Source organism: Saccopteryx bilineata, chromosome 2 (assembly GCF_036850765.1).
Source record: "Saccopteryx bilineata isolate mSacBil1 chromosome 2, mSacBil1_pri_phased_curated, whole genome shotgun sequence".
Classification (NCBI taxonomy): Eukaryota; Metazoa; Chordata; class Mammalia; order Chiroptera; family Emballonuridae; genus Saccopteryx; species Saccopteryx bilineata.
The window spans coordinates 200,961,855-201,250,212 of NC_089491.1; the positions used below are offsets into that span (position 1 = coordinate 200,961,855).

The 288,358-nt window shown below is 39.6% G+C and overlaps 1 protein-coding gene and 1 pseudogene across 2 annotated transcripts; one reads left to right on the forward strand and one right to left on the reverse strand.

Moving 5' to 3' along the window:
• Positions 1 to 1,754: 1,754 nt before the first annotated feature.
• On the reverse strand, positions 1,755 to 137,886 carry ARHGEF26 (Rho guanine nucleotide exchange factor 26). 2 transcript variants are annotated; one of them, XM_066259058.1, is made up of 14 exons: positions 136,267 to 137,886; positions 134,882 to 134,921; positions 129,765 to 129,910; positions 108,299 to 108,355; positions 104,578 to 104,738; positions 58,410 to 58,562; positions 55,659 to 55,788; positions 50,858 to 50,932; positions 42,782 to 42,871; positions 37,012 to 37,166; positions 16,624 to 16,833; positions 5,802 to 5,869; positions 4,292 to 4,396; positions 1,755 to 3,737 (listed from the first exon to the last, which is right to left on the reverse strand). In XM_066259058.1, exons 1-14 carry the CDS (start codon positions 137,329 to 137,331, stop codon positions 3,595 to 3,597), a joined length of 2,598 nt encoding a protein of 865 aa, XP_066115155.1. In that variant the 5' UTR covers positions 137,332 to 137,886; the 3' UTR covers positions 1,755 to 3,594. The 2 variants fall into 2 exon arrangements, with proteins under 2 accessions (XP_066115155.1, XP_066115156.1); XM_066259059.1 differs by lacking the exon at positions 50,858 to 50,932.
• LOC136323769 (large ribosomal subunit protein eL8-like) lies at positions 43,261 to 44,552 on the forward strand (annotated as a pseudogene).
• Positions 137,887 to 288,358: the final 150,472 nt, after the last annotated feature.

Genomic DNA, 288,358 nt, shown 5'->3' on the forward strand with positions numbered 1-288,358 from the left:
TGGTTTAATGTCAGAAAATATTTTCATGGACTAGCCTTTAGGTGGGACGGATAAATGTATCACGTGACCGAGACAAGCGTCAAGAGTCTTAGATGTGACAGGGTATCTGGTCATTTTTTAAAAATAAAACATTGTTCAGACTTAAATATAAATAATACGGAAATAATGTAAGTTATTTATTCATTCTCTGCGAACCGGTACCAAATGGCCCACAGACCGCTACCGGTCTGTGGCCCCGGGGTTGGGGACCACTGTTCTAGCCTCCCTTCCAGCTTACCAGTATCTCTTTTAACAATCTTGTAAATAAACCCAATTCCACAATACCTAGCTGTTGTTTTTTTTCTATCAGTTCTTGTGGTTGTATGTTCTGTATTACAATTTAAAGTTTGATGCTGTGTCTCAATATTTTTTTGAACTTTTTGTTTTAGGATTAGTTTTTGGAAATAATTGAGAACTAAGATGATGCTAGCTTCTTCCAGAGCAGGTTTTGTTTCCTGCTTACAGGATCTTAGTATCTAGAAGCCCAAAGAGCAAACTGGCAGTCATCCAGAATTCATCTCCTCTCTCCAGAGTAAACCTTTGGAGACCTAGTCCACAACGAGGGAGATCCTGGCACTCATCTCTGGCCTGCTTTATTTAGTACTGCAAGTCTATGGATTAGCTCTGCCTGTCTGTGGCTTTTCTTCCAAAATCCAGCAAACGTAGTAGTAATATGGGATGGAGGATGGAGGAGGCACCCCCCACTTCCAGAGATGGCACTCCTTCTCCATCAATGGCTTGCATGGAAATCCAACAAAGCTTCCTCTAAGTGGTGTGTCCTGTCACGTGGCTCTATTTTAGCTACAAGGAATGCTGGCAAACTAACCTAGAATTTTAAAGTTTTCAAGTGGGTGCTGTAGGCAGAATTCTAAGATGCTCTAATCTCTGCTTCCTTGGTGTTGCACCTGTGATACTATTACACTGCATGGCAAAAGAATTTTGCAGATCTAAAATCCCAAATCAGATGATGAAGAGTTAATCATAAGGAAAAGTATCCTGTGGGAGTAATAAATAATGAGTTCTTGAAAAGCAGAGTTTTCCCCCAGCTGGTAGCATACTTAGTATATAGTCAGAGAGATCCCAAGTATGAGAACATTCAACATGCCACTGCTGCCTGAATAGACAGAAGCAGCCACCTGGCAAGGAATATAAACAGCCAGTAGAAGCTGTGAGCATCCCCTTCGTCACCCCACACTGGCAGCCAGCAGGAGACAGGAACTTCAGTCCTATCACCACAAGGAACGAAATGTGTGAAAAACAGGTATGAGCTTGAAAGAAGACACCAAACTCCAGTTGAGAAATCAGCCAGCCAACAGTTTGACTTCAACCTGTGATACTCTAAGCAGAGAACCCCACCATACCATCCTGAACTGATTACAGAACTGTGAGATAAAAAATGAGTGTTGTTTCATAGAAATTTGTTACACAGCAAAAGAAAACTAATACGGAAGTCATTCTTTGCCTTCCACCAAGATTTACAGGGTTGTAAAAATTTTAAAAGCACGAAGGTTTAGATACTGTGTGGCCAAAATGAATGAAAAGATATACTCCAAGGGGTCAACAGCAGGTAGAGAACTATGAACTATTGAAGATAAGCTAGACAGTCCTGTAGTTTTGTGTAACTATGAAAAAAAACAGTATGGCTTAGCTCTTAAAAATGCTCCAGCCTTCTAGGGCAGCTGATGTCAGCACACACCCAAGGAGGACAGGCGTGTCCCATTCATTGTCAGCTGCTGATCTCTTTTAGAATTCTTATTTGGCCAAGAATTCGGCAAACTATATACTTAAATGAATACATCCTACAATCAATTAAATCACTTCAGAACAAATAAACAAGTACATACAAAATCTTTATAAATGCATATATTTCGCCAAAAGTATACAAGCACTCTCAATTCATTGGGACAAAACTGAGTATTTCTGTTCTCCACAGGTCACTGAATGAAATCATACAGTTCAGAGAAGCTATTCTAGAAACTGAACTAAGTTGGAAAACAATACTGTCATATAAAAACAATTCACGGTTGAACTTAAACATTGTGAATGTGTTCAACACTTTTAAAACAACACTTCTTCTAATAACATTATTAACCTGCTTGTTTAGTAAGGCTTTGATTTATAAGATGCATGTGTTTCCAAAACTGTTTAACATCTTATAAATTAATTCACAGGACTTACAGAGTTTTTTAGCTTCTGAGTATTAGCAAGAACAATGCGAGATGATCCTTTTGCAAGCAACAAATTTACTTTCCTTCCTCAATGATAACATCACATTCGATTAGATAATACAATGTGTTAGCCTCTCCTACAAAAAGTCTGTGACATTAAAGGAGCAGACTTCATTTTTACCAACCCCAAAACATCTCTTGCTGTGGCCCACTGCTGTGACTTCAGACCTCAAGGAACTCAGGGTTTGGAGTGTGTTTTCTACCCAGAAATGTATGCACAGGTAATGGAGAGCAGTCCAGGGGCCAGGTGCCCACGCTGACTCATTGCTGCAGTGGCAAGACGTAGGGCACAGGAGCTCAGTCCTTACACTTAGACTTCCTGCCCTGCGCTTATGCAACTTCCCTCCCAACTTGGCTACCTGGTTGGATATAGTAGCTGGAGTATATCCCACATAGATCTGAGCCCTTGAATAACGCATCTGGAAGAGAAGGGAGCAGAGGAAACAGCTGCCAGTCAAGATCACCTCTTCCCTCTCAGTCTCCTGGGCCTTTGTGCTCTCTTTAGGAAACACTCTAGAAATGATTTTGCTCACTTCTGGCACCAGTGGAAGAAATGAAGTTCTGCAGACACCTGCCATGAAGAGGCTCTGATCCAGCTCACGAGGCCTTCAGTGCAGACTAAATGGGTCACCAGGAAGGGTGAAATGTCATATTTCTATTAAGCACCATGCTGGCTTCTTGATACCTTTTAAGGACTAATTCTATTTTCCTTGATACTGTTATAAACTGTGTTTTAGCCCATTTCCTATTTGGAAATGAATGGGAGTAGAAAGAGTTGAAAACCTTGCATGATTGAAGGCCAAGCAGCCTCACATCAGTTTATCAGCTCATTTGAGAGTATGTTCAATGTTAGAGCCCTGTCTTATACTTAAGATTTTCTCACATACGTGAACCATCTAAATTCCATGTTGTTAGAGTAGCTTAGTTGTATTAGGCTATGTTGATTTAAGAGCAGTATTGGGTAAGATGGATTTTATTTTTTTAACTTCAAACCAAGGCCTCCTTACTTCCCTGCTAATGAGGGAGGTGGCTAAACTTCAAGTGTTGACTTCCCTCTCCTGGGAAGAGGCTTAAATAAACTTTGTTCACCTTCAGAACTCTATCAATTCTTGTTAAAATCCACATAGCACTCTAATCAGATCTAAACTGTAAGAGCAGGAAAAATATTTACAAAATTGGGTATTCCTTCAAGATACAGAAATCTTGCTCATGCTCACTCTTTGAGTTAAATGTGCTGTGTTCTAATTAACAAGGAAACCAGCCTGGAACCAACCCACCCACCACGATGTAATGCAAGTTTCACAGTCACACAAGGCCACCGGAGAGGCTACACGTTGGTCTCTAGTCCTAGCAAGCGTCCCATTCTCTCCACGTTCTTATCAATTGTAGCTTGGCATGTTATTTCCTTGGCACACTCCATAGGAAACCAGCCCCTTTCTCCATCTCGTAGTCTTTCCCCTTCATACCAGCCTGCAAAGAAGAACAGAGTTCTTATGAAGCAACACGTATTTGGATGAACCTTGACTGTGCTCGGCTCCAAGAGGGTGCTGGGAATCACAGAGATGAAAGGTGAGAGGGAGGAAAGTCTCAAGGCAGAATGACTGCCAAACCAGGGGAAGCACATAACCAGAAACCTCAAAGTGAGGCAGCGGAGACAGGATGTGAGCTTGGGCTGAGCTGTGTGAGAGGATGCTTTTGGGAGGGGCAGCAGGAAAATATAATATGTGTGTGTGTGTGTGTGTGTTTAAGTAAGGAAGAAAGAACTCTGGAGATGAGAAGTAGGTCACAGGGGCACTGGGAAAGAAGGATAACTTTTCACAATTCCTTTTGAATAACAAGCTATGTGACTGCATCCCGATTCAAAACCATGCAACAGCAATAACATGTAGAGAGGAGAGGCTGGTGCGTATGAGAAAACCGAAGGGAGATGGGATATGAGCATTAGTAACAAAAAGGAGACGCTTTAGTTCTTCACACCCTGAATGCTGGACCACAGTGTGCCCTGTAAGAACACTCTCACTCACCATCGCTGACACATTGATAAACGAGGACCACGTCTGCCACCTGCAGGGAGAGTTCGTCAGGCTGCTTGGCAGTAAATGATCTAATGATTTCCACCTGGGTCAGTGCTGAGGAGGAAAGGGAACATCATGAGCTAGGAGCAGAGGGAAAAACAAAACAGGTACAAATCAACCGTGCACATTTACTCAGTCTTTCTGTGCAATTCAGGGCTGGCATGGATAGAAACAAGTTAGGCTTTATCAAGAAGCAGATCTTTTCCAAGAACTCTCATACGTAGCTAAGAACTTTATAATTTTAGAAGCTCAGAGTCTAGAGAGGCCTTTTATGATGTTTGAATCCCATCATGTTAGTCATGTCACACAATGGAGCAGAAAACAGCCACTGTGCACAGGGGAAACTGAGGCGGAACAGGTTAGGTACTTTGCTAAGAGCATGCAACTGATGATAAAATCCACAATATAGCCCGTTCTCCAGGCTCTCACCCAACGTCCTCCCCAAACCCATCAGTAGCAGCACAGAAAAGCTGCCAAGAGATTGAGGAATAGATCTCCAACCGGAAGTTAGAAAAAACATTTTAGAGGTTCCGCATTATGCTAAGTCATCATAAAACCATTAACTTCAGTGACTTGGTACTGACAGATGAGACTTCTTAATTTGTTTTTTAATACAAAACTTAATTCTAGGAACTTTTATACCAATCACTTCAGCTGTGGCTCGAAGTTTACAGCTATGGTTTTTGACTGTTCCAGGACAACCAGTTTTGTTGCCCTCAGGCGGATTACAGTCGGTTGAGGCCCCAGGCACAGAAGAAAATATTGGGCCCCTTACATTAGAAAAAAAGTGTGAAGTTGGGGTTTTGCAGGGCCCACATGCCTGGTGCACCTGCCGTTAAATCTGCCTCTGGTTCCCTTATTCTTTGGATTTGACCTTCCAGCTAGAACCAGCGGAGAAGCATAACATCAACACTGAGGCACTAATACACCCCCTGTAACTGTACCAGTTCCTAGCTCTCCAGAAGAATAAAATACATTTTGTTAACATTACCACTTAAAAAAAGAAAATGTCAAAAGGAGTGGTAATGCAATTTTCTTTAAGGTTAAAAATACATTTCAGCTTAGATTTAGATTGTCCATACAGCTTTAGCCTTGAAGCTAACAAGCCTTAACTGTAGCTAGAAATTTAGAGATTTACAGTCCAAGCAGGGCTTTCTGTGTATATTATTTAACTCCATCCTCACAATAACCCTGTTTGTCTATCATAATGCACCTGAGTTGTAGAAGGTTAAACAGGTTTGCAGTGGATATGCAACAATTCACCACGTTTATACAACAAAGAAGAACCGAGCCTTGAATTTGAATTTAGCCTCCTTGACTTCCAAAGCAGGGATCTCTTAGTTCTAAGAGGGGCAGCAGGAAGGAAACTCGGGGGGACGATTAATATCCCAGCGTCCAGCAGGGGGCAGCGCCTCTCCACGTTCCACATCCCAGAACAGACAGCCCTGGATTTACTTACAAGTTCTGTCTGGAGGCTGCTTCCCGCTGCTGTGTCCCAGGGCAGTGATCCAGCGGGCACGCTCACTCCTAAACACAGAGAGGACACCCAGTTGAAAGATTCTAGGAGTTCAGACACAGAATAAAATGCAAAGCCATTCCCCCCAAACGGGACAGATTATCTAAGGATATATGGGGCTGGTTTTCAAATCAAGGGTTAAGAGTTTTAAAGTGATAATCTGGAATGCTTAATATAGGCCAAAGACTAGTCATCGTCAAGAGTATGAATAAACTTGGCTAGCTATTGATTAAGTGGAATTTCTCATGTAACAGTTTAATAAAGAGCGGATAGCACTAACACATTGCAATCACAAAAAAATGTTTAGTACACTGATAATCTCAAGTTTAACATTTCAAAAAAGTAAATTTTCTTTCAAAAGAAAAAGTCCTTGTAAATCACCCTCTCCACTCTTCTTCCCTTCCCGCCACACTCAAACCACTTTCAGAAAAGATGAGAAACTTGACATAAAGTTCTGTTCCCCATACAACTAATATTGTCAAATATCAGCTTTATTGAAATAGAAATTTTTTTGACCGTGTTAGACCATTCTCAAATACTTAAAATGGCTTAATGAGTACAGCCAAAATAATTCAAGGAAAAAAAACCCCCAAGACTTTTAATACAATATTAATCTATAATTAATAAAACAAAAGATTTAACTAAAGGATCAAAAGTTTCCGGTATGCAAACACCACTCCATAATATAGTTTATGATTTGGAAAGTCAAACACTGAGATTACAATTAAATGAACCAAATACACGTACACACTTTGAAATCTCTTAAGCAGCTTGATTCCACCCATGCTACACGGCAGACACAGGACCTGACATCCCTTGTCACGCACTCCTCCCCAAAAGCCCGTGAGCAGGATGCGAACATGACACGACATGTAAGTTCTAACATCCTTAACTCCAACCAAGGTTCATTTCTACTAGTGCCACCCTACCTTCTCAAGGAGGGATGTCTTTATCAGAACTTGAAAAACATTTTTCCTCCCCTAAGAGCTTACACCTAAAAGATGCATCTCACTGTCATCCCATCTTCACCCTCCATGTGCATCCATCCTTCTTCCATCCACTGGAACATGTCATGCTGTTCCACACCTTACCTCAAATACGACCTTTCCTCCCTGTTTTTACTGAACTGAGCCAACCCATAATTGCTATTTAAAATTTTTTTAATTGAAGAACATGCACTAAATAAAGCTCTGCACTGCTCTCACGTGTCTGTGAGTGTTTACTTAGGTAGACCCATGTACATGTGCTGCAAGGTCAGGAGACCGCCAGGAGGCTCCCTCCACTCTCATTTCAATCAACCTCCTGCAAAGGGAGCCATTGTTGTGATTTCCATCCTCAGAGACTATGTTTCTTTTGCCTGTCCTTTTCTTTATGAAAATGAAATCCTATGTTGTCCACCTTTGACTTTTTTGTTTGAGACATCCACACTGAGAACACAAGCCTTGCCTCCCTGTCAGGGAGCCTCTTCTGATGCAGACCCGTACTTCGCCTCCGTCTCAGTCTGACGATCCTCTTCCCACACCGTCCTCTCTGCACACTCCTGGTTAACTGTAACCAAGAGTTACAGTTAACTCCTGCCCGAAGGCAGGCATCATATCTACAAAGTTCAGTGCTTGGCATATAACAGAGACTCAGAACACACCGTGGTCCCATGACATCACTGTCACTCATCTTGCACGGATCCCCCAGCGTTTACTGACTTGCCTGTTTCTCAGCAGGTCAGGAACCCCAGGAGCGTAGGAATGGAGTCTTGTTCTGACCAGTTTTATGGAGCCGGGTAGGGTACTCTTCTATATTTTGCAAGTACCATCTAATGCAATCTTTACAACAAGCTTGGAAGAAAATCTTTCCATGATTATTTCCACTTTCCCAGAGGACAAAGCTGAAGTCTGGAGTGTTAAGTACCCTCTCACAGTAAAACAGCCATATGCTGCAGTCAGATAGAAAGCCAGGTGGTCTGGGATCCAAGAGGCAGTGTTCCCTAGCAGCTGCTTGCAAAATAATGAGACAGCTGGAAGCATGGCAACAGCAGTTTGCTGGGAGAGAGACCTCTTTAAAAGACAAAGATAAGGCTGGGACCTGGTTTAGCTTCTGTGTCAAGGAGGAATATACTCAGTTTAAACAGCATCTGATGATATTGCCTTGCTTTTAAAAACTGTCGCTCTCTAACACATGACAAAGGGCTTCAGGATGGTTTTATCAGGAACAACTAAAGTACAATTTCCTTTAAAATAATCCCAAGCAAACCCTTAAATCTTTGCTATCATCACTTTGTTGTGTAAGATTTTTTTTAACTCAGGCTCTACTGGAATTTGCAAAGTATAAAGGCAACTGAAAACAAAGTATCTTGGATGGAAGACCTGCTCACCGAGAGAAGCCGAACACGACCCAGCCATGTTCGCTACAAGCCACACCCATAACTCAGGCCTGCTCTGGCTTACTCGGCATCACTAGGCAGACTCGCTGCTGTCTGCAGTCCATGTAAGCTTTCCCTGGCATGGCACAGCCCTGGTATCGACTGGCCAGCTCTAGCGGTGGCCTCACCCTGTAGCTAGTTTCCAGAAGTCCAAATGAAATCTCTCACTCCTGTGGCATGCTGCCTGGATGCTAATGGCATCCCTTAGACACGGTGGCCCCTCACAGGGACTCCAGAGGACAGAACAAGACACTCCTTGTTGCCCTTGCTGAAAGGGGCCCCTTCTTGAAATAGCTTCAATGGAGTCTGATGCTGTCAGAGCCCCACCACTCCCCCAGGGTCTCTGGGAGCTCTGCCAAGGGCTCTCTCCCATCAGCAAGCAGGAAGGACAGCATCTCCAAAGCAGGGAGGGGACACTCGATAAAAGACGAAATTCTGAGAATGAGAAAAACCAGGGCCCAGGCATACCCGTTATTAAACTGAGATACCAAGTCCAGAGCTCACTCCAGACAGCCTTTTCTCTGAGGACAATACGAAAGTCACACATGAAGTCACAGTGCACCCCACACCCAGTTCACAGATTTCTCCATTTGCCCAAACTAAGTGAGAGGGTAGAGAGGGCTGCCCTACCATTGACCTGGGCATACCAACTTCTAAGCCTGTCCTGACCACTCCTTTCTTCCCCGTTCACTGAGCGCCCGCCTTTGCCGGGGCCAGCCTAGGCTGAGATTGCGAAGGGAGGTACAGGGCTCCCTGAAGCTCACCATGCTCAGTGTTAAGAAACAGATGGGGCAGGACACAAACACAAAACCCAGTGCGGCCTGTGATGTGCTGGGGCAGAGTGCACTGCACAGAACACGTGACTCAGGGACAGAAAGGATACAGGAAGAGGTGCTTTTGACCATCCCTGTGAAACCCCCAAATTCTCTATCTGAAATGAGGCATGAAATGATACAGTCATGGTTTCCCATGCAGGAGTTGGCTGGGGCAGCTCCTCATCTTGACTCTCCTGTGATTAAAAACCCAGTTGCTCTAAACTTAATTGAACCAAAGTCGAAGGTACAGCAAAGCTGGACTTTTCCTTGAATACCAGGCATCCACTAGAAAAGACAGATTACACACTGGGAAAGTGGAAAATCAGCTTTGAAACAAAGAGGCAGGGCTGTGGATGAGGCTGAGCCGCACAGAGCGCCGGCAGAGGACTTCACCCCTGACCAGTTCTTCCTGACCTTTCCACAGACAAAGAGACGTCAGCTGCTGGCCCACCTCCCTCTGTCGTCCTCTTAACGGCATTTGCCAGAACTGTTTGGTGTTCCTTCTCACACCTATAAATGTACCTTGGTTCCTGTTGAACTCCCTACACCCATGGCCTCTGGTGACAAGAACCCCGAGGCTTCATAATGAAGATAGTGGGGATGCTGTTTTTGTTCATTCTGACATTCAGTTCAACTAGGTGAGTTTAAAGGAAACCCACAGGGTAAAAAATGTCATCATGAATGCTGTGTGACAAAGCCTGATAAAGCTGGACTGCAGCTCAATTTACCTAATTAAAAAAAAATCTAACCAAAGCAAAATAATTACCCTCATCCACAGAGTTCTAAAATTAAGGCTTTGTAATGTGCAACAAGGTTAAATTATTTTTTAATTATTTCTTGTTTATCATCTCTAATAGCTCATGAGTCCTAGTTTGGCCCAGAATCCTGGAGTTAATCTAAAGCAGATCAATTATCTGTTTCCTGGATAATAAAAGACCCATAGTATCACCTGCTCTCCTGGGGTGATATCTCATTTACTGGGGCCAGTAATGAGGATCACAAAAGATGAAGAATTCTGACAGACACTGTACAAGTAGATCATTATTGGACACGGATTCCAGATGCAACAAGGAGAAAATACTACAACTTGTAATAGATATATTTTTCCCATATAAATTGTCATGTCTATGTTGTGAATTTTTCTTAAAGGATGTATAAGATATATCAGACATACAAATTATATTTATTCCATGCCATGGACTTCCTGCTGTAGATTAAATCATTAACAGAAGCAGGAAGAGGGCAAAAGACTCCCTGCAAACAATGCCCCTTTATCAGCAGGTCCAGGAATGGGCCATCTGAACGACTGACAGTACCGGTCATATTTATTAGAGTCCTAGCTCTCTTTGAGAGGGAGAGATTTGGAGAAGGATCTCTGATTATAGTGTAAGGTGATAATATCTTATAGCTGAATAGAACAGGTGAAGAAAGTTTGCATTCACCACTGAATAGGTTCTGACGTCTCATCACTGCTTGTGCTGGACCCAAACACCACCCAAATTCCACTGTGGACACAGGATGCCAAGGACGCCACTTGCCACGGCCTCTGGTCTGTGCCAGCAGCAGCTGTCTGGGCTTCATTTTAATGAGGGCAGACAAAGGGGACTCTCTGGCTCCCACATTCCTCTTGAAAGGCCCAGAGGGAAAGGAAATGACAGTAGTAAAAGGTACACTTTTGTATTCTTCACAGACTACTGTCTCATTAACAATACAAGAACTTAAGATCTTTAACAGGCAAATAGATATCACAGTATACATGATTTAGATACACAACCTCAAAATAAAGTTTAACCATCTTCTTAATTAGCAAATATTGAAAAACAAGTGGAATCTAGAGAAGGCTTGCACGAAAAGGACAGTGAACAGAGACTGACAAGAGAGGCAGTACTTCCTTGCATGTGGCTATTATGGTTCTGCCCTGCCTGAATAAAGAAAAGCTAATTATATTAATTGTGGGTCAATTCCAAAAATATTTATTGGGAACTTGCTATGTACAAAGAGAAAGGACAAAGCCGGAGCTGAGTGTGGGACTTAGTAATAAAACCACGCAGAACTGACTGGAGAGAAGGAGAACGATTACTAGACTATCACAGTGGTTCAAAGATAAGTGACATGCAGGAAGTCCTAGGAAGGAGGTGGTGGAATGGAAACACGTGGAATGTGGCCGTGGACTTTTGTACAGAAAGAACCGCCCATGATGGACCCGTTCAGACCAGAAGCATGAGAAATGACACCACGTCTCCAGACCGGATAACTCATACCGGTGTCAAGGAGATGATTCACAGACACATGCGTGTTGGGGAACTCAGTAGCTAATGGTTTTGAACCAGGGTCCTTAGTGCCCCAGGCCAACGCTCTATCCACTGTGCCACTGCCTGGTCAGGCTCATGTTTACTTTTAATTAGATCAAGAAGAAACACTTTCACAGTATCCCAGCTCACTGTAGGCCATGTGCCCAGGCCGACTGGCTGAAGTTCCCTGCTGTCCAGTCACCCTCCTGGAGGGCAGAAGGCACAGAGAAGGCACACTCACTTGAACAGAAGTCTCCAAGGGCAGGGACCTGGTCTCTGCACTGTTCACTGCTACATCCCAGTGCGTAGAAGAGCACTTGCAAGGATGTTGGTGCCCAATAAAAATGACTATAGTCATGGCAAGAAACAAAGTTCAGCTGTAGCAGGAAGGAGAGACTGAGGGGTGGGCTGGAGTCGGGAGTAATACAGTAAGGGGAGGGCGCACGCGGCTGGCTCTCGCAGTTCCTGGGGAAACATCACCACAAGCAGCAATGATGTGACGAGTGTCCCAGCAGAGGAAAGACTTGGCTGGGTCCTTACAGGGGAGACATTGGTCATTTGAGTAGGTCTGAAGAGGCTGTTCCCGGAATTGGGAAAAACACAGGCAGAGGAACAAAAAAAGGTAGTTTAAAGCAGACAGTAAGTTTTAGGATACATTATTCAGCATTTGATACGAAATATTTCAAAACATATGATTTTAAAAAAATTTACTATCTAAGTTTCCACAAACTTTTTCCTTTTTATAGTCTAGACTTAAAAAAAAAAAACCACATTAGTAGTTTCACACTTAATAGCAACTGGCTTCCAAGCTACCATTCCCAATATAGAGCAAGGCCAATGTGGGGGCGGGGCTGTCGACACTGCAGGTAGCTTCTCAGGAGATTCCGCTTCATTCCCAGGGACTCTGCACTGAGGAAGGGCAGGGTCTAGTCCAGGGGTCCCCAAACTTTTTACACAGGGGGCCAGTTCACTGTCCCTCAGACTGTTGGAGGGCCAGACTATAAAAGAAATATGAACAAATCCCTGTGCACATTGCACATATCTTATTTTAAAGTAAAAAAACAAAACGGGAGCAAATATAATATTTAAAATAAAGAACGAGTAAATTTAAATCAACAAACTGACCAGTATTTCAATGGGAACTATGCTCCTCTCACTGACCACCAATGAAAGAGGTGCCCCTTCTGGAAGTGCGGTGGGGCCGGATAAATGGCCTCAGGGGGCCGCATGCGGCCCGCGGGCCATAGTTTGGGGACCCCTGGTCGAGTCCCAGCTTTGGCAGTAACTCACTTCCTGCAGGCAAATCACTTCACCTCTGTGAGTCTCATTTTACCTTTGAGGAAAATAGGGAACTGGACCACAGACCTATAATTAGGGGGTCACCACATATCTTACTGTCTAAACATGACAGTTCTTAATTAAGTGTGCCAGAGCAGACCTAATATAGATCCAGAGGAAGTGAGATCTACTGTCACCTCACTTAGCTACTTCCTTCAGCTCTGGGGTCCCATCCTTCTCTGGAAACAGTCCTAGGCTCCCCCTCACATTCTACAGCTGGCTGGGTGCCTGGCACACCCTAGCTACTCACCAGGTGTTTGCCCACTTTCCTTTAGGTGAGCATTTTTGCATTCCTTATGTAATCGATGCTATTGGTCTGTTCCTCCACAAGGTCACTGTCATGACAGTTGAACTGTCCTTGTGCCCAACAGCGGCACCCTTCTTACTGCTGATTGTACATTTTATATATCCCCAGGTGGCCTCTACTGAGAACGGTTTTTCAAAAAAGGATATATATTTAGAGATGAACCCTATTCTTTTTCAAATCAAAGACTGAGTAGACAAAGGATATACGTGACTGATCTGAAGTTCTACGATGATGCAAGGCCAGTATGGTGGTGAAAACCTTCTTTTCCCCACTAGATTGCTGCTGATGAACCATATGAACTGTGCATAAGACAGACAAAACATGAAAAACATATACTCTCCTAGACATTTTATAAATCTTAGAAGCAAAGAAAACATTCTAGATAGACCCAAACTCTGATTGCTCAAAACCCGAGTAGCTTACGGATGACCTGCCCATCTCCAAATATGGCACATAACAATTTGCTAGACTTTTAAAACAGCCTGATGCTTTTAAAGAAAAGTGTGTGAGGGTGTAATATGTTTTATTTCAACACCAAGGCTATTTATTTTATGTCTGAGTGCTTAAGAGTATTTGTCCAGTTATTTACTTTTGAACTAAAATTGAGTTGGTGGTAGGAAGAGCGAGGGAGTCACTCTCTCTGTACCCACGAAGACAGCTGCCCCTGTGCCCTTTCCGGAATGTTCTCTTCCCATTAATTAAAGAACTACAAATATGAGTCATACCCATGAGTTTATGGGTGACATAACTAGATATTCTGAAAATATTTCTGAGGAAATGAACATCCCATTGTATGATCAAAAGGCAGGTGGGGGGAATAATGCTACAGAACATCCCAGAAAAGAACCTAGCCTTGGTATAGAAAGAACTAGACATGCCAATTTACTTCCTACTCGTTCTGAGCAATCTGAGGGACAAGTGGTGGAGAGGCCATAAATTATAAATCAGACAGCCAGGAAGAACTCTGCAAGAGCTGGCAAGGCCTGAATAAAAAATAAACAGTCCTTATAAACACAAGGAAAAGGAAAACAGAGATTAAAACCAACAACACTTTCACTATCGCTAACCAAAGTGATGAAAGAAAATCTGTTTCTAAAAATTCTCTAGAACATCTGGACAACCATGAACCTCCAAAGTGTTTAAGATGTTTTTACCCTTCATGTCTTATAAAATCCAAAGTTCAGACATATTAAACACTCTTTTTAAGACTGGCTTGCCCAAAGGAAGTTGAGCACTGTTTTCACTGGACAAGGAGTTCAGTCACTTTATGACGCCTTCCTCAGCCTTGAGGTTGGGTGTGCTTCCTGTGGGTCACCTGCACACACCAGCAATCACCACACCTACCTCAAGTCAGCCCCACGGAGGGGAAGACGCAGTGGCACAGCTTAGGAATGTGTCAGGCTTTCAGCAGTTTCAATACAAGAATTCTGGGACCTTTAGGAAAAGGCGTTTCTTTATCATATAAACAAACACATATGATGAAACTCTTTTCCTCAAGTTTCTGTGAAACACTATTTTGGCTGTTTTCAAACCTCAAATATCTTGACCTAAACCTGTCCCTCTAGGTTTTTTCCAGCTTTTGAAAAGTTATTTCTAGTGCCAAGAGATACAAAATCTCACCTTTTATATGAATGGTTCCTAATTTTAACTTTGGGGGGGGGGGGGCGACAGGGACAGACAGACAGGAAGGAGACAGATGAGAAGAAGTATCAGTTCTTCACTGTAGAACCTTAGTTGTTCATTGATTGCTTTCTCATATGTGGCTTGACTGGGGGGGGGGGCTACAGCTGAGCCAATGACCCCTTGCTCAAGCCAGTGACCTTGGACTCAAGCCAGTGACCTTTGAGCTTCAAGCCAGTGACCTCTGGACTCAAGCCAGTGATCATGGGGTCATGTCTATGATCCCACACTCAAGCCGGTGAACCTGCAATCAAACCAATGACCTTGGGGTTTCGAATCTGGTCCTCAACATCCCAGGCTGATGCTCTATCCACTGCACCACTGCCTGGTCAGGCTAACCTTTTTTTTTTTTTTTTTTTAATGCATGTTTCTAATTACCAGGCACAATGTTAAAATACTCTCAAAAAGTAGACATATTCTTTGGACTTACTTATGCTAAGATTTTATCAGTCTCAGGATGGTTATTCGGCAGTTGCTGATCCATTTAAACATGCTGTGTGGGCACCTTGGCAGACATGGGTGGGAGATGTGTGTAAGAACATCAGAGGACAGAGAATTAGGGAAACTTTTTCCCCTCCACTGGTCTACCCTCTGGCCCAGTGTAATCTGTCTGTAGTAACTGTTCCAAGAGCAGGTTTCCAGTTTCTAAACAGATAAATTGGTCAACTATCTCCAAGTGGACCAAGTCAAAAAGGCAGACTTGAAAATGAAGTCCCCTTCTCTTCCCCCGAGTGACGATGCATGAGGCACTAACTACTCACAGAACTGCAGACGCACACGGACAGCTATGTAACGGCCAAATAAACCCAGGACAGGAAGAGGATTTGCCAGTACGTCCCCCAACCTGAGAATCTCTTATAAGAGAAATCACTGGGCTTTCTGTTGTCTGGTTGAAGGCAGATGCTGAGAAAGGACTTCAATTTCATATCTAAGAAAACGTATGGCACAAACTCAAACTAGCAAGTAGGTCATATTTCTAGGGCTCAGAGGTCATATTTGTTTATCCATTACTAAAGTAAAATAATTTTTAAACCACTCTCTAAATGTAACATCACACCACTTAAAGTATAGCAGCACCCCCTTCTCTGAGGTTTCGCTTTCCACAGGTGTCAGTTACTGAGATCTGAAATATTAAATAGAAAATTCTAAAAATAAACAATTCATAAGTTTTAAATTGCATGCTGCTCTGAGAAGCTTGAAGAAATCTCCCACTCTTCTGTTCCGTCCCGTCCTGGATGTGACTCATCCCTGTGTCCGGCGTATTCATGCTGTAGATGCTCCCTGCAAGTTAGCCCCTCCGTAACTGCATCATAAGACAGTCGATAGGAGCCTCACACTGTGTCCCATTGCCTACGCCATTCACCTGACTGCATCTCATCATGGAGGCACTGTATCATTTCACATGGCCACAAGAAAAAGGGTGAGTCCAGTACAATACGTATTTTGAGAGAGACTATACTCACATAACTTTTATAACAGTATATTGTTATAATTATTGTTTTGTTTAATATTAGTGATTATTGTTGCTCTCTTATTATATCTAATTTATATATTAATATTTACCATTGGTATAAATGTATAGAAAAAAAATAGTTTATATAGAGTTCAGTACTATGGAGGTCTTGGAACATACTCTCTGCAAATAAGGGGGGACTCCTGTGCAAAGCACCCATCAGGATTCATGGACACCAAAAATAATATCCATCTTTTAAGACATTGAAAGGACCACAATGAAAAGATGGGCAGCATCTGTAAAAAGCAGCTAGCTAGACTCAGCGCTGGGCATGTAATAGGTACCCAACAACAAAATAAATAGTAGCCACTGTGTACTATTTCCAGGGAGTCTATAGACTGAGGGCAATTAAGCAGGGCAGACTGATCCCAGATATTCGGAAACCCTCTCCCCACCCATACTCACTGTGTTTCGGCCCCTAGCAGCATGTCTACTTTCTCATTCGCATGGTTACTAAGGACTGTCAGAGTGAAGAGATAGCTGGCAGAGCTCTGTCTTGAATAGAGTATCATGGAACTGTTCTTCCCTGGAGAAGAATTAAGCTCTTCATTGTCAAGGGATTCCACTAATAGTTGATCTCGTAAGGAATAATCATTGACAATGTAACTTTCTTCACTAAAAGGAAAAAGAAAACAAACATGTCAATACTTCAGTGGGTAAGACTGTCACCTGGTCACTTTTTAAGTCACAGTTTGAGGCATGGCAGTGGGTGGAGGGCAAGAAGAGTTCAATTTATTTTAAAATATAAATTGTAATCTAAATTATATCTACTGTTGATGATTCAGTATAATCCTTCCAATTAAACCTATTAGTTACTATTTTTCTATAATATACTAAATTGTATGAAGACATACAAAACCTTCCAGGTTTCATTTTATAGCATCCTGGAACTGTTGTTAGTGACACATGCATGTATCATGAAAATGCTTGAATAAGTACACTTCCTCAATCTTGCCTCCATCAGAATCCCAAACCTATCCAAACTCTCTGTAACAAGGCCTCATTCCCAGTCTCCAAACCACCCAGGCTCAGGAGAGGAGAAGAGTCCCAGAGGTCTGCTTGCTTCTGGCAATACGTCCTTCTCTTCAACATGCATAGCTTCACCACCACCTGCTTCAGAAACCACCAGAACTACTCCTTCTATCCCTGGTCTGTCTGGTACTTATCATTGCCCTGTTATCATATCCACTAGCACTGTGAACATGCCTAACCTGGCCCCATCTCCCTGAGCTCCTTGGCGGGTTCCTGACCACTTTCACTGTGTCCTCTGACAATGCCCCTCACTTAGGGAAGCCAGATAATTCTTCTTATCCCCTCCTTTTACCTTCTTGCCTTAATAGAAACTGGACCCTCCCTAGAGAATGCCACCTCACCAGAAAGCTGTCTCCTTGCTTCTCATTGCTGCTTCTAGATGATGTCACTTCCTCTTCCCCAAAAATCCTCAGCTTGAAGCTCATGCAGTCTCCATCTCACAAGCACAGTCCTTTACAGGCCTCTGGATCACTCTTCAGCCTCCCTCGTGAATTCAGTTGATGGTTCCCTTTCCCCAACACTACTACTTTCTTGAAGTTCCATGTAGCAGAGCCTTCCAGTATCCTGGCCTTCCCTGACTTCTCCTTCTCTAACGATCTTGTTCTCTGCCCTACTTTAGCCAACCCCCCACTATCATACCAAAGACCTTGTCATTACTATAAATACCAACACCTTTCTGTAATCCCAATGGCAAACACAAGTCTAACCAGCACTGCCTGTTTCTCTACCTCACCTCTTCTCACCAACCCCAGCAATTCTTCAACCTGCCAGTTCCTACAACCCACTGACGTTACTACCTTTCTCCCAACCTTACTCTTCATGTCCTCTCATTCATGCTTACTGAACCCCTCAGCTTGGATTTCTTGGAACTTAGTTATAATCACTCCTTGCATACACCCTCATCTCCTTGAAAAATCCCAACCCTGCTTAGATACAGCTTTCCCTCTATCATGAATATGGACCTTTGCAGTTCACATGGGAGAGCTCAACAAATAATTGTTCAATAAATAAAAGACTATGCAGGCCCTGGCCAGTTGGCTCAATGGTAAAGCGTCGGCCTGGCGTACGGAAGTCTCGGGTTCTATTCCCGGCCAGGGCACACAGGAGAAATGCCCATCTGCTTCTCCACCCCTCCTGCTCTCCTTCCGCTCTGTCTCTCTCTTCCCCTCCCGCAGCCGAGGCTCCATTGGAGCAAAGATGGCCCTGGCGCTGGGGATGGCTCTGTGGCCTCTGCCTCAGGCGCTAGACTGGCTCTGGTCGCAACAGAGCAACGCCCCAAATGGGCAGAACATCACCCCCTGGTGGGTGTGCCGGGTGGATCCCGGTCGGGCGCATGCAGGAGTCTGACTGCCTCCCAGTTTCCAGCTTTAGAAAAATACAAAAAAAAAAAAAAAAAGAAAAAAAAAAAAAAAAAGACTATGCAGTAAATTCGAGTATATTCTATGAACAATATCAAATTGCTACCTTATTTAATAATAAACACAAATGTATGAACTTAAGGGGATTGAGAGAAAATAAAAATCCTTATCCAGTCAACTATACTAGAAATTTCAGAATAAGCCATTTGCTCAAGATTTCTTAAGACTTCTTTTGGCCCTAGCTGGTTGGATCAGTGGTAGAGTGTCACCCCAGCGTGTAGAGGTCCCAGGTTCAATTCCCGCTCAGGGCACACAGAAGAGGCGCCCATCTGCTTCCACACCTCTCCCCCTCTTGCTTCTCTCTGTCTCTCTGTTCCCCTCTTGCAGCCATGGCTCACTGGAGTGAGTTGGCCCCAGAAGCTGAGGATGTCTCCATGGCCTCCGCCTAGACTGGAAGGAAGAGCTCTGTTGCTCAGAGCAGCATCCCAGATGGTCAGAGCATCACCCCCTAGTGGGCTTGCTGGGTGGATACCAGAAGGGGCGCAGCAGTAGTCTCTTTGTCTCCCTTACTCTCAAGAATAAAAAAAAGAAAAAGAACTTTTTTCAGTGTTGGACATCTGCCTGTCGACCACGCCCTTATAACTCTCTTTGAAAAACTATGATCTTTTTTAAAATTTAGTTTGATATTTGTCCTCTCAAAAAAATAACAAACACAGTTATCATATATAAAAGCAAAATACTGCCTTCTGATCAAGCCTTTTGCTGCTAAGGTAATACTCTCTATTAATTGAAAATTCACATGGCAAGATCACTTCAAAGCTCTCCTGAAACTGCATAGTCACACCAGGGTATATAAAAGTATTTCTCACACCAAAATGAGGTTTATCAAAGCTCACACAATTTTTATTAAGGGAAAAGAGAGGATGATACACTCTGCAAATGTTATGTTTAAAGGACCATGTTTACCAGAAACAAAGTGGTCAGTTTTTAGAAGAAGAGAAGTTTATGATGTTTCTCTAGCTATCTCAGGCATAGATTTAATAGCCTAGGACTCAAGATAAAACAAACAAACAAAAGCCTGACCTGTGGTGGCACAGTGGATAAAGTGTCGACCTGAATGAAATGCTGAGGTAGCTGGTTCGAAATCCCGGGCTTACGTGGTCAAAGCACATACCTGTTCCTCCCTACTGCCCTCCCCCGTCTAATCAGTAAATATTAAAAAAGAAAAAAAAAAGAACAAAAGCAAAACCTCAACAACAAAAAGAAAAAAAGCAAGATTAAGGAAGGCTCCCTTATAGTCCTCTCCCTGCACCTCCTAATTGCTCTTGGTCCAACTCACAAGTTAAGAAAGACTACATATTAGTCAAAGACACTCATTCTCGGTTAAAATAATCTGCTTCAGAAAGAAAATTTAAGCACCCTAATGTTGTGTACCTGGGTGTTTTAGTGCCCTAAACAATGAGACTAACTAGATACTCTTCGCATTTCAAAAAAAAAAAAAAAAAAAAAAAAAAAGGCAAAAAATTGCATATGCTATAAAGTAATCATTCAAGAGGACTGATTCAAAGAGGTCTTTAGCATAAAGTGCTTTCACTTATTACATAGTCCCCAAAAAAATTCAAGACCAAGAGTTCACTGGAAACTAATGAAAACTAATATAAATAAACTACCTAAATCTTTTTTTCCCTCTTCATTTTAGAGTTTCTATTTTCCTAGTGTTTGCCTAAATACAAATAATACCAGCTATTGTACTTTACAAATGCTTTGAATCTTTGTCTTTGGAGGTAATTAGAGACAGAATAAGTAGATAAAGTATGATAGAATGTTTTTAATTGTTCTCTTAACTGATAACAACTACAAGGCCATTAAGAGCTAGGGTGACCATTGACCCAGTTTATAATTGTTGTTCTCTGGAATATCCACTTTGGATGATGAACTGTGGCCACTTTATTCACAGCCCTGAGAGTTCACCTCCAGGTATCCATTTCTAAACATCTTCACATCTGTGTCATTGAATATGCCTTAACAGGCAACTCTCCCTCTGTTTTAACTTTTGAGTCCAAAATAAAAAAAAGAAAAAAGGAAATGTTTGCCTTAAAAAAATAAAAAAGAAAAACAAGAAAAAGAAAAACTAGTTCAACAAACACATTTTATCTAGACTTGTAGAAACTTCTTCATCACATAACATTTATAACTTCTTCATTACTCCTAATAAATTTAATATAAAAAACTGGCTTTCATTTAACAGTATTGAATGATTTATCTGTCAGCTATTATTCAAACCCAGTAAAACAAACATTGAAAAGTAGTGCACTCTTGCTAGTCATTTCACTGTTCATGCTCTCTCACACACACACTTAATTTCAGAGGTTAAAAATAATTGTACCCCCCCCCCAGGTCTGCTAAATACTGAATGAAACTCCTTCTTCTAATGTCAGTCAGCCTCCAATTATCTCTCTCATGCTGACACAGATGTTAAAATATGTGCACAAGCATAAGGAAGAGGGGAGATTCTATAACCAGATGAAGTTTCCCAACCTTACTTCCCTCCTCTGCTTACTCACTCACATCCAGTAAGTACAAAGCCGGCTCAACTGGGCTGGGAAAGAAACCGTTCCTGAGGGAAGCTGATGCTAATCAGACTTCCCCATGTTTGTCTCTAGCCTTTCGCAAACATATGGTTTACATAGTCTCTGGAACAATTTGGATCATGTAACTAGGAAGTTAAAATGCTCAGAAAAAGGCAAATGGAAAAACCACCTTTCCCCCCATGAAGAAGTTTATATGTAGACTTCCTCTGATTGTCTTATCTGTGCTCCAAGTTCACCAGCTGCTCCTCAGGGCTGTCTGCTTTGTGCAGACAGGGACTCCTATCACGTGCAGCGATCAAGTCTATATAAGTCTGTCGCTCAGTGGTGTAAACAATGATGGGTCTGCGGGTTAAAATCCACTTAAAAGTCCAGTAAACTTTGTTGAGAATCCTTTCTTTTATTTATTTTTTAACAAGATAAAGAACTATCTGTAGAGAACAGGATGTGGTTAAATACATACCCCAATTACTCTTCCCTTGGGAAGTTATTCTTTTGTTAAGTAGTTCAGAGTTTTTGGTTCTATTAAATGCTCGAGTTGAAAAATTATATACTGTATTTTATGGTGAAAAGTGTCCTTTATAGCCTGACCTGTGGTGGCGCAGTGGATAAAACATCGACCTGGAACGCTGAGGTTGCTGGTTTAAAACCCTGGGCTTGCCTGGTCAAGGCACATATGGGAGTTGATGCTTCCTGCTCCTCCCTTCTCTCTATTTCTCTCTCTCTCATTCCTCTCTAAAATGAATAAATAACGTCTTTTAAAAAAAAGTGTCCTTTATAGAAATTAAAATTATTACGGTGACACTGGTTAATAGGATCATATATATTCAACCGTACATTTCTATGATACATGGTCTGCATATCGCATTGTGTGCCCATGACCCAAAGTCAAATCATCTTCCATCAACATACATATATTTGGTTCCCTTTACCCTCTCTTACCTCCCTACCCCCTTCCTTTGGTTAATCACCATACTGTTGTCCATGTCTATGAGTTTCAGTTTTATATCTTACATGAGTGAAATTATATGGTTCTTAGCTTTCTCTGAACTGACTCATTTCACTTAGCACAATATTCTCAAGGTCCATCCATGTTGTGACAAATGGCAGAATTTCATCTTTTCTCATGACTGAGTAGAATTTCATTGTATATGTGTAACACATCTTCTTTATCTAGCCCTTTATCAAAGAACACTTTGGTTGTCGACATGTCTTGGCCATTGTGAATAATGCTGCATTGAGCATAGGGGTGCATATATCTTTGCAAATAATGTTTTTGAGGGTTTTGGATAGATATTCAGAAGAGGAATTGCTGGGTCACATGGTAACTCTATCCTTAATTTTTTGAGAAACTTTCATACTGTTTTCTATAGTGGCTGTACCAGTTTGTATTTCAAAGAGCAGTGAATGAGGGTTCCTTTTTCTCCACAGCCTCTCCAACATTTACTACCTGTCTTGCTGATAACAGCCATTCTAACAGGTGTGAGGCAGTATCCCATTGTAGTTTTGATTTTTATTTTGAAATAGTAAAATTGAGAGTCTTCATATATTTCTTGGCCATTTGTACGTCATATTGGGAAAAGTGTTCAGGTCCTCTGCTCATTTTTTAATTGGATTGTTTGTTGCATTGCATGAATTGTTTACATATTTTGAACATCAACCCCTTGTTGGACCTGTTGTTTGCAAATATCAACCTCCCATTTGGTTGGTTGCCTTTTTGTTTTGTTGTCATTTTCTTTTGCTATGCAGAAGCATTTCAGTTTCATGTAGTCCCATTCATTTATTGTTGCCTTTGCTTCCCTTGCCTTTGAGGCCAAATTCATAAAATGTTCTCTGTGACAACGGTCCATAAGTTTAGTACCTATGTTTTCTTCTATGTAATTTATTGTTTCAGATCTTATAGTTAGGTCTTTGACCCATTTTGAAATAATTTTTTGTATATGTGAACAAAGTATAATTGAGTTTCATTCTTCCCCATGTGGCTTTCCAGTTTTCCCAGCACTATTTACTGAAAGGGCTTTCTTTTCTCCATTGTGTGTTGTTGTTGGCCCCTTTGTCAAAAATTATTTGCCCATATACATGTGGTTTTATTTATGGGCTCTCAATTCTGTTACACTGGTCTGTGTGTCTGTTTTTCTGCCAATACCATGCTGTTTTGATTACTGTAGCTCTGTAGTAGTCAGGTGGTCGTTCCTTTCCTGTGTCAGTGGAAGCCCATGGTTATCCTGGATTTCTACCCCACTCAGCAATAAACAAACCATATTCCTCCCACATCCCTGCTAGTGTGGTATCCAATATTTGCTTTCTTAAAGCAAGTATTAGGGAATATGTTTACTTTTCTGTCCCATTACATTTCTATAAAAGCTAGAATTATTCATAATGAGCATATACCATATTTATTACTTTTATACCAGGACAACATTTACAACTGCATACAACATACATTTTAAAACTCCAAAACAAGGCCCTGGCCAGCTGGCTCAGCAGTAAAGTGTCCACACAGCATGTAGAAGTCCCAGGTTCAATTCTCAGGGAACACAGAAAAAGTGAACACCTGCTTCTCCATCCCTCCCCCTCCACTCCTCTCACTCTCCTCTTCTCCTGCAGCCATGGCTTAAATGGTTTGAGCAAGGTGGCCCCAGGTACTGAGGATGGCTCCATGGCTTTGCCTCAGATGCTAAAATAGCTCAGTTGGCAAGCAATCGAGTAGTAGCCTCAGATGGGCAGAGCATCACCGGGTACAGGGCTTTCTGGGTGGATCCAAGCTGGGCGCATGAGGGAGCCTGTTTGTCTGCTTCCCCACCTCTCACTTAATTAAAAAAAACAAAACAAAATCCACCAAAACTACATATATACTGCAGGGAGTGCAGGATGATAGACACCAACCTTAGCACAGGAGTTACTCTGGGAAGAAGAAGGAGAAGATGGAATAATGGTGAAGAGACTTTAGGATAACCTGCAGTGTTATATAAGGTATTTTGTATAAAAATCAGAGATCTGAAAAATATGGTAAAAAGTTAGTATCTGTTAAGTATGAATAAGTATGTTATGGTTTGATAATTTTCTATACATTTGAGATATTTCACAATTTTGGTAAAAAGAAATTTAAAAATAATAAATCCATAGATATGAAGATTACTATCATTCTAGGTGTCTGTGAATGCCTACGGGTATAGCTGGAGTGACTACTGGACAATGGAATTTTGCCCTCCAAACAACTCATTATTTGCAGATGACATCACTGACTGAAAAGATATTACAAGGTGACAGTAAATTCAATAAAGTGGTTGGGTTAAAAAAGAGGTTCTCCTATATATAAATGACATTCATAAAAAATAATAGAAGTAATCGTTATAAGCCACAAAACATATAAAATATTTAGGATTAAATTCAACCAGTTTCTGCTATACAGAGACAGCCTTCCAATACTGCACTCAGAGGAAGGCCTGAATAAACAGGAAAATTTGATATTATAAAGGTATCAGTTATTTGTAATTGATATATAATTTTAACACAATCCAAAAAAGTACAAACAGGGATTTTGGGGGACAGCAAGGAGAAGGAGCAATCAAGCTGATTCTAAAACACACGCAAAAAATAAACATGTAAGAATAGTCAGAAGGATTGTGAAAAAGAATGAGAGTGAACTAGCCTTATGACATAGTAAAACTGTATTGTAGAGCTATAGTAATTCAAAGATAAGAACAGGGCATGAGCTGACAACAGGACCCATAACTTGGGTCCAAGGAAACATCTTGGTTTATGGAGTGAAATTGGGATCCAACTTTTTATATTTTTTAGACATTTTTCTCCAGATGACCCAATATTATTTGTTTGCTAGTGTTTATTTTTTACCTATTCAATAGTTTCCTTTCCGCAGGCTTTCTATAAAACATTCATGCAGCTTCCCTGTGGTAACAAATGGATCAGCAAAAGAGAACAGTGTGCTCACAGATGGACCCCAAACACATCTGGGAATTTCGTACATGATACAGGAGACATTTCAAATCCATACGGAATTGATGCATTAGTCAACAAATAATATTGGGTCATCTGGAGAAAAATGTCTAAAAAATATAAAAAGTTGGATCCCAATTTCACTCCATAAACCAAGATGTTTCCTTGGACCCAAGTTATGGGTCCTTAAGAGTCATGAAGAAGAGATGGTGACAGAATAGGCCCTCCTGCTGGGGTCAGAACCATCTGGGCCTGCCTTGTGATCAGGGAGGTGCTTTTAAACATGCAAATACCTTAGGGGAATTTCCATATTAATTCTTATTAGCAAGCGTCTTGAGTACATAATAAGGACAATCAAGAATGAAATATAGGCTCCTTGACCAAGACAGAGCCAGGAGTATGGAAAGAAAGTTGGAGGGAAAAATGGATTGTCAAAGACAGCTTTGCCACAACTCATTGTCAGCCCTAACTGTTACCTTGGAATTGTTCTGGAACTTTCTTTTATAGCTAAAATCTGACAAGTAAAACCCAAACAGCATCTCTAATTCTTCCTTTTATTAAGGAGTTACATGTAAAAGGAAGGATGCTATCAAGAATTATGTAAAACAAAACACAATTTTATGCATATATCACCAAGCTAGTGTTTATTTTTTACCTATTCAATAGTTTCCTTTCTGCAGGCTTTCTATAAAACATTCATGCAGCTTCCCTGTGGTGAAAAAACCTTTACTTCTGTCTGTTAGTGTCCTGACAAATGTCTCCTCAGCCAGCAGCTGCCTGTGTTTTTGCTGTCTCAGACCCTGTGCCTACATCCCAGTGAAATTGTTCCCCAAGGTCATCATGGCCCAAATCCACTCTACCAAATCCAAAGACCTGGGTTTCACCATTGTTCTTGACATCTACTCTATTTGATGATGTTGAGCACTTTTGACCTCCTGAAATTCTATCATCTTCTAATGCCTTTGCGACATTTCTAAGTCATGCTTCTTTGGGGTCATTCTCCAAGATACTCTCTTAGGCTCTCTGGCTTCTCTCTCAGGGATTTAAATAGCTCTGCCATTTTCCCAGTATGTCAGTTCATGGGAATACACCAGGTTCTATCAGATAAAAGACAGTCTTCCTTCTTTCCTTAAAGAGGTGTATGAAAATTCTTCCTCTGCTGATTTTAGTTTGTTTCTCCTCTCCGTCTGAAAACATGATTTCTAAATCCCCGTATTTAAGCCTGTGCTCTACTGGAATAAAAATACTCTAGTTCAACACTTCTGGGATGGAGAATATTGCACAATACTAAAACTTATTTTGAGTTAAGTGATCGAAACGCATGGTGTTAGAATTATACAAACAAATTCTTGGTGAAATAACATACAATTTTAAAGTAGTAAGTACAGTATAACAATTCAGGGTACGGACTTGATTTAGAATGTCTATAAAAATCCCTATACCATCACTCATTTAATTTGTGATTTGAGCAAGTTACTGATTCTCTGTTTTCAGTTTTCTCATCTATAAAATGGGAATAATAACACCAATTTCTTTGGGTTGTTATGAGCAGTTACGTTATTGTATATAAAGCTCTTGTAATGATGTCTGGCTTACAGCCAGTGAATTAGATATCAATGTGGAAAAATATAATTAGATCTAAATGCCAGTGTTGAGAAATTAATAATTTGGCAAATGCTCCAACCAGCAAAACAGGGCATAATATTTACCAAGAAGCTGATTTCTAACAGCATTACTTGCTCAGCTCTTCAAAATAATTCTGAAGACTAACTAACAAACATGCCGCATGCTTCCTATTTCATTGTCAAGAATATAACAGAGGGTGGAGATGAGGGTCACATTCATTGGTAAGATAAGGATTTGTTGTGCTTTACTGTCACCAAAAAAGATAGCCAGTGACCCACAAAAGGACCACGAAGTCCCCAATCTTCTAACCACGGATCTGCAGATTCCATAAGCTGGGACCTTACTGGCTGCTCACGGATGCCCTGGACCCATGGTCCTTGACAAAGAGGAGATGGGCAGGTCCAGAGGCTCTAGCATTTTACTGAAGCTTTCTCCCTGGCCTAATGACAACTAAAAAGCTCTGAAGAGCATGTAGGCAGCTTCTTAAGTTGGTAACAAGGTTATTCCAAATTACCAGAGTAATCCCAACATTCCAATTTAAGTTTACTTCTGCTGACTTCCTCAAATGAAAAGGGAAAAATACAATGAATTCACCTTTTAAGCCACAAAGTTATACTGTCTCCTACTCAGCTGTGAAGGATGTTGCATGAAAAATACTACTACCAAGATGTACATGATTCACTTCAACTTATAAAATAATAGAAGTAGATCATCTGACACAGGTTCTTGATGGAGAGGTAGAGGCATGGACTTAAATGCAATTTTTCCTAAAGCCATATATCAGAGGCCATAAATCTAGGTCTGACCCTAGACTGCACCACAGCTTTCAGATGTATAGCAATGGCTAAAGGTGTCAAAACATTTTTTAAACAACAAAACATTCTAGAAACAAAGGACAATAATTTAATCCTTAGAATGAGAAACACAATGCTAGGAATAATGACACTCAGCATGTATCTCTGTCACTTGGCAGAGATTGCTCACTGCATTAAGAGCTTTATGTGCATTCTCACTTAATTCTCACAGAAAATTCTATGAAGAAGATGCATTATTGTACCCATTTTACAGAGGAGAATACTGAGGCTCTGAGAGTTTAAGAGTAACTTGCTCAAGGTCACACGGCCAGGATTTGGGCCCAGTTCTGTCTAATTCTAGACTTTGAGATTGTGCTTTTCCATCACGGCAGCTTTCAACAATAAATGGCAATGTCAACTCTTCTCACAGACAAGAGGACACAATACACTTACTACTCATCCTACATAGGAAGTGAGGGTATGTAGAGATGCCAGAGGAAAAAAGGTGGAGAAAAAAGGGAACAGGGCTTTCATCATCCTAAATTTTTTTTTTTTATTGTTTATTTTTTACAGAGAAGAGAGTGAGTCAGAGAGAGGAACAGACAGGGACAGACAGACAGGAACGGAGAGATGAGAAGCATCAATCATTAGTTTTTCATTGCACATTGCAACACCTTAGTTGATCATTGATTGCTTTCTCTTATGTGCCTTGACCGCGGGCCTTCAGCAGCAGTAACCCCTTGCTGGAGCCAGCAACCTTGGGTTCAAGCTGGTGGGCTTTTCCTCAAACCAGATGAGCCCACACTCAAGCTGGCAACCTCGGGGTCTTGAACCTGGGTCCTCTGCATCCCAGTCCGATGCTCTATCCACTGTGCCACCGCCTGGTCAGGCTCACCATCTTAAATTTAAAACCTGATATCACCATGGTCAGATATAACCAAGTTTTATGCTGCAGAAATAAAAGCGCTTTGAGCCAGTCTTAATTAGCTTTCCTTTTTATTCAGGCTACTCTAAAGTTAATTTCCCAACAAATGAGTTTATCCTGCAGAGGAAGAGAGACAATGTGAGGTGACTGCAACTTTCTATAAAGGGAAATACTTCAAAATGAAAAAGCTCAAAGTGGGACCAAAGGCACCACAACCCTTTCCAGGGAGCTCGCACAGATTTAAGCCACTGGGCATTCAAACTACTTCGGAAAATGCAAGTTGTAACATAAATCCTGAATGTATGATAATAATCTGGTAGTATTCTATTATAGAAAATCCTTCTCTTACACCCTGAGGATTTGTAATGTGTCATAAAGTTCAAGTTATGTCAATGTACACAATATTTATGGAACAGGAATCAGGAAGTGGCAACTTACTGTCTTAAATGTCTACAGGAAGGACGTGTTATGAAAAGGAAACTTTTCCTTACACTCTGATGCTAGATAAGCCAAAAGTAGAGGAAAGCTCACAAGTGCAACTTGGTACTGGTTCTAATTTTCTCCTACAACATTTACAACTACAAAAATACTTCACAAAAGCTTGTTTTGGAAAACGTGTTTATCAAGACAAACAAAAAAGGTGCGAATGTCTAGAACGTTTTTCCTATTATCATTGGATAAGGAACGGCAACAATATTCTAGAAAAATAAAGTCAAGAAGTAATGAACATAAAGAAATTGTTTAGAGAGGAGACTTTAAAATCAAAGACACATGGAAATCCTGGCTTTGCCGAGAGACTTTGGAAAAGAGGCTTTCTTTCTCTGCCTCAGCATCCTTATCTGTAAAACGGACATAAAGCAAGGCTGCTGTGATTCCTCAATGATATATAGCACATAAACTCTGAGCTCAGTGACTCGCACACCATACATGCTCAATAATACAGGTTCTTATCATTATTACCATTATGATTCCTACTCATATAACTACAGAGAATATCCCAAAACAACATGGTTAAATCATTTATGTGTAGAGAACTCAGGACAAGAAAACAAATCCAAACATGTGTATATTTACTGTTATAGATAACAAGACCAGAATGGACTTCAGCGTTCTTTAGGTATTATGCCCAACACCCACACCACACCCATCTATCTGCTCCAAATGTGCGGCAGGGCAAGCCTGGCTGCTGGGAGCAGAGGCATTGCCACGCAGATGCTCACAGGACCCCAGGTGGATGACCAATACCAGCCAAAAGGAAGTGGGTTTTCATCTCCAATCATTTCTGTCACTTTTGAAACTATGGCCCCCACCCGCATTTACCCTGAAAGAAAGGTGTCAGTTCTTTTACATTTTTAATTTTTACTTAGATATTTTTTATTAAATTTATTGGGGTACAGGTTTCAAGTGCACAACTCAATAAAACATCATCTGACACTGTAACATTCACCTATCAGCCCAAAGTCTCTTTCCACTCATCCCCACCCTTTGCCCACTTTGACCTACCTGCCACCCCCCACTCCCTCTGGCTATCACCACACTGCTGTCTGTGACTGTGTTATATATATATATATATATATATATGTTTTTTGCTTAATCCCTTCACCTTCTTTCATCCAGTCCCCAACCCCCTACCCCTGACAGTCTGTTAGCTCTTTCCATTTCCCAAACTACTCATACGTTAATTGGTGTTCTGTGGAAAAGAGGATTTCTTTCCTAGTTGTAGTTGGAACTACTGTCTAATTACCTGCCAGCCTCCCCACTTGTTGTCCCTCAAGCCCCAGTGTGCTCAGCCTGGGGAACGCATCGTGGCTGAACCAAACAGTCACGGCTCTCCTGTTCCCCTTTGTCAAGTGCTGGCTTTCCTGGCCTCCCTTGAAAAAGTCCTGTGACCCACGGCTAAACCATGAGATACAAGAAGTCTTCTGGGGACTGTCTGGGACAGGTTTTCCTCTGCTGATAAAAAAGAAAAGCCACTTGAGGAACAAGCCCCTTGGTTAGGCCTCTGATTTTCACCCTCGCCTTCTTCTATTACCTGACTGAAAATATGATGCCTGCAGGAACCATATGCAACCAGGAAGCTGAAGAATGGAAAGGGGCAGGGTTACTGGTGACCCCTGCGTCAGACTGACCACTCTCATGCCTGGAGAGAGAGGTAAAAGCCTTTTGTGTTGGAGCCACTGTTATTTGAGAATTGTTACATAGAGCCAACAGCTTTCTAAGTGGTCCAATAGTAAATCTCTTAAAGAGGAATAAAGAGTAGAGGATTTCCCAAACTCACCCAACTTATTATGTGTGTATGATAGTTCAATATTATTACTGCTTAACCCTTTCATATTAGTATACTTTTACTTGCAGCTCAAAACGTTAACATAGTAGTACAAAATAAAAGCAAGCCAAAAAGAACTTCCTCTACAGAGCCCAGTTTTGCAAATACAGTCCTAATAATTCTATAGGTAAAACTACAGTGGAAGTAAGAAGCCACATGATAAACCAAGATCTAGATTTGTTTTTGCCAAAAATAATTTAAAATGTTTCCTTAGAAATGAATATATAATAGAGGGGAATACAAAAATCATCTATCTGTTAAAAAATAAAAAGGAATTCAAAGATTTTTTAGCTTAGGGGGAAATAGGATGAGGCATGCATTTATTGTTCATATTTAATCATTTACATAATTGGTTTGATAAAGTAGGCAGTTAGACAGGCATGGCAGAGTAGGCACAAAACGCCAGGTACTGAAGGTCACGAGGGCGGAAAGCTCTGGGTACCCAGCAACCAGAAAAACTGGGGTGGGATCTTGTTCCCCAGAATGACCTTTCCTTTCCTAGTATATCGCTGGTCACACAATTCAGACCCCCTCCCCCGAACCCTCTTCCCCGGGCATGTCACTAGTCATGTGATATTTATACGCCCTTAGAGGAGAAACAAGGGGGCTGGAGACAAGCTTCACACACCGCTATATACAAGCCTGTACATGAGCACTTCCTTAAGCATCAGCCCTCAAGACAATAAGGCCCTCAAAACCCACTAAGATAATCTTAAGAACAAAGAATCGGGTCTATGACCACAGAGACAATTTTGGTCAAACTACAGATAGCATCTAGTCCTCAGTTATGTTTCAGTTCCAGACCCAAAAAAGCAGCAAGGCCACATGGGCAATGCCATGGCTCACATCAGGACCAGCTGCGATGACTAATGACACACTGCCCTAGCGCTAACCAATCAGTGGCAACCATGATCCTGAAAGGACACACCTATTGTGATCTTCTCCTGAGACCTCCCCTAAAATTCCTGCCTTCAGAAAGCAGATAAAAACCCTTCAGACAAAGAACCCAATGCATGTGCTCTCTCTATATGTATTCTCTCTCATCTTTTATCTCTCTCTCTCCCTCTCTCTCTGTCATATACTCGACTTTCCCCATCCATTCTTTCCCTAGCAAGTGTTCTCCCCCTCTCTCTTCCCTCATTCTGTCTCTAGGGTACAGCCACACCTTTCTCACTCTCCTTCTCTCAGCTTTGTCTTTCTCCTAAGCTCCAAAGAGCCCTTCTTCTGCCTCTGTAACTTGTTTCCTGAGTCCACGCAGCTGAGCTGGCTCACTTCTTCTACCCCTTTGACTTTCTAAGGAAACTTTCACTTGTATTTGAGTCTTGGCTCTGAATTCTTTGAGGACTGAGGTCTAACATCTCATAACATTTGTTGTTAACAGTTGACATTCAACAGATACTTACAAACGAATATTATAGCACTGGGCTATGCACTGAGGATTCAAAGGTTAATAAGACAGACCATGAACACATGGTAATACAAATGTCATTGCAGAGAAAATGCAGGGTTTTCTGGGACCACAAAGCAGCAGAAATAAACCTACTCTAAAGGATTTTATAAGAACTCCCAATGCACCGGTGTGACAATTAATCTAAGACCTAAACAGTAAAAAAGATTTTGGCCTAGAAAAGGTTGCGATGGAGTTGGTATAGGGGTAGGGAGAGTATTTAGGCAGAGAAAGAAACTTGTGCCAAATCCTGGTGGTTAGAAAGGTGCTTCAGGGAGGCTTTATGTTTAGTGCAAGGTAAGACCAGGGAAGGGTAGTTTGCAAGGGACGAACTGAGTAGATCTGATTTTGAAAAGCATGCTCTGCTTGCACAATGTAAAATTGATGGTGGGATGGTGGCATGAATCCAGTTAGGTGCGTCTTATGGCAAATTCAAGGTGGCTGGCACAAGGGCAGTGGCAATGGGAGAGAAGCAATTGCTGTTCTGTCTGGAAGAATAGGGAAGCTCAGAAAGGAACAGAGAGTCAGAGTAGTCTTCAGGTTTATTGTGGAGCAACCACCTAGAAAGACTGCCCTTTTTACTAATAAGGGAACTGACCCTGGAAAAGAAATGTGTTTCAAGGAGGTGATTTCAATGAAGATAACCTACAAGAATGCCAAATAGAGGTGTTCAAGTCCTGTGCATATTCCAAAATTATGAAAAATGTCATCAAAGTTGGAAAAAATAAACGTGTGTTCTAGAACTAGCTTAAAGCATGACAGCACATCTATTAATTATATGTTTAAGTGAGACAGTGACAAATGGCGGGGGAAGTCAAGTGGGTTGAACTGTGACCTCCAAAAAATATGTTGAAGTCCTAATCCCTTGTACATTTGGCCAAATTTGGAAATAAGGTCTTTGCAAATGTATTGAAGTTAGGATGAGTTGATTCTAGAGTAGAGTAGCCCCTAAATCCAGTAACTGCTGTGCTTATATGGAGAGGGGGATTTCAAGACACACAGAAATACAGGAGAGAGTACCCATGAAGACAGAGATAGAAATGGCAGTTAGGCTGCTATAAGCCAAGGAACCCTGAGAGTGACCAGGGGCTGCAAAAAGCAAAGTAGGATTCTCTTGAGGGCTCTCAGAAGGAGGGTGGCCCTGCTAATATCTTGATTTCAGACATTCGCCTCCAGAACTACAAGATGATGAATTCCTATTGTTTTATGCCATCCAGTCCGTGGCACCTCGCTATAGCTGCTAAGAAACTAATACAGGGAGAAAACTCGTTCCTAGCTATGGAATAAATTGGCAAGGAACACCTAAATCAGATATAAGGCAGCTATCTAAGAACAATAAGACAGTTAACTACCTTACAAAGTAAGTCTTTGGGGAGTTTGAATCTATTTAGATCTTAGATTCAGTTTCCACAGTGCCAAACTAGGGACAAGAGTAGTTAATTCCTAAGGTTGCACATAGCATCTAGTCTACACACTGCAATGGAGAATTAAAGTAAGTTATTACTAGGCACAGATTACATGATATGATACATTATTATCCATTAATCTGAATACAACATGGCAAGCAATTTGCCTGTGTCCAGTCAGCTCATTTTCATACCTGCTAGACTCTGAGGCAACAGTTGACAGTTTGCCATCACTCTAGGACAGTGGTTCTCAACTGGAGGCAATTTGGCCCCGAGAAACAAATGACACTGCCTGGAGATACTTTGGGTTGTCATACTTCATACCCGGGAGAAAAGTGCTCCTGGCCAAGAGTGGGTAAAGACCAAGATGCTGTGGAAATACCCTGCAGAGCAGAGGGCAGCCCCACAAAGAGCCAGAAGGTATCAGCAGTGCAGATTTGAGAACTCTGCTCCAAAAGTCCCCAGGTCACCTGTGAGAAAAGCTTCAACTCCCTCAGATTTCACTTTCTCATGCAAAACAGACTGATCACGTATCCTCTCGAAATGTGGTGGGAGAGATTATTAATACAGTGACTCACAAACAGCCCAGAGCTAACAGAAACTTTAAACTTCCCTTAGATACTCTAAAAAAAAAAAAAAGTGAAAATTCCTGTCTTAGAAGACAGTCATGGTCACTGCCCGCTCCACAAGCACTAACAACAACACAGCTCTGCACAGTGGAGGCATCCACCCAGCCCAGCCACCTGCAGAAAGTGCTCAGCATGAAGCAGCGGCCAGACTGGGGAGCTGCGGGGGGGTATGGGGGGGAGGGGGTCCTCCCAAGCTGTCTGCCAGTGGCCCGGGAGCCTCCCTAAAGCTGAGGACTCCGGGAAGCCCAGCAGCTAAGCTTGACTGAACCCTGGCATCAGGGGGCGCACAGGTAGTTCTCTTGATCTCTGCCTCGTGGCCACACCTAAATTGTTGCCTAGTTCAAAGCTGTTGTATCTCCTTCGCTGCTGCCTCTGGCATGCGAAGCATCTGCAGTTGACTCCTTGAAGCTGCAGAGTAAATACGGCTATGCATACTGTACATTTGTAACAGCCTGTTTACCAAGCCTTTGTGTTCTGCTTGTCACTGTCGTCCCAGTCAGGTCAAGAACAACTTGAGCCTCTAACGCCATTCCTTGAGTCAAGAGCACCTTAGAAATATGTGTGATGAGCTCACTGTAAGGGCAAGAAAATTCCAGTTTTGGTAAAGGCAAAGATACATACTCAAGCTTCCCTCTCCACTGGAACAGTACACAATATTTTGTTCTTACTTTTATTATAGTAGAAGTTCAAGCATACCTGAGCAAATAAATGTGGGATAGCTAGGAAAACAACACGAAATTTAATTAAAAAAATCTCCTGTGGAGGCAAAAGTATGCTGCTAAATAGACTAGCATATGCTTTGATTCTAACTTTCAAAAATCTGTATTTATTGGGTAGCTCTATATAAATTCAAGAATAAAAGTTGTACTATACTGGTTTAAACATCCTTAATGGTTTCACCAAGTCACTGAAGAAATTATAATCAAAACTACATATTTAAAATCAGTTTGATATACTTTGTCATTAAAATAAAAAGTTTTGGTAAAGCTTTTGGTCCAATGAGACAGAATAAATATTTCAACAGCTGCAAGATGTTATAAGTCAAGAGTTCTGGCATTTGAAGAGTCACATATATAATTACTCTTCCCCAAAAACAAAACATCTCGAAGAAAGCCAAAAAACATGCTATCTCATAGGAAACCAACAAAACATAAAAATACAAACATTATGTCTCTCCAATATTTTATTTATAAAATTTACTTAGCTACTGAGATGATTTAAACTGCCCCAAGGTAAGAGAAATAATGTCTTCTTAAAGTTACAGAAACACAATTGTCCAAAGCATGAAAAATAATCACCAGCATCTTTATGTATTTATCACAGTTGTATTATGGCTTTTCAGAGTAGACCATCCAAAGTTTTCATTTCAGCTAAACAGCCAAGCAGCTTAAATCATTCAAAACACAGTCTGACCAAAAGGAGCAAAAAAAAAAGTTCAACCACTGTTCCAATTTAGTTGAATATTGAAGCTAAAACGTCAGCAAGTCAGTACTATTTTAATAAACATTTTATGATAAATTTAGATATTTATTTTAGGTATCATAGGAGTTTGCTTCCATGATTCTCTTCACCTTGACTAAACTGTACCCATGAACTACCCCTGTTTCTGTTACATGCCAGCAATTCTGCCCACCGCATTGACTTCATATGTGGAAATAACACACCATGGATTGATTTTTTTTTTTAAGTTCACGTTCTGGGAAAGATAGACTATTTATGAAGGACCAGCAGGAAAATGTTTTCAATCTTATATATACTGAGTATAGTTAATAAAGACTGTTCCCTAGAGAACAGGAGAGCTGAGGAGGGAGGGAGGGAGAGAGAGAGAGAGAGAGAGAGAGAGAGAGAGAGAGAGAGTGTGTGTGTGTGTGTGTGTAGTGGAGACAGAACAAATAGTATATAAAAAAAAGACTTGTACATTACTCCTCCTGGATGTCTCCCATGAATAAACGAGCAGAGAAATCTGAAGCTGGAAATATAAACACTTGCCAACCAACTGATTTCCTTTATATTCCCTTAAATATTCAAAAGCAGCCAACATCTTCCCAGTCATGGAGAAACATTTTAGACTACCAATCATTAAGAGCAGTGTATTTTAAATTAAGTTACAAGGAGCACTAGACTTGCACCAGCTTGCTCTCAACCAGAGAAAAAGTTCTATGGAGAAGAAATGTGAAAAATGCTGATCGGGAGTAGTAAGTGTGTGGCCTTCTCAGGGACATATGTCATGAGAATGCAATGAGATAAAAGTGTAACATGCTTAGAACAGTGGCTCTGCACAAGCTCAGTAAAGCCTGGATAGAATAGTGATGCTCATAATGATCCAAGTCTCAACTGCTCAGGTAATTTAAAGAAAAGGAAGCACAGATGCTACTAGGACTCCAGGTGCAGAAACCATACATCTAACATCTCAAGTTTTAAAGGATGGCAACCTCTAACAAGCATTTGAACTGGAGAGCTTTGAAACTAGATACTTCCTGCCTGATGGCTTGGTTCTTTAGAGCATCATTCTGAAGCACAGAGGTTGTTGCCAATTTGATCCCTGGTCAGGGCACATACAGGAACAGATCGATGTTCCTGTCTCTCTCTTCCCTCTCTCCTTCCCCCTTCCCTTTTTTTTTTTGTCTAAAATCAATAAACATATATATATGGAAAAGACGAAAAGAAACTGGATACACAGTGAGCAACAACACAAAAATCCTTACCTCTTCTTTTTAGTGATAATGAGCACGTCATTAAAGAGAAAGAAGTAGACTTGCTGTTTGGATGTCCTCCGGGAGAAAAGCACAGTGTCTTCTACATAAGCTGTCAATTCACCTCTCTTTAGCAACCACCGGGAAGAGGAGACTAGAGGAAAAGGCTACAAAAAGGGAAAAACTCAGCAATCAAAGCACAATGAGAGGGCTTTTAATATTACTGAAAGTAAAATATAAAACTTTCATTCAAACAAATTATACATATTATGGCATACATGATTATTTTATAGGTATATTTTAATGAAACATAATTAGAGATGTATAGTAATTTCTAACAGAAAATGAAAAAGAGCAATTTATTTACTAATATAAGAAAACTATTAACTTGCTTATATACAACTAAAACTCAATGAGAAAATGTAATTGGGCCAACTGGACAGTTTTGTATCACTCTTCTGTTAACATCTCAATTGAAAATGAAGATTGATAAGGAGTCACTGAAATTGAAAAGCCTTAAAATGAAATAAGTTTCAACTGCAGCTACTTTAAATATCACAAATACAGAAAAATACAGATAACTGTAGTTAACAGGAGACAGATTAAAAAGTCCACATCCACTTTATGAACTAGAAAGACCTTATTAAAAAAAAAAACCAATCCTCTCAAATGTATGATTTGTCAGTATATTATTTACTTCACCTATTCTGAAGAATACCTGTTCTTAAGTTTATGGTAGTATTCTTCATGGAAGTTCAGCCCTGAAGGCATCATGCCATTTCCTGGCTTGGAAAATGAATTTTCCCAAAATAATCCATCTTAATTCCACAGAAAAGCCTGGATACAAGGAATTACATGTTTTTAAAAAAATTCAGTTTCTAGTTTCCAATTGGGAAACTCTCAAAACCACAGAATAATCCTTATCCTTGAGAGTTCTTTTCTTTTTAAGTTCCAGAAATCCTTACTGCCCCAAAATCTGATTTTAAGAAACTACATCTATAAAATAAGTTCTTAGACAAAAAACATAACTGAAGTTTGGTAGTGCAACCAAATATCATCCTTTTCAGGTAATAACAATTAAAAATAGCTAGAGAAAACTGAGGTTATTAGAGAGGAAATAAAGCTAAGAAAGGACTTCATTTTTTAAAACCTTATAAAGGACTGTTATAAGCAGGCTGCTCATCAGATATGTACTGCTTTCCTGAGGTTTAAAAAGGAAGATGAAAGGTTAAGGCTGACCTCAAACTTGCTATTAAGGAAGTTCATAGAGTTTCCAGCCCCCAAATTTCAAATCAGACGATTATCCAACAGAAATGGTTGAAACTTAAAAGTCTGACAGACAAAGAGATGGCTTAGATAAGTCCGGAGAACCCCACCAGCAACAAGAGGTCACCATAAAGAACTGTGTATCCAGTGTGGTCCTGCAAATGTATGCAATTACTGGGAACATGGTGCTACCTTGCTACTGCATGTAACCATACTGCTGAGCCAAGCACAGGGTTACAGTGAAGTTCCAACATATGTACCACCTGATGGCTGCTCTTAGTGTAGGGGCCGTGGAAACAAAGTACTTAATCATGTAACCATTTAAAAGTATACATACAATTCAGTGGCTTTCAGTACATTCACATGTTGTGCAATGCTCACCACTGTCTAATTCCAGAACATTTTCGTTATCCTAAAATAAAGCTCACATATTTTAACCCTTTGCGGAGCGAGCTTGCTTGACACCCGAGTGAGTTTTTCAAAAAATGAAATAAGTTACAGTTACAGTTTTATTAACTTAAAATCATGTTTGTTTGATAACCTATTTATAGAAACAAGAACATACATTTGCCTTTTTTTAATGTCGCCTTACACATTCTTAAAATAAAAAAAATTATTATCTCATACAGGAGGCACAAAGACACACATGAACGTTCATATTACTCAAAGAGTTCGTAACATAAAGAAAGCTTTTCATATCAGTACTTAAAAATCTCCTTTATTCTTTTAAGTTGAATGGAATCACATTTTTTGGTTTTACTATCATTTATTTAATCAGTGCACTACTGATAGATGTTTAGGTTGTTTCTAATCTTTTGTAATTACAAACAATGCCATATGAATACCTCTGTGTGTGTGTCTTGTATATATGCATATGTATGTGTAAGTAAGTAATTTTATACATTTATGAATATAGCTATAGGATAAATTCTTAGAAGCAAAGTGGTGGGATTATAGTAACTTGTATTTCTAATTTTGATGGTTATTGTCAAGTTGCCTGCCATTGGGGTTATAACAATCCTTTCCATCAACAACATATAAAAGAGCCCTTCCCTACATTCTCACTGATAAAGTGTGTTACCAAACCTTTGAATTATTTATAAATCTAAAAGATACAATATTCTATTTGAATTTCAATTAACAATTTTCTTCTGAAGTAAACCATCTTTTCAAATGGTCAGTAGTTACTTGTATTTGTATTCCTTCTTCTGGCAGCATTTTTCTAATTTGCAATATTCTAGTGTTTTTTCTTATCTTTTTCTTATTATTTTGAATTTATATGTTGGGGATACTAACCCTTTGTCTATATATGAGTTGCAAATATTTTTTTCTATTTATTATAGCAAATATTTTGCTATTTCCTTTTTCAACTTTTTTATGTTTTATTATTTTTATCTCTAGAAAAGTTTTTTAATTGAATTTATTGGGTGACACTATTAACACAATTATCTGGGTTGCAGGTGCCCAACTCTACAACACATCTCTGGACACCATATTGTGTGTTCAGCCCCAAGTCAAGTTTTCATCCATCACCATTTATTCTTCCCTACACCCTCCTCCATTCCCTTCACCCCATCAATCATTATGCTATTGTCTGTGTCCATGAGATTTTTCTTTCTTTCTTTCTGTCATTTTTTACTGAGTCCCTCTTTGGGAAAGGGTAATCAAAAAATTTAATATCCAAATATATATAGAAAAAAATTTTTTTTTTTTTATCAAGTAAGCAGTAGGTAGGTAGAGAGAGAGACTCCTGCATGCACCCTGGCCAGGATCCACTCGGCAAGCCCCTTAGGGGCTGATGTTCTATCCATCCATGGCCACTGCTCTGATGCTTGGCAACCAAGCTCTTTTAGCACCTGTGGCGAGGCCATGTAGCTATCCTCAGCTCGGGGGACCAACAAGCTCATTTGAGTCATGGCTGCAGGAAGGGGAGGAAGGGAAGCAGATGGTCGCTTTTTCCTGTGTGCCCTGACTAGGAATCGAACCCAGGACTTCCGCAAACCAGGCCAACATTCTACTGCTGAGCCAAAAGGGCCACAGCCCAAAAAATAATTTATTTTAATGTTCTTATAAACAAATTAATCAATTTTTCTTTTAATGACTTCTGGATTTGGAGTAAGTTTGAAAGGCCTTTTCTATGTTGCTTAAAGTCACCTACACAGAAAGCACATCTAGCTGTGTCAATTCCCTGCTTCTGTGGCTCCCAAATGACCTTGCTTAGCTCCTCCTCTTGACAGACAAGGCCCTCCACATGAGCCTCTGCTCACTGCACCAGCTCTGCCCAGATCCCCTGGCGCTCCGAGTCTATCCGCACTGCTGGCATACCATTTCTGGGCTATGGCGGCTAAAACCACATGCTGTGTATTTGTTCTTGATCTTTACTAAGACACTTCCTAAATCACGTTTCAAGATTCAGCTAGTGTGAAGCTTTACCTGACCATTACAAGCTCCACCCCCCTCTGTCCCTGATTCTTAAGGCTGACAAGTCCCTTTCCATTCCCAGTCTTCCATCTGCTGCAACCATGCACACCTTGTTACTAACGCCTTTGTATTTCTATAATTTTCTGTGAGGCTGTAAGCTTCTCAAGGGCAAAGCTCATATTTTTGTTTTTTGCACTGCCTTCCATATAGGTGCTGATTAAACTAATTGAAAGAATGCATGTACTGGGACAAATCACTTAACTTCTTTGAACATATACTTCTGTGTGCCCAGACTAGGAATCAAAACCAGGACTTCCACACGCCAGGTCAATGCTCCACTGCTGAGCCAACCGGCCAGAGTGAGGTTTTTCTTTCTTAAACCTAGGGAGGAGGTGGTCATGAAAGATCCAGACAAAAGGATCTCTTAGTAGGTATGGAGTAAAAGTAACTTCTAACCTAGGGAGACTGCTTTGTTTAAAAATAAAAAGACTTAGGAATTAACTTAGACTAAACTTTGATGCCAAACAAAATGTGATGTTGGGCAAAGTACCTCCTCTCTCCAGACCTCTGTTTTCCCTGCTGCATAATGTATGAAATAAAATGGTCTCAAACACTCATGTTGGTTGGAACATGCCGCAAGTCTAAGCTACTCAAACATTTTCAGGGAAATTGAGTGCCCTGGTGGCAAGAGAAAGTCAGCGCTATCCCATGGCTCATGAGTGAGATATGATGGGGGCATTGGGCGAGGAGGAGGCAGGTGTGGTGGAAGCAGGCAAAGGAAGACGTGTTGGTGGTCCAGTTCGATGTGCCAGTGATTGTACCCAGATGTGATATGCAGTAAACCCATTACTCTACTTGGTGCAGTCAGGGGCCACCAGCATTTCCCAGAAGAAATTTTATAAGTCAATGTTAATTTTACTTTTGCTGTTGATTGCATTTCTCAGTGATACTAATTACCAGATATATTTTATAAAATATTTAGAAACAAATTATAAAGAACAGATTCCTTTTGAGGGATGGAAGAAAGATGGGTTTTGAAACTGTTGTGCTTTTCTGTATGAGGACACCATAACTACAGTTTAAGTGGCTTGTGTTGTTTTAAACAAGTATTCATCATCGTCTATTCTAAAAAGAATTATGGATTGAGTTTCTGCAAATAACCTTTACAGTCGGGATATAGTCACAACATCTGGACCTTAGTTCTGATTCCACCACCACTAGCCTGTTAACAATTAATTATTCTCTGGGTGTTGCTTTCATCATTTATAAAATAAAAGATTGCAGCTATACTATATCCGTGGTCCTCACACTATATGACATGGCAAACTCTTTGCAACAGGCAGTGAAATGCTGATTGCTCTAATTCTACTGCATGAATTAGGAACACTTTGCCTATAAAAAAATATGACCTGTCATTGTAAGTTGCTTAATGAAATAGATATGTAATAAAACAAAATAGAACCACAATTGTGCGCATGCACATCCATTAAGAACTTGGCTGGAAACCAACAGAGGACTGAGGGTGGCTTAGATTTGTAGTTAATTGTCATTTCTTTCTTTACCTTGTCACCTGCTCCTGGGCAGTATCAGACAAGAAGTAACATGCAGAACACATTTAGTCAAGAATTGTGAGAAAAAATTGCAAAGAACACTGCAGAAATGGTTTTGTTTTTTTTTTCAAACTGGACAAGGAGTGCCCTCATTTGATTTGGGAGAACACCCTGGTTCAGCTCATGGAATACCTCTCTTTTGCAGCACACTTGGGAATAATAAAGAAATCTCCTTTCGGTACTAAAATTCTATTATTTTTAACACCCCTTCCCCTATGTTTGGTGTCTTTTCTGGGGGAATAAATGTTCCAGTTAGATAATACCTAACTGTGGCCTGCAGAAAGGTCACTTTATCCAGCATAAGCGAGAGCAAAATCGCTCTGGGCATCTCCTACTCCCTCTGTCAGCCTCTGTCTAATCAATTTATGGCCCTTCTTTGAAAAGTAAAATCCTATCCACTTAGTTGCTCTCCATGGTCTCTCTTATTTACAGAACACTGAACCAAGAGCCGTAATAAATCTGTTTATGAAGAAGTGCAAGAATACCTTAATTTTAAATTCCAGCTGGGAGTTAATTGTGTACATCATTTCCGTCCTTTCCATCTTCCGGGCTCCTTCATTGCAGAGTCGAACCAACTGGGAACACACAAACATAAGGAGGGGTAAGAGGCCAAGGAGAGAACCCTCCCTTTCAAATGCAGCTCTCTTGCAGAAAATGATTAGCACTTGGGAAGCTCCAGAGACTCATTTCTGACAACTGAAGAACTCAGAGTTTTACAGAGTTAAGCCACTGTACTCAGTTAAAAGTAGTGTCATTAGGACATCAACACAGAAGGAAAAAAATTTCATGAAAATGGCATATGTCCTTCATGCATTATGACATCACCCCCTCTACTCTACACACTGGTTCCTCAGAGGGGCCCTGTGTCATTCCTCCTCTCCCTCACCCAGGGAACGTCACCCAAGCCACTGGGCCCACTGCACCTGTCTCCTCATTCCCAAGACAGAGCGTAGGTATAAAGGACATGGCCAGTCACAGAAGGCTGAAAAAGGGAAACCTTCTTGTAAGTGAAGTCCAATGGTCTAGGATTCTTCAAGGATGACCAAGCTAAAAGAACTTCACTTTAATTAGCAGCAATGAATTTCTCTACAACTCCATGTATTCTCAGTCTTTTGGTGAGGGCCTGGGATGTTGTTATCTATAATAGGACACAAGTAGGTGGTCTTTGTCCACAGTGCCCAGCACACAGCATGTGGAACACTTGTCATTTCTTATGTAAGAACCACAGAAGCATCCGAAGTTATGATATATTTATTTCTAATAAGCCCCTTCCAACAGCACCAGGGCTTATGGTAATGAAGTAACCTGGAAAAGCTGATAACCACAGGATAAAGGCTGACTGCCAGGAGAACCAACCAGGTGACTAGAAAAAGGGTTCAAATTTCCAGCCCTACACCCCAAGCTTCTGGAGAGAGAAGAGGGGCTAGAAATCGATTTGATTACTCCATGGGGTCAGAAGCTCCCAGAGTTGGGACCTTCCTGACCTCACCTTATCCCTTTAATATCCTTTGTGATACACTGGTAATCTAGTAAGTAAACGGTTTTCCTGTGTTCTGTAATGAACATAATGAAGCCTCCACAAAAATCCTTGTACTAGGACATCCAGCCCAAAAGTGACCTCACCCGCTTTGACAAATGGTCCCGTGACATTCGGCTGCAGCGGCAAAAGGCTACTCTCCATAAGTGTCTGAAGTCCTGCCACTAACCAGTTCACCCAGACCTCGGACCGCCAAACAGCTACTCAACTGCTCAAACTGGCCCAAGTACAGACCAGAGACCAAGCAAGAAAAGAAGCAGTGATTGTTGACCTGGGCTGAGAGAAAAGTGGCTGACAAAGGCGACGTCCCCACCAAAGGGCCAGCTGTCCCTCGAACGAGGGTTAATACTCTCACCACCTTGGTGGAGAGCAAAACGGTCCAGCTGGTCGTGACTGCACATGATGGGCCTCACCCAGTGGCCCTCTTCCTGCCTGCCCTGTGCCATAAGATGGGGGTCACCTATTGCATTATTAAGAGGAAGGCTGGCTGCGGCATCTAGTCTACTGGAAGACCTGCACCACCGTCCCCTTCACACAGGTTAACTCAGAAGGAAAGGAGTTCTGGCTAAGCCGGTGGAAGCTATCAGGAGCAATTACAACGATAGATATGGTAAGATCTGTCACCACTGGGGAGGCAAAGTCCTAGGTCCAATGCTGATGGCTCACATTGCCAAGCTGAAAAGGCAAAGACTAAAGAACTGGCCACCAATGTGGGTTAAGAGTGCATTGTTGAGTCTTCTGTACATAAAAGTAATCAAAATTGTCCTTCAAAGAATATCCCTATAGTCGGGGTTGGTGAACATGAATGCATCCACGTGCCAGCAGGGTGGTGCACCCCAAACTCCATGGGGTCAGGAACTCCCAGGGTTGGGACCCTTCCTGACCTCACCTTCTCTCTTTATCTGGCTATTCACTCGTATCCTTTAATATCCCTTGTGATACACTGGTAATCTAGTAAGTAAATGGTTTTCCTGTGTTCTGTGAGCTAATCTAGTAAATTAACCAAAACGAAGAGGGGATTGTGGGAACTTCCAACTTATTTTCGCCTGTCACTAAGAAGCACAGGTGACAACCTGGACTTACAACTGGGAACCAAGTTAGGTGGAGGACAGTTCTGTGGGACCGAGCCCTTATCCTGTGGGATATGATGCAATCTACAGGTAGAGTAAAAACTGAACTGAATTGTAAAATACCCAATTGGCACAGAATTGTGAGTGTGTAGAACTGCTCCCCCAACCCCCTATATTTGGTGAACTGAAGTGCCAGAAGTGAAGCTTTCTGTGAGTAGTACTGAGAGTAGAGGAGACACACAGGAGTGTCTCCTTTACATTGCACTTCAACATAATTAGTTCACTGCCCTAAATCAAAACAAATGTTTCCAATTTCTTATTGATTAAAAAATCTGTACAGTCCTGGCCAGTTGGCTCAGTGGTAGAGAGTTGCCCAGCGTGTGGAAGTCCCGGGTTCGCTTCCTAACCAGGGCACACAGGAGAAGCGCTCATCTGCTTCTCCACCCTTCCCCTCTCCTTCCTCTCTATCTCTCTCTCCCCCTCCTGCAGCCAAGGCTCCATTGGAGCCAAGTTGGCCCGGGCACTGAGGACGGCTCCATGGCCTCTGCCTCAGGCACTAGAATGGCTCCAGTTGCAACGGAGTAACAGTCTAGACGGGCAGAGCATCACCCCTTAGTGGGCATACCAGTGGATCCCAGTTGGGCACATGCGGGAGTCTGTCTCTCTGTCTCCCCGCTTCTCACTTCAGAAAATTACAAAAAAAAAAAAAATCTGTACAAAATGTCCATCACAAGAACTACCAGCCATAAACACAATGTGATTATTAAAAATAAAAGCTGGAAGTTTCAGTTGGATTTCTTTTTAACATGACTATTAAATAATACATGCCCGCTGTTTAAAAATAAAAATGGTAATACATAAGGAAATAAAATGGGTCCTAAAAGGTTCTGACCTGGTCCCGCTCCACAGAGTAACTGGAAAAAGGTTGGGTTATACACTTGCTCTTTTTTTTCTAGGCTTATGTGAATATATAAACATATGTGTACAGAAATGTTTATTTTTGTAAGTGAATTATTCTGTTTGCCTGTGACTTGATTTTTTTCAATTACCAATGTTACCTCTAATAAATATAACATGCACTGAAAAAAAAGTTTGCGTTGTTCCTGCTTTGTTGTCAGGTGCTGGGGTTATAATAGATAAGAGATACACAATCTCTATTTTCATTCAAAGGCAGAGGAGAGATGCCATCATTACAGATTGAGATCTTCAAGTAAAAAAATAAAAACAGGGGAGTGGGGAGGAGGAAGGTCGAAAAGGAGGCCTCTCCCGAGGGAACAGCTCGAGCAAAGGGCCAACAACGGGGAAGCACTGGTGCACAGGAGAAAGTAAAAGATCCGCCTGACACAGGGAAGTCGCACAAGTTGAAGCTACAGAGATGGGTCAAGGTCAAAGCACGTAGCTGTTAAGGTGTCTGGATTGCAAAGAGTGCAAAGAAAAGCCAGCAGCAAGCTTTTGGCAGGAGAGTGACATGATGCAACTTTCGCTATAATCGCATGGGCTTTCCAAAGTGTCACTGATGATGGACTTAACTTAAATGATCTCCAAATGCTTAACAGAGGTCTACCTAGACTTGGAGGCTCCATCTCTCTTCAGTTACAGCTTAGCTTTAGGTCTGATTGGTCTGGAAAATTCACTGATGCAGAGACTGACAGCTAAACCTGATCAAAGCTAGGAGCCAAAAATGCCCTGGCTGGGTGAGGGCCAACTTCAAATTGCAACATCCTCCAAGGACCGAGACACAGCAAGAGTGCAATCTGGTTAGGCAGCCACTACTCACTTTTAGGACACTTTTAAGATTTCTCTAGAGGAATATGATCACGGTTTTCAAACCTATGTCCCCACCTTGGTTTGTCACCTAGGGTCTCCATTCAACTACTTAGATGACCTCTCTTCTCAGATGTCTCATAGCCATCTCAAACTCAGAATGAGAATGCCCACACCTGAGCATCACCTCCATCACCCCCAACTGCCCCATGCTCCCTACCTCAGTGATGGAGACCCCAGCATCACCCACTTCTCCAAGCCAGAAAATGTGGTCCTCACAGACACCTCCCTCTCCTTTGTCCCCCACCTCCAAACAGTCCTCACGTCTCTTTTTTGTTTCTGTCCTGCTGTTCATGTCCCTCCATCGCCCTTTTCCCTGAACTCAGTCTCAAACTTCTTCTCACCGGCATTACTGGCCCCCGAACTTTTTCTTCTCTACCTAAAATGTTTAGACAATATTCCTAAATTCCAATCTAATTATGAAATTCCTAAGCTGAAACCTTTAAAAGGCTCCCCACAGCACAACCATGATCTGGCGCCGACGTTCTGATGACCCTTAACCTCTCCCTGCTCTGATCTTGCTACCAAATTTCTGTCTAAAACTCCATGCTCCAACCTGTCTGCGAACTTTCACGTGTGCTTCCCTAGCCTGAATCCCTTCACCCCACTGTGCCACGGGCCCCTCTTGTCTTGATGCATGTCCCTCTGTTTGTTTTTCAGGAATCATCTCAGGTATCAATTATCCAAAAGGACAGGAGAGCAAAGACTGTACGATTTTCATATTTATAAGTCCAGTGCCAGGCCCAGCCCAGCACATGAGACACAATGAACACTCAGTAAATGTTTTTGTATAAACAAACTGCCTTCAGAGACAATTTAAGTCATTTTTACAAAAAAGGACAGCCTGGCCAAGTAGCTCAGTTAGTTGGTTAGAGTGTCGTCCCACTATGCTAAGGTTGTAGGTTCAATCCCCAATCAGGGCACATATAAAAATCAACCAATGAATGCATAAATAAGTGGAACAACAGATTAATGTTTCCCTCCTTCACTCCCTCCCCTCTCTCAAAAAATCAATAAATTTAAAAAGAATTTTTAAAAATAAGGAACTCCTTTATAGTTATTTCATTTTAAAATGAAAAGGAAAAGTGGAATTTTTAAGTTTGAGTTATCATCTTATTTCGCAAATGTCCAAATGTCAACTCCATTAGCAAAAGATGGAGTTATGCCACCATTGCAGGAGAATATGCACCAGAGAGCATGTTAAAAACAAGAGTTCCCCAAATGTCTTAAACACTGGTATCTGTGGACAGCTGAATGGCTATTCTGAAGGGACAAACACTAAGTTGGATCGGTGCAATCTGGTGTTTTTATTAAAATCAGCCTCTGTGTATCAAAGCTGTGCCTTCTCTCAGCATCTGTCAAAGCTTTATTAAATTTACTCACTGATCTTTTTGTTTTAGGCCAAGTTTATTTTTAAAAAAAAGTCAAACTCTCCTATAAAAAATATAAATAAAAACAAAATAAAATTTTCAATCTATCAAGTTCACAGAGAGTAAAAGAATATTTGGTGCCAGGAAGTATACAATAAGATAGACACTTACAAACAGTTCTTCTGGTGATCGTGGACATGGAACAACCTTTCTTGAAGGCACCTGGGAAGCTTTAAAGCATACCTACATTTTTGTCCCAATAAACTCACTTCTAGAAATTTATCTTTCGAAATATTCAGATGAGCACGATCATTTACGTAAAACAATGTGCATGCCACATTACTTAGTAAATGGAATGGATTCCATACCAATCCACTTTAAGTGTTCATTTACATCCATAAACTAATGCTGAATAGAAACCCAACTGGAAGGCTATGTATGTACTATAGTGGTAATAGTCATTATCTTTGATTAAATTACTGATACATTTTATTTTGTGTCTCTTACTTGAATTTTCAAAACTTCCTATAACATAACTTACTTTATTTTAAAAACATACCTTTGTAAACTTTAAATACATTCTTATAGAGCAGTATTCGGAGTGAAAAAAATAAACCTACTATTTCCTCCCTTCCACACTCCTCCACTCCTCTCTCCCTTTATCATATAGGTCACCATGCTTAAAAGTCTGATATGTATAATTCTGGAACTATTTCTATATGTGTATATAAACACCCTTATGATCCAGAATTCATCACACTAGTAGTATTCTGCAACTGAATGTTCCTCACACAATGAGAAGTCTGCAATCCGGAAGAAGGTGCTAAGCTGACCATGCTGGTGCCTCAATGCTGGACTTCCCAACCTCCAAAACAGAAACAGCTTCCTGTTTATAAGCCACCCAGCCTGTGGTGTTCTGTTCTAGCAGCCCAAGTGAATTAAGACACAGAGACGCTTGGTCTTAATACAAAGAAATATGTCAGAAAAATAAATAACTAGCTCATATATGACTGGCAAGAATGAGGATAAGTATAACTGAGTCAATTTAAAGTTGATTAAAAAGTACTCTACAGCAAAGTTGTACAAGGATATACCAAACTCAAAGGTGGTATGGAGCTTTGTTATGTTTTGGAAGCCATCATTACCTCTGACCCCTGGCCTCACCCGTATGGTATCTTCACGGACTTTCCTTTCCTTCTACTGCTTTCTCTTAGCTAGCTATTCCTATCAGCATTTAAACATACCCACAGTTTTCAAATCCTTAAACTAAAAAGACTCTCGTTTACTTCCCTTTCAGCTATAGTTCTCTCTCTCTTTCTACTCACAGCCCCATTGTTGAAACAGAGAGCTCTCCTTGCTGGCTGGCTGCACGTTTAGCTCGCCCGCTCATTCCTCAGCACACTCTCATCTGGCTCCCTAAGCCCTCACTGCAGGCATACGAGCTGCTGCTGAGAAAGCCAGTGAACCAATGAAGCTTCACTCATTATTTCACTTCAGCTTCAGAGCACTCAGCAAGGCTGGCCTTCCTTCGACCAGCTCATTTGCTATCTTGCCAGGCTATTATGGTTGTCTTCCTTCTTTGGTAGGTTCTGTTTAGATGTTTAAGTCTCCTCTTCTGGTTCCTTTTCTCTGAACAACATGAATGTTGGTGCTGTTCATGGTTCTGGCTCAAACTCACTACTTTTCTTATTTTACACACTCTTTCAGGGTAAATCTCAGCCACTCTCCCAGCTTCAAAAATCACCCATGTGTTGATGATTCCCAAATTCATGCCTCCAATTCTAGTCTTACTGAGCCCCTGACCTACTTAATTCACCCATCCTGGATATCCCATAGGAATCCCAATGACACCATATCCAAACGGAACTCATCAGCTACTCTCATGTTTCTGCTGGAGAGATAAGTAAGAGCATCTATCTAGCTACCCAAGCCAGACTATATATTCCTTCACTTCTGACCTCAGTATGTTCATCCATTCAGTTCCCATGCCTACCTTCCCAAAATGACAGGTCTGTTTCTCTCCATCTATCACCTCAGTATACACCACTGTCATGTCTAGCCTAATCAATTATAAAAAGCCTCATAATTGCCCCCCCACTGTCACCTTCACAAGACATTTATTTATAGCTTCTGCATCATCTTAGCATAAAGTCCACAATTTGAACATGGCTCACCAGTACTCTCTTTGAGACCAGACTCTATAGTCACATAAAGAACATTCCAATTCCTCAAATTCTCCACTTTCTTGCCTTTGGGGTTTCTATACATACCCAAGATAATCTCTCCCTGGCTTATAGCTACTCTTACTTTAGGTTCAGCTCAAACATTACTATCTTGCCACTCACCATCCTTTACTATAATTCCTATTGAATGTCTGTCTTCCCTTTTACATAAAACATTTCACAAGGGCAATAACCACAACTGTCTTATTCATCACCTTACTGTCAAGGGCTGGCATTATGCCTGGTACAGTAGTTGATACACAGTATATTTATTTAATGATAGAATGAATAAACAATTATTCAGATACAATAACAAAATGAGACATCTATAGGCTCTTAAAGCAAGACTGGCACTGTAAAAAATACATATTTCATTTGAGTAAAGCAAACATTTTGTCTTTCAGCTATCTAAAGAATGCCGTGCAAGTGGCTATGAGAACCAACCAATTTTCAGCATCAAACCCATTCTCTTCTGAGCTACTTGAATGATCAGTTACTCAACAGTTACTCACTGTCTGATCAGTTACTCAACAATTACCTTGCTCACTTCCTTTAAGGCCCTTTTACAGGCTTCATATTTCGAAGAGTCTTTAGGTGTTTTTTGACAGATAGTCTGCAATGAAGTAAAAGAAGAAAAAAAATAAACTAATTTATTTTATTATGTACAACAAAACCAATGCCCAGACATACCCTCTAGTGTCATAGCAAATTTAACAATGATTTAAACCAGGGGTCAGAAACTATGGCTCGCGAGCCAGACGTGGCTCTTTTGATGGCTGCATCTGGCTCGCAGACAAATCTTAAAAAAAAAACAAACGTTAAAAATATAAAACATTCTCATGTATTACAATCCATTCATTTCCTACTACTCATGTTCATAGTTGTGGGTGGCTGGAGTCAATCACAGCTGTCCTCCGGGACAACAGCAAATTTTTATTGGATAATGCGTAACTTACACGGGTCATTGCATGGCTCTCATGGAATTACATTTTAAAATATGTGGCGTTCATGGCTCTCTCAGCCAAAAAGGTTCCCAACCCCTGATTTAACAATATTACAGATGGGCATGCTGATTACATCAAAATCCAATTACAAAACTAGAACATAATCTTTAAACACACAGAATCCAAGTAAATCCAGGAAATGACTAAGAAAGAGGAGAAACTTCAGAGGTGGATGAACCTGATTTCAAATCAGAGTTCTGTCTACTACTGGCTATCTGACTTTGGGCAAGCCATGACCTCTCTCTGTATAAGCCTCAGTTTCCTCATCTGTAAATTCAGGATGATGCCAACTATGTTCCCAGATGGCTGCAGGGATTAAATGATGACACATGTGAAGTTCTTCATGAGTCTCTGGCATACAGCAGGCCCTCAATAAATAATAAAAGTGCTTTAATTGTCACCATCATCATCATTAGAGGTTAACTAATTTTGCAGATGACACAACTGAATAAAAAAAATCAAGAAAAAAAGGCTGCAAAATTTTCTCCTGATATATTTATACAGCAATATTTGTGATGGTAAAATAAGGCTTAAAGAAGGTCAATTCAAGGTAAACAATGATTCTGAAACTATACCTATTCAAAACTAACAAAACCGTTTTAATTGTTAAAAATGTTCACTCCCATTAAGCTTAAAAGAACCTCAAAACAAGTTTAATTCTCCAAATGAAGTAAAATTAAAGAGAGTATGTTTCAAGTACATTTAGAGTCTGCCTCGGTGGCCAGCCTCACACGAGGACAGATTAGGCACAGGTCTCAGGCGAACGGGGAAGACAGCTGGGACCTAGCAACACACTGCTGCGGGGAAGGCAGAGAAGACCAGGCCTGCAGTCTGAGGTCAGGCGTAAGGACTGTGATACATGAAACGACAGAAGGAACACAGAGGTACCATCGGTGCATTTATATTAATAGTTCTCAATATATATTGTATATTTCTTAGTTATGACCCCATCAGAAATACATTTAACACTGCAGCCAGTACACATGCAAACAAAAATGGAATGTGTTTGGTTTTTTTAGATTTTTTTTTATTTATTCATTTTTATTAGAAGAGAGGGGAGAGAGAGAGAGAGGAAGAGATAGAGAGAGAACAGGGAGGAGCAGGAAGCATCAACTCCCATATGTGCCTTGACCAGGCAAGCCCAGGGTTTTAAACCAGCGACCTCAGCATCCAGGTTGACACTTTATCCACTGTGCCACCACAGGTCAGGCCTGTTCTTTTTTAAGGAAATAATATTTAACCACATTATGAACTGTGTACATATCATGTACTGTATGTTCTAATTGTTTAAGAACAGTGCCCATTTTTCAAAAATCAATTATTTGACTCACTAATGGATATGAAAGCAGTTTGAGAAATAATGGTTTATGGCCCTGAGAGCAGACTTCTTAACTAAGTTCATAGTGTCTCTGCACACTTCAATATCATGTAAATTTTGTGCATCATAAATTTTCTAGGAAGAACGATTATAGCTTTACTTAGAATCTCAGAATGATCTCTAACCAAAAAAGTTTAGAGCCCACTGGACGATATTGGCATAAACCTCCAACATAGTATGTTAGGTTTTATGACTCCCAATCTATTCAAGCAATTAACAGAGAGAATATAAAAGGCTGGGAGATCGCAACACACACAGAGTCTAAGGAAACGTGGCTGAAATGTCTTTTCATAAGAAGACAGAAAAGAACCCTGAAAAGTCAGACCTTTATAAGACACTGTACATTTAGAAAGCACTCATTTCTTATTTAAAATAGTAAAGTTTAAATTATTCTCTATATAACTCAAAGTTTTATATTTTTTACAAAAGTTTTATAAGTCATGTAATATAAATCCTTTTTTTAATGATTTTTTATTTATTGATTTGAGAGAGAGAGAGAGAGAGAGCAATATCAACCTGTTTCTGTATGTGCCCTGATCAAGGATCCAATCACCAGTAAATGACTCCCTTACTTCTGATAAATCATAACCAGAAAAAGCACAGTAGCTGCTCCTTGAAGGTATCTTTGAAAACTCGCAATAATATCACCGAGCACACGCCTGTGTGTTGTATTACTAACTTAGTCAAGAAACACTGTGTATTGTCAGGCATAATATTTACTATTTAATTCATTTTCATGCTGACCCTGCAAGTACCTGTCATTCTTAGTTTCAGAAGAAGTTGAACAATTTGCCTAGGATCACACAGTAAAGAGGCAGAGTGAGAATTTGTACCCAGATCTCTCACTCCAGAGCCAAAACTTGACCTCATCTAGTTTATATATCAGAGCCCCTTCTTCTGAGCGCTATGGGTGTTCAGGTAGGAAGGAAGCTCATCCCGGTTAGTGGTATCAAGGAGGGCTTCAGGAGAGAAGGCGCACTGGGGCTAATGGACAATAGATGTGCTTGTTTTGACCGTGTGGAAATGGAACGTGGAGAAGTAAGTGGAAGCCAAGGACAATGTGAACAAGATGCAGAGTGGGAAAGTTGGGCATAGGTGGGGATGGAACCTTAAAAAAACAAAAAATCTTTCAGCCTTGGCCGGTTGGCTCAGTGGTAGAGCGTCGGCCTGGTGTGCAGGAGTCCCAGGTTCGATTCCTAGCCAGAGCACACAGGAGAAGCGCCCATCTGCTTCTCCACCCTTCCCCTTCTCCTTCCTCTCTGTCTCTCTCTTCCCCTCCCGCAGCCAAGGCTCCATTGGAGCAAAGTTGGCCAGGGCGCTGAGGATGGCTCTGTGGCCTCTGCCTCAGGTGCTAGAATGGCTCTGGTCACAACAGAGCAACGCCCCAGATGGGCAAAGCGTCGCCCCTGGTGGGCGTGCCGGGTGGATCCCGGTCAGGCGCATGTGGGAGTCTGTCTGACTGCCTCCCCGTTTCCAATTTCAGAAAAATACAAAACAAAAAAAACCTTTCAAAGTCAAAATTTGGTTTTGATAACCAGGCTGCATTGTATCCTTACAATAATAAATACTGATCACACACAAAAAAAATTAGAGAGCTAAACTTTCAAAATTCTGCAGGCTTTTCAATGTTTACAGGAAGTTCTAAATTACAGGTCATGGATGGGGAAGACTGTGAAGATAGTAAGCAGCTTGTAGTGAACTCAGAGACAGCAGGGTGCTGTAAATTCTGAGACAATCAGCACAAGCTCTCCAAAACCATGCAGCAGAACCAAGAAGTGACTGTGATCACACACTTTGACTCATTGTGAAATCTCAATCCTCATTTAGAATATAGCTTAGAATTTTTTTAAAGATTTTATCTGTTGATTTTAGAGAGGAGAGAGAGAGAAAAAGAAGCTGTGGAGGAGCGGGAAGTATCAACTCATAGTAGTTGTTCTGGTATGTGCCTTGACCTGGCAAGCCCAGGGCTTCAAACCAGGGATCACAACACTCCAGGCCGATGCTCTATCCATTGCACAGGATAGGTGAATATAGCTTAGAATTTATAATGGGTTATAGAAGACACAATTTATTTGGTAACCTTCCTAAATCATAATTTTTGCTTTATTTTTATTCCGTGTTTGAATTTGTACAAATCAAGAATGCTAAAAACGACCTTATGCTAACATTATGATCCAATTTTAAAGTAGAACTAGGACAAAATATTTCACTTTGATCAAAAAAACGGTATTTGATCATGTAGCTAGATGGCAGCTGTGTTGGGCAGCCCTATTCTTGTTTCATAGACACCACTGCAGGTCCAGCTCTTCCAGCGCCCAGGTCCTGGGACCACTGCCTCCTCTCCTCCCAGGGGCACTGTATACCCTGCAGCATCTACTCACTCCTCCTAGCTCTGTCTTCCAACTCTTCAAAATCAATACCCATTTTCTTCATCAATGTTCCCTAAAATGAGAAGGAAGCTGGACTTTCCTCACCCACTTTGTGCAATGCAAGATAGAGGCAAGATATAGGCAAATTTATGCCTTGTGAGGTTGAAGTCTTTTTTCTACAGTATCTTGGAACACTGCAGGAGAGGGAGGAGCTTAATGATGGGCCTGTGGAAACTGAGGCCTAGAGAGATTAAATGAGTTGCCCAAGGTCACAGGCCTAGTGGCTCGGCCGGAATGAGAATCCAGAAGTACTGACTTCAAGAAATCAATATTCTTCCCATTTCATGGGAAGCATGTTGAGTTAGTAATGTACTCTAAATTCTTTAGTGACATACAAACCTCAATTGAAGTTTATTTCCAAAGGTATTAGACAAAAGCAAGACTTTCCAACCGAATAGCACCTTCCCACTTAATTGGGAGACTTTGTAGAGGGGGTCACATATTAATGGGAAAGAACAGTAATTTTCTTAATCAGATTATGGCACTACAGCTGATGCCAGAGGAAAGAGCCACCCAATCATGTCTTACGTCCATCAGCAGGGGAAGGCGAGTCACCCTCTGCATGGGGAGAATGAGGAAAGAGATCATGGGTAAGTTCCTACAGTCTTCGTGGGACTCGATTCTCGACAATACTTCCTTAAAAGATGGATTGGTGGCTCTGAGGAAAACATAGAGAGAAGAGACTTCAATATGTTGCCTCCTGAAGTTAAGAAGCAAATATAAATGTATAGTAGCATGAAATACTGTGATAAATTCAGATGTTATCAATGATATTTAAATATATAGAACAACATGAATACATAATTACATAGATGGCTTGTCTAGCTTTTATAGTCAAGACTGAATATAAGATATGAATTTAAGGTAACAGTATGAACAATAAGATGAAATGTATGCGCCAGAAATTTATAGAAGTGGAAAGTAAATAAATGAGACAATGGCATCGTAATGGTGAATGTATCAATTACAAATTAGTTTACAGACTGGACCTCATGTCTGATCATTTGTAAACATTTTATTAAAAAGATGACAAATTATTTGTTTTTGCCACTTCTCTAGCCCTAGACAACAATCTAAAAAAAATATGTCAGACTGGATTCACTAACTAGGAGGCTTTTGGAATATTTCAAAGCATTTATGACAGAAAAACGTCTGACTACTGTCAGAGTATTTCTTCTCTCCCAGTGACGTAAAATACAGTAATAATATTGCCACAACATTTTAATGAAATTTAGCAAGATGCACTGACACGTGCGATCCTATGTGGAACCACCAACATAACTTTTCAGAGAGGTCAAGAGGGGATTACAGTAAGAATGGAGCCTCACAAAGGTCCCAACTTGGTCAGACCTCGCATTTGGTAAAGACAGAAGTCAAACCAAGATCTCCTGACTTTCAGTGGGTGCCTCTACCTCTTTCTCTCCCCATTCCCTCACTGCACCCCAGGAGGAGCTGTGGCAAGCTCCACTGTGACTTGCAAAAAGGAGGTAGGGAAAGGATGGTCCTGCCTTCTGTAATCTCATGTTGGAGGCAAAGGCAGGCCAAGAAGCAGGGCGGTGGCGACTGAGACCTTTAAAAAAATGTATTTTGAAAATTTGATGATTTGGTTCATGTCTGCTAAAAATAAATTAGAAAATACTCAGAATAGCAAATTAAAAGAAATTTCACATCAGTATATTAATTTCATTTTCTCAAAATAAGGAGTTTTAAGTTTCCCCTCCTGCCAGTTGAAACAATTTTTAGGAAGTTAAAAGAAAAAAAAAATCAAACTCTAAAACAGTTGCATCTTTATTTATTTTTTTAAAATATGTGTGTGTTTTTTAATTCTTATTTATTAATTTTTAGGAAGAGGCAGGAAGAGGGAGGAAGAGAGGGAGAGAGAGAAGGAGAGAGAGAGAAACATCAATTTGCTGTTCCACTGATTTATACATTCCATGGTTGATTCTTGTCTGTGCCTGACCTGGAACTTGCAACCTTGGCAGTTGGAGATGCCATCTAACTAACTGCGCTACCCAGCAGGGCTAAGCCACCGGCATCTCTTAAGTCACGTAGCTCTTACTTAGTCTCCCACCTCTGAAGAGTCTGATTACACAGTCTGGGATGAAGCCTAGGCTTTGTCTTTTGCTTGTTTTCAGATTCCCAGGAGTTTCCAAAGTGCAAGTAAAGTTGCATGTCACTGTCCTAACTGTAAATTCACATCAGTTGCTACAAAGCTCCTGTAAACACAACTACTAGTTTCCACGTGAAAGCTCAAATGATGGTAACATAAAGCTAATTTCAATAAAACTTTTAATTTTTAAGAGTTACATAATGTACAGCAGTTTCCATTCACATTCTTTTTAACTCTACCAAAAAAAAATAAAAATGAAATATAGCTCTGATTTAAGGCTTTGTTTGAGAACAGGTAACTTGCATTTTCAAAAGTTATAAAGCAACCTTCACCGCAGCAGTTACTAGGAGGGGTTAGGAAAACTGTGGGGCGGGACTTCCCCCCAAGGGGCATTCATCAGTGTCTGCAGGCATTTTGGTTGTCATAACTACCAGCATCTAGTGGGCATGCACAAGTGCACTGTAAAGCCAATAGCTACCTGAGCTAAACAAGGCCCCTGAAAATAAGACACTCTAGACATTACTAAACAACAACTGACTCTTAAGGATAGAGATGAAATATCAATATATATCACACCAGAACTCATAGTAACCAAAAAAGGACAAAGAGAAAAGGTGTGGAGGGAAATTTAAAGCTTAATTGTTTTTTGGTTCATAATTAAAGTCTTTAAGAACTTATTTTTTCCATTGGCTTCCTTAAGACTTTCCCTTCTCAGACTACCCCAGGGGAAAACCAGCAATTCCTATAAACAACTAATAGAGCTGTTTACATGGAATTGTAGAGTCACAGAGAAAACTCTGGATTTTAGGCACTAACAACCTACTCAAAAGCTCTCTCTTGGACTCAGGCAAAATACTTTAATGGCTAGTTAAAGGCTTAGAAAACTGGGGGCTTTGAAATGATGATACCTTTAAAAACAAAAACAAAACAAGGAAAACAACAACATGCTAGAATTCATCATTACTTTAGAGAGAACATTCTCCACAGACTAGATTTTTCTACCAAAACATGCTTACCCTGAAAGCAATACTTGTCAACATTTCTTCCTGGTAAATAGCTCATCAAAAGGCACTTCTAAATATAATTTAAGAAATCAATTGACTTCAATCAATGTGATTTAATTAAAACAAGGTTAGACAATTAAAACTGTAATAGTCAACATAGCTTACATCAATTTTTGCAGTGTTCGCTGTTGGTAGACTTCGTTTGTACAGTATTTCACATACGGGTCAAACGTGGATGCTGTATGTTTTTCCACAATGTCGCTGATGTCATCTATGAAGATATTATTCTGATGTCTTGCTTCCAACTCTGTAAAGAATCTGAAACAACAAAGAAAAGTATTTATGCTTTCTTCTACATGCTTTACTAACAGATTGGCCTCATGTAATGATTTTTATACAGGGTTTGAAAACATCAACAGGACCAGTACCAATTCAAAAAGATACAAGCCAAAGAACTATAAAAACTGTCTAAATTTAAAAGCCTTATAACTTCAAGTAGTAGGTTTAAAACATTGATAATCCAATTCATTTCTGTGCTTTCAAGCATATTTTAGAATATACAGATTTCACTATTTTTCAAGAATTCCATAGAGATGGGGAGGAGTAGTAAGGTTGATGCTTACCCATTTTATTATATTAAAAAGCATATGAGGCCCTGGCCGGTTGGCTCAGCGGTAGAGCGTCGGCCTGGCATGCGGGGGACCGGGTTCAATTTCCGGCCAGGGCACATAGGAGAAGCGCCCATTTGCTTCTCCACCCCCTTCCCCTCTTTCCTCTCTGTCTCTCTCTTCCCCTCCCGCAGCCAAGGCTCCATTGGAGCAGAGATGGCCTGGGCGCTGGGGATGGCTCCTTGGCCTCTGCCCCCAGGCGCTAGAGTGGCTCTGGTCGCGGCAGAGCGATGGCCCGGAGGGGCAGAGCATCGCCCCCTGGTGGGCAGAGCGTTGCCCCTGGTGGGCGTGCCGGGTGGATCCCGGTTGGGCGCATGCGGGAGTCTGTCTGACTGTCTCTCCCCGTTTCCAGCTTCAGAAAAGTACAAAAAAAAAAAAAAAAAAAAAAAGCATATGAGCAAGACACCTAAATAAGTGCTTTAAAAAGTCTGAAATAACCTAATTCTAAGTATTCTTCATCTCAAAATAAAAGTAACCATATAATTTTAAATTGAATAATATGTGTGACATTCCATAAATTATTTAGCTTGCAATTCAGGGTTGACAGTGTATGTATTTATCTATATGTGCATATATTTCATCCAGTCCAGTTAAAATTAATTTCAGAAATAATAAATAATTTTCATAAAAATATGCATCAAATATCTAGCAACCAAAGATTGCAACCAGTTTACAGAACATCAAAATCATGTAATTGAAATAGGTTTCCACCCAAACTACTGCTGCTCAGAATGTGGTCCACAGACCAGAAGCACTGGCATCACCTAAGAGCATATTAGCAATGAGATCTCTCTCTCTCTCTCTCTCTCTCTCTCTCTCTCACACACACACACACACACACACACACACACACACACACACGTCTCTCCCAATCTGAATCTGCTTCCCAGCAAGATCTCCATCCAGATGCTTTGAAGGAACGTTAAAATTTGAGAACTGCCCCTACAGCTCACTTCCGGTCCAAGTTCAAAATGGTAGGAAAATCTATTAGAAATAACTATCACATGAGGGCCAAATAATTTTCTAAAAAAATGTGCTAAAGGCGAAGTCAACAGTAATTTCTAAGGCAGATTTTTGGAACAAAGGAAATTTAGTTGTCAGTAAGCTCTTTATCATTAGGCACATCACTTTTCCGTACCATGTTGTTAGCTGCCATCACACAGAATTCACGGTTGACAGTGACTGATAGAAGAGATTTATACAAGATCATAGTAAATATGGGCTCGCATTCTTCCCCACTTATATGTTATTATTTTTTTTAATCCTGGCACTTAGAAATAAAATAATCAAGATATTAAGAGGCTTGGCTTTTTTTTTTTTTGTATTTTTCTGAAGCTGGAAACAGGGAGAGACAGATTCCCGCATGCACCTGACCGAGATCCACCCGGCACGCCCACCAGGGGGCGACGCTCTGCCCACCAGGGGGCGATGCTCTGCCCCTCCGGGGCGTCGCTCTGCCGCGACCAGAGCCACTCTAGCGCCTGGGGCAGAGGCCAAGGAGCCATCCCCAGCGCCCAGGCCATCTTTGCTCCAATGGAGCCTTGCTGCGGGAGGGGAAGAGAGAGACAGAGAGGAAGGAGAGGGGGAGAGGTGGAGAAGCAGATGGGTGCTTCTCCTGTGTACCCTGGCTGGGAATCGAACCCGGGACTTCTGCACACCAGCCCGACGCTCTACCACTGAGCCAACCGGCCAGGGCCAAGAGGCTTGGCTTTTATACAGTCACCTGTATATTAAACTCATTTTAGTATAAATTGTATTATTAGCTTGTCATCACTACTTATTTTGTTTTTAAAGTTTCTGTAGGAGCATAAAAGACAAATACATTTTAACTTTTTAAAAGAGTAAAATCATTATACTCTGAGAAAGAAACCACATTTTTATTTCCTTTAACAAAACAAAAAATAATCAGTATGATTCCCATCCACAGATTATAATTGGCCTACTCATTCAAGTCCCTTGCTTAAAACAGCAAGAGCAAAATCTAGCTGGACTACTTGCCTTTCCCTTTAATGGTATCAGGGTTCACATGCACAATTCTTAGATAGCAGGCCAGAAAACACACCAGTACGTTCCAAACCCAGTCAACAGCTTCATATTGATATTCAAGTAAAATAACTCCATCTTAAAAATTGCAGCAATTTCAAAAACAACCAACTCCAAACTCCAAAACAAAAGCTATGTTTCTTAAAGAATATTTTCTATATGGACAGGTCCCTAACTTCAAGAAATATATGATATGTTAGGAAGATAAGAATGATAAACATAGAAGATAAATATATTATATTTTGTTCTTGCTTATAACTACAGGTTGAAACATAGGTGCATAAGGGTATTTGGTGGTAGCATCTTTTTTTAATTACATAAACTATATATTTTCTACTGTGGTAAAATATTTTAACCATCTTTTGGTGTGCAGTTCAATGGAGTTAATTATAGTTATGATGTTGTGCAACCATCACCATGATCTATTTCCAAAATATTTTCATCACTCTAAACAGAAAGACAACAACCATGAAGCAATAACTCCTTATTTCCCTCTCTCCCCAGCCTGATAACCTCTAACCCACCTTCTACCTGTATAAATGTGCCTATTGTAGACATTTCATATAACTGGAATCATACATTTGTACTTTTTGTCTGGCTTATTTCACTTAGTGCAATTTTTTTAAAATTCAATCATATTTTTTAAAGATTTTATTTATTGATTTTAGAGAAAGGAGGGAAAGAAGAAGAAAGAAAGAAATGGGGGGAGGAACGGGAAGCATCAACTCCGTAGGTGCTTGTCGTAGGTACCTTGGCCAGGCAAGGCCGGGTTTCAATCCAGCAACCTCAGGGTTCCAGGTCATCACTTTATCCACTGCATCACCACAGGTCAGGCTAAGTTCAATCATATTAAGGCATGTATCAGACCTTTATTCCACTTTATGGCTAAATAATATTCCTTTAGCTGCATATACCATATTTTATTTATCCATTCATTTGACAGACACTTAGGTAATTTTCACTTTTTGGCCATTGTAAATAATGCTGCATGAAAATTAGCATATGATATCTGTATGCTAATCTGTTTTCAAATCTTTGGGTTAAGTATATATCTAGAGATGAACTGTCATCCTGTCTCTGTGCTAATAGTGTACATCAAGAAAAGATAGTAGCCTGACTGGGTGGTGGCGCAGTGGATAGAGCGTCGGACTGGGATGCGGAAGACCCAGGTTCGAGACCCCGAGGTTGCCAGCTTGAGAGCAGGCTCATCTGGTTTGAGCAAAAGCTCACCAGCTTGAGCCCAAGGTTGCTGGCTCAAGCAAGAGGTTACTCGGTCTGCTGAAGGCCCATGGTCAAGGGATATATGAGAAAGCAATCAATGAACATCGCCCCTTGGTGGGCAGAGCGTCGCCCCTGGTGGGCGTGCCGGGTGGATCCCGGTCGGGCGCATGCGGGAGTCTGTCTGACTGTCTCTCCCCGTTTCCAGCTTCAGGAAAAAAAAAAAAAAAAAAAAAAAAAAGAAGTAATAGAGAAGCTGCTGAGTTACTGCCAAGGGGAAATTACTTCATTAAATGAAAGTTAAATAAGAAATGAGCCTTCCCTCCTGAGTGACTCATGGGAGGCGTGGACAATTAATTATAATACAAGATCTGTAACAGAGGCAAACCATGAAAAATCCCTACAGCAGGGTCACTGACAGTAAACATAGGTGAGGATGGGCAGAGGCAGGGCTTCAGTGACAAGAATGTCATTAATGGGAGCAGAGGGGCACAGCACTGTGGGCTGGACAAATGTGGGCCCAGACATGAATCTCACTCAAGAAGATGTAGGTAGGTAACTGGGCTAAGGTGTGGACCACAGGCGAAACAGGGGCAGAGAGCAAAGGCTGAAGAGCAGGTCAGAGCTTGATGGCAAAGATCTGACTGTACGCTAAGAGCTTGGGCTTAATCTGTGGACAATGAGAATTTGCTTGAGAGCTGAAGCCAATAAAATAAGTCACCAAGTCAGGGAAAACTGGGACAGTGGAAGGATGGATTATAAGTGGGGAGAGAAATACTATAAGCAGGACAGTGAGATGACAAATTTGGGCAAGTGACGATAAAGCCTGGCAGGGGGAAATTAAAGAAAGGACATACATTAAGGTAACAATTTGGAAGAAAAGTTATACAATGAAGAAACTCACTGTTGGGCAGATAAAATATATTATGCTTACTTTGTTAAGGATGGTGCTGCTCACATGGAAGCCCATCGCCCAGGTGATGATATTAATTGCCCTTCTTGCTTGGGATGGATGTGATTATATTAATGTGTGTTGGGGGCGGGCTGTGGGCAGGCAGGATCCTTGTAGCCTGGGCCTTGGTTTCGGGACTAAGCCTTTCGTACCCTTTTTGATGTGGGTGGTGCATTCTCATGAGGATTCCCATTATGCCTCAGATGAGTGACTTTGTATCAGAGACTTCCTTGTTTGTATATTGGATTAAAGGTCTTGATTTCTATACTATAAAGTGGGGCAGACCGGGAGCTTTCTCTCTCGGTTCCTGAGATTAGCATTAGAGAGAGCAGAGAAAAGAGAGCAGAAAAAGGCCCCATGGAGGAGAGGAGAAGCAGCCAACATGGCAGAGTGCTGAAGGAGAAGCCAGTTTGTGCAGAGTTTGTGTAGAGAGGAGATGGGAAACAGAGGTGTAATAAGGCTAGTGAGCTAAAACCTATGATTCTAGGAAACTTGGATAAGTCAGTGGCTATGGGAGCCCTGAATGGAAAGGGAAGTGTTTTCTCTCTGTGTGTATTTCTTGCCTTTCAGGTGTAAGCTAGGCTAAAGATGATGGCCCACCAGTTCTTGGCTCTGATGTTTCATTACCATCTGTCCAAATCTAATGAGAACCTGCATGGGCTGGGAGGCTGTGATGGTGGCCATGCCTACTGGCTTCACACTCACTATATGGGAAAGTCAGGGAAGATGCTGGGATTTCTAGTTAAGGTTTCTACCTGTGCATCAAGATTAGTCATGAACAGGGATTTAGGAGAAGGGGAGAGAAGCAAGAAGGAAGCAGTTTGATTCTGTCTTGGGGATGTCAAACAGACAGCTGAACACACACATCTGTGAGAACTCCAAGCCACAGCAATTCTAGGTAATCTGTAGTCAAGACTAGTGAATTTTAGCTGGTTTTCATACAAAAGCAAAATCTCTGTACTTTCATTCCAAGCATCTTTGAAGAAAATGTTCAAAGAAAATTGAAAGAACAAGAAACCATTCATAAAGCCATTATCATCTAAATCTGAGAAATAAATTTCTTAGGGGAAAATATCTTTTAAAACATCTTTTTAGTTTCTTGTCTTTAGCTAACTATAACAATCTCAAAGAATTCAACTGTATAACTAAAAACAACAGTCACTTGGCTTTTTTCCAAATGAAAAGGAAATTCATTTATCATAGTAAATGGTTTGCCAAAGTACAAGATTAACAAAATGCTAATGAAATATTTGTTTATGCTACTTAGGTTATTCTAATATAAACCAAGCCTCTTGTCTTTTATTTTTGACATAGCATAATTAAGACACAATTTAAAGCTTTCTGTGTTAAATTATCTATTGGTTATTTTGGCAAATTTGCATATTTTACTGAGTGGAGCTACAAAAAGACCAGGCAATTATTACTGAAGTATGAGGTATTATTCCCGTAACCAAGAATGCTGCTGGTCCCTATCAAATCTGAAGCAAAAGTTAAAGTATTCTGGTTGCCTGGATGAAATGTGACTGAATTGTGGAGTTATTTGCCTTATCTGAAGAATAACTTTTTAATGGAAATATATTTCAGCACTATACATTTTTTTCTGTGAAATACATTCATTATTTCTTCTCTTTAGCATTATTAAGATGACCATGTTTTATAAAACAATCATGCTACACAACCTCTTCCTCTTTTTTCTACCAGAATTCTAATCTTATCACTAAAGTCTAGATTTCAAGAACCCTCTAATAACCAGTAAAGCCTTCCTGAAATCACTGCTTCCTAACCTGAAACCCCAGGTAGCCCAGTTTGACTGCTGACTCACCATCACCAGCACAATCACAACCAAACTTCAAGTGAGTGTTTTCAATGACTGAAGCTGGCCCAGGTGAACTCCTCGGCGTGCAGGCAATGGTCAGTCCACCAAGAACACCAGGGCAGCCTCCCAGGAAGCAGGACTTCAAGATGATTAACTACAAATCAGTGCTGGAAGAGCTTGCCCGTGGCCTGTAACTTCTCCTCTAGTATTTCCTAGAGCTGCAGAGACTATATATTCTTTAGGCTTTTTGTGGTTGCTTTAGCAAACATAGTCTTAAATCTGGCACTGCATTTTCGGGGGAAAACAGCAGTGAGGTGGCCACTTCTGATACACTCGGTGCATGTAATTTTGCCAGCTTCACCTCCTTACAGAGAAGGCAGCAGAGACCTGCAAATATGCAGCAGACATCCCCCCACACCATTACTACTAGCCTTTTTAAAATTCAACTGGTCATGTAACTGACATGACAGATATGAACGTTTCTGATAGCTATTGAAGACTGGATGGTAAATCCACCAATCTATAGAGGAAATTAAAACGGATTTAATACAGAAAACAATTCTGCTTTAATTAGTCAACCAACAAAATCTCCTTCCATGTGTCTAGCACAGGATGACAGGTTGGCTTTAGTGGATGTCAAAGAGCGAATGATAATTATGACCAGTACTCATTGTGCCAAGTACAGTGATATACTGCCTCATTTAACTTAATCCTCAAGCCTACTTTATGAGATGGCCATTTTACCCATTTTACAGATAAGAAAACCAAGGCTAGCCCTGCTTAGGTAATGCAGTCAGTTAAAGCATAGTCGAACACACCAATGTGGTGGGTTTGATCCCCGGTCAGGGTACATACAAGAATCAACCAAGGAATGCATAAATAAGTGGAGCAACAAATTGATTTCCCTTTCTCTTTTCCTCTTTCCCTATAACCAATCAATAAATTAATTTTTAAAAAGAAAAGAAAAAATAAACAAGGCTGTGAACCTTAAGTCAAAACTCTAAACTACTGAGCCTCAGTTTGAACCCAGAGTTGGAGCCTTTCTGAGTCCAGAGCCTGTGAACACCTCTGGCCTCTGCTCACAGGTGCCTGCTGCTACTGCCTGTCTGCTACTACTGGCTAGCCTTCAAACTGGGCAGCCAGCAAGAAGACTAACAGCTGAGCTGAAAAAGAAATATTACTTTCCAAGAAGAGCTGCTGTGGCATCATCTCAGCAAGTAAATTATAAACATCAACAGTAAAGACTTTTTCCACAGTGAACTTATGATGCAGCAAAATCAGCAGGACAGAAGACTCAACAGCTACCCAAGTCCGGGCTCCTGGAAAACAGTGAGAATGGCCGTGGCCAGTGATCTGTTCTGGTCCTGGTCAACACAGTGTGAGCAATTATGGGATCACAGGGACCCTGTGAAACTCTGGAGTCATTCATTGCGGCCTGCTCTGTTCTCCACTGCCCTCTTCTCTGTTCCAGTTATCCTTTACATTCTGGTCTACATTTCAACTCCTCCAGGAAGCTTTCTCTGACACCAGTGGGTTGGGTTAACCTCCCCTATTTTTTGTCTTTATAAACCCCTATACTTACCCTTAGGTGTCCCTACAATGACCGCAATTAATTATATTATGATTTTATTTGCACTTGTCTCTCTTGGTAAGGTCTAGAGCAGTGATTTTCAACCTTTTTTGAGCCGCGGCACATTTTTTACATTTACAAAATCCTGGGGCACACCACCTACCAAAATGACACAAAATGACACTCTAACACAGCATATATTATACATATAGTTAATAATATAGCTTCTAAATGTATTTATACTCACACCTGACCATGTCTCACGGCACACTAGTGTGCCGCGGCACACTGGTTGAAAAACACTGGTCTAGAGGACATGTGCCATGTCTGTTTTGTACAACACTATATACCCAGGTCCTGTCCACAGTACCTAGAACACAGGAGACAGTCAAGTATTTTATGTAAACAAATAAAATTTGTGTTTTCAACAGAAAAGTATAAAAATGAAACCTGTCCAAGAAATTATGTTCTATTGCTGTTTTACCAAGAATATAACCCCCCCAAATTGGTCAGACTCTACCTTGCTTTTACTCACTGGTAAATCAAGTCCGTGTATATTAATTGACCACAAACTGGGTTCCCAGGACCATGCTAGGTGTAATTAAGGGTCACCAGTGAAGACACAAATTTTTGGCACAAACTTTTACAATCCCATCAAATAAGGTCACTAAAATGAGACCATACTCCAGCCCCAATTTCCTCAGTATCAGCTGCAGGTATTGGAAAGCCTGTTTAAGCAGTCCATCCCCCACCCACTGAGGCAGGATTCCAGGGCGGCTCAGATGCTCAGCACTCAGGGCTCTGGTTATAACCAGCGCTGTCCTGTGCCCTTCTCAGAATGGCATCCTTTCAAGGCACATTTCCTTCATTAATATCTATCTTCCCAAAGCAAAATGAAATCATTCCTGGACTCCCTCCTCCCTTGAATGAGCTGTCTGTCTTGGGGCTGCAGGGTCCCACCAGAGGGTCACACTCACTCAGGCTGGAGACGTGAAACATACCAGGTAGGTTTCACATGTCTGAGTTGCTGTTATATAATAAAATAGCTTCACTAAACAAAGAAATATTCCAGATAAGTGGCAGCAAACTATGTGCTGCTGGAAAAACTTTCCTAACAGAACATTCTGTACTCTATCAAAATGAATTTATATTCTGTTGTGGATAAGTGAAATTCGGGACTGGTTTGTCAGGGAGATTTGTGTGTGTGTGTTTGGTTGTCAATATGACACTCAAGATGAGCATCAATTTCTTTGAATACATGGGATCAGGGATAGCGAACACATGGCTGGAGTACCACCACTAACCTATGGCAGGCATCACTAACTGAGTGTGGCACTCTGCCCAGATGCAGAATTTACACTCCAGGCAGCCACTATCAATCAATCAAAATTGACGATGAACACGATGAAGCTCATCTATGAATACTTCCCCAGGCTAACACTGATAGAAAATCTGTTAATTTGACAAAAATATAGAACTGTCCTTTCTCAGTGAGTATAGCCTAGATCCCAATCCATTAAAAGATCTCACAAGGTTTCTTCCTTAACAGACTTCTCACATTCCATGTTTTACCTTTTCTTCTAAAACTTTATCTCTAGATTGATAATATGGGGATAAGGATTGAAGTTAAAAATGTTTGGGAATGTGAGAAAAAACATTCTAAACAAAAATGTCCTGGTAGTCCTCATTCTTATTCTGATAGCTACTGTTTGATCCTTATAATCCAGGGGTCGAGAACCTATGGCTCACGAGCCAGATGTGACTCTTTTGATGGCTGCATCTGGCTCGCAGACAAAACTTTAATAAAAAAAATAGTAACATTAAAAATATAAAACATTCTCATGTATTACAATCCATTCATTTCCTACTGCTCATGTTCATGGTGTGGGTGGCTGGAGCCAATCACAGCTGTCCTCCGGGACAACACCAAATTTTTATTGGATAATGCATAACATACACAGATCATTGTATGGCTCTCACAGAATTACGTTTTAAAATATGTGGCGTTTATGGCTCTCTCAGCCAAAAAGGTTCCTGACCCCTGTTTTAATCTCTAGGATGGCTTTTGTTAAAAGATTTTTATCTCACCTTCAAGATCTGCCTGGAGCCCTGGCCGGTTGGCTCAGTGGTAGAGCGTCGGCCTGGCGTGCAGAAGTCCCGGGTTCGATTCCCAGCCAGGGCACACAGGAGAGGCGCCCATCTGCTTCTCCACCCCTCCCCCTCTCCTTCCTCTCTGTCTCTCTCTTCCCCTCCCGCAGCAAGGCTCCATTGGAGCAAAGATGGCCCGGGCGCTGGGGATGGCTCCTTGGCCTCTGCCCCAGGCGCTAGAGTGGCTCTGGCCGCAACAGAGCGACGCCCCGGAGGGGCAGAGCATCGCCCCCTGGTGGGCATGCCGGGTGGATCCCGGTCAGGCGCATGCGGGAGTCTGTCTGACCGTCTATCCCCGTTTCCAGCTTCAGAAAAAAAAAAAAAAAAGATCTGCCTGGACACATGACAGAAGAGATTAAGGTGAAAGAGATAAACTAAAGGTTTTCTTATTCTTAGTATCACAAAGCACAGAGCCTTCTTAGGTTTAAATCTAGCTCCCTCCCCATAGACACCTTCAGTTTAAGGCACCTAAGCAGATCCCAAAGGAGGTGAGGCTGTGGTCCTGGGCAGGAAACAGCAAAGACAGACTACAGAACTGAGTGTCCCAAAACTCCCCCATATCAGTTGAGGTGCTGGCGCCCTCAGTCCTTCCTCTCCCTGATAATGTCCATGCCAGAAGGAACACAAACAGGACCCTACAAAGATAGGAACACAATATTTAAAAGTCCTTGAAATGTTAATACCATGAGACTGAGTTCTTACTGAAAGTAAGAATTTAAAGTATCATCTGAATCTGCTATACAAAAATAAATTGGAGAAAAAGGAGCCTGTTCCCATGGTAACCTTTTGCCTACTCGGTTCTTTGTTTCGGTGCTACTCATGTGCATTCATCCATATTTGAATTTCTCCCAGAAATGTGGATAACATCAATGAATGCCAGAAAGCATGTGCCAGCGTTCTTATCAAAATGTCTTTAGAAGAGACAAAAGCCTGTGTGTGCATGGCCTGGGATGCTCTGGTTTGTATTTGAGCACAACCATGAATTTACAGCTAAGGAAAAATCCCCCTATCCCCAATTTTATATATGACCTTGAAGATGGAGACCAAGTATGCCTGTTTCAGCACTTGCTCTGTGGGACCTAGCAAAGAATGAGCACTCAGTAAATGTGTGGCATGAATCAATACTAGAAACCTATTTATTCCTCCTTGCCCCATTGCTAAAGTACCATCTCTCAAGGAGAGGAACAGTGAGCAATAATGTGAAGTGTGTATTGACCAGGTTTGATTTAATAATTACAATAAATTAATTATCAGGGTCCTCAGAGTAGGGCTGGGCTGAAGTGAGCAGGCACTGAATGGCTCTATGGGTTGACAAAGAATGTTTATGAAATCCTAAATACAGGGCTTATAATCTCAAGAATAGTTTTGCTAATGCATTGCCTAGCAAAAATTCTTTGAAAACTCAAAACCTAGCAAAGTGCTGAGGCACTAATAGGTGATAATTACATAACCAACTCTGTGACCCTGTCATCCTGGCTACATGGGAGGGTACTGCTGTGTATAACCCCCATTCAGTAACTCGACCAGAGGTGGCTGGGCTTGTGGTCTCTCCTTGCCCCTCCCTGGGTTTCTGTGTCCACCAAACCAGCCTCACTGTGTACATGTCATTTTCTGTAAGTTGCCTTGTGCCTTTTGTGGATGCAGTTAGAGTATAAATAATAAATTACAAACAAACCAGAAAAATGTGAATTCTGGTTGCTGCTTCGAAACAGCACCGAGAATAAATTTACAGACTACTGGAAAAAAGTCAAGTTAAATAAATAAGCCTCTACATGCTGAAGCCCCTTTTTCTAGTGTGGGTGGGTCTTCGGACATAAAATCAGCACAGGGAAGAGCACGTTCCTCTTCAGGGACTGTCTCCAGACCCTCTTTAGGTAGTCCCTATTATATTTCAAGGCAGAATTCAATCCACAAGAAAGAATAACATTTAAAGTAAACCACAAATTGCGTCTCAGTTTTTCTTTACTAAATATGCCCAAAGAAAGTTATCTTCCTAAAAGAAAAGAATGCTTTCTATGGCTCTCATCAGTTTCATCCAAAATAAATAAATAAATAAATAAATAAATAAAACAAAATAAAAATAAGGAACTAGAATTCTGAATTTTTAAAATTCTAGAAGTCAATGTCCATAATAATCTAAGAAAAATGATGTTTGTCTTCACGAAAGACAGAATTTACTGTCGTCTCTGACATTTTTCCAATCTGCTCCCGTTCACCCAGCAACTGGCTCTGGTCTGAGCTCTTCATACAACCTCATCTTCAACTCTTATCAAGGTTTTTTTTTTCTCATCAGGAATTTTTAAAATACTTTCCCTTTAGATGGTCATTCATACTGCTTAGCAGGTATAGAAAAAGAGGTAAATAAGTTCCCATCCTGGTTTTTAAGTACATTTAAGCTAATGATAAATTTCTGTTGTTTCATTTATCGGCCATGAAAAAGAAGGAAATCTTACCAATTACTATGGCATGAATGGACCTAGAATGTATGATGATCAGTGAAATAAGTCAGACAGAGAAAGACAAATACCAGATGATTTCACTTATATGTGGAATAATCTTTTTTTTTTTTTTTTTTGGTATTTTTCTGAAGCTGGAAACGGGGAGAGACAGTCAGACAGACTCCCGCATGCGCCCGACTGGGATCCACCCGGCACGCCCACCAGGGGCGATGCTCTGCCCCTCCGGGGCGTCGCTCTGCCACGACCAGAGCCACTCTAGCGCCTGGGGCAGAGGCCAAGGAGCCATCCCCAGCGCCCGGGCCATCTTTGCTCCAATGGAGCCTTGGCTGCCGGAGGGGAAGAGAGAGACAGAGAGGAAGGGGGGGGGGGGAGAAGCAAATAGGCGCTTCGCCTATGTGCCCTGGCCGGGAATCGAACCCGGGTCCCCCGCACGCCAGGCCGACGCTCTACCGCTTAGCCAACCGGCCAGGGCCTATGTGGAATAATCTAAAGAACAAAATAAAGACACAAATGAAACAGAAACAGACTCATGGACAGAGAACAGACTGATGGTTGCCAGAGGGTACAGGGGCTGGGAAACTGGGTAAAGAGGTTAAGGATTAAGAAGTACAAATTGGTAGTTATAAATAGTCATGAGGATGTAAATACAGCACGGAATATAGTCAGTAACATTGAGACAACTACACATGGTGCCAGGTGGGTCCTGGAAACATTGAGGGGAACGCTTTGCAAACTATGTGATTAGCTAACCAGTGTGCTATACACCTGAAACCAATACAAAATAATACTGAAAGTAAACTGTAATCGAAAAAAAAAATTTTTAAACAAACAACTGAATGGAGAAGACCAGCCCAGTCTTTAGTCCAGCCACACACAATCAGTTCAAAAAAGACCACAGACAACACAGTGACAGGGACGCACACCAGGAAGAAGAGAAAAGGTTCTACAGGATAATGGTAGGGGAGCATGCAGGAATAAAAGGAGAGAATGGGCCCTCCCTGCATAGTTCAGTCAGAAAGAGCATTGTCCCAAAGCACCCAGGTTGTGGGTTCTACCCTTAGGGCATGTATGGGAAGCAACCAAACAATGAACTAAGAAGAGAAACAAATAAATCCTTCTCTCTCACTCTCCTCTCCTCTCTCTGTCTTTCTAAAATCAATTAATTACACTGGAAATCAATTTTTTTTTCATTTTCTGTTGCATGAAGTTTTAGAACTGTTTCTATATATTTCTGCATCACTGATTCCAAATCTGAAATCCATTTTTTGGAGCATGCTCTAGGTTTTATGCAATTTTAATTTCTTTTTGTTACAGTTAATGGCATGCATTGGTTTTTAAACTGGAGTTAAAGGGCAACGACTCCACAAGGCAATTAATGTTTTACAAACATCACTTTTATGTAATTGTAGTTCTTTTTAAATGTAAAAAATTATTATCTGATAAAAACACCCTCTTATTTTGTTTTAAGATTGAATCATGGGCCCTGGCCGGTTGGCTCAGTGGTAGAGTGTCGGCCTGGCGTGCGGAAGTCCCGGGTTCGATTCCCGGCCAGGGCACACAGAAGAAGCGCCCATCTGCTTCTCCACCCTTCCCCCTCTCCTTCCTCTCTGTCTCTCTCTTCCCCTCCCGCAGCCGAGGCTCCATTGGAGCAAAGATGGCCCAGGCGCTGGGGATGGCTCCTTGGCCTCTGCCCCAGGCGCTAGAGTGGCTCTGGTCGTGGCAGAGCGACGCCCCGGAGAGGCAGAGCATCGCCCCCTGGTGGGCGTGCCGGGTGGATCCCGGTCAGTTGCATGCAGGAGTCTGTCTGACTATCTCTCCCCGTTCCTAGCTTCAGAAAAAATACAAAAAAAAAAAAAAAAAAGATTGAATCATGGCTTCTTCAAGTAGGCATAAATGTAAGAATAGTCCTGACACCTTTTGTTATATATGTGGCTGTTACACACTTCAACATCAAAGGTGCAATATTTCATTATTTGTGACACGTGCATATATTGCCTATTTTCAAGTTCCCCTTGGCGATCAAGACAAGAATTGGGCTCCTCATATTATGTGTCATAATTGTGAGGAAATGTTTCATGACTGGACAAAAGGAAAACACAAAGAAATGCCTTTTGGTATTCCTATGGTTTGGCGTGAACCTAAGGACCACAGCAGTAACTGTTATTTCTGTCTGATCCATACAAAGGGCATCGGCAAGAAAAAATGGCATATGATTGCATATCCCAATATTCCTTCAGCAATATGACCTATCCCACACTCTGAGACACTCCTGGTTCCAGTTTTCAATGGTTTTATTTCTTCTAAGGACGAAAAAAGTGAACACAGTGATCAAGTGTATTTTGATAAGATGCATGAGGAAATGGTTGTAGGATCTGAAGAGTCTTCTTCTAATGCCAAGCAGTCATTAACCCCTCAGCAGTTTAGCCAAACCAAATTGAATGACTTTAAGTAAGAGATTTGGGCCTATCAAAGAAAGCAGCTGAGTTATTAGCCTCCAGGCTTCAAGAAAAGAATGTACTTCATTGGTCAACTAAAGTATCCCATTTCAGGAAGTGTGAACAAAGTTCTGTGGACTTTTTTTCTGAAGATAAACACTTGTTTACTGTCATAATATCAGTAGTCTTCTCAGCCAGCTAGGTGTTACCACTTACAGTCCAACAGAATGGCGGCTATTTCTTGACAGCTCTAAATGGAGTCTGAAATATGTTCTACATCAGAGTTTTTCAACCAGTGTGCCATGAGACATGGTCAGGTATGCCGTGGGGAAATTAAACATGGGTCCCCAAACTACGGCCCACATGCTGGATCCGGCCTGTGGAGGCTATTTATCTGGCCCGCCGCCAGCCGCCTCCATCCGAACATAAACATTCCCCTCACAATCCATCCAGCTATCAGCGACAGGAAGAGTGGAGGCACAGGGAACACTCACTAACCAATCACCTTCTAGGATTCATCCTGACCACTAGCGATGAACCAATAGTAGGCTGTCTCTCATCCACACCCAGGAAGGTCCCTGCTCGGGCTGCCGCGCCCTTGTCATTGTGTGGCCGCGGCGAGTAGTTGAAGCTGCTACTCCTCCCCATGGTCCCGATTTCTAATCCTGGTCAGGACTGGAGGTAAATGTTGCCACCACTTGATGAAGCCTCAGCCTCAGCTGGTTATGTCTATCCTGATGTGTATATAGATATTTGACCTTTTTCTTTTTAAAAGAGGCCCCCGCAGAGGGTGATATACAATGCATCACAATGTTATCTATATTGTATATGGCCTCCTGAAGGGTCATTTCTTAAAGAGCTCAGTCTATATACACCATCAAAACAGACAGAACCAAGGCCCCTGCACCCAGCTGACCATGGGATTTGAACCCACAACCTCAGGGAGAACTCTAGTACTTATCAGAATCCTTACCTAGAAAGCAAACTTCTCAATCTGACAGTAGAGATGCTCTGAGGACTTATGATGTTACACAAGTACCCAACATTTTCTAAAATTGATTTTGTTCAGTCTCTATATAGAGAGAGTATTTGCCAAATTGATTTGAACCCACCTTGATGAAAGCTCCAGTATCAATTAGCGCTCCCGTTTTCAACCACATATCTATGTGAGCTGAGCTTCTCAAGCTTGACTGCGATAAAAACTAAAAACAGAGAGAGACTGAGAACTGTTGAGGAAGAGCTTCGTGTGTGTCTTTCTACCATTCCTGCCAGGATATCCCTTTTGTGTTCATCAAAATAGGCCCAGGTTTCACACTAAGTGAGTATAAATACATTTAGAAACTACAATATATTATTAACTATATGTATAATATGTACTGTGTTAGAGTGTCATTTTGTGTCATTTTGGTAGGTGGTGTGCCCCAGGATTTTGTAAATGTAAAAAATGTGCCGCGCCTCAAAAATGGTTGAAATCACTGTTCTACACAATGGTAATGTTTATGCAGCAGTTCCAATTGGTTATTCAACTCATCTGCAAGAAGATTATAATGACATAAAAATTGTCCTCAATTTTCTGAAGTATGAGGAGCATAACTGGATCATTTGTGTGGATCTTAAAATAGTAAATTTCCTGCTAGGACAACAGAGAGGTTTCACGAAATACCCTTGCTTTCTGTGTTTGTGTGACAGCCAAGCTCGGGAGAAACACTGGACACAGAAGGAGTGGCTGAAGTGTGAAGCTCTGGAAGTAGGGATGCAAAATATTGTGAATGAACCTGTAGTTAATTGAGACAGGATCATTTTTCCCCCACTTCACATCAAATTTGGCTTAATAAAGCAGTTTTTTCAGGCTTTGAATAGAGAAAGTGAATGCTTTCAACATATTATTTCTGCTTTTCCTGCCTTGTCTTTCGAGAAGATAAAAGCAGATGTATTCGATGGACCTTAAATTTGAACCCTCATATGTGACAAAAAATTTGCCAGGAAGATGAATAAGGAGGAGAAAGCAGTATGGCAGTCTTTTGTGGCAGTTATAAAGAACTTCCATGGCAACAAAAAAGCAGAAAACTATGAACTTCTGGTTCAAAGGATGCTGTTGACTTTCCACGACATTGGATGTAACATGAGCATTAAGATTCACTTCCTGGCCCTGGCCGGTTGGCTCAGTGGTAGAGTGTCAGCCTGGCGTGCAGGAGTCCCAGGTTCGATTCCCGGCCAGGGCACACAGGAGAAGCGCCCATCTGCTTCTCCACCCCTCCCCCTCTCCTTCCTCTCTGTCTCTCTCTTCCCCTCCCGCAGCCAAGGCTCCATTGGAGCAAAGTTGGCCCAGGCACTGAGGATGGCTCCATGGCCTCTGCCTCAGGTGCTAGAATGGCCCTGGTTGCAACAGAGCAACAACCCAGATGGGTAGAGCATCGCCCCCTGGTGGGTATGCCGGGTGGATCCCAGTCAGGTGCATGCGGGAGTCTGTCTGACTGCCTCCCCGTTTCCAACTTCAGAAAAATACACACACAAAAAAAGATTCACTTTCTCAACAGTCACCTTGATAAGTTTCCCGAAAATCTTGGAGCTGTTAGTGATGAGCAGACTACTGCTGGAGCATCAAACGAGATTGTCCTCAACAAGTACACAAACGCAAGAGTTACAAACGCAAATTTTTTCCTGAATAGAATTTAAATTGGTTTTGCACAAATTTTATGATTAAAATAAGTGTTTTAATATGTTCTATTTTGAAATTGTAGACAAATCCTGATGCAATCATATCTTTTAGTGTATTAGTGTATTTACTGCATTACGTAAATTATATTTTCACAAAGATGATTTCCAAAAAGACATTCTACTTATGTTAAACTAAATGTTGAAAATTTTACAAAAAGATGAAAGCCTAAAATCTTGAATTGCAAAAAATCTGTAGCTTACAGAGAAATACTAATGTCAGATTTGAGATCAGCACACTCGAATTAGATAAGAACAAGTGTTTTTTGTGGATGCAACAAAAATTTTGTTCCCCAGTGTTATTAAAGAGAGAGAGAGAACATTAAGCCTCCAGCATTCTGACAATGCCAAAACCAGGTTTCCCATGGTGTCTTTCCCAACCTTCTTGCTTTCCTTCAACTTAGGTGCTCTCTTACCTCACAATTAGATTAATAATATCTAAAAGTGAATACACTTTCATATAAAGTCCAATTCACATTGTACCTCCTGTAGCAAGGCTAATCATGCACCATTACATCACACTTCTGGAAATTGTATGCAGATTACTGGCTATGGGTACAGGCTTGGGAGCCAGATGACCTGGGCCAGATCCCTCTTTTATTAGCCATGTAACATTAGGCAACTTGCTTAATGTCTCCATGCCCTATTTCCTCATTTGTAAAATGGGAATAATAATGGTATGACCTCATATGACTACCATGATGACTGAATAAATTAAAATAATTTAAGAGCTTAGAACACAGTCTGGCACATGCTCATTAACATTAATTATCACTTAAAGTATAATAAAATGCTTTTCTCTCCTATATGAATTCACACAATTCACATGGCTTTGAAAAAATGCCAGGAAGCCTTCTTGCTTTTCCAGTCCAGTCTGCTCAAGGGCAGCAAGTCAACCTCCTCTATTTCCATCAACTAACTCTACATATACCAACCAAATCCTCTCATAATTACAGTTACACACTTTCTCTTCAACTAACTTTACATACACCAAATCTTCTCATAATCACAGTTACACACTTTCTCTTCAACTTTTAAAAATTGTAATAGGTACTTGCCAATGACAAGATTACAGAACGATCCAGCTCAGTCCTTTTTAGTCCCATGTGTTGGTACCCCTCAGTGAGTGACAGATGGGAAAGCAACAAACTAACAATTTTCTGCCAAGAAGTGGTGGAACATTTCTTTACATGTAAATACTGTTCTTGGCCTTGGCTCCAAATCACTGTGAAGAACAAGTCATGTCACAATTAAGAGGCTTTAAGCCAGCCAAGTCCCAGACACACTTGGCTAAAACACAAAGGGTACCATATTTATTTTTAGAGCCCCTGTGGGAGACTATGTAATGGCCCCCAAAGATGTCCATATCCTATGACTATGTTGTCTTACATGATAAAAGTGACTATGCAAATGTTATTAAGGATTTGTGGATGGGTAAATCACCCTGGATTAGCGAGGGGGGGGCGGGGGAGGGGGGACAATGGCATCACTATAGTCTAAGCCAGGCATCCCCAAACTACGGCCCGCGGGCCACATGAGCCCCCTGAGGCCATTTCTCCGGTCCCCTGCCGCACTTCCGGAAGGGGCACCTCTTTCATTGGTGGTCAGTGAGAGGAGCACTGTATGTGGCGGCCCTCCAACGGTCTGAGGGACAGTGAACTGGCCCTCTGTGTAAAAAGTTTGGGGACCCCTGGTAGACAGGAAGATCCGAATCAGAGAGAAGATAAAAGGATGAAAGCAGAATCCAGAAGAAAAGAAGATGCCATGCAGCTGGCTTTCAGTGATAGAAAAAAGGGTCATACAACAAGGAATATAGATGACCTGTCTTCTAGTCTCCAGAAGAAATCAGTACTGCCAACACTTGATTTTATCCCATGAAATGACTTCAGATTTCTGACCTTCAGAATTCTAAAAGAATACACTTATGTGTTTTAATCCACTAAATTTGGACTAATTTGTTATAGCAACAATAGGAAATTTGTTATAGCAACAATAGGAAACTAATACACTCCCTTAATCCACTTTAGATATATCTCTCTCTTCTAACTTCCTTCTCCCTTTCTAATATCTAACATCTAGTAGCTGCACATACCAGCCCCTGGATAACTCATGCTCCTGACTTTAGAGCTCCATCAATTCCAGAAGGCTGGAGAGTCCAAACCTAGCTCCCTCCCTTACTCATTCATTGACTTTTTACTGAACACTTAACCATGTTCCAGCCTCATTCTAGGCACATAGAATACACAGCCCAGAGCCACTGCAACTAAAATCCTGCATTCCTGGTACTGACAATCTGGCTCCTAGGGAAGTGAGCCCTCTCTGTTCTACTCCCCAGGGGCCCTCCTAGAAGACATCACAAAAACCTCTTAGCACCACTGGTGAAATGGGACAGAACACTTTGCTTCTAAGTACACTAAAAAATACTTAAAAACACAGGAGACTTTTGCATTAGGTGACTGCCAGGGAGGAAGAGGGGGACGAGGAAGGTGTATTATGAGCAAAGAAGGGAACTCACAGGTTGTATCCTTGTGTCCAAGGAATGTGGGGTAGACTTCGGGATCTGTTAATGGTCAACTTTCACAGGGGCTATGACACAAACAAGTTTAAGAACCAATAGCTTTGTATAATGCATATACCTAACATAAAAGGATACAGAAAAACTGGGAAATTACTATAAAATGAAATGATAAATATAGCCTTGGCCTAGGAGTGAAGAATTCCAAGTGTCATTTCAATTCCTTCCTTAAGTAATACAGAACCACTGAGGTTTCTTGTATTTCAGGAAAGTAATTCTAGAGGTAGGGGAAAGGATAGGATGTAGGACGGAAGGCTGAACTAAGATGCAAAAAACAAGGCAAGGAGGGCAGCCACAAGTCTGCATACATAATCCTAATAGCAAAGAAAGCTGGCAGTTCCTCAATATATCAAACACAGAGTCACCACATGACCTAGCGAGCCCACTCCCCAGTACATACGCAAGGGAAATGAAAACCTATGATCACACAAAATCTGTACACAAATATTTACAGCAACACAATTTATAATAGCAAAAGGAAGAAACAGCCCAATTTGCATCAACTGGTAAATGGATAAATAAAATGTGGTAGAGCCACATAATGGAATATTACTCAGCAATGAAAAGAAAGTACTGACATATAACAATATCAATGAACCTTGGAAATATTATGCCAGGTGAAAGAAGCCAGTCATAAAAGATCACATATTGTATGACTGCGTTAATATGAAATGTCCAGAACAGTCAAATCCATAGAAACAGAAAGTAGACTGCTGACTGCACAGGCTTGGGGATGGGGTGGGAGTGGGGGTGGAGAACGAGTACTAATGCGTACAGTGCTTTTTTGCGACAATGAAAACGTGAAATTGAGTGTGGTGATGTTCGTTCAATCTGTAAGTATTCTAAAAAACACCAAATTATCCATCTTAAATGGGTTATTTGTGTGGTATATGAGTTATTCTCTCAACAAAGCTCTCTAATGGAAAGGGCAGCACCTGAAAAATGGTCAGAAGGTGTAAAAGCTGGTATCTTCTCATTCTGTCCATGTATAGAGGTCTCTCTTTGCCTATTTTCCCAGAGAATGGATTGTGTATCTGTTTCATCTCTTTTCAAGGGACTCTAACGACAAGTCCCAAGATTTAAACAATAAAGAAGATCTGTTCTGGCTGAAGCAAGGTCTGGAGGCCCAGAGTCGGGTTATTCAGCTTCCCTAACTCCCAAATTGGCCGACCCTCACGTGCCTTCAGGGAATTCCCAGCCCCCTGGGACACAATCTGAAACCGCTCTGTAGACACAGAGGGCTGAGAGATGTGGGAATGTTAAGCATCTTTGTAGAGTCAGGGGAAGAAACCCAGCCAAGATCTCCCTAGTCACACCAGGGGCCTGGAGATGGTATGTCCACACAAAGCAGCCCTGCCCCACAGCACAGGCCTTGAACCCAAGTAACAACTGTTGGCCTTCAGCTTCTTCACCATACAAGAGTTCCTAGTAAGAGTGAGAAATGGTTTCATTTATAGAACGCTAAGAAAAGTTTGTTTCCTAGCCTTCCCATACGTTTTCAGAGAAGTCCAATAATGGCAACTTATTCCAAACGGGTCAACGTGTTCCCAAAGTCATACTCAGCATTTGACCACAACTAAAATGATGGCAGCTTTTAACTTTAATAAATGAATTTAAAATTACAAAATATGTTATGTATTCCTTTAGAGAAATCTCCATAGCATATGTACTTCTTAAATCTACATTTCCTGCTGCCAGTCAGTAATTTATAAACCACAAGCAGTCACATTTCACCAAGGCTAGTGTTCTGTTTTACATACACACACCTCTTCCTTCTCCTATATCTCTACCACAACCCGTACCCCAAAACACACATCTTCTCTTCTGTAATGTTTTTTGCTCTTTGTGGTATATACCCCACCTCTCTTTATCTTCCTGCATCAACCCACTTTTAAAGAGCCTACCAAAGCCTCTTCTAAAGACTCTGGCCCTCCATCCCCTTCCTCTGAACCATCAATCAGACCCAGCTGTCTAAACCAAATTCTGACTGCTGGTTTCTAACCACACAACCTCCCCTAAGAAAAGCCCGCAGATGCACAGCCAGCTCTCTAAGCCGCTTAACCGGTGGCATGCCTGCACCCACCTACAAAAGGACAGTGTCATTACAGAATCTTCTTTGATTGCTTGTTAAGAATGTTGACACTAGGTCACCACAACTGTGTCATTCGCCACAATATGTAGTGGCTAGACTGTAGAGATGTAACCACTTACAGTTTGCATTCTCTAGCTTTTCTTCTTCTTCTTCTTCTTTTTTTTTTTTAATTTTCCTTAAATCTTAATAGCTGTGCTGAAAACTATGGCAAAGAGCTAATCTGTACTTTGGAGATGTGTGTATTTATATACACACACACACACACACACATATACATATATATATATATATGTATTTGATCAATTTTCCAAAAAAGAGCCACTCCCAACCACATTCCCCACCCTCATTTTCCACCACAGAAGCAGAGCTGACTCCTAGCTCACTGCAGAGATTAGAGAAAAACTAAAGAAACTGCCTACTTGTAGTTTACTCCAGAGAGAGCTGCCCTGTGGACCCCTTCACAAGGGGGATGGTCTCCAATTGAAAAAGAATGCAGGAGATGACACCTATGGGGAGGGCAGTGTTACTGGACAGCTGGACCACGGGATCCAGGCCTGCTGAGGCACATAACCACTAAGTTGTCAGCGACCATTTCAGTTTTCTGTAACACATCAGACACCGAAAATGCCTCAGCACCAACAGTAACAAGCCAGCGTGAGTTTCAGCTACAGATCATTTTTCATTAGACCTGATAGCCTCAATAGACCTGGTACAGTGGTCTACCGTTTCCACGTGGTTTTACACTTCTCTCCACTAAGCAGTAGTACCTTATCCAAGGGCTTCCCTTAGAACTCATTATAGCACTGCAAATAAATACCACTGGTTTCTTTCTAAAACAAAACTAAGTAAAATATTCAATATAAATTCTTTCTTGTTTTCTTCTTCTTCTTTTCTTTCTTTTTTTTTTGGGGGGGGGGGAGTGTAGTGGAATAACCCATTGCATGGCCTTGGATGGGAATACAGCCAACAAAAAAAGAATGTTTTGCCAAGAGAATTGTTTTGTGACTTGAAGGCGGGTCACTGAAACAGGTCTATGTGACTGAAGGCAGTTACTGGGCTTTTTCAGAGTAAAACATTCTCATAAGATATCTTATCCCTTGAGATAAAGAGAGGAATGTTGCGGAAACCATAGAAGCAATAGCAATTAATGCCTTTTGATATTATATTGTTATTAAGCTATCATGCATGTATATACTCCATGTATCTTTAAGTAAAAGTTATGCTTGATGTTATGCCAATTTCTCAGTAAACAGGCTTTTTGAAATCTTGTGAATAAAAATAGGACACAGCGCGAACTCGGGGCCATTTTCCTGAGCGAGCAGTGGTCCTTTGCTAGTCCACGATGATTTCGTCTGCTGATCTCTCTCTCTGCGCCCCCGACTCACAACAGGGGGGGGCTACCTAAAAAAACTGTAAAATCAATTATAAAAAATTGACATATGAGAAGTGGTCTCCGAAACAAAAAATCACTTGCAGTTTATATTATTGGTAGTGATCAGTGAAATACTACCTTAAAAAGAAAGTGTGCACAATGTATCCTTACTGTTTTGTCTCCAGAAAATTTAAAACTCAAGACTTTTGGAAAATATCATTTTCTTCCAGTTTTCTTTTACAAATCTTCAGGTTTCTATATATTAATTTCCGATACATCTTTTGTTTGTTTGTTTAAGGATAGCCTGAAGATAAACAATAGAAAATAAAAAAAGAGGGAAGTAAATTTCACACTCCAAGCCAGACGAGCAGTTCCCGTGCAGCTGCAGGTGGGGGGCGGAGGTAACACATCTACCCAGGACCTCTTAGAAAGACCTGCAAACAAGATGATGGGGGTGCCATTCTTGAACACACTATATTCTGATGATAAGTACAGTGTGCTGTAAAGCCTTAACAATTTCTCCAATGTTAATTTTGGCTACTGCATATGTAAAAACAAAGGCTAGATTATGATCCTTGTAAGCACTGTACTTGAAAGTCAATGTGAGTAAAGCAATCTATCCCTTACAAAACAGCAATATAAAGTTATAAAAAAGGGACCTTATTTATGCAATAGAAGTTTCTATAAAACTAAGATTTTTATAAATCAAACCACCACCAATGACCAAAAAACCCATGGATGGTTCATTTTGAAGAAGAAAAAAAGAAATGGCAATTTTGAGATGGGAATATCTCCCTGAGAATGTACCTGTGTTCTGTACATCTAGACGTTAGGCCATCATTTCTTGAAACACAATCTGTACTTCCTGCTTTCAGAAAACAAATGAAACCAGAAAGAAACATCTGTGTCCAAAGGCCACAGTGAGACTTCAGCAGCACCACTGCCAGACAGAATAACGCGCTTCACCCCTCCAAGCCAGGTTCAGACTAATGGGTTCTGAAGGGGGATCATTCTTCCATTGATTCCACAGTGAAGTGACCCTCGTGCAACTACTTCTGTGTAGAATTCAAAATCTCACAGACATCATATGAGATATGACTCCTCAAAAGGGTTCTACAAAAGATTAAAGTCATTCTTAAAGTACATTAAATTTTTTCTTTATACAGGAAAAAAAAAAACAAATAAAAAAACAACACCTGAACAGCACTTAGCTCCTACAGCACACCATTCTTCTGGGTTCCTCAGGCCCATGCACTGCTCCTTCTCAGACTCCTTTGTTGGCCCAACCCACATCTTCCCAAGCTCTAGCGTTGGAAGGTCCCAGGGCTTGGCGCTCAGCATTTTCCTCTCTATCTCCATTCTTTTTTCCAGCATCATTGCTTAAAATTCCACCTACATGCTAACCACTCCTAAATATGTCTTCACCCTTCAAAGAGCCCGAATCTAGATGGACACATCTAACTTCCTGTTCAGCAGTGCCTCTAGATGTCTCATAGCCATCTCAAAAGATACAGAGCATGTGAGACCAATAACCACTAAGACCTCAATAGTACTATGACAGGCAAAACTATGGAGACAGTAAAAAGATCAGTGGTTGCCAGGAGCCTGGGGAGTAGGAGAGATGAATAGATTGTAAATATACAGAGCACACAGAGAATACACAGAGGACTTTTAAGGCGATGAAACTATTCCATATGTATCTATAATGGAGGATACCTGTCATTATACCTCTGTCAAAACACAAAGAATGTACAACATCAAGAGTGAACCCTTAATGTAAAATAGGATTTCAGGTAATAATGACGTGTCAATGCAGTTTCATCTGTTGTAACAGATGAACCGCTCTGTGGGGATGCTAACAGTGAGAGAGGCTGTGCTCGTGGGAGGTCAAGGAGTATATGAGGAATCTCCGTCCATTCCACTTATTTTTGCTGTAACCTAAAACTACTCTAAAAAATAAAATAATTTAAAAAAATATCTCACTAGTAAATGAACAGAGTGATCTGACACCTATTTGTGTCATTCAGTTTCTGTTCCTCTGTATCAGTCTGTGTTAGCAGCATCCCCGCTAGAAAGACACGCAATGCTTTCCCTAAAAACCTCCAAGAGAAAGGAGGGTCCTTGTCATCCTTCAGGAGCAGTGACATTAGCCACTAGTATATACCTGCTCACATCAAATGGAATCGATAGGCACCCGACTCTTCTCATGAGGTTAAATTTTAAGACGAGTTTCATGGGAACTTTCTAAGCAAAACCCTGATCTCTTAGGTTCCTCCTAGTAGTGTTTCCCACAGGTTTTTACTGGAGAAAGAACTGACCAGTGGGAAAGACATAACCTCTCTCTGCTGGTACCCAGAACTAGACTCTATACAACTCTTTTTCACAGAGTGTTGGATACAAAATGAGTGAGAAAGTCACATGGCTTCAGGCTACATTTGAATTCTCCACCTGTCCCTCTTCAATTCCTCTTTCCCAAGCAGTCCTATAGAACTAAGAGGAGGAAATTTTCAACTTCATTCTTGAAGAAGAAAAGAAATTAATCACCCCAACTTATATTTCCAGAAGGAGCCACTGATTAGGTATTAGCTGACAGTAACTAAGAATCATTCCCACAACTGGCTGGCATTACCACATAATTTATCCTCCAAATTAGGACACCCTTTGAGAGTGAGAATAATTAATCATTATACCCCAAAAATCTTAAATTATCCTGGACAAAAAATAATTACCCTAATAGTATAAAGAGTATTGACTGTGTACAGTTTAACTGGTTGTCACTAATTTCTACAACAATGCAAAGAATAGATACTGCTGTCATCTTCATTTTGCACACATGAATACTGAGGCACACACATGCCAGGAAGCTTGCCCAAGGTCATATAGGACAAGAGGCAGAGCGGGTGGAACCCAGGCAAATTGATGATACTCTTAGTCACCATGCTATAGTGTCAGCAACACTACTCTTAGCAATGTACTTAAAGTGTCCGTTTTTACAGTGTTTAGAACAAACAACTAAAACTTAATTGTAGTTTTTCATAGTAATGAGTTACTTCATTACCAGAAAATTTTTTTCTCTTATATCTGATCAAAATTATACCTGCTGTACCTTAGGATAGAACAAGAAGAAATAAATCCAATTACAGCTAGCAAGAAGTTCTGCTTTACTGTCAATTCTCGTTATTTGCAATAGTTCTGTTTTATAAAGTTATTGTTAACATTGAATTATTGGATACTGAACCACTGCTCAGAGTGGAAACAGGGTTAGGCTCCTATAAGCCTCTGGTCATGGTATTTTCACCAACTGATCAATGTATAATCCTGTTTTATGTGTGTTTTTGTTTAAAGACATTTTATTTAATACTATGGTTGATTCCTTAGCATTGAACTCATAGTCAACAGCACAACTCATGCCTGACCTAAGCTTGTCAGGCACAAGTTTTCTCCATAAGGCACATCACAGCCTTCTTTCTTTTAGAAACTCGAGACAGCAGTTCAGTACTATACTTACAGGCCATTTTAAACAGTGAAATCGCCACCAGAAAAAAAAAGAAATGCAATAGATATGGCATTAAATAGAATGCATGTCTGAATGCAAAATCACAGCAAGTATTGACTTAGGGGTCATAAATAAATTTTAGGGGTTGGCAAATTCACAAATATGAAATCCACAAATGATGAGTATCAATTCACTAAAGAAAGGCAGCAAGCTGCTGCAGTAGCAGTACAGAGACTTGAATATCTGAGTGCAAGTCCCCAATGAGATACCACCGGTTGGAGGACCATGACTCACTTTACCTCCCTTTGAGCATTTCTTTTCTCATCTATAAAGTAAAAATGCCCAAACCGTCTCTTCTTTGGGTCAAATAATAGCCATTTCAGTGACTTTTCACTCTGAGTTTTGTTTTCCATTGCTAATCAGTTTTTGCTATCTAGTCTAGAGAGCTAAGTTCCCACTTTTCACACGCTGTTGAGTCAGGCTACATAGAGCAACCAGGTTCCAATCTCACTGCAGCAAATCAAGTGGGATCTGTAGGCACACTAACTCTTCTCAGGAGCTAATTAATATTTAAACTTCAGGGAGAAAGAAGAAATGCAGCATACTGGACATGGTCAGTATGCTACTTTTTTTAAAAAGGGTGGACAATAAGAAACCATTTCTGCTTGCTTGTATTTGCAGAAAGACATTCTAAAAGAAGAAATATGACATCGAATACATTAACAGAAAGGAAAGGAGTAGGAGGGTGAGCAAGGCGTCTCAGTACATAATAGATTCCATCTGACAGTATTTGCACTTTGAAGCCACGTAAACATATAACTTACTAAAAAAATAATGAAATATCCTTTCCTGTATAATAATGAGCCAAGGTCTGAAGTCTTGAGTTCTGGCCTTAGCTCTGATTCTAATAGCTATGAGGGCTAGGGTGCTAGCTGTAACCTCCAGAGTGGGAACTCAGATGACCTCTGAGCTCCCTCCCAATCTCAAAATTCCTGTTTTATTAATTACTAAACAAAATAAAGGAGTAAAATAAGCTAAGTTGTACTACTATGTTTACTATGAGAAATCAATTAATTGCAAGTAAACTATAGCTTAGTCAAACTAATGATCTAACATGATTGATAATTTTTATAATTTCTATTTCCTATTATAAAAACATCACCTGGAAGCCTGAACGTAATCACAAGTTACAGAAATTTGAACATAACTAAGAATATGATATAAAGGGATTTTCTAGTGGACCTGAAGCATAAATCAGATGCCTTTTCCTCAAGCTAGACAGTATCTAAATTCCCCAGATTTAGAAATCATTCGGAAGCAAGGAAATCAATGAATTATACTTTCAAACTAGAAATAGGTTTAGTACTTTGAATCATAACAAAATCCAAGCTGTTGTTCATTAAATAAAGAACTTCATATTGTTTATTATCATTTAATTTCATTGCAGAAATGTTGGTTTATTAAACTCAATTCCAGTCATTCCAGTTGACTATATGAGGTTACTTGCAAATATAAAATAACAACATATGACTACTATGGTGTTACTATATATAATTAGACACTAGGCTAAACTATATTTGAATTAAAATATCTATTAAAGACTATTAATTCTATGAGATTAATCTGAAGAAAGAGCATCTAAGGCAGGGGTCCCCAAACTACAGCCTGCGGGCCGCATGCGGCCCCCTGAGGCCATTTATCCGGCCCCCGCTGCACTTCCGGAAGGGGCACCTCTTTCATTGGTGGTCAGTGAGAGGAGCACGGCATCACTCACTACAGTACTACTTCCGGTGATGCAGAACGCATGCATCATGGCTCCGGAAATGCGTCATAGCACTTGTTACAGCTAGTACATATGGAACCAGACATTGACCATCTCATTAGCCAAAAGCAGGCCCATAGTTCCCATTGAAATACTGGTCAGTTTGTTGATTTAAATTTACTTGTTCTTTATTTTAAATATTGTATTTGTTCTCGTTTTGTTTTTTTACTTTAAGATAAGATATGTGCAGTGTGCATAGGGATTTGTTCATAGATTTTTTTATAGTCCGGCCCTCCAACAGTCTGAGGGACAGTGAACTGACCCCTTGTATAAAAAGTTTGGGGACCCCTGATCTAAGGAAAGAAGAGTAATTAAGGGTTGAGAAAGGTTTCTTCCCTGGTTCCTGGGGCAATACTGAGGTACTACTTCAAGGTGTACTCCATTGCTCAGGCACCTATCACATGTGCATCAGTGGTCAGCAAACCACGGCTCGTGAGCCACATGTGGCTCTTTGGCCTCTTGAGTGTGGCTCTACCACAAAATACCACATGTGGGCGCTACCTCAATAAGGAATGTACCTACGTATATAGTTTAGGTTTAAAAAATTTGGCTCTCAAAAAAAATTTCAATCGTTGTACTGTTGATATTTGGCTCTGTTGACTAATGAGTTTGCCGACCACTAGAATCTTGCCCGTCATGTTCAGTGTTATATTTCCAATGTCTAGCACACTGCCTAGTACACAGTAGCTTCTCTATAAATTATGCCAAAAAAAACAACTTACCCAAAATAAATTTATCCAAGAATAAGATGTAATATTTAGGATAAATTTCACATACAGAGCAATGACTATCTCTCAAGGAAAATAAATTTCATAACTTATGTGAAACCACTTATTTAAAGTTCCTGAAGAGAAGAAACTAGAGAAAGTCCTGGCTTTGGGAGTATAGAATAAAAGAAAAAAAAGATACCCACTAGTATTCTTCATTTAAGACTCTGAAGAATAACAAGCAAGTATACAGTTAATGCTGTATAACAGTGGTATACTAGGTTATCATCATATTTAAAAAACCATACTGTATATGCAGAACACATCTTGGGAAACGACACCACAAACCAGCTATACTGGAGGGTTTCTCCCTGCCTAGCGTTTGGCAGCACTTGAATTTTTCACCATGCATATGTATTATTTGGGGCAGTGGTGGCGGGATTTCTCGCCCACTGTTTCTTGGATTCCAGCCAGGTCGCCTCCTCCAGATGCATCAGCAGTGGCCACACCCTGGCTAGGATGCACACAGCTCCACAGGGCAAGAGCAGGCCTTTCATATGGAACAAAGCAGTTTCTGGACAAGTCAGCTATTTCCATGTCCAATTCTGTCAACAACTCAATTTCAGGCTTGTTAAAAGAAATACATCCACAACAGTTATGAAAGTATTATGGCACATTTTCCTTAAATATGGTGCTCAACTGTGCCTACAGGAAAGGCAAAGTGGCTCTGCTTCCCAAGCCCTCCGCCTCATCTGCTTCTCATAGCTGAGATGTTCACTCCGCAAACAGTTTCTACACATTATCCTCCTATTAGTAGATTATTCTCATCTTCACTGTGGCTAATCTTTCCCATATTAAAAAATATATATATTGGCAATGTGTACAGCTACATTTTTTCATATGACTCCTGAAGGGCTCTTCCCATATCCAGGCCCTGATGTAAGTCAGATTTCTGAGCCTAAAGTAATGCTTGCAGAGCCCACCCTCCGTGAGATCAACTTTTCCAAGTCCAGAATCAATATATTGCGGGGAGCACACACTGTGGAGAGGAAAGCGGGTGACAGAGTCACAATGGGCGCAGACCTCAGCACCCCAGTTTTACATTCCTTAGTTATTCTTGTTTTTTTTTCCTTTTTATCAAATTTATAGGGATGACACTGGTTAACAAAATTATACAGGTTGCAGATGTACAATTCTACAATGTATCTCTGTACAGGTACTGTGTGTTCACCTCCCCAAGCCAAGTCTCCTTCCATCACCATTTTGCGCCTCCATACCTTCCTCTACCTCTCTCTCTTTTTTTTTTTTTTTGCATTTTTCTGAAGCTGGAAACAGGGAGAGACAGTCAGACAGACTCCCGCATGCGCCCGACCAGGATCCACCCGGCACGCCCACCAGGGGCGACGCTCTGCCCACCAGGGGGCGATGCTCTGCCCATCCTGGGCATCGCCATATTGCGACCAGAGCCACTCTAGCGCCTAAGGCAGAGGCCACAGAGCCATCCCCAGTGCCCGGGCCATCTTTGCTCCAATGGAGCCTTGGCTGTGGGAGGGGAAGAGAGAGACAGAGAGGAAGGCGCGGCGGAGGGGTGGAGAAGCAAATGGGCGCCTCTCCTGTGTGCCCTGGCCAGGAATCGAACCCGGGTCCTCCGCACGCTAGGCTGACGCTCTACCGCTGAGCCAACCGGCCAGGGCCCCTTCCTCTACCTCTCTTGCTCCCCTCCTCCCGGCAACCACCAAACTGCTGTCCATGTCCATGAAGTGTGTTTCTCTTTTGCTCAATTAGATTCCTTAGTTATTCTGATAATGTTAGCTTGTACTGATGGAAACCTCACTTAGCAGCTGACGTGAAGAAGAAATAAAGCCATCTGCCCAAGATGAAAGCAGATTTCTTGCTCCAGTCTTAGGACAGAGAAATGTGATCAATAGAAACTAGTCTTCAAAGTTAGGAATTCGTTCATGCCAGGAACATCCACAATAAAACAGGCAAAGGCAAGCCAAAGTTTCTGCAGTTTGGACATCTGAGTTTCTAATCAGAAGGTTCTTCAAAGAGTCCAGAGAATGCGTTATTTGACAATATGCAGAGGAAGTGTTTGCAGTCTAAATGATGAAACATTTCCCCTCTCTAAGTGGGGAAGGGTACCTCATGAGCAACAGGCAGAAAATCACCTAGTGTATACTTCTCAGAAGTGTTTATAAAATAATATCCCAATCTATAAATTTATTAATAAATTGGTGAAATGATATTCTGGCATTCTAAATTAATAAAACTGCATTCCAACTGCAAAAGCTGTATTGTGGAAGTAAACAGGATTTGGTCAGGAAGACTGAAAAAAAAAAGGAATAAAGGGATAAGCAAAGGTTCAAATAGGAGGCATCTCATTAGAGTGACCTCAGGGATGCAGGAACACAAGGCAACCAAACTCTACGCCCTATAATGTGTTTCAAAACCGATCAAACATGAATTATCCAATGACTGTATCAGTTATTCTAAATATCTTTTTAAAAAGTCCTCTCAAAAATCTTTAACTTAATGTTGCTTTAGTGAAATCCAAGAGAATAATTTCATGGCTTAATCATTCAATAGAATAGACTCAAGTAAAATTTCTACTCGCAAAAATGGCTATTAAAGACGTCTTGAAAAAACATCTTATTCTAGCAAAATTTTCAAAAATATTACATACATGCACAAATACATACATAAGTATGCATAACTAAGAGTTGGGCACCAAATATACACAGATGCAAGAGAGTAAGAAGTAGGAGTCACAACACCAGACGATTTCAGCAGATAAACACAAACACTGCTATTGTGCCCTGTTCTGGTTGTTCATATCACTCTTCTCTGCTAGGAAAGAAATTCCAATGAGCTCCCAATACAGAGACAGTTTTGTTGGGTTTTTTTGCCACAAAGGGGCCTTTGTTTGAATCCCCCTCAAGTGATAAGGTCAATCTTAGCTGATCTTGACATTTCCATGGAACCTTTCCACCAGATTTTTTTCCAAGTTCAAATCACTTCCCGAAACCTTTTGGAAATCCAAAGAAAACTCTGTATAAATATAGTATCAGCTAAGTTCTGGAACAAATATCCTTCACGATTTTTCTCAAGACGGTTTTCTATAAATATACGTATGACATCTAAAGTGTCAAAGCTCATAGGATGTATTCCGTGTCCTTAGAAAATCGGCCACAAGAGTGTAGTAATAATATACTGAATTAAATATTTAAAACAGTATTCACCTGTCTTCTTAGCATACAGAAAATATTTTCAAAATTTTTAAAGAAAATCTATTTTCACAAGTTTTACACAAAATTGACATTTTAGAAAATTAAAATACTTTGCTATGAGGTTGCTTAGTATTTACATTACCACCTAAAAAATGAACTATTCTTTCATTTAAGTCCTAAAAAGAACTTGCAAACTCATTTTCTATAGAAGTTTATTTTAGAAACATTAGATTTTTCAGATGAAGAGGCAGATAATTATCATCTAATTCAGTCAGCATTTCCCAGAACTTTTCTTCCTCAAATCTCTGTAAAAGTTCAAGGAGTTTAACAGCTACTTGGATAGCTTTATAATTGTATTGCATTATTGAATGTTAAGGCATCTGATGATATAGAAACCACAGTACACTTTTTATAATCAATGAGCTTCTTTCTAGAGAATACTGCAACACTTCAACCATGGTAATATATATGGAGAGTCTTATGATAAAGACACTAAGGGAATGGCCACAAGGAAGGGACAAGCCAATAGGGTCTACGGTGTGCCACCGGGTATGTCAGAAAGGTAGCTGCTCTTTGCTTTTAAGGTCTCCACATTTCACAAGGTCATGACATTCAAAATAAGACAAAAAGTTCCATGGGTAATGTACACCACAAAGAGTAAATCCCAATAGTTTTCCAGATGGGTAATCCCTACAAGAGGCCTAAAGTGAAATTTAACTCTTTAAACTGAAGCCTTAACTACATTTAAATTATACATATATTTTTGAACAAGTGATCTAGGGGAATGCATTGTGAAGAATCAAAAACTCACTAGTTTCAACTCTAAATAAATGAATGAATGAATCAATGAATGAAGCAAATTCACAATCTTAATTTAGGTCCAAGTCTCCTGAGCTGCAAAAAAAAAAAAAAAAATGCTGGTACTTCCCAAGATGCTATAAAAGATTAAATCATGAAATACAAAGTGTTGGAAAAAGATAAAAACTGATACCCAGATGCTAATAATTAACGCATAACAACGAGAGGCAATAGCCTATAATCAACAAGTAATCAAACAGCTTAAAAGAGCTTGCTTTTGAAATTGAATTAATCAACCATATTACTTGTACTTAAATCAAGTGCTACATTTAACTTGGCTACATCACAAAGTTTATGTTAAAATCTCTTCCATCAAAGTATGGTGGTTCCTCAAAAAACTGCAAATAGAACTACCTTATGACCCAGCAATCCCTCTACTGGGTATATATCCCAAAACCTCAGAAACATTGATACGTGAAGACACATGTAGCCCCATGTTCATTGCAGCACTGTTCACAGTGGCCAAGACATGGAAACAACCAAAAAGCCCTTCAATAGAAGACTGGATAAAGAAGATGTGGCACATATACACTATGGAATACTACTCAGCCATAAGAAATGATGACATCAGATCATTTACAGCAAAATGGTGGGATCTTGATAACATTATACGGAGTGAAATAAGTAAATCAGAAAAAAACAAGAACTACATGATTCCATACATTGGTGGAACATAAAAATGAGACTAAGAGACATGGACAAGAGTGTGGTGGTTGCCCTGGCCGGTTGGCTCAGCGGTAGGAGCGTCAGCCTAGCGTGCGGAGGACCCGGGTTCAATTCCCGGCCAGGGCACACAGGAGAAGCGCCCATTTGCTTCTCCACCCCTCCGCTGCGCTTTCCTCTCTGTCTCTCTCTTCCCCTCCCGCAGCCAAGGCTCCATTGGAGCAGAGATGGCCCGGGCGCTGGGCATGGCTCTGTGGCCTCTGCCTCAGGCGCTAGAGTGGCTCTGGTCGCAATATGGCGATGCCCAGGATGGGCAGAGCATCGCCCCCTGGGGGGCAGAGCACCGCCCCTGGTGGGCCGGCCGGGTGGATCCCGGTCGGGCGCATGCGGGAGTCTGTCTGACTGTCTCTCCCTGTTTCCAGCTTCAGAAAAATGAAAAAAAAAAAAAAAAAAAAAAAAAGAGTGTGGTGGTTACCAGGGGTGGGGTGAGGGAGGACATGGGAGGGAGGGAGGGAGAGAGTTAGGGGGAGGGGGAGGGGCACAGAGAACTAGATAGAGGGTGGCGGAAGACAATCTGACTTTGGGCGAGGGGTACGCAACATAATTTAATGACAAAATAACCTAGACATGTTTTCTTTGAATATATGTACCCTGATTTATTAATGTCATCCCATTACCATTAATAAAAATTTATTTAAAAAAAAAAAAAAATCTCTTCCATCCTCCAGAAAAACTGTGTGGTCTTGCTTATTTAACTCACACCTGGCAAAGTCAAAACCCCATGTAATGGTTCAAAATCCACAGCTGTAAATGCAATGCAGATGAAATACTGAAACTAACCCCCAGCCATTGTTTCTTTTTCCACAAAATTCTACCCTAATTTAAGATTGATAACAGCTAAAGACTACGCTTGGTAACACTTTCATCTGTCCCTACCAGGATCATTATCCAAGTTTAAATCTCCATGTAATAACTCAGAATCCACAGACTCTTGGAGCTTGCAAAAGCAATGCAAAAGGCCAAAAGTATGTAGTAGCCCCAAATGTCTGCAAAACATAACCAGAGCATAACTGGCAGTGGGAGCACATCAGGGCCTGCTGTGAACCCTGGTCCAAATAGCCTACCACTCACCCACTCACAGGGCAAATAACAGGCAGGGTGGCAGTCAACAGCTCACATTTCAGTCCTCAACTAAAACAGATTAAGCTTTAGGACAGCGGTTCTCAACCTGTGGGTCACGACCCCAGCGGGGTCGCCTAAAGCCATCGGAAAATACATAATGCATATTGGGTATTTACATTCCGAATCATAACTGTAGCAAAATTAGAGTTATGAAGTAGCCACCAAAATTATTTTTTGGTTTGGGGTCACCACAACATGAGGAACTGTATTGCGGGGTCATGGCATTAGAAAGGTTGAGAACCACTGCTTTAGGATAAGGGGAAAATCCATTTATTTTGACATCGTTCAACATCAAAATAAACGAGGATTGCCCACAATGCTGTAAAACATACTCATGGCAGTCACTGTGCTAGAATCTGTGTAAAACGAGACCTGTTTAACCCTGTCTTACAACAATGTGCAGTGACACAGAGAGGACAGACCCTATTTTTCGCTCCATAAGACACATTTTTTCCTCAAAAAAGTGGAGGGGAAAATGCTCGTGCGCCTTGTGGAGTGAGAAATATGGTATTTTATTAAATATTTTAACACACCATTTGGTTCAGAATATTTTTTTCTTGTTTTCCTCCTTAAAACCCAGGTGTGTCTTATGGTCAGGTGTGTCTTATGGAGCGAAAAATACAGTACACACAAAAATCAATATGATGGTCAAATAAGTTTGTAAATAGGATACAGAGGTTTGCTCGTTTATAGTTTGCATTGGGTGTGGGGACAGGCTGTAAGCAGGCCAGGTTGTTATACCCTAAGGATTAGTTTTAAGACTAAGCCTTTCCCATCCTAAGTGACTTTGTATCAGAGACTTCCTTGTCTGTACATTAGATTAAAGGTTTGGATTTCTACACTATAAAATGGGGCAGACCAGGAGCTAGCTCTCTCTCGGTTCCTGAGATTAGCATTAGAGGAGAGAGCAGAGAAAGGCCACATGGAGGAGAGGAGAAGCAGCCCAGATGGTAGAGTGCTAAAGGAGAGGCCAGTTTGTGCAGAGTTTGTGCAGAGAGAAGGAGATGGGGTACAAAGGTGAATAAGGTTGGTGAGGTAGAAACCTTTGATTCTAGGAAAACTCAGGTAAGTCAGTGGCTTTGGGAGCCCTAAATGGAAAGAGAAGTGTTTTCCCACTGTGTGTATTTCTCGCCCACCGGATACAACTAGGATTAAAGGTGATGGCCCACCAGTTCTTGGCTCCATTGTTTCATTACCGACTGTCTGAATCTAACGCAAACCTGCATGGGCCAGGGGGCTGTGATGGTGGCCGTGGCTACTGGCCATATACAATAAATACAAAATTCAGAGACATTTCAGAATCTCAGACACAGGTAATCAAAATGACAGTAACAATATCAACAAAATCATTGCTATTTGAGAGCTATGTAGTCTGCTTATACTAAGCAAACAGTTTACATGTAGTATCTCATTGAATTCTCATAACAACTCTATGAGGTTAGCTATAATTTTACCGTTCGAGAGAGAAACCAGGATTTAGATTGTAAGTGCCTACCTACCATATTACTGAGTTAATTTTTAAAATTTGAGGCTGTATAAATTGTTGCTCTACTCATCAGGTTGTTGCTTCCTGTAAAACTCAATAATGATAATAATATAATATATAATAATATATTTGAACATAAATATTATTGATAAAAATTATAAAGTGTTACTTAAATTATGCCAATCACCATTTGACAAAAATAGGGCAAAAAGTATACATGTAACTGGCTACATGCCTCATGCTACATGTTCCACATGAGAGTGGGGTGCAGGCCCCAGGTGTCAGCCGTCACTACCTCCTCACTCCCTGAGCAGCAGGCCCTTTCTCACGTGGGCCAGGTCCGCCCGTCCAGGGCTTCTACTCTGTCCTGCTGCAGGGCTGAAGCAGAGTGTCATCCACCTGTGTCAAGTTCCAGAAAGGCTATGGGCTCCAATTACTTCTTCAACAGACTTTCACACAACTCCTGTTTTTGTCACACCTTTATCCCAACTTCGTTATCAATTCCTGCACCTTCTAGAAGTTCTTGCTTTTAAATCTGCTTCTTTCTTGGCTTTCCTTACTGCCAGTTCAAACTTTCTCAGAATTCATGAAATAGTTACTGAGCGTCCATTTTCCGGTTCCAAAATGTTGTTGCTGTTGTCTCCCTCTTTCTACTTTTTTTTCTGCCCTTGGGCACTGACGTTCCCATCATTTTAATGGGATTTCAGAAGGGAATGAATGTAGTCACCTTAAATTGGCAGTATCTCCCTTGCCAAGTGTTCAGATTCCCTCCCTGCTTTTCTGCAAATCTTAACTGAAAGGCCTGAACCTATTCTTAATACTATGGACTTTATTTCTTTACTTCAAATGATACATAAATAACTACTTATTTCTGTTACTGCTACTTCAGGCATCTGTTATGGATAAAAGATGAACCATGTAGGCCGAAATTCCCATGTTATCATATAATAATTGAGAAGGAATTCACATGAACTTCTTTGGCCATTCATCTCAGGAAAAAAGTCAAAGAATGTAATGAAAAGTAGCTTTTGAAAGTCATTGTCTTTCAATCTCAGCGGAAGTTTCATTTTAAAAACAATAAAGTGTCTTTGTTATAATAAGGGGAAATGGCAATTATTTTACATACCAGAGATTCTGCGGTAAACTTATATTGCATATTGAGAGAGGAAAGAGCATTTGCTAATGGAAAACAAAGGCAGCGGCAATCACTTCAGGGCAAGAATTAAACAGGTTCCACAATGGAAACAGCTCCATATTCTCTGGCCTAGTTAAGTTTAATAGGTTTTCCTCTTAAAATTTAGCTTTAAGAATTAGAAAGGATAAAATGTTAATATTAGTACCATACTTTAAAACTTCTGAAGGTTTGTTATTAAGGCATTCAAGCTTAGAATTTTAATTATCAAATATAAACACTCTGCAATGCAGCTTTACAGTGTCATCATTTGAGTAAAAGGTCAGTATTTTGTAATATAAAGGCATTTCACAAAATAATATTAGGCGTGTGCATTTAAAGCAGTATTTAATATCCCATGATATTTCAATTTTAATATAATTTGATTAAAATTAGGGGAAAAAGTCTTCTGGAGAAGCCACGTTGGGTGAGTCCCTTCTGAATGGGGACAACTGCTGTCATTCACTCGACCCCAAGGAAGAAAGGGGAGACATGGTATCAGTTCCTCATTATATGTGGGAAGCAGATTCAGTGCCTCAAGACACAAAAGCGCAGTGATGGATACTTTTATTTTACTCTGTAGAAACTGAAGACAAGCATACTTTTAACTTTGTATTACTTTCCAAAGAAATACAATGTTTTAACTTTAAAATAGGAAAAAGAAAAATAAGCATCTTGCAAAGTTCTTCCACAGCATATTTTTATAGGTTGCAAATAATAGTATATTCTAATGTTAGAAAAAATGTACTGATACAGTTAGCATAACCTACATATTTAGAATGAAAACTCAGAGTTGAGGGTAAAAACATTTTATAAGACAGCAAAATAAAGGCTCGTCTCGTTTTCATTTTGTAGAAAACTTTTTAACACAAAAGACCTTGCAGGGGTCTTTAAACTTCTTATAAAAACCGCCCACTTTTGCAGTGCTGGTCAACCTGGTCCCTACCACGCAACCAAACAGCGCTGCGATTGGCCCACCATGAAAGCTGGACCGCCCACTAGTGGGCGGTAGGGACCAGGTTGACCAGCACTGCAAAAGTGGGCGGTTTTTATAAAAAGTTTGACGACCCCTGCGGGGGATTAATACTCTGCCTTACACAAAAGACAATTTATTTTCCTCATGGTATCAGTCTTTCACCATTGGTATATCTTAAGTCTAAAAACAAGGGGAATTAGATCATTTCTCTCACAAGTGAATGTAAATTAACCATACTTGTAAGTCTTCTATTAATATTCAATTATCTATAAATTATTCTAAGTGAACACAGATATATGAGGGCAGAACACAAAAAGGAAAAATCAAAGGGTATGTGCAAACATGCAAAACATACACTATGTATGGTGTTCAGTTATGAATTAAGCCCATTCATTTCTAAACCAAATACCTAATACACCTTTTTCATGGGATGCTTAGGCTTTTAGGACATCTCTGATCTTGGTCTTTAAAAGACAAGAAGAATATAAATCCAGGAGATTTCATGAGTTTGAGTCACAGGGAAATGAACATAGGTGGAAGGAAGGAAGTCCAGATTTGGAGGTCAAAGGTGCTGCCCCAGCATTGACCCAAAGCCATACAGCTACTGCCTACACGTCAAGGATCTAGCTATAATCATCCCATGAAAAAGAAAAGAGAGGGACAAATGCAGCCTACTTGCCCCAAATATGCCTTTGAAGAGTGTTACAAAAAAACCAGCTGCCAAGCCCATGGCTCTACCAGAGACAGTGACGGGGCATCAAAGACAGAGCGAAGTCTCCTCACCAAGGAGCTCTGAGACAAGTCCTTGTGGGTGTTCTCCTACTTTATTCATTTCTGTCCCAACCATGGGACCCCTAAGTATTTCTGTACCAAAATTCTGACCTTGATTTTCTTTTTCTTTTTACTCTGGGCACGGATCTCAAGAAAAGTACTACTGGCCTTTGAGAGGGACAATTCATGCTTGTGTGGGACTGTCATACCAATTTCAAGGTGTCTGTCATCTGTGGCTCCCACATACTAGTAATACCTTTGTGGTAAGGTATCAAAAGTTGCAAAATTAATATTGATATTTTAGGAAAAAAGGTCAGACTTTCTGTCCCATCCTTTCCTTGGGGAGGGGAGGGAGAAGAATGTAGAAGCTTCCTGACTTACAAGGACAATGAATCATTTAGTTTTAACTACAGAATAAAGGTTGTATGAGGAACTTCTTTTCTCTTTCAATAAGAGACAGAATTTACATACCACCCTACATTGATTGTGGCTCCTCCTCCATTCCTGGAACCCTGAGAGTTACATACCTCTAGGCAAAGAAGGGGAGATAGACACTAAAAGATTTATAAATGTCTTTGATTGTATTACCTTAAAAGTTTTAATGTTTCTTTGAATCTCCTAAACAAATGTTGTAAGCTTGTGCCATGATGTCATGCTCCCCCCAACCTGTGTGTAATCAGGGGCATATAAACAAGCCTTTGAAAGGTATTTGGTGCACACGATTTGGGTCTGCAATGCCCCATGTTAGTCATATGCGGCTGGCATATTTAATAAATCTCCTCCTTTAATAAAACCCTTCAAAATTCATCTGGACTTGGTGTCTCTACATAAACCCACAGAAGTCAGATACAGGTACTTTAAGACATTTGGCACCCAACGTGGGGCCATGGTGTTTCACATCACCGGGTAGAGACACCCCAAATCGCCTGGTCTCTCCGGGGGCTGCCTGACCCTGCTGGAATTTCGAGAGGCACCACCTGAGATGTTTTCAGGGCTCCTGGTTTTCCTGTGGATTTGGACAGTTCTTCGGCAGACGCCTCCCCATTCCCAAATTCAACGATTTGGACATTTTGGCAGAGAAATCAAGAAGGTAGGTAAAGCAACTCTTTTGCTTTACTCAATGCTAGCTTTTCTTCTGTTCTGAATTCTTGCTTTTCTGTTTGGGACTAGTATGTAGGTAAGGCAGATCTATGGCTTTGCTGTTTGTGACTCCAGAGATATGTAGGTAAAACAGATCTTCTGCTTTACTGTTTGGGACTCTGGAGATGTGTAGGTAGGGTTCTTCTGTTTTGCTGTTTGGGACTAGTTTGTTTGTCTCGATCTGCCATATGAGGATTGGACACAATCTTACTTGTGCAGTAGGCTCTCCAAGACCGAGACGTCTGTGGAGAGTTTTGGATCCTGTCTTAGGCTTATCTGGGATGTATCTAGTTGTACTCTGGAAGAGATGTCCATTTGTATTTGCACATTTATTTGTACTCTAGGAAAATAATAGGTGAGAACTGAGTCAACCAGGTTGACCAGTTCTGCCTTGGGCTTCCAGAGGCGTCTGTTTGTGTCTGCACATTTGTTTGTGTTCTAGGAAGACCATCAGTGGGGACTAAGTTAACCCTGAACTTCCGGAGACATCTGGTTGTGCTCTCAGAGAAAGAACTGAGTCGGGACATTTGGTGGTGCCACATTTGGGGGTGCTCTCAGGAAAAGACCTGAGTAAGGACTGAGCTGATCAGTCCTATCTCAAGATTTCCAGGGACATCTTTGTGTTTGTCGAGATCTCAGTCTTTGTTTTCAATGTTTCTGTCTAAAACCCCTGAGCTGTATGATGTGAGTGGAAATCTGGTGCTTGAGCCTAAGCTCTTCCAAGGACGTGGCCTGCAAGCACCTGAGAGGCCACTAGGGGGAACCCTTCCCTTGTCAATTGAGATGTGTGCTTAATTAGTAAATGATTTGTTCTGTCTCTGTTTGCCAGGAAAAATCTCTGGTATAATTTTAATTGGAATAAGTAAAGTGTGCTCTTTAAATTTCTTGATTTATAATTTGTGTATGTGAGGTCTTTAATGTTTAAACGTATCTATTTTAAGGCCTGAATTAAGTTTTTACATACACTTCTGGCTTCAGGGCACTCTGATTTCTCCCCTGAAGAAATTATTCTCTTCAGTTGGCTATTTCCTCTTGTCTTGTGTAATAATTAATACCTCTATAGTCAAACATCCTTTATTCTGGGTGCTAGTTATTATCTGTCTTATCTTTCTTGCTTTTATTAGTGTGCTAATTCCTGCATTTTCCCAGACAGTTTCAATTTTGTAAATCAGTGGCCCTAGCTATTAAATATGGGAGGAGGGCCCAGTACACAGAAGACTCCCTTAGGCTGTCTCCTAAAGCACTTTCAAGAAGCTTATGGAGGCAATTGTGGATATGGAATTAAATGGTCCAAGAAAAGACTTCGCACTCTTGTGAATCAGAATGGCCCACCTTTGGGGTAGGATGACCATTGACCGGGACTTTTAATCTCTGACTAGTAAGGGCAGTTTGGGACATCATAACTGAGGATCTGGGCCACCCTGATCAGTTTCCATACATTGATCAATGGCTAAATTTAACAATGAATCCATACAGTGGCTAAAAACATGCCTGATACAAAGAGGGTGCCACATCTTCCTAGTCCGGCCAGATTTGAGTCTGAAACAGGATAAAAGAATAACTAAAGTAACAGTAACAGCACTTCAAGAAACGAACTCTTTTAAGGACAAAGGGCCCCTAGGGGAGCAAAATAAAAAAGGAAGAAATTAAAAAATTAGGACTATGCTAAGAAAAAATGTGCATATTGCAAAAAAGAGAGACATTGGAAAAACAAATGTCCCATATTACGAGCAGCCAAGGAAAGTTTCTCCAGCCTCTGGGGGGAAGGGCTGGCAAGTAAGTGGTTTAGCTGAGAGAAAAGCGGAAGGCAGGGTTGGGACATACTCTGAGGAACGGCAGGGGAAGGGCGCTAGAGTAAGGGTGAGGTGACTGGAGGAAGTATAAAATAGGAACTAGTTTCAGATATTCAGATATCCACCTACTGACCAGAAGTTTTACCCATTTGGAAAATACAAGGTAGGAATAATATTAAAAATTGGAACATTGCTTTAGAAAAAAACTTAAGGAAAAAAAAGGAAACAGGGCCAGGTAAAAAGGTTTAGAAATAAACCACAGGTGTGGACCTTGCTGGTTATCAGTTCCTTGAAATAAACTGCAACTCCAAAATGAGTAATGGAATCATGAATAACAAGATTATAGGGAATGGGATTATCAGAGAAAGGCCCTCTGGCTGCCTCTCCCCTTCTCCCTGTTAGGACATAGGGGTCACATGGGCCCTCCCTTGGTTGGAGTGATGGCTTGGTGCCCTCCACTGCTGTGTAAAAAAAATCATAAAAGGGAAAATAAGTGTAAAATATACAAAACTAGCACTGGGAGAAGGGTTTTGACTCTCTCCTGCGGGGCCAAAGCGGGTGTTGGGTCACCTCCAGGTCTCTCAGTTCCGTCATGTGGCATGACTGTTGTCTGACATGGGAGGCCTGGGGTTCATGAGGGAAACCCACTGCTTTAGTCATAACAGTAAGAAATTGTAAAAAGAATTCTCAGGGAATTGTGGAGAAATTAAAAACCTCATGTAGGCTAAAGCAGCCCACTGTTGGGAAAGTAAATTTATAAAATTTATGATTTTTAGTTTGCTGCATTGGTTGTAAGAAATAAAGCTAGACAGATGCTGGGGAAGGGATGGTGTTGGGCAGATAAAATGTATTATGCTCACTTTGTTAAAGAGGCCGTTGCCCAGGTGATATTAATGTGTGTTGGGGTGGGCTAAAGGCAGGGAGAATCCTTGTAGCCTGGGGCTTGGTTTTGGGATTAAGCCTTTCCTACCCTTTTTGGTGTAAGGTGGTACAATCCTATCATGCCTCAGAGAAGTGACTTTGTATTAGAGACTTCCCTATTATGTATATTGGATTAAGGGTTTGGATTTCTACACTATAAAATGGGAACGGAGCGGGAGTTTGGCTCTTGGTTCCTGAGGTTAGCATGAGAGAGCAGAGAGAATAGAGCCAGCAGCAGGAGGAGGCCACGTGGAGAAGGCCAGGAAAAGCAGCCAAGATGGCGGAGTACTGAGTGAGATGCCAGTTTGTACAGAGTTTGTATCTGGGATAAGGAAGGAAATGGGGAACTGAGGAGAATAAGGCTGTTGAGCTAGAAACCTTTGATTCTAGGAAACTCGGATAAATCAGTAGCTTTGTGAGCACTGAATGTGACTGGGTTTTGGAGCCCAGTGTGTATTTTTACTTGCCCGCCGGGTGCAAGCTAGATTAAAGACTATGGCCCACCAGTTTTTGGCTCCATGGTTTCTTTACCGACTGTCCGAATCCAATGCGAACCTGCATGGGCCAGAAGGCTGCTGTGATAGTGGCCGTGGCCGTGCCTTCTGGCTTTACAGATGGGGATGAAAGTCGGCTTAGTTCTTGGGTCTGCAATGCCCCATGTTAGTCATATGCGGCCGGCATATTTAATAAATCTCCTCCTTTAATAAAACCCTTCAAAATTCATCTGGACTGGGTGTCTCTACGTAAACCTGTGGAAGTGAGGTATGGGTACTTTACAACACCTTTAGAACCCCCAAGTCATCAGATATGGGGCAACCAGATATGCATTTGCCAATGCCCCTTGGGAGTAAACACAGCCACATCACTTCAAAACCATTGCTATAAACTCTAGTATCTCACTGAAACCGCCATGTAGAGAACCGCCTCTCAGATACCAATCTACATCTCCAATCAAGACTGTTCTCTAGTTCTAACATGTTTTCTCCTTTACTCTCCCCCAGCTTCCCCTCAGGCTCCACGAGGACTTCCAACCAGCCCAAAGTTGAATTCTTTATCTCCCTCAGTAGCCCTCAGGTCCCTTCTTTCCAATGCCTTATCAGGTTCCATCATCCCTAGGTGGTATTGGAATGGTCTCAAATCTGTCACCATCTTCAGCTCCTCTCTCATACAAACACCAACGGCTACCTCCCAGGCCACCACATCAGTCCTCTACTTAATGGCTCAATGCACCCATGTAGCCTTCAGGAAGCAGTGAGAATGCCTCTGCAAGGCACACAAAGACCTTCACTTCCCTTAGTACTGATTCCCACCAAGGCCCTAATGGCCACCAACTCCAGCCTGACCCAAACCTGGCCATTTCGGGAGAACGCCCTTGTAGTCAGATACCTCTGTACACACGCTCTGAGTGTTCCAGTGGCTACCACTGGCCCCTGGGAAGATGCCACCAGCTGAAATGCTTTAGAATCCAGGCACTTTGCAAAATAGGAAGTTCTGTAAGTGTTGATTGAAATGAACAATATAAAGGAGAGAACTGAGTGGGGCCATGTCACCAATTAACACACACACACACACACACACACACTGCCAGAACCAGAACAATCTTGCTCCTGCCTGTCTTCCTTTCATAACAGGGCTTTGGAGTGTTACTTGCATGCAGTGAAGAAGTTGAACCACCATAAAGGGGACCAGATGCCACACTGTCAAGTTGAATGTTGAGCATGTTCTTAACTCAACCTACACTAAATATCCTATCACCTGGAGCTACAATTTCTCATAAGGTAAAAGTAAAGCAGCAAAGAGAGTCCAGCAAAGAGGAGTAATGAGGAAAAAGAATGAAGAGACCTTAGATATAACAATCTTCTGTGACAATTACATACTTAGCATCTATGTATCAACAACTTGAAACACCTATAAATTTATTTGAAATAATACAGCTAAACGCCAACTGAATTAATGAAATATTTCATACTTCTAAATATCTTCCTCTTAAACTAATACAGGTGTTTGTTCAGAAGCAATGTCTTGGGGTGACCAAAGGCAAACTAAAAAGAACTTACTTTTTGCTCGCCTTGCAGACGTCTGTAATGTTGGAGAAGAGGTGATGACTCTCTGTTTTGGTCATTGTATTGCTCAGTTCTTTTGAATTTTTAAACATCCGTATCAAGATCTCCAAGCTAAGTAAATATGAGTGTTCGGAGGATATCACTTCAAAGATAGCCTGGTAAGGAGGAAGAAGAAATGTATTATTACGTTATATTAATTGAAGAACTAAATATAGCTTCCCTAATTCTGCTATAAGGATGATATAATTTTAGAAAAGTACAAAATGATAGCATTAAGAAAACAACTTAATGCTGTTGTATCACCAAACAACTGTCATTCTATAAGGCACTTAAACCCAAATTATGAGCAGTAGTCACTACCCACAGTGTAGGATCTATGTTAGGAAGCAAGGATAGATCATTAAACCTCAGAAGGACATTAACTTTTGGAGTCTTCTCCAGCTCTGCTTTCAAAGCATGCTGCTCTGGGACAGTAAGGATTTAGACATCTCTTAGGATTCAGAGAAAATTTCTCACAAATATATCCCCTCACCTCATCTCTGTGGGCCCTTTCTCTCACTATGTTTCAGTTTTAATAATCTGCAGTCAATAACAGCAAACATTCTGGTGTGTTAAGAGAGCATGACTTTACCTACCTTCCAAAGGCTCTTATCAGCTACAGAAATTCCTTTCTATAAACTCATATATATATATATATACTCAATTGAAAGTAATTCTGTCTATTCAACAAGCCATTTCTGCTCTTGTCAGTGTCTCAAGTGGAGTGAAAGACCTTCTGCAGAAGCATCTGGTGTCAGGCACACAGTGGTTTTCCTGATAAGAGTTCATTAATGATGAAATGTCAACCCACACAAGTAGGTGGACACCAATGCCCTGTGAAGGAATTCAGCTAGCTCCTTAACAAAATCAACTTCATACCCTCCAGGAATGGCAACACAGGGAGAATTCCTTCTCGGAGTGGCGTTATGACATCCTTGCAGGCCTGAGATTCACACCCTTCATTGAGATCTCCCTAGTAATACTGCCATCATCACCTAGCCCTTCAGGGCTCCTCCCAACAAGCCCTGGGCTCAGAAGATTCTTCCCAGAACTCCCTGTGCTGCTCCTGAGGCTGGGTGGAAGCAGGCAGGCTCAGCAGGTGGACCAGGTAGACACAGGTGCCTAGCTGCTGGTGGGCGGGCCATGTTTGTCAGTCAGATGAGTGGTGTTAATCTCTACATGTACCACTCCCCTTTTAGCATCCATAAGCTTTTAGGAAATTCTTACTTAAATGTGTTGGCCTAGTTTGGGTTGTGCTCAGGGATTTAAGTGATATAACAAATCTAAAGAGTAAAGAGTTAAGAACATTAAAAGTCTCACTTAACCCAATGGTTTTCAACCTTTTTACACTTGGGGACTGATGAAAATAGAATTATTTGGGGGGTCACTAAGGCAGAAATCACCCTGAGCATAAGCAAATTTGGCTAAAATCATTGGGTCTATAATCTTCATACAACATCAGGGTAGTTAATTCTTTCATAAACTGGCATGAAATTTCTGGCCAACCTGTCCACAAACCAGCAGTTGAAAAACATTGACTTAACTTGTATTTTATGTAATTCTACAACACCAATATCAACCAATATGATTATCCCCCGGAAATATAATGCATGCTAAAGAAAACTGTCACTTCCTAGCCAAAAATAATTCATTTAAGGTTGTTGGTGAATGTGGTGCCTTGGAATGACTTAAAATCAGAAAGTAAAGGCTTTTAAGATCAAATCTAAAATACTAAGATTCGAACAAAAAGATATAATGAACTACACATAACAGATCACAGGGTAAGATGAATAACTGGTACTTTAATACAATAAACTCACAAAAATTAGGGGATGTTTAAAAATGAATATGACGCTATAAAATATCCCTAAATTTTTGTGAACAGTGTAGGTTTAAGATCATTGTTAAAACACCCTCAACAGAGCCATCAACTACTTAAAAACAAATCAGGTTACACCTGCTAAAAATAGTTATATAGGAATAGAAAGGAACCATAAAGTTAGATTTGCTGCTGCCATTACTTTCTTATATCACAAATCTTAATAAATATTTTCAAAATATAAGAGGAATAGAATAGCTTCAAATAGAAGAAGTTTAAAAGAACAGAAACATTCAAATGGAATGAAGACTCTGGAAAAGCTTGAATTTGTCCACAAGGAAAGAGAAATATTGTTTATATCACAATGTTAACAATAAAGAAAAAAACATATCACCTACTGTCCACCATTTAAAAAACAGATTTTAAAAAAGCATTATTTATAGATTATACTCTATAGGGGTCTGAATAAATGACCTCGATTAATAGGCCTTAACATGGATAAATCTCAAAAATATTGTTGAATGTAACACATAACCAAAAAATATATTCAGAATCATATCATTTATTTACATTTTAATATACACACACAAGTACATGTACCGTATTTCCCCAGTATAAAATGCACCTTAATTCTGAGGCCCAAAATTTGAAAAAAAAATGTATTACATAAAGTTACTGAATTCGAGTTTTATTCATCATAAAGTTCATACAACTCCTCATCACTGTCAAAACTCCCATCCATTAGCTTGTCCTCATCTGTGTCTGATGACGAAGCATGATCTTCATATATTGCCTCGTTTTCAGTTCCATCTATGGCATTTGAAATGCCACACTTCTTAAATGCAAGTAAAAAAATCTATAACCACTGTATAAAATGCACTCAGTTTTTAGACCCCAAATTTTTTGGAAGAGGTTGCGTCTTACACATGGGGAAATACAGTATATAAATATATGTAAAACATGATTTAAAAACACAGATTGGACAAATATACATTAATTCATAATTATAGTTGCATCTGGGGTTGAGAACCAGGGAATGGGACTGAGAAGGAGAATACAGGACTTTTATTTTATTGAAAATTTTATTTTATTTACTTTAAAAAATATGAAGATAAAAATTATAAATGTAAAACATTTGCTAATTGTCAGTGATGGGTACACCAATGTTATATACTGCTCTTTTTTAAAAAACTTTAAACAATGGTACTATTATATACACTTATATTTTTGCATTATTCCATGCCAATGAAGAAGAAAAGAATAATGTATATGCGTGTATATGTATAAATGTGTGTGTGTGTGTTTATCCACAGTAATATGCGTGAGACAGGAGGAAAATACTGTGAGAACTTCACAATATCATCACAATGAGCAATTCTCTTAAACTGCAGCTAAACTTCCAAGTTGTGAAACCCTATTGCTGTTTTATTTTTTATTAAGTAAAGTTTTATTTTGGAATAACCTCATAAAGAGAGGAGTTCTTTCCCCCAACCCCACAACCAGGGTACACTACATTCTGTTTGCAGACAAATGTACATACGTTATTGCTCAGTCTTTCCTGTGACATCCTTTCTCAGTTCCAGGGTCTAACTTCTGTTTCATTATTCAACATATTTCTTTCAGTTTAAATACCTGGGCAAGGTGCTTTGTTGTTTACATTAGCATTGGGATATTTAAATTTTTTCTCTTTCTAGAGATTCAAGTGTAGTTTTATTTGACAGTTATCACATACTTCTTTTGTAAAAAAAACTCCTTTTATTCTTGTTTGGCACGTACCCATTTTATACGTTTGCAAAGCACCTGAACAAGTATCCAAGTAGGTGGAAGCACACACACTTCAGACTCGAGAGAACATACCTCTTGTCTCTTTCTTTCCTCCTGGCTAACTGTCTGAGATAATCCATTTCTTTTCACCTAGGGAAGGAAACAAAATAGCTTTGAGCTCATTCACTTTAACAATTTCTTTATTATGTAAGGCATAACTTTACACCATTCAAAAAAGAATTGAAAGATTTATGCAAAATGTTCAATTCAGTACACATTAATTTTGGGGTCTCATACCCCACAAATAATATTCAGGCACATTAATAAATGAGCCGACTTCAACACCAAAGAACTGGCCAGTGTGTGGAGAACTATGCTATCAGGTTGAGTCACTCTGTTCTATTGTTAGTTCTGGATATTCCTAAAATATTTATCAAATTACTCTCCCAAAAAATAAATGCAAAAATCTAGTAAGAAAGAAATGAAGCCACTGCTCTGAGAGTTTACTGTCCAAGATTACAAAATTAAAGATTAACTTTAACATCATTTTTCATAAAGACTAAATGGAATACCAACGCTTTTTATAAAAACCCAATCAAAGAGAAAAACAGAGTCTCCTTTGCCCCAATTTCTGCATTTAACTCTGAAAAATAAGGATGTTAACCAGATTTGGAGAAGCCACAGTACCTACAAAAACCAAGAACATCAGTACTACACTTGGAGTAATGCATTTGTATCATTAGTTGAGTTAATGTGATCAGTATCTCAATTGATTAACATTTTTATTTGACTGCTACAGTTTCTACCAAAATTCTATACTACTAAAAAGAGGGTGAAATATAAGCTCTGGAAAGGCAGAACCTGGTGTCTCCTCTGGGACACCTGGCATTCAGTTTGGCACAAGAAAGAAATAAATGTTTTTTAGCCCAAGATTTCATTAGCATAAGGTAAGCCATACATATAAAATACCAACCAATTAAATCCCGCACATAAGATAAGGAAGAGCAGTAGGAAAGACAGTGCCCTCAGCAATAAAATATAACAAATAAAATATAAAGGTCTTCAAATATATTTTTGCTATCAAACATAGAACTTTTTTTTTTTTTAATTTCTTTTCTTTTTATTTATTCATTTTAGAGAGGAGAGAGAAAGAGACAGAGAGGAGAGAGAGACAGGGGGGAGGAGCTGGAAGCATCAACTCCCATATGTGCCTTGACCAGGCAAGTCCAGGGTTTCGAACCGGCGACCTCAGCATTTCCAGGTCGATGCTTTATCCACTGCACCACCACAAGTCAGGCAAACATAGAACTTTTTTAAAAACTATGTTCCCCTAGACCAGGGGTCCCCAAACTTTTACACAGGGGGCCAGTTCACTGTCCCTCAGACTGTTGGAGTGCCGGACTATAAAAAAAAACTATGAACAAATCCCTATGCACACTGCACATATCTTAAAGTAAAAAAACAAAACGAGAACAAATACAATATTTAAAATAAAGAACAAGTAAATTTAAATCAACAAACTGATCAGTATTTCAATGGGAACTATGGGCCTGCTTTTGGCTAATGAGATGGTCAATGACCGGGTTCCATACCTGCTGGCTGTAACAAGTGATATGACACGCTTCCAGAGCCGTGACGCGTGCGTCCCGCGTCACCGGAAGTAGTACTATATGTGAATGACGCCGTGCTCTTCTCACTGACCATCAATGAAAGAGGTGCCCCTTCCGGAAGTGCGGCGGGGCCAGATAAATGGCCTCGGGGGCCACAGTTTGAGGTCCCCTGCGTTAGACCTATTTTTAAGTTCATATCTCAGATTTTTTTTATCTGAAATTAAAAAATTTTCAAGTTGTATTTTCATGCTAATTGTCAATCTAGACACTTTAAATGTGTGCTACTATGGTCTCTTAAATGCATTCAATGAAATTTAAAAACCGTAATATCTTACATCCATCAGCATCCATTTAAAAATTAAATAGGCTTCACTTAACAGTTGGCAATTTTACACTATTTTCTTTTCTCCTTAATATCATATTTCTGGCCCTCGCTGGTTGGCTCAGTGGCAGAGCATTGGCCTGGTGTGTGGATGTCCTGGATTCAATTCCCAGTCAAGGCACACAGGAGAAGTGACCATCTGCTTCTCTACCCTCCTCTTCCTCTCCCCCCCCCTTTTCCCTTCCTGTAGTCATGGCCCAAATAGTTCAAGCAAAGTTGGCCCTGGGCGCTGAGGATGGCTCCATGGCCTCGCCTCAGGCATTAAAATAGCTCAGTTGCCGAGGAAAGGAGCAGCAGCGCAGATGGGCAGAGCATCACCACCTAGTGGCTTGCCAGATAGATCTGGTCTGGGCGCAAGTGGGGTCTGTCTCTGTCTCCCTGCCTCTCACCTAAAAAAAAAATTTCATTTTCATATCAATTTCTCCCTAAAATTTCCTAATGAAATATTCTTTGTGTTAAGAGAACCTTATTAGTCATGCTGATATACTCTGAAGCAAAAAAAAAAATGCTTTTAAATGTAATTTTCTGAAATTCCCTGTGACAACTGAACTTTTAGTATAAAAGAGAGATTCTCCTAAATTATATAACCACCACAAATAATAATAATCTATGATAAAATCTATATAACTACTTCTAATTTTAATGCATTAAGCTTTAATGCAACTCTTGGAAAGATGGGGAGGGTTATGGTAGCTTAATTAAAGGAGGCTTCACTAAAATAATCCCCATTGACCCCCTTTTTTGCAAATCCAGTGTTCTAACACCTTGGGGCCACACACCACAGTGATGACTTTCTTGAATAAAATGGCAAAAGGGCAACTGCAACAGGAGAGGCAGGAAGAGCCCGGGCGTCACCCTGTAACTGCAGATGCAGTCTCCGTTTTAGAAAGAGAAAATCTAGAAGCTGAGGAACTGGAAAACAGCAGCCTTCAACGGACTCTGGTCCACCTTGCCCAGCATCCCTGAATTCCACGGCCACGAGGCATCTCCTAGTGTGATGATAGCTATGCACAGTTCTCCACATCGTGCTGTCATGGAAACCAAGACAACCACGTGTGACTGTCTTCAATTTAATTTCTGGAAAAAGTTAGAAAGCAGTATGAAAATAGAGTCCTAAATTAGTACTAAAATGAATAACCATTTACTGTATGCCAGGGAATGTGCTAAGCATTAAACCTGTTTTCCCACTGAATCCTTGTTAAAAACTAGAAAGCTGATACTATTCTTCTCCCCATTTCATAGATGAGGATAACACCGAGGCTGAGGACCCAAGATCACACAGTTAAGTAGGCAGCAAAGCCAGACCTGCAACCACGCCTGTCCACCATCAGGGCTCACGCTCTGAATCATATCAATGGGTCCCCTGCCTCTATTTCTAGGAATGGGCAAGAACCCCTTCTACTCTCAGGTTTCTGGATGAAGCCTCCATATGTTTTATTTCATTCACCAATATCATGGAATGTTCTTAGCTTTACCCACCATCCTGACCCTGGGTCAGTGTGTCAACAAGAATTCATGATTAAAAAGGCTCCTTCATACATTTTAATAAGGGAGGAGATGAGCTAGAACAAAACTGTTCAGAGCTTCCCCCATTTGGTTAACCCTGAATATGAATTTCACAGGATTTCCTGCCTGACACTGAGTCCTGGCAGATGGCTATCCAGGCTCCGTGCCCACAGTCTCTGCAGGTGAGGTCATCAGCAAGAATTTCCACACCACTGGCATCTTCATCAAAACTACTAATAAGTTCAGACCCAGAAATCTTAAGGGGAAGAGAATGAAGTATGTGGACTTAGAGACCAAGACAGATGATGGCTAGTTTACGGTTAAGAGTACTTCATCTGACCATAAAAACAAAACAAAAATATCCTCAGATAAAGTAGTTGCTTTTTGAGGGGGAACTGAAGGTAGTTTCAAAAAAGGCAAATACTAATATACAAAATTACATCTTTCCCTAAGACTAATCATAAAATGATAAAAATACTTCTTTTAACCAAAAACTCATCAGTAAGAAACCAGCAGCCCGTATAAACCACTGTGACAGAAGAAAAAAGATCCCAGGGAACATTACTGGGCCGTAAGAAAACTGAAGCAATTACATTGGTGAGGCTCAAAGTTTGCTCTGGGCAATTACGACAAATCAGTTCCCCCTGGCTGGCTGCCACGCGATGCACCCAGGTCTGTCATTCTGTTTCAGCCCCTCCAGTCCCGCACAGGGCAGGCTGGACAGGTCCTTCCACCACAGCCAAGAAGGATCATTTTGTCCACCTGAGACCTCCTTCCAACACGCAACCCAATTAAGTAGTACCTGAGAACGGGTGCCTGCAGATGGAAGAGCAAGAGCAAGCACAATGATTTCAGAGACTGAGGAGTTTGGAGAAATGAAACCAGAGAAAGAGGGGGAATGAGTGATATAAAAAGAGCCACCCCCCATGGGCTGGCAGAGGGCAGAGGAGAGAAAATTAGAGGAGCATGAAATATAGGAGTAAATATCAAGCTGAAAGAAACAAAGAAGGAGGAAAGAAGAAAGAACTTGAGCCAAGTTTCTAATAGCACATACCTCTGGACATTGTCTACTCTAAACAGTGACCTTGTCAGTGACCTTGATAAAAATCACTGGAAGACCCAGAGTTGGGGTGTGTGTGTGTGTGTGTGTGTGTGTGTGTAAAACACAAATGTGGCAAAGGCCATATTTATACCTATAGTTTAAAATTTACACACACAGTTTTGTTATAAAATCTAAAATATTACATTTATCACATTTTTTCAAGTGTTCTCCTTGTTTCCATGTGTAGGAAAGAAAAAAAATAATATACAAGCTTCTAAAACTGATTGCTATTCTGCTATCTAAAATGAAAAATTAAAATTATGCCGTCTCCTTTTATTATTTTTAAAATATATATTTCACATTGGTAGCTCTGGGTGAGTACAAACAGGGATACTTCAACAGTCAGAAACACACTCCTTTTAAGGTCTCCTCTGACCTCGCTAGAACTTTCTTATTCCTTACTGTCTGGGTCTGGTTTAAATTTTGTATTTAACTATGTCACGGAGAAGTAGCATTGCAAAAGTAGTTTAACGACACACTAAGACTTGGATTCAATTTGGGGTTCTAGAGTTTGAATAATTCCAAGCAATTCACAAAAATGTTCAAATCTTGCCATGGCAAATTCTACACTCTAGGGAGAAAGTATAAATGCATGTCAATGTCTTCAACATTTTAAGTGGATGAAACTTAATTCAAATAAAACATTAGAGCCCAAGACCACAATTCTGACCTAAGTTAAAATATGAATGTAGGCCCTGGCCGGTTGGCTCAGCGGTAGAGTGTTGGCCTGGCGTGCAGGGGACCCGGGTTCAATTCCCGGCCAGGGCACATAGGAGAGGCACCCATTTGCTTCTCTACCCCCCCCCTCCTTCCTCTCTGTCTCTCTCTTCCCCTCCCGCAGCCGAGGCTCCATTGGAGCAAAGATGGCCCGGGCGCTGGGGATGGCTCCTTGGCCTCTGCCCCAGGCACTAGAGTGGCTCTGGTCGCGGCAGAGCGACACCTCGGAGGGGCAGAGCATCGCCCCCTGGTGGGCAGAGCGTCGCCCCTGGTGGGCATGCCGGGTGGATCCCGGTCGGGCGCATACAGGAGTCTGTCTGACTGTCTCTCCCCATCTCCAGCTTCAGAAAAAGAAAAAAAAAAAAATGAATGTAGCCTGACCAGGTGGTGCAGTCTATAGAGCATTGCACTGGGATGCAGAGGACCTAGGTTTGAAACCCTGAATTCACCAGCTTGAGCGCAGACTCACCAGCTTGAGCGCGGGGTCACTGGCTTGAGCATGGGATCACAGACAGGACCTCATGGTCGCTGACTTTAGCCCAAAGGTCACTGGCTTAAAGCCCAAGGTTGCTGGCTTGAGCCCAAGGTCACTGCCTTGAGCAAGGGGTCACTTGCTCCACTGTAGCCCCTGGTCAATATGAGAAAGCAGTCAATGAACAACTAAGGAGCTGCAACAAAGAACTGATGTTTCTCATCTTTCTACCTTCCTGTCTGTCTGTCACTATCTGTCCCGCTCTCTGTCTCTGTCACACACACACACACACACACACACACACACACACACAAAACTAAAAAGAAAATCAATGTATGTGTGTGTGTAGCTTATCAAGAGAGCAAATGACCAGACCTCAATAATGTTACAATAGTTTTAAATTCATAATTAGTTTTTTACTGCTATAGTTGGTATTGAAATTCTTCCACCATGATCTTTATAACTGATAAATATTACATGTCCAAATGAGACAGAAGGTAACAATTAGCTGAAACTAATAAAGAACAGTATAAAATACTTCATGGCATGTCTAGTTAGACCCAAAATATATAGTTTTTGAAATTTAGAAAAGGGTAAACTCCCTGAAGTATAGACCCCAAAATTAATTATTAGATACTCCATCTAAAGCTCATGCCAGTATTCTTCTTGACAACTTGCAAGTCTGACCTTTTCAGACAACTCTCCTACGAATGAACAGGGAGGCTTTAAGCAGAGATGCCATTCCTGTACTCAACAAGTTACAAGCATTGTCACAGAACTGTCAGGAAATCCTAAAACTTTATGTAATATTCCTTGGCCTTGGACTTCACTGACTGGAATAGGTTAGGAGCCAAGTTCTCTAAGGCTCAAATGAGCCCCAATATTGCCGCGTACACAAAGCCTATCTATAGAATAGAGCAGATCCTGTGTTGCAAGCCAAGATTAATAAGACCAGTCTCTGGGTGAACCAGATAACCATTTGTTAGGGGGTAAACAGGGATATATTCTCAGGCTGACCAAGATTTCACACTTGTTTGTAGCTCACATGGGTACACATTCCTCCCATTTTCCCCCACCAGCTAGGGAAACCAGATAGAAGGCTCCAATAGATTAATTGAACAAAAAGACTCAGAAATGTAGCCAGTGAAAAATTAGATCAGGAATTTATAATTCAAGATCACTTAGGCTCCATAAAGCACCAATGGACACTGAATACCCATTTGAGCTAAGACCTTTATACTCTGCCAGAGTTTACCCACTTGCTGAAAATCGGCTGGTTATTCACCAGCTTCTGTTCTTAAAAGCTCACATGGAGAGGGAATGAACTGCAAAGTAAAATTAAACCACAGGACACATTCATATTCTCTCTCTCTCTCTCTCATCTTTTCTACACTTTACACACCCCAAAAAGCCCTGGAATTACAAATGAGTTACAGTTCTTTCATCCTAAATAACACTGGAACAGCAGCTCTTTGAGAGTGTGTTTAAAAGGCATAAACTAAAAAATCTGCCAGGATCCAGAACTCATGGCCTCTGTAGCCCAGCCTCTTAGGCTCTCTCCATGCTCACCTCGTCCAGGAGAAACATCCTGAGATATACCCAAAAGTGGCCATGCAACATCCATCTCAAAGGCCCAGAGACCTGCACAACTGAAGAGTAGAGGTCAAGGTGGGCTGATATTTTTAGGGAGAGTGGGAAATAGAATACTATATATGTATATTTAAATGAGAGAAGACAATGGCCCATTTAATAAATTCATATGCTTAATTTGAAAACATATCAAGTAATATGCCAGGGACCTCCTACACGCATATGTTCAAAAACCTGGTCTCCTCCCTGATCTGCTGCTATTAATCTAATTCTATAATCCTCACCAAAGAGCTTGGATCCCCAGAAACAGCAAGCCGCTCAAGCCCTCCTATCCTCCCCCACCCAGGGGACCTCAGACCTGCTGAAAGGAGAGCAGGCTCAGGAAGACAGGCCAGGGCTTGAGGCTGTCACTCCTCTGTGGCCTGTGTCACCAGCCAGACAGAGCCAACATTCCTGAATTCACTCAAATTATTTCAATACAGATAAGAGGCTAAGAGTACAAACAAACAGGTAATCAAATGAACAAAAATAAACTGTTGCGCTCTGTATGATATCAGAGATAAGTGTGAATTACTTCACTGCAGCCAGCCTTGCTAGCTAGCTACCCGGAGCTAGCCAATGCCTGATTCAGAGTTGCTGCTGGCCCTTCATTCATGTCTCAAACTACCATGGTATCAAATGCTTGCCATGTACCAGAGCCTTGTAATTTCTAAAACTCCTAACAATACTGCAAGGAAGGTAATAGAATCAATAAAGTTCAGTCATTATCCGGTACTAGGGAGCAAGCTGGGATTCCAACCCAGGGCTGCCTGCCTGCCTATCCTCAAGGGCTGAGTGATCTCTTAATACACACAGCACACAGCCTTCTTGAACTCATGTGAATTTCTCCGAGCTGTGATCTGCAGCTCCTCTTCCCCTGAACTAAGATCCTCCCGCTGGATGGCCCAGAAACCATATCTCTTCACTGGATTTTTTTTTCTCTCTTCCCCATTGGCTTTCTTTCTTTCTTTTTAAAAATTTAATTTATTTTAACTTTTTTTTATTAATTTTAATGGGGTGACATTGGATTTTTTTTTTAAAGAGAGACAGAGACAGGAAGGGAGAGCTAGAGGGAGGAGAGAAATGAGAGGCATCAACTTGTAGTTGCTCCCTTGAGTTGTTCATAGCTTCTTCGATTCGTCTTGAGAGAGAAAACTCAATCAAGAGACAAAATACAGCAAGTAAAGGAAGAACTTACTGGCTGTGCAGGAAGAAAGTCAGAGAAAAGGGGGCCTTGGAGACAGGCTCAGGGGGTTGGCCCAGGACACACTTCCGCTGCCCACTGCTCCCCCTGGTTGCAAGTCGTGTGGGGCCCCTTAGAGCTTAGGAGGAAGGGAGGGGGTGGGAAAACGCTGTGGGCTTCTGAGCAGTGACAGCTAAGCTGGCAATGGGGTGGCCTGGCCATTTAACTTGTTGCTTAGTCCTGACATTTCTCCCAACAAAGGAATGCCTCCCTGTAATACACTTGTGGCTCTTACTAGTATCCTTCATTCCCCTGTGGGCTACTGAGCCTAGACCCAAACTTACTCACCTCCATCCCCAGGTGTATCAACAATTAAGAGGACAAAGTGAAGTTAAAAAATACATGAAAAGCTAATGACACAGAAGTAGAAAGTAGGAAAGGGAAAATTACTTTAGGGAAAAAGGGCAATTTTACAAAATTATAGGTTTTTAAAATAAAAGATGAGCGGGTTCACAATATGGAATATTTAATAAAATACTGAGGAGCAGACCAAGACTAACAGTGGTTAACAGTGGAAGGGGCTGGTATGTAATAAAATCAAAGCAGATTTTGGTCTGAACTGTTATGTTTAATTTTGTAATAAGGGGAATGTATTTTTATCACTTCTGTAATTCAAAATTAATTGTTATAAAGAACATCAGCATTAAAGTTTAAACTTTTAAACTGAAAAATCAAGTACAATCTAACGCCTAACATTGGGTAATTGCTTAAAAGAACCAAACACCACCTATTTAATGAAATACTATGCAGGCTCTCCAAAAGGCTGTCCTGGAAGAAAGTTTAATGATGTGGAAAGTAATTTATAGCATTATTAAGAGAAAAAAATGGGTTGCAAAACAGCAGGGTTTTTTTTTTCCCTAAGTGAGAAGTGAGGAGGAAGAGAGTCAGATTCCCACATGCGCCCAACTGGGATCCACACGGCAAGCCCCCTATAGAGCCATGCTCTATCCACCTGGGGCCATTGCTCCATTGCTCAGCAACCGAGCTATTACAGCACCTGAGGCAAGGCTATGGAGCCATTTTCAGCACCCAGGGCCAACTTGCTCCAACCTAGCATGGCTGAAGGAGGTTAAGATAGAGAAAGAGAGAAGGGAGAAGGGGAGGGATGGAGAAGCAGATGGGTGATTCTCCTATGTGCCCTCACTGGAAATTGAACCTGGGACTTCCACACATTGGGCCTACACTCTACCACTGAGCTAACTGGCCAGGGCAAAAACAACAGGTTTAATGAAACAAAAATGTATTTAGAACACTGTTAAGGGGAAAATATGGGTAACAAGACAGTATCATTTTACTTTTTTGCACAAAAAGAAAACATCTATGTATATATATTTTTTAAAAAAAGGTCTGAAAAGTTATATACCAAAATGTGAATACTGGAGGGGGGGAAGTCAGCTCATTTTTATTTTGTTCTCTTTTTCTATTGGTACCTTTTAACTTTTCTATAATGAACATGCCTTAGTTTTATAACTAAAGCATCATTTTTAACAAAAACCAAAACAGATTTCAAAGTCCTCTCTCTAAAAATAAATACAAGTCATGCAGACAGATGAAGTGGTTAAGGTTACCAACAAAACCTGCACTTCTGTGTTGCTGCCCACAAGGAAGGCTAGAGAAATGAGAGAGAATACCAGCAGGTAAAAGAATGAAGTATGGTAAAGGCAGGAAATAAGAAAGAAAGAAAGACTTCAGTCAAACCCAAACCACACAGCAGCTTATAAGGCAGTGTTGAAAATGAGTGATGACAGGTGTACACGAGTGAGAGGCAAGCGGAGGCCTGAGCTGGATGGAGCTGGTGTCGCCCAGAATGACACCATCGCACATAGTGAAGGCCTGAGTCAAGAGGGGCCGACAAAGGCCAGTCTGGGGGCTCCTCTCACCCAAGAGAACACTGGTTTATAAAGGTGATGCCAATGTGTAACTGCTGTTTTCTTTCTGTTTGTTATTTTTGAAAGCTGGCAAATGGTCAGGAAAGATCAACTGCAAAACTGTAAGTTACTCAGAACAACACTGACCTCAAGGTTAATTTCTTAGATTTCAATCAAAATCTAACCTGAGCAAAAACTATTCTGGACAAGATGAGCACTAAAGTGAACTCACGTTTTATACAGGATTTACAAAGCATGCAATGGTTTCATCAGACAGAAATTAGCTTATTGTATGGAGGAGAGCTGCGAAATAGGCACAGAACAGAAGTGGCCTTCTGGTTCACCCAAAGGTCAGACTTCATCCCAGCACATTAAACTTCTCTTACTTTTCTTCCCCACGCAGCTGCCCATCCAGCCCATCAGGTTTTGGTCACACCTTCTAGAAAGGAATATCCTAACCTTAACTGTTCTCGGATTCTGGTGTCATTCATTTCAACATTTTGTCCTATCTTTTTTCAAACACATCATTTAGACAGTGTGTGTCTAGTGTCCTCTATACCGGCTTCTAATCCTGTAAGGCAAGGACCAGATTTTAGGCTTGTCTGGTTTGCCCCATCCACTATGATGAATTCTGGAGTCAGATACCAGTATTTTTCAAACTATAAGTTATAAGCTCTTAGTGAATTGCAAAATAAGGTCCATATATTTCTGATCTTCATCTATTTAAATGTAACAAAACAGAAAGGAGAAAACAGAAAATACAACAGCGTACTGCATGTATTAAGGATAACTTCTTTGTCAAATTTTTGTTTGTGACACACACACATGCTCACACAGAGCACACATGCAAACACACATACTGGGTTTCAAGGGAAGATGAATTTTTCACGATGTTACGTCCCTGATACAGACTATGGTTATGAAGTCAACTCCACTATGTGTAAATAAAGGAAACTTGAGAGGCTCTGTTCCAGGTAATATCAAGACCCTTATAAAAAGCAGTAAGAGATAACAACACTTAACATCTGAGAATCTCAGCTGCCTCAATATAAAGTATGTAGGGAAACAGTCATTGCCCTTGTGATGTTGTCACAGGAGGACATAAACTGCAGACCTAGTACAGTCTCTGGTGCACAGTGAAGCCTATGCAAATGTTTGGTTAATAATTTAAGCGGATATAAAGAAATGAATATCATCATGAACCAATGGCAGATCCCAGAGCTGCAGCTACCCAGCAAGTCAGCCACTGCACTGCCTGCTCACACAGAGACCTTGAACCCAGGTGGGTATCAGGCCTCTCTGTTGAGCAGACAACAACCATACTCCTTTGTACATCACTACCAGAAACAGGGTTTCCTGCCATCCACAATGGGAACTGCTCCAATTTTTGTGTTATTTCAGTTGGAGAGGTGGCAGAGTTTATCTCCTACAACAAAGGGGAAAATAATCTGCAACTTCCTTTCACTGGCAACAACACTTCCTTCTGCAGAAGCTGTCCACTGGCTCTATGGTCCTTATCTCCTCCAATAGCAGATACTGAGACAAGAAGTACCATACTAATGTTAAGACATTAGAGTACAGACTAATCATGTAGAGAATCAACAGGCTATGAGCACTCTGGATATAGCAACAAAATTTGAAACACGAAGTTTCAAGCATTAGTTCTATATTTAAAAATTCAACAGTAATTTTGATGGTGATGATTTTTTCAGTCATTACAAAAGCAAATCTCTATATGGATATGCCCTGAGAAATAGTCCCATCATTAAACTAAGGGACAAGATGCCACAAGAGGACATCTTACAGTCAAAATGGCAAATGTAAGGATCTGATATGCCCTGGTTGGGTAGGTCAGTTGGTTAGAACGTCATCTCAACATGCCAAAGTTGCAGGTTCAATCCCCAGTTAGGACACACACAAGAATCAACCAATGATGGCATGGATAGGTGGAGCAACAAATTGATGTATCTCTCTCTGTTTCATTCGTTTTCTCTCTTTCTAAAAATTTAAATAAAAATCTTTTTAAAAAGAATCTGATAGATGATTTCCACAGTTCAAAGCTCAGTAGTAAAGAGCCTTTCCCCACTGTTATTCAGAAATCCTCAAAGTAACTAAGCCCTTTCTCCTATTCCTACAAATTGCTATTATTCTTGAATGTCCTCATCCAAGTCCCCAAAAGAAACCCCAAGTGGAGAAGGAGACTATAATTTTATTTGATTTCACAGTATGCAAATACCTAAAATGGGCTAACATAGTTCTAAACTATGAAGATGCCAAGTTCCCCAATGTTTCAAAGACACCTATTAAATCCAGGATGTAGACAAATAACCATTAAGAATTTTCCTTTTAAAATAAAATTTTAAGAGGCTCCAAATGGCCTCTAAATGGGAAACTTCCTGGTTGCTTTCACTGCTAACTTTCTGTTATTTTCACTTATGAGATTAGGTTTCTGCATTTATTCATTCATTCATAAATCCATCAAATATTTACTGCAAGCCTACCATAAGTCAGGCACTATACCATGCATTAGGGATACAGCAGAAAATAAAATGGAAAAAATCTCTGCCTTCATGCAGCTTTTATTCCAGTGGGAGCATATGGACAATTAACAAATAAAGTAGATCCCATAGTGTGTTGGAGCGGTAAATGTCACAAAGAGGATGGAACATGTTAAGGGGGTGCTACGGAGAAAGCCACATGGCTCTCTGAAAGAAGAGCTATTATAAGCCAAGGAGACAGCTAATGCAAAAGTCCTGAGGCAGAACACATCTTGTATTTGAGAAACATCAGTGTGACGAGCAACAACAAGCAAGAAGGAAAAGCAAGAGTTGAGTCCAGAGAGATAGCAGCAGCCAGATCACACAGCCCCCTGGCCACTATAAGGTCCTTACTGTGAGTAGAAGAGAAATCACTTGAGGGCTCAGAAGAAAGATACAATATCTCAGTATATTTTAAGAGGCTCACAAATCAGCAATATAATTATACAGCTGCTATATGGAGAAGTGACTAAAGGAAACACAGGTAGTGCTGGGAAGCAATGAGGTAATCCACTTCTGTGTTGCACCGTGAGGCAGCAGCAAAGTGCCTCTGGTCAGAAGGTAAAGGCAACAGGCCTTGCACCGAAGAGGAGAGTGAGGAATGGCTCCAAGGTTTTTGATCTCTGCAACTGGAGAAACAGGAGCAGTTATTTGTTAAAAAGAAAAAAAAAAAAAGAAAACATTGTAGGAGAATCAGGTTCAGGTGGGAGAGAAGGGAGTGATCAGAAGTATACTTTTGAACAGGTTAAATTTGAGATATCGATTAGATACCAGAAACTGGCTATCCTTACCTTAAGTTCAAGGAAAGACCCTATCTAGAAGAGACTTAGAAGACATCAGAGCATAAGATGTATTTAAAGCCACAAGACTGGATGACATCGCAAAGCGAGTGCAGGCAAGAGGCCCAAGGGTGAGCCTAGGGACCCTCCAACATTTAGAGATCACTGGAATGAGAAGAAGCCCACAAAGTAGATCAAGAAGCTCCAGATGCACCGACTTTATTCTAACACAGAAGTCAGGAACCTGTTTGGCTGAGAGAGCCATGAACACCACATATTTTGAAATGTAATTCCGTGAGAGCCATACAACTACCCGTGTACATGACACATTATCCAATAAAAATTTGGTGTTGTCCCAGAAGACAGCTGTGATTGGCTCCAGCCACTCGCAACCATGAACATGAGCAGTAGGAAATGAATGGATTGTAATACATGAGAATGTTTTATATTTTTAACGTTATTATTTTTTTATTAAAGATTTGTCTGCGAGCCAGATGCAGCCATCAAAAGAGCCACATCTGGCTCGCGAGCCATAGGTTCCCGACCCCTATTTTTAACTTCTCTTACTCACTGTCAGCCCAAAGGGCATAGATGATGTTTCCCCTGTCTGGGACTTCTCCCTCCTGGTCCCAAACTCCCCCACCCCAACTTCGCCCAGACAACTATCCGGGCACTCTGCAGGTGGCAGCTCTTGTCACCTCCTTTGCCACCTTCCTTCAACTGACAGACTGACAGCACCTTGTCCAGACAGGTGTCCTCCCCCGTAAGGCTTCAGAGCAGCACAAACATGCCCTGCACGGTTAACACAGCTGTAATTCTGTATTTATTATTTGATGTCTGTCTTGCCATGCTGGGCATCTATAAGGGCATGAAAGGAAGGTGGAGTCTGCTTTTGCTCCATGTCCAGTGTCTGGGACAGGGCATGTGAAGAGCAGGCCCTCCAAAAAGACTAGATGAATGAAGACATCTCTCCCATCGACTTTCTGTTCCATGAAATAGTAAGACCCTCTTGTCTAGGTCCCATTGTCTAGGTTTTCGGTTGAAATGCTTCTGTAGTTGTGCCAACCAAAATTAAATATCCCTGTGCTCATAACCTCCCACTTTCCTGGAGCACTTGTGTCCTGTGCTGTCTGTCTCCCCTCAGGGCCTAGTGCACACAACCTCCACATTTTCACCTCCCATTGTTCTCTCAGGAGAAGTAATAACATAAAGAAGAGAAATCACTTGAGGGCTCAGAAGAAAGATACTGGCCTATCTACCACTCAGTTGCTCTTTAATTACTCAGCTCCAACCAGAGTTGTTTTTTTCTCAACTTACATACCTTGTTCTAATGGGGTAATGCAGTTCAAGTTCTGTTCCGACACTGCTAAAATTCAGAGACAGAAGAACTTCCAAACAACAGGAACAATAGGGAAGCTGTACTCAGTACACAGTACTTAGCAAGGTGCTCCCAGGGTTTGAAGACAAGTCAAGAAAGAAAAAAAAATGCCCTCAAACTGAAATAATAAAAAAAACAACTAGTTATAAACAGATATTTACAGATATACTTGTGTGTGTATTTTTTTAAAGAAGGTGCAGCACTCATAGCTTTTACCAGATTCTCAAAGCACGTATAACCCAAGAAAAGATAGCAAAGTGCATATCTATCCTACAGAATAACGTAGCAGAAAGAACACTGAAGGTCAGCGCAGACAGACATAAAATGATTTGTAAGACTCATCGTCCTGCCTGACCAGGTGGTGGCGCAGTGGATAGAGCATTGGACTGGGATGCGGAAGGACCCAGGTTCGAGACCCGAGGTCGCCAGCTTGAGCGCGGGCTCATCTGGCTTGAGCAAAAAAAAAAAGCTCACCAGCTTGGACCCAAGGTCGCTGGCTCCAGCAAGGGGTTACTCGGTCTGCTGAAGGCCCGCGGTCAAGGCACATATGAGAAAGCAATCAATGAACAACTAAGAAGTCGCAACGCGCAATGAAAAACTAATGATTGGTGCTTCTCATCTCTCTCCATTCCTGTCTGTCCCTGTCTATCTCTGCCTCTGTAAAAAAAAAAAAAAAAAAAAAAGACTCATCGTCCTGCAAAAAGCAAGTTATAAAATCTATAAAGCATATTATATATGTAATCACACACCCTTTATTTTTTTCTTTACATGTATACATGTGGCTTTGAAGAAGAAGGCTGTTACCAAATACCTACAGAGAAGGGGAAGGGAGTAGTAATGGCAGACAGGGTATCAAAAATACTTTAGTTTTATCTGAAATGCTTAAATTCCTTTTTACATAGAGAATTTCTTATGCATTTCTCATGTAAATCAAAACTAAATTTCAAAAATGTTAAGAAAACACTATAATCTAATCGTGCAGAAATGGCAAAAGTCTATACAGCCCAGTCCCCGGCCCAGGCTAAGCAGGTCCCCAACTCCAGCCCTTGTAACTAGAATAAGATCTCTAATTAAGGTCTCAGGTCTAGGCACATGGACCTCTTTTTCTGTTTATAAAATGCAAACATTCCAAAAGTTCTGCTCTTCAACTTAAAAGTGTGGATGAGTATGTGTCTAAAGCCCCGTTTACACTATGAATATGATAAGTAAGGCAGACATGAAAAATGAACCTTTCTCTATTTTTTAAACACAAAGGATAAATATGATAAAAGGCATTCATCGCCATTTCTGGTAAAAAGTAATTTTATGAGACTGATAACTTGCAAAAACATAAATGGAAAATTATATGACTCAAGAGATTATCTTAAGCAGCAAGTCACTGAGCAACTGGAAATTATTTCAGACAAGTCAAAAATTTAAGGAAAAAGAATGAAACTTTCTATGACCTCTAAATGCAAGATTTCTGCAAACAAAATCACATATAGGTCTATTTCATCTGTTGAGCTCTGTTTTTTAGTAGAAAAAGTATGTTTTTTAACTACACAGTGTAAATTCAAAGAGTAAGTCCCATTAGTCAAACTGCTAAGACTCTCTAACGTGTATGTTATACTTTCAACAAAATGAAATTATATTTATAATAAAACTGCCATTTTTCTGATTGCCCTGTCTCTTTTGGCAGTTGTGAAAGTTGTCCAGAGGCAAACTAGGTGCCTTCAGAGCTCAGCCCGGCACTTGAGATTCACGTCCTAATTCTCAACCTCCCATTAACACTGCTAGCCATGCTAAGCTGAAGAAATACTTTGAGGAAAATATAAAAACCAGTTCCTGAACAAAGAGTTTGAAACTTTTGAGCAAACTGCAGAAATACTCATGATTTCAGATTACGGGTAAATCCACCTGTCAGCAGCACGAATGAAGAGCACAGGAGAGATGACAAAATTAGGTGTTGAACTCAGTGGAAGGTTTGCCCGCATGCTTCTTTTTGCCTCTGGAGCTTGAACAGCCTTTTCAAAAGCACCTGGCATGTCAAGGTGATGGAAATTACACAAACACACCTCACGGCAAATAAATGGGGTCAGGGTACGGCTGCTGAGTGTGGCTGTGGTGCTGTCACTAAATATAGCAAAACAAACACTGGTTTCACAACTGCCATTTTTTGGAGCATGCCCAGTGCATTATAGTGCAGGTGAGTTATGATGAAAAGCAAAAGACTTCAGTCAAGACATATCTTTTCTTTTCTGTAATATTTAACTACACCCAGGATCTCACTAAAAGGGGAACCTGGGAATATGCTCAGCTTCGACACTCTTGGCACTTACCGTAACAAGTGCTTTGTGTTCTACCCCAGACAGATAATACCATCAGTATTTCTCTTCACACCCACAAGCTTTTCTCAGAGAGCCAGGAACTCTCGGCATGGCATTCACACTGCTGTTTTAGGTGAGTCACTGAACAATTGACCTGTGTGTGGCATGTATCTCACCTCTGAGCACAGATCTCTAAAGATAAAAAATATTTTTCTTTCAAGTTCAAAACCTCAAATCCTTTAATGTATAACCAACCAAACACTGGGGACCATAATCATTTATTTATTTTTAATATTTATTTAGAAATTAAATTCAATGAGGTGATATGGGTCCATAAGAACACATAGGTTTCAAGTGAACATCTCTATAGCATTTGAACTGCTGATTGTGTTGTGTGCCCATCACTCAAAGTCAAATCATTTTCTGTCACCGTATATTTGTCTCTCTTTACACCCCCCTGCCCCTCCCTCTGGCAACCACTTCAGTTTTGTCTATGTCCATGAGGTTCAGTTTTATATGATCATTTAAATTATTTCTCATACATTAGTCCTGAATGGCAACACAAAATTATACTCCCTTGAATGGTGATTTCCAATTAAGGATAGATCTATAAACTCTGACAATCACGTGAAGGAAGAGTAAGCCTGTCACTACCTTATGTAGTTAGGAGCCCAGGTCAGGTTACTGAGTGTAAGAGAACACCCGCCTCTCCCCGGAGCACCTGCTGGCAGAGCCACCACTGCTAAATACATTCTCATTAACTCACTGGAATCTGGACGAGAGAAGTCCGTGGCTGCCTCAACTTTCATCCTTCTACTGAGGCCCTGTTCAATGCTGCTCTAAAAAATCTCTAGTTCTCCTTTATTCCAAATGACCATGACACTAGAATTAAACCTGTCTCAACAGTGTAAACAGGAAACCCCTTGTCAACTGCACTGTTGTCCAGTAAAACTAAAGGAGACATGTCATAAGGAAACACACGAAGACAAATGACATTCTGGACCAAGGCTGGAAGAGCTTCTGGGACAACCACAAATGACTGCCCACGGCTGCAATTCTTTCTGGCATGCTGAATTCTTCTTGCAGCCAACCACCAATAAAGAAAGTTTCATCCTAAGAGGCAGGCAGGTGTTTGCAACAAGGATAAAAGATTTTTAGAAAATAAAACCATACACAGCAGCTAAGAAAGTCAAGGCAGATGCCAATCTGAGACCCAACCGTTTCCCAGAAAACCTCTTGTCCTGCTCTCTTCCCGGACTCAAGGCCTCACCTGAAGAAGTGCTTTCTGTTCATGATATATGCAAGATTAGGTGGGGGATTCTCTATTCATTTGAGATATTAAAAGTTAAGCATGGAAGGATGATGCAAAAGTATATAAAAAGCAGATTTTTCCAAGATCTGTCCCAAGCACTACGGCCCCTCTACAAAAAGGGAGCAGGGAATGAGGTCAGACAGAAAAATGGGGGTCTGATCCTTAGGGAAAGCATTCTGACATTGTTCAAAATTCATGATGCCTCCTCTCTTAAGGGTCCTAACTGCAACTTTGACAAAACAACTGCTGGCCTTCGAAAAAAGTTACGGCAGCTTTTTGCTGTTAAAATATCCACATTCCTAAAAGCCAGAGCTGCTTGCATCTTTTTGGTGGATAGAAAGCCCACGTGGACGGACAGCAGAGAACTTCAGGACAATGACTACCCCTGGGGAGGCAGAATGAAGGAAATGCCTGGAGAGGAAGGTGATCAGCTAGGTTAACCTAAAAAAATAGAGGCCTGAAGTAAAGATGTTTAAACACGGACATTTGCTCAATCTGGGTGGCGGGTACCTGGAAATCTACTCCACACACATACTTTTTAAATTTTTCTGAGTGTCTGAAGTACTTTATAATACAAAAAAAAAAGAAAGTAAAATGTTTTAAATGTGAAAAGGAGACATAAAAGACACAAAGAAAACGCAGGCTGGTGCCTGAGCCACCTGGCGTCAAAGTCCAATCACGCTACTTTGATTCAATGGAACTGCCAAGCAACACAATAAATACACATAACCCTCCTGGGAACACTCAAATCCAAGATGACAGACATGAGGTTAGAAACCACATTAGTTTTACAGCTTATCACCCAATAGTCTTTTGGTATCAATCTTGTTAAAAAATATATATACATAAAGGCATATTGGTACATTTATCTTTTGCCAAATAAAATGCATGCCCATGTTTGAAGTTATACTGGAGGATGTGTGATATTATTTTAATGTGCACTAGTTATCTAAATGAAAACCAAACTGCAGGAGGTATCAAGATGGCAGCCTGATTTTTAGTTTTAAAAGCTAAGTTGTTTCAAAGTGTGAGTGACACATTTCTGTTTGGTTTCAGAGAAAAACACCACGATTTAGGCCTCTGCTAACAAAGATGCTGCCACAGAAAGAAAACTGAAGACATGCACAGGTTTCTTCTTGAGGCTCCACTACCAAATGGTCCATACCAACCACAGAATGACAGCCACTTAGTGCCAACACAGCCTCTTGGTCCCTATCTGCAGTTTTCACAAGGATATGCTTTGGATACACATATCGTGAGGTCACTGGATTGTACACATCGTGAGATCGTTATACTAGGGTATAAGGCTATGAATATGCCAGCTCTATGGATCACTGCAGGCCAAAAATCAAAGCTTCAAACTCTTAGCACAGAAGTTAACCTGGGTCCATAAATATTTTGTTGGGCCCATACATTCTTTTATAAAACTTGAATTAGGACAATGCTCATAAAAGTCTGGATTTCTGTATCCCCTCTTCTAAATATTAGAAGATCTGTCAACATTGGACTGGTCTGAGCTAAGCTGCAGCTTCTCAGTTTGTCTAAGTCTACTCCCCACAGTTCCCAGCACTCCCAGCCCCACACACTCCAGCATCACTTATTCAGATGGCCTGTCCCGCCCCTGCCAGCATTTTAATCTGTCACTTCATACTCTGGGTACCACACCTTGGAGAACTGAATAGATTCTCCTTAAAACCAAATAAAGGCCTGAGAGGGAGACAAAGAGAAAGGGATTGGTTTCCAGAACTCTAAATTTCAATATAGGGGAGAAGAGGCGAGATACAGCCTGAACCAGAAGGTGTTCCCACCGCCAACATATACCCTTTCCACAGTCTTGTTTCTGAGCACCAACAATTACGACTCCTCTTCTTATGCTGCTGGTTCCCTTGAATACATGGGATCCCCGACTCTGAACTGACTGAACAATGCTCATTCATTTCAGCTCAACAGGGAAACTCCTCTGCTACTGTATCGCCTGAGGACTCACAGAGATGTTCTGGCTTGCTTCCTGATGCAATATCCCCAACACGCAGGCCAGCCATGGGAATTCCTCTCTACTCGGTAATGCCTCAGATGCCCTCAAATGCTGTGCCCGAACTCATAGCAAGGAAAGAAAGCATCACGCTGTGACATCTGTTAAGCCAGGAGGAAAAGAAATAACAAAAGATGTTTGATACAAAAAGGAGATATTACTCACCAAGGCAAAAGATGGAGAGAAAGATGGAACAGTACACCATTCACTCATTAACTTCAAGAAAATATAAATGTGTCTATTTCAAATGCAATTTCTACGAAAGAACTGCAATAAGCTTCCTATTGTGTGTAGGGACAAATACATACATACACAAACATATGTATATATAACCATAACTGTGATAAAGTTCAGCATATATTAAGTAACTACTATTATACATATACACTACATAAAAGAATAAATAAGGAAAGATACTGCATTGGAAGAGGTTCCAGAGTTCATAGTACATCAGTCTCAAGGCACTTTATTTTATCAAAAACTAATATTCCTAATCAGAAGTGTCAAAGTGCATACTCTCATCTGTGGCTACAGAGTTTCAAGAAACATTTTGCCGTCAAAATAGAAGAGTCTTACTCCTTAGAGTTACAGGATAATAGGCAGAAATATTCAAAACCACATTCTGATACCATTTTCACAACTGGGTGTTTTCAGCCCTGTAGGCAGAAAAGTAGGTAAACACTCACGGCAGAAAGCTGGCTCCATGTGGATCGCAGCGGCTTATGCTGAATCACGATTTTCTCATCTGACTTCTGTTCTTTGGGCTCGGACTCTTCATCAGAGTCAATGTCAAGGGCCTTTTCTTTGTAGTTCTGGTACAGGACAGCATTTTCTGCAAGAAAGACAAACCCTATGTGTCATCCACTGACGCCATCATGCTGCCTGTTCTAAACACACATACATACAGTGTGTCCGTAAAGTCATGGTGCACTTTTGACTGGTCACAGGAAAGCAACAAAAGACAATAGATATGTGAAATCTGCACCAAATAAAAGGAAAACCCTCCCAGTTTCATACCTATTCAGTGCAGTTCGATGTGGGCTCACGCATTTTTTTAGGGCTGCTTAGGTAGCTATCCCGTATAGCCTCTACAGACTCGTCACTGACTGATGGCCTACCAGAACAGGGTTTCTCCACCAAACTGCCGGTTTTCTTCAACTGCTTATCCACCAAGTAATGTTATTCCTATGTGGTGGCGCTTCATTATAAACGCACCAATATTCATGTTGCACTTTGGTCACGGATTCGAATTTAGCGAGCCACAGAACACACTGAACTTTCCTCTCTACCGTCCACATCTCGACTGGCATGGCCGTGAGCTGCTCCGCTGCATACACGGTGTTACGTCACCATCTGTGCATGCGCACATGCTGCCACATCATCCTACAGAAACTGAGTTTTCCTTTTATTTGGTGTAGATTTCACACTTCTATCATCTTTTGTTGCTTTCCTGTGACAGGTCAAAAGTGCACCATGACTTTACAGACACATTGTATTTATACAACATTTGAGTCTCCAGTTTAACAAGCAACAAAGAGACAAATGGAAATTGTCACTAATCCCAATTACCAAAAAGTGAAAAAGTGATTTTTCTCACTCATGCAGCTCTGTCCCAAATTCATCCATAGGAGAAGGGAAGGGGTTCATACATGAAACGCCAACTGACAAAGCGAAACTGACATACCTCTGTCTGCTACCCACAAAGGACAGCCAGGTGTGTTAAACTGTTTTTTAGGTTAAATTGAATCCACACCCTATCTTTCCTTCAAGGTCCATCACCATTCATTTATCTACTTAACAAACATGCATCACACATCTACAACATGCCAGGGGCTGAGAGTAAATACAAAATAAAAGATACTTCTTGTGCCCGCATGAGCTAAAAAAAAATTTTTTTGTATATTTCCAAAGTAAGAAGTGGGGAGATAGACAAATAGATTCCCGTGTGTGCCCGACCAGGGTCCACCCGGCATGCCCACTAGGGGGTGATGCTCTGCCCATCTGGGGTGTTGCTCCACTGCAACTGGAGCCATTCTAGCACCTGAGGCAGAGACCATGGAGCCATCCTCAGTGACCAGGCCAACTTTGCTCCAACGGAGCCTTGGCTGCGGGAGGGGAAGAGACAGAGAAAAATGAGACAGGAAAGGGTGGAGAAGTAGATGGGCGCTTCTCCTGTGTGCCTTGGCCAGGAATCAAATCCAGGTCTTCCACAGGCCAGGCCAATGCTCTACCACTTAGCCAACTGGCCAGGAACTGAGCTAAAAATTATTTAATGAAAGAAATAGTCATTTTTTTACTGAATCAACTGATATTTAGAAAACGGTTACTGGATGCCAATAATTGCTAGGCACTGGGGACACAACAATGAACAAAAAAGATAAAAAATTTCAGTCTTCATGGAGCTGACATCGGAATGAGAGGAGAGTAACAATAAATAAATAATTTAAAAATATGTCAGATGCTGTCATGAAGAAAAATAAAAAGAGAAGAGGGGAATGTTACAAGGAAGGAATGTAAATCTTAAACGGGGTTATTTAATAAGGCCTCACCAAGGTGACATTGAAGCAAAGACCTGAAAAAGGTGAGAGAGCAAGCTACATGTCCAAGTGGGAGAAGAACATCCCATCAAAGGGAACAGCAAGTACCAAGACCCTGGGGCAGAACTCTACTTGGTAGGTCCCTATGATTTGTACATAGGGACCTACCTATGTGGGTGGAATAGGATGAGGGAGGGGAGAAAGTATAGGAAATGAAGACTGTGAATGAATAAAGGGTAGATCATGTAGGCCTTGCCTCAGCATCTTTGAAAGAACTTTATAGTTTTTGCTTCTGGTGAGAAGGCAAATCATTCTAGGATTGAGAACACAGTGATCTTGCAAATACATATCTACACACTGAAAGCTTTATATACAGAAGCTCTGAAAACAGACTCTCAGCAGGGTAAAATCTATTCTGGGGGTCAAAGAGTTGTCAGTGAGGAAAATCTAACATCTGAAAGCTGGGATGCTACAGAGCTAAAGGAAAAAGCAGATGAAAAAGAAATTGTGCCTTAGAACAAAAGCAGGTCAATGAGTGTGGATGTCTAGAGGCCAAAGGGTACAAGGTGAGTTTAGGGAGATGAGCCAGACAGTCCAAATCAACCAGAGCTTTGCAAACAATATTAACTGAATTTTATCCTGAGTACAAAAGGAATGAGTTTCTTTCACACTGTAAAGACTGTATTTTATCCTAATGGCAATGGCAGTGCACCAAAAGGAACAATTTCATTAGACTGGCAGAGCAAAACAGTGACTATTTAGGGAACTACTGAGGATGCTATTGAAGTGGTCAGTGAAAGATAAAGGAGCTTGGGCTATGCAATTTTTTTTTTTTTTTTTTTTTTTGCATTTTTCTGAAGCTGGAAACAGGGAGAGACAGTCAGACAGACTCCTGCATGCGCCCGACCGGGATCCACCCGGCACGCCCACCATGGGGCAACGCTCTGCCCACCAGGGGGCGATGCTCTGCCCATCCTGGGCGTCGCCATGTTGCGACCAGAGCCACCCTAGCGCCTGAGGCAGAGGCCACAGAGCCATCCCCAGCGCCCCGGCCATCTTTGCTCCAATGGAGCCTTGGCTGCAGGAGGGGAAGAGAGAGACAGAGGGGAAGGCGCGGCGGAGGGGTGGAGAAGCAAATGGGCGCTTCTCCTGTGTGCCCTGGCCGGGAATCGAACCCGGGTCCTCCGCACGCTAGGCCGACGCTCTACCGCTGAGCCAACCGGCCAGGGCTTGGGCTATGCAATTTAGAAAGGACTGGGACTGGACTGGATTATGGACTCAGAGAGAGGGAGGTGGTAAGGGTGTTCTGAGGTCTTCAGGTCCCACAACTAGGTAGGAGAGGGGAATACTATCAGAGAATTAGCTTTAGTAGGGTGGTTAGGAATTTTGTTTAGGACACAATGAGTTTGAAACACCTTTCTGTCTAAAGAATCAAGCAAACTTCTGTCTCTTCTCTCATCAACTACTGCATGTTCTACTTGACTATGATAAAGAAATATTGGGGTTTATGTAAGATTACACTGGTCTCTGACTGCTCTGCATACATAAAGCAGATTGTGAAGGTGGAAATAGATTTCCCCACCTCCAGCTTCCTTTAAAGTAGTTAGTGGTTGGCACAAAATATACATATACATTGTTGAAATGACTTCTCATTCACTCCCACAAAAACACTGGCAGTAGTAGTATTAGCTTCATTTTACACATGATACAATCAAGCCTTGGTGAGGTTAAGGTGCTTGCTCAATTATCACTCAAATGATGAGTAAAGCAGTAGGACAGGAACCCAGGTCCCTGGCTCCAACTTCACAGGTTCTCACCACTCTATTGTACTGCTTCCCAATTACATTCTTGCTAATCACTAACTATAAGTAAGAATCCTGCATTCTTCATGTATATATATGTGAGAAAGAATTTCTAGGTCATCACATTTGAAGAGATAAGAAGGTGCACAGAAACAGCTTCTTATAAAAGGAAATAACATAAAACTCATAATGAAGGGCATGACCTAGAGTAGGGAGATCTGCCCTCTGACTTAAAATAAAGCTTAACATCTTTAACCATTTGAGGTAAAGGTCCCAGAATCAATGCCAAATTCCAGAGGATGCAAAACATCTCTCTACTGATCCTCTGTAGATGTTCTGATCACATTATGATCAAACAGTTGTACAAGAGAAAACAACCAGGCTGAGAATTTGTTCTCTGTTCCAGGATTGGCTGTGTGACAGCAGACAGGGTACTAAACCTCTCAGAGCTTCCAATACCCTCAACTGTAAAATCAGGGAGATGAATTTATCTCAACCAACTAAAATACTGCACCCAGGTTTCTTCTCCATATGGTAAGTTTCCTGAGATTGGAGCAATTAATACATTTTTACAAACAGGTCATGTTTAAACACTCCAAGGGAAATGACTTTTAGACAGGGAAATGATTTATAATCACCATGGTTATATATGTTTTATAACTCTGGCTGGTTTTACATTAGCCTTACTGAAGAGAGGGGCATGCCCTTCGACATCATTCTTTAAAGGTTGGAAAATCTAAGCATTTCAAAGCATGACAGAAAAAAAACTATCCTCACCTCTTCACCACACTTCAGCAGTCCACAAGGGTTGCAGCCGGGGCCATTGCTCCCTTCATGCTTTTCCAGTTGGCTGACATTTGACCCATCTATTTACACAAAGCCCACTAATCTGATTAGGGTTTGAACACCTGGTTTAAACTGCTTTTGTTTTTGAGACCCTTAACAAAAATACTATATGGGTTACAAATTCTTAGGAATATGTTTCTGTTGGCCAGGTGAGTTAGATTTCCTCCAAACTAAAACTGATAAGGAAACAGGGAGTCAGAATGATACTAAAATGGGGGAAAGAATATTGTCAAAGGGAATATGACCTGCTAAAAAAAATTACTTAAGATCTAAATGCCAAACTCTCAGAATTTTTAACTGGAGAGCCAGAGCTTGCTCTTACTTTTTCTCCATTTTTTCCAAGGAGGTGGGGATGTAGCCAGCATAGAAAAGAATGATAATAATCCCAGGACACTGGCTGACCCAAGTTATCAGCTTACAAAGTAAGCTATTAATTTTATTCACTGCTGGTATTACTAGATGAAAATTTAGCTTAGTGAAGAGCTTTGTGCTGCATAATTTTGAGAAGATGAAGATTTTTCTCATCTTAAGTGCTTTTGTTTCGGCAGATGGATTGCAATTTATAATGCATATTCCACACTGAAACAGCAATTAAAGTCTGGAAAATCAAATGCTTACCTTCCCCATCAAATGGTCCTTGTCCTTTCAGCATTTTTTTCTAAGAAACAAGAAAAGCAAAAAAAAGGAAAAGGCAAAGCAAAATATGTATGAATGAGCCAAGCAGAAAACACAACTCTTTTCAGAAAAAGTACTTATTTTGTTGTTACATTCATTAGATTTCCCAAAGCAAACTGCAGATGACTCCTGGAGTTGTTCATTCATATGACTACTATGATTTACTAAGAGTAAAATATCATTCACACCCTATCAAAATGGTTTGAGAATCCTCAAATGAACAGCAGATTCAGCTTATTTCACTACTCATGGTTCACCATCACTGTTAAATTGAACTTTGCTATACTTGCAGAGTTGGGGGTGGGGACATAAAATGTTATGTAATCTCTCTAAGGCCATGGGATCTAAAATAAAACATGCTTGTTCATGTATTACACATGTGACATTTATATAGACTGGTTCCAGTCTTCCGATTAATCAAGAAAAGATGTGGCTGCCAAAATGAATTTCTACCCTATTGCTGAGAGTTGTCTTATTTCTGGAGCAGGCAGCACATAAACACTCCAAAATACCCTTCTTTAGTTTGCCCAATTTCTTTATGTCACATTTGGAAGTGTTTTGCCAATTACAGGTTTGGGGCCTTTATCAGGGAGCACACAGTTCATGTGAACCTGAAGTGTTGAGCTATCAACTTGTGAAATGCACTTAGGATAAACGTGGCACAAAATGGGAATAAAACACAATCAAAGGCCACAATGACAGAAGTAAGTAACAACAAAGATGACTATCTGTGCCTTGTGTCTTTTGCCATTCTGACACCTAATTTTAAAATTCCCATTTTACCTGAAGTATGTAGTATGTGATTTCCACTCAAAAAATAAATACGTAAGTAATGTAAATAATTAAAATAACAGGCTCAAAGGAAATCAGTCTTTTCCCCAATCAGCTGTGATGAGTCAGCAACCACTGACTGACACCTCTCAACAAGCACCAGACAACTCGACCAGAGTCAAGAGAACAAATCCAGGCCTGTTCTCCACTCCCTTTGCAGCTTACCTGTATTAAAAATGTTCAGGGCTCATGCAACCAATACCTAATTCGCTGTATTTTTTTCCCCATTTGTCCCCAGATTTTTCCTGAGCTTAGAAAGTTAACAGTGATAAGTTTCACTTCCTCCCACAAAGCTGCATTAACCTGGGTTGTGCCTGCCAGTAACAGAATGGCCAAGTGATAGATGTGCACAGATCTTATCAACAAATAACAGAATTAAAGAGAACAATAACGTCTGGTTCTCTTTGTCCCCCCTCCTCCCCATCCCCGACACCTTCACTTGGGACCTTGTGACTGCCTGGCTTAGTCAGTGACATGCGACACTGCTGCAGTCTTACCTTTATCCTTCCAAGACTGGAAAACTTCTCCTTGTCTTCTATCACCGCTTTCAGAATCGGCTGGGACATTCTGTTCTTCTTCTTCGAGGTGATAGGACTGTCAAAATCAACACCACTCACCACCGCCCTGCGATAAGACGTGGACCGCAAGCCTCTCCGCAGAGACCCAGGGCTGTCCAGGTCGTTCTCGGCCTCACCTTCATCCTCTAGGAGGCCCAGGGGCGCTCCGAGGCCCTCTACCATGCTGCGCACCTTGAGGAGTCTCTTGTGGGGTTCCACATTCTGACTGTTGCTTTTACTTATTTTGATTTCCGAGGCTAGGTTCTTCGGAATAATCTGCTGCTTCCCCACTTTGAGGGCAACCGGGCTGTTTGTGCTCAAAACCACTGAAGGATTCTCCGGGAGCTCGTTCTCCAGTGAGGACAGCCTTTGGAGGGGGAGTTTTTGTTCCAAAGACCTATTCTGGGGCGAGGGTCCCTGCTCAGGATCTTTAGCTGTATGGCTGGATTGCAAACGCGAACCTGGGGAGTCGATATTAGGAGTAAACCCATTTGCAGCTGGCGAAGGCAGGGGGCTGGCAGTCAATCCGAAGCGGGCTCCCTCCGGGCTGCAGGGGGCGGATGCATTAGGAGTCCGCGGGAGGCGCAGCCGCTGCGGAGCAGGCGAAATGACCGTACCATTCGCTGAGGATTTCTGGGCGCCGCCCAACGCCCCTTTGGGGGCCTGGAGTGACTTAGGCCGTCGAAGCTGAGGAAAGACAGCCCTGTACTCCGGGGAGACCGTCCTCCCATTGGTCACCGCCCCCGGATGAGCGCAGAGAAGCAGGGGGCTCCTCTGGACGGTCCTGCCGTCGGAACTGGTGGGCACCTGGGCCGGAGTCTGCACCGCAGGGAGCATTCCAAGGTCCTCCACTGGGAAATCCGTGATCAGCAACCCGCTGGGGCTCTGGTAAGACTGGAGTCTGGGCTTGCTCCGACCCAGCAGTTGGGGCGGAGGGATCGACCGCCTCTGCCACAAAGGAGTTAAACTGTTGCTAGAAATATTCACGTCGCTCTCCCTCTCCATAGCTAAGCCTTGGGGATAAGCCCTACGAGGAACAGCACCCAGCTAGTCTTGCCTAAAGAGGAAAAAAGTCATGGAACTTTGACTCCAGACAACCGGGCACGCCTTGGAGACGAGCACGGTCCAAGCCCGGCGGTCACCCGGCTGCTCCGCGGAACACAACTGCGTGTCACTTACCCGCCCTTTCTCGGGCAAAAACTGCGCCGACCACGCTGCGCAGTCGGGTACAGAAATTTGGGCTGCGCCTAAGCGAATTAATCCAATTACCTCCGCTTCTCTCCCGCGCCCAAAGACCACCCGCACAGGAAAAGCCCGCCACCAATTCGCGGGGTCCAAGCCGATGCGCAGGAAACTAGGGACAAGTTCGGCTTTCTTGGGAAACTCGCCGCGGGACGCTCCCCTCTGCCGCCATCCATCCGCCCGCCTCCGTCGTTGGTTCCCTCGCGCTCAAACTGCCCGGCTCCGAGGTGGGTTTACCTTCGGAGGTCAGAAAAGGCCCACCGCCCCGTGGGTGGCCGGCGAACAGGACCGGGGCGCCGCGGCGGGAGCTTTGGAAAGCTCAGCAGCAGACCAAGGCGTCGGCCCCGCCCCCGAGCCTGCCCACCCCCAGCCTTGGCCCCGCCCCAGTCTTGGTCACGCCCAGTCACTCCTCTTTCTTCGGCCTGCCGCCAACCGCTGCCTTTTTTCCCCCGAAGTGCTTTTGATCTGGCCGCGTCTCTGTGTAAAACAGACGAGCACACCTGGGCTGGCTGCCGAGCTCCGGGATTCCAGGCCGGACTCTGCGGCTGGAGGCGGCGGCGGGGGAGCTGCGGGCGTTCCGGACGGTTGCCGGGAGCACAGGGTGGGAACCAGCGTGAGACCCCTGCTGAGATCCCATTTACAAAGCCTGGGCCCCGGGGGACCGCCCGCGCGGTGACCAGGAAAACGAGGCGGTATAATAGGGTTTGTGAAACGGATGAGAGTACGCGTAACTCCACGCTCAGAGAAACAGACCCCTCCCAGCGGTCAGGTGGTCTTAAAACATAAATCCGATGGTCTCGCTCCCCTGCTTAAAATATCTTCATAATATTGACCAATAAATTCACTTGTTTGTGCCTAGTGTATTTCCGGTGGCATACACACAGCCAGCTTCGGAGAGAACTGGGAGGCTAGCAAACCCGAAGGAAGGAAAGTTTTCATTCAATAATCTTTGGATCTGCTATGCTTTGAGTCGAAGATGTTGCCTATTAAAAATGAACGCAATTTAAATTACGGAAAAAAGGTATTGGTTTTAAGTGTACATAGAATAAAACTCAAAATCCTCTCTCTAGCTTTCTTGTCCTTGCAACGGCATGCCTATCTCTGTGCCCTAGTCTTTCCCAATCACTTCTTCCTGCCCTGATCTTAGCTGTACCCACTTAAAGTTTTAGGAGGTCAGAGAAACTTCCCTTTTCTTCCTCCCTGACGTCCCGTCTTGTTACTCCATAGGAGGCATTCCTTGGTTTCACCTGAATCAGACCAGGGCCGCCTATTTATTTCCCAGCCATCCGTTCTCTTCCTTTTCTACATTTACCACATTTTGATTTTGCATATGTGTATGTGTTTCTGTGTGTGTGTGTGTGTGTGTGTGTGTGTGTGTATAAAGGTATATTTTATGGTTTTGTGTTTATATTTATCTATTTTGTTTTTGTTTTCTTTAGATTACTGCATGCTGCAGGAGGGCCAGGCTCATGATTATTTATTGCCCCTCTGTATTCTAGGCACGTAGTAGGCACTTAGTAAATATTTGTTGAATGAATGAAGGAATGAAGTGAGGACAGTGACCTTTCCTCTGAGAATGCTCCGTGGACCAGTAGTAGGAAGGTGATTGTGTCCTGGCCAACCTCCTGCTATGTGAGAAGAATAGGGCAAACTTGAGAAGACGAATGACTTTTAGACCATAAAATCTGTATAATTCTATTAGCAAGACTTGGCTTTTCTCCAAGTTCTCTTTCAGCATTCATGCATTCAGCAGCGACGTAGTGAGCATCCACTGTGTGCAAGTTGAGCTGCTTGTTTTTGCCTAGATCAGCAAGAGGTGCATTGGTATGCTACAAGAATTTTTAAAACATAGCAATACCATACTTTTTAGTCAGGGGCACTGACCTCTTTTCCCTTAGATTGAAAAAAAAAATGACAACAGCAACAGCCAACACAACAATAGTGGTCTGCTGTGTATGAATCAAAATTTTACCTATTTTTTGTCAGATCAGCAAAAATTATAATTTTTTTTTTGGTATGCTGCAGAATTTTAGTAATTTATGTGTGCCACGCGATGAAAAAGCTTGAAAATCATTGCCCTAAGTACACTGAATGTAGTGGCCAAAAAACATTAAGAAGAAATCTCTGGGTGGTGAGAAGAAGCATGATGTTTTTCATGCTTCTTTATACTTTTTTGTACTTAGAGCTACACACTGACTATACATTACTTTGATCTGAGTAAGTTTTGTAAACTAGAAGAAATGGTATCGAAAATGTTTATAAGAAAAAGATTTTAGAAGGAAATTTACTAAATATTTTGTTTGGAAGAAATACGATTGATTACATACTCATACATGCCCAATTTTTAACATAGGACATTTTCTATACTAACATTTTATTTTTAAATTGGAAAACATACATTTAAGTTAAAAATGCTTAACTAATGAAAAATGAAATGTTACTTAATGCAGAATACAATCTACAACATGATAAGAAGTTATCAATGGTGACATGAGAAGCTAAATTCTCTTCAAATTATGTTGTCTCTGCAAGCAGGTGTAACTGATGATTATGAATAAATTAGTTTCTTCCTACCTCATTCCTAAGCAACATGAGACCAACCAAAACAACAACAAAATACTAAGCTCTGTTACTTCCAAGACAAGGTTGGAAATTCACAGATCTACTGCCTATTATAACTTCCGTTCAACTTATCATATCCAAATCTAAGACATCTTTGTACCACCAAGAAAGGGAAAGTGCTGCCAATTAAACAGACACAATGTGTGATCACATCGAATTTTTGTTTTATACTCATCAAAACAGTGTTTTCAGACTTAGGCATATTAATTGCATATGAAGAAAAGAAAAATATAAACAATGTAATTAAAGTACTTCTAAAAATTATGTAAACTGAGTCTAATTACTCTGAATCCCTTTTCATGCAGAATGTCAATCTTTGTGTGCTTCCACACTATCACTAATACTGCAGTATTTCTTAAAAGATTGTCTTTGGGATTTGCTTCCTAGCCACTGGCACTCATTCAGCAAGTCTAATGACTAAAAAACACAGCTTCTTTGTTCAACTGAATCGTATGTCACTACAAGCTATGCAACTTCTCTATTAATGGCCAGAAGGAAGTTTCTGACAAATTGAAGTTCAATACTTTAACGATAGTCCTATAAGATACATGTATTGCTTATATCAGCCAATAGTTGCTTTGTCATTTCTTTCACCTAATGTGACACATCTGGAAATTTCTGCTGCCTTTGATTGTGTTTCTTGGTATATGGATTTTACACATATAGTACTAAATAGTTTTGAACTTGGTGAAATGATGACAATTCAAATAGTTATGAACATGTTCATGTATACATAGGCAATGCCAACTATGTCATGACTGCCACCTGGCCAATGGCTATTTCTTTGATAATGAGACAGATCCCAGTTTCAGAGATGCTAACATGTGGGACCAAAGTGCTTCTTAGAACTGAATATAACATTGTATTAGTTTAAAGTGTACAATATAATGATTTGATATACATATATATTGTAAAATGATTACCACAGTAAGTTTAGTTACCATCCATCACCTCACATAGTTATAAATTATTCTTCTAATGATGAGAACTCTTATGATTTGTTCTCTTGACATCTCAAATATTCTATACAGAATTGTTAACTATAATAACCATGCTGTACATTACATCCCCAGAACTTATTTATCTTAAAACTTTAAATTTGCACCTTTTGATCAACTTTACTTATTGCCTCCAATGATATACTGAACTATTAAAATATTCAATGGTATAATGCAGAGTACCAGAGGTTGAAATACAGATTATTGCTACATTTATTTAACAAATTTGCATTAATTTCCATTTATGTTTCTGACATAATATCATAATTAGGCTAAAAATAAGTGCAATGTAACTCATTACCTTCCAGTTATATCCCATGCGTTTTTTATTCATTTATTTGTTTTTCCCACAAATACTAATCGGATGCATATAACTGCCCAGCACTGGGATAGGCCTTTCCAAAGCTTATAACCTAGCTGATTTACTATATCTGAAACATTAAAATAATAACAAGACACTCAAGCCAAGTAAAATATATGGAAGTTCCCCATTCTATGAAAGCATTTGTGAAGGAATCTGGATAAAACTGGGCCAGAAGAGACAGTAAAATGCTGTGAGGTGGAAAAGAAAAGAAGGGTATTCCAGAGAGATTTCCCAACATAAGCAAAAACATGAGGGGATAGCTGGAGATTGTTTGTTTGTTTGTTTGTTTGTTTTGTATTTTTCTGAAGTTGGAAACGGGGAGGCAGACAGACTCCCTCATGCACCCGACCAGGATCCACCTGGCACGCCCACCAGGGGGCGATGCTCTGCCCATCTGGGGAGTCTCTCTGTTGCAACCAGAGCCATTCTAGCGCCTGAGGTAGAGGCCACAGAGCCATCCTCAGCACCCAGGCCAACTTTGCTCCAAAGGAGCCTTGGCTGAGGGAGAGGAAGAGAGAGACAGAGAGGAAGGAGAGCGGGAGGGGTGGAGAAGCAGATGGGCGCTGTGCGCCCTGGCCGGGAATCAAACCCGGGACTCCTGCACACCAGGCCAACGCTCTACTACTGAGCCAACCGGCCAGGACCTGGAGATAGTTATTAAGAGCTAATTACCTGTCAATTACTATGACTCATTATGTATAATTTAACCTCTCATAAATCCTGTCTCAACTTAAATATGAAGAAACAGAGGCTCTAAAATCTCTTCTGTTGGTCAGTGGTCGAGCCAGAATCTTCACTTCAGTCTGTCAACCCAGAGCTCATGTGCTTCACAAATCAAAAACCAAACTCTCAAGAACAGAGCATTTGCCTTTGGAGCTGTAGGAGGTCAATTTGACGAGCTACTGTGAGTATAGAAGGTGGTGTGTAACAAACATGAGGGGTCTGGATTTCACCTGATACAAACTGACACTCACTGGCTGAAGGTATTTAAATTTTGTTTTTCTTTAAAATAATGAATCTGATGACACCAGTGTCAGAAATAAAAAATTTAAAAACAAAAACAATAGATTTGGCAACTAAATAATATATAATCTCTTTGCATTAAGAAAAGCCACATGTGCTCACTTCGGCAGCACATATTCTAAGAAAAGTCACATAAACCCATAAAATCTGAGATCTTCTCTTAGAGGGAAATCAGAGAAAGTATTTAGAGGTATATACATAAGAGACGAAGCATTAATTTCTATATCATTCGTAAATCAATAGAAAAAAGATTAATAATGGAAAAAAATAGCCAATAGTGAGAATACACATTTTTGAAAAGATACAAGTATTCATTATACATAAAAATATATTCAACCTCAATAGTTAAAACAGTATTGAAATTACAATTTTTTTCATTCATAAGGTTCACAAAGATTTTTTTTTTTAAGAGAGAGAAGTAACCTGACTGGTGGTGGTGGTGGTGTAGTATACAGAGCATTGACCTGAGACACTGAGGTCCCAGGTTCAAAACCCTGAGATCTCTGGCTTGAGTGCAGGTTCATCCAGCTTAAGTGCGGGCTCATCTGGCTTGAGTACAGGGTCACCTGGCTTGAGTGTGGAACCACTGACATTATACCATGGTCGTTGGCTGGAGCACAAAGGTTGCTGGCTTGAATCCCAAGGTCACTGGCTTGAGCAAGGGGTCACTGGCTCAGCTGGAGCCCTCCGGTCAAGGCACATTTGAGAAAGCAATCAGTAAACAACTACAAGTGCTACAACTACAAGTTGATGCTTCTCATCTCTCTCCCTTCCTGTCTGTCTTTCTCGCACATGCGCAAAAACAAAAAAGAAAAAAAAAAGAAGGAAGTAATATTTCACCATTGGTAAAAGCACAGAGAAAGAGACTCTGGATCATCATTGATGGTAGAAAAGTATACTGGTACAAACTTTCCATAAAGCTATTAAATATGACAGTAGTGTAATAGTTATGAGTCAGATGGAACCAAATTGCATGGGTTTCTGAATCTCTGTGTTTAGTGTCTTCACTTAACACTTCAAAGAGGGTTGGATATTGTAAGTGTTCAAAAAATATATTTTAAAACACAGGCTGTCCCTGGCCGGTTGGCTCAGTGGTAGAGTGTCGGCCTGGCGTGCGGAGGTCCCAGGTTCGATTCCTGGCCAGGGCACACAGGAGAAGCGCCCATCTGCTTCTGCACCCCTCCCCCTCTCCTTCCTCTCTGTCTCTCTCTTCCCCTCCCACAGCCAAGGCTCCATTGGAGCAAAGATGGCCCGGGCGCTGGGGATGGCTTTGTGGCCTCTGCCTCAGGTGCTAGACTGGCTCTGGTTGCAACAGAGCAACGCCCCAGATGGGCGTGCTGGGTGGATCCTGGTCGGGCGCATGCGGGAGTCTGTCTGACTGCCTCCCCGTTTCCAGCTTCAGAAAAATGCAAAAACAACAACAACAAAAAAAAACACAGGCTAATAGGCTAATATATAAATCATTATTATAAGCAAAACCTTGAAAACAAGCAAATCTTCAATTTAGTAATTTCATGCACAGAAAATAATCCTGAGGAAATCCTTGTTGTGTGAAAAGAAATATATCAAAGCATTTCTTACCATGGCAAAAAATTAGAAGTAGACTAAGATTTTCTTGGTAGAAGACTAGTAAACAAAATAATGCATATATATAAATATTCATACAAAAACTCAAAGTATAAGTAATTTTTTGAAAAGTTTTTTTTTCTCTTTTTATCGAAAAAGGGACAGGGACAGACAGACAGGAAGGGAGAGAAAAGAGAAGCATCAATTCTTCTTCGTTGCAGCACCTTAGTTGTTCATTGATTGCTTTCTCATATGTGCCTTGATGAGGGGCTGTAGCTGAACCAGTGACCCCTTACTCAAGTCAGGGACCTTGGGCTCAAGCCAATGACCTTTGGGCTTAAGCCAGTTACCATGGGTCCATGTTTATGATTCCACGCTCTAGCCAGCAACCTTGGTGTTTTGAATCTGGGTCCTCAGCATCCCAAGCCAATGCTCTATCTACTGCACCACCACCTAGTCAGTCAAAAAAAAAAAAAAAAAAAAAAAGCTATTTTAAATGCACTATGGAGAATGTTGTCCTTAGAGATTTTTAAAACTGGAAATACAGTGTGTCCGTAAAGTCATGGTGCACTTTTGACTGGTCACAGGAAAGCGACAAAAGACAATAGAAATGTGAAATCTGCACCAAATAAAAGGAAAACCCTCCCAGTTTCATACCTATTCAGTGCATTTCGATGTGGGCTCACACACAGATTTTTTCGGGCTCCTTAGGTAGCTGCCCTGTATAACCTCTACAGACTCGTCACTGACTGATGGCCTATCAGAACGGGGTTTCTCTACCAAACTGCCGGTTTCCTTCAACTGCTTATCCCACCAAGTAATGTTATTCCTATGTGGTGGCGCTTCATTATAAACACGCCAATATTCACGTTGCACTTTGGTCATGAATTAGAGTTTAGCGAGCCACAGAACACACTGAACTTTTCTCTGTACCGTCCACATCTGACTGGCATAGCCGTGGGCTGCTCCACTGTATACACAGTGTTATGTCATTATCTGGACATGCGCACATGCTGCCACATCATCCTACAGAAACTGGGAGGGTTTTCCTTTTATTTGGTGCAGATTTCACATTTCTAGTGTCTTTTGTTGCTTTCCTGTGACTGGTTAAAAGTGCACCATGACTTGACGGACACACTGTATTACATAATTTATGAGCAAGTTATCTTTTTATAAACATTTAAATTATTATTATTATTATTATTTTCAAAATCTGAGTACTAATAAGAAAAAAGATCCTTTCAACTCTCAATTTCCACAATTCTTTGCTCTGTTTCCATTCTTTCATGCCTGGAAAAGAGAAGTTACCAAAAGAGAACATAGATGCAGGTATGGTTTAATTCTGTTATGTGTAATGTAAAGTTTGCTCTTAGTACAATCTTAATGGTGAAATCATGCACAGACGTGCTTTAAGCAGAGTTCTGTTCATTTTGGAAGAAACTGGATTAAGGGTGTGATCATCATTATTTTCTTTGCTATTATTTTTCAGTGTTCATTTCACTTCTATTCTTTCCTGGATCCTGTTCTTTCACTGGATTATCACGATAGTGTGTAGAATCACAACTTGTTTCATGAAATTTATAATTTGAACAAAGAAGTATCTGAATATGCCACACTGTTCATTTTGTCTGCCAAGTCTGGTGATCGCTAAAGAACATAAGAGAAAATACTCCTTTGTGTGCACTCCATTTCCCAGGTAAAACTGTATTAGGAATCATGTGGGAATATTTAAAACTGGCCAATACTTTCAAGTTTTTCTTTCTTCCAAGATTGCTCTGGAAGAAATCCAGCCTTACCTATCTCAAAAATTCAGCAGGGAAAAATAGCTGAAATAAATTAGGCATGTGATTACTTAATTCTGTGTTTACCTAGACATTCTGGCATTTGGCTCAAAAGACAAAGCTTTTTAGAAGTGTTATTTAAACTTAGTTTGGCCATAGATTTTAAATTGGAAGAAAAAAATGGTAACAGAGTAAAGGTCTATAAATCACACATGTTTGGGTTCATTACCAAGCTCCTCTCACCAAGCAGTACTAATAGAATTTGAAAAAGTGCTTTCCAGAATTAAGGTCTGCCACCTAGCAACCACTTTGAAATGCTTCCTGCACTGGCCCAAGACTACTCAAAATGACCAGTTTTGAAATTGGTGAGGTGTTTTGCTGTGCTTGGGCCACCGTCATGGCAGGGAAGATTAGAATTTTGTTTTTAGGACAAAGACATGCAGATTAGAAGGATTATTTTATTTAACTGCTCAACTGGTTTTGGAATAAAGTTGGCAGATTAAAAACAGATTAAAGGTTGCATCAGACATACTATGCTCATAAATTATTTGTTATCTGAAATTCACATTTAACAGGGCATCCTGTATTTTTATTTGCTAAATCTGGCAACTCTATTTTAGAGAGACTTAACTTGATTCCTCCAAGGCTGCTGATTCTATGAATTTAAAACACCTTTCTCAGGCCACTTGTTATTGAGCCTACCAGCCAGCCTGAAGCATAGGAAAACAAAAGTGTAGGGGGGTGGGAGCTAATGGAAGGAGGCAAGAAATCACCCTGAGGTTGCGCCCAGGAAAGCTAAATTGCGGGGAGGACAGGGGAAGGTAGGGTTTCAGCATGTAGGAGAGGAGTTGCCACAGAATGTAATGGTACATGGAGAGGAGAGGGAAGTGCCTAGAAATCTGGGAGGAAGTAGAGCAGCATGACAGCAGCAGTCATTTCATTTTTAAGAGGAAAAAGAGAGATAGTGAAGCCCTCCCTACATAAATGTTCGTTCTGAAACTTGGGCTGAGGTGGGAGGGGCACAAACAGCGAACCACTAGAGGGCGTTTCCACCTCCATGCAGCTGCCAAACTAGGCTCGGTCCAGCAAGAAGAGTGGGCCTGGGACTGCAGAGGCTTTGCCAAGGCCCTGAGCTTGGGAGAGGCTGTCTCTTTGTCTTCAATTCAGAACGCAGCTCCTCATCTCTCCGCCAGAAACCTGCAGCCCCTGCTTGTTAACTTGACCCAGCAGTACAAAACAGAATGTAAAATACACACATCATCTCAATGTGTTTGCACATGACTGAAGGAACATCTGAAAGACAAACAAGAAGCCCCTACCTGTGGCTGGCTACCTGAGGGGAAGAAGACAAGAGTGGGCAGGTCCCAGCTAAGAGTAAAGTATACTTGCTCACATATACTCTGTACTCACTGATTTATTTTACTATGTGTGTATACTGACACAAACGCTTTCGAATTATGACTAGACAAGTTCAGTTCAGAAGATAACTCATCTTTAAACTATTTGCATTTTAATTTAAGATGGTTCATTATGGTAAGAGATTTTTCAATAAATTTCTCTATATGGTTTTGCATACTCTGTGTCAAAGAGATCTGACATTTCAGGTTGCTTTCTGGAAAATTTGCTGCTAAAATCAGTGACAAATCAATAGTAAACCTTGACAAAAAGGTTTTCCTTATCTTTATAAATGTTTACTCTGAGTTTTGGGCCATGTTGTTTTTATATACAGATATTGAAAGTCTCAAAACGTAAGTTTGATAGAAATTAAATAAGAGTATTAAATATATATATTTATTTAAAGAAATATTGAATCCTATCTGTAAATTCTATGAGACCAGGAATAATTGTCTCTTTTGTGCAGTAATAGATCTCTAGGGCCTAGAGCAGTTTTTAGCACATATTAGTATTAGATGCTCAATAAATATTTGTTGAATAAAGTAATACATATCATTATAAAAATACAAACATTACAGAAAAATATGATATAGAATGTTTAATCTTCTTTAATCCCTTTCTTCTAAACAACCACTTTCAACCACTTATTCTAGTCTTTTCAAGTCAAAGAACAAATAATTTATTTCCTGAAGACTAAAAGTTTCATTGTAAACATGTTTTTAAAATAACAATAATGAAATATCACCATAAACATAAAAAGAACAAAATTTGAGAAAATGTTTGTTTACCTATAATTGGCAAAGTACTGGTATCTAAAATATGTAAAGAACTCACTCCAATCAGTTAGAAAAACTGCAAAACACTTGAATACACACTTCATATAAGAGTTACTTCTTTTTTTTTTTTTTTTTTTTTTTGTGATTTAATAATTTTATTTTATTTTTTTTAATGGGGTGACATCAATAAATCAGGATACATATATTCAAAGATAACAAGTCCAGGTTATCTTGTCGTTCAATTATGTTGCATACCCACTACCCAAAGTCAGATTGTCCTCTGTCACCTTCTATCTTGTTTTCTTTGTGCCCCTCCCACCCCCTATCCCTCTCCCATTCCCCCCTCCCCCCCGTAACCACCACACTATAAGAGTTACTTCTAATGGCCAAAATCATATGAAAAGTGTTCTCACATTTAGTCATGAGAGAAATGAAAATTAAAACCAGACTGTTGTGGACCATAAATGACAAAAGCCATTGTACAATAGATTTAAGGCTTAGCAAAAGGCTAAGTTCTCCCCCCTTCACCTTCATATTGGGCTATGATGCTGAGTATTTGCACCCACTTCACTTGCTTGCTTAAATTGCTGGAAGCAATTTAAATGCCCTTCCTCTTACTCTCTGTTTGTTCAGATGTTGGTTGATTTCACTTATGCATGGTAGGGGGATTCCTGTTTATGCCTTGGGAGAGTTCCTGCTTTAGCCTCGGATGTGTAACTTTGTATCAAGGACTTCCTTGATTTGCATATGGCTATATAGTAAAGCAAACTGGGACTTTGGGGCACTTGGATATTGCCATCAGCATTTGAAGAGTCTTCCCAGTCCCATTTTTCTTAATAAGTGTGTTTCCTTAATTCCGCACCATTATTAGGAGCTGCGCTGGTCCACGGCATCAGACAGTCAACAGATTGTTCAGGATGTTGAGGTCTCACAATACTAAATGTTGGCGAGGACCCTGAGCAACAGGTACTCCCATCTATTATCTGAGGGAGTAAATTGGTTAATCCAGTATAGATAACTCCTCAGTATTTTCTTCTTAAACTGAATATACAGCAACTCTTAGGTGTCTAATAAAAGTTCATTTAACATAGCAATATAGGTAACATGCCTAAATGAAAAACTACCCACTTGTTTACCAACAGAAGAATGGATTTTAAAAATGTGGTATAGTCCATGATGGAATTCTATACAGCAATGAAAAAGAAGAAACCATGTCTTTGAGCAAAAATATGGATGAATTTCACCAACATACAGTTGTCATAGGGTTTTGTCAAGGTTTCCTTAGAGGATCAGCAGGTCATTTCATTGGACTGCCTCTTGTAGCAATTTGGAAATATCCCAGAACTGAAATAGTTTGCATCTAGACAGCCAGCTCTAGTTGAGGTGTAGAGGCAATGTTAATGGGGAGAGGTGCATAGAGTCACAGAAAAGCTTTGTGGTTGAAGGGTAGACTGTGAAGCTAGGGGAACTGTTAGATTCAGGGAGTTCTGGGGCTGCCAAAGAGTGTAACTATTGAAGGAACAGGGAGTGTTGCAAAGAGTGTAACTATTGAAGGAACAGTAAGTGCTGATATGGCTCCCGTGAAGCTGAGAACAAAGAAGGTCAGAGACCTTTATCAGAAGTTTATGTTTGAAATTTGCCACTAAGCTAAAACCGGCCCCTGTTGCTATGCCAGCCCCTGTTGCTATGCTGCGTGTGACCTCCCTAGCCAATAGCTAAACTGCCACATCTGCTTCTGTACTATGCTTGCTCACTTAGGATATATAAGGGCCTGGCCGTAAGCTCCAAGCGTGGCTTCCGTTTGCAGCTCCTTGTGGGCACGGTGTCTCCGGACATCTTGGGAGTTTGCCCCTGAGCAGGTTAAACTGGCCAATAAAGTAACATCTTAACTCCTGAAAGTCTCCGACGTTTGTTCTCATACCCGGTGGATGCTACAGGAAACATTCAGACAGTGGCATGAAGTCCCTGACATAGAGATGAGAGGCCACGTTTGGAGCTGACACTACAAGAATCTCTATGGGGTCTGAGCACCAATTGTTCATATCCTTTGTGCATTCCTATTTTGAGTGGTCAATCTTTTTTTTTATTTGAGCCCTTTATGTATCTAGACAAATAGGCCTTGTTGATTATATGTTTTGCAAATATTTTTCTAGTTTGTTGTCTTTTGACTATGTGCTTATTGCTATGCAGATCTAAATAAAGTATTACAGTATATTTTTTACATCATTCTTAGAAAGGTCTATCCCATTCTATAATGATAAAAAAAATACCCATGTTTTCTTTTGGGACGCTTATTGCCAGAGTCACATCTTATAGTAGGTGTTTTGGCATTAATAATAGGGACCTCAACAAATGTTTCTTTTCTTCCTTTCCTCTTACAGTATATAAATCACTGAACCAGTTTTTATAGTAACTCATTCTTAAAACCTCATCAGGTATTACTGTCTGTACTTTACTGTGAGACCTAGAGAGTCTAAAAAAGAGTAGCTTTTCTTCTTTCTCTATCCTCTGAAACAGCTTAAATAGCACAAGACTTGTTTTTTGAAAGCTGGAAAAGTTAACAGTGAAACTGTCTAAACTAGGCTTTGTAGAGGATAATATTTTATACTCCATCAGGGTTACATCTATTTGGATTTTGTGGGGGTTTTTTAGTTAGTTTTTGGGGTTTTTTTTCTGGACTTATTTAATTACTCTCTTAAAAGCCTTAATGTCCTTTGTTTGTAAGGTCGGTTCCATTTTTAATATTCTGCATTTGTGCACTATTTATTTAACATTACCATGTAAGCTTTTCTATTTAAATGTGGCATTGCTGTTTAAATGCTTCTCAAATTTATTCATTCCACTGAGTTTCTCTTTCTAACTTATTAATTTCTCCTTTTATCTTTAGCAGTGTCTTTTGTTTTCTTGCTTTTGGTTTTGTTCTTTTTTCTAACTTCTTGAATTGGATGGTGTGTTCACACATTGTATCAGTCCAGATCTATCAAGAGAGATAAACCACATAATAATTTGAACAGGGAAAGTTTAAAAGAAAAAACTGGAAGAGCAAATAGAAGAAGTATCCACTACCCTTGGGATGGAGATAGAACAGCTAAGCAAGGGCCCACCCCTGTAAGGGTAGGTACTGAGGTCCAGATCCTATTGAAAAAGGCACTGCCCGAGCTCTCTGGATGGCAGAGATGCCACTGAAGTGCTATGCTGATGGAACTTGCTGGAACTCTGCATTCTGGAACATGCCAAAAATCTGCTTTCTAGTGTGCCAGGGAAAGTTATTCAAATGAAGGTGTTTACTGGAGGCACTTTGCTGCAAACCTCTCAAGGGTGTTGCTAAGGCAAGATTCTGGCCACGTGGTTCTTGGGTCAGTTGCACACTGCGGGACCCATGCATGGAGAAGCTGAGAGTACTCTAGGAGTCTACAACTAGAGAAGTTGGCAGCACTGCAGGAGGCAGAAGCACTCCTCTACAAAACCTGCAAGAGGGAGTGCATGGGGCATGGAGAGCTACTGACCTCTGGGTGCTACTGGCTGCCATTTGCTGCAAAATCTGGGCCCTCAGGTAGCTGCAAGTTCTGCAACAGTCTGTTGCTGGAGAAAGCCACCCACTGCACTGCAATCGCCTGCCTAACAGGTACACAGGAATTAGGAAACAAGCCCCTTCCTCCTGAAGAGTCTTCCCAGCACTCTCTACTGATAACAGGTTCAGTGCATCAGTCTTAAAGAGAGAATCTGATTGGCCCTTATTGTGTCCTGTGTACCCCTTAAACCAATTTCTGTGCACAGAAGAATATGTTATTGTTATAGGTCCAGAGAAGATCTTGTCTCTCCCTGCCAGGGGAAGGATGACTTACTGTGTAGAAACCCTAATTAGGACATAGATTTGGGAATGTTCCTTAAAAGCAAAAGTGGGAAAGGAGGAGGCTGTTAAAAAGAAAGAATGGGAATGGGCAAGAATACTGGAATATTTACAAATAATAGCTCTCAGATTTTACTAAAGCAATTCAGCACAATACTATTATACCCACAGGGTGATTTTGTTTGGGAATAAAATACGGTCCTCCTCACTTCCTGTGTATTTAGGGGATAGGCTTGGTTGAGGTCCAGGAGAGTACACCCAGTGGTGTTAGGAATGATTATTTCTGCAAGAGAACAGAATACAGTCATATACTGGTTAACAAAGGGGATAGTTCTGAGACATACCTCCTTGGGCAATTTGTTGAGCAAACATCATAGAGTGTATAAACACACACCTAGATCGTTTAGCCCACTATAAACTTAGGCTGTAAGGTATAGCCTATTTCTCCTGGACACCAAGCATGTACAACACATTGTTGTTCAAAAAACCACAATACTAAATTAAACACTACAGAAATAATTCTATCAAGAGACAAAGGGTATTTCAAGATGGCTGTAGAGTAGGCAGAAGAAACACGCACTTCCTCTCAGCACCAAACCAGATTTACAGCTAAATTATAGAGCAGTCAACCTGAATGACAAACTGAAAGACAGCTGAAAAGGAGCTTTATATCCAAGGATTTATAGAAAAAGCTACACAGAGGCTAGTAGGAAGGTTGGGCTCCTCCCATACACACCATGCCCAATAGACACAGCCACAATCAGTGAATAACATTGTTTACAACAGCCAAGATCTGGAAACAGCCCAAGTGCCCATCAGTATATGAGTGGATTAAAAAGCTGTGGTACATTTACACAATGGAATACTATTTGTCTGAAAAAAAAAAAGAAGGAAATTTTACCTTTTGAACAGCTTGGATGGACCTGGAAATTATTATGCTAAGTGAAATAACCAATTAGAGAAAGACATATCCCATATGATCTCACTTATATGTGGAATCCAATAAACAAAATAATTGAACAAACAAAATAGAAACAAATCATAGATACATAGAACAGACTGACAGCTGTCAGAGGGGAGGGTGTTAGGGGGCTGGGTGAAATGAGGTGAAGGGATTAAGAAAAAAATACATATTATTAAATCACATAGACACAGACAACAGTACCAGGATAGCCAGAGGGAAAGGGGTGGGGTCCAGTGGAAGAGTGCAAAGGGGGGATAAATGGGACGGAAAGAGACTTTAATTTTGGTGATGAGTGCACAAGGTGGTATGCTGCTGCTGTTTTGTGAGTTGTACACTTGAAACCTGTATGGTTTTGTTTACCAGTGTCACCACAATTAAATAAATAAATAAATAAATAAATAAATAAATAAAATGGACCAGAAATTCTAAATAATAATAATAAAGAAACAGACATAGTAAATAGGAGATGTATAAAGCCTCTGCCAGGGTAATAGGGCTTACTGTTTTACCACAAACTTTTTTCTTTTTAACAAAAAGTATATGCTACAATAATGATAAAAAGTGCAGTAAATACATATATCAGTAACATAGTTGTTCATTATCATTATCAAGTATTATGTACTCTGCACAGTTGTATACATTATAGTTTTATATGACTAGAAGCACAGTAGGTTTGTTTATACCAGCAGCACCACAAACATGTGAGTATTGCACTATGGGGTGACTTTAAGAGGGATATGATGTTACTACCACTACAGTACAACTTTATGACAGCTATGACTTTATGACAGCTATGATGTCACTAGTAAGCAATAGGAACTTTTTGGCTCCATTGTAATCTTATGGGAGCGCGTTCCTATATGCGATCCCTCATTGACCAAAACACACAAGTGCACGACTGTGCTCTAAACAGAGACATAAGCTGCTCCGAGGACAAGGATGAGCTGGCGGTCAGGAGAGTTGGAGGTGAAGCACCGGAAAGCTCTGGTGAGTTTTGCACAGACAGCTTAATCAGTCTTACCATGACAGCAGTAGCTTGCCCTCCAAATGGCTTTTTGAGTTATTAGAAAGCTCCTAACAAATAATACCTCATTTTTACAAATGTTAGACTGAGAGCAGTTACTGGAGGTAAAGTGTAAATTGGTTTAAACTTTCTGACGTTTATAAAGTGCATGGCCTTTGACTTAGCCATTCCCCTTCTAAGAATTTATTCTAGGGAAATATTTATCCGTGGAGTTTGTGCGACAAGCTGTTTATTGATGTGAGGATGGAAACAATCTAAGTGTCTCACAGTGTAAGATTTGAGGGGCAAAGAAAGAGATCATTACAAATACTAAGGAATTCATTGCAGGCATTTAAAATTCTTTTGTAAAAGAGTATTTAAGGAAATGGAAGTTTGATTATAATATAATGTTGTATGAAAAAACAACTTCCAAGTGATTGAACTAACTTTTATTATGCTTTACTATCTACTAGACAGTTGTTTTATCTGCTTTAATCATCACAATTCTATATGGTAGGCATTAGCTTTTTTTCCTCATATTACTTCTTTGAACTTCATCTCTTTATTTATAAATGGAATGTGGTTGAGACAGTCATATGGCAGCTGCATAGCAGGATCCAGAGCTAGCTCTGTTACTTATTGTTCATGTGACTTCAGACAAGTTGCTTTTTACATCACAATTCACATCAAAAAATATGTTTTATCTTGCAAATCAGTATCTTATGCACACATAGACACACAATATAAATGGAAAGCAAAATTTTCAAACCAATACTTATTCTTACTACTTTGGAGACATTCTGATATTTTCTTTCCTATACCATTTAATTTCTTCCTATTCTGATCTACTTCATTCTATTCCATTTTTTAAAATTGATGATTACAACCTACCAAACATAACCCACTAAAGGTAGATGCCCAATAAATGGTTGCTATTATTCTTGTTGTTATTATTATCATTATCAGTTGTGGAAGACTAAAAGTGGCAAAGCCCTTTGCAGTTTGAGGCTTAGCAAAAGGCTAAGTTCTCCCCACCACCACCTCCATATTGGATAAGAAGCTGAGTATTTGCACTCATCCAATCCCCCCACTTCACTTGCTTGCTTAAGTTGCTAGAAGCAATTTACGTGCCCTTCCTCTCACCCTTTGTTTGTTCAAATGTTGGTTGATTACACTTATGTATTGTGGCAGGATTACTGTTTACACCTTAAACGGTTCTTGTTTAAGCCTTACATAGATTCCTGTTTATGCCTTAAGAGAATTCCTGTTTTTGCCTCCAAGTTGTGACTTTGTATCAGAGATTTCCTTATTTGCATATGACTATATAATAAAGCAAACTGGGGGCTATTTCTCTCTGTCTTGCCATCAGCTTGCAGAGGCCTCCCAATCTCATCTTATCTCTCTTTAAGCCTATTTTCTTCATTCCACATCATTCTCCCTCAGGATCTAGAATTACTAGCCACTCTGGTTCACAGCAATCAGTAGTCGTGGTAGCAGCAGCATGGAGATTATGAAAAGAGATAGTTAAAGGTGGTGACCTCCAAAAATGTAGGAAAGTGGCAGATTCAACTTGCTTAGATTTTACCATGTGCTTTAGTGTGTAGAAATATTCTGTAAACACAAGGTAAATTGCTACAATTACTATAAATATAGCAGATCTAAGAAAGCAGGTGGGTTTAGTGTGTACTACATAATAAACCCAATTATCAATGGTGGCAGTAAAGATAGAAATTTGGTTTTGGAAGGCAACCAATACTAAAAGAGTAATACTAAAAGTGAGTCAGGAGACTGGATTGGCTGATGAACTTCAGAAGAAGTATTGGGACTTTCAGTTATAGTTGACTAAAAATCAAAACCAAGATAAAAGAAAAGAGAATTTATGGGCTTACATGCAGAGAATCTAGTTAGGCTTTGGGTTCTGTGGGATCCAGGTGCTCAACAGAGTCCTTAGAAAATTGTGTGTTTTTCTTTTCTATCTTTCAGTTATACTTTACTGTACTGGTTTTACTCTCAGCCAGGTATTTCTTTAATGGTTGCCTTTGACAACTGAAGCTCCACAATTGGAAGAAAGAGAATGTCTCTCCTGCCAAGTTCCAATAAATGCCTGGAGCTAGGCTCTCTGACTCACATTGTGTTCCATCTTGGTCCTAATTGCTCCAGTGAGGGAGATGAGTTGCTGTGAGTGGCCAGAATTCCCAGAACCTTATTGCAGGGTGGTCAGCAATGGGGGATGGTCACGTGAGGAACCCAGGCCCAGGAACTTTGGCTAAAATGGCCCACACTCGGGTGCACCAAAAGAAACTTCCCAGGAGCCCTTTGGAAAAAAGCAACTGTCTGTCAGTCAGTGAGATTTCGCTACATCATATTAGCTTGACTTCCCTAGAGGACCCTTTAAATTTGCCCACGTGGTTTCTCCATGCATGATTTCCTGACCTCCATCTCCTGGGCCAGTGAGTCTCATCCAAGAAGCAATGTATTCAATAAAGCTTTTGCTTATCCACACTTGGTGGCTATGCCCTTCCTTCTTCCTCAGTGGGGAAAAATACCTTACATTTGGTGCTGAAAACCTGGGAGGAGTTAAAGTCCGCAAGAACCGCTCCTCTTCTCTTCCCTTATGAGAAAGAACCAGGACCTCCGACCTTCCACCCACTTCGGCGCACAGTACGGTAAGTACCCTGCCTCAGCCTTCCTCAGTTCTTTCTGCTGAGACTCCCTGTTTGAAACTGCAGCTGCGTCAGGGACCTCTTTCCGTTCCAAGTGTGTGTGCACCCGTGGAGACATCCTGAGCACATCCACTTTCCCTATCTGTCCGGTGGCTAGAGCCTGAGTTGTGGGATGCCAATTTTCAAATCTGACCACTCCGAGAACTGAGGGTGAGGGATCCAAGCCTGACTCTAAAACACCCCTGGGGTGCCTTATCTGGAATCTCTCAGACATTGATCCTTCCCTAAAAAAGAAGAAACGAATCTTCTTCTGCAGCATAGCCTGGCCACAATACCCACTGGATAACCAGACCAGGTGGCCTCAGGAAGGGACTTTTGATTTTAACACCCTTACTGATTTACAGAACTATTGCCAAAAGGCTGGAAAATGGTTGGAAATCCCTTATATTCAGGGCTTCTGGCATCTTCACTCTCGTCCTAATCTCTGCACTGGCTGCTCTACAATGCAGGTCTATTGTGGACCGTTAATGGCAAAAAGCCATTAGAGATTCGAGGCTTACCAAAAGGCTAAGTTCTCCCCCCTCCATCTCCATATTTGGCTTTGATGCTGAGTATTTGCACCCATTCCACTTGCTTCCTTGGGTTGCTGGAAGCAATATACATGCCTTCTTCTGACTCTTTGTTTCAGATGTTTGTAAATTTCACTTTGGGAGAGTTCCTGTCTTAGCCTTTGATGTGCAACTTTGTATCAGGGTCCTTGATTTGCATATGTCTATATAATAAAGTGAACTGGGGCTATGAGGCACTCAGATACTGCCAGGCAGTTTGAGGAGTCGTCCGGGTCCCATCGGTTTTGTTCTGACAAAGTGTGTTTCCTCAATTCTGCACCATTATTAGGAGTTGTGCTGGTCCGCGGCAAGTGGCGCCCGAACAGACGACTTGAGTATGAGTACGAGGAAACTAAAACTGAAGGAAGGTGACGGAACTCCCCAAAGTGAAGTGCGCACAGGGGGTAAAGAAAGTTTTGAGGAAAGTGAAGTTGGGAGTAAAAGAATATGGGACAGATAGGGTCAAAAGTAAGGGACCTTTATGTAGGAATGTTTCTGTATGAAGACAAATCGTTGTCTGAAGAGTATCAGGGTGAGCTGGAAACAGAGGAATGTGAAATATGAGGATAACTTGGAGTCTGAAGACGACAGGGGGGATGAAAAATACGTGGCTATGGCTGCCTTAGCCGTGGGGTCTCTGCTGCCCTCAGCTCCTTCCTACATTCAACCCTCTGCTCATCTGTTCCCTTATTGGGCTGATTGCGGAGTCTATAGCTCAAAATCTGGGAAATCCCCCCTCCAACAATCTATAGACCAGGCTCAAAATGTAGAGGAAACAATAAATGATGGCTTTACCTGTTTTCCTGTTGTAGAAAGACAGGATGATACAGGGAGACTAGTGCGAGAACATGAACCTGTACCTTTTAGAACTCTGAATGAGCTTAAACTTGCTTGTGTTCAGTATGGGCCTACTGCCCCCTTTTCACTTGGTTTATTAGATACTATTAGGGCAAAGGCTCTTCCCTCAAATGACTAGAAGGTGATTGCTTGTGCTTGTCTCTCTGGGGTGATTATTTGCTGTGGAAGTTGGACTTTCATGAAGGGGCTGTTGAGGTAGGAGAGAAATCTCAGCATGGTCAACCTGAGCCGCCAGTTGCAGCAACTATAGAATTTGAGAGTGCAAAGGAGACTCAGGTATTAGGAAAGTTGTAGTTTTTCCTGTCATGGTCTGATTTTCTTTAATGTTTTGGCTACAATCTTCTGAGCTATCATTTTATTTCTTTCTTGTTCTTTGCCTGGAGGTTGAGGCAGGGGACCTGTGTTGGATCTGACTATGGAAAATATCCCAGCAGCTGCCGAGAGCAAATTTTCTCAGGGAGATTTTGTTTAGTCACATCCTTCAGTCCCTGTGTCTGAGGATGCCCTGACTAATATCGGGCAGGCATCTTTCTATTCTGGATGTGCTCTGAAATCCCAGGTTTCTCTCTGGTTTGTCTAATTCTTGTTTCTGTTTAGTCTTTGTTTAATGTTGTCAAAATGTGTCTGTTTTCAAGGCCTAAATTAAGGGTTTTTTGCATGCAAAAATTGGAAATGCTGGCTCTAATATTTAGAAAAAATAAAATGTTTTTAGAACTTGTAATGAGCGCTCATTTAAATTTAAATAGAATAGAATGTACATCCTTAAAACTTACTGATTTGGATAGTGTATTGTGAGGTGTGTTCAGACTTAGGAGTCAAATAGCAACTTAAGTATTAGGAAACTCCTGCAAATCTTCTTTGTCATGCTCTTTTTTACTTTAAGTTTTTTGAATACTGATGTACAGGGTCATTCAGCAGCAGAAAGACTCTGGAACCCTGCAAGGAAAGCCTTCCCTGAAGTGCGATGGAGGGACCCGCTCACAGGAATCTGGCAAGGGACAGACCCTGTTCTCTTATGGGGCCGAGGATATGTGTGTGTTTTTCCTAGGTCTGCTGAAGCTCCTCGGTGGATCCCTGAATGACTGATGAGAAACCATGATTCTAGATGAGAGACTCACTTCACAAGAGCAATTGCATAAGACTTACTATGCTCTCTTCCCTTTCTCAATTATTATTATCTAATTTTTTAAATGTTTTAGATTATTTTATTTCTTTTTTTTGTATTATAAATAAATTTTTATTTTAATGGGGTGACATCAATAAATCAGGGTACATACATTCAAAGAAAACATTTCCAGGTTATCTTGTCATTAGTTCTGTTGCATACCCATTACCCGAAGAGAGATCGTCCTCTGCCACCCTCCATCCAGTTCTCTCTGTACCCCTCCCCCTCCTCCTCTCCCTCCTTCCCTCCCCACACCCCCTGTAACCACCACACTCCTGTCCATGCCTCTTAGTCTCACTTTTATGTCCCACCAATGTATGGAATCCTGCAGTTCCTGTTTTTTTCTGATTCGCTTATTTCACCCCGCACAATGCTACCAAGACTCCACCATTCCGCTGTAAGTGATCCGATGTCATCATTTAGATTATTTTATTTCTTTACTGCTCCATTGCCTGAAAAGAGGGTGAAAGGGGGGCCTGATTTGGGTGTTGCCGAACAGAAATCTCATACGGCCGTCTTGAGATTTTTTCGAGAGAGATCTCTGTTTAGTTCCTATTAAGGTAGCCCTACTTAAGATCAAGTAGGCCATAGTTTAATCTTTAAAACTCCAGGTTTCACTCTTGCTTTGTGTGATTGTATGTGAAGTCTTTGTTTAATGTCTAAGTGTCTTTGTTTATAAGGCCTGAATTAAGTCCTTACATGAAAAGTAATAATAATAATAATTTTGGAAATGCCGACTCTAGTATTGAAAACAAAATAAAAATAATTTTATTTCCCTACATAAATATAATTTTGTTTGGAATAAGTAAAGCACGCTTATTTTGGATCCAAAAGACTTGCTGGTTTGGCCAGGCTGCTCCAGGCCACAAGTGAAAGGCTTGAAGCAGCATAGATTTACAATACATAATAAAAGTGTAAAGATTTTTTTTTTTTTACTATAGGAGAATAATGAAGATCACACTGGGATTTTTCAGTTTTGATATGTACTCTTTAAGCTGCCTGTTAATTAATATTAAGGGGGTGTTTTGATAAGTGTGGGAATGTTACGTGAAGGTGCATTTACTCTATTTTTGTTAAAAGTTAACAAAGTCAAGAATTTCTTGCAATCTTTGAAGTCAAAATATTGTAAAGTGTGTTTAACATTTGCTTGAAGATTCAATTGTAAATAATATAAAAAGAAAGGGGGGAGGGTCATGTACTGGAGCTCCTGTAGGTCTACCCTATCATGCTTTTTACTTTAAACAATTTCTTTTGAATACTGATGTACAAGAGATGCCAAATTTTTTTGTCCTGCAAACTTCTACCATCTTTTATTTGATTCAGCTAACAACACTGTTTTGTTCTTTTCTGAATAGCTCCAGATATATAGGCAGATAGGGACTCTCAAGCCCCTCAGTGAGATCTTCTGAGCATGGCTTTTAAGGTACCAAGAGGATGAAAAAGCCCAAAGGAGATCAGGTAAAATACTAGCTCTTGGCATACGCCCTCAGAGGCTCCAGTGCTCCAACTGGAACTTCATCAGGGCCCTGCTTCAATAGTGGAAAGAATGGTCATTTGAGCCAAAGCCTGCCAGGCTTACATGCCTTTGCTGTGAGGAAGAAGGGACACACTGGAAGGTAGGCTTCCCCCTCGCTCCTCTAAGGGAGGGTTCAGTCTCTTCCAGCCCTGCTCCAGTCACCTGTGACCTAACCTTGCCCAGAATACTGGGATTTGCTACTGAAGGCTAAAAGGTGCCCAGGGTCATCGGCCCCATATACAACACTGTGGACGAGCCTGGGGTATTTCTTCCAAGTAGCTGGTAGACTGGTCTCATTTACACAAGGGCCACTTAACTATGTCTTGCCTGAATATTCAGGTTTTTTATTCTTCCCTCGAAGATCTCTGTTGTGGGTATTGATAGTCCTGTTTTCTGCTGCTTTGTTTAATATGTAGTCTTTCCTTTATTCCTCCTGCCTCAATGCCCCACTCATATTTTAGGCTAGGACCTACTCCTAATTCAGAGCTCCTTTTTTCCTTTTTTGCCAACTTACAAATTTACCTCTGCCACCCAGCTTAGTGTATCCCAAGGTTTTCCTCACCACCCAATGACTGTAAAGCTCCAGTATAGGACCCCTGGGTTCATCTTTCCAGTTTAAAGAAAACAGAAGCTCTGTCTTCATGCATGCTGCGGATGGCTTTTCCAGTCTATCTGGGTCATTACCAGCTAGAAGCAGTGGTCATTGGGGCTTTGACGCTAACTGCAGAGTGTGGAAGTGTGACAGCAATTCCAGTGCCATGTGGACTTTTCCTGAATGTGGACTTTTCCTGGACTCCTGCTCCTGTGACAGTTTTTGATAGACTGAACTGGTTTTGGGTTGCATTTGCAGAGATTTGGAATGGTGTTGGTGCCGACTTGGACTTGGTGAACACATTAAGGACATTACTCTTTTATAGATTCTTGTTGTATTAGCTTAAAGAGTTTGCTTAAAGGCTTTAATCACTGTGATGTATACTTGTTTTTGGGTATCTGTTATCATTGGCTATACTAATTTTGTGTTTGTTCTGTATTTTTTCCGTCTGCCTCCAAATTAGAATCTGGGAAACTAGGAAATCAGATAAGTGCAATCTCAGCACACAAATTAAAAATAAAAAAGAAAAAGGGGATATGTTGTGGACCGTTAATGGCAAAAAGCCATTATAGATTTGAGGCTTAGCAAAAGGCTAAGTTCTCCCCCCTCCATCTCCATATTTGACTTTGATGCTGAGTATTTGCACCCACTCCACTTGCTTCCTTGGGTTGCTGGAAGCAATATACATGCCCTTCCTCTGACTCTTTGTTTGTTTCAGCTGTTTGTAAATTTCACCAATGTATACTGTTTTTGCCTTGGGAGAGTTCCTGTCTTAGCCTTTGATGTGCAACTTTGTATCAGGGTCCTTGATTTGCATATGTCTATATAATAAAGTGAACTGGGGCTATGAGGCACTCAGATACTGCCAGGCAGTTTGAGGAGTCGTCCGGGTCCCATCGGTTTTGTTCTGACAAAGTGTGTTTCCTCAATTCCGCACTGTTGTTAGGAGCCACGCTGGTCTGTGGCACAGGTCCTCTTGGCCAGAGAAACCTCAGCCAAACCCTCTGCTCCAGATCTCTCCTCCTTTGCCGACTCCCCCAAGAAACTCTCTTCCCCTCTTGCACGACTCCCTTGACTCCCTCGGTCCCATCGGACTCCTTCCCCCTCTTCACTAGATCCTGTTTCTCTGTCTGCAAATGCTGGTTTCTCTCCTCCCCTATCAGTGCTCACACCCGATCCCACTCCAGGCCACAAGAGGGAGCAACCTCCTATGCCCTCTCTGCGAGGTGGCTGGAGCAGGAGTTGTTCGGGTTCATGTGCCTTTCTCCCTCTCTGCTCTGTCTGCAATTGAAAAGCGTTTGGGGTCTTACTCTTCTAATCCTACCACCTATACCAAGGAATTCCAATATCTCACTCAGGCATATGACCTCACTTGGCATGATCTCTATATTATTATGTCTTCTACCCTTACCCCCAATGAACGGATCCAAATCCGGATGGCGGCACGAGCTCATGCAGATAGGGTTCATGCCTCAAACACTCAAATGCCGGTGGGCCCAGAGGTGGTCCCTGACGTGGACCCCAACTGGAATTACCAGGTGGAACAAACAGGTAGGAGACGATGAGACCAAATGATTGAATGTCTTGTAGCTGGCAGGCAGGATGCAGCACAAAAGGTAGTTAACTATGACAAGTTAAGGGAAATTATTCAAGGACCTGAGGAAAATATGGCTCTATTCTTAAACCACCTCACTGACGCTATGGTCCTCCATACTCGTTTAGACCCTACCTCCAATGCCGGGACCACTGTATTAGCCACTCACTTTATTTCCCAGTTGACCCCGGACATTCGGAGGAAATTTAAAAAAGCAGAAGAGATCCCCCAAACCTCTATCCAAGGCCTGATGAACATGGCATTTAAGGTTTTTAATAGTCAAGAAGAACAGGCTTGGCTGCTCGCCAGGCCCACATGTAGCAGAAGGTATTACTCCAAATCCAGGCTTTTGTGGCAGCCCTGAGGCTAGAGCAACAGGGGCAAGGCACAGAAGGTTCTTACCTAAGTCCGGGCCGCCAAGAGGAACCCCACCAGGAGCTTGCTTTAAGTGTGGCAAGGAGGATCACTGGTCCCAGCAGTGCCCCTGCCTGAGGCCGCCCACTAAACCCTGCCCTAAGTGCAAGCAGCCTGGTCACTGGCAGAGCGATTGCCCCCTTTGAGCAACAGGCTCATCCTTAACATCTCTACATGGAGGATGAGCCACTCAGATGAGAGGCCAAGCTAGCCAGCTGGCCCATCATTCGAACTCCTAGGCCTCATGGACGGCTAATGCGGCCCGGACTCGGAGACTCCCATTACTCTATCTGAGCCATGGGTAATGCTACAGGAGCGGGTAAGTCCATCTCATTTCTTGTGGACATGGGAGCTACCTTCCCTGTTTTGCCATCACACTCTGGACCTCTAGTTCCCTCACAGGTCTCGGTTATGGGAGTGAATGGGACCCCTTCTTTTCCTCTTTGCACGCCACCCCTGACATGCAGTTTGGACGGAATCCCCTTTTTGCACTCGTTCTTACTTATGCCATCAGGCTCTCTACCCCTCCTGGGTCGGGACATTCTACACAGTCTCAGAGCCACTATCCAGCCAACAGCATCTTCCCACCTACTTCTACCACTCCTGACTGAAGGCCTTCCCACTACCACAGATCACCCTAACCCGGTTGCACCCCTACTCCACCAGACATTGTCAACCCTCAAGTCTGGGACACCTCGACCCCAGTGGTAGTGACCCATCACCCACCTGTACACATCCGCTTGAAGGATCCTTCCTGATTCCCATCTAGACCCCAATTCCCTATTTCAGCAAGTCATTGACAGGGCCTTAAACCAATAATTACCCGCCTCTTAAACCAAGGCTTACTCATCCCCACAGACTCTCCCTGCAATACCCCCATCCTTCCTGTTCGAAAACCCTCAGGGGCTTATTGCCTCGTACAAGGCACACATTCCCCCTGACACCACTCACTTCATGGTACTAGATCTCAAGGATGCCTTCTTTACCATTCCTCTACATCCTGACTCTTACTTTCTGTTTGCCTTTACTTGGACTGACCTGGACACTGATGCAGCCCAGCAGCTTATGTGGACTGTCCTACCCCAGGGTTTCAGGGACAGCCTATACCTGTTTGGACAGGTGCTGGCTCGGGATTTAGCTACATGTGATCTCGAGACTAGTACCCTCTTACAATATGTAGATGACCTACTCCCCTGCAGCCCCTTCCTGCCTGCCTCAAGGAGACACACTTTCACAATTCCTAACTTCTTCACAATGAAGATTGTGTCTCCCCCACTAAGGCTCAACTTTCACTCTCAGTCTGTAGTCTATCTGGGCATCACCTTAACCCTACCATCTAAGGTCTCATTCTAGTTCAAACTCAGACCCTCCACAGTCTCCAACCACCTACCACCACTGATCAGATTCTTTCTTTACTTGGTCTAATAGGCTTCTTTAGGCACTGGATTCCCAAGTTGGCTCTCTTAGCCAAACCCCTCTACGAGGCTGCAAAAGAGACTCCCACGGGACCTCTCACATCCCTCAACACTATTAAAAGGGCCTTCTCTACCCTCTGAGATGCCCTAATCTCCTCTTCCCTTCCCACTTTACCTGACTCCAGACACCCCTTCCACCTTTTCACTGAAGAAAAGCAAGGTAATGCAATCAGAGTACTGACTCAACCTGTGGGGCCTATATACCACCCAGTAGCATATCTCTCTATACAATTGAACACCACCATCAAAGGATTGCAGCCCTGCCTCCGGGCACTGGGCACGGCAACTGAACTCACCAAGGAGGCTACTAAGCTCACCCTTTCCCAACTCATCACTGTCTTCTCCTCCCACAGGCTCACCGACCTCCTTTCACATAAATCTCTTTCTCTGTTAAGTCCTTCCTGCCTACAATAATTTCACCTCCTGTTCATCAAAAACCCTTCAGTCACTCTTTTGCCCTCTTCCAGACTCAACCCAGCCACTCTACTGCCAGCTCCAATGACACTTCCGGAACCCACCCGCTCTTGTTTGGAACTAATAGATTTCCTCAACATACCTTGAGATGGAATATCAGGTTCTCTTTAAAAGATCCAGATCTAATACTCTTTGTAGATGGGAGCTCTGTACAGGGACCCAATGGATGATGACAGGTGGCCTACGTGATGGTCACCACCTCCTCCACCCTAGATGCCCAACAGCTGCCAGAGGGCACCACCTCCCAGAAAGCAGAGCTGATTGCCCTCACGCGGACACTCACTCTGGCCCAGGGAAAACGCGTAACTATATATACTGACTCTAAAAATGCTTTTCTTATCACCCACAGCCACTCTGCCCTCTGGAAGGAAAGGGGCTTCCTCACTACCAAGGGCTCCCCCATAATCAATGCTACCCTCATTTCTAAAATTTTGCAGGCATTACAACTACCCGCTGAGGAGGCCTGGTACATCATGGGGGAGGCCCCCTATGGTAGGGGCCATCAAACCTCTCAGGACCCGGTGGCCTTGGAAAATACTCGGGCCGACGCGGCGGCTCGAAACCTCACCACGGGATCTCCCCCACTTCTCTCATGTTTCTCTCCACCTCCTTGAAACCTTCCTACACTCCTGAGGAAGAACAGACCCTCCTCAGAAAGGGTGGGGACATGTGCAACCAGGGATGGATATTTCTCGGAGATACAATTGCCTTACCAAAAGGACAGGCTGAAATTTTCCTTTCTGATATCCACTGTTCCTTACATATAGGGCCAAAAGCTTTCTATCAGTTCTTGCAACAACTTTTTTTCTTCCCAGGCCTCCAGCACACTATCGAAAAGGTACATGCAACAAGCACTGTCTGTTCCAAAGGGGGCTTCGCCCCTGCTTCCCTACTTATCAACTGAGGGGGCACGTGCCAGGCCAAGATTGGCAAACTGACTTCACTCACATGACCCCTCACAAAAAACTCTGTTATCTCTTAACTTTTTTTTTTTTTATAATTTCATTTTTTAATGGGGTGACATCAATAAATCAGGATACATATATTCAAAGATAACAAGTCCAGGTTATCTTGTCGTTCAATTATGTTGCTTGCCCATCACCCAAAGTCAGATTGTCCTCTGTCATCTTCTATCTAGTTTTCTTGGTGCCTCTCCCCCTCCCCCTTTCCCTCTCCCATTCCCCCCTCCCCACCGTAACCACCACACTCTTATCAATGTCTCTTAGTTTCACTTTAATGTCCCACCTACGAATGGAATAATGCAGTTCCTGGTTTTTCTGATTTACTTATTTCGCTTCCTATCATGTTATCAAGATCCCACCATTTTGATGTAAATGTTCCGATGTCATCATTTCTTATGGCTGAGTAGTATTCCCTAGTGTATATGTGCCACATCTTCTTTATCCAGTCATCTATTGATGGGCTTTTTGATTGTTTCCATGTACTGGCCACTGTGAACAATGCTGCAATAAACATGGGGCTGCATGTGTCTTTACGTATCAATGTTTCTGAGTTTTTGGGGTATATACCCAGTAGAGGGATTGCTGGGTCATAAGGTAGTTCTATTTTCAGTTTTTTGAGGAACCACCATACTTTCTTCCATAATGGTTGTACTACTTTACATTCCCACCAACAGTGTATGAGGGTTCCTTTTTCTCCACAGCCTCTCCAACATTTGCTATTACCTGTCTTGCTAATAATAGCTAATCGAACAGGTGTGAGGTGGTATCTCATTGCCATTTTGATTTGCATTTCTCTAATAGCTAAAGAAGATAAGCATCTTTTCATATATCTGTTGGCCATTTGTATTTCTTCCTGGCAGAAGTGTCTGTTCATATCCTCTTCCCATTTTTTTTATTGGATTGTTTGTTTGTTTGTTGTTGAGTTTTATGAGTTCTTTGTATATTTTGGATATTAGGCCCTTATCTGAGCTGTTGTTTGAAAATATCATTTCCCATTTAGTTGGCTTTCTGTTTATTTTGCTATCAGTTTCTCTTGCTGAGCAAAAACTTCTTAGTCTGATGTAGGCCCATTCATTAATTTTTGCCTTCACTTCTCTTGCCATTGGAGTCAAATTCATAAAATGCTCTTTAAAACCCAGGTCCATGAGTTGAGTACCTATGTCTTCTTCTATGTACTTAATTGTTTCAGGTGTTATGTTTAGATCTTTGATCCATTTTGAGTTAATTTTTGTACAGGGGGAGAGACTGTAATCCAGTTTCATTCTTATGCATGTGGCTTTCCAGTTTTCCCAGCACCATTTATTGAAGAGGCTTTCTTTCCTCCATTGTGTGTTGTTGGCCCCTTTATCAAAAATTATTTGACTATATATATGTGGTTTTATTTCTGGACTTTCTATTCTGTTCCATTGGTCTGAGCGTCTATTTTTCTGCCAATACCATGCTGTTTTGATTGTCGTGGCCCTATAATATAGTTTGAAGTCAGGTATTGTAATGCCCCCAGCTTCATTCTTTTTCTTTAGGATTGCTTTGGCTATTCGGGTTTTTTATAGTTCCATATAAATCTGATGATTTTTTGCTCTATTTCTTTAAAAAACGTCATTGGAAGTTTGATGGGAATTGCATTAAATTTGTATATTGCTTTGGGTAATATAGCCACCTTGATTATATTTATTTTTCCTAGTCAAGAACAAGGTATATTCTTCCATCTCATTATATCTTTTTCGATTTCCCTTAACAATGGTTTATAGTTTTCATTATATAAGTCCTTTACCTTCTTTGTTATGTTTATTCCTAAGTATTTTATTTTTTTTGTTGCAATCGTGAAGGGGATTATTCTTTTGAGTTCGTTCTCAATTGTTTCATTGTTGGCATATAGAAAGGCTATTGACTTCTGTATGTTAATTTTGTATCCTGTGACCTTACTGTATTGACTTATTGTTTCTAGGAGTCTTTTTGTGGATTCTTTGGGGTTTTCGATGTATAGGATTATATCATCTGCAAAAAATGATACCTTTACTTCTTCTTTTCCGATATGGATGCCTTTTATTTCTTTGTCTTGTCTGATTGCTCTGGCTAGAACCTCTAGTACCACATTAAATAAGAGTGGAGAGAGTGGACAACCCTGTCTTGTTCCTGATTTAAGGAGGAAAGCCTTCAGTTTTGTGCCATTTAATATGATGTTAGCTGATGGTTTATCATATATGGCCTTTATCATGTTGAGATATTTTCCTTCTATACCCATTTTGTTGAGAGTCTTAAACATAAAATTGTGTTGTATTTTATCAAAAGCCTTTTCTGCGTCTATTGATAAGATCATGTGGTTTTTGTTCTTTGTTTTGTTGATATGGTGTATTACGTTAACCGTTTTACGTATATTGAACCATCCTTGAGATTCTGGGATGAATCCCACTTGATCATGATGTATTATTTTTTTTTTATATGTTGTTGTATTTGATTTGCTAGTATTTTGTTTAGTATTTTAGCATCTGTATTCATTAGAGATATTGGACTGTAGTTTCCTTTTTTTTGCCATCTTTGCCTGGTTTTGGTATGAGGGTTATGTTGGACTCATAAAATGTGTTCGGAAGTATTGCTTCTTCTTCAATTTTTTGGAAGACTTTGAGTAGAATAGGAACCAAGTCTTCTTTGAATGTTTGATAAAATTCGCTGGTATAGCCGTCAGGGCCTGGACTTTTAATTTTGGGGAGGTTTTTAATGGTTTTTTCTATGTCTTCTCTACTGATAGGTCTGTTTAGGCTTTCCGCTTCTTCTTGACTCAGTTTAGGAAGGTTGTATTGTTCTAGAAGTTTATCCATTTCTTCTAGGTTGTTGAATTTAGTGGCATAAAGTTTTTCATAGTATTTTACAATAATTCTTTGTATATCTACGGTGTCCGTGGTGATTTCTCCTCTTTCATTTTGGATTTTGTTTATATGAGTTCTTTCTCTTTTTTCCTTGGTAAGTCTTGCCAAGGGTTTGTCAATTTTGTTGATCTTTTCAAAGAACCAGCTCCTTGTTCTATTAATTTTTTCTATAGTTTTTCTGTTCTCTAATTCATTTATTTCTGCTCTGATTTTTATTATCTCCTTTCTTTGGCTGGTTTTGGGTTTTCTTTGTTCTTCTTTTTCTAGTTCCTTAAGGTGGGAAATTAAGTGGTTCACTTGGGCTCTCTCTTGTTTGTTCATATAGGCCTGAAGTGATATGAACTTCCCTCTTATCACTGCTTTTGCTGCATCCCATAGATTCTGATATGTCGTATTGTCATTTTCATTAGTCTGTATATATCTTTTGATCTCTGCACTTCTTTCTTCTTTGAACCATTCATTTTTTAAAAGTATGTTGTTTAGTTTCCACATTTTTGTGGGATTTTTTTCCTCTTTTTTGCAGTTGAATTCTAGTTTCAAGGCTTTATGATCAGAAAATATGCTTGGTACAACTTCAATTTTTCTGAATTTGCTGATGTTGTTTTTGTGACCCAACATATGGTCAATTCTTGAGAATGATCCATGTACACTGGAGAAAAATGTATACTCAGACACTTTGGGATGAAATGTCCTGTAGATGTCTATCATATCCAGGTGCTCTAGTGTTTTGTTTAAGGCCACTATGTCTTTGTTGATTCTCTGTTTGGATGACCGATCTAGAGCTGTCAGCGGTGTATTGAGGTCTCCAAGTATGATTGTATTTTTTTCTGTTTTTGTTTTAAGGTCAATAAGTAGCTGTCTTATATATTTTGGTGCTCCTTGGTTTGGTGCATATATATTAAGAATTGTTATGTCTTCTTGATTCAGTGTCCCCTTAGCCATTATGAAATGGCCATTTTTGTCTCTGAGTACTTTTCCTGTCTTGTAGTCAGCATTATCCGATATGAGTATTGCTACACCTGCTTTTTTTTGGATGTTATTTGCTTGGAGTATTGTTTTCCAGCCTTTCACTTTGAATTTGTTTTTATCCTTGTTACTTAGATGAGTTTCCTGTAGGCAGTATACAGTTGGATTTTCTTTTTTAATCCATTCTACTACTCTGTGCCTTTTTATTGGTGAGTTTAATCCATTTACATTTAGTGTAATTATTGACACTTGTGAGTTCCCTATTGCCATTTTATATCTTGCTTTTTGTTAGTTTTGTGTCTTGTTTGATCCTTCTCTTTCGTTTTTCTATCTTTTGTTTTTATTTGGTTGTATTCCATACATCTTTCCTCTGTTGCTATCTCTTTTATGTCATGTGCTTCTGTGGTGGTTTTTTCAATGGTGGTTACCTTTGAGTAATGAAAAGGGTCTTTACGCTGTTCATTGTAGTGAACTGTTTTGTGAGTACTTTTGCACTCCATCGTCCTTTGCTACTGTTAATCTCCATCCTCTCCCCCCTTTTTTTTGTTGTTGTCACAGTTTAAATTTGGTTTTATTGTGTTCTTCTTGGAGCTTTTACTTGTGGCTTTGTTTTTTTTTTGTTCTTTGTATCTGATTGGAGAACCCCCTTTAGTAATTCCTGGAGTGGGGGTTTTCTGATGATAAATTCCGTCATCTTTTCTGTATCTGTGAATGTTTTTATTTCTCCTTCATATTTGAAGGATAGCTTTGATGGGTATTGTATTCATGGCTGAAAGTTCCTTTCTTTCAGGACTTTAAATATTGGGGTCCACTCTCTTCTAGCTTGTAGAGTTTCTGCTGAGAAATCTGATGATAATCTAATGGGCCTTCCTTTATATGTTGCATTCTTCTTTTCCCTGGCTGCCTTGAGAATTTTTTCTTTGCTGTTGGTTTGTGTCAATTTCATTATGATATGCCTTGGAGTAGGTTTGTTGGGGTTAAGAAAACTCGGAGTTCTGTTTGCTTCTTGAACTTGAGGCTTTATTTCTTTCCACAGGCTTGGGAAGTTCTCATCTATTATTTGTTTGAGTATGTTCTCCATTCCATTTTCTCTCTGTTCTCCCTCTGATATACCTATTATTCTTATGTTATTCTTTTTGATGGAGTCAGATAATTCTTGTAGGGCTATCTCATTTTTTTAAATTTTTGAGTCTCCTTCTTCTTCTCTCTGTTGTGCTTCAAGTTGCTTGTATTCTATTTCACTAATCCTCTCTTCTATCTGACCTGTTCTATTAGCTAAGCTTGTTACTTTGTTTTTCAGCTCGTGAATTGAGTTTTTCATCTCTGTTTGATTTGTTTTTATAGGTTCAATTTCCTTGGACATATATTCTTTGTGTTCATTGAGTTGTTTTCTGAACTCCCTAAATTGCCTTTCTGTGTTTTCTTGTATATCTCAGAAGATTTTTAGGATTTCTATCTTGAATTCTCTGTCATTTAGCTCCAAGGTTTCCAATATATTAAATTTTTTCTCCATAGATTTTTCCTCATCTAGCTGTGTTACCTCTCTTTCTTTTGTATCCATGATATTCGATTTTCTCTTCCTTAATGGCATCTGAGGGTGGTTTTGTTGATAGTATTAATGAGATTTAATAAAGAATAAAAAGTTAAAAAAATAAAAAATCAAAAAGAGTTGTTTTTTTAAAAAAAATTAATAATGAAATAAAGAAAAATAAAATAAAATAAAAATTAAAAAAAAAGGAAATTATCCCCCCCCCTCTTTTTATCCTGTCCTCTCCTCTCCTCTCCCCTTTTTCTTGAGAAAATCTTGTGGTGAACTGTGAATTATTAAAAACAATACCTGTGATGGAGGGCCTAAATTGGGGAAAAGTAATAAAAAGGCAAAAAAAAAAAAAAGTGGGTATGGATCCACAAAAAGCAAATAAGGAAAAAATTTGGGTCAAGAATAAAATGATTTGCTTTTAGGTGTTGGTTGTCTAAGATTTATGATGAGAGGAATAAGAGGAAAACGGAAAAATGGGGGGACAAATTAAAAAATTACTATTGTATTTAGTGGAACAAGAACTAGATAAAATGGAGAGCCAGGGATGGGAGCACTGCTAGTGAGTTAAAAAGGTGAAGTAAAACCCCCCCCCAAATGCCACAAACATAAGTTTGAGTCCCAGATAAGATAATTTGTTTGTTATTGAGGTTTGAATGAGAGGAGATATAAAGGAGAAAGGAAGAAACTAATATAGAGGGAGAAAAGAAAGAGAGAGAGAGAAAAAAAGAGGGACCCACTAAAAGAAGAAAAAAGAAAGGAGAGAGAGAGAGAGAGAGTTAAGGGTTTTGGAGTGCAACCCTCATAGAGAGAAAGGAAGAGGAGAGAAAAGTAATGGGAGATGTAACACTTATGAGTAGTGTAGTTCAAGGAGAGGAGAGAGTAAGACCAGTAGAGAGTTAATCAGCCAAATTGGAGGAGGAAAAAAAAGTCTCAAGAATGAAGATAAGAGAAACAAACGAACAAATATAATAAAATGGGATAGGTTATAAAGTCTGAAGATTATTCTTGATTTTGAGAGGTTATCTTCTTGCTTTTTCTTTTCTCTCCCTCTTCCTGGTCGGTGACTCTGTACCCCAGGTTCTGCCCCTTTGGCACGCTCAGGTAGAGGTTTGCAGTTGACAAGTCTCTATGGCAATGTCATGTATTGTGCTTTAGTCTTGTTGGCAGTCGAGGCTCATTAGCATTTATAGGCTCCGACAGTGAGAGAGTCCGTGTTCCTGGAGCCTTTCTCCTAGTCTTTCCTTCCTCAATTAGTAGCCTGATAATCCAGCTATGGGGTTGCTGCTGCCTCTGCCTGGATAGTAAGAGGCTCAAAGAGCTGGCAACTCCCCACTGTATTTCTACTCAGCACAGGGCTCTGGGTAAGGCTCAGTCAGTCAGAGCTGCTAGCATAATCAGGTGGGGTTTCCGCCCACTCAAAGACCTCTGGCTCTGCCACTCTGTCCGATAACACAGGTGGGTGCCCACTTCTGGGGCGCTTGGAGGAAACTCTCACTCACTGTCTGCGCGTGCAGACCATGATATCCGGCCAGCAGTCTCACGCTCTGAGTGAAACCCCCAACCGCATGGAAAAGTTGCAGCGTTGGATTTGGCTCTCGCTCCATCCCCGTGCGCGGCTTTTGCAAGGCGCTGGGGCAGCTCGAGATTCCACTTTGGCCCACACAAAGGCCCCTGACTCTGCCCCTTTGTGCGATAACATGGGCGCGCACTGCCGAGTCACTCGGAGGAATCTCTCACTCCCTATCTGCGTGCGCAGACCAGGATATGAGGCCGGCCACGTTTCCCTTTGAGTGAAACCCCCACCAGCACGGAAAATTTGCACTGTTGGAATTAGTTCTCGCTCCCTCCCGTGCGCGGCTTTCCCAGGGTTCTGGGGCTGCCCAGAGATTCTGCTTTCAGCCCACAGAAAGGCCTCTGACTCTGCCTTTCTGTGCGGTAACACGGGCACCCACCCCCGGGGCTTAGGAAGAAATCTCTCACCCACTAACTGCGCACCGACTGGGAGATCGGGTAAAATGACTGCCCTGCTTGTCTTTCTTTGTTTGGGTTTGGCGCGAGTGTTAGCTTGTATTGCCCAGGTTGGCACAGGATCAGTTTTTCCTTGGCTTGGATCTCCGTGCCACAGCCTGGTTCGGCCGTTTGTGCCGCGGCCTGGATCTATTCACCCCCTTTGCCCGCCTCAGTTTCTATATTCACAGTTATTAGAGAAAGCCACCCTGTTTAGGTTAGTGAGGAAGGCGGAGCATTTCTTACTCCCTATTTCCTTCGGGGTTTGGTTATATATTTAGCCAATTTTTCACTTGACCATACCTTCGGGTGTATTGCAAAGCATCTGGAGGCTCCAAGTATAGGTTTTTCTGTTTCTGGTTGAAGATCTTGTTGAGTTTTGGGGGAGATTTATCGGTATCGCTTCCTACCCCACCATTACTCTGACGTCATCTCCTCTCTTAACTTTTGTTGACACCTTTTCAGGATAGATGGAAACCTTTCCCATCCCTCAAGAAATGTCAGACACCATTGCCTCCATTCTCGTTGAACATATCATCCTGCAGTTTGGACTGCCAACTACCATTCAGTCAGACAATGACCTAGCCTTCACTGCCCAAATAGTCCAGCAGGTTGCCACCTCTCTCAACATTATCTGGAGACTCCACATCCCTATCACCCTCAATTGTCGGGTAAGGTGGAAAGGGCCCATTGCATCCTGAACAGTCAGCTAACCAAACTTTCCATTGAGACCAGGCTCTTCTGGCCAAACCTCCTCCTTCCCCTGGCTCTCAACAGAATCAGGGCAACCTCACGAAACCCCACTGGACTCAGCCCCTTTGAGCTGGCTTACAGTAGACCATTCCTAATCAATCACAACTCACCTATTAACCCCCTCCTCTTGCCACGCACCTTCCCTTTCTGTCTTTACTTTGCCATCTTCTCAGGGAACATGCAGACTGGACCCTTCCTCCCATAGGGAGTCCAGATGAAGCACACCCAGTGGTCCCTCTCCAACCAGGGGACAGAATTCTTCTGAGGGAGCTCCAGCCTGGCTCCCTGCAGCCCAGGTGGACAGAACCCCATATGGTAATACTGACTACATCATGTCTCTCGCCTCAAACGTGTTCCCATACAGAATTGCTGGGAGTCAGAACCACTGGGCCCTACTAGTCTGTGGCTCACCAAAAGGTTGCTCCTGTCCCTCTCACCAGGAACCTGCCACCAGAGTGAGCTAAAGCAGGGAGCAATGCTGTTCAGTAAGACAGGCCTGATAAAAGAAGCTTCAATCTCCTTAACCATCTGCGAGAAAAATTAAGCAAGAATCTCTCCTCTCACAACCTGCTTAACTCCTAATGGCAGCCACCCATTATAACCTGGGCTGCCCCTATCTTAAATCTTTTTCTAATTATCAGCATAGAACTCATATTTGCTCCTCTTTTTAAAATTCTTACAGAACCACATCTGCAAAGTTTTTCAACTCATGGCGAACCAGATGTTCCTCCTGACACCCCTCAAAGCCACCATGTTCTGATTTCCCCTCTCCACAATGCCCCTAATCAGCAGGAAGTAGCCAGATAAATAAGTGGCACCCCTAATTAACACAAAATATTGGAATGTAGGGTGATCAGCAATGGGGGATGGTCACTGAGAAACCCAGACCGAGGAACTTTGGCTGAAACTGCCCACACTCAGGCACGCTAAAAGAAACTTCCCAGAAGCCCTTTGGAAAAAAGCCACTGTCAGTCAGTGAGATTTTGCTATGTCATATTAGCTCGACTTTCCTAGAGGACCCTTTAAATTTGCCCACGTAGTTTCTCCATGCACGATTTCCTGACCTCCATCTCCTGGGCCAGTGAATCTCATCCAAGAAGCAATGTATTCAATAAAGCTTTTGTTTATCCACACTTGGTGGCTACATCCCTTCCTTCTTCCTCAGCGGGGAAAAATACCTTACACCTATGGGCTCAAGTAGAAATAGGTAGATTGTCAAAGAAAACCAGGTTGCTATTACCAGTAGTAGGGAGAAAAGATATGAGTGTACAAAAGAAAAAAAACAAGAAGTGTCCACTAGAGTTAGTCATAGTTCAGCCAGACAGAGGGTCAAAAGTCCATGCAGGCAGTCAGCAGGCCCCAGAACCCCACATAAAGTGAGTGGTCATAAGGGTCTAAAACCAGGCATGAACCTTAAATAAATGTTCCAGCAGCAATAAAAAAAAAAAAAAAAACTTTAGCACTCAGCCTTGGCTGGGTGACTCAGTGGATAAAGCATTGTCCCAGTGTGCTGAGGTCATGGGTTTGGTCTTATCAGGGCACATATGAGAAACAACTAATAAGTGTACAATGAAATAGAACAACTAACTGGGACAACGGTTGATGCTTCTCAAACTCTTTCTCCCCACTTCTTTCCCTTTCCATCCCTTTCTGTCTCTCAAATCAATAATAAAAAAAATTCGGCACTGCAGTAACCCATGTGCTTTGCCTGTCTGGTGTGGACAGAGATCTTGTTAGGAGCCCCCTCCTTCCTGAGACAGGAAGATAAGAAGAGAGACCTAGAACAAGGGAACTGCACTAAACTAATAAGTATTTTATCATTTTATTTTAAAACATTGGTCCTCAGGCAACCCTGGAGTGGGTGGTAGGATTTCCATACACAAACCAAGAGATTGTAATCATACAGCCAGAAAGTGAGGGAGTCAACATTTCAACACAGCTCTGTCTTACCCAAAGCCCATGCTGTTACCCCTGCCTGAAATTTTCATCCCATATTTCCCTGAATGGTGAATTTCCAACCATCCTTAAAACTGTCAGCATTTATCTTGCATCTCTGGGCACTTAATTCACACTGCCACCTCAAGCTCTTGTAACTCTTTATTATAGTTAGTTGTTAATATATCTTGTCTCTAAACTTCATTGATCATGCACCCTTATTTTATTGTTCAACACATTGGGAGCAGTGTTCTCTATATACATTTTTATTTATTTATATTTAATATGTTTATATTATAAGTATACTTATTCTATATTTAGAGTGCTATGGTTAGTATTAATGTCAGCCCCTTGAAGGAAATGGCTGTGTGCCATCTTCATCCAGTGCTTGCACAGTCCTTGATATATGCTATGGCTACTATATCCTACGATAAATAGTTTTGAACATACATTTTTACACATGATGATATAATTGTACATTATAGCTAGACATTTGCCATATGTTACTCCAGAAAATGAAGCCTCATATTAACTCTAAAATGTAGGCACTACTTTTACCATTTTATGGGTGAGGAATCTGAGTTAAAAGAAATTAAGAGTGCCTAAAGTCACAAAATAGGTGACAACACTCCCATTCTAATCCATGTCTTTATATCCTTCTATGATGTTATAGCCAAACTCTATGCTAAGATCTACTTTAACACATAAAGTGACAATGCATGAGACTATTTTAAATTGATGCTCTTCTGTAGAATTTAGGACATATAGCCATTAAGTAATAAATAATTAGATAACCTTGTGTTATTGACATTTTCCTTAGTTTTATGCTCTGTCTTTCTAGCTAGATAGCAAGGTTTTTATGTATACATAATTTATGGCTTTTTTTCTACCCCTCCATACATTGCTCAACTGTTTAGCAAATGTTTCTGGCTGGGTTATTTTTGAAAAGGACCAAAAAAGGGTGTGCCCAGGGATGTGCTGATATGGGATGTGGGGGTGGAGAGGAGTTGGGAGGTGTAGGTGGAATTTATATTATAGAATGGACAATGGTCGTGTCTTCTGCCCACTTCTCGCTTACCACATAGCATAAGCTGCTGAGCCTGGTAGTAGCCATGGAGAAAACTATTATATTCAATTGCTTGATTAACATAACAGGAGTATTCAATTGGAAAAAGAAACTTCTACAGAATATTAGGTATTAAGATATCAAAGCTTCATTATTCAGTAGTGAGAATGATATAAAAGCTATTGCTCTGAATCACTGAGGATGTCTTTGAAAAAAAATTCTTCAAGATTAATTTCCAGTGAAAAGTTGAAAGGTAAAATGAACAGAAAGATGACAGGGTAAACTGGTTATCTGCAGTGCTGAATAGAAGTTATGAAAAGCAAAGGGGCTCCTGAACAAAAAGATAGAAATCAAAAGTGGGTAGACATATTGTCCTATTTTAAATGTTACACCATAATAGATATGAAAGCCAGAGAAAGACTTAAATGACACTGTAATACAGAAATAATAGACTATTTTAATTTGCTGATAACATTTTTCCCCTCTTGCCACTAAATTATCTATATCAAGCAAGGCACCTACTTTGAAATGAACTAATTTATTTGTTTATTGTGTTTTAAAAATGAAGTGGTGGCATAAACATTTTTTTAGATGAAAAATTGGAGAAATTTCTTCCATGCACACAATTTGAAACAACCCAGTTGTGCCCTCTAGTGATCTCACTGTCCTGTTGCTTTATTAGAAGAGTTGAAAAACAATGAAACAAATTGACTCTGGGTGACTCCTATATCTTAGAAATTAGCTTTCTGTGGGGAGTGATTGCTTCTCTGGAAAATTAATGCTATTCTGGAAACAGATTTAGTAGGTGTGAAACAAAAAGTTCTTTACTTTTGTTTTCTGGAGCTCCATTTTTCTTCACTTATAAATTCCTTTATAAATTTGGGCCATTGGTGAAACTCCACACTAGTCAGTTACCAGGGGATTTGTTTTACGCATAAAATATTCTTTACAGATCCAAAGTTGCAAATAAGTTGGATCAAGTTAAGACAATCATTTATTTAAAGGGGTATTAACCTGTCTTAATACTTTATGATATGGAAAGAATTCTGTCACTGTGAAGGAATTTTCTGTCAAATTTGACTCTTGGATCAATTTCATTTACCAGGAATATATGATACATGTTTCAGCTTCTTTACTCAGTTGTTAATTCTTTATGTATAAGTCTTGTAAGTCTAGAACTTGGTATTTTGCACTGTATCTCAAAGTGTGCCTTGCATACAGAAAGTTAAAAACATTTTTTTAAACAATCACAAAGTTACAGAGCAGTTGCAAGTACTTTCTTTTGGACCACTGAAAGGAAAGTTGCAGATATAATGCCAGTCTCTGCTGAATATTTTAATCTGTATTTCCTACAAATAAAGACGTTGTCCTACATAACCACGATGCCACCAAAATGAGAAAATTAGCATTGAGATATTACTACACCAAAACCTCAGAACTCATTTAAGTTTTACCAATTGTCCCAATAATGTCCTATGTCAGTGGTTCCCAAACCCCGGGCCGTGGACCGGTACCGGTCCGTGGGCCATTTGGTACCAGTCTGCAGAGAAAGAATAAATAACTTACATTATTTCCGTTTTATTTATATTTAAGTCTGAACAATGTTTTATTTTTTAAAAATGACCAGATTCCCTTCGTTACATCCGTCTAAGACTCACTCTTGACGCTTGTCTCAGTCACGTGATACATTTATCCGTCCCACCCTAAAGGCTGGTCCATAAAAATATTTTCTGACATTAAACCAGTCCGTGGCCCAAAAAAGATTGGGGACCACTGTCCTATGTAGCAAAAGGATCAGTTTTAAGATCTTTTGTTGCACTGTATTTCTCTTTGATCTCCTTGACTCTGGGATAGTTTCTCAGTCTTATTTCACTTTCACGATCTTGATAACTTCTGAAGATTACCAGCCAGTTATCTTGCAGTAGATTCCTCAATTTGAGTTTGTCTAATGTTTCTTGATGATTAGATTTAGATTGTACATTATTGATGAGAATATCACTGAAGTGATGCTGTGTTCTTCTAATTACATTCTATCAGCTAATACATAATTTCAACTTATTACATTATTAATGATTTTCACTTTCATCAATTGATTAAAGTGGTGCCTGCTAAGTTTCTCTGCTGTAAAGTTATTCTTTTCACTTGTAATTTATAAGTGCTCTTTTAGGCTATATAAATATTCTATTTATCGTCAAATTTCCAAATGTATTCATTTACTCTTTATAGTCATGGTTTTGATTTTATTCAATTGAATTGATTTCTTTCAGTGATCTGTTAATAGCACTATTTATTTTGTTCAAAGTATCCCCAATTTGGCCAATGGGAGCCCCTGCAAATTGTGGTGTTTTGACATGTTTCTATTGTTTTTTGAGTTTTGGGGGGTTCATTGTGGTGTTGATCACTTTATACTTTTCTAGCCCCAAGCCTGGAATCAGTAAGTTTTCTGAAGAGTTCCTGGATCCTTGTAGTAGAGAATGGTATTTGGAAACCAAGATCTGGGCACTAGGCACTCTTTCTGTCCTCTCAGAAAACTGAGCTCAAAAGTAGATGCGTGTGCATGTGCACATACACATTCATATTTATACTGAGTTCAATCTCTATCTACATTCACTCAGAACAAGGGGTTCCTCTTGCTACCTCACTTTCGGTTTCTTACAGAGTTTATTCTAGTTATCTTTGCTCCTTTATTGTAATTCTCTTTCCAAGCGTGGAAAACTTGGCCTTTGTTTTTCTTAATAACTAATCAATTTTCCTAAATATTACCAATTCATTTCCTCCACCATCACAGGCCACTCAGAGTGACACTATTCATTTGTCAGCCTTTAGGCATGTTTGCTGCCCTCCCCACACCTTGACCCCCACACAAGTTTTTCCCTGGCCTGGATAGCTTCCTCATGCAGGTGGCACTCTGACTGTCCATTAGAGTTTCCCCCTCAAGGATTACCAAGTAATCCTTGCTTACTTGGATCAGGCTCTCACACACTCTTCCAAGATTCTCAGGGATGTCCTTTCCATACCACCTGGACTCCTATACCCTGTGGTTTCTAATGGGACAGTAATGGCTCCTAGAACCGTAGGACCAAACTTTTTTTTTTTAAATTTTTATTTATTTATTTATTTTTTACAGAGACAGAGAGTGAATCAGAGAGAGGAATAGACAGGGACAGACAGACAGGAACGGGGAGAGATGAGAAGCATCAATCATTAGTTTTTCATTGCGTGTTGCAACACCTTAGTTGTTCATTGATTGCCTTCTCAAACGTGCCTTGACTGCGGGCCTTCAGCATACCAAGTAACCCCTTGCTTGAGCCAGCGATCTTGGGTTTAAGCTGGTGGGCTTTTGCTCAAACCAGTTGAGCCCATGCTCAAGCTGGCGACCTCGGGATCTCGAACATGGGTCCTCTGCATCCCAGTCCAATACTCTATCCACTGCGCCACCACCTGGTCAGGCAGGACCAAACTTTTATAGAACCAAAATTTCAGGAAAGAAAAGAGGAAAGAAAGGAGGTGTTTCTCTTTTCTTTTCCTTTAAATATCTTTGAATGAATCAGTAAATGATTGAATGGTGTATCAGTTTTCCGGGCATGTTGTAACAAATTGTTATACACTGGCTAGTTTAAAACAACAGCAATGAATTGTCTCACAGTTCTGGTGACTAAAAGTTTGAAATTCAGGTGTCAGCAGGTCCAGGCCCTTTCTGAGTATCTGGAGAGTGTCCTTTATTGCCTCTTCTTAGCTTGTGGTCATTGTCTTTCAGCTGCAAAACTCCAATCTCTGCTTCTGTTGCCATATGGCATTAATTCTGTGTGTCTGTGTCTTTCTTTTCTTATGAGGACACTACTTATATTGGATTATGGGCCTGCTCTACTCATTAACAAATTGTGTCTAATTAATGAGCAAATTAACAAATGAATGAATGAAGATCTGGTTACTTGGTCACTTTTAAGAAATATCTTCTGTGTCTGACTTGTAGTTGGTTGCTTAGGTTCCTCAGAACTCTGTTCGGAGAACTTTTCTTTTTTTACTTTTAAAGATTTCAACCATTTGCATGGTTTCATGTAACATTTCTGTAACAAATGCCAATGTCATATCACTTCCAACCAAACCTCCCCTCTAAGCTTCATATTTTAAATCACATGCTTCCTATGTATCTCTACTTAGTTGTTTCACATATTAAACCAAATTTTTTACTTCCCCCTACTTACCTACCTCCACTCAAAGCTAGATCTCTTCTCTTTTCTATCATAGATGGCTCAAGCCAAACCTGTCAGTCATACTTTATATTTAATCTTCCTTCAACTCATCTTTTCTAAGCCATTAGCACAAATTCTCATATCTTCTGCTGACCCTCCCTGTCTTCTGATCATTTCAGCTGCCACCATCCTAGTCATAACCTTCATTATCTCTCACTTGGTTGACTGAATGTATTTGCTCTTACTTCTATTCTCATTTTTTATTTTGTCCTCTCTAGCTTGTTCTCCTTTTAACCAGAGTGATTCTTTAGACAAATAAACTATCAAATTTTTATTATATTTTTAAACATACCCCAAAGTCCAAAAATAGTATAATAACCCCATATACCTATCAGCTAGATTAAACAATTATCCGTGTCTTGTTATACTTGCTTGCTTGCTTAATTTGTTCTTCCTTCTTTCCTTTTATTTTTTATTTCTTCTTTTCTACATCCCTCTCCACCTTCTTCTTTTTTTTCCCTCCCTCCCTCTTATTCTCTAATTTTTGCAGATGTATTTTTCAGGAAATTCCTGACATTTTATAATTTTTCCTCTAAATACCTCAAAAACCATCTATAAAGAAAAATAATATTTTCTTATATAGTGACAATACCATGATTATACCAAACCAATAATTTCTCAATATCATTTAATTTTCAGTCCATATTCACTTATTTTTGTCTCAAAAATGTCTTTCATCACAACTGTCATTTAAAAGTATGGATCATGTTTCAAACAAGATGATGTAGCCTTATTCTTTCTAGGTTCTCCCTCTTTCAACTAAAAATCCTTGAAGATAACACAACAAAAAAGCATAAGTATGTTTGGAGCAGTAGAAAAAAGGCAGATTGTCTAGGGACCTCAAGACTTGAAGAACACACAGTAAGTTTCTTGAGTGTCTTCCATACAGATCCTACCCTCCAAACTAGAACTGCCAACAATGGGAGAAAAAAAGAAGAACAGAAAAACCTGTTCCCATAGCTAATAGATCAGGAAAAGGGTAGCTTGACATCAGAAAATCTTGTGGGTAATAATATCTGCCTTATACCAATCAAACATCACCAGAAAAGCTACCTGCTTCCTACAGTTTTAGTGGGGACAAACAGGAAGCTGATCTTCCCTTTCTCCTTTATCCCCACCTCCATGGAAGTGAATAAAGATGTTTTGATTCTCTTGCCAAGATAAAAACCAGTGAGACTGACTGGGGACCTGTTTTTCCATGTCCCACTCAGTGGATGCACCAGTGCTCTGACTCCCTGCTTGAATTGTTTTGGCATGACCGAACAAGGAGCTGATTTTTCCACCAGAAGCAGGCATTGTTCTGATTCCGCTGCCAGGGAAGTATCAGAGAGGTCCAGCTTCTACTCCCATCTGGCAATAGACTGAATGAGTCAGTATTTCCTTATCCCCCATCCCCCACTCCAGGTATCAGCAGAACTCAGTGGAGAGCCAAGTTTTCTGCCCAGATTCTCCAGGAACAAGGCACTCTGACTCTGCCCTCAGCTTTCTCTCTCTCTCTCTCTCTCTCTCTCTCTCTCTCGCGCGCCAGTGTCAGCAGGATTTAAAGGAAGCTGAGTTTTCACCTCCATTCAGATGCAATGAGAAAGCTATTCGGTGCCCTGCTTTCAACTGGAAGGTATGAGAAGGACTGAAGGCAGAGGTACATTTATATTCACTCATCTGCAACGAAGTAGTGTAAGTCAGTGCTCCATTTTTTGGGAAGTGCTGTTGGCAGGCCCCAGAGGAAAACTGAGCATGCATAACCACTCAACCCTGATGCTATATCTCAACAGGGTGACTTTTTGCTAAAAAGACTAAATAGGATCTGGGGTCTCACAACGTAATATCCAAAATGTCCAGTATACAATGAAAATGAAAATCTCTTGTCAAAACAACAAACTTAATCTTAATATTAATGGGAAAAGAAAATGAGCAGATTAAAACACCAACATGAATTAGTCATGAGAATGATCTGAAAGATTTTCAAACAGGCATCAAAGTAATGTCTCCACCAACAGTGACAAATTCCCTTGAAACAAATTAAAAAAAAAAGAAAATATCAATAAAGAAATAGAAGTCATAAAAAAAGAACCACATGGAAAATATAAATGAAAAAAATACAATGACTGAAAAAATAACTCTCTGAATGAGGCCAATAGTAGATTAGAGATGGCAGAGTATAAAATTAGTGAAACTGAAAACTGATGAATAAAATTTACCCCATCTAAATATCAGAGAGAAAAATAGGTGGGTGGTGTGTGTGCAAAGTGTCTCAGGGATCTGGGGAACAATAACAAAGGAGCTAACATCTGTGTCACTGGAGTCCCAGAAGGAGAAGAGAGAGAATGGGACTGAAAAGTATTTGAAGAAATAATGATTTAAAATGCCCCAAGCTGGCAAAATATGTAAACTTAAAGAACTTAAAGATTCAAGATGAGTCAAACTTAAATAAGATAAATACAAAGAAATCTACTCCAAGACATATTATAATTAAACTTTTGAATACAAAAGACAAAAATTGGGGAGATGACGTCAGAGTAATGGCGGAGTAGGAAGCGATACCGATAAATCTCCCCCAAAACTCAACAAGATCTTCAACCAGAAACAGAAAAACCTATACTTGGAGCTTCCAGATTCTTCGCAATACATCCAAAGGTATGATTGAGTGAAAAATTGGCTAAATATATAACCAAACCCCGAAGGAAATAGGGAGTAAGAAATGCTCCGCCTTCCTCACTAACCTAAACAGGGCGGCTTTCTCTGGTAACTGTGAATATAGAAACTGAGGTGGGCAAAGGGGGTGAATAGATCCAGGCCCCCGCAGCAAAAACGGCCGAACCAGGCTGTGGCTCAGAGATCCAAGCCGAGGAAAATCTGATCCTGTGGCAACCCGGGCAATACAAGCTAACACTCGCGCCAAACCCAAACAAAGAAAGACAAGCGGAGCGGCCATTTTACCCGGTCTCCTGGTCGGTGCGCAGTTAGTGGAAGAGAGATTTCTTCCTAAGCCGCGGAAGTGGGTGCCCGTGTTGCCCCACGGAGAGGCAGGGTCAGAGGCCTTTCTGTGGGCTGAGGGCAGAGTCTCTGGGCAGCCCCAGCGCCCTGGGAAAGCCACACACGGGAGGGAGTGAGAACTAATCCCAACGGTGGAGATTTTCCGTGCTGGAGGCTATTTCACTCAGAGGGAACCACGGCTGGCCTCATATCCTGGTTTGCGCGCGCAGATAAGGAGTGAGCGATTCCTCCGAGTGCCTCTGCAGTGCGCGCCCGTGTTATCGCAGAGAGGGGCAGAGTCAGGGGCCTTTGTGTGGGCCAAAGCGGAATCTCGGGCCGCCCCAGCGCCTTGCAAAAGCCGCACACGGGGACGGAGCGAGACTCAATTCCAACGCTGCAACTTTTCCCTGCGGTTGGGGGTTTCACTCAGAGCGTGAGACTGCTGGCCGGATATCCTGGTTGCAGACAGTGAGTGAGAGATTCCTCCAAGCGCCCCGGAAGTGGGCGCCCGCTTGTGTTACCAGATAGAGTGGCAGAGCCAGAGGTCTTCGAGTGGGCGGAAAGCCCGCCTGATTATGCTAGCAGCTCTGACTGACTGAGCCTTACCCAGAGCCCTGTGCTGAGTAGAAATACAGTGGGGAGTTGCCAGCAATTTGAGCCTCTTACTATCCAGGCAGAAGCAGCAGCAACCCCATACCTGGACTATCAGGCTACTAATTGAGGAAGGAAAGACTAGGAGAAAGGCTCCAGGAACACAGACTCTCTCACTGTCGGAGCCTATAAATGCTAATGAGCCTCGACTCCCAACGAGAATAAAGCACAATACATGACATTGCCATAGAGACTTATCAACTGCAAACCTCTACCTGAGCGTGCCAAAGGGGCAGAACCCGGGGTACAGAGTCACCGACCAGGAAGAGGGAGAGAAAAGAAAAAGCAAGAAGATAACCTCTCAAAATCAAGAATAATCTGCAGACTTTATAACCTATCCCATTTTATTATATTTGTTCGTTTGTTTCTCTTATCTTCATTCTTGAGACTTTTTTTTCCTCCTCCAATTTGGCCGATTAACTCTCTACCGGTCTTACTCTCTCCTCTCCTTGAACTACACTACCCATAAGTGTTACATCTCCCATTATCATTTCTCTTCTCTTCCTTTCTCTCTATGAGGGTTGCACTCCAAAACCCTTAACTCTCTCTCTCTCTCTCCTTTCTTTTTTCTTCTTTTAGTGGTTCCCTCTTTTTTTCTCTCTCTCTCTTTCTTTTCTCCCTCTATATTAGTTTCTTCCTTTGTCCTTTACATCTCCTCTCATTGAAACCTCAATAACAAACAAATTATCTTATCTGGGACTCAAACCTATGTTTGTGGCATTTTGGGGGGTTTTTACTTCACCTTTTTAACTCACTAGCAGTGCTCCCATCCCTGGCTCTCCATATTATCTAGTTCTTGTTCCACTAAATACAATAGTAAGTTTTTAATTTGTCCCCCCATTTTTCCATTTTCCTCTTATTCCTCTCATCATAACTCTTAGAAAACCAACACCTAAAAGCAAATCATTTTATTCTTGACCCAAATTTTTTCCTTATTTGCTTTTTGTGGGTCCATACGCTCTTTTTTTTTTCTTTTTTCTTTTATTTTTTTTCCTTTTTTTTTTTTTTTCTTTCTCTCTTTTTTGCCCCTTTATTACTTTTCCCCAATTCAGGCCCTCCATCACAGGCATTGTTTGTTATAAATCACAGTCCACCACAAGATTTTCTCAAGAAAGAGGGGAGAGGAGAGGAGAGGAAAAAAAAGAGGGGGGGAATAATTTTCTTTTTTTTAAAAATTTTTATTTTATTTTATTTTTCTTTATTTCATTATTAATTTTTTTTAAAAAAACAACTCTTTTCGATTTGTTATTTTTTTATTTTTTTTTAACTTTTTATTCTTTATTAAATCTCATTAATACTATCAACAAAACCACCCTCAGATGCCATTAAGGAAGAGAAAATCGAATATCATGGATACAAAAGAAAGAGAGGTAACACAGCTAGATGAGGAAAAATCTATGGAGAAAAAATTTAATATATTGGAAACCTTGGAGCTAAATGACAGAGAATTCAAGATAGAAATCCTAAAAATCCTCCGAGATATACAAGAAAACACAGAAAGGCAATATAGGGAGCTCAGAAAACAACTCCATGAACACAAAGAATATATGTCCAAGGAAATTGAAACTATAAAAACAAATCAAACAGAGATGAAAAACTCAATTAACGAGCTGAAAAACGAAGTAACAAGCTTAGCTAATAGAACAGGTCAGATAGAAGAGAGGATTAGTGAAATAGAAGACAAGCAACTTGAGGCACAACAGAGAGAAGAAGAAAGAGACTCAAAAATTAAAAAAAATGAGATAGCCCTACAAGAATTATCTGACTCCATCAAAAAGAATAACATAAGAATAATAGGTATATCAGAGGGAGAACAGAGAGAAAATGGAATGGAGAACATACTTAAACAAATAATTGATGAGAACTTCCCAAGCCTGTGGAAAGAACTAAAGCCTCAAGTTCAAGAAGCAAACAGAACTCCAAGTTTTCTTAACCCCAACAAACCTACTCCAAGGCATATCATAATGAAATTGACACAAACCAACAGCAAAGAAAAAATTCTCAAGGCAGCCAGGGAAAAGAAGAATACATCATATAAAGGAAGGCCCATTAGATTATCATCAGATTTCTCAGCAGAAACTCTACAAGCTAGAAGAGAGTGGACCCCAATATTTAAAGTCCTGAAAGAGAGGAACTTTCAGCCACGAATACTATACCCATCAAAGCTATCCTTCAAATACGAAGGAGAAATAAAAACATTCACAGATACAGAAAAGATGAGGGAATTTATCATCAGAAAACCCCCACTCCAGGAATTACTAAAGGGGGTTCTCCAATCAGATACAAAGAACAAAAAAAAACAGAGCCACAAGTAAAAGCTCCAAGAAGAACACAATAAAACCAAATTTAAACTGTGACAACAACAAAAAGAAAGAGGGGGAGAAGACGGAGATTAACAGTAGCAAAGGACGATGGAGTGCAAAAGTACTCACAAAATAGTTCGCTACAATGAACAGGGTAGGGACCCTTTTCATTACTCAAAGGTAACCACCATTGAAAAAACCACCACAGAAGCACATGAGATAAAAAAGATAGCAACAGAGGAAAGATGTATGGAATACAACCAAATAAAAACAAAAGATAGAAAAACGAAAGAGAAGGATCAAACAAGACGCAAAACTAACATAAAGCAAGATATAAAATGGCAATAGGGAACTCACAAGTATCAATAATTACACTAAATGTAAATGGATTAAACTCACCAATAAAAAGGCACAGAGTAGCAGAATGGATTAAAAAAGAAAATCCAACTGTATGCTGCCTACAGGAAACTCATCTAAGTAACAAGGATAAAAACAAATTCAAAGTGAAAGGCTGGAAAACAATACTCCAAGCAAATAACATCCAAAAAAAAAGCAGGTGTAGCAATACTCATATCGGATAATGCTGACTACAAGACAGGAAAAGTACTTAGAGACAAAAATGGCCATTTCATAATGGCTAAGGGGACACTGAATCAAGAAGACATAACAATTCTTAATATATATGCACCAAACCAAGGAGCACCAAAATATATAAGACAGCTACTTATTGATCTTAAAACAAAAACTGACAAAAATACAATCATACTTGGAGACCTCAATACACCGCTGACTGCTCTAGATCGGTCATCCAAACAGAGAATCAACAAAGACATAGTGGCCTTAAACAAAACACTAGAGCCCCTGGATATGATAGACATCTACAGGACATTTCATCCCAAAGTGACTGAGTATACATTTTTCTCCAGTGTACATGGATCATTCTCAAGAATTGACCATATGTTGGGCCACAAAAACAATATCAGCAAATTCAGAAAAATTGAAGTTGTACCAAGCATATTTTCTGATCATAAAGCCTTGAAACTAGAATTCAACTGCAAAAAAGAGGAAAAAAATCCCACAAAAATGTGGAAACTAAACAACATACTTTTAAAAAATGAATGGGTCAAAGAAGAAATAAGTGCAGAGATCAAAAGATATATACAGACTAATGAAAATGACAATACGACATATCAGAATCTATGGGATGCAGCAAAAGCAGTGATAAGAGGGAAGTTCATATCGCTTCAGGCATATATGAACAAACAAGAGAGAGCCCAAGTGAACCACTTAACTTCCCACCTTAAGGAACTAGAAATAGAAGAACAAAGACAACCCAAAAGCAGCCGAAGAAAGGAGATAATAAAAATCAGAGCAGAAATAAATGAATTAGAGAACAGAAAAACTATAGAAAAAATTAATAGAACAAGGAGCTGGTTCTTTGAAAAGATCAACAAAATTGACAAACCCTTGGCAAGACTTACCAAGGAAAAAAGAGAAAGAACTCATATAAACAAAATCCAAAATGAAAGAGGAGAAATCACCACGGACACCGTAGATATACAAAGAATTATTGTAGAATACTATGAAAAACTTTATGCCACTAAATTCAACAACCTAGAAGAAATGGATAAATTCCTAGAAAAATACAATCTTCCTAGACTGAGTCAAGAAGAAGCAGAAAGCCTAAACAGACCTATCAGTAGAGAAGAAATAGAAAAAACCATTAAAAACCTCCCCAAAAATAAAAGTCCAGGCCCTGACGGCTATACCAGCGAATTTTATCAAACATTCAAAGAAGACTTGGTTCCTATTCTACTCAAAGTCTTCCAAAAAATTGAAGAAGAAGCAATACTTCCAAACACATTTTATGAGTACAACATAACCCTCATACCAAAACCAGGCAAGGATGGCACAAAAAAAGAAAACTACAGACCAATATCTCTAATGAATACAGATGCTAAAATACTAAACAAAATACTAGCAAATCGAATACAACAACATATTAAAAAAATAATACATCATGATCAAGTGGGATTCATCCCAGAATCTCAAGGATGGTTCAACATACATAAAACGGTTAATGTAATACACCATATCAACAAAACAAAGAACAAAAACCACATGATCTTATCAATAGACGCAGAAAAGGCTTTCGATAAAATACAACACAATTTTATGTTTAAGACTCTCAACAAAATGGGTATAGAAGGAAAATATCTCAACATGATAAAGGCCATATATGATAAACCATCAGCTAACATCATATTAAATGGCACTAAACTGAAGGCTTTCCCCCTTAAATCAGGAACAAGACAGGGTTGTCCACTCTCTCCACTCTTATTTAATGTGGTACTAGAGGTTCTAGCCAGAGCAATCAGACAAGACAAAGAAATAAAAGGCATCCATATCAGAAAAGAAGAAGTAAAGGTATCACTTTTTGCAGATGATATGATCCTATACATCGAAAACCCCAAAGAATCCACAAAAAGACTACTAGAAACAATAAGCCAATACAGTAAGGTCGCAGGATACAAAATTAACATACAGAAGTCAATAGCCTTTCTATATGCCAACAATGAAACAACTGAGAAGGAACTCAAAAGAATAATCCCCTTCACGATTGCAACAAAAAAAATAAAATACTTAGGAATAAACATAACAAAGAATGTAAAGGACTTATATAATGAAAACTATAAACCATTATTAAGGGAAATCGAAAAAGATATAATGAGATGGAAGAATATACCTTGTTCTTGGCTAGGAAGAATAAATATAATCAAGATGGCTATATTACCCAAAGCAATATACAAATTTAATGCAATTCCCATCAAAATTGCAATGACATTTTTTAAAGAAATAGAGCAAAAAATCATCAGATTTATATGGAACTATAAAAAACCCCGAATAGCCAAAGCAATCCTAAAGAAAAAGAATGAAGCTGGGGGCATAACAATACCTGACTTCAAACTCTATTATAGGGCCACGACAATCAAAACAGCATGGTATTGGCAGAAAAATAGACACTCAGACCAATGGAACAGAATAGAAAGTCCAGAAATAAAACCACATATATATAGTCAAATAATTTTTGATAAAGGGGCCAACAACACACAATGGAGAAAAGAAAGCCTCTTCAATAAATGGTGCTGGGAAAACTGGAAAGCCACATGCAAAAGAATGAAACTGGACTACAGTCTCTCCCCCTGTACAAAAATTAACTCAAAATGGATCAAAGATCTAAACATAAGACCTGAAACAATTAAGTACATAGAAGAAGACATAGGTACTCAACTCATGGACCTGGGTTTTAAAGAGCATTTTATGAATTTGACTCCAATGGCAAGAGAAGTGAAGGCAAAAATTAATGAATGGGACTACATCAGACTAAGAAGTTTTTGCTCAGCAAGGGAAACTGATAACAAAATAAACAGAAAGCCAACTAAATGGGAAATGATATTTTCAAACAGCTCAGATAAGGGCCTAATATCCAAAATATACAAAGAACTCATAAAACTCAACAACAAACAAACAAACAATCCAATAAAAAAATGGGAAGAGGATATGAATAGGCACTTCTCCCAGGAAGAAATACAAATGGCCAACAGATATATGAAAAGATGCTCATCTTCTTTAGCTATTAGAGAAATGCAAATCAAAACGGCAATGAGATACCACCTCACACCTGTTCGATTAGCTGTTATTAGCAAGTCAGGTAATAGCAAATGTTGGAGAGGCTGTGGAGAAAAAGGAACCCTCATACACTGTTGGTGGGAATGTAAAGTAGTACAACCATTATGGAAGAAAGTATGGTGGTTCCTCAAAAAACTGCAAATAGAACTACCTTATGACCCAGCAATCCCTCTACTGGGTATATATCCCCAAAACTCAGAAACATTGATACGTAAAGACACATGCAGCCCCATGTTTATTGCAGCATTGTTCACAGTGGCCAGGACATGGAAACAACCAAAAAGCCCATCAATAGATGACTGGATAAAGAAGATGTGGCACATATACACTATGGAATACTACTCAGCCATAAGAAATGATGACATCGGATCATTTACAGCAAAATGGTGGGATCTTGATAACATGATACGAAGCGAAATAAGTAAATCAGAAAAAAACAGGAACTGTATTATTCCATACGTAGGTGGGACATAATAGTGAAACTAAGAGACATTGATAAGAGTGTGGTGGTTACGGGGGGGGGAGGGGGGAATGGGAGAGGGATAGGGGGTGGGAGGGGCACAAAGAAAACAAGATAGAAGGTGACAGAGGACAATCTGACTTTGGGTGGTGGGTATGCAACATAATTGAACGACAAGATAACCTGGACTTGTTATCTTTGAATATATGTATCCTGATTTATTGATGTCACCCCATTAAAAAAATAAAATTATAAAAAAAAAAAAAAAAAAAAAAAAAACCAAAAAAAACAAAAGACAAAAATTGTTTTCAAATATGTATAGAGGATGGCCTTCTTCTGCTGAAAATCTCCAACAGCTCTTACTGTGTCCATGCTCCAGGACTAGGTTTATAATGGTGATTTGGTACTCTATTCTTCAGTGCTATTGAGGATAACAAACGTCCAGCCACAGAAACAGCAAGTGACTTGGTTCAGTTCCCAGGTAATAGGCTGTGCCTGTGTTTTCGCACCATTTTGGTTTCACCTAACCTATAATCTTAGGCAGTAGAACAACTTTTTAAAGCCTTGCTTTACAAGTAAGGGGACTCCATCAATGGTACTTATTCAAGCAGTGAACCTGTCTCAAGTTCTTGCATCCCTATCTTATCACTTACATGAAACTTTTTATGTCACCATTACCTGGCAGAAGACAATCTCATACGTAGGGCTTCTGCCTGCTTCTGTCACTCTTTCTGGAGCTCTTAAATCCACTCATTATTTTTTATTTCAGCTCCACTTCTGGTCCACGGACATGTTTATCTGATTATACAGATTCTTCATTTACTCATGTTCACACTTTTTGTAAACAAGTATCTAATGAGTGCATAATATATGCATAACACAAGCTTAATATACCAATTAGACATAGATTCTGTTTTAAAGACACTTAGAATCTGATAGGAGAGATAACAGGTTCGTTCATAAATAACCAACATAACACAGTGCTTGCTCTATATGTGAAGTGCTTGTCACAGGTTTACTCATTAAAGATCTGTAATGGTACTGTGAGATGAGTGCTATTACTATATTCTCCCCTTATTTTTCTCATACTTTGAGGAATGCTGAGGTAACGTGATTGACTCATACAAAGTGACACAGCTTGTTTAAGGAGGAACCAGGAATCAGGCCAGCAAAGGAAATCAGTTTGTGGCTAGATGATTAAATGACAGGCCAGTTCACTTGACTCTGATGCAGAATGTGTGAGGGATTTAGAGCAGAGGTGTGATCAAATATGAAGAAGGTCAGTCTAATTTTAACAAACAGGCAGGTGGATCAGATTAGGAGAGCCTCCAGTGAGATTAAGAGGCAGTGGGACCCTAGGAAACATGGTGGCTATGAGAATAGACCAGAAAGTACAGAATAACAGCATTTAGTGACAGCTCACAAGTATGGGAAGAGGATAACAGCACCATTGGGAAGGATGTCCAAGTCCCTGGACCAAGGCCTGGGAGATGTAAGATTTGTAAGAGTTTTATTATTAACTAGGTATGACCTTTGGGCATGACACTTTTCCTCTTAGTCCCATTTTCTCCATTTTCAAATGAAATGCAATTAGAGTAGAGGTTCTAAGGTAGAAGCTACTGTGCTTTATTGGTTTTTTAATTAAGAAAAGAAACCAATAAAGCTTTTTACAAAAATTTTGAATTAACTGTCATTATTTGAACATTGAACACACAAATCTAGACTTCTAGCTTTTCTTCAAAAATTAGAGTACCTGATGACACTAATTTTCTGACCTCATGTGACTGCAATTCGCTACATACCCTGAATGGCAGCCATTCCTGCAGCAAGGTCACCTGCTTTTGCATCCTCTTCAGGTTTCCTTCAGTCATACTGATCATACCGCTTGTCTGGGCCCTGTCAGCATTTGAGTATTTTTAGCCCTGGATTATTTGAAATTTTGGTTTCTCCCACTTATAAATCATGTAGCTTAGTAACTCTCATATACATATCTTTAAAAATGTGGGGGAAATGGTAATAGTCATAAATGAGTTTAAGAGTTTCTTTTGTGCACTGTAGTCTAAGAATTTTAACTATGTTATCTCATTTAATCTTTAAAACAACTGCTTTACAACGTATTATTTTTATAATTATCTCCATATTATGAAAGAAGAACAAAGGCCAAGACAGGCTAATTTGCCCAAAGTCATACATTAGCTAAGTGGTAAATCAGAATTTGAAACCAACAGTCTGACTCCAGAGCTAATGCTTCTAAGCTGTTTAGATATTCAATGGGAAGGTCAGTGAATTTTGGAGAAAAACTAGTCGGTTTGGGTGTATGATGATCAGTGTATCATCATGGACATGAAAAAGATGAAGATGATTAAGATATGAGTAACCTAGATACAGGAGTGGAATCTTCAGCCACTGTGATTTTCCATACCAATTATTACACCCCCAGAAGAAGAGACCCAATGTAGTTCTAGAGACAACAAAGCCCTAAGAGATGGAGTAAGAAAGCGTTTGGGAAGGGTTTAAGACTAAAGGGAAGATGGAACCTAGAGTGACAGCTCAGGGTTGGGGGAGGGTGGTAGAGTAAAGCCAGACATGTGTTATTCTTTTTCTTATGCCAAGAAGCTATAAGAGCAAACTCAGGATTTGGACTGGAGGTCGAGCAGATGAGTTATTACTGTACATCTATCAAATCCAGTTTGCAAACTATGGTGAGCAAGTTGTTTTTCCAATACTATCCAGAGTGCTGCTGGGCTATGGAAATACAGAGATGGCTGGAGGGCTATTTTAAATTGATGGTTTATTAACCAAGGATATCTAAAATATACAACACATTTCAATAAAATATGGAAAAATGTACATACGTCTTTGGGAATTTTGACCTACAAAAAAGCTTAAATATGAATCCACAAGTGGCACATTTTTCTCTAAAACATAGATGTAAGCATTTTTCTTCTTTGATTATTATAATTCTAATTTCTCCTTTTTTTCTTTAAATTATATTATTAGTAAGAGGTAAATAGAGCATATATATAAATGGAAAGTGTGGTCTTTATAATAACTGGACCAACTGAGCTATAGATTAAAGGATCAATCTGCTGTGAGATGCTTTTGGAAGAATTGATAATAAATTTAGTTCAAACTCATTTATTTTTCCACTAAGAAATGTTTATTAAGCCTCTCATTTGTTCTGGGATCTAGGTGGGAGACAGAGGGAAGAAAAAAATGTAATTAAGATTCACTGCTATCTTCAAGGAATGCATAATATGTTCCAGCTATCTGTGACCTGGTGACAGGAACTGACAGTTTGGTTCTTTTGAGGCATAGATTTTTCGGTTTCTTCCATTTCTAAATCTTGGGATTCTGAAACTCTCATATACATTTCTTTAAAAATTAAGGGTGAGTGACAATGGTAATAGCTATGTTTAAGAGCTTTTTTGTGTGCACTGTGTTTTAAGTTTGGATTGACCCCAATTTACCTGACATTATTCTATATGTCAGGGTGGAATCAGGCAGAATCCTGAGCTAACAGCAGATCTCTACTCTGATATATTAAACAAAATCTTCCATTCCTTCTTTCCAATGTGTGCAAAATATGTGTGTGTTATAATATTAAATTTCTGATTTTTTAATCAGTTCATAAAATGAAAAATGGTTTAGCCAGCTCTGCATAAACTGGCCCTATTCTCTACTTCTGTTAAAACTGCTTTTAAAAGTATATAGAGTGTTTTTTTTTAATAATTTTATTTTTTTTATTTATTATAGTGTTTTTAGGGTGGTACTCATGGCTTATGCTGACTGGGTTTTTTTTTTTGGTCAATGTTCAAGGGAGATACTACTTCTGGCTTGTAGAATTTATTAAATACATATTACATGCTAGGCACTTTAAAAACTATCATTATATATACCTACCTCACACTGTGACCAGGATACAGAAGGCAAGAATTTATGAGAAAGTGAGAGCAAATCTGGGATCAATTCTGTTCAGCAGATACTACCAGTTTTGAGAAGTATCAGTTGATGTATCCTAGGAGTGGCTTGGCCTTCTTTCCATCAATGTCCACAAAACCATGCCAAGTAAAAATTTTTTGTAATGTATACATAAAATCAGTGGGTTTACTAGGCAAATGCATGTTCATGAAAAGCCCCATAGTATTCTCTTCCAACCATAATGACTCCTCCAAATGCCTCTTATATAAAAATTCTGGAGCAGCCAGCAGCTAAAATTCATTTTACAGAAGGTTTAAAGCTGCTGCCAATCTCCAACCTGAACCTTGTCCTGGTGCTATCATTAGAGTTATTCCTTGGGGCCAACATGCCTCCTCTCTTAACAGGAAAACCCTACTGCAAGTAGGGTTTTCCATCAGTTACATGCAGTGAAGGCTGGCTTGGTTTAGTCAATATGGAGGGGAAGACTAGAAAAGAAAGGTATTCTGATGATGGAAAAGGAAGAATGTCAATCTTTGTGCACAACCTAAAAAAGTAGGCCTGCTTGGGTGTGGGGCTGCATGAAGACACTCAGGGATGTATGGGACCAAGACCCCAAGATATCTTCTCTTCATTTCAGAATTTTGCCTTGGATGGGGAATAGTAGTGAACCAAAAAGAGCTGGCTTTTAGAGGTTAGTGGGTCATTCTCCTAACGCAGCTTATGTGGTCATCCATCCAGGCTAACTTGTATGGATACTAGGTCAAGTCACTCAATGGTCATCATGTCAGAACTTTATTCTCATCTGCAAAGTAAAAGCCCAGGACTTCTTGGTCTCTGCGGTTTCTCCCAGATCTCTAGGTGACATCTTGAGGACTCCAGTGATATTCAGACCAAATGTTTAAAATGGTTCTGTTTATTACTTTTGATTTGCAACCTCAGTTCCCTGGGAAATTTTTTTTATAAATTTTTATTAATGTTAATGGGGTGACATCAATAAATCAGGGTACATATATTCAAAGAAAACATGTCCAGGTTATCTTGTCATTCAATTATGTTGCATACCCATCACCCAAAATCAGATTGTCCTCTATCACCCTCTATTTAGTTTTCTTTGTGCCCCTCCCCCTCCCCCTTCCCCCTTCCCCTCTCCCTCCTTCCCTCCCACGCCACATCCTCCCCCCACCCCCGGTAACCACCACACTCTTGTCCATGTCTCTTAGTCTTTTTTTTTTTTTGTATTTTTCTGAAGCTGGAAATGGGGAGAGACAGTCAGACAGACTCCCTCATGCGCCCGACCGGGATCCACCCGGCACGGCCACCAGGGGCAACGCTCTGCCCACCAGGGGGCGATGCTCTGCCCATCCTGGGCATCACTATGTTGAGACCAGAGCCACTCTAGCACCTGAGGCAGAGGCCACAGAGCCATCCCCAGCGTCCGGGCCATCTTTGCTCCAATGGAGCCTTAGATGCGGGAGGGGAAGAGAGAGACAGAGAGGAAGGAGAGGGGGAGGGGTGGAGAAGCAGATGGGTGCCTCTCCTGTGTGCACTGGCCGGGAATCGAACCCAGGACTTCTGCACGCCAGGCCGACGCTCTACCACTGAGCCAACTGGCCAGGGCCTCTTAGTCTCGTTTTTATGTCCCACCAATGTATGGAATCATGTAGTTCAGGGGTCCCCAAACTTTTTACACAGGGGGCCAGTTCACTGTCCCTCAGACCGTTGGAGGGCTGGGCTATAATATGAACAAATCTTTATGCACACTGCACATATCTTATTTTAAAGTAAAAAAACAAAATGGGAACAAATACAATATTTAAAATAAAGAACAAGTAAATTTAAATCAACAAACTGACCATTATTTCAATAGGAACTATGGCCCTGCTTTTGGCTAATGAGACGGTCAATGTGCTCCTCTCACTGACCACCAATGAAAGAGGTGCCCCTTCTGGAAGTGCGGCGGGGGGACCGGATAAATGGCCTCAGGGGGCCGCATGCGGCCCGCGGGCCATAGTTTGGGGACCCCTGATGTAGTTCTTGGTTTTTTCTGATTTACTTATTTCACTCCGTATAATGTTATGAAGATCCCACTATTTTGTTGGAAATCAGCAGTTCTCAACCTGTGGGTCGCTACCCTGACGGGGGTCAAATGACCAAAACACAGGGGTCGCCTAAAGCCATTGGAAAATACATATTTCCGATAGCTTTAGCCTCTGAGAAGCCGTGCTACCATCTGCAGCAGTGCTATTCAGCTTGAACACACACCGTTATGAATGTGCGTTCCAAACTGAATGCCTGCGGTCATGCGCAGATGTGATTGCATCATCCGTTCAGGGCCTAAAGGGCGGGAGAAGTGGGGGGAATGCTCCACAGTCCATAGCAGCGTGGCTGCTCATCCATAGCAGCACATTACGTGTGTCCAGCGCTTGCTGACGTCATCAGTGGGCGGGTGCAGCAAGCGCCAGAGGACAGAAGCCTAGGAGGCAGAGAGGCAAGAGGCAGAGAGCCAAGAGAGCCTGCTGGTGTAAAAAAGATTAAAAATGTAAAAACAGTACACACACCATACACACAATACTGTGTAAGTGTAAGGTGCTTTGTGTGTAATCATTATACAGTACACAAAGCAGCTTACACTTACACAAAGCACCATATATTTACACAGTGTGAACTACATCGGTCTTATACTATAAGAGACCACTATAAGATGTAGTTCACACTGTTCCCCAATGTATAATTATCTCCCATATCTCCCACTATTTTCCCATATTTTGAATGAGGAAACTGCTGAAATCAGCCTCCTATTGATTTCATTGGGAGTGCGGTGGATTTTGTGGAAGAGAGCTCCCGAGAATCTCGGGTTACCACACAATCTGCCGCAGCCTCCTTTTGATTTCAATAAGAGGTGGAGAAATGACAGTTTCCCACATATTTCTTCTTGTCCTATTCAAGTCAATGGGAGGCCGCAGCAGATTCCGATCAAATATAGAGCAGGTTGCTTATTTTTTTTCATGCTAGAACTTTTCCTAGAGCAGAAAAATTTCAAAGGTGGAATCCGCCACCCCCAATAGACTGAAAGAGGCCTCACACTGAGGAATCTGCTGTGTGGATTCTGCAGTGTAAAAGATCTGCCTCCTATAGAAGTCTGGCTCAATGTCATGATCCTCAAAGAAGGCAGATAATGTAGGAAACGTAAATTTTATTTTTATCCAATTTATTTTTCCAAAGCTGAAGTTTCATTTGGAATGATTTAATTTTTTCGGACAAATCGAGGCACGTTGCATTTGGTCCTTGGAGTGATAAATTTAAGTCATTCAAGATGACAATGATGTCCACCAAGTAAGCTATTTTATGCAGCTCAGTTTTATCCCTAAAAAGTGCTCCGAATTATGGTCTTGCTTTCTGATAAAAAATGTTTTCAGTTCATCACGAAGCTCAAAGACACGTTTTAAAACTTTTCCTCTTGACAACCATCTGACTTTAGTGTGAAATAACAGAGCATCTAGCTCATTGCACAGTTGCCAAAACAGCCGACTGTTTAAGGCACTCAACTTCTGTGAAAGAACATTTGCACATGCTTGCAGATGAAATTTCATCATACTTTCCTAATCTACCTGACACCCCATTTGCACTTGCCAGAAGTCCATTCACAGTGAAAGTTGAAGATGTTCTGGAGACAGTGCAAGAAGAGTTCATTGACCTAATTACCAATGATGCAGCGAGAACAGATTTCTCTACGATGCCACTGACAAAATTCTGGATTAAGTGTTTACAGTTATATCCTATTCTGTCTAAGACTGTGCTGCGCCTTCTTCTTCCTTTTCCAACAACATATCTTTGCGAAACAGGGTTTTCCAGCTTGCTGGTAATCAAGTCTAAATACCAAAGTAGACTTGTTGTGGAAAATGATCTTCGCTGTGCCCTTGCAAAGACTGCCCCAAGAATTTCTGAATTGGTAAGCAAGAAACAACCACAACCACCTCACTGAATTTGGCAGCATACTGTTGCAAAATATTGCACTGTTTTTACTTTTATATTACTGTTGTTATATTTAAACCCATGCTATGCTATGGTAAAATGTTATTTATTGGAATTAGTAATAAATATTTCTCAATATATAATTAAATATTTTTTTGTGATTAATCACTATGTTTAAATTATGTTTGATTTGTAGCAATGAGAATACATAATGCATATCAGGTATTTACATTCTGAATCATAACTGTAGCAAAATTACAGTTATGAAGTAGCCACCAAAATTATTTTTTGGTTTGGGGTCACCGCAACATAAGGAACTGTATTGCGGGGTCATAGCATTAGAAAGGTTGAGAACCACTGTTGTAAATGATCCGATGTCATCATTTCTTATGGCTGAGTAGTATTCCATAGTGTATATGTGCCACATCTTCTTTTACCAGTCTTCTATTGAAAAGCTTTTTGGTTGTTTCCATGTCTTGGCCACTGTGAACAATGCTGCAATGAACATGGGGCTACATGTGTCTTTACATATCAATGTTTCTGAGTTTTGGGGGTATATACCCAGTAGAGGGATTGCTGGGTCATAAGGTAGTTCTATTTTCAGTTTTTTGAGGAACCACCATACTTTCTTCCATAATGGTGGTACTACTTTACAGTCCCACCAAAAGTGAATGAGGGTTCCTTTTTCTCCACAGCCTCTCCAACATTTGCTATTACCTGACTTGCTAATAACAGCTAATCGAACAGGTGTGAGGTGGTATCTCATTGCCGTTTTGATTTGCATTTCTCTAATAGCTAAAGAAGATGAGCATCTTTTCATATATCTGTTGGCCATTTGTATTTCTTCCTGGGAGAAGTGTCTGTTCATGTCCTCTTCCCATTTTTATTGGATTGTTTGTTTGTCTGCTATAGAGTTTTATGAATTCTTTGTAAATTTTGGATATTAGGCCCTTATCTGAGCTGTTGTTTGAAAATATCATTTCCCATTTAGTTGGCTGTCTGTTTATTTTGTTGTCAGTTTCTCTTGCTGAGCAAAAACTTCTTAGTCTGATGTAGTCCCATTCATTTATCTTTGCCTTCACTTCTCTTGCCTTTGGAGTCAAATTCATAAAATGCTCTTTAAAACCCAGGCCCATGAGTTTAGTACCTATGTTTCTTCTATGTACTTTATTGTTTCAGGTCTTATATTTAGGTCTTTGATCCATTTTGAATTAATTTTAGTAAACGGGGACAAGCTGTAGTCGAGTTTCACTCTTTTGCATGTGGCTTTGCAGTTTTCCCAGCACCATTTATTGGAGCTTTCTTTTCTCCATTGTGTGTTGTTGGCCGCTTTATCAAAAATTACTTGACCATATATATGTGGTTTTATTTCTGGACTTTCTATTCTGTTCCATTGTTCTGAGTATCTATTTTCTGCCAATACCATGCAGTTTTAATTGTTGTGGCCCTATAATATAGTTTGAAGTCAGGTATTGTAATGCCCCCAGCTTCATTCTTTTTCCTTAAATTGCTTTGGCTATTCGGTGTTTTTTTATAGTTCCATATAAATCTGACGATTTCTTGTTCCATTTCTTTAAAGAATGTCATAGGAATTTTGATCGTAATTGCATTAAATTTATAAATTGCTTTGGGTAATATGGCCATTTTGATTATATTTATTCTTCTTATCCATGAACAAAGAATCTTTTTCCATCTCAATGTATATTTTTCGATTTCCCTTAACAATGCATTGTAGTTTTCGTTATATAGCTCCTTTACATTCTTTGTTAAGTTTATTCCTAGGTATTTTATTTTTTTTGCTGCAATCGTGAAGGGGATTATTTTTTTGAGTTCATTTTCTAATATTTCATTGTTGGCATATAGAAAGGCTATGTACTTTTGTATGTTAATTTTGTATCCTGCGACCTTACTGTATTGGTTTATTGTTTCTAGTAATTTTTTCATGGAGTCTTTGGGGTTTTCAATGTATAAGATCATATCATCTGCAAAAAGTGATACCTTTACTTCTTCTTTTCCGATATGCATGCCTTTTATTTCTTTCTCTTGTCTGATTGCTCTGGCCAGAACTTTTAGCACCACGTTAAATAAGAGTAGAGACAGTGGACAACCCTGTCTTGTTCCTGATTTAAGGTGGAAAGTCCTCAGTTTTATGCCATTTAATATGATGTTGGCTGATGGTTTATCAGATATGGCCTTTATCATGTTGAGATATTTTCCTTCTATACCCATTTTGTTGAGTGTCTTAAATATAAAGTTGTGTTGTATTTTATCGAATGCCTTTTCTGCATCTATTGATAAGATCATGTGGTTTTTGTTCTTTGTTTTGTTGATATGGTGTATTACGTTAACTGTTTTTACGTATGTGGGACCATCCTTGAGATTCTGGGATGAATCCCACTTGATCATGATGTATTATTTTTTTAATATGTTGTTGTATTTGATTTGCCAGTATTTTGTTTAGTATTTTAGCATCTGTATTCATTAGAGATATTGATCTGTAGTTTTCTTTTTTTGTGCCATCCTTGCCTAGGTTTTGATATGAGGGTTATGTTGGCCTCATTAAATTTGTTTAGAAGTATTACTTTTTCTTTAATTTTTTGGAAGACTTTGAGTAGAATAGGAACCAAGTCTTCTTTGAATGTTTGATAGAATTCTCTAGTGTAACCATCCGGGCCTGGACTTTTATTTTTGGGGATGTTTTTAATACCTTTTTCTATTTCCCCCTGCTAATTGGTTTGTTTAGGCTTTCTCCTTCTTCATGACTCAGTCTAGGAAGGTTGTATTCTTCTAGGAATTTATCCATTTCTTCTAGATTGTTGAATTTGGTGGCATATAGTTTTTTGTAGTATTGTAGAATAATTCTTTGTATATCTATGATGTCTATGGTGATTTCTCCTCTTTTATTTTGGATTTTGTTTATATGAGTCCTTTCTCTTTTTTCCTTGGTGAGTCTTGCCAAGGGTTTGTCAATTTTGTTGATCTTTTTAAAGAACCAGCTCCTTGTTTTATTAATTTTTTCTATAGTTTTTCTGTTTTCTATTTCATTTATTTCTGCTCTGATTTTTATTATTTCCTTTCTTCGGCTAGTTTTGGGTTGTCTTTGTTCTTCTTTTTCCAGTTCCTTAAGGTGTGAAGTTAAATGGTTTACTTGGGCTGTCTCTTGTTTGTTCATATAGGCCTGAAGTGATATGAACTTCCCTCTTATTACTGCTTTTCTTGCATCTCAGAGATTTTGATATGTTCTATTGTCATTTTCATTTGTCTGTATATATCTTTTGATCTCTGTGCTTATTTCTTCTTTGACTCATTCATTTTTTAAAAGTATGTTGTTTAGTTTCCACATTTTTGTGGTTTTTTTCCCCTCTTTTTTGCAGTTGAATTCTAGTTTCAAGGCTTTATGATCAGAAAATATGCTTGGTACAATTTCAATTTTTTTGAATTTGCTGATGTTATTTTTGAGGCCCAACATATGGTCAATTCTTGAGAATGTTCCATGTACACTAGAGAAAAATGTATACTCTGTTGCTTTGGGATGAAGTGTCCTGTAGATGTCTATCATATCTAGATGCTCTAGTGTTTTGTTTAAGGCCAATATATCTTTATTGATTCTCTGTTTGGATGACTGATCTAGAGCCATCATTGGTGTATTGAGGTCTCCATATATGATTGTATTTTTGTCAGTTTTTGTTTTTAGGCCAATAAGTAGCTCTCTTATATATTTTGGTGCTCTTTGGTTTGGTGCATATATATTAAGGATTGTTATGTCTTCTTGATTCAGTGTCCCCTTAATCATTATGAAATGACCATTTTTGTCTCTGAGTACTTCTGCTATCTTGTAGTCAGCATTATTAGATATAAAGATTGCTATACCAGTTTTTTTTTTGGATGTTATTTGCTTGGAGTATTTTTTCCAGCCTTTCACTTTGAATTTGTTTTTATCCTTGTTGCTTAAATGTGTTTCTTGTAGGCAGCATACAGTTGGATTTTCTTTTTTAATCCATTCTGCTACTCTGTGTCTTTTTATTAGTGAGTTTAATCCATTTACATTTAGTATAATTATTATTATTATTTTTTTTGCATTTTTTTTTGCATTTTTCTGAAGCTGGAAACAGGGAGAGACAGTCTGACAGACTCCCGCATGCGCCCGACCGGGATCCACCCGGCACGCCCACCAGGGGGCGACGCTCTGCCCACCAGGGGGCGATGTTCTGCCCATCCTGGGCATCGCCATGTTGCGACCAGAGCCACTCTAGCGCCCGAGGCAGAGGCCAAAGAGCCATCCCCAGCGCCCGGGCCATTTTTGCTCCAATGGAGCCTTGGCTGCAGGAGGGGAAGAGAGAGACAGAGTGGAAAGCGTGGCGGAGGGGTGGAGAAGCAAATGGGCGCTTCTCCTGTGTGCCCTGGCCGGGAATCGAACCCGGGTCCTCCGCACGCTAGGCCGACGCTCTACCGCTGAGCCAACCGGCCAGGGCTTAGTATAATTATTGACACTTGTGGGTCCCCTATTGCCATTTTATAAATTGCTTTCTGATAGTTTTGTGTCTTGTTTGATTCTTCTCTTTTTTTTTTCTATCATTTGTTTTTGTTTGTTTGTATTCCATACATCTTTCCTCTGTTGCTACCTTTTTTTTTTTTTTTAAATATATTTTTCTGAAGCTGGAAATGGGGAGATATAGTCAGACAGACTCCCGCATGCGCCCGACCGGGATCCACCCGGCACGCCCACCAGGGGGCGATGCTCTGCCCACCAGGGGGTGATGCTCTGGCCCTCCGGGGCGTCGCTCTGTCGCGACCAGAGCCACTCTAGCGCCTGGGGCACAGGCCATGGAGCCATCCCCAGCACCCGGGCCATCTTTGCTCCAATGGAGCCTTGCTGCAGGAGGGGAAGAGAGAGACAGAGAGGAAGGAGAGGGAGAGGGGTGGAGAAGCAGATGGGTGCTTCTCTTGTATGCCCTGGCTGGGAATCAAACCCGGGACTTCTACATGCCAGGCCAAAGCTCTACCACTGAGCCAACCGGCCAGGGCTGTTGCTTCCTTTTTTAAGTCATGTGCTTCTGTGGTTTTTGTTTCAACGGTGGTTACTATTAAGTAAGGAAAACGGCATCTACCATATTCATTGTAATACCCTATCTTATGAGTGTTTCTGCACTTCATCATCCTTTGCTACTGTTAGTCTCCATCCTCTTCCCTCCTTTTTTTTGCTTTTGTTGTCACACTTTAAATTTGGTTTTAATGTGTTTTTGGTGGAGATTTTACTTGTGGTTTTGTTTTGTTTTGTTCTTTGAATCTGGTTAGAAAACTCCCTTTAGTATTTCCTGGAGTGGGGGTTTTCTGATGATAAATTCCATCATCTTTTCTGTATTTGTGAATGTTTTTATTTCTCCTTTGTACTTGAAGGATAGCTTTGATGGGTATAGTATTCTTGGCTGAAAGTTCCTCTCTTTCAGGGCTTTAAATATTGGGGTCCACTCTCTTCTAGCTTGTAGAGTTTCTGCTGAAAAATCTGATGATAATCTAATAGGCCTTCCTTTATATGTTGCATTCTTCTTTTCCCTGGCTGCCTTGAGAATTTTTTCTTTGTCATTTGTTTGTGCCATTTTCATTATGATGTGCCTTGGAGTAGGTTTGTTGTGGTTAAGAGAACTCGGTGTTCTGTTTGCTTCTTGAATTTGAGGCTTTAGTTCTTTCCACAGGCTTGGGAAGTTCTCATCTATTATTTGTTTGAATATATTCTCCATTTCATTTTCTCTCTCTTCTCCCTCTGATATACCTATTATTCTTATGTTATTCTTTTTGATGGAGTCAGACAATTCCTTTAGGGCTTTCTCATTTTTTTTTTTAATTTTTGAGTCTCTCTCTCTTCTTCTCTCTGTTGTACCTGAAGTTCCTTGTCTTCTATGTCACTAATCCTACCTTCTCTCTGGCCTGTTCTATTAACTAAGCTTGTTACCTTGTTTTTCAGTTCATGAATTGAGTTTTTCTTCTCCGTTTGATTTGTTTTTATAGTTTCAATTTCCTTGGTAATATATTCTTTGTGTTCATTGAGTTGTTTTCTGAGCTCTCTAAATTGCCTTTCTGTGTTTTCTTGTATATCTCTGAGTATTTTTAGGATTTCTATTTTAAATTCTCTGTCATTTAGATCCAAGGTTTCCAATATATTAAATTTTTTCTCCATACATTTTCCCACATCTATCTGTGTTACTTCTCTATCTTTTGTATCCATGATATTTGATTTTCTTTTTCTTTTTTCTTTTTCTTTTTTTTGTATTTTTCTGAAGCTGGAAACGGAGAGGCAGTCAGAGAGACTCCCGCATTCACCTGACTGGGATCCACCTGGCATGCCCACCAGGGGTGATGCTCTGCCCATCCGGGGCGTCGCTCTGCCCCGACCAGAGCCACTCTAGCGCCTGGGGCAGAGGCCATGGAACCATCCCCAGCACCTGGCCCATCTTTTTCTCCAATGGAGCCTCAGCTACAGGAGGGGAAGGGAGAGACAGAGAGCAAGGAGAGGGGGAGAGGTGGAAAAGCAGATGGGCACCTCTTCTGTGTGCCCTGGCCGGGAATCAAACCTGGGACTTTTGCACACCAGGCCGACACTCTACTATTGATCCAACCCTCCTGGGCCTGATTTCCTTTTTGGTATCTGAGGGTGGTCTTGTTGATAGCACTAATGAGTATTAATAAAGAACAAAAAGTAAAAAAAAAATTGAAAAAAAATTTTTGAAAAAAAATCACAAAAAAAGAATAATAATTTATCATTTCCCTCCCCGTTTCTTTCTTCTCTTTCCCTCCTCTCCTCTCCTCCTTAGGAAAATATTGTAATAAACTGTGAATTATATTATGCTAAATGGAACAAAAACTGCCTATAACAGAGGGCCTGAGTTGGGGGGAAGTGTTCAAGGGGCAAAAAAGGAAGTTGGGACCCATAAAATGCAAAAAAGGAAAAAATTTGTGTCAAGTATAAAATGATTTGCTTGTAAGTGAAGGTCAACTAAGAGAAAATGAGAGGGATAAGAGGGAAACAGGAAAAAGGAAAAAAAAAACTATTGTATTAAGTGGAGCAAAGACTGAGTGGAATGGAAATCCTGGGTTGGGCTGAATGCTACTGAGTTAAAAAATGAAGTAAAAAGCACCCAAAATGCCACAAAAAACCCCCTTTAGTCCCAAATTAAACAAGTTTTTCGTGAATGAGGATTGAATGAGAGGAAAAGTAAAAGGAGAAAAGAAGAAACTAATAGAAAGGGAAAAATGAGAAAAAGGGGAAAAGGAAAGGAAGAAAAAAGAAAAAAACAAAGAGAGAGAGAGAGAGAGATAGTTAAGAGTTTTGGAGTTAACCCTCATGGAGAGTAAGGAGGAAGAAAAGAAATAAAATGTAACGCTGTGGTTAGTGTAGTTCAAGAAATGGAAAGAGTAAGACAGGCAGAGAATAAAAGGATCAAGGTGGAGGAAATAGAAATAATAATAATAAAGGCAAGACAATGAAAGAAACAGAAAAATAGTGGATTATACAAATTATAAAGTCTGTGGATTTTTCTTGATTTTGAGACGTAACTTCTTCCTTTTTCTTTCCTCTCCCTCTTCCTGGTTGGTGACTCTGTACCCCAGGCTCTGCCCTTGTGGCACGCTTAGGTAGGGATTTGCAGTTGATGAGATTGTACAGCAATGTAATATATTTGGCTTCAGTCTCGTTGGTAGTCAAGGCTTGTTAGCGTTTGCAGGCTCTGACAATGAGAGAGTCCGTTTTTCCGGAGCCTCTCTCCTAGTTTCTTTTTTTCTGAATTAGCATCCTGGTGATCCAGCTATGAGGGTGCTGCTGACTCTGCCTGGGGAGTAAGTGGCTCAAAGAGCTGGCAAATTTTCACTCTATTCCCACTCAACTCAGGGCTCTGGGTAAGGCTCTGGCAGTCAGAGCCGCAGTGTAATCAGGTGGGGCTGGGAGCCAATTACTCTCAAGGTGACTTTCTATGAGCATCCAGGCCTGTTCAGCACGCCTAGCACTCTGTGGGACCACTGTCTCCAGGCTTTCCACACTTTGTAACCTGTTTTGGCTGGGAAGAAGATGCTCTAGTCGCTGCCTGCAGTACAGGAGGTCCTAACATCTGCCATGTCCCTCTTTTTAGCATATATCCCTGAGTATGAAAACTCTGCCAATCAGAAGTTGGCCACACCCCTTTAGCAAGAGGCACTAAAAAATATCATGCCTCTTGTCTTGGATCGCTGAACTGAGAGAGATCTTGTCAATTAGAGCCGCGTAAGTCAGTTGGGAGGTGAGCAGCCTGTGGGTTAAGTGAATTTCAATGATTGGATCCCCCGAATTGCTCCAGAAAGGACTGCAAGCCACCCAAATGCCCCTCCCCGATGCTTGATTGTTAGCTTGAATGGCTGGGTGAGGTGCCCCGCCCTCCTAGAGAAGCTCAGGTGTAGGAAAGTTCGCTTTGATGCACTCCCCATGCACCGCTGGCAGCTGCTGCTCATGGTGCGGGCCATTGCTCGCGTGGGCTGATTCACCACAGGCACACTCTTTCCTTGGCTTGAACGAATGTCCTTGCCGCAGCCTAACCTCCTCCACACTCTTAGCTCCCCTGACTCTCAGTTCCAAGTGAAAGCACCCTTTGATCAGGTTAGTGAGGAAGGCAGAATGTTTCTTTGTCTGACTTATTTCCTTCAGGGTTGATTATATATGTAGTCAATTTTTCACTCAATCATACCTTCGCCTTCAGTGTGTGAAACTTTCATATGCTCCAAGAATAGATTTTTCTGTCTCTGGTTGATATACTTGTTGAAATTTTGGGGAGATTTGTCAGTTGCCCTCCTCACGGCGCCATTTCTCTGACGTCACCTACTGGGAAAAATTTAAAACTGACTCTGCATGCACAGATGGCAAGGAGAGACCAAAGTAAAAGCCAGAGCATTCCAGATTGGTAGGTGGCTGTTGTAATAAGCAAGGGAACTTACAGATGAGGTTTGCTCAGGTTTTTTAAGAAAAATAGATTCCTGTACCTGTCCACCAGCATTGTAAGAGGTTATATGGAGAACTTAATGAGGTTCAGTCATGTACACAGTCCAGATGGTCTCAAGAACACATGACTCTTTCAAGACTGAATCCTTGAAGTGGCTATTCATGAGGAGAAAGTGAGTAGGACATGCATTCCAAAAGCAGGGGATGAGTGTGAACAGCTTCCGACAGCTGGGTCCAGTGCATGGGTTAACCAGTAGACATGTCCTCTCAGTAACCTACTCCAACAGTCACAAACAATAAAGACTGTTTTGATATAAGAAAGGAGAAAACAAGGCACCGGCTTGGTGTTCCTAGCTTTGAGCAGACTATATTTTTGTGAGTGAACTGAAGCTCACTTGGGTAAAGGTGTTCATAGTGAATGGAGTTCTTTATTCCATCCAGTTCCTTCAATTACACGGAATGGGCTAAATTGCAGTGAATCTGTTGCAATGGTTACAGAAAATGTGGTTTAAGCCTTAAAGAGTGTCATAGTGTAACAGAATGATGTGTTTCATTTAGTTTGACTAAAAGACTTCGCTTATTCTTTCTTTACTTAAAATATGAGTTCTTTGAGTTGTTCATATAAACAAACCTTTTTTAATTTTGAGAAATAAAAAGTTTTAGACATAAAACCCTGAATTAATGTGACTAAGCCTTCATATTTATACATCTCAAATATTTCTGTGCTATGTTAAATCAAGGATGTGTAACTAATATTGTGAAAATATGGCAAATGGGGTGGAGAAGGAAATAGTTTATAAATTTTAGAGCCATTGCAATTAATAGAAGGAAATATATTAGCTATTTTCATGTAATCAAATACACATGAATGGTTTCCACTTGTATTATGGGCATGGATTTGAAGGCAACCCAAAATAGGGAAGGAACCAACTTTAAAGATGTTTTTTTTTTTCAGCATATGAGGAGCATGTGGAATTAACTATATAGAAATATACATATAAAAATTAAATAATTATATAAACAGTTAATATTCAGCTGTTTTTGGAGAGTGATATTTATTTATTTATTTATTTATTTATTTATTTTTCTGAAGCTGGAAACGGGGAGACAGTCAGACAGACTCTCGCATGTGCCCAACTGGGATCCACCCGGCACGCCCACCAGGAACGATGCTCTGCCCACCAGGGGGCGATGCTCTGCCCCTCCGGGGCATCACTCTGCTGCTACCAGAGCCACTCTAGCGCCTGGGGCAGAGGCCAAGGAGCCATCCCCAACGCCCGGGCCATCTTTGCTCCAATGGAGCCTCGGCTGCGGGAGGGGAAGAGAGAGACAGAGAGGAAGGAGGGGGGGGTGGAGAAGCAAATGAGCGACTTCCCTGTGTGCCCTGGCCAGGAATCGAACCCCGGGTCTCCTGCATGCCAGGCCAACGCTCTACCGCTGAGCCAACCAGCCAGGGCGAGAGTGATATTTTTATCCATTTTTTAAAAAATTCATAATACTTCCAACCATACTTGCTACCCAAAAGGCATTTGGCACATTTTGATGGAAAAAGTCAAATATTTTTTCTCATGAAATTGTTGCAGAAAGGCTTACTATTGTTTGAATCTGAGGAAGACATAATCATATTTTAAAAGTGGTAAAAATTCACAAATAAAAACCAGATAATTTTATTGAGTACAGATGAAGTTGCTCTTTTAACAAATGTTTATTCTTTGACTCTAGAGTGTTAGAGCACTAGGGCTAACATCGCTAAGAAGAGAAATAAGATACTCCTTGACCTTTGGGAATATTCTAGCAAATACAGGAGAGTAAAATATACAGAGGCAAACAGTACCCAAGATATAGAATGATATAAAGATTTGTTATGTTTTGTCAATGTTCAAGGGAGATACTACTTTTGGCTGATGGAATTTATTAAATACATATTACATGCTAGGCACTTTAAAAATTATCATTATATATACCTACCTCACAGATGATGAAACTAAGGCTCAGAAAGACATACATATGAAGAATTCAGAGCTGTCATTTTGTGTTTGGATACATGGAGCTCTTTTTTTTTTTTAATATAGTCTTTTTTTTTAATTTTTTTATTTATTCATTTTTAGAGAGGAGAGAGAGAAGGTGAGAGAGAGACAGAGAGAGAAAGAGAGAGAGAAGGGGGGAGGAGCTGGAAGCATCAACTCCCATATGTGCCTTGACTAGGCAAGCCCAGGGTTTCGAACCGGCGACCTCAGCATTTTCAGGTCGACGCTTTATCCACTGTGCCACCACAGGTCAGGCCATGGAGCTCTTTTAATTACCATATGACACCTTTCAGAATCAGAAGAGGTTCATGCAGGAAGTAACATTGGTGCTGGGCTTTGCAGATATTGTTCCAAGTGGGAAGCCTGTCCTATAATGTGTTTCCTTCATGTCAGTGCTCTGTGAACTCCTTTGCCTCCTTTTCTCGCCAACCTATTCTAAGCCAGGTCAATTAGAATCTTTTCTTGAGAATTCTGAAACTAACCTGTATGGAACAGAAGCAATCAGACTGGGTGGATAGGAACTGGGGAAATGTATGTGTCCTGGTTGCTCTCATCACCATGTCCCCACTATGTGGAAGGAGCTAGACCATAGGAGAGAAAATAATGTTGAACTGTCAATAAACATAAATGGAAATGGGAATGTGTGTGTGTGTGTGTGTGTGTGTGTGTGTGTGAGAGAGAGAGAGAGAGAGAGAAAGAGATACAGTTGTTTCCAGTTTTCTTAAGACCCAATTGTAGCACTTTCTTCACCTGCTGTGGGAAATACTACAGAATCCTTTCGATCCCTTGACTTAGTTCAAGTTTGTTTTCCTATCACATGAAACACCCCCCTCCCCCAAATAAAAGCAAGGGAAAAGTATAGAAGAATCCCTCAGTCTGCGTTCCCAGGAAGCAGAGGCCAAGACAGATCAGATGTGACTATACTATCACTTTATTCATGCAGTTCTAGGGAGCATGGGTGACAGAAAGGGGACTGAGGCTGGAGGGGAGGTGATGGATATAATAAACGTGTTATTGAGTTGGCTACCCTTTATATTAAGTACACATGATTTCTCTAACTTCTGAAGGGAAGACTTTATCCACTGACTCCTATCTCCTAATGGTCAAAAGTTTGCCTGATGGGGCATTGACTCTCTGCTCTTCTGAGTTGCACCGCATAGCTGCTTAGGGAGTTCACAGTATCAGCAACCACAGGGAAGCCTCATGCAGGAGAACAGAGGTTTGTGTGATACAGGCATGGAGTGAACCACTATTGAGCTGTATCTGTAAGAAATCAGTCAGAGTTGCTAATAATAGCACCTACTTCACAAAGCTGACAAGAATGAACTGTTAGTGCAAGTAAGGTACTGTACATAGAACAGTATGGGACTACTAGTTAGTATTTAGTAGATTTGAGTACTTTTGTTACTACTGCTACTACAACTACTTGTACTACTATCATTAAAGGTCTTAGGAAAGAGTAATGATATCATAAGGGTATATAGAATGGCCTAGAATGAGGGAGAAAGTGTAGCTAAGTAGACCAGTTAGATTCAGGAACACACATTTGAGTGTATTAAATGAATTAATTGGAAGGCTATTGAAATAGTTAAGGGAAGCAGATAAATAAAGCAGGTTGGTATATAATAAATAAATAAATAAATAAATAAATAAATAAATAAATAAGCTTATGCATAATTTTGATGTAAAACTGTGGTGTTTAATAGAATTTTACAATTTTCTGAGTAACTTATTGTTGGCTAGGGTTTATACTAGACATTCACATCTCAAAAACAAAATAAAACAAAACTAAACACCTGGCCGATGAGTCTTGTTATTAGAGAAGTAATATCAAGAGATTACTGTGAGACTAATCTGTCCTTCTTTTCTGAGTTCTGAGAAAGCAAATTTTGTGATAGTTAAGAAGGAAGGGAAGGTCTTAAGGAGTTTCAAGCAGTATACAAGAAATGAGTTTGAGATGACAACAGGGAGAATTGGGAAAATTTTAGATCAAGAGAATGAGTATTAAACTGTGAAAATTGTAAAAAGACTGAAGGCCAACTTTTTTTGAATGCCAGTGGGAGTAAATGGGATAGCTCAAAGGAGCCATTTAAAGAAGGAGACACTACCCATAAATCAAATAGCTAAAAATCAAAACATTGAAGGCAATCCATTGGTTACTTTCCACATGACAAATAACTTGCTAAATTATGTTTTTCCCAAAGTAAGTGTACCAATTTATATTCCTACTTGCCCTGTATGGAAATTCTAGTAGCTCCACATTCTCACCAACAATTGGTATTGTGTCCTGTTTATTTTAGGATGATTAGTATTAAAAAAATATCTCGTGTATCTCAGCAGGAGCAAAATTGAGAAAACAATTTCCTATAATCTGAAGGAATACTACTAGATAGATAGGAATAGAAATTGTTATTTAGAAAAGTATGTGGGAAAATTACTCCTTCTTAAGTAATCCTCATTCATACAAATGAAAGTAATATTGCACAAGTTTGCTTGTGGGAATTTAAATGTGTTAAGACAAGAAAGCATGTTATATTTGTAATGTTAACTCTTGCATCTTCACCATAGAGGCAACCCAATAGTAGCAAACATTCCTGGATACATTTGTCCATGGGTTGTATGAAGGTTTTTCAAACATGCATGCATTCTATAGTTTAGTCAGATAGTCATCAGGCAGGAAAATCATAAAAGGTCCTTTGTTACTCATTATCTCACTATACCAAAGGAAAAATACACATGAAGAAAAAAATAATTGGTGAGGAGGCAAAGGAAAATGAGGAAAAGTTATCTTCTTCCTAATTTCCATTATTATAAATATCTTCACAAAAGCTATAAACAGCCAACTATATTCACTTTCTCTTAAATTCAAAACACTGGTTTAAGAACTATTTTTCTTAATTTTATAAATTAAGAAGTAAAACAGAGGAAATGATATTTAAAAGTCCCTCATCATTGCATATATATGTAGAATAATTTCTAGTAATTAATATAATTTCAAATACATTAGAATTTCAGAGGAAGATATGACAAGTGCTTTGGTGGGGTCAGGATAGGCTGAATTTTGACCTCATGAAAACATTGCTTTTATGTCAAATCAACACATTTTAAAAATACAGTCTGAAATATGAATATTTATAATTAGAAGGAACAATTAAACATCCGCACCAATATGCCATTATATCCATTATATGTATATATTTTTATTGATTTAATTTATAGTGTTTACATAGATTCAAGTGTCCCACTGAATATATCTCCCCCCAACCCCATGCTTCCCTCGACATGCCCTTTGTTCCCCTCCCCCAACACCTTCCCCCCTTCCCTTCAGGATTTGCTTTTCTGCTCTCTATAACACTGTGTTGTGTATATATAATTTCACTAATTTCTTTCCCTTCTCTGATCCCACCTCCTCATCCCCTTTCCCTCTGTCTGCTTTCCATCTGGTCCCTTTGATCCCGCCTCTTGTCTCTATTCCACTCTTCAGTTCACATTGTTCATTGGATTCCTCTAATGAGTGAGGTCATATGATATTTTTCTTTCTCTACCTGGATTATTTAACTTAGAATAATAGTTTCCAGGTTCATCCATGTTGTCACAAAAGGTAAGATTTCCTTCTTTTTCATGGCCCCATAGTATTCCATAGTATATATGTACCACTGCTTTTTAATCCACTTGTCCACTGATGGACACTTGGGCTGTTTTCAGATCTTAGCTATTTTAAACAATGCTGCAATAATCATGGGAGTGCATTTCTTCTTTTGAATCACTGATGTGGTGTTCTTAGAATATATTCCTAAAAGTGGGATGGCAGGGTCAAAAGGCAGTTCATTTTTAATTTTTTGAGGAATCTCCATACTATATTCCACAGTGGCTACACCAGTTTGCATTCCCACCAGTAGTGCAGGAGAGTTCCCTTTTCTCCACATTCTTATCAGCACTTATTCTGTGTTGTTTTGTTAATGAGCGCCATTCTGACTGGTGTGAGGTGCTATCTCATTGTGATTTTAATTTGCATTTCTCTAATGATTAGTTATGTTGAATAGTTTTTCATATGCCTATTGGCCATCTGTATGTCTTCTTTTGAGAAATGTCTATTCATTTCTTTTGCCCATTTTTTGATTGATTATTTATCTTCCTGTATTTGAGTTTTAGAAGTTCTTTATAAATTTGGGTTATTAACCCCTTATCAGATGTATTGTCAAATATATTCTCCTATTGTGTGGTTTGTCTTTTTATTTTGCTCATTTTGTCTTTAGCTGTATGAAAGCTTTTTAGTTTGAAAAAGTCCCATTTGTTCAACCTCTCCTTATTTTACTTGCCCGTGGAGATAAATCAGCAAATATATTGCTGCGAGAGATGTCAGAGAGCTTACTGTTTATGCTTTCTTCTAAGATGGTTATGGTTTCACGACTTACATTTAAGTCATTTATTCATTTTGAATTTATATTTGTGAATGGTGTAAGTTGGTGGTCTAGTTTCATTTTTTTGCAGGTAGATGTCCAATATTCCCAACACCATTTGTTAAAGAGACTGTCTTTACTCCATTGTATGCCCTTATCTCCTTTTTCAAATGTCAATAGTCCATAAGGTATGAGTTTATTTCTGGGATCTCTGTTCTTTTCCATTGATCTTTATGCCTGTTCTTATGCCAGTACTAACCTGTTTTGTTTGTTTGTTTGTTTTTTAGAGATACAGAGAGTCAGAGAGAGGGATAGATAGGGATAGACAGACAGGAATGGAGAGAGATGAGAAGCATCAATCATCAATTTTTCATTGTGACACCTTAGTTGTTCATCGATTGCTTTCTCATATGTGCCTTGACCATGGGCCTTCAGCAGACTGAGTAACCTCTTGCTTGAGCCAGCGATCTTGGGTCCAAGCTGGTGAGTTTTGCCCAAACCAGATGAGCCCATGCTCAAGCTGGCGACCTCGGGGTCTTAAACCTGGATCCTCCACATCCCAATCCAATGCTCTATCCACTGTGCCACTGCCTGGTCAGGCAGTACTGACCTGTTTTGAGTATGATGGTCTTGTAGTATATAACTTGATATCAGGAAGTGTGATATCATCCACTTTATTCTTCTTTTTCAAGATTGCTGAAGTTATTCATGTTCTTTTTTGGTTTCATATAGATTTTTGGAATATTTGTTCTATATCTTTGAAGTATGCCATTGGTATTTAATAGGAATTGCATTGAATTTAAAAATTGATTTAGGTAATATAAACAGTTTAATGATGTTTATTCTTCCTATCCATAAACACAGTATATGCTTCCACTTGTTTGTACAATATTTCCCTTGACTTCTTTTATCAATATTTTATAATTTTCTGAGTACTAGTCTTTATCCTCTTTGGTTAAATTTACTCCGAAGGTACTTTATTTTTTTCGTTGCAGTAGTGAAGGGGATTGTTTTCTTAATTTCTCTTTCAGAGAGTTTATTGTTGATATATAAAAATGCCTCTGATTTCTGAATATTAATTTTATATCTGCCACCTTGCTGAATTCATTTATCAGGTCTAGTAGTTTTTTGACTGAGACTTTAGGGTTTTCTATGTACTGTATTATATCATCTGTAAATAATGATTGTTTTACTTCTTCTTTTCCAATTTGGATGCCTTTTATTTTTTCTTCTTGTCTGATTGCTGTGGCTAGGACTTCCGGAACTATGTTGGATAAGAGTGGTGAAAGGGGCACCCCTGCCTTGTTCCTGATCTTAAGGGAATTGCTTTAAATTTTTTGCCCATTGATTATGATGTTGGCTGTGGGTTTGTCATAAATGGCCTTTATCATGTTGAGGTATGTTCCCTGTATTCCCAGTTTACTGAGAATTTTGATCAAAAATGGGTGCTGGATTTTATCAAATGCTTTTCCTGCATTTATTGATAATATCGTGATTTTTCTTATCTCTTTTGTTTATATGATGAATCACATTGATTGTTTTGCGAATATTGTACCAACCTTGCCTCCTCAGAATAAATCCCACTTGATCATGATGTATGATATTTTTCATGTATTGCTGGATCTGGTTTTCTAATATTTTGTTGAGAATTTTAGCATCTATATTTATCAGGGATATAGCCTGTGGTTTTTTTTTCTTTGTACTGCCTTTGTTTGGTTTTGGAATGAGGATTATGCTCGCCTCATAAAAGGAGCATGGAAGTCTTCACTTCTCTTGAATTTTTTGAAATAGTTTGAGAAGGATAAGAGTTCTTTAAATATTTGATAGAATTCACCTGTGAAGCAATCTGGCCTAGGGTTTTTGTTTGTTTGGAGTTTTTTTGATAACTGTTTCAATCTCATTTGTTTTAATTGGTCTGTTTAGGTTTTCTGATTCTTCCAGATTAATTTTTAAAATATTGTATGTTTCAAGGAATTTGTCCATTTCATCTAGGTTGTCTAATTTTTTTGGCAAACAGTTCCTCATATTACTTTTTTATAATCCTTTGTATTTCTGCTGTGTCAGTTGTTACTTTTACACTCTCATTTCTAATTTTATTTATTTGAGCCCTCTCTTTTTTTCTTGGTGAGTCTGGTTAAAAGTTTATCAATCTTGTTTACCTTTTCAAAGAACCAACTCTTGGTTACATTGATACTCTGTATTGTTTTTTAGCCTCTATATCATTTATTTCTGCTCTGATCTTTATTATTTCCTTCCTTCTATTTCCTCTGGGTTTTACTTGCGGTTCCTTTTCTAGTTCTTTTAGATGCAGGGTTAAATTGTTTATTAGAGCTTTTTCTTTCTTCTTAAGGTATGCTTGTAATGCTATAAACTGCCCTGTCAGGACTGCTTTTTCTGTTTCCCATAAATTTTGAGTTGTTGTATGTTCATTTCATTTGTTTCAAGGAAATTTTTTTTATTCCTTTTAGAGAGGAGAGGGAGAGACAGAGAGAGAGAAGGGGGGAGAAGCTGGAAGCATCAACTCCCATATGTGCCTTGACCAGGCAAGCCCAGGGTTTTGAACCGGCGACCTCAGCATTTCCAGGTCGACGCTTTATCCACTGTGCCACCACAGGTCAGGCCTCAAGGAAATTTTTGATTTCTTCCTTGATCTCACTGTTAACCCATTCGTTATTTAATAACATGCTATTTAGTTTCCAAGTGTTTAAATATTTTTCAGTTTTTCTATTGTAGTTGATTTCTAGTTTCATGCCATTGTAATCAGAGATGATGCTTGATATGATTTCAATCTTCTTAAATTTATTAAGACTTTTTTTGTATCCTAACATGTGGTCTAACCTGTAGAATGGCCCATGAGCACTTGAAAAGAATGTGTATTCTGCTGCTTTAGGGTGAAAGGTTCTGAATATATCTGTTAAATCCAGTTGATCTAGTGTGACCTTTAAGGCTGCTATTTCTTTGTCAATTTTCTTTCTTGAGGATCTATCCATTGATGTTAGTGGGGTATTGAAATCCCCTTCTATTATAGTATTGCTATTGATCTTGCCTTTATGTCCATCAAAACCTGCTTTATATATTTAGGTGCTCTTATATTAGGTGCATAGATTTTTTTTTATAAATAAATTTTTATTAATTTTAATGGGGTGACATCAATAAATCAGGGTACATATATTCAAATAAAACATGTCCAGGTTATCTTGTCTTTCAATTATGTTGCATACCCATCTCCCAAAGTCAGATTGTCCTCTGTCACCTTCTATCTAGTTTTCTTTGTGCCCCTCCCCCTCTCCCTCCTTCTCACCCCACCCTCCATAACCAACACACTCTTGTCCATGTCTCTTAGTCTCATTTTTATGTCCCACCAATGTATGGTATCCTGCAGTTCTTGTTTTTTTTTTCAGATTTACTTATTTCACTTCGTATAATGTTATCAAGATCTCACCATTTTGTTGTAAATGATCTGATGTCATCATTTCTAATGGCTGAATAGTATACCAGGGTGTATATGTGCCACATCTTCTTTATCTAGTCTTCTATTTTTTTTACAGTGATTAAAGCCTTTAAGCAAACTCTTGGCCAATACAGCAAGAATCCATAAAAGAATAGTGTTCTTAACATGTTCACCACGTCCAAGTTGGCAACATCACCATTCCAAATCCCTGCAAATGCAATCCAACCCCAGTTCAGTCTGTTAGGAGCTGTCACAAGGAGCAGGAGTCCAGGAAAAGTTCACATCTAAGAAAAGTCCCCATGGCACTGGGATTGTTGTCACAATTCTATACTTTGCAGCTCATGTCCAAGTCCCAATGACCGCTGCTTCTAGCTGGTAATGATTCAGGTAGACTGGAAAAGCCATCTGCAGCATGTGTAGAGATGGAGCTTCTGTTATCCTCTGCCTGGAGAGATGAGACCAGGTTGCTTTTCCCTGGAGCTCTGCGACTGTGGCATGGTAAAGAGAATCTTGGGATACACTAAGCTGGTGGCAAAGGTAGATTCATAATAGAAGTTTGCAAAAGGGGGAAAGAGAGCTCTAAATTAAGAGTAGGTCCCAGCCTGAAATATGAGTGGGGCATTGAGGTAGGAGGAATAAAGGAAACACTATATATTAAACAAAGCAGCAGAAAATAGGACTATCAACTCCCACAACAGAGATCTTCAAGGGAAGAATAAAAAACCTGACTATTCAGGCAAGACACAGTTAAGTGGCCCTTGTGCAAATGAGATCAGTTTACATGCTTTTTGGTAGAAACACCCTAGGCTCGTCCACAGTGTCATAGATGGGGCCGATGGCCCTGTGCACCTTCAGCCTTCAGTGGCAAACCCCAGCATTCTGGGCAAGGTTAGGTCATAGGTGGCTGGAGCAGGGCTGGAAGAGACTGAACCCTCCCTTAGATGAGCAAGGGGGAAGCCTACCTTCCAGTGTTCCTTTTTCCTCACAGCAAAGGCATGTAAGTCTGGCAGGCTTTAGCTTAATGACCTTCCTTTTCACTATTGAAGCAGGACCCAGATGGCATCTTATGAGAATCCTTTGGGGTGTTGGAGCCTTTAAGGGCATATCCTAAAAGCTGGTAGTTCACCTGATCTCTAGTGGGCTTTTTCTGCCTCTTGTTATCTTAAAAGCCATGCTCAGAAGGTCTCGCTGAGGGATTTGTGGATCCCCATCTGCCTAGATAAACCTTTTCCATATATCTGGAGCTATTTGGAAAAAGACAAAACAGTGTTATTAGCTGGATTAAATAAAAGAATGTAGAAGTTTGCAGGAGAAGAAGATTTGGCATCTCCTGTTCATCAGCATTCAAAGAAATTTAAAAAATTTTAAGTAAAAAGCATAATATGGTAGACCCATAGGAGTTCCAGGATATGACTCCCCCTTTTAAAATTTTTTTTTAAATTGACCTTAAAATATTTGCTTGGTACACTTTACTAATACCTTAACTTTAAAGATTGTAAGAAATATCCATAATTCAAAAGGTTTGACAAAATACAGTAAATGCTTTTGCTCCATATGCAGGAGCATTGTCAGTTTAACCAGTTTAGGAAATCCAATAATAGAATAATGCATACAGACAATGAGCTATAACATGCTTAGCAGCCTCTCCTGTTCTGACAGAGGTTACTATAAATCCAGGATAGGTATCCACTGTAACGTGGACATGGGACTGTTTGCCAAATGAAGGTATATGAGTAACATCCATTTGCCAAAGTTGTCCTGTTAGGGATCCTTGAGGGTTAACTCCAAATGAAGGGACAGATTGTAGTATAGGACCCCTTGTACAGCATTTCCCAATATGTTATGCTGCTTCCCGAAAGAGTTGAAACTGTTTACTCAGGGCTGCAGCGTTCTGGTGATAAATAGTATGAGACTGAATTGCTCGATCTGTCATGGTTGCTCCAAATAATTTTCTTTTAGGTAACTTGATCAACAAGGGCATTCCCTTGTGCTAAAGCTCCAGGGACCATGGAATGAGCTCGAGTATGTCCTATAAAACATGGAGCTCTATGTTGACATACAAGTCTTTGAAGAAGGAGGAAGTGCTAAAATAGTTCAACAGTATTTGTCCCTAAGACAGCAGTCTTTATAGTGGAAACACCATAAGTAAATATTTGTTGTCTGTATATAGATTAAAGGGGGAATATGGCAAATGCTGTAAAGCCATGATAATGGCATATAATTCTAGTCTTTGAACTGATTTTAAGTTGACTGTTTCAGTATAAAGTTGTCCATTGATTTGCAAAAGCAATTTGCCATTTAGTGGAAGTTTCCCAGAGCCATTGTTGATCCTTTGAAAAAAGGAACAATAATAATTTTGAGGCTCAAAACCTATAAGCTGTAAAGGTTGCCTATGCCCTTTGATAATCCAGGAGGCAACAAGATTAAAATATGGAAGTGTATTCCATGGGCTATTAGATGGTTCAATGTGCGCAAGCAGTAGCTGCTCTTGTACCAATTGAGCAGCTGCCCTAAGTTTCTCCTGAGAAAGGGGCCATTGGTCTACCCATACAAGATTATCTGATTTCAAAGTAATTGGGTCTGCACAATGCATTATTGAGGTAGCAGGAGCTACCAAGGCCCCCATGCTAAATATTGATATTCTAATCCACACCTTCTGGTATTGGGTGCCACTTCTTTGTGGGTGAGAATTCCTTGCTGTTCCTTCCTTAGTCCCTTGGTGGGCAAAAATCCCCGATCAAGCATCTGAGTACTGACTAAACCATTAGGACTGACAAGCAACACTCCCATATTTTTCAAAACATCTCTACCCCACAAATTACCTGGCCATCCACGGAGCATAAAAGGCTTAAAAAAAGTCCAGAATGACTTTCTTAATCTTCCCAATGTAGAAACCTAGAACTGTGTTGAGGGGAGTTACTCTGCCCTATACCTTGTAATTCTGTGGCTGCTGCATGATTAGGCCAGGAAGGAGGCCAATGTAGCTTAGCAATAACAGATACATCAGCTCCAGTATCTAAAAGTCCTTTAAATTTATTCCCATGTATTGTTTGTTCCATTCAGGGCATTCCTGACCTAGTTTTTTTTAAATCCAATTGGCAAAATCAGACGAGCCAAATCACCAATTTTCTTGGGGCGCCTTTTGCAGGATGTGGCCTGAGAAGCAGAATTAGCATCCTTATATTATTCTTCTAACTGCCTGAATTAACCGTGAGACAAATTCTTTCTTTTTTTGATTAATTTTAATGGGGTAACATTGATAAAATTGTCTTCTGTCACCTTCTAACTGGTTTCTTTGTGCCCCTCCCCTCCCCCAACCCCATCTCTCTCCTTCCCCCCACCCTGTAACCGCAAAACTGTTGTCCATGTCTCTGAGTCTCATTTTTATGTCTCACCTATGTATGGAATCATATAGTTCTTAGTTTTTCCTGATTTACTTATTTTGCTCAGTATAATGTTATCAAGGTCCATCCATGTTGTTGTAAAAGATCTGATGTCATCATTTCTTATGGCTGAGTCGTATTCCATAGTATATATCTACCAAAGCTTTTTAATCCACTTGTCTTCTGATGGACACTTGGGCTTTTTCTAGATCTTTGCTATTGTGAACAATGCTGTCATAAACAGAAGGGTGCATTTCTTCTTTTCAAACAGTGCTATGGTGTTCTTGGTGTATATTCCTAACAGTGGTATAGCTGGGTCAAAAGGCATTTTGATTTTTAATTTCTTGAGTAATCTCCATACTGTTTTCCACAGTGGCTGCACCAGTCTGCATTCCCACCAGCAGTGCAGGAGGGTTCCCTTTTCTCCACATATTAGCCAGCACTTATTCTGTTTTGTTTTGTTGATGAGTTCCATTCTGACCAGTGTGACGTGATACCTCATTGTGGTTTTAATTTGCATTTCTCTAATGATTAGTGATGTTGAGCATTTTTTCATATGCCTATTGGCCATCTATATGTCCTCTTTGGAGAAGTGTCTATTTATTTCTTTTGTCCACTTTTGGATTGGATTGTTTGTCTTCCTGGTATTAAGTTGGTTATTAACCCCTTATCAGATGCATTGTCAAATATATTCTCCCATTGTGTAGTTTGTCTTTTTATTCTGTTCTTATTGTCTTTAGCTGTGCAGAAGCTATTTAGTTTGATACAGTCCCATTTGTTTATCCTGTCATTTATTTCACTTGCCTGTGGAGACAAATCAGCAATTATATTGCTGCGAGAGAGGTCAGAGAGCTTACTGCCTATGTTTTCTTCTAAGATGCTTATGGTTTTATGGCTTACATTTAAGTCTTTTATCTATTTGGAGTTTATTTTTGTGAATGGTGTAAGTTGGTGGTCTAGTTTGATTTTTTTGTAGGTAGCTGTCCAATTTTCCCAATACCATTTATAAAAGAGGCTGTCTTTACTCCAATGTATGCTCTTACCTCCTTTGTCAAATATCTGTTGTCAATAAAAGTGTGGGTTTATTTCTGGGTTCTCAGTTCTGTTCCATTGATCTATATGCCTGTTCTTCTGCCAGTTCCAGGCTGTTTTGAGTACAGTAACCTTATAATATAACTTGATATCCGGAAGTGTTATACCTCCCACTTTATTCTTCCTATTCAAGATTGCTGAGGATATCCGTGTTCTCTTTTGGTTCCATATAAATTTTTGGAATGTGTGTTCTATATCTTTGAAGTAAGTCATTGGTATTTTAATCGGTATTGCATTGAATTTATAAATTGCTTTGGGTAATATAGACATTTTAATGATGTTTATTCTTCCTAACCATGAGCACAGTATATGCCTCCACTTGTTTGTATCTTCCCTGATTTTTTTAAATCAATGTTTTATAACATTTTGAGTACAAGTCTTTAATCTCACTGGTTAATTTTATTTCTAGGTACTTTATTTTTTTGGTTGCCATGGTAAAGGAGATTGATTACTTAATTTCTCTTTCTGACAGTTCATTGTTAGTTTTTAAAAATGCCTCTGTTTTCTGAGTATTGATTTTATATCTTGCCACCTTGCTGAATTCATTTATCAGGTTTAGTAGTTTTTTGACTGAGACTTTAGGGTTTTCTATATACAATATCATATCATCTGCAAATAATGATAGTTTACTTCTTCTTTTCCAATTTGGATGCCTTTTATTTCTTTTTCTTGTCTGATTGCTGTGGCTAGGACTTCCAGAACTATGTTGAATAAGAATGGTGAAAGGGGGCACCCCTGCCTTGTTCCTGATCTTAAGGGGATTGCTTTTAATTTTTTCCCATTGAGTATGATGTTGGCTGTGGGTTTCTCATAGATGGCCTTTATCATGTTGAGATATGTTCCCTGTATTCCCACTTTGCTGAGAATTTTGATCATGAATGGTTGCTGGATTTTATCAAATGCTTTTTCTGCATCTATTGAAATTATCATGTGGTTTTTCTCCTTCCTTTTGTTTATGTGATGAATCACATGGATTGATTTCTGAATATTATACCAGCCTTGCCTCTCTAGAATAAATTTCACTTGATCGTGGTGTATGATTTTTTTCATATATTGCTGGATCTGGTTTGCTAATATTTTGTTGAGGATTTTAGCATCTAAATTCATCACGGATATTGGCTTATAATTTTCTTTTTTTGTGTTGTCTTTGCCTGGTTTTGGATTCAGAATTATGCTCACCTCATAAAAGTCTTCCTTCCTCTTGAATTTTTTGAAATAGCTTGAGAAGGATAGGAGTTAGTTCTTCTTTGAATATTTGGTAGAATTCACTTGTGAAGCCATCAGGCCCAGGACTTTTCTTTTTTGGGAGTTTTTTTATAACTGTTTCAATCTCATTTGTTGTAATTGGTCTGTTTAGGTTTTCTGATTCTTTCAGATTAAATTTTGGAAGATTATATGTTTCAAGGAATTTGTCCATTTCATCTAGGTTGTCTCGTTTTTTGGCGTACAGTTCTTCATAGTATTTTCTTACAATATTTTGTATTTATGTTGTGTCAGTTATTTCTCCACTCTCATTTCTAATTTTATTTATTTGAGTTTCTCTCCTTTTTTCTTGGTGAGTCTTGTTAAAGATTCATCGATCTTGTTTACCTTTTCAAAGAACCAGCTCCTAGTTTCATTGATCCTCTGTATTGTTTCTTTAGCCTCTATGTCATTTATTTCTGCTCTGATCTTTATTATTTCCTTCCTTCTACTAGCTCTGGGCTTTACTTGCTGTTCTTTTTCTAGTTCTTTTAGATGTAGGGTCCAGTTGTGTATTTGAGCTTTTTCAAGCTTCTTCTTTTTTTTTTTTTTTGGCATTTTTCTGAAGCTGGAAACGGGAAGAGACAGTCAGACAGACTCCTGCATGTGCCCGACCAGGATCCACCCGGCACGCCCACCAGGGGGCGACGCTCTGCCCAACAGGGGGTGATGCTCTGTTCCTTAGGGGTGTTGCTCTGTTGCAACCAGAGCCACTCTAGCACCTGGGGCAGAGGCCAAGGAGCCATCCCCAGCGCCCGGCCATCTTTGCTCCAATGGAGCCTCGCTGAGGGAGAGGAAGGAGAGGGGGAGGGATGGAGAAGCAAATGGGCACTTCTCCTGTGTGCCCTGGCCAGGAATTGAATCCAGAACTTCTGCACGCCAGGCCGACACTCTACTACTGAGCCAACCGGTCAGGGCCATGTTTTTCAAGCTTCTTGAGGTGTGCCTGTAATCAATGCTATGAACTTCTCTCTCAGGACTGCTTTTGCTGTGTCCCATAGATTTTGAGTTGATGTATGCTCATTATCTTTTTTTGTAGGAATTAAAAAAAAATTTTTTTGATCTCATTGTTTACCCATTCATTATTTAATAACATGCTATTTTGTTTTCAAGTGTTTGAGTATTTTTCAATTTTTCTGTTGTAGTTGATTTCTAGTTTAATGCCATTGTGATCAGAGAAAGTGCTCGATATGATTTCCATCTTAAATTTGTTGAGATTGCTTTTGTGCCCTAACATGTGGTCTATTCTAGAGAATGTACCATGAGCACTTGAAAAAAATGTTTATCTGCTGTTTTAGGGTGAAAGTTTCTGAAAATATCTATTAAATCAAGTTGATCTAGTATGTCCTTTAAGTCTGCCGTTTCTTTGTTAATTTTCTTTCTTGAGGATCTATCTAGTGATGTTAATGGGGTTTGAAATCCCCTACTATTATAGTATTGCTGTTGATCTTGCTCTTTAAATCCATCAATGTCTGCTTTATATATTTAGCTGGTCTTGTATTAGGTGCATATATATTTATAACGGTTATATCTTTCTTTTGGATTGCTCCCTTTATCATTATGTAGTGACCTTCTTAATCTCTTGCTATAGCTTTTGTTTTAAAGTCCATTTTGTCCGACATAGGTATTGATATCCCAGCTTTTTTTTCATTTCCATTTGCGTGAGATATATATTTTTTTCCATCATTTTATCTTCAGTCTGTGTGCATCTTTTGATTTAAGGTGTGTCTCTTGTAGACAGCGTATGTATGGGTCCTGTTTTCTTATCCACGCAGCTACCCTATGTCTCTTGATCGGATCATTTAATCCATTAACATTTAAAGTTATTATTGATATGAAGTTGTTTATTGCCATTTTTTTTAAAGCTGTATTCCTCTTTTGCTATATTCTTTTTCCCCTTTGATCTGTTTACAACAGGCCCCTTAACAGTTTTTGCAGCATTGGATTGGTTGTAATGTATTTCTTGAGATTTCTTTTATCTAGAAAGTTTTTTATTTCTCCTTCAATTTTAAACAATAGCCTTGCTGGATAAAGTAGTCTTGGTTGTAGGCTTTTGTTCTGCATTACTTTGAATATTTCTTGCCATTCCCTTATTTCCTCAAGTGTTTCTGTTGAGAAGTCGGTAGTCATCCTTATGAGGGCTCCTTTGTAGGTGATAGCCTTTTTTTCTCTAGCAGCTTTTAAAATTTTCTCTTCATCACTTAGCTTTGGTATTTTAATTATGATGTGTCTTGGTGTTGATTTCTTTGGGTTTCTCTTTAATGGAGTTCTCTGTGCTTCCTGAACATGTCAGATGTTTTCTTGTCTTAATTGAGGGAGGTTTTCATCTATGATATGCTTGAACAAAGTCTATCCCTTGTTCTTTCTCTTCTCCTTTAGGAACCCCTATTATGTGGATGTTATTTCTCTTCATGTTGTCACAGAGCTCTCTTAGAGTTTCCTCAGACTTTTTGAGTCTCTTTTTTTTTCTGCTCTGCTTCCGTGCCTTTATTTATCTTGTCCTCTAACTTGCTGTTTCGATTCTCTGCTTCATCCATCCTGCTTTTAATTCCTTCCATTGTATTCTTTATTTCAGATAATGTATTTGTCATTTCTGACTGATTCTTTTTTATTATTTCAATGTCCTTTTTTTATATTTGCTATCTCTTTATTTAGGTGTTCGTAATGACCATCTATTGTTTTTTTTAATATCTTTGAGTATCCTAACAATCGTTATTTTAAACTCTGCATCTGGTAATTTGGTTATATCAGACTCATTCAGGTCCTTTTCTGGTGATTTCTCTTGGTTCATTTGTGTTGCATTTCTCTGCCTTTGCATTTTCTCTGTGTGAAGGAAGGTTTTGGCCACCGGAATCCACTGGGTATGGCCTCTTTTCCTTAGGTATGGTCTGTCTGTAAGCCTGCCCCTTTCTCTTCTGTTGCTGTTTAGGGCTTTTGAGTTTGGGCATTGTTGGTGCCTGCCCACTGGAGCTGTTGCTGTGGTTTCCACCTCTCCTTCACGAGTTTGGCTGTGATCTCGTGCTCGGGTGCACAAGCCTTGGTGGCTTTGGCCTTTGCCCTGCCCCCATGGGTGGCATTATGCTCGGCCCTGAGGGCAGTGGCAAGCACCTTTCCTCAGCTGTGGGTTTTCGCCTGTTTCCAGGCTTTCTTCCCACTCTTGCAGGAGGAGCCCGCTTGTGGAACGGCTGCTAGCCTTGGCTCCACTCAGCTCAGTAGCAGAACTCCACCTGTTTTAGGATTTTGGCTTCGCCCCTGCGGGAGGAGCCAGCTCTCAATTCAGGCCACAAGCCTAGGTTCCACAGGCGGGGCAAGGCCATGCTCCTGTGCCCTTGCTCAAGGACTGGTCTCCACCCTTTCTGGGGTTTCTTCCCTTTTTCTGCAGGCTGGATTACAGAATGCTGGCAGCTGGGCTTGACCGCTTTTGCACACCTACTCCTCCCAAACTGGGCAAGTCTGAGCTCACACCTAAGCCCAGTGGCAGCCAGCCAGCACCCGCCCTTGCCAACAGAACAGTGCCTCCGCGTCCCGCCACAGCCACCCGCCCTCTGGCAAGCCCTTAGCTGAGTGGGGTGCAGGCACTGCAGCTCAGACCCTAACACTCACTACTGTAGACCTGAAAGCTCCCTCCTTCTAAGCAATTCTGCTCTGAGTGCCGCAGGAGAGGTTGTTTGGCTGGTGTCCTGCTTCCCTTTGCTGGTATTGCTGTTTCCAGGGGAAATATTCACTTCTGATTTGGGGAGTGAATCATCCCAGGGGTTAGGGTGACTGTCTCCCAAAATGTTTCTCACTGTGCCTCATAGATTACACTCTCTTCCTGCTAATCCGGGACTCTCCTCTCTCCCCATCCCCTGGAGCCCTGGGTGAGTGGTTGTGAGAGAGGTGTTCTGCGTGGTCCTTTTAAGAAGAATCCTGGGTCTGAGAAATCAGACTCTTTCTCACTAACAGTATCCTGACTTGTTTCCAGCTAAATATATCCTTACACCTCTTCTAGGCTCTGGGGCTGCAGGCTGAGCCTTTGTTCCTGGGATCAGGACTCTCTCCTGTCTGCTAAACTCACGTCCCACCACGCGAGTCTCTCCTGGCTGCCGTTCGCTCCGGGGAACTGGGCAGCCCTCTCCACATTTCCACTTTTTCTACCAGTCTCAGTGTGGCTTCTTCAGTGTTCCTTAGTTGAAGAGTCCTCTTAGTTTAGTCCAAAGTTGGTTTTTCCAGATGATAGTTCTTAAAATTAGTTTGTAATCCACTTTGGTTCTGGGAGGTGGATGTTGGTACGTCCACCTACTCCAGCGACATCTTGTCTTGTTCAGGTGCATAGATATTTATAATGGTTATATCTTCCTTTTGGATTGCTCCCTTTATCATTATGTAATGACCTTCTTTATCCCTTACTATAGACTTTGTTTTAATGTCCATTTTGTCAGATATAAATTTTGCTACCCTAGCTTTTTTTTTCATTTCCATTTGCGTGACATATATTTTTTCAATTTCTTTACATTCAGTCTATGTGTATCTTTTGTTTTAAAGTGTGTCTCTTGTAGACAGCATATGTCCAGGTCCTCTTTTCTTATCCATGCAGCTAGCCTATGTCTTTTGATTGGAGTTGTTAAACCATTTACATTAAAGTTATTATTGATATGTTGTTGTTTATTGCCATTTTATTCTTTAAATCTACAATCTTCTTTTACTAGATTTTTTTCTCCTTTGTTGTGTTTACAACAGGCCCCTTAACATTTCTTGCAGCATTGATTTGTTTGTAATGAATTCCTTGAGGTTTTTTCTGTCTGGGAAGCTTTTTATTTCTCTTTTAATTTTAAATGATAGCCTTGCTAGATAAAGAAGTTTTGGTTGTAAGTTCTTGTTTTGCATTACTTTTAATATTTCTTGCCATTCCCTTCTGGCTTCAAGTGTTTCTGTTGAAAAGTCAGATGTCATCCTTATCAGGGCTATTTTGCAAGTGATTGACTGCTTTTCTTTTGCAACTTTAAGTATTCTTTCTTTTTCTCTTAGCTTTGGTATTTTATTATGATATGTCTTGGTGTAGGTCTTTTTGGGTTCCTCTTTAATGGGATTCTCTGTGCTTCTTAAACTTGCGTGACCTTTTCTTTAATCAATTTAGGGCCATGATGGCAAACCTTTTTATAAAAACCACCCACTTTTGCAGTGCTGGTGAACCTGGTTCCTCCCACCCACTAGTGGGCATTACAGCTTTCATGGGGGCCAGTAGCAGAGCAAACAAATGGCACTGCGATTGGCCCACCATGAAAACTGTAACACCCAGTAGTGGGTGGGAGGGAACAGGTTTACCAGCACTGCAAAATTGTGGTTTTTATAAAAAGTTTCACCATCACAGATTAGGGAATTTTTCAGTTATGATTTCTTCAATTAGACTCTCTATTCCTTGTTCTTTCTCTTCTTCTTCAGAAACCCCTATGATGAGTTAGTTCTTTCTCTTCATGTTGTCACAGAGCTCTCTTAGAGTTTCCTCATACTTTTTGATCCTCTTTTCTTTTTGCTGTTCTGCTTTCATGCTTTTATTTATCTTGTCCTCTAAATTGCTGATTTGATCCTCTGCTTCATTCAGCCTGCTTTTAGTTCCTTCTAGCATAGTCTTCATTTCTGATATTGTGTTTGTCATTTCTGTCTGATTATTTTTTATGATTTCAATGTCTTTTTTGATGGTTGCTATCTCTTTATTTAGGTACTCATTATGTTCATCCACTGTTGCTCTAAGATTCTTGAGCATCCTGACAATCATTATTCTAAGCTCTGCATCCGGTATCTTGGTTATTTCCATTTCCTTCAGTTCTTTTTCTGGGGATTTCTCTTGTTGATATTTGGGTTACATTTCTCTGTCTTCCCATTTTGTCTCTGTATAGACTGCCCCTTTGGGTGTGTTGTTTGTGTAGTTAGCTGAGTATAGGATTGGTGTTGTCTGCCTCCAGATTTCAGTTGTGTTGTTTCTAGATGTTCTTGGAGCTACAGGTGATCCAGAATTTGTGGCTGCTTTTGCTGTGCTCTGATGCCATTGTAAATATCAGTTGCACTCATAGGTTGGCTTTTATCTACTCTTGGGAAGTGTGTGTGGACTCTATATTCTTTATGTGTGGTCTGTCAGCTGGCCTGCCACTGCACTCAGGCACTGGCACTTCTGGGTACATGGGATACCCCACTGGGCTCTGCTCCCCTCGGGAGCAGGGAAGCCTTGCCTCACTAGGCCCTGCCCCCTGATAGTGCCCAGGATGCCCTGCCTTGCTGGAATATTTCTCCACTGCCACCACGTGGGACACCAGGCTCCTCCCCTGCCACCACCATGTGGGCTACCTCATCTGCTCTGAGCCCCACCGCCACTGAGGCTGAATGCAGTGGCCACCACGCCCGGCCCTCCCACCTTTTGGAGGGTACTCAGCAGTTTTAAGGGTGGTGTAGCCCAGACCTCAGCACTTAAAACCTGTGTCTGTGATGCACCCCCTGCTTCTAAGCATCTCTTTTCACTGACTGGAGCAGAAGAGCCTCTGGTGGGTGAGGTAATTGCTTCCTTTTGATGGCATTGGTTCTCCCAGAAAAAAATGGCCACTTTAGGTTTGGGGAGTGACCCAATACAGGGGTCAGTGTGGCTGTCCCCCACAGTCTCTCCCTGTTCCCCCTAAACTCCCTTCTCGTAACTCCAGTCCTCTCATCACTCCCCAATCTCAGAGCTCTGGGTAAGTGGCTTTGAACAAGGTTTTCTGCGTAGTCCCTTTAAGATGGAGCCTGAGTCTGAGAGTTCTGTATTCCTCTCACAAACTGTAACCCGGCTCTTCTTTCAGATAAATACTGTCCATACGCCTCCACTAGTTTCTGGGGCTCCAGGCTGGGGATCTGGTCCTGGGGTTAAGGACCCACAACTCTCTGGGCAATCCACTCCACCATGAGAGACCCTCTAGGCCACCTCTCACTCCTTGGAGCGGGGCCACCATTTCCACATCTCTGCCCTTCTTACCAGTCTCAGTGTGGGTTCTTCGGTGATGCTTGGTTATACATTCCTCTTAGTTTAGTCCAAAGTTGGTTTTTCAAATGATTGTTGCTAAGTTAAGTTGTAATCCACTTTGGGTCTGGGAAGTGGGAGTTGTAACGTATGCCTTCTTCATCACCATTTTCTCTCTGATTTATCAATTATATTTTAATGCAAATAATAGCATATTTTGTTTGTGTTTATTTAGCATTCAGGAACAAATAAACAAATTTATTTTACTTTTGTGGCATAATTATAAATAAGTCAATAATTTTTATTTGTTACCTATTGCATACCCAGAACAAAGTATCTTTGAATGTGCAAGAAACAAATGTGCACTGTCACATTTTTTACTTGGATTATTTATATATTTATAAATAATTTGAAATATGTTGAAAATTGTAACAAAGATAGACATAACTAGAACCCTTACCACCATTAACGTTTGGTGTTCATATTTGATTGTTTAATTAACTTTAGATGTTTACATCTCTTATGAGCATTCATATTGGCTTACTGGGCTACTCAACTTCTGATAAAATACCTTAGAGTAACAAGTTTAATATGTTCACTTGTTGGTTGCTTCACGCCATTTATTCCTCCCTTCCTTTTTTCTAAAAGAACACTAACATTCCCCATCCATATGTAGATTGTTGTGGTCCATGGTCACCTTAGGCCAGTTAGCATATTAGCACAAATGGGTACTGATAAGCTAGGAAATTAGGACCAATAAGTCTGTGTTCTGGGATTCTAATTGTGGGAAACATACATTTCTTTTTTTCTGTTGGAAACATGTAGGCTGGAGACCTTAAAACTCCATGAGGACTGCTTCTCGAGAATGGAGGAACCAGTAGGGAAGTATTGCTGAGGACTGAAGGGCAGCAACTACATTCCAGTCTCATTGTTTTAATCACTGCATCAAGCTTTTTCAGAAACAAAACCTACTTTAGACTTTTTTGTTATTTGTTTCAATAAATTCCCTGTATTGTTTAATCTCACTTAAGGTGGATTTTTAGTTACCTGCAACCAAAATCATCATGACAAATATATCAAGCTATGGGTAATTCCATTTTTATTTGACTCTCAGCTCCATGAGGTATTTGGAACGATTATGAAAGTTCCTGTTTTTGCATGGAGTCTTGGCTCTTGCATGAATCACAACTTCTTAGATATATAACACTTGGGTATTAGAAGAAATAGGCTTAAAACCTCAGAATCATTGATACGTAAAGACACATGTAGCCCCATGTTCATAGCAGCACTGTTCACAGTGGCCAAGATATGGAAACAACCAAAAAGCCCTTCAATAGAAGATTGGATAAAGAAGATGTGGCACATATACACTATGGAATACTACTCAGCCATAAGAAATGATGACATTAGATCATTTATAGCAAAATGGTGGGATTTTGATAACATTATACGGAGTGAAATAAGTAAATCAGAAAAAAACAAGAACTACATGATTCCATACATTGGTGGAACATAAAAACGAGACTAAGAGACATGGACAAGAGTGTGGTGGTTACCAGGGGTGGGGGGAGGGAGGACGCAGGAGGGAGGGAGGGAGAGATTTAGGGGGAGGGGGAGGGGCACAGAGAAAACTAGATAGAGGGTGACAGAGGACAATCTGACTCTGGGCGAGGGGTATGCAACATAATTTAATGAGAAGATAACCTAGACATGTTTTCTTTGAATATATGTACCCTGAATTATTAATGTCATTCCATTAACATTAATAAAAACTTATTAAAAAAAAAAAGAAGAAATAGGCTTTAGTTTTGTCTGTGATGTTTTTTAATTAAATGAATTATGTAATTTACCTAATTTTAGTTTCTCTATTTATAAAATGGAGACATGGGCTTTCATTGAGTTTATTTATTGGTATCTCTATTGAAGTAGAACCCTTTTTCACAGAGGCGAATTATGGTCTGTTGAGACCCTGGTTACAAAAGAAAATATTGTGTTCCTTAAAAAAATGAGAGAGACAAGGCCCTGGCTGGTTGGCTCAGTGGTAGAGCATCGGCCTGGCGTGCAGGAGTCCCAGTTCGATTCCCAGCCAGGGCACACAGGAGAAGCGTCCATCTGCTTCTCCACCCCCCCTCCCTCCTCTCTGTCTCTCTCTCCTCCTCCCGCAGCCAAGGCTCCATTGGAGCAAAAAGTTGGCTTGGGTGCTGAGGATGGCTCCATGGCCTCTGCCTCAGGTGCTAGAATGGCTCTGGTCACAACAGAGCAATGCCCCAAATGGGCATGCCAGGTGGATCCCGGTTGGGTGCATGCGGGAGTTTGTCTGACTGCCTCCTGTTTCCAAATTCAGAAAAAAAAATGAGAGAGACAGGGAAAATAAAAATACATGCTAACCATATTTTTAACAAATTAAAAATATTATGTACTATTAATGTTAAAATTGCACATATGACACCAAACTTGGTGTCATTAGAAAAAAATATCAAGTTGGAGTTCTGCGGGGCTCTTCAAAAGTTGGGCCCAAGGTGCATGTCCTGTGCACCCGCCATTAAATCTGCCTCTGTTTTTTCATAAGAAATCTTACGCTGAACAAATAAAGTACATACAATTATAAATTACAAGAAAAATAATTGTTTTTCTTATTCCTATATCCTTCGCTCTACCATAAATATAACAGAATGTATGTTCTCAGAAAATAGTTGCTGAATTAATTAATAAAAGCAGAACTCCTCTATGGGAGTGATAACATCAAGTCTGGACCCTCACTTGCTTGGCCTTCTTCTCATCCCTGTGAGCCAAACTTTAGGTCCCACCAAAAAAATCTTGGGCTTGGCACAGTAGAATTTGAAGGCCAGTGACTAAGTCACCTGCAAGGCCCTTCCAGTTCTAACACTGGCTTATCTAACCTGATGATTTCCAGTTGTACTGATAGGGGTTGTGTGTGTTGATTGCAACATTAGAATTATATGATAAGACTTATAAATGATTTTTTTCTACCCTACTGAGATTTTACTTTGTTACATTAATCAATCACAATTAATTATGCACATTTCAATCAATTACCAATTGATTAATTAATTAGTTATTTTTAAATAAGCCTATAATGTCCAGGTATTGTGCTGTGGCCTGGTGATAAAGCAGTGAACAAGATGGAATGACAGATATGGTCTCATTCTCTAGGAGCTTCCTAGATTACACGTTAGACCGGTGTTTCCCAATGTGGGGCCCATGCCCCACAGGGGGGCACTTCGATAGTTAAGGGGGGCAATTTGAAAATGGACTCGACACGACTTTAACTCTTTCGCCCCAGGCCATTTAAATGCAATGCTAGATATCGGTGCCAAATTTAGCAAAAAATGCGATTCTTAAATAATTGCGGTAATAATTATTAAGTATAATTTCATTTGACGAGACCAAAATATCAACTGGGTGATTGGTGTCGTCAAGTAAACTTCGTCCTGGGTTCACCGTGGAGTGTGCTGTCTGCCGCGGGGAACCCCGGATGTTTTAAAAACTCGCTAAACAACGCAGTTATTCTCACCTAATTGGCCCATCACAACTTCTGTAGTGTTTCACATCATTCAATTGGTGTTAATTTGAAATAAGTATCAGTCAAAACTGTTGTAAAAGCTTGTTGATTTAATAAATATACATATATATATTGTATAAATATAATTGGTAAGTATTTGATTTTATTTTTATCAATATTAAACTCTTTATTAATTCTTGCATCGGGGCTAGAAAGCACAAATATTTTATAAATATTATTGGGGCTATAATAGTGCATGCACGACAATTTTAATTTTAGAAGCATAACTTTCCAGAAAATTTTGTCAAGTGGAAAAAATATAGATACCTTTTGATTTGCGGTGGTAGTGTAGTAAATGTGTTATATACATTTAAATAAATATGAATTTTTAGTATACATTTACTCTATGTCACATTGAATATATTTTAACACATATTTTAATATTAGTTTTTAATTGATCTTATTTTTATTTCTTATAGCCCATAGTAAAATGAGTGGAGCAAGCAAGAAAAAAACTCGTCAATATTCGGAGGAATATTTAAAATTTGGGTTCATACCCGCTGTTCACGATGAGCGGATTCCTTTTTGTCTTTTATGCCAGCAATGCTTGACCAACGAATCAATGAAACGAGGTCGTCTTGAGGCACATTTGAAGGTGAAACATAGTGCTCATATTAATTCAGATTTGAGATAATTTAAAACTTTAAAGAAAAATTTTGAAAAAAGAACAACATTAAAGTCTCTATTTACTGCTCATACTTCAACTAATAATCGTGTTCTTGAGGCTAGTTATCAAATTTCTTTATTCATCATTAAAAGTGGAGAAAATCACACTATAGGAGAGAATTTAATAAAACCGTCAATATCAGCATTTCTTAAAATGGTTCTTGAAAAAGATGACAAAGATGTAAAAGCTATGCCACTCAGCGACAATACTGTTAGCAGAAGAATAGACGAAATGAGTGAGGATATTGAAAAACAACTTATTGAAAAGCTGAAAACAAGAAAATTCTCCTTGCAAATGGATGAATCAACTTTGAGAGACAGTGAGGCAGTATTGATAACTTACATAAGATATATTGATAAAGGACATTTTGCTGAAGAAATGTTGTTCTGTAAAAGATTAGAAAGCACCACTACCTCCAAAGATATATATAATAAGCTAAAAAACTACTTAGATGTCAATGATATACCAATGAAAAATAGAACATCTTGTGCTGTAGATGGTGCTCCCAATATGATGGGCAAGAAAAATGGCTGCTTAAAATTGATGAAAGATGCGAATCCAGAAATGATTCTTGTGCATTATGTTATTCATAGGGAAAACTTGGTAGCTAAAAACATCTTGCCTGTTCTGAATGAAGTATTACATACAGTAATAAAGTGTGTTGATGCTATTAAAGCTAGTGCCAAATGTGAGCATCTTTTCAAGCTATTTTGTGAAGAACAAAATGAAGACCATGTGAGACTTTTACTTCATACTGAAGTAAGATGGCTATCTAAAGGAAACTGTTTGAAAAGATTTATGGAACTGTTTTATACTCTTAGTGAATTTTTAAGCAACAAACCTGAAATGAAGTATCTGTTAACAATAGATGGTAAAGCATTTGTGAGTTATTTAGCCGATATCTTTGAAAAACTAAATATATCAAATAAGCAACTTCAAGGAACAAATAAAACTCTTGTCGATGCAAAAGCAAAGATATTTGGTTTCATTACCAATATTGAGTTATGTCAGAAACATATTAACAACAAAAACTTTAAACAGTTTCATTGGCTCCAAAAATGTGAGGTAACTGATAGCGCTTTACTCGTTATTGTCAATCATTTGAATATTCTATCGGCTGATTTAAAAGAAAGATTTTCTGATTTAAAACAAATTGATTTCCCAACATGGATGATGCAGCCAATGTTAGTGGGTTTGTCTGATATATCAAATATGCAGTATCAAGAAGAACTCGCAGAATTGCAAAATGATGAGTCAGCTAAAGCTTTATTTAATATCAAAGGAGCGATGGCATGGCTTTGTGAGGAAACAGAAATCAAATACCCAAATTCAACCAAATGTGCATGAAAACTATTGCTACCGTTTCCATCTTCATTTTTAGCTGAATGTGGATTTAGTGCTATAAATGATTTACTGGTAAAAAAAAAAAAAGAAATTGGCTGGATATAACACAACATGGAGACTTGAGACTAAAGCTAACCAAATTGGAACCTAATATAAAATCTCTGTGCAGCAAGCATCAAGCGCAAGGATCACACTAAATTAAAATAATAAATTAATATAGAAAAATCTGTATTAAAATTATTTGGAATTTAAATATCTGTTTTTCATTATATGTTTTGAAATTTTACTTACTGTGTTTTGTTAACAATTTCATAGTGATTTCTTCCTAGAACCTATAATTTATGTTTATTAAGTGAACAAATCAATTTTTTAATTTTAAAAATTATGTATGTTACATAGGGGGGGGACATAAAATTTTTAGAAAGGTTAAGGTGGGGCATGGCACAAAAAAGGTTGGGAAACACTGCTTTAGACTCTCCCAGGACTTGACAAATCTTGATGCCCTTAGATCCCACCCCCAATGAATCTGATGTAATTGGTTTAAAGCCATGATCTGGGCCCTGGCCAGTTGGCTCAGTGGTAGAGCATCGGCCTGGCATGCAGGATTCCTGGGTTCGATTCCCGACCAGGGCACACAGGAGAAGCACCCATCTGCTTCTCCACCCCTCCCCCTCTCCTTCCTCTCTGTCTCTTCCCCTCCAGCAGCCAAGGGTCCATTGGAGCAAAGTCGGCCCGGGCACTGAGGATGGCTCTGTGGCCTCTGCCTCAGGCGCTAGAATGGCTCTGGTTGCAACAGAGCAATGCCCCAGATGGGCAGAGCATCGCCCCCTCGTGGGCATGCCGGGTGGATCCTGGTCGGGCGCATGAGGGAGTCTGTCTGACTACCTCCCCGTTTCCAACTTCAGAAAAATACAAAAAAAATAAAAAATAAATAAAGCCATGGTCTTCAAATTAGATGAACTATGCCCCTCAGAGGCAAGATGTCTAGAGACATTTCTGATTATCACTGCTGGGAAGAGGTGTGCTTCTCTTCTGGCATCTAGTGGATAGAGGTCAAGGATACTGCTACACAATGTACAGCCCGGCCTCAACAATAGAATTATCCAGGGCAAAATGACAGGGTGCCGTGGCTGAGAACCCTGATGTAAGGCTTGAGCTGGTGATTCAAATGTGCTAGTAAGTTTGCAAACCGCTCTTCTAGAATCTCAGCTAAAGGTGTTATATGGGTGAGGGATCTGTGGCATGTTGTGTGGGTTGAAAGTCCTTCTCAGGTACTTCTCTATATCCTCCCACCAGCCAGGTTGGAATTTGTGCTTTTAATATTTATAGACTTCTAATTATGTGCATATATTTGAAGGCTAAAAAGATAAACAAAGTATGTTCTTTGGCCTCAAGGGAATGAATTATAATATAGAAGAAAAAATGCACTAACAAACTATTTTGTAACAGAGAATAATGGCTGGATTGTAGGAAATTTATATTCTTTTTGCTGAGTTGTATCTTCTGAAATTTCCAATAAATTTGTACTGAAGTAGTAAAAGCAAAAAATAATACAAATGAATAAAAATAATATAACTATAAAACTAATAAACAATTATATAAATTAGCCCTTGCAAAAAGCCTTATTTGGAATGTGTTTATTTCTCTTTTACTGGTGTAGCTGAAGAAACACTATCTAGTTTGGTTGTTTGTCTATCATCAAGGTTTGATTTTATAAGTCTACACTTACAAATGTGTAAACTTAACACACACTATTGATAACACATTTTCTTTGGGCTTTTAAGGAAGCTTTATGACATTATAAAGATATGTGGGGACAGAATTTTATTCTTTCTTTCACAAGGAGTGTGTGTGTGTGTGTGTGTGTGTGTGTTTGTAGTAGAAAAATCTGTATGTGGGGGAAGAATAGATCTAACAGAGTATGGACCTCTTAGTTTTTTGGCAGAAATAATATCTAGCTGCAGTAGTTACATGTGAGGTATTTAGAAGATGAAGCATTTGAGGTGTTGTGGTAATGGAGTTAGATAAAAATTTGACTAGTTAAGCTTTTAAAATTAGCATTTTTGAGCTAGATCTAAGTCTACCTGGGTAAAAAAATATAACTATGTGACCAAAATTGAAAAGGAAAGTACAATCTGTTTGCTCATTTTGAAGGAGGGCAATCTGATGCTTTCCAGAGTTCTTTTTGTTAGAACTGATCCTGGTATTTAAAATTACTTGAAAATAGTAAATAGGTAAACAAACAATTAATAAATAAGTATAGTCCTTGGAGATAAGCCTGAGAGTTTAAAACATTTAGAAAAGCTGTTTGCTATGTTCCAAATGGGTACATTGTTCACCGCTTAGCTGGAATTTTAGATGGGCAGGAACCCGATGGGGCATTCTGGGCTTCTTGCTTCTGTCCGTGCCTTTGCTCCATTCTTCTAAAGCTCAGCTCAACAGACATCTTCTCAGGAGTCTTCTCTGATCCTGTCAGCACAGAGGCATTTGACAATCTTAAGGCATGCAAAATAGTCACTTTATGTTATATCATTTATTATTTTTAATGGTGAAATTCTCCTTAATGGGTGCAAACTTTGAGTGGTTCACATCTCCCCACCAGGCTGAGCACGATGCCTAGGCATCATAGGTCCTCCAGAAAAGCTCTGTTGAATGGGGCACTTCTTTTTCATTCTGGCTCTGATTGTGAGAAGCAACCACAACAAATTTTTCTATAAACCTCACCATTAAGCTGCAGCAGTTACAGTTTGCAACCTCTGAAACCAAAGCTGGAAAAGACATTATATATTGATGTTCGAAATCCATAAAAGCTTCTGGTTAAAATACTTTCCTCGTTTTTTTTTTTTTTTCTTTCATCAGATGAAATTTTACCATGTTTTAGCTCTAATGGAGATTAAGCACATTCAATCTAATTATGCAAACTACTGACAAGAGCAATCTAAATGTGAAACACTCTGCTGGTTGTATTTCACAGTTGCCATTGGAAACAGAAACAAGTTTAGAAAACTGCAGTGGAGTCTGAGCCTTGGCATTATTATCATGGTGGTGAGAGAAATCATTTCCTTGTAGCTCTTTCTTCCCTTCACTCTGTATGCATGCTGCATGTGTCCCATCAGGCTCAACAGATCCCTGAGATCCGCTGCCTTGGGAGGGAATCCCACTTAGGTTAAAAAAAGAAGAAAAGCTCTAAAGGTTAAACAAACAAACAACAAACAATATAAACGTGCTGGGGAGTCTGAGACTTTATATTTCTTGAAGAAAGTTAAAACACACTTTCTCTGAAGTGGGAGAATATCAGTTGTCATGGCAATGAAATAATTCCTCATTCCATAGATGCTTGGTGTCTCCAAGGCTAACAGTTCATCCTTACATAGTACCGTTTGTAGCTGCAGGTTTGTCACTTGCCTAGGTACTCTGTTCTCTTCTGATACAAAGAAAGTATATGATTTTCAGCACATTTCTTAATTATTTCTATTCACTTTAGAGTAAATGATGAATAGTATGTTTTCTTTCTAAAAATAATTTTGCTGATTATTTAGATTTACAGGTTGGGTTTGCATGACAGGTCCAAAACATCTTGGAAATGGAGAAAGGAGTGCTGGCATCCACGTGGGAACATTAAGATGCACTACATGATTCCCTTGACATGCCAGCACTGGGCCGTGGAGAGATAGTCAGTTTGACCAGTTTTCTTTTCCTTCAACTCTGAAGGTTTTCATGTGTGTTATCTGATTGGAAAGTTTCTGCAACACACTGACAGGTATGGCAAAGTCCTGCAGGACAGCTCTCTGTTAACTCATCCACGCAGCTTGGACTGTTCTCCTGCACTCCCCACTGCCTTGCAGGCCCTACACCAATGTATTCTGTAGACAAGGAGTTTCTCAGGCCCTGGGTTCCTCCCCTTTTCTACTCACCTGGGGTGCTGAGGTCCCAGAATGCCTTGAGACAGGGCCTACCCATAGGATTGCTTGGGTAGACTTTCTAATTTATACAAATATTGCGATCATTAAAAATTCAGTTTTTATATTCTATTTCATGTCTCAGTCTTGTATTACTATCTCCACCCAAGACCTCCCAGTTGGACTCAGTGCTTCCTAGTGGTAAGGTTAGCACTGACTACTTCCTTTCATTCACTTATTTATTTTCTTATCTTGTTGTCTATTCATACTGTCATTTAACAAATATGTCTGTTGATAACTGCTATAGACTTAATATCCCCCAAAATTCTTATGTTCAAACCTAATCCCTAATGTGATAGTATTTGCAGGTGGTGCTTTGGAGAGGTGAATAGGTCATGAGGGTGGAATCCTCATGAATGGGATTAGCTCCCTTATAAAAAAGACTCCAGAGAGTTCCTTAGTATCTTCCAACATGTGAAGACACCATGACAAAACTACTGTAGGTAGACCTGGAAGAGGTCACCAGTCACTGATTCTGCAGGCACCTTAATCTTGTACTTCCTAGTCTCAGACCATGAGAAGTGCATGTTTATTGTTTATAAGCTACCTCAGTTTATGGTATTCTTTGAGAGCAGCCTGCACTAAGACAATTTTCTGCCATATGCTAGACACAACACTGTGAATCTAGTGATAAGAAAAAGTAAACACAGTCCTGTTCACAGGGATCTTAGAGTCTACTGAGGGTAGGGGATCATCACCCCCAATACATTATTAATTAGATGTGAGGCAAGTTCTATGAAGAAAAGGTACATGATGCTATAAAGGAGCATACTACTTTTGGGGTAAGGGGGTGGGCAGAAAGTCTTTTTTCCAGAAAAGTTCTAGTTTATCTGAAATGAGTTGGAGTTATGTTGCCAAAGGAGTGAGGTGAAGGATGAGGAGAGGAAGCCATACACAAAGCTTCTCTGGCAGGAGGAGGCTTGGCTTTTCCCAAGAACTAATAAGGGCAGTTTGAAAGAACATAGGGAATGAGAAGAAATGGGTGGGAGAGGATCCAGCGAGACTTTGGAGATCATAATAAAGATTATGACCAGTAGACTGGGAGAAATGACTGAAGGTTTTAAAGTATGATGGTGGAATAATGAGACTTATGATGATTTTTAATGATCAATTTGGCTATTACGTTGAAAACAGATTACAGTAGAGGCAGGGGTGAGGTAGGTGATAATATCCCTGGACTGTGGGGTAGTAGATATAGACAGTAGTGGATAGATACTGGAAATTTTTCTAAGTAAATTCATCAGGCATAGTAATGTATTTCATATGGTATATGAAGTAGAGGATTCTGGAATTGCAGAACTTTCTGACTAGTGCAGTCATTTACAGAGATGGGGACCTGGAAGAGGGTTCCATTTAGAAGGGTGATCTGTTAAGGCAATTGTGAACATTTTAGAATTTGAAACATTTATTTAACTGGAGACATTCAGTCAGTGTTGGGCAGAGTGATTGGAACTGGAATTATTCATCTGTGGATCATTGGTGTATAGGTGGTAATTGGTAATCAGTAAGTATGAATGAGCTGTCCTGAGTAGAGACTGGAGTGAGAAGACAAGAGGACCTAGGACTGAGGACATTCTGACATGTAATGGTCAGACAGGAGAAATAAAATTATTAAAGAGAGTCAAAAGGGTTATCAATTAAGAAGAAAACCAGGAGAGAATGGTGTGCTTGACATTCTCCATTTGTCTTTCCATCTATCTCCAGGGTACTCTGTGCCTTGGATGATCATTTTTGTCACCCAGGCTCCCTTGCCCCCAGTGTGATGTTGAACTTGGCCAATGAGAGAAGAGAGGTGAAATATATTTCCCTGGCTCCCACCCTGTAATGCTACAGATTTATAGAAGCTTCATTCTTCTAACATGTATAGTTTCTATATTACAGTGAGTTTAAGAGTGTATGAGAAGAGGAGAGAAGGGGGGAGAGAAAGAAAGAAAAAAAAAAGAGAGAGAGAGATTGTCTGGAGACTTTTTGGGGGGCAAGAAGGCTTAAGCAGAGGAATGCAGCCACTGTCAAATCAGCACATTGGATTGTGTTTAAGTCTCCCTGACACGCAAAGTGTCTGGTGAGACTTGTCTGTAGTGTATCTCTCTAGTCTTTTCTGCATCTTTCATACTATTCTTCAACTTACTCCAATTTGACAGTTTACCAACATTTTGCATAAAGAAGATGGGTCATAGAATAGTAACTGAAGGTTAATATGAACTATAAGAAGAGTTTTAGAAAATCCCCAATCAGGTCAAGAAGTATATTCACAGCTTCAGGATCAGCACTTGGTGGCGATTTAAACTTGTGTAGCTACTATAGGTCTAGTGTCTGATGTACAATGGGAGAACCTTGCATATACACCTGAATAACCTGAAATGTGTTGCTGTTCTCTCTTCCTCACTACAGTGGCCTAGTATGTATAAACAGGTCTCTGCTGACTTACCTGTTTGCCTCTCTGGGCAGCAGTGTCTTGACCAAAATCAAGTGTTGGTACATTTAATTCTAATAACTATCTATACCAGAGGTAACAAAAATAGAAATCAATTGAAAATGACTAAAGCTATATTTTGGAATGAGAACTAATATTCTGTAGAGTTAATAATAAAGCATAAATAATGAACTAATTCTGAAATTAATACTCATATCCTTCTTTTTAAGTTACTGGTGAAACATTTAACCATGTAATGTTATTTATTTATTCCTGGTCTTATTCTTTTCTTTAGTAGTCTGTGCTGATATGCATCTCTTGTCTGTGCTAAGGCAGTGATAACTTTGAATCTGTGACTTAATTACCAATTACAGAAGCTTTAAAAATTTATTATTAAAATTTTTATTATTGTTCTGAGTTTACTTTAAGCATATAAACACTATTAACTATCTTTAAAGGAGGACCTTCTATCCAGGCCATTCTGCTGCATGCCTTCTGCTAATTTTACTTATTCCCTGGAAAATGATTTCCCTTTTTATTTGCTGGATTGCAAATTTTAGCTTCTTTTTAAATAGTCTCTTAAGGCCGTTGTTTTCTGTCTACATGTTGCAATGTGAGGAGATTTATTTCTCTTATTTTGTTATGGGAAAGTAATTTGCAGTTTGAGTCTGAGCTGAAAAAGATCCCCCATTGGGTAAGAACAGTAATGCCATAGAAGTTCCTGTCTAAGTCTGTTAAACCTCTTTCCTGAATGTGGAAGCTTAGACATTTAACTGTGTTAGAGCTATGTGGGTGATTTAAATACCAACATTTAGATACATACAAAGGAGTTTTAACAAGCAAGGGTGCAGTGATGAAGTATAAAATTCGATTAGAATTCAAATCTCAACTATTCCAATTTCAAACTTTTCAGTCCTAGTCAATTTTATGTTTTCTGGGCTTCTCTTGATGGTGAAAACCTGTGGGCCCAAGGCCACCTATATAGAGAGGGAAAAATTTGGATTTGGATCAGAAATTGCCATTCTGGTTTAGCAGTGCTATTCTTGCTCACCTGTGGCCTGAACTCCAGACTGCCCAGTTGTCTGCTTCCTGATTGCTTCACATTAGCTGAAACTACCTACCTAGGGTCTATCCTGAACTCTACAATGACCCCTTTAATTTGTCAAAGTTCCCAATTTCGGCTCTTCATAACCAATCCTAACACTTAACACATCGTGTATGGCACTAGTGAGACCATATACCATCATGGAAAGGCACTGAATTTGGGATGAAATTGCAGGGTGCATCAGGACATTAAAACAGATGAATAAACATGATTATGAATAATAGTTGACATACAATTCTGCTATTCTCACTTATGGACATAATCTCTATATATATAAAGTTTATAGATAAATTAACATAAGCCCTTGTCTAAAGACCTTCAGCCAAAGATTAAAATATAATAAGTAGGAGCCCTAGCCATGTATTTCAGTTGCTTGGAGCATCGGCCTGATGTCCTAAGGTTGTGGGTTTGATCCATGGTCAGGGCACATCCAGGAATCAACCAGTGAATGTGTGAATGAGTGGAATAATAAACCGGTGTTTCTCTTTCTTTCTCCCTTTTTTTCTCTCTAAAATCAATCATTAATTAATTAATTAATTTAAAAAATCAAGTAGGAGACTCAAGATACACTTTCAATTCATGAAGCTAGCCTCATTCTAAACATTTTGAGCTATAAACATACATTTGTTCTAAAAATTTTGTTAAAAAGAGGGTAGATATGCCTTCAAGTGTGTTATATTAATTAAGCAAATGAAATTTTCAACCAGTTGACAATTTTGAAAAATTGTGAATTTTTTTTTCTTTTAAAGCACCAGTTTAATGAGAATAGATTGAAATATTGTTTCCAATTTAAGATGCAAAGTCGTGAAGTTGAGTGTCTTCTTTTCTATGGTTTAAATGAGATTTTTTCCTCCATTGGTTTATGGTTACTAAAGTAATAAAATGTGAAAGGTATTAGTTTTTTTTTACCAACTTAAATAAACTGAATTTTCTCAAAACTGTTGTTTAGTGTTTTATATATATTTAAAGCCTTTTTAAGGTGCATATGAATTAGAATTACCTTTTCTTGGTTAACTGGAACATTTGTCCTTATGAAATTTCCTCTTTATCTCTAGTAATGCTTCTTGCTTTAAAGGCTACACTAGGTTTTCCTTTTGGTTAGTGTTTGCATGGTATATAGGAGTTTCCTATAGGTAGCTTACAATGTTTCTTCCCTTTTTAATTATCTCTGACCATCTTTGTTTAAATTAGAATATTTAGATTTTTTCCATTTAATGTAACTACCTGATGCATTTTGGAATGAATTTACCATCTTTTAATTTGCTCTGTTTTTGTCTTATCTCTTATCTAGTCTTTTTTTCTTTTCATTTTTTTTGTCTTCTCTTTCATCAATTATATATTCAAGTATTCCTTTTCCTCTCTTGTAATCTTTGTAGTTATACACCCTTTCATTACTTTTTGGTGGTACACAAAACCAGAGATTATAACATGCGTTCTTAAATTATTAATATCAATTAAAATTAGTATTTTACCATTTTCTAAATAATTTAAGAACCTTAGACTATGCTAACTTTATCTACTCTACTCATAATTTATATGCTATTGTTTTCATGTTTCCCTATAATTTTTGAACCTCACAAAACAGTATTAATTCTTATCATAATTATTTAGTTAATACTTTAGATATATTCACATATTTTCACTCTCCATTATTCTTTATTTCTTCCTGAATTTTTAGGTTTCATCAAAAATCATGTATCTAATAAAAAAAAGCTTTCTTTGGTATTTCCTTTTGGGTGATTTTGCTGGTAAAATTTCTCTCAGTTTTTGTTTGAAAGGTCCTATTTCCTCTTCATTTTTGAAGGAATTTGTTGGCTGTAGAATTCTAGGTTGAGAGTTAAAAAAAAGAATTTTGAAAGCATAATTTTATTGCCGCCAAAGTTATCATTATTTTCACAGAGGAATCAGTTATTAGTCTCATGTTGCTCCTTTGAAGATAATCTGACTTTTTCTCACTTTTAAGATTTCCATGTTACATATATATTTTAGTAGCTTTATACTGATATATTTTTGTGTGGTTTTCCTTAATTTTTTTTCTTGAGATTTTTAGAGATTACTAAATCTGTGGCCTTATGTGTTTTGTCAACTTTGAAAAATTCTTAGCTATTATGTTTTGAAATGTTGTTTCTGCTGAATTATTTATTTCTTTTCTTTCTGGAATTACAAATAATCATAAGTTAAATCCTGCTTTCTTTTTACTTATTTTTTGTATTTTTCTGAAGTGAGAAGTGAGGAGGTAGAAAGACAGACTCCCGCATGCACTCAAACCAACTGGGATCCACCCAGCAAGCTGACTAGGGGGCAATGCTCTGCCCATCTGGGCCATTGCTCCGTTGCAACTGGAGCCATTCTAGCACCTGAGGGGAAGGCCATGGAGCCATCCTCAGGACTCGGGCCAACTTTGCTTCAATGGAGCCTCGGCTATGGGAGGGAAAGAGAGAGATAGAGAGGAAGGAGAGGGGGAAGGGTGGAGAAGCAGATGGGTGCTTCTCCTGTGTGCCCTGACAGGGAATTGAACCCGGGACTTCCACACACACGGCCGATGCTCTACCACTGAGCCAACCAGCCAGGGCAGATCCTGGTTTCTTATCTCATACATCTATCAAACATTTTTTCTGTATTTTGGAAGATTTGTTATGTTTATATCAAATTTTTTATCTACCTACCTATCACTTATAACATTTACCTGCTTTTCAGTTCAGTTATTATCTTTTCACCTTTGTCTAATTTGCTTTTAAATCTATTCATTAAATTCTTTATAATAGTTTTCAAATCTCTATTTAAATTCTTAAACTTGTCTTTAATTTCTTAAAAATGCTGATACTTATTTTAAATTATACCTGATAAATCCATGATCTGAAGTCTGTCTTCTTATATTTATTTCCCTTTTAGTTTCACATGATCAAAATATTATTATAATATTTTTGAGTGCCAAATTGTACCTGTGAAAATCTTTGGAGATATTTTAAGATTACAGATAATATTTTCCTCCAGAAAAAAATGTTTCTTTGCTTTTGAGAAGCAGCTGTGATGGGAGTACTAGCAGTCTCAGGGGTACATTTATTCCTTTAGGTACAGTGATGGTACAAAATGAGGCTTCAGTCCTTGTGAGGACTGGTTTCTTTCTTGTCTACCCAGACTCCTAGGATGTAGCCCTTACATGTACCAGTCAACACCCTGGCTCTTTGTCAAGGCCTCCTTTCCTTGGTGAAGCCCTGGATTCTATTTTTTGTCCCCATGGTTCCCAGAATCCATCCAAAGGCATGCTCAGCTTCTCAGATCTTAGCTGGCACTTTAAAAATCATTATTCTTCCATAAGGAAATAGCAACTTTAGATGCCAGACTCACTTCTCTGGGCTTTCTTTTAATACCAGATCTCTTCAGTTGCTCATTATCTCATAGTTATTTGATGCTTCAAAAAATATATTTTATGTTTAATTTAGCTTTTCTAGCTGTTATCAGTGGGTAGATTTGTGCAAAACTGGTTGGTTAATCATTGCTAGATAGAGAACATAGAAAAGAACAGTTCTATTAAATTGTTCAGATGTTGTATCTGCGATGAACACAAGTATCATTTCAAAATAAGTACTATAATTTGAGGGAAATATTTAATATCCACTATTCGGTTATTTGGTGTTTTTTTTTAGATTTTTATTCATTTTAGAGAGGGGTGTGGGAGAGAGAGAGAGAGAGAGAGAGAAAGAGAGAAAGAGAGAGAGAAGGGGGAGGAGCCAGAAGCATCAATTCCCTTATGTGCCTTGACCAGGCAAGTCCAGGGTTTTGAACAGGCGATCTCAGCATTTCCAGGTCAATGCTTTACCCACTGTGCCACCACAGGTCAGACTGATTATTTATTTTTATTAAGTAAAAGTGGCTAGTTCAATGCCGACTGGGTTTGTTATTTTCCAAACATTATTCCAAAGCATATAAGAAGATAATGATGAATAAAGTAATTTAGAGAAAAAGAGCTATGAAAAGACAAATATTTTCAATGTTAATGTACTTTCAGGAAGAGGTTATGTAAAATTGCCGAAATAGTTTATATTATTGTGACTTATGAGTGATAATTTAAAGTAAAAAAAACTGCATTTTTTTCTACTTAAAAATTTTCAACTCTAAAAGCAAAATATTTTTGTCAAAAATAATACATAAGTGATGCTTTATATTTCTTATTCTATCAGACTAAGAGGAAAATGCCAACTATTCCATTATTAGTGATGCTAAATTGAATTACCTGTGTATGATGGTGTCTGCCAGATTTCTCCATTATAAAATGATTCTTGTTTCTAGGGTTGGTAAGTAATTTGTGGAATGAAGCTTGAAATTTATGAATATAGTGTTCTACTATATTCTAAACATGGTTTCAGTAACAAACCACAAATAATCCTTGCCTGAATGAGTTTAAAAATTATGGGTTACAAAATTGTGCTTTTGTAATTCTATTATTTCTCCTCTATTAGCTGGAATTCACTAAAAAAAAAGTCTTTTTTGGTTATCAAAAAAGGAGACTTCCTCCCCTGCCACTCTTTGAATAGCTCTATGCTCCAGAATCTAGTGCCAGGTGACGCTGGCATAACCCTTCATCTTTCATTCATACAGAATCACCCTTTAGTCATTTAATTAGTCCTTCAACAATTATTCCTTCAATCTGTTTGCTTAAGCTGATCAGAGTCTGTTTTTAATACTTGCATTCCAAATGGTTCTTATTAATAAAATTTGCAGAATTATTTTCTGAAGGTTGGCACAGATTTACAAAACCAGTAACAGTGTTTTTAGATACTAGTTTTTCTAGCTTTTATTGTAATTTTTTAATTTCAAATACTAAACTAACCTTAAAGTAATTCTGTCTAATCTATAAAAAGATTTTGATTCACTGTAAAAAAATAAAATTTTTTTTTCATTTAAACATTTTATTGCCTGACCTGTGGTAGTGCAGTGAATAAAGTGTAGACCTGGAATGCTGAGGTTGCTGGTTGGAAACCCCAGGCTTGCCTGGTTAAGGCACATAGTAAGAAGCAATGACTTGATTTTTCTTGCTCCTACTCCCCTTTCTCTCTCTCTCTCTCTTCTCTTTAAAAATCAATAAATAAAATATTAAATAAATAAACATTTTATCATATTTTGAATGAGAAGTAACATCTTCTTAGACAACTCTACAAATATTCACTAAGAATGTAGTTAGGGATTGGAGCTACAATGATGAATAAGAAAGATATGGTTGATATCTTTGTAGCTTCTAATCCAGAAGTGGAGACAAACATTTAAATACATGATTATATTACACAGCACCTGCATTTTAATGAATCTCAGGTGTTTTGATGGGTTTTTTTGATCTTATTAGGAGGTCCCAGGATAAGTTTTCACACAACTGTGTCATGACTGCCACCCGGCTGGCAACAACTGTAGACATTATCAATTGTATGATATGTCCTTATTTCAGAGATATAAAATATGAAAAATGCACATCTTGGAATTTATGAAAAACAGCAGCAAGTGCTTTGGTAAAGACATTGGGAAGGGCACAGCAGTGGTCATGACATGGGCACTCAAAATAAAAAACCCTTTTGAAGGAAGTGAGGTCTACTTTGAGAACCGAAAAATGCGCAGAAGTTTGTGAAGAGAGTGGGAACTGGGTTCAGCCAGAAGTCACTTTATATGACATTTTCCTCCACTTTGAATTATGGGGTTTGGGAAGTAGTGCAGAGTATGTGTGTATATTTTAGTATTTTATTTTGTTTTAGCAACAATTTTTTTAAAGAAAGTTCTATTTGGAAGCCTAATGCATAAAATATATGAAGGGGTAGTTGCTCTGACAGAGAGGGGGTGAGGTTGAGCTCTACCTACTTCCTTTCCTTCCTCCCTTTGAAGAAGCTCTCAGGAGCATGGTTTGAAAGCCACTGAGCTAGATGGTCCCAAGATCCCTTGTACCTTTAATGATCTGTAACTCAATATAACATGCTTATTTAGAGACTATCTACAGCTCAATTCAACTTCAGTGAAAAGATTATTTAGCTGGTGAATGACAAAGGTGGGCTTTGAAACCAGAGAGTTTGATTCTAAAGCCTATACTCTTAACCTTATACTGTAGTGACTCCAACAGTGTTATTCCTATTTTTTTTATCTGTACAATGGGGATAACACCATATTCTAAAGACGCTGAAGAACAAATGAACTTTATCTTTGCATATGAGTAGTGTTCCTTTGAATGTGCCCATGCAGGTCTTCTTTCCTTATAACTGTATCACAGATTACCCCGAAACTCTGGCTTCAGACAATATTTATGTTATATATTACATATGGTTTGGGAATTTAGGCAAGCTTCAACTAGGTGATTCTTTTGCAACACTTGGTGTTGAGTTGGGGACTCAGTGTTACACAACTGGTGCCGGGTCTTGCCTAGATGCTTTAGTAACACGCTGGTGGCCTTAGGAGGTATGGCTGGAAGACTACACTGAGTTGGGCCCTTCTTTCTAGTGTGGGCTTCAAACCTTTCCACTTGGTCTCCCTATCCTGCTGATCGACATTTTTACCTAGTAGTTCAGGGTGCCAAGACTGAATGTGCTAAGAGGGAAAAAGTGAAAGCTGTCAGAATCATAAGGCCTAGACCTAGAAATGGATACCTCTCCCACCATGTGCTTAATCAAAGCAGTTTCATAATTGACCCCTAGTCCAGGGTAGGGACACAGATCAAACCTCTGACGAGTTGAACATCCAAGGTTTGTGGTCATCTTTAAAATGCCACAGGCTCTGAGAAAGGAGTCTGTCAGCACTGGCAGCAAGCACAATATGCTGTCGTCTGGATTTATATTTTGGCCCTCTGGTTTCAGGAGTGAGGGAATTACAGTATGCTGGAGCCTTTATGTAGCAATCCACACAGTCATTCAAGTGTGAAGATTGTTCTTTATCTTGGGAGGGAAAGGCTGCATTAGGAACTGCTAAGGCCTGTTTAAAGGAATTACTATTCTCAATAAAAGTGGGAGCCAAAAAAATTTGAATAACATAACTGGGTCAGGGCAAAGAGCAAGATAGATATCATTTTAGGGCAGAAAAGGTTTAAGGTTAAGTATTCCTTTACTGTAGATCAAGAAATTACAAGCTGTCAAGTGTTGAGCTTTTGGGATAGATGAAAGTTATGCTCCAGTGTCTTATTTAAGGGATGAGGCTGTGGTAGCCTCTGAGAAAAGAGGTCTAGTCGTGTAAATGCTCAGGATTACTCTGGGAAGAAAGGAGGTGATAGAAAAATCTAGCTCCGCATTAGGGATATAAAATAGAAGGTAAAATGAAACAACTGAGATGGTAACAGCTACCAAACAAATAGAAGCTACTTGAGGTTTGAAAGAAATGGGTAAATCAGTAGTTTAGCTTCCAGAATGAATACTATATAGTTATAGACTTTGGAAGGGATGTGGGGAAATGTTAAAGTAGAACTAAATGTGAGATGTAACATAAAATGAGGAAAAAACTCTTGCAGACACACACACACACACACACACACACACACACACACACAAAGACACAGTATAATGTGGTTTTGTGACTAGAAGAGAAAAGTTAGAGTTGGAGGAAGTGTAGAGGAACCAATAAATGGAAAGACCAAAATAAATGAGACAAACAGGCTTGTGGCAGAGAGAAAAAGGCCCTATATAGGAACATGATTGGAGGAAGTGGAAAGATATGACAGAAGCTGAGGTTGATTGGAAAGGCTGAAGAGAAGTCTACAATTATATTAAATACTATGATTGTTTTTATTATTGTGGTTATTATTGTCACTTCTTTGTAATTTCCCAGAGCAGTTATTTCAAACCATTTCTACTTTCTAAACTGTAATATCATATTCTGCCAATAACAGTATCTCCTAATCTATTAAGAACATTGAGACCAGTGTTCAGTAACTTCCTTCAAATTTACATCAGATTGTCTGTTTAGTAATTATCTCTTCTTCTTTATTCTAATTTTAAATGTATCTTCCTTTTGAAGATACCCTTGATGTTCTTCTCTCTTGCTTCCTGTAGGAATTAGCACTCTATCACTTTTTTTTGCATATTTAACACCTCCTACTCCTCTGACTTCTTCTGAGAATCATTTTCATATCTCTTCTATGCTGAAAATATTTTCTCCTCTATTTACTATTACAACTAATGATACATTTTTAATTTTTTATATTTTTCTGTTACTTTTACTTGCAAAAGAAGTCTACATTTTTTCAATTCACAGGTTAAATATTTAAAGTTTTAAGGCAGAAAAGAAAAAAGTATATCATTTCAAGAAAAAGAGAGAGAAATCACACAGAAGAAGAGACAGCAATTCTCACAATACCCAGTCAAAGATGAGCACAATGAAGCCAGTGTTTAATGCTTCTTGGGAGGGGGAGAAGATAAAGGTAAGGGCTGTGTGAATAAAAGTAATCTGTATGGAATCTGTAAAGACAAGAGAATCATAATTATGGGGGTGAAATATCATACATCATACTGATGAAAACAAAAACTAAGTGAAAAGTAACACACACACCTACACTTACATGAGAAGCCAAATGAGGGAAATGTGTTACTGTATGTAAATGCCTTTGTTGTGTGTGTCTGTGCATTTTATAAGAGTGACATAATATTTTTGAAATTTTGGAAGATAAATTACAAATATATACTGTATATTGTAAGTATTGATCTTAAACCATGTAGCCAGATCTGTAAGACATAATATATACATTACTTTGTTCCCTTTAAATCGACTTAGACCCTGACCTGGCTTCTTTATCCTGAGAAGTGGCTGCCAAATGCGGTATCAACCCTAATTGTGATGCTCTCCTCACTCTAGGGTTACACAGGAATCCAGAGCCTGATGTGGTGCTGAGAAAACAAAGGCATGGTTTTGAAGCTCTAGTCCATTGTGGTTGCTGCTGATACCCTCATGACCCAAGTGCCTGTGGAGCCTTGAAAATCAGCAGTTCTGTGCTTTGGTGCCATGTGTTGAACTAAACTCCTGCATGGGCTTGCCAGTGGCCTTAGGATTTTGCAAGGGAGCAGAATGCAGATGTTCTAGATCTTGCTCTCCTTTAAACTGCTTCCCCCCAATCCATTTTCCACCTCACAACACAGAGAGACTCACATGCCTCAATGGGACTTCAAGAGCATGAGCATAATGTACTTGAGTATAGACTTTTATGAAAAGTGATCTTTAAGAAGCTTCTGTTTCTAGCCCCATAAATATCCCCACGGATTCTGGTTCAGGTTTGCGAATAGGCAAGAACTATAACTTAGACTCTGTTTATTCCTAAAGCAGAATTAAAGCAAAGCATAAACACAAAAAGATAAATATGCATGTGTGCCGCTCCTGCTCCTCACGCCCTTCCTTGTATCTAACAGATGCTTGCCCAATCTCTGAGGTTTTGACTGTCCCTGAAAAAGAAAATGTCCACCATGTTGGAGGTACAGACACTGACTTTTACATTTCTAGACAATTTAGCACCCAGAAATAATGCATAACCATAAAAGACTCTCTAGGAAATCATGTGAATCAAGTAAAAAAATCTGGATTCCAGGCCTTGGAATTGTTGCTTTGCCAGCATGAGGACTGTCTCTTTATCTGAGTTTCCCATTTAAGTCCCCTTTGAGACTTTCTGTGGGCAGGCTTGGCAACAACCACCACGCAGAAGGAAATATATTAAAAAGAGCCTGTCTACCTTCTTAGAAAGGAGGGGAAGGAAGAATACAGAAGAAATAGCACACATTAGTACAGCAATAGCCCCTGCCAAACATATGTAAATATCTTTTATTATTTAAGGAAAGCAAGTTAAAGTATGTATGTGGAAATGTTCTGATGAATAGACCATTGCCCTGGGACATATTTGATTTCTGTTTTCCAAATTAAAGTTTCCAGATATCCTGGGTAAGGTTTATGACAAAGACATAACTTCCATTTAGACAGTTGGATTTGTAGTAGTTTATTTTGACTATCTATTTTAGGAATTTATTTCTGGCATAATAAATATAATAATGTCTTATTCTGAACATGAGTTTTGCTCACTGAAAGAGAAATATTGTCAAAAACCATAATTAGCAGGCAGTAATGAACTGAAATCATATATTGGGATATTGGCTCCAGTAATTGCTCAATTAATGTTGTATATTTTCTTTGAAGACAGCAAAGTATGATCGATGAGATTTCTGCAGCAACTTTTGTCTGAAACATTTAGGGAAAGAATCAATAAAGATCAGTTGCCAAACTCTAATATTTATCTACACTATAAACAATTATTCCTAGTTCTCTTTAATAATTAAAACATTTTTCTTCATTTATGGTATAGCAACATGGCCCTTAATATAGAATGATAACTTAATGGATCCACCATCTCAGTAAGGCATGGGTTTTGAATTTTGCCTCAGTGGCATGGAAAAGGCTTTATACTGAGAAAGTAATTTCTCCAGTTTCCCTGGTGTCTGTACGCATTTGTCAGTTGGCTTACTGTCAGTCATAGTGCTGTCCCAGAAAGTTCCTCCACTATTAGAGACCAGAACACAGAGGTTAATTTCTCCCGGATGTAAATCTCCTGAAGGGCAGTGTAGAAATAATGGAAAAGAACCCTTATGTGAAAAGATAATGGCTGGACATTCTTTAGATGTGATGATATACACAAATTTAAAAATTCAACAATTAATTACAACAAATTCCAATCATACTTGGATACATCATCATGGAACTAAAGAAGTATAAAAGTAAAAGGATCTTAAAAACAGAGAGAAGAACAGATGCTACAAAAATGTCAATTAGGTTTATAGCAGATTTAACAATAATAACAGATCCAGAGTATGGTGGAATAATTTATTTAAATTGTTGACAGGGAGGGGGGGGGGAATAGTCACTCCAGAATTGTAAACTTTGCTAAATTTTTAAGAATGAATACAAAACAAAGGTACAGTGTTCTTATTTCAAAGAGGGTGTGATAAAAATATTCTAAAGTGTGATGGTTACACAACTCTGAATATTATAAAACCATTGTAATTAATTCCTTGTTTGTACAAACGAGTGAATTGTATGGTATGTGTAGAAAATTGAGTAGTGTGCCCCTGAAATTCATGTCTACCCGAACCTCAGAATGTACCTTATTTGGAAATAGTGTCTTAGCAGATGTAACTAGATAAAGATCTCAAGAAGAAATAATCCTGGATTTAAGGTAGTTTTCAAATTCAATGAGTGGTGTCCTTATAAGAAGCAAAGGCAAACAAAGACATAGAAGATCACGTGAGGATGGAGGCAGAGAATAAGTTACATCACCACAAACCAAGGAATGCCAGAAGCTTTCAGAAACTGGTAGGGGCAAGTAAGGACTCTCCCCCATTGCCTTTGAAGGATGTGGTCCTGCCAACACCTTGACTTCAGATTTCTCTGGCCTCTGCACTTCTAAGAGAATAAATTTCTAATATTTTAAGTCACCACATATGTGGTGATTTGTTACGAGAGCCCTAGGAAATGAATATAGCATTGAATTATGTCCCACTAAAGCAAATAATTTCATGATGTTCTTGAAGAAAAAAGAAAATTGTCCGAGAAAGAACTCTGAGATGTTAGATTAATAAACAAGGAATTTGGGAGTTATATAGGTAAGTCTAGAAAAAATTATTTGATGGTATAAACAGTAACCTTTGATTTGGGTAGTCAAATTAAGATAGAACATAAGTATTCAGTAAAAGTAACATGTAAGATGAGGGGAAGAATCATAGAAGAAGGTAAACTATATGGAAGCAGGTTTAAAATATTGAAAAATATTAGATTTTAAAATAAATTTGTGTCTGACCAGGAGGTGGCACAGTGGATGGAGCATCAGACTGGGACACAGAGGACCCAGTTTTGAAATCCTGAGGTCACTACCTTGAGCGCAGGCTTATCTGGCTTGAGCGTGGGATTGCTAGCTTGAGCATGGGATCATAGACATGACTCCATGGTTGCTGGCTTGAGCCCAAAGGTCTCTGGCTTAAGCCCAAGGTTTCTGGCTTGAGCAACGGGTCAACCACTCTGCTGTAGCCACCAAACTACCCTGGCAAAGCACAAATGAGAAAGGAGAAAACAATAAATGAACAGCTAAGGTGCCGCATGAAGAATTGATGCTTCTCATCTCTCCCCTTCCTGTCTGTCTGTCCCTATCTGTCCCTCTCTTTGTCTTTGTCAAATAAATAAATAATAAATAAATAAATAAATAAATTTGTATGTTGAAATCTTAAGATTAACAATTAAATGAGTTGAAATAGCATATGTACTTTTAAAAAACTATATAAAGAAAAACTGGAATTATAAAGTTCAACTTATAGAAGAAGAAAGAGAGAAAAGAAGCTAAAGTCTCAGATACAAGTTGTCATCTTGGGTTAAAAAATGGTCTAGTGTATGCTATCTCCAAGAGGAATCTCAAAAGCAAAAAGACACAAAAAAGTCAAAGTCAAAGACAGAACCAATTCTAAGGTGACTATTCTGGTTTATCCTAATCCCTTTGCTTTTGTGTGTGTTTGAAATTGTCCATAAAATAACAAGTTAAAGCAAAAGGATATCATTGGAAGAATGACAGATATTTAAATCAAAATAAAAGATTTCTGTGAACAAATCTATTTGAATGAATAAAGAATCATAGACAAAATGACAAATTTCCCAAAAAATAGAACATGGCGAAACTCAATCAAGAATAAGAAATCTTAGTACTCACATAACTACTAAAACATTAAAGCAATAGTTTAAAGTATCTTCACAAAGAAAATTTTAGACACTGACACTTTTATTACTGAGTTATACAAAGGCTTCATGGAGGAGTTAATTGCAATGCTTTAAAACTTTTCCAGAGAACATAAAAAGAGTGAACACTCTCCAATTTATTTTATGAGGCTTGTAAATTTTGAAACTAAAACCAGACTAGGATATTATAATGAAAGAAAATTATAGGACAATCTCATTCAAAAACATGTATTCAAAAACTCCTAAACAAAATACTAGCAAAGAGAATATAACAAAGCAAAAAACAGCATAAAAACACAAACCATGGTCAAATTGGATATAGCCTAAAAAATATCCTGTGCTAAAAATGGAACTTTTGTAGTTTTTAATTTGTTGCAGGAGTCCTTCAAGACAACCAAACCTTTCCTGGTTTCTTTTTCTCTTTGCATATTCCCTGGTAGAGTCTCTCTGAATCAGGCTTTGTTCTCAGCTCCTACCAGGATTTGGCAAAGGCCCTCAGACAAGAAAATAACCAGTGGTCACATCAACATTTTACCTAAGAAACACTCTTTTGTCTTTGAAATTTTAGTTCCTCTAATCTCAATTCTTTCTATAGTTCTTTATTTTCACTGCTCTTTAGTACTTATTTGAATGAGTATATTCTAATTTATCCATCCATTTACTTCTCATGTGTACAAGTTGTTTTCAGTGTTTGACTATTATTTATTACGTTACTATGAACACTTGGCATATGTCTCCCAAAGCATATGTAAGGGACAGACCTAACAGTGACATTGCTCAGTGATAGGATATGTGTATGTTCAACTTTGGTAGTTAAAGTCAAGTGATTTTTACCAATTTATAAATTTATATTGCCATGAGCAGAATGTAAGAATTTTAATTGATTTTATTAAGTACCTAATAACAACTCATTGTGTCTTTAATTCGCATTTCCCAGATTATTTTAAGGTTGAGAATCTTTTTTTTTTCTGTTTACTGACCATTTGGATGTCTCTTTTTTTGAATTCCCTGTTCAAGTCTTCCATCCATTTCTCTACTCTCTAGAGTAGTCATCTTTCTTTCATACTGGTTTGCATAAAATTTTAATATATTCTTAATATGAGTCCTTGGTTAGAATTATATATTATATGTCATTAATATTCAAGTGTAAAAGGAAAAACATGATCAAGTGGAGCTGGTGAATATTATACTGATAATAAAAAATTAAGCAATAGCTATTAAAGTTCAGCTTGTTTAAGAATTACTTAAGGGTGCTTAACAACACAATGATTTCTGGGCAATCACTTTCTCAAGAAATTCTAAGTCAGCAAGGATGGAGTGATACCCAGTAACGTGCATTCACATTACCATCTTAAACATTTTGCAAAACATTGGTCTAAAGAATCACAGTCTGCCACCAGAAGCATAGGAATGAGTAATAATTAGCTGAGGTGAGTCCTTCTCTGACCATTGTGATTACACTGACCAGTGGATAGCCACCTTTAGTTTCTAATCTCCATAATAATTTTCTGGAATTCCCAGAAAAAGCCTAACTTCTTAATGCTCTAGTTTCCTTCTCTGTGAATTAATTATGGACTCACACTACTTCGTATTTACAAAGTGTTAAAAGTGCATTCCTGGAGCAGGGTTGAATACATTAAAACACTTGATAATAAATAGAGATTACATTGGAGAGGAGCTCATGAACTGGTACTTCATTTTGTTGTTGGACTTGTAGTGTTTTTAACTCACGATCTGTGTTGAATCAATATTTATTTCTTTTCATATTTGAATGTAGTACCAACTTGGAGACAAAGGGCTAAGAACTATGTTCTAACATTGTTCAAAGAGAGAATTAACTGCCTAACCTTATGCCACTTCCATTTTCTTAAGGCTCCATTTCAGTAATCCACAAACTATTGCTACCACTTGATACTTGAATATAAAGCATGAAAGTGTTGATTGCCAAGTTTTTGGTTTTAGGGGTCAGAGAAGGGTTAGAACATTTTGAGCCTGGATTTCATTCTTTTCTGGACTTCCTGTGTAATTTTATGTTCCTGCAACTGCACTCACGGTTCTATTAGAATAAAAAAGAGACTTCAGTCACTTTCTTTCATTGGTATGGAACTGTGTTTCTAAAAGCAACCTTCCAATACAAGTGCAGTTAAGCTTTACACTTCTTACCCAGCACACCCTCTTACTTTCAATTTTAAAATAAGTAAGTTTTCCCCCAAAGATGTTGTGAGATTTTCTCTACTTATCTACTGAACTGAAGCATCTACTTTTTGAGGGTCTATGAGGACGGTGACATAGTTATGTGATAGTTATTGTTTTTAGCCCCACAGTAAGTTTTCCCATTTGCTTCTCCCAACTTTATATATTCACACTTTCTCTATTCATCCCAACATTAGTGGATAGGAAAGAGACTCAAGTTTTGTCTGGTAGGAGCAGTTGTCTTCCTGGACACATGACTTGGTTCTGAAGTAACTTAATGGCAGCAAACAATCAGAGTTTTTAGGATGTTTCTGTTGGAGTGAGGCGAAAAAATGGCTTCTTACCTCTTTGTTCCCCTTACTGGAAAAATATGAATCTGAGGCCACTAGTAGCTACCCTTCTCATCATATGAATGGAATGGAGTCTTCCAACAATAGGAGAAAATGAGACTCCCACTCAGATGGAAGCACAGTTGATACACAAGAGAAAAGATCTTAGTGACCTGGTCCTGGATATATTTATGCTTGATGCTGGGGCCATTCTTTTTTTTTCCCCAGTTACATAAGTCAACATTTTTTAAAAATCTTAAACTAGTTGAATTGGCTTTATGCTATTTGCAACTGAAAATGTCTTGATAAAATTAAGCAAGAATAACAAAAACCAGAATTAGAAATGTAAAAACATTCAGATATTAGTAATACCTTTACTTGTATCAATGAGTTTTTTAGTTAGGTCATAGGCCTTGTCATTTTCCTGTATGCTTAGTGTTGTGTCAGGATTTCTTATTCCTCATATATTCAATATTAGTAAATAGCTATTTCTTGAGTAGAGAAATAGGGGACTCTTATTAAGTTTAAGTCTTATTAAGTCCCTTCCCAAATTCTTTTATATTAGAAACATTGTCACTTTAAACTTTAGAAACAAAAAAACCATTATGGAGATGGAACTATCTCTTTCTTATGGAGAGAATTGAAATGGTTTATTCCTTTTAGGCATCATAATTGCAAGCTTTAACTTACTAACACTTTAGAGAGATTTTTGCCTTTGCCATTGGAGATGTTACTCCAATGCTATGAGTAAAATGGATTAAAGATTCAGGGTATAGTTTGTCATATACCTTGGGACACTTTTGAGAGTAAAAAGGGCCTCTCTATTTATTAGACCTGGGACAATAGATGAACATCAAGAACATGCTGGAAGCAGAGGGAGATAGTGGCATTCTAGCTAAAAGTGATACTGGCTCTTTCTCTAGACTAGTGGTTTTCAAACTGGTTCAACATTGTATTTTCCTGGGAAACTTTTTAACTAGTATAGAAGGCAGGTATACCTACCCAGAGATTTTGATTGAATTGTCTAGGGTGTGATCTGGGAATTGCACTGTAAAAAACTCCTTTGGTAAGTCCATTGCATAGCTAGGTTTGAGAACCGTAACTTCATTGTTGAGTTTAACTATTTTTTTTTAGATTTTACTTATTAATTTTTAGATAGAGAGAGAGAGAAGGAGGAAGGAGCAGGAAGCATCAACTCAACTCCCATATGTGCCTTAACCAGGCTAGTCCAGGGTTTTGAACCACGGACCTCAGTGTTCCAGGTTGACAATTTATCCACTGCACCATCACAGGTCAGACCCTTGAGTTTAACTATTTTAATTTTAGTATACAAGTATCTAAACCTGAGATGCAAAAAAGTAGGATCTAGTCTCCCTTCTTTCATTTCTTTCATTAGCTAGGTGCTTGACCTTGGGCAAATACTTCTCTGGTCTTTAGTGACTTCACATAAAAAAGTGAGACTTCAACTGGAAATACTCCCAAAACCTATTAATCTCTGATATTCCACAATCCTGATCCTATTGAAGAATTCTTCTTTCAAGGGATTAAAAATTCTTGAAATCAGAACCTACTTCCTCCAGTCTTATGTCATGAGAGAACATTACTTGGAAGAAGGCTAAATCAAGTTCCTTTTTTGAAAGCCAAGGATTTGTGGTATAAATGAAGTGATAGAACATACCCACATGTTTGTTCCAGCACTGTTTGACAGCACTAAACTGTTTTTTTGGCCAGCTAAGGGGATGAAAGCCTGCAACCTTCAGAGAGATTATGTAATCTTTGCGATCTAATCTGGCACAACATCCAACACCTGAAATGTCAAAGGATAGGGTTACTTGTCTCAGAAAGAATTTTTACGGCTTTTATACTGCTGTGGGTATGTCTTTGTAATGACTTAAATTGGTATGTTCTCTTGTCTATAAAGGGAGATAAACAGGGATATACAACTTATCTAAATTAAGAAGCCTAGTTCAGGGTGTAAAATGTATTTTGTGAAGTCTTTTTATGACTCAGTTTCCCATTCCCTTTATTTTTTTATATTTATATATTTTTTATTTAATTAATTGTATTTACATGGATTCTAGGGTCACCGCGAATACATCGCCCCTCCCCCATGTTCCCCTCAACATCTCCCTTTAAACAAGATCCTTCCAAGCCTTAATGCTAGTATTGAATGACTTTATGACATATAAGCTAATAAAAATTCTTTCACCTCTGTCTGCTCCTTGTGCCCTGTCTAGGTGAATGCACTGGATAGGACATACTATTTTGCATACCACTCCAAAGCATCTCTTCCTCAGGCTCACTGACTGGCAGTCCTCCCTTCCCTTAAGTATCATTTTCCCTCCGTCTGTAGAATAGTGCCTCATAAATAATAATGTGAGGAGTTTCTCACTGCTTACCATTTAACTCCTGAGTTAATCATTATTATTCAGAAACATAATTGAGTTCTTATGGGGTCCTTTAAGTTTTATACTACACCAAGTGTTTGTTGTTGTTTTTTCCCTCTACCTCTGTATCTCAGCCTATAAAACCCCACCAAAAGTGATCCATGCTACAAAATAATTTTTCTCTACCTAAGTTTTAACCTCCTCCCCAAAAGTCCCCTTTTTTGACAATGATATCAGTTAAGAATGAAGAGAGAAAAGAATCAGATTTAATAAAAAAAATATCTCTATAAAGATTCTAAGGTGGATTACAACCCAATAGGGTCAGATGTCAATTCTTCTTCAATTGATTACATAAAGTAAATGTATTAAATAATAAAGTGATGACATCAATGACTTTAATACTCATTTATTTTTTTTATGAGACCATATATCCCTTAGGACACTTTTATTTAATTTTAATTTTTTTTTATTTATTCATTTTGGGGGGGGAGAGAAAGAGAGAGAGAGAGAAGGGGGAGGAGCAGGAAGCATCAACTCCCATATGTGCCTTGACCAGGCAAGCCAGGGTTTTGAACCGGCAACCTCAGTGTTTCCAGGTTGACGCTTTATCCACTGTGCCACCGCAGGTCAGGCAGGACACTTTTATTTAAAGCTCTAGAATATCCCTCTTCTTCCCAATGTTGCTCTTTCGTCTAAACTCCAAAAATGCTGCGAACCTAGCATAGTGTATCTTCCTTGAACATTCTTGACAATATTTTCATTGTAGACATAATATAATCACAGTATAGAAAATTTTGGGAGAAAAAGAAAAACATCATCTGCAGTAGTATTATCTTGATATAAATTTCTACAAATTAGGGTAATAGTATTTTTGCTTGCTCTTTCTTTCTCTCTTTCTTTTTCTCTTTCTTTTTCTCTCTCTCTCTTTCTTTTTTTTCTCCCCTCCCTCCCTCCCTCCCTCCCTCCCTCCCTCCCTCCCTCCCTCCCTCCCTCCCTCCCTTCCTTCCTTCCTTCCTTCCTTCCTTCCTTCCTTCCTTCCTTCCTTCCTTCCTTCCTTCCTTCCTTCCTTCCTTCCTTCTTTCCTTCCTTCCTCCCTTCCTTCCTTCCTTCTTTCCAAAAATGCTTAGTAATTATTATACTTTACTTCTGATAGAGCACTCAGGTTTCCCTCCCAATTTAACCCAATAAATCTCAGGGTGTTTGGCATTTAAGAAGGATAATTATTAGTAGTAGTACTTTTTTTTTTTTTTTGTACTTCAGGAGTTTAGCCTGACCTGTGATGGTGCAGTGGATAAAGCGTCAACCTGGAACCCTGAGGTTGCCGGTTTCAAACCCCGGGCTTGCGTGGTCAAGAAACATATGGAAGTTGATGCTTTCTCCCCCTGCCCTTCTCTCTCTTTCTTTCTTTCTTTCTCTCTCCTCTCTATAAAATGAATAAATAAAATCTTAAAAAAAGAGTTTATATGTCAGAATCAGACTGTCAAATGAGTTTATGTTAATAACTGTAATATTCTATAAGCCCAGGGAAAAAATATAAAGTTATTTTAGAAAAAGATGATCACCTTTAAAATGATAAGTAAATAACATTTATAAATGCACTATTAATATATTGTTCATATTTGTCATATATTTAACATTTTGATGCTATATATTTGTTTCTTACATTCTTGTCTGGATAGTAGGAGAATATGCCAAAACTTGTCAAGATCTCTACATTATAATGTAGTCAAAGATACTGGAGTAAGTGAAAAGAGTCTCTTATTACCTTTTTTGGGCCCAGTTTCCTCGTTTGTAGTAATAGAACTGAATTACATGTTCTGTAAGGTTCAGTCCTACTTAGCAGTATATTCTGCAGAGCTGAGAACCTGAAGTGTTTCCATGGTTTAGTACAGAGTTATTTTAGATAAAAATTCCTTTTGTGTCCTTAAGACATATTTTCTAAAGTTTTCTTTCTTAAAGATTTGCTAAAAGAATTTTGAGAAACTATATATTCTCTAACCCATCTAAATGTGCATTTAAAATTTCTAATTATAATTCAAAACAGTTGCAAAATATATCATTTACAGTATAATATAAATATTGACCTTTAAAATAAAACTCTTTGACAAGAACAAAATATAACCTAAAAATAATATCAGTGTGTTATTAATTATAATCCATTCAAAAATCAGTGAGAAAACCTTTGAAACCAGAAATTTTACTTTTAGTTTGCTTTGTACTTGTATTTCTATTCTACACTTTCCATAGAATTTTATTCTAATTATACATATATATTTTTTCTTTTCCAAGTGAGAGGAGGGGAGATAGACAGACAGACTCCCACATGCGCCCTGACCAGGACTCACTTTGCAATCCCTGTCTGGGGCCGATGCTCTGTCCATCTGGGCCCATGCTTGCAGCCCAGCTATTTTTAGTGCCTAGGTGGAGGCTCCACAGAGCTATCATCAGTGCCCATGGCTGACACATTCAAACCAAACAAGCCATGCTGACAGGAAGGGAAGAGAGAGAAATAGAGAGAGAGAGAGAAGGGGGAGGAATGGAGAAGCAGATGGTCACTTCTCCTGTGAGTCCTGACCGGAAATTGAACACCAGACATCCCACACCGGGCTGATGCTCTATCACTAAACCAACTGGCCGGGACCTTAGTATATTTTTATGCTTAAAAATCTTTTGTTGCCTGACCAGGCAGTGATGCAGTAGATAGACCATCGGACTGAAATGTGAAGGACCCAGGTTTGAAACCCTGTGGTCTCTGGCTTGAGTGAGGGCTCATCCGACTTGAGTGGGGGCTCACCAGCTTGAGTGCAGGGTTGATGGCTTGAGCGTGGGATTATAGACATGATTCCATGATTGCTGTCTTGAGCCCAATGTTGCTGGTTTGAGCAAGGGGTCACTTACTCTTCTGTAGTCCCCTGGTCAGGGCATATATGAGAAAGCAATCAATAAACAACTAAGGAGACTAAGGAGCTGCAACAAAAAATTGATGCTTCTCATCTCTCTCCCTTCCTATCTGTCTGTCCCTATCTGTCCCTCTCTCTGTCCTTTCTCTCTATCTCTGTCATACAAAAAAATCTTTTATTAATTATCAGGTTGCTCTGATATAAAAGTATGCATATTTACTTGGAAATAATTTTTAAAGATGTGTTACTATAAGGGTCTGACTTTTCAAAAATCTTTGAAATGAGTTTTTATTATAGTTATTAGTACACAATTGAACTAAATAGCACAGATATAAGTTTTGACACATAATTATTAAAGAAATGCATTTCTCAGGGCGATGGTTGGAAATTGTTTACAAAGGAACTTGTGTAGACATGGGTGAATATTACTGCTAGAATGAGAATGCAATTCTGCTCTAGTTTTCATATTTACAGATGGGGAGATTATATCTATGTAAATAAGTAGATAGGAGTGGAAGTTTTTATATCAATGCCACTCAGATTTTAAAGTCTGGAGTCATATAAAAAATCATGTATAATCTTTGTGATAGTTAAATTTATGTGAACTTGGCTAAGCTATGCTGCCCAGTTATTTGATCAAATACTAGTCTAGATGTTGCTGTGAAGGCATTTGTGGAGATGATTCATATTATAAACAGTGACCCTAAGTGAAGCATATGTAGTTAAATATAAATATAGATATAGATCATATAGAGATAGATTGATTGATTTCCTCCTAAAATTTTAAAAAAGATTTTATTAATTCATTTGAGAGAAGAGAGAGAGAGAGAGAGAGGAAGGAGACACAAGAGGGAGGAGCAGGAAGCATCAATTCCCATATGTGCCTTGACCAGGTAAACCCCAGGTTTTGAACCGGTGACCTCAGTGTCCCTGGTCAAGGCTTTATCCACTGCACCACCACAGGTCAGGCTACTCCTAAAAATTTTTAAGGCAATAAATGGAATACTTCCTGGCTACAAAAAAAGGATTTCTTACTCAGTACTTACTTAACCCTCCCAACACCCACACCAGTATTTCAAATAAGGTCTTTGGTGCTCCAGGAGTTTCTATATCCCTAAGGCAATGCTTTTTCATTGTGAAGCAGAAGGAGAATAATCATGAAAAAAAAAATAGATTTATTTCTATAAAACTGCCTTCATTCTAATGCTCCATGAAAATGCTTTTAGCTAACCTCAGAGTTATTATATCCTAGTCTGAAAATAGCTGATGTAAACCATCTTGCTACTTACACTGTTAAACATTTTTATTATATGTATTTATGAAAAGCATATTGATTATGATCAAAATAAAGTATACTAAAAATAATTTAGCACAGAAATAAGGCCAATATCAATAATGATCATTTATTTGGAAATAATATTTTATTGATATTAATGATGTTATTTATATTCAGTTAAACATATTTCAACACACTAGAACATGTAAATCCAATTCCTTATGGCTCATTTGTAAATGAATCATACATTTTTACATATTTCTAGTTAATATATTAAGCTCAACTGATTTGCTCATCATTTATTTTACTACTGAAAGAAGGCATTAAGTTTTGCTTTGGGAATACTATTTGTTGAAATATCTAAAACTCTCTTTTAGATCATAAATTAGGAAAAGGGATAGATAAACATCTTCATGAACTTAACCCAGATATTTTTGATGCACACAGCCTAGGGTTTCTTTCAGATTTAGCATCGATTGACACATGGTAGAGAGCTTCATAAACATTTGATGAATTGATTGCAAATGCAAAAGTAGATGCTTAAGTATTAAGTACTCAAAATTATGGTTGTATTTGAAAGTGAATCAATCACTTTCATGGAAATAACTTTTTATATTTATAGATTGACATAAAAGATGTTAGAGTACGATATAAATGAAAGGGCCTACTGATAGCAAAGATTGACATTTATCATCTATGGGTTGTTTATTCCATTTAGATAATTAATATTACCAATACTGTGAAGTATTCTTACTAGTGAAATGTAAGATTTATTAACTTTATAAAATACAATTTAAAATCCCTATGTGAAATAATATATGTATGTGTTCAGTAAGTGTTGTTATAATTTTAGTGGTTATTATCTCCAGCTTGCTTTGTTCTTTCCATAGGAGGAATACTGCCCTAATTACCAAATATCCATGGTGTGTCTGTTGAACTGGCAGTGTTGATTAATAATGTTTCATTCATCATCTGAATTTTCTTTCATTCTTATAATTCTTTATTTAAGAACTACAATTTCTTTGGAGAGTTAATGTTGTGAATCAAAATATTACTAATTGTTCTGTGTATGTGTATGAATATGTATGTGTTTGTTGTATGGTATAATGAATAGAACCGAATTGAACAAAATTTACCAATGTTTAGAAAATGATGTCTTATTTCAAAACTTTGAATAACAATTAGATGCTACAATAAATTTGAGGGAAAAATAGGCTTTGTGCCCTCGAGTTTCCCAATTAAAATGAGCGCATTTTTAGGCTGGAAGAAAATGTCAATAAGACCATTCCTCTTCTTTGAAAACCCTCCAAAGCTTTTTAGAGTCCCATAGGCCAGGAGCGCAGCTGAATGCCATCTCTTTCCATCTATAAAAGCTGCTGTCTGCTTTAAAAGGAAAAGCTCTCAGCATGACTTTAATGTTGTATATCTGAAATACAACTTGAAAAAGCTCTTCTCAGGCTGAACTGAGCATGAAGGTAATGGTTATTATCTACACACATTTAAAAAGAAGCAAACTAACACAAAGACTTACTATTTTTAGGCTCTGTTTTAAAAATTCCTTTAATATGCTTTAAAATATCTACTTTTATTCTGCAGGGTTACCTACTACTACAACTTTGATTTTTCTTTCTTCTATTATACTCATCCATCTTTCCCTGAGGTTGTGCTACATAATTTTTGTTTAAGAAAAAATATAAGTGAGTATATATCAAAGATTACATTTGCCACAAATCATTTATCCTGAACTCAGGGTAGTATGTACGCAGAATAGCATGATACAGATACTGCCATCAATTCAGTTTTGATGGTTTAAGAGCATTTCTCCTCCAGTGGTGTGCTGGAACTGGCTTGCACTGGCTTGTGAGAGTTGCTTGTTGAATTTTCAGGAATCATGTTAGTAGCTTGAAATCATGGAGGAAGTATACCATGGAAACAAGCAAACATTACAAATCAGCTCTTTTATGTTTCTCCAGAGAGGACAGTTCTTAAACATTAACCCTCACACTACTACCTAAGTGTATGCACACACACATTCAATGATGTTAATGGGTAGAAGTGAAAAATTCAGTGATTCATAATTAACTGGCTGTTAAACTTCTCTGTAGAGTGGTGCATCAAACATATTATAATCTTGGGAGAAAAAGATGAAGGCTAGGCAAAAAAAATAAAATAAACGTCTTGTAGGAAATTTATAAACTGGTTTTAGAACATACAATTCTAGATTTTCTCTCCAATTGAAAATATGTTCAGTGAAAATAAATAACTGGTTTATTATCTTAAACAAGAGATCCATTTATAACTGAGCAACTGCCTTTTTTTTAGGGAAAACTTCTTATAAGATTCTTCCTCTTGCCTCAAAAAGGAGTCCAAACTTAGACTAAATTCCCATTTAATGTGAGGCAATGTTTCTTGGCAAAGCAATAGAAATGTAGTGCTATTCTGCCAGTATAGAGTTAGCCTCAAGGCACACAACTCCAAACACTGTTGCTTATATTGTTCCTATTTAAAAGAGCCTCTGTCATATCTAATGTAATACACATATACAGGGAAAATAAAAAATCAATATTGGTGGTGGTACTGTGAGTTGCACAGATTTATTGCCTGAATAGCTATGTGAACCAAGACTGGGTAATGTGTGAGAACTGACAATAGCATCTCTTGTGCCTAAATCAGTGCTTTTCAACCTTTTTACACTTGGGGACCTGTGTCTCAGCCATCCAGAAATGCAAACATGCAACAAATAAAGTTTTGTTGTACTGTGCATAACAGTGTAACACAGTACAAGCTGGTGCTTGATTTCTGAAATCCACATGTATGATGCATTGAATACCACATAAGTTTGTCCAAATGCTTTTTATTTATTATAGCACATAATTTGTAAATGTTCTGCATGGTGCAAAAGGTATCTCAAATGAGCCTACAAGTACCACAGACGTTTAAGATAACCTCTGTAGTATTTTCATCAATGACACAGGCTGATCACTGGCAATCACCCTGTGCATAAACAAATACAACTAAAATTATTATGTCTATAATTTTCATACAATATCACAATGGTTAACTCGTTTGCAAACCAGTACGAAATTTCTGGCTGACCGGCAAACACTGGTCTTCAGACTGGCATTTGAAAAATACTGGCCTAAAAGCCCTTCATAATGTATTACTAAGATCCCTTTCTTTGGTCCCAGATGTAAAACTTCTTGAATTTGCATACCAGTGCAGTCCAAGATTCTCTCACAGGCTACTTATTAAGAAAACTTGTGAGACTTAGATCATATTTCTATTCATTCATATTTTCTTTTACACAGACAGCCCTAAGCAATAATAACAAGAGATTTATCATGGTCTTGTATATAATTTTACTCTTTCATAAGCCCGATTGCAGTTATGACAGAGAAACATGTAATTATTATAGTGATGAATTGTTAACTCATGATTAATACATACACACATCTATAATTATATGATGATATGAGTTCTCATCTTTAGTAAAGTGCTTTTTAATTTTATTTTTCCAGAACCTGAAATAAAATTATGTAGTATGCAATTACATTTTGTAAATTTTCCATTTGTTTTGGAGTAGTATGTGTATTTTCTGTTTAAGAGAGCCCATAATAAAGTTTCCTCACATGATTACAGTCTAGTCAATTTCTCTATTGATTTATATATCTTGATGCTTTAACCTTCCTGGTGAATTAATTCCTTATAATCTGAAATATTAGTCTTTGTCTTTTTCAATGTTTTGAAACCTGTCTTTTGCTACTAAATATTAATACATCATATTTTAAAAACATTTATCCATTACAGATTTTTTCATATGCTACATTAAGTATTTTGTGTTATTTTACTTATAAAAAATTATAAGTCACATAAACTAATTTTTTTTTCTTTTTTTCTATTTTTTTTTCTTCCATTTTTCTGAAGCTGGAAACAGGGAGAGACAGTCAGACAGACTCCCGCATGCGCCCGACCGGGATCCACCCGGCACGCCCACCAGGGGCAATGCTCTGCCCACCAGGGGGCGATGCTCTGCCCATCCTGGGCGTCTCCATGTTGCGACCAGAGCCACTCTAGCGCCTGAGGCAGAGGCCACAGAGCCATCCCCAGCGCCCGGGCCATCTTTGCTCCAATGGAGCCTTGGCTGCGGGAGGGGAAGAGAGAGACAGAGAGGAAAGCGCGGCGGAGGGGTGGAGAAGCAAATGTGCGCTTCTCCTGTGTGCCCTGGCCGGGAATCGAACCCGGGTCCTCCGCACGCTAGGCCGACGCTCTACCGCTGACATAAACTAAATTTGAAATGGAACTATACCTGAAAATTTCTATCTTTTAAATGGTAAATTGAAAACATTTATATTCTTTGGTAATTTTTTTTAAATTAAGCAGAGAAGAAGAGACAGACTAAAGAATAAATATAATTTTATATTCAACATAAAACATGTTTATGTCTATGCAATAATGCTCAAAACTTTAGCGTTTAGTTAACTCAGTTTAGCAATATTCCTTCCTAAAGGTTACTTTCAGTGATCTTAAAATTTATAGTTTAAAACTATACTACATTCAAACCATTCACATTTTTATTTTTGGATTGCTAGTAAGTTTAGACTTATTTCTTTCACATAATATTTTGTGTTCTTTTACCACCTTTATATTTCTTGGTGTTTTTATTTATCTTTGGGTTGATCAACTTTTCTATTTTCACATCCATCCATAGTTTGGAAGTTCTACATTTAAAAAATAAGTTCTATTTTTAGGAGTTCTTTAAATTTTTTAAAATTGTATTGATTTCAAGGTGAGAAATAGAAATGTAGTTTGTTTTTTTAAAATGACTATTATTTTAGAGAAGTTATAAGTTTACTACAAAATGGAGAGGCAGGTTCAGAGATTTTCCATATGTCCCTTGGCCTCACCATGCACAGCCTCACATTATTCACACCACTTACCAAGTGGTACATATATTACCAAAGATGAATCTACAGTGACACAACAGAATAACCCAAAGTGCATAGCTCAACTTAGGGATCATTCTGGGATGTTTTGTGTGTTTGTACAAAGGATAACGACAAATACACACCATTCCGAGTATGTTCATTGACCTAAGCTCCTCTGTGCTTGGCTTATTTATCCACCTCACTCAGCAATCACAGATCTTCTTATTGTTTGCATAGTTTTGCCTTTTCCAGAATGTCATATAGTTGAATCACACAGGATGTGATATTTTCAAATTGACTTTTTCCACTTAATAATCTATTGAATACATTTAAGATTTCTCCATGTCTTTACATGATTTGATAGCTAATTTAATTTTAGTGCTGAATATTACCTTATCTGGATGAACCACAGTGTATTTATTCACCTAACTGAAGTACATGGGTTTTTTTTAACTATTTATAAATTGTTTTTAATTTATTAATTTTGGCCAGAGAGGAAGGGGGAGAGAGAAAGAGAAAGAGAAAGAGAGAGAAAGAGTAACATTGAGCTATTTCTGTATGTGCCCTGACCAGGGACTAAACTGGCAATTTTGTGCTTCAGTGCAACTGAGCTATCTGGCCAGGGCTCAAGTACATTAAAAAAAATATTTTATTGCCACCATTCACCTCTTCCCTTTTAGCAATGATCAGCTTGTTGTCAATATCTATAGGCCAGTTTCTGTTTTGTTTTATTTATTTATTTTGTTTTTTGGATTTCACATATAAGTGAAATCTTATGGTATTTGTCTTTCTTTGTCTGGTTTATTTCACTTAGCATAATACCTTCTACATCCATCCATGTTGTTGCAAATGGCTAGAAGTATTCTTTTTATTACTGAATAATATTCCATTGAATACGTATACATCTTTTTCCATTCATTTATTAATGGACATTAGGTGGCTTCCACATATTTGTTACTACTCTTCATGCTGCAATAAATATAGTGCATACAGCTTTAGAATAAATGTTTTTTGTTTTCTTTAGATAAATACCCATGAGTGGAACTGCTAGATTGTATGGCAGCTCTATTTTTAGTTTTTTTGAGGAAACTCCATACTGTTTTCCACAGTAGCTACACTAATTTACATTCTTATCAACAGTGTATAAAAGGTCCCCTTTTCACCATATCTTTTCCAGTGCTTGATATTTGTTTGTTTATAAATAATAGCCCTCCTGACAGATGTGAAGTGAAATCTCATTGTGGTTTTATTTTTATTTCCTTGATGATTAGTGATGTTGATCATCTTTTCATATGTCTTTGACCATCTGTATGTCCTCTTGGAAGAAGTGCCTATTCAAGTCCTCTACCACAGTGCACTTATCCTTTCACCCACTGAAGTAGCTAGGTCTTGATTGCTTCCAAGTTTTGGCAGTTATAAATAAAGTTGCTATGAACATTTACATGCCAGTTTTTGTGTGGATGTAAGTTTTCAGCTTATTTGGGTGAATACCAAGAGGCGTGATTGCCAAATGTGTTGTTTTGTAAGAAACCTCAAACTGTCTTCCAAAGTGTCCATGCTGCATTGTTCTGGATTTTCATCATTCTAATAGGTTTGTAATGGTATCTCATTGTTGTTTTAATTTGCAGTTCCCTGATAACATATGACATATGTTGTGGAACATGTTTACATCTGTTTATTTGCCAACTGTATATCTTCTTTGGTGATGTGTTTGTTAAAGTGTTTGGCCCATTTTTTAATTGGGTGTTTGTTTTCTTTTTCTTTTTTTGACAGACACAGAGAGAGTCAGAGAGAGGGTTAGGCAGGGAAAGACAGGTCCAGACAGACAGGAAAGGAGAGAGATGAGAAGCATTAGTTCTTCATTGCAGCATCTTAGTTGTTCATTGGTTGCTTACTCATATGTGCCTTGATTGAGGGGCTTCAGCAGAGCAAGTGACCCCTTGCTCAAGCCAGTGACCTTAGACTCAAGCCAGCAATCTTGGGCTTCAAGCCAGCGAACATAGGGTCATGTCTATGATCCCATGCTCAAGTCAGTGACTCTGTGCTCAAGCTCATGAGCCCTTGCTCAAGCCAGATAAGCCAGTGCTCAAGCCGGTGACCTCGGGTTTTGGAAATGGGTCCTCCGCATCCCAGTCTGACGTTTTATCCACTGCGCCACTGCCTAGTCTAGTGGGTGTTTGTTTTCTTATTGTTGCATTTTAAGAGTTCTTTAACTTGATGAATTTTTACACTCAGATCAAGACCAAGCATTTCCAGCATCCCAGAGGTCTCTTTAACGTATTCCAGTTCTAATCCCTTTTCCAAGAATAGCCATTATCCTGACTTCTAATTTATAAATTAAGTTTGCCTATTTTTGGACTGTATGTTTATGATATTCATCCATATTTTTGCATGTAGTTTTAGTTTTTCATTCATTATTGTATACTATTTGATTGTAACATTATGCCAGAATTTATTTATCTATTCTGATGTTAATAGTCATTTGGGTAGTCTCTAGTGTTTGGCATTTATAATATACTTACGAACAGTCTAGTATAATAGTCTTTTGATGCACTTAATACTTCTGTTGACTGTATTTCTATAAATAAAGTTATTTGGTCTCACAATATATGTATATTCAACTTTGGTAGACAAGGCCATTTTCCAAAGTGATTGTACCAATTTAAACTCTCACCACAGTGTATAAGAGTTCTAATTGCTCAACGCACTCGCTAACACTTCATATTAAATGTCTTTGTCATTTTAGCACTTATGTTTTAAATCTTATAAATTCAACATATATTTAAATATAGTTTTAAAAATAAAATCCTATCCATGGCCCCGGTCACATATTTTTTTTTCTGCACCTTCCTTTCCATGTTTAGATCCTCTGGGATTTTAGTTACCTATTTTTATTATTATTACTTCTTGCAAACAGTTACTATTACTGATTTTATTTCATTACTATATTTTTTCTTAAGTAAATTTCCTAGTTCTTACAGAGAGGTTTGTAAGAATTACATTTTAATATCTAAAAATGCCTTTATTTTGCCTTTTCAAGTAAATGATATGAAATTCTAGCTTCAAGTAATTTCTTTCCTTAGGGAGAATTTTGCAAAAGCATATCATCTTTCTGTCTAAGATGAATATGGTTGATGATCTAAATAAATAACATGGCTACTATAGTTGATGACACTGTGTTGTATAATAGGAATTTGCTAATAGAGAAAAACTGAAATGTTCTCATAAAAAAAGAGGGGTAAATATGTGAGCTTATGGATGTGTTAATAACTAGGTGGAGAATCATTTTACAGTATATATGAATATTAAATCATCATGTTGTACACTTTAAATATCTTATCAGTTTAAATATTACTTTAAATATTTTGTCAGTTATATCTCAAGATAGCTTAAAAATTATTTCTTTCTTAAACCATTGATATTTTATTCATTCATACCAATGAAAATTATATGTCATTCCACTTCTTGCCCCTTAATAGGTAATGTCTTCTTTTCTTTTCTGAAGGGTTTTCACTTTTTTTGGATGCCCTGAAATTTTATCCTGATGTGTCCAGAGAATGGATCTTTTTTAGTTATTCTACTAAGCACTTTAAAAATTCATGCCTTTTTAAAATTCTGAAACTAAGACAAAAATTCCAAACTTTTCCCTTTCCATTTCTTTTTTCTCACATTTGCATTTCCAGTGAGACTTTGAAACCTCTGGATCTGTCTTCTTTCTTGCCCTCTTATACTTCATTCTGAGTAAGACATTGAAGTTGTGTGTGTACACAAAATTTTGCAGTGTCCATAATGAAACCTCATATATTCATCATCACTCCTAAGAACTATCAACATTTTCCATTTTGTTTGATTTATTCCTACATAAGTACCATATATTTATTACATATATTAATACATCATTTTTTTGCTGAAGTATTTCAAAGCAAATTAAAAACATTCTATAAATTATCAGTGAGTACTTAAAATATCTAATAGGTAAGATTTTTTTCTTCAATTTAATTATATTACCATTATTACTCTTAAAGAGAATTGACAATAATTTCTTAATATTATGTAATATCTAGTTTATGAAAAATTTTCTCTGAGTATCTGTATCAGTTGATTTGTTTAAATAAAAATTTATGCACATATTGCCTCTGGTTGATTTGTCTCTTAAATTCCTTTATTCTAAAGATTTCGGGGATGACATCAGCATAATGGCGTGGTAGGAAGCGATACCGATAAATCTCCTCCAAAACTCAACAAGATCTTAAACCAGAAACAGAAAAACCTATCCTTGAAGCCTCCAGATGTTTCGCAATACACCCAAAGGTATGGTCGAGTGAAAAATTGGCTAAATATATAATCAAACCCTGAAGGAAATAGGGAGTAAGAAATGCTCCACTTTCCTCACTAACCTTAACAGGGCGGCTTTCACTGAGAACTGAGAATATAGAAACTGAGGCGGGTAAAGGGGGTGAATAGATCCAGGCCATGGCACAAATGGCTGAACCATGCTGTGGCATGGAGATCCAATCCGAGGAAAAACTGTGCCTGTGGCAACCCAGGCAAAACAAGCTAACACTCGCGCCAAACCCAGACAAAGAAATACAAGTGGGGCAGCCATTTTCCCTGATCTCCTGGTTGGCTCATGCTGATAGTGGGCGAGAGATTCCTCTGAGTGCCTCAGCAGTGGGCACTTGTGTTACCCCACAGAGAGGCAGAGTCAAGGGCCTTTGTGTGGGCCAAAAGCGGAACCTCCGGGCCGCCCCAGCGCCCTGAAAGAGCCGCGGACAGGGAGGGAATGAGAGCCAATTCCAATGCTGGAACTTTTCCGTGCGGGTGGGGGTTTCACTCAGAGGGTGAGGCAGCCAGCCTGATATCCTGGTCGGCGCACGGAAAGAGGGCAAGAGATTCCTCCCAGCACCTCAGGAGTGGGAGCCCATGTTATCCCACAGAGGGGCAGAGACAGGGGCCTTTGTGTAGGCCAAAAGCGAAATCTCGAGCCACCCCAGCGCCCTGAGGAAGCCACACATGGGGAGGGAGCGAGAGCCAATTCCAACGCTGGAACTTTTCCGTGCGGGAGGGGTTTCACTCAGAGGGTGAGGCGGTCGGCCTGATATCCTGGTCTGTGTGCACAGATAGTGAGCGAGAGTTTCCTCTGAGTGCCTTGGCAGTGCGCACCCGTGTTATCCCACAGAGGGGCAGAGACAGGGGCCTTTGTGTGGGCCAAAAGCAAAATCTCAAACCGCCCCAGCACCCTGAGGGAGCCGCACATGGGGAGGCAGCGAGAGCCAAATCCAATGCTGGAACTTTTCCGTGTGGGCGGGGGTTTCACTCAGAGTGTGAGACTTCTGGCCTGATATCCTGGTCTGCGCACAGATAGTGAGCAAGAGTTTCCTTCAAGCGCTCCAGGAGTAGGTGCCCACACATGTTACCGGACAGAGGGGCAGAGCCAGAGGTCTTTGAGTGGGTGGAAGCCCCAACTGATTATGCTAGCAGCTCTGACTGATTGAGCCTTACCCAGAGCCCTGTGCTGAGTGGGAGTAGAGTGGGGAGTGGCCAGCTCTTTGAGCCTCTAACTATCCAGGCAGAAGCAGCAGCAACCCCATAGCTGGATTTTCAGGCTACTAATTGAGGAAGGAAAGACTAGGAGAGAGGCTCCAGGAACATGGACTCTCTCACTATAAATGCTAATGAGCCTCGACTGCCAACAAGACTGAAGCACAATACATGACATCGCCATAGAGACTTGTCAACTGCAAACCTCTACCTGAGAATGCCAAAGGGGCAGAACCCGGGGTACAGAGTCACTGACCAGGAAGGGAGAGAGAAAAGTAAAAGCAAGAAAATAACCTCTCAAAATCAAGAATAATCCTCAGACTTTATAACCTATCCCATTTTATTATATTTGTTTGTTTCTTTCTCTTATCTTCATTCTTGATTTTTTTTTTCCTCCTCCAATTTCGTTGTTTAACTCTCTGCCGGTCTTACTCTCTCCTATCCGTGAACTACACTACCCATAAGTGTTACATCTCCCGTTATCTTTTCTTTCCTCTTCCTTTCTCTCTATGAGGGTTGCACTCCAAAACCCTTAACTCTCTCTCTCTCTCTCTTCTTTTTTCTTTTTTCTTCTTTTAGTGGTTCCCTCTTTTATTCTCTCTCTCTCTTTCTTTTCTCCCTTTATATTAGTTTTTTCCTTTCTCTTTTATGTCTCCTGTCATTCAAACCTCAATAACAAACAAATGATCTTATCTGGGACTCAAACTTATGTTTGTGGCATTTTGGGGTTTTTTTATTTCACCTTTTTAACTCACTAGCAGTGCTCCCATCCCTGGCTCTCCATTTTATCTAGTTCTTGTTCCACTAAATACAATAGTAATTTTTTAATTTGTCCCCCCATTTTCCTGTTTCCCTCTTATTCCTCTCATCATAACTCTTAGTCAACCACCACCTATAAGCAAATCATTTTATTCATGATGCAAATTTTTTCCTTATTTTCTTTTTGTGGGTCCATACCCACTTTTTTCTGTTTTTTTTTGGGGGTTTTTTTTTTTTGCCCCTTTATTACTTCTCCCCAATTCAGTTCCTCCAGTACAGGCCTTGTTTGTTCTATTTAGTACAATATAATTCAGAGTTCACCACAAGATTTTCTAAAAAAGAGGGGAGAGGAGAGGAGAGGAAAAAAGGAGGGGGAAAATAATTTCTTTATTTTATTTTATTTTTCTTTATTTAATTATTATTTTTTTTAAAAAAACTCTTCAATTTTTTATTTTTATTTTTTAAACTTTTTATTCTTTATTAAATCTCATTAATACTATCAACAAAACCACCCTCAGATGCCATTAAGGAAGAGAAAATATAATATCATGGATACAAAAGAAAGAGAGGTAACACAGATAGATGAGGAAAAATCTATGGAGAAAAAATTTAATGTATTGGAAACCTTGGAGTTAAACGACAGAGAATTGAAAATAGAAATCCTAAAAATACTCAGAGATATACAAGAAAACACAGAAAGACAATTTAGGGAGCTCAGAAAACAACTCAATGAACACAAAGAATATATTTCCAAGGAAATTGAAACTGTAAAAACAAATCAAACAGAGATAAAACACTCAATACAAGAGTAAAAAAATGAGGTAACAAGCTTAGCTAATAGAACAGGTCAGATAGAAGAGAGGATTAGTGAAATGAAGACAAGCAACTTGAGGCACAACAAAGAGAAGAAGAAAGAGACTCAAAAATTAAAAAAAATAAGATAGCCCTACAAGAATTATCTGACTCCATCAAAAAGAATAACATAAGAATAATAGGTATATCATAGGGAGAAGAGAGAGAAAATGGAATGGAGAACATACTCAAACAAATAATAGATGAGAACTTCCCAAGCCTGTAGAAAGAACTAAAGCCTCAAATTCAAGAAGCAAACAGAACTCCGAGTTTTCTTAACCCCAACCAACCTACCCCAAGGCACATCATAATGAAATTTGCACAAAGCAACGGCAAAGAAAATATTCTCAAGGAAGCCAGGTAAAAGAAGAATACATCATATAAAGGAAGGCCCATTAGATTATCATCAGATTTCTCAGCAGAAACTCTACAAGCTAGAAGAGAGTGGACCTCAATATTTAAAGTCCTGAAAGAGGAACTTTCAGCCACAAATACTATACCCATCAAAGTTATTCTTCAAATATGAAGAAGAAATAAAAACATTCACAGATACAGAAAAGATGAGGGAATTTATCATCAGAAAACCCCCACTCCAGGAATTACTAAAGGGGGTTCTCCAATCAGATACAAAGAACAAAAAAACAAAACAAAACCACAAGTAAAAGCTCCAAGAAGAACACAATAAAACCAAATTTAAACTGTGACAACAACAAAAAGAAAGGGGAAGGAGAGGATGGAGATTAACAGTAGCAAAGGACGATGGAGTGCAAAAGTACTCACAAAATAGTGCACTACAATGAACAAGGTAGGAACCCTTTTCATTACTTAAAGGTAACCACCATTGAAAAAACCACCACAGAAGGACATGATTTAAAAAAGATAGCAACAGAGGAAAGATGTATGGAATACAACCAAATAAAAACAAAAGATAGAAGGATGAAAGAGAAGGAACAAACAAGACAGAAAACTAACAGAAAGCAATTTATAAAATGGCAATAGGGAACTCACAAGTATCAATAATTACACTAAATGTAAACGGATTAAACTCACCAATAAAAAGGCACAGAGTAGTAGAATGGATTAAAAAAGAAAATCCAACTGTATGCTGCCTACAGGAAAGTCATCTAAGTAACAAGGATAAAAAGAAATTCAAAGTGAAAGGCTGGAAAACAATACTCCAAGCAAATAACATCCAAAAAAAAAGCAGGTGTAGCAATACTCATATCTCCGATAATGCTCATTACAAGTCAGCAAAAGTACTCAGAGACAAAAATGGCCATTTCATAATGGCTAAGGGGACACTGAATCAAGAAGACATAACAATTCTTAATATATATGCACCAAACCAAGGAGCACCAAAATATATAAGACAGCTACTTATTGACCTTAAAATAAATACTGACAAAAACACAATCATACTTGGAGACCTCAATACACCACTGATGGCTCTAGATCGGTCATCCAAACAGAGAATCAACAAAGATATAGTGGCCTTAAACAAAACACTAGAGCCCCTGGATATGATAGACATCTACAGGACATTTCATCCCAAAGTGACTGAGTATACATTTTTCTCCAGTGTACATAAACCATTCTCAAGAATTGTCCATATGTTGGGCCACAAACACAATATCAGCAAATTCAGAAAAATTGAAGTTGTACCAAGCATATTTTCTGATCATAAAGCCTTGAAACTAGAATTCAACTGCAAAAAAGAGGAAAAAAATCCCACAAAAATGTGGAAACTAAACAACATACTTTTAAAAAATGAATGGTTCAAAGAAGAAAGAAGTGCAGAGATCAAAAGATATATACAGACTAATGAAAATGACAATATGAGTGACGTCACGGAAATGGCGCCGTGAGCAGCGCGTCCGACAGCTCTCCCCCAAATCACAACAAATTTATCAACTAGAAACAGAAAAATTTATCCTCGGAGCATTCCGGAGTTCCACACAAACTGATAGCGAAAGGACTGTTATCACTTGAATCTGAGAGACGAGGGTGTGGAGGAATCTACCACAGGGACGTTCTTTCAAAGCGCAAGGAAGTGCGCCTGTGGTGAGTCAGTCCATATACTTGGGAACCGCGAGCCAGCGAGCAGCCGACGCGAGCCGCCACCGCGAGCGGCTGCCACGAGCCGCCACCGCGAACCGCCACCGCAAGCGGCCGCCACGCGCCGCCGGGAGCAGCCGCGCACGCGCCCAGTCCAGTTGAGCACCGCTGACGTTCCCAGCGGCCCGCACACTGCGAGTGGGGGTCGCCGGCCACCGGTGCCCGGAGCGCCCCATTCGCGCGCGTGCCTTGGGCATTCCACGCGCCCAGGGCGCCCTGCTGGCCCGCACACCCAGGGGGCTCCATTATCCTGCACCTGGTGCAGTCCAGCCGCCAGCGGCGGGGCGAGAGGGAAAGGCTTGGGATATTCTCTCCATGGGCGGGGCACCTCACCCAGCCATTCAAGCTAACAATCAAGCATTGGGGAGGGGCGCGCGCAGGCAGCCTAAAATACCTTCGGAAGCACAGCTGCGACCCAATCACTGAAATTAGCTTAACCCATAAAATCTGCGCACCCTCGGTTCTAATTGATAAGATCTCTCTCAGTTCAGCGATCCAAGACAAGAGGCGTGATATTTTTTAGTGCCTCTCGCTAAAGGGGCGGGGGCAACTTCTGATTGATAGAGCCTCCATATTCAGGGATAAACGCTAACAAGAAGGACTTGGCAGATAATAAGGTCTATACTACACTAGTCGTAAGCAGAGACTAGTGCCTCTTCTTCCCTGCAAAAACAGGCTACAAAGTGTGGAAAGCCTGGGTTGAGAGGTCCAACTAAATGATAGGCGAAAAAATTCTCAAGGCATCCAGGGAAAAGAAGAGTACAACATATAAAGGAAGGCCTATTAGATTATCATCAGATTTCTCAGCAGAAACTCTACAAGCTAGAAGAGAGTGGACCCCAATATTTAAAGCCCTGAAAGAGAGGAACTTTCAGCCAAGAATACTATACCCATCAAAGCTATCCTTCAAGTATGAAGGAGATATAAAAACATTCACAAATACAGAAAAGATGAGAGAATTTATCAACAGAAAGCCCCCACTCCAGGAAATACTAAGGGGGGTTTTCCAACCAGATTCAAAGAACAAAAGAAAACAACACCACAAGTAACAGCTCCACCAAGAACACAATAAAACCAAACTTAAACTGTGACAACAAAGGAAAAAAAGGGGGAGAGGATGGAGATTAACAGTAGCAAAGGATGATGAAGTGCAGAAATACTTATAAGATAGGGTACTACAATGAATTGGTAGGTACCCTTTTCATTACTTAATGGTAACCACCCTTAAAAAAACCACCACAAAAACACTTGACTTAAAAAAGGTAGCAACAGAGGAAAGAAGTATGGAACACAAACAAACAAAAACAAATGATAGAAAAACAAAAGAGAAGAATCAAACTAGATACAAAACTAACAGAAAGCAATTTATAAAATGGCAGTAGGGAACCCACAAGTGTCAATAATTACACTAAATGTAAATGGATTAAACTTACCAATAAAAAGAAACAGAGTAGCAGAATGGATTAAAAAAGAAAATCCAACTATATGCTGCCTACAAGAAACACATCTAAGCAACAAGGATAAAAACAAATTCAAAATGAAAGGCTGGAAAACAATACTCCAAGCAAACAACACCCCCAAAAAAAGCAGGCGTAGCAATACTCATATCTAATAATGCTGACTACAAGACAGAAAAAATACTCAGAGACAAAAATGGTCATTTCATAATGATTAAGGGGAAGTTGAATCAAGAAGACATAACAATCCTTAATATATATGCACCAAACCAAGGAGCACCAAAATATATAAGACAGCTACTTATTGATCTTAAAACAAAAACTGACAAAAATACAATCATACTTGGAGACCTCAATACACCGCTGACGGCTCTAGATTGGTCATCCAAACAGAGAATCAATAAAGATATAGTGGCCTTAAACGAAATACTAGAACACCTGGATATGATAGACATCTACAGGACACTTCATCCCAAAGCGACAGAGTATACATTTTTCTCTAGTGTACATGGAACATTCTCAAGAATTGACCATATGTTGGGCCACAAAGACAATATCAGCAAATTTAGAAAAATTGAAATTGTACCAAGCATTTTCTGATCATAAAGCCTTGAAACTAGAATTCAACTGCAAAAAAGAGGGGGAAAAACCCACAAAAATGTGGAAACTAAACAACATACTTCTAAAAAATGAATGGGTCAAAGAAGAAATAAGCGCAGAAATCAAAAGATATATACAGACAAATGAAAATAAAAATACGACATATCAGAATCTCTGGGATGCAGCAAAAGCAGGAATAAGAGGAAAGTTCATATCAATTCAGGCCTATATGAACAAACAAGAGAGAGCCGAAGTAAATCACTTAACTTCACACCTTAAGGAACTAGAAAAAGAAGAACAAAGACAACCCAAAACCAGCCGAAGAATGGAGATAATAAAAATCAGAGCAGAAATAAATGAAATAGAGAACAGAAAAACTATAGAAAAAATCAATAAAACAAGGAGCTGGTTCTTTGAAAAGATCAACAAAATTGACAAACCCTTGGCAAGACTCACCAAGGAAAAAAGGCACAGGACTCAAATAAATAAAATCCAAAATGAAAGAGGAGAGATCACCACAGACATCATAGATATACAAAGAATTATTGTAGAATACTATGAAAAATTATATGCTACCAAATACAACAAACTAGAAAAAATGGATAAATTCCTAGAACAATACAACCTTCCTAGACTGAGTCATGAAGAAGCAGAAAGCCTAAACAGACCAATCAGCAGGGAGGAAATAGAAAAAACTATTAAAAATCTCCCCCAAAATAAAAGTCCAGGCCCAGACGGTTATACTAGTGAATTCTATCAAACATTCAAAGAAGACTTGGTTCCTATTCTACTCAAAGTCTTCCAAAAAATTGAAGAAGAAGCAATACTTCCAAACACATTTTATGAGGCCAACATAACCCTCATACCAAAACCTGGCAAGGATGGCACAAAGAAAGAAAACTACAGACCAATATCTCTAATGAATACAGATGCTAAAATACTAAACAAAATACTGGCAAACCGAATACAACAACATATTAAAAAAATAATACATCATGATCAAGTGGGATTCATCCCAGAATCTCAAGGATGGTTCAACATACGCAAAACGGTTAACGTAATACACCATATCAACAAAACAAAGAACAAAAACCACATGATCTTATCAATAGATGCAGAAAAGGCTTTTGATAAAATACAACACAATTTTATCTTTAAGACTCTCAACAAAATGGGTATAGAAGGAAAATATCTCAACATGATAAAGGCCATATATGATAAACCATCAGCCAACATCCTATTAAACGGCATAAAAATGAGGACTTTCTACCTTAAATCAGGAACAAGACAGAGTTGTCCACTCTCTCCACTCTTATTCAACGTGGTGCTAGAAGTTCTGGCCAGAGCAATCAGACAAGACAAAGAAATAAAAGGCATCCATATCGGAAAAGAAGAAGTAAAGCTATCACTTTTTGCTGATGATATGATCCTATACATTGAAAACCCGAAGGACTCCACAAAAAGATTATTAGAAACAATAAACCAATACAGTAAGGTCGCAGGATACAAAATTAACATACAAAATTCCATAGCCTTTCTATATGCCAACAATGAAATATTAGAAAACGAACTCAAAAAAATAATCCCCTTCACGATTGCAACAAAAAAAATAAAATACCTAGGAATAAACATAACAAAGAACATAAAGGACCTATATAATGAAAATTACAAAGCATTGTTAAGGGAAATCGAAAAAGATACAATGAGATGGAAAAATATTCCTTGTTCTTGGATAGGAAGAATAAATATAATCAAAATGGCCATATTACCCAAAGCAATATACAAATTTATTGCATTTCCCATCAAAATCCCTATGAGATTTTTTAAAGAAATAGAACAAAATATCATCAGATTTATATGGAACTATAAAAAACCCCGAATAGCCAAAACAATCCTAAGGAAAAAGAATGAAGCTGGGGGCATTACAATACCTGACTTTAAACTATATTATAGGGCCACGATAATCAAAACAGCATGGTATTGGCAAAAAAATAGACACTCAGACCAATGGAACAGAATAGAAAGCCCAGAAATAAAACCACATATATATGGTCAAATAATCTTTGATAAAGGGGCCAACAACACACAATGGAGAAAAGAAAGCCTCTTCAACAAATGGTGTTGGGAAAACTGGAAAGCCACATGCAAAAGAATGAAACTTGACTACAGCCTGTCCCCGTGTACTAAAATTAATTCAAAATGGATCAAAGACCTAAATATAAGACCTGAAACAATAAAGTACATAGAAGAAGACATAGGTACTCAACTCATGGACCTGGGTTTTAAAGAACATTTTATTTACTTGACTCCAATGGCAAGAGAAGTGAAGGCAAAGATAAATGAATGGGACTACATCAGAATTAAAAGTTTTTGCTCAGCAAGAGAAACTGATATCAAAATAAACAGACAGCCAACTATATGGGAACTGATATTTTCAAACGACAGCTCAGATAAGGGCCTAATATCCAAAATTTACAAAGAACTCATAAAACTCAACAACAAACAAACAAACAATCCAATAAAAAAATGGGAAGAGGACATGAACAGACACTTCTCCCAGGAAGAGATACAAATGGCCAACAGATATATGAAAAGATGCTCAGCTTCATTAGTTATTAGAGAAATGCAAATCAAAACTACAATGAGATACCACCTCACTCCTGTTAGATTAGCTATTATCAACAAGACGGGTAATAGCAAATGTTGGAGAGGCTGTGGAGAAAAAGGAACCCTCATTCACTGTTGGTGGGACTGTAAAGTAGTACAACCATTATGGAGGAATGTATGGTGGTTCCTCAAAAAACTGCAAATAGAACTACCTTATGACCCAGCAATCCCTCTACTGGGTATATACCCCAAAACCTCAGAAACATTGATACGTGAAGACACATGTAGCCCCATGTTCATTGCAGCACTGTTCACAGTGGCCAAGACATGGAAACAACCAAAAAGCCCTTCAATAGAAGACTGGATAAAGAAGATGTGGCACATATACACTATGGAATACTACTCAGCCATAAGAAATGATGACATCAGATCATTTACAGCAAAATGGTGGGATCTTGATAACATTATAAGGAGTGAAATAAGTAAATCAGAAAAAAACAAGAACTACATGATTCCATACATTGGTGGAACATAAAAATGAGACTAAGAGACATGGACAAGAGTGTGGTGGTTACCAAGGGTGGGGGGGGAGGGAGGACATGGGAGGGAGGGAGGGAGAGAGTTAGGGGGAGGGGGAGGGGCACAGAGAACTAGATAGAGGGTGACGGAGGACAATCCGACTTTGGGCGAGGGGTTTGCAAAATAATTTGATGACAAAATAACCTAGACATGTTTTCTTTGAATATATGTACCCTGATTTATTAATGTCATCCCATTACCATTAATAAAAATTTATTAAAAAAAAAAGAAGCACTTTATAATATGTGCCACAAATAAATAACAATTTTCAATTAAAAAAAAAAAAAAAGAAAATGACAATACAACATATCAGAATCTATGGGATGCAGCAAAAGCAGTGATAAGAGGGGAGTTCATATCACTTTGGGCATATATGAACAAACAAGAGACAGCCCAAGTTAACCACTTAACTTCACACCTTAAGGAACTATGAAAAGAAGAACAAAGACAACCCAAAACCAGCCGAAGAAAGGAGATAATAAAAATCAAAGCAGAAATAAATGAAATAGAGAACAGAAAAACTATAGAAAAAATTAATAAAACAAGGAGCTGGTTCTTTGAAAAGATCAACAAAATTGACAAACCCTTGGCAAGACTTACCAAGGAAAAAAGAGAAAGAACTCATATAAACAAAATCCAAAATGAAAGAGGAGAAATCACCACGGACACCGTAGATATACAAAGAATCATTGTAGAATACTATGAAAAACTTTATGCCACTAAATTCAACAACCTAGAAGAAATGGATAAACTTCTAGAACAATACAACCTTCCTAGACTGAGTCAAGAAGAAGCAGAAAGCCTAAACAGACCTATTAGTAGAGAAGAAATAGAAAAAACCATTAAAAACCTCCGCAAAAATAAAAGTGCAGGCCCAGACGGCTATACCAGCGAATTTTATGAAACATTCAAAGAAGACTTGGTTCCTATTCTACTCAAAGTCTTCCAAAAAATTGAAGAAGAAGCAATACTTCCAAACACATTTTATGAGTACAACATAACCCTCATACCAAAACCAGGCAAGGATGGCACAGACAAAAAAAACTACAGACCAATATCTCTAATGAATACAGATGTTAAAATACTTAACAAAATACTAGCAAATCGAATACAATAACATATTAAAAAATAATACATCATGATCAAGTGGGATTCATCCCAAAAACTCAAGGATGGTTCAAGATATGTAAAACGGTTAACGTAATACACCATATCAACAAAACAAAGAACCACAACCACATGATCTTATCAATAGACTCAGAAAAGGCTTTTGATAAAATACAACACAATTTTATGTTTAAGACTCTAAGCAAAATGGGTATAAAAGGAAAATATCTCAACATGATAAAGGCTATATATGATAAACCATCAGTTAACATCATATTAAATGGCACAAAACTGAAGGCTTTCCCCCTTAAATCAGGAACAAGACAGGGTTGTCCACTCTCCCCACTCCTATTTAATGTGGTACTAGTGGTTCTAGGCAGAGCAATCAGACAAGACAAAGAAATAAAAGGCATCCATATCAGAAAAGAAGAAGTAAATGTATTACTTTTTGCAGATGATATGATCCTATACATCAAAAACCCCAAAGAATCCACAAAAGGACTACTAGAAACAATAAGCCAATACAGTAAGGTCGCAGGATACAAAATTAACATACAGAAGTCAATAGCCTTTCTATATGCCAACAAAGAAACATTTGAGAACGAACTCAAAAGAATAATCCCCTTTACGATTGCAACAAAAATAAATAAAATACCTAGGAATAAACATAACAAAGAATGTAAAGGACTTATATAATGAAAACTATAAACCATTGTTAAGGGAAATCGAAAAAGATATAATGAGATGGAAGAATATACCTTGTTCTTGGTTAGGAAGAATAAATATAATCAAGATGGCCATATTACCCAAAGCAATATAAAAATTTAATGCAATTCCCATCAAAATTCCAATGACATTTTTTAAAGAAATGGAGCAAAAAATTATCAGATTTATATGGAACTATAAAAAAACCCCGAATAGCCAAAGCAATCCTAAAGAAAAAGAATGAAGCTGGGGGCAATACAATACCTGACTTCAAACTCTATTATAGGGCCACGACAATCAAAACAGCATGGTATTGGCAGAAAAATAGACACTCAGGCCAATGAAACAGAGTAAAAAACCCAGAAATAAAACCACATATATATAGTCAAATAATTTTTGATAAAGGGACCAACAACTCACAATGAAGAAAAGAAAGTCTCTTCAACAAATGGTGCTGGGAAAATTGGAAAGCCACATGCAAAAGAATGAAACTGGACTACAGTTTGTCCCCCTGTACTAAAATTAACTCAGAATGCATCAAAGATCTAAACATAAGACCTGACACAATAAAGTACATAGAAGAAGACATAGGTACTAAACTCATGGACCTGGGTTTTAAAGAGCATTTTATGAATTTGACTCCACAGGCAAGAGAAGTGAATGCAAAAATTAATGAATGGGACTACATCAGACTAAAGTTTTTGCTCAGCAAGAGAAACTGATAACAAAATAAACAGACAGCCAACTAAATGGGAAATGATATTTTCAAACAATAGCTCAGATAAGGGCCTAATATCCAAAATTTACAAAGAACTCATAAAATTCAACAACAAACAAACAAACAATCCAATAAAAAAATGGGAAGAAGACATGAACAGACACTTCTCCCAGCAAGAAATACAAATGGCCAACAGATATATGAAAAGATGCTCATCTTCTTTAGTTATTAGAGAAATGCAAATCAAAACTGCAATGGATACCACCTCACACCTGTTAGATTAGCTATTATTAATAAGACAGGTAATAGCAAATGTTGGAGAGGCTGTGGAGAAAAAGGAACCCTCATACACTGTTGGTGGGAATGTAAAATAGTACAAGAATTATGGAAGAAAGTATGGTGGTTCCTCAAAAAACTGAAAAT

Bases quoted from the DNA above. Each gene is read 5' to 3' on its own strand.
- ARHGEF26 (XM_066259058.1), bottom strand. From the start codon at position 137,331: ATGGAGAGGGAGAGCGACGTGAATATTTCTAGCAACAGTTTAACTCCT. The intron at 55,789-58,409 runs GTAAGCTATGTT...TGTTTTCCTCAG, and splicing joins CGAACACTGCAAAAATTGAT to AGCCACCAATCCATCTTTTA. The intron at 50,933-55,658 runs GTAAGACATGAT...ACTTCATTGCAG, and splicing joins GCCTTCCCCTGCTGATGGAC to ACTATCTGTCAAAAAACACC.